The 288,358-nt window shown below is 44.9% G+C and overlaps 1 long non-coding RNA gene across 2 annotated transcripts; it reads right to left on the bottom strand.

Annotated features, from left to right (window-relative positions):
* Window positions 1-48,349: 48,349 nt before the first annotated feature.
* LOC138258965 (uncharacterized) lies at window positions 48,350-162,792 on the bottom strand. 2 transcript variants are annotated; one of them, XR_011198614.1, is made up of 4 exons: window positions 162,502-162,792; window positions 116,353-116,464; window positions 107,063-107,227; window positions 48,350-49,521 (listed from the first exon to the last, which is right to left on the bottom strand). It is a non-coding gene; the product is annotated as an uncharacterized lncRNA (long non-coding RNA). The 2 variants fall into 2 exon arrangements; XR_011198615.1 differs by lacking the exon at window positions 48,350-49,521 and adding an exon at window positions 60,699-60,795.
* Window positions 162,793-288,358: the final 125,566 nt, after the last annotated feature.

The raw sequence follows: 288,358 nt of genomic DNA, 5'->3' as shown, positions 1-288,358 counted from the left end.
CAAATCAGAACCATAGTGAACCCTAAAATCCCATCTTTATCTAATCAGAGTTCTTATCAAAATTAACATGCCTTATTAAATAAATTCCTCCAATATAAATAAAATAGGCCAAGTATATTATAATATCAGAATCATATCTCTCTCCTAAGTCCATTTAAAAAAAAAAAAAAAAAAGCATTACTACTATGTCCTATCCTGAAATCTTGAATAAACTTATACCTAAAGCATGTAGCTTACCTGATATCAGTTATATCAATCCACCTTCCAATGAGTCAAAACGTGAAGCGCGAGTACGCGTGTGTATCGATGAAGTACCAAAACTCGAGTGTTCATGACTGGGTCCCTTATATGAGACCACAGACGAAATCTTGCGCTACTGATTAAATAAAAATAAAAGAAGGACCAAGAGTTATGGCGGCCATCTTTAGAGTAAATCACATCTTACAAACAGAAATGTAAAAAGTAACCATAAAGAAAGGACTACAATATTGGCGGCCATCTTGTAGGGATAAAGTATCAAAACCGAAATAAAAATAAAAGGACCAAGAGTTATGGCGGCCATCTTTAGAGTGAATCACATCTTCCAAACAGAAATGCAAAAAGTAACCATAAAGAAAGGACTACAATATTGGCGGCCATCTTGTAGGGATAAAGTATCAAAACTGAAATAAAAATAAAAGAAGGACCAAGAGTTATGGCGGCCATCTTTAGAGTGAATCACATCTTCCAGACAGGAATGTAAAAAGTAACCATAAAGAAAGGACTACAATACTGGCGGCCATCTTGGAGGGAGTCTCACAAAGACCTATAACAATGGTCAAAAAAAGAGAGAAACTACCTTATATACAGACTATCTTCAAATGATTATATCTCCAATAATAAACTATTAAATAAAGACCTGGAGAGAGCATTGTAATATACACCCTAATAGGAGTGCTCATATTTAAATGAGATGTCGTAAATAAAATTCAAATACCAACCGAAATTAGAATTTTATGTGTTATTAGCAATGAGTGTAAAACAACAAACCATCTACAGTGAAGATTAGTAAATAATTTTAAAGAAAATCAGTAATATATAAGGAAAGTGCACTCAATATATTAGTAATATTTGAATAATATATCCCCATTGATTATATATCTAAACTTCATAATGTAATTGGTTGCAAAGGTTGTTACATTGTATAATTTCGTTAATAATCCTACCAAATACAAAGCATGGATCACAAAATTGGATGCACACTACTTTCACAGAAAATCAAATTTCATCGCCAGTACGTGCTATCATTGAACAGTAGATACATTATTTAAGGTGAATTACATTTCACAACAGACCAGAATCTCAATATACCCAAATGATGTCAGTTTACAAGATTTATAGGAACTTATATTAATGACAGAATTTAGTCAAATATCATATTGACAATATTGAGATAAGTTACCACTGCTGAATACTGTTAAGATGTAAAATATGTTTTCCCTAGTCACCAAGAAAGTATTCAAGTTCCCTATCCGTATTTAAACCTGTCTCAACTGCCTTCAATCGTAATATCCACATGGCCTCTTTCCTCCTTAGTATCAACTCTCTATTAACTCCTCTAGGATCAATTCCTACATGCTCAATACCAAAAAAATCAAACGATTTGTAAGGTCCTTGAACTTCACATGATATTATATGTGCTACTAAAGGATATCTACAATCCTCACATGCAAGTGCCCTGGCATGCTCACCTATCCTAGCCCTTAGTGGACGAATTGTACTCCCCACATAGTACCGGTTACATTTACAAAGCACCATATATATCACAAACGGGGTACCACAGTTAATATGTGTTGTGATCCTAAAGGTCTTTCCCAAATTATCACTAAATTCTATCCTTTTAGGGCTTGCCCATTTACATAATCCACAATGCTCACAGTTCCGAAATCCTATTGTGTGGCTGGACAGTCAGTTCCCCTTATTGAGATCTATGGGATAACTCGGACTTAAGATGCCTCTCAAGCTTTTACCTCTACGAAATGTAATTTCCGGTTTAGCACCGACAATACCCTTTGAGGATTCGTCCTGCAACAGAATATGCCAATGTTTAAATACAAGCTTACTTAATGTTTTTTAATTCTGTGTGTAGTCTGTTATTAATCTAACTTTTCCTTGCTCTATTTGGTTGTCATGTACCCTAGGCTTCAATGTATATTCCCTTTGGATTTTTTTAACTCTCTGTTTTGATTTACTAATAAGCTGCTTGTGATATCCCCTTTGTTCAAAGCACTTACACATATCTTCAATGCATGTCTCAAACTCTTTGTCTTTACTACAATTGCGCCTAGCTCTGACCATTTCACCATATGGTATCGCAGAAATCTGATGGTAGGGGTGGGCACTTGCTGAATGTAAGATAGAATTACAGGCAGTGGACTTCCTATACAACCTGCTTTGAATACTATTATGTTCAATATATAGTTGTACATCCAAAAAGTCAATGCTAGTATTGCTGTGCTGGTAAGTAAACTGAACATTCATATCATTTGCATTAAGGTATTTGCAAAATTCAGTAAGTTGTTCCACACCTCCTGTCCAAATCATAAGACAATTGTCGATATAACGACCCCAGTACAATATGTCCGAGTGCCACATGGCGGCCTCTGGGCCCCAGACCCACCTCTCCTCAAACCAACCCATAAATAGGCTCGCGTAATAGGGCATGTTAATTTTGATAAGAACTCTGATTAGATAAAGATGGGATTTTAGGGTTCACTATGGTTCTGATTTGTTTCTTGATATTGGTTTGGTTGGACGTGTTTGATAGTTATATTTAACATTTTTTACATAGCAGATAAGTTGCTTAACGGAATCATTCTGGGATTCGCTTGTAAGGAATACTTATGATATTGGACGCATCTACATATATGTTTAGGTAAGAGCATGGCTCATTTGCATGTGTTTTTTAGTAGCAAGGGACATCACTAGGGTACGGGGTCAGCTCATATTCAGTAATTAAGAGCGATTTAAGTAAGTTTCATTTTTTTTATACTTATTCACTAATTCTTATATCCTAACACCATGTTCACCTTTCACTCAAGAATGGGTGACATAGTATCTAATAATAATATATGATGTTTGATACCTAAGGGTATGATATTCACACATTTTGGGAATTAAGGTGCACTGAGAACTAACATATGTCTGCGTCCCACCATTGTGTTCACATTTTATTCCACAACTTTTCCATTAATTTTTATATTTCTTTCATATATTTTCTTCACCCCTTTTTTACATTTTCTCATATATTTTTTTCATGTCCATACACTCGTGGAGGTCTCTCCTTTTTAATTAGGGAATATGGATACACATATAATTATAGGTACTTATATAATTTACAGCCCTGATGAAGTCATTGGGAAACTCCCGGACGAAACACGTGTTGGTTATCAATTTGAATGCGGCTGCTAAAATTTAAATAATAAGCTATATCCTCCTTTGAAGAATATGATTGAACCTTGATTTGAGAAAATCTGGACTGGCTATCAATTTGGATGCGGCTGCTAAAGTTTAAATAATAAGCTATATCATCTTTTGAAGAATATGATTGAACTTTGATTAGAGAAATCTGGACTTGGACTTTGGATCATAGCAAACTTGGAACAACAGATCAATTAATTCTACTATTTGGATTTGGACAGTGATACTGTAATTGGGGATTATGTTGGAAATAATCCTATACATTTTCAGAAATATATGACAAAACATTGCCTATGTATACTGACTCATGAGTACTATTATTTTTCATGTTATAATGAGTGCCTCTTGTACTTTATATTTGCACTTGTGGATATGAGGACCATGGTGGAGCGTGTGATCATAATCAATTACAGACTCACACGTGCAACAATTCAGGAACTTTGTGCTTTACAGGATTCTGCACTAACTCCGGGAAATCGCAATCAGCATGCCATGCTTACTGAAGTGCAGGTGCTCTCCGCACTCCATTTCCTAGCCACAGGCTCATTTCAAGTGACAGTGGGCATGGGTGATAGATTTTCACAGCCAATGTTCAGCATGGTTCTGACAAGATTTTTAAATGCATTTGTATGACACCTGCAGTCCTATGTGAGGTTTCCCCAAAGTACTGACCTGCCTGCCATCAAGTCAGAATTCTATGCCTTTGCCAACATACCCAATCTGATAGATGCCATCGATGGCACCCACATACCGATCATCCCCACAAGAGTGAGTAAACAGGTGTACAGAAACAGGAAGAACTTTCACTCCATGAACATCCAATTGGTATGTACTGCAGACCAGTACATCTCAAATGTGAATGCTATGTGCCCAGGCTCAGTCCAGGATTGCTTTGTGTTGAGGAACAGTAGTTTGCCACAGAGGATGGAACAACTCCAAGAGGAGAGAGGGTGGATCATGGGTAAGTGTGTCTGTCACTAACTGACACATAGCAGACAGCCAGGCTGTCTGACTAAGGAGCTTAACAATGATTACTCTGTTTTGCACCTTTTTCTAAGTGATTCTGACTATCCAAACGTGCGTTGGCTCCTGACACCAGTGAGGAATCCTAGGACGGATGCAGAGAGGAATTACAGTGAGGCCCATGCACGTACTAGGAGGGTGACAGAGTGCACAATAGGTCTCCTGAAGGCTAGATTTCATTGTGAACATATCTCTTGGGGTTCCCCGGCCTATGGGCCTGAAAAAGTGTGTAGAATAGTGGTGGCCTGCTGCATGCTGCACAATGTGGCAGTGAGACATTCTATTCCCCTCTTGGAGGTGGAAGGTGCTGTATGTCCTGACCAGCTTCCTCAGAGAAGGGAGGAGAGTGATAGTGATGATGCGGAAAGGGAAGATGTCAATTCCAGGACCCAACTGATACAACACTGCTTCCAGTAACTGTGTGGGACTAAGGGTTAACATTTGGGTTTGTGACACATACTGTCAGTGTGCTCAGTCATATCGGGGGGTTGATAATGATATGTGAAACATGGTCCATGTCTGTATGGTATGGATTGAGATTTTCTGCATTTACTTAGGGCCCACATTTGGGCACCCATGGCTCCCTTCATGTAAAGATTTGACAATGAAGTGGTTATCAGCCAGTTGCATCCATACTTCACTTTTGTTCACTTTTTAACACAGTGGACAGTGTTACAGGTGTGATATGTGTTTTATTGGTTGCAGTGAGTGAATAGTGCTATTTACATTGATGGCAAGTCATAGGAGGTGGGTGTCCTCAAAGCCAAGATGCTGGCAACCTTGTGGGTAGTATTGATGAGTCCACCTTTTCTTACATTAGTTCATATTGCCTCTTAGCAATGTGTGGTGGCTGATTGAGTGAGATGGTTGCTGTGCAGAGTGTTGTAGAGTTACATCTTGAATGGGGGTCTTGTTCTTTGCTGGGGTTCCAGTGACATATCTTGTCCTGAGGGTCCGTTTGGGCATCTGCTGTTTGTCTTGAGGGGATGACATGGTAGTCCCTTGGATTTCCTGTGAGGGAAGTTCCTGGGATGTTACTGCTGATGGTGTAATTTCATGGTGGGTGTCCAGTGCTGTAGTGGGGGCCTCCTGTCCTGTGTGGGTCTCTGCCTGGGTTTGTACCAGCTGCAGCAGTGCTCCTGCTATGGTGGCCATTGTGGTGTTGTGCTGTTTCCACTGCTCCAGGGCCTGTTGGTGGTGTTCCTGCTGCATCCTCTGACTGTGCTCCAGGGTGGACACTATCTGTGCCAACCTGTCATGGGTAGACTGGTAGGCCCCCAATACCTCTGATATCACATCCTGGGCTGCTGCATCCATCCTGTGGCCTCCCCCTGGCCCAATGACACCCTTGCACTTGCCCTAGCCCCCTGTGCCTGTGTCCCCTGCACAGGTCTGGCAGTACCACTCGTACTGGGGTCCTCGCCTTCTTGCATGTTGGGAGTGGGAGACTGTGGCCTCTGGACCTGTGTTCCACCAGTCTGTGGCCTGGATACACCGGTGTGGGGACGCTTGCCCTTGGCTGCTGGTCTTGACTGGGTGGTAGGGGTGACAGTGGTTTCCTGGGTGGGGCTGCTGCATGGTGACAGTCCAGGACTGTGTGAGGGGCCTGCCTGCTCATCAGCATCCAGGAATCCTTCATCAGTGTCCTCTGAGGTGCCACTGTCTCCTTGGGGGGCACTGGCACTCCTTGTCCCATCCGTTAGGGTGGCATGGGTGGTGATGCCTGCTGGGGGACATAGAAATGTCTGTTACAGCTGCATGAACGTTTGGGGTGAACGGGACTGGGCTATTTCGTGCTGGGGTTACTTTCAGTGGCCTCACAGGGTGCCTTTGTGAGGTTGACACTGTATTTTGCTTTGACTGTGGGTTTGGATTGTGGTGGGGGGTGTCGTTCCATTGTGGGTACTTGCAGGGGTAGGTGGCTGTGCACAGGGGGAGGGATGTGGGCCTGTTAGTGGGTTTGTGGTCATGCAGGTGGGTGGATTTAGTGGCTGTTGCCTGGGTGGGGTGTTGGTCCTGGTGGGTGGGGTGGGGTGGTGCATGCATTACAGGTATGGTGTAAATGTGGTATATGTTGATGACTTACCCGAGTCCATTCCTCAAGTGAGTCCAGTGAGACCCTCAGGGTGCAGGATGGCCAGTACCTTTTCCTCCCAGTCTGTGTATTCTGGTGGTGTTGATGGTGGTCCTCCCCCAGTCTTCTGGACTGCAATGTGGTGCCTTGATGCCATGCCCCTGACCTTTCCCCACAGGTCGCTCCATCTCTTCCAGATGTCATCCCTGGTGCATGGATGGTGTCCCACTGCATTGACCCTGTTCACAATGGTCTGCCACAGCTCAATCTTCCTTGAGATGGGTGTGTGCTGCACCTCGGCCTGAATATTTGTGTCTTCACCTTCAGGATCTCGTCCACCATGCTCCTTAACTCCTTTTCTGTGAAACGTGGATGTTTGAGGGGTGACATGGTGAGTGTGGTGAATGGTGTCGGGGCTGGGAACATGGTGAGGGTGCTCTTCTGTGGGTCGGTGTGCGTCGCGTGTATGGTGACATTCGGTGTCTGCCTCTGGTGCTCTCCGTCTTCTCGGCCTGGTTTTGTTGCAAAGGATTGTGGGGTATGTCTGGGGTGTTTTATGGGGTTATGGGTGTGTGTCAGGTGTGTGGGTTGCACGCTTATCCAATGTGTGCACTTCTTGCTGTTCAGTCCACTTGCCTCCCGTGGTGTTTGGAACTGCCAGTGGTCGTCCGGCCTCCACTGTCCGCCAAGGTGATTTGTGCATCATTATTTGAGAGGTGGGATGTGGGTGTGCTCGGCGGTGGCAGAGTATGGAGGTCTGGGATTCCAGCCGATAGGGTCATGGCGGGGAGTGGTGGTGTGGTGATTTGTGGCAGGGTTGAGATTTTTATTCATTATATGGCGGGTTTCCATTCACCACCAACGGCGGACTTCTGTTCACCGCCGCCACAGCGGTCGGCGGTGTTTCCCGCCGTGTTCATAATGACCGCCATAGTCTTTTTAGTTCACTAAAATAGTAGGAACATGGTCCTCATTGGTGGATTTCCTTTCATGGCAGTTAAGATAGGACTTCAAGCATATTGTGAAAAAAGTTTTTTCTTGTATATCAGACAGCCATAGACGATCCGATGCCACCACATTAATCTCACCTCAGTAGCTGGAGGCATCGGAGCATGTATGACTATCTGATATAGACAAACCATATTTTGCCATCATCAGCATGGCGGCCTAGATGTTGACAATGTGCTTGAAGCCCTATCTTAAACAGAGGATGAGATTTACCTCTAACTGAAACTTCTCACCATATAGAGTTGTGTGCATAGTACCGTGTGGAGAGGAAGTTTTTTTCTCCACTAAGATATCTCCTCAAAGTGAGGAGTGTGTATGTGAAGGTATGAGGAAGTATACATATTAGGGCATGGTAAATGACAACACTCTCTACTTTGTCCCAGCGATGATACTGATAGACTGTCAGGCTCACTGAGTCCTATGTACTACACAGAGTTTCCCCTGGTCACAGGACAGCATGTGCTAGGAGTTGCTAAGGCATTTTTTGACAGTCATAATTCTTTCTCTGTCAGTTTTTTTCTTTATTATAGTTGAAAATTGTATCTTTGTTGTGGTGCTGGTAAATTAATGCAACTGTATTTCAGCTTGAGTATTGGTTTTGTTGATGACTCAATGTGCTATCTGAAGGTAATGCTATTTCTCACAATCTCTATTTATTACCAAAGTAAAGTTTAGTATTTGATGGCAAATTTTGTAATGTTTGAATTAACGATTGAACTTTATTCTAGGTTGTGACCCTTCATATGCATTGTGTTTGTGGAATGCTTGCTTGTGTTAATGCATCTGTAAATAACACTGAGCTCATAGTAAAGTACTAAGAACTAGCAATTTCCGTGTATATATTCCTCCATGTCTAGAGTAGATCTTAAGGTTCCCTAAAACCAGAAAAGCTAGAGGTCTATCTGTCCCCTAAACACAGTCTAACTTATCATGGAGGTGCCACTTCAGCACATACAAACCAGGTTCCCTACACAGGCTAAAAACGTTTCATGTTTTGCCATAAATGGCACACACACTAAAACACATGTGTTTCCCTGGCCAAAGGAGGGAACCTTTTCGTCTAATATAATCACCTGAGCACACATATATAGACCAAATACATCCGGCAAAAGAAGGACAGGAGAGAAGCCATATTTGAGGAGGTCCAGACCTATAATCCTGTCCCACAGTCAGCAAACAAGGTGTGCGCCTCTCCCCACCATCTGGAGGTGCTCTTCCCAACGCTGGTTATCCTTACAGTAAGTTATGCCAATGCGCCAGTCGAAGGAGCCAGAGGGTCCCCTATCAAACAGCTAATTCTTGGGTACAAGCATCACAGTCTAATAGGCCAGCAGGCCTAGGCAATCCAAGCACCACCCCAGTCCAGCACTAGAGCTCCCAGAAGTTCGAGCCCCCCGTCCATCACGTTCAGCCCAGTGAAACCCAGTTGCAAGGAGAACAAGCACTCCTACCTGTTCCAGTAAACACGAGTAACAAGAAGATTCACAGCAGTTATGGACAGAGGCACAACAAGTGGGAGTGAGAAAAGGGGTCCCAGTCCTCCTGGATCCAATGACAAAGGGTGAGCCACAGAGTTCGATCAGGTAGCCAAAGAAACAACAGAAAGCGAGTTTGAGGGCAAGTTCTGACCTAAAAACAGTGCATAGCGCAGACCGAAGGAGGTAACCTATGTGGGATTAAGAGGAAAGGTGCAAACTAAGGAGGGAGAGCAAGAAAGAGAGCTTGCACCCTGGAAGTAAAACGAGAAAGTAGAGTGGAGTGCCCTTCACCTGAGGAAAGCAGGGGTAGCTACCGAGCATTGCTGGGGGAAGAGTCAGAACTGGAAGAGAGGCCTTTTGATGGGTTCCAAGCCTCACCAAATTGTCCATGCAGGAGAGGGACTGACCAGGAAAGAAGAGATCATGGTAGCCTGGTGCAAACTGAACTTAGAAGCAGGAGAGGCAATATGGCACCCTTGCACACACATGAGGGGAAAAATAACGAAGACTTACACTGCTCCTCCTGAACTCCCAGGACAGACAAACTAACCACAAAAGAGATAGTGCCCCAAGAGGATGGCGAGATCTTTGCACTGCCATTTTGTCACCTGCTAGCTTACTGGACCAAGGGAAGAGACCAGTATGATAGATGGATAAAGAAGGGCTAAGGACCAAATTGCCACCATTATTAGATGGGGCAGGGAAATGGACCATAACTGATATTCTGGATTGGAGAAGGGAACAATGGGGACAAGAGAAGGGATAACCATGGATTATTATGGGCCCCCATGTCACATTCTTTTACAATGTCCTCAAAAAGGGACTGTCCACCAAAATACAAAGTGGATTGGATAGTGTAGTGGGGCTAGACACCAAACCCTGGCAGCAGACACAAACTCTCACGTGTTACACTATCAACAAAAAAAAAAGAAACATGAAAAGGACTGAGAAAGACAGGAGCAGGCCCAGAAACATTGTTAAGTTGGTCCAACCCAAACTGAAAAAGACTGCCTTCAAGGGGGCTGTGTTGGCCGCGAGTATTCAAATGACATTGTTTCTGAAGGGATCTCCATTTTAAAACCCCAGAAAATTTCAACCTAGCTATAGCGTCTGAAACCAAGGAAGTTGACAGCAGTCAGAATTAGAGAATACTACTATTGCCAAAGAATTATGCTAGCTAACGGCATGCCATGAACAGAGATTGATGATCCTGTGCCAGTCCCCACAAAACCACGCCAAAAAAACACCCAAATACACCTTACACTCTGTCGCAGGAAAGTCAGTCCACCACCGCACCATCACAGCAGGGGTCAGGTAGCTGGAGCAACACGTGGCAACAGCAACCACAGACAGGGAACCCAGCCCAACAAGGACCAGGACCACAACCATTACAGTGAGAAGTAAAGGGTTTGGCGAAGTAATGCCTTCACACAAATGCAGAACCCAAATGTGTGGTAAATTAAAACTCCCAACACAAAGCATTCATTTCACACACACCTCAAAATTTGATATACCAAAACTCAAAAGAAGGACCAGTGAGACAAACTTGGGGAATCAGGCCTTTATTTTTGCTCGGGAAGCTAAGGGCTGTAGTACGTGTTTTGTCAATTTGGTACTCTAAAGTAAGCCATTTAGGGTGGATGCAGGAGCCTAGATAGCACACTGCTGCTGATCCCTCAGGGTGGGTTTGGCTAGCCACATCCCAGGGGAAGGGCAGTCTGACAAGGGGGACAGAGTAGCTCACCAACATTGCTTAAAACCAAGCAACCATGTCCCCACACCCATGGGTAAATTGGGATGGCTTCCGATTGCCATCTCAAAGTCCCATTCCTGGACACCCGGCCCAGGACCAGAATACCTTCATGGCTTCTGGTCCCAACATTACCCACAGAAAGCTAGTTCCTCCAGCAAAATGGAGGTCCCCTTTTAGTTCTAAAATGAAGCTGCCCTCCATGTTTGGAGCCAAGCTTCCCGTATGCTTGGGATAGTGAGGATCCCATTACCTCCACAGCACATGCACATCTGACAGATTGAGATGCAACGCATGTCACTGAGTCAGTGGGGGGGGGGGAGGGATTCACCAGAACAGCCAGCCATCCCAGTCCATTACCATCACATGGACGAATGTCAACGAGTTGTTGGCCTTGCACAGAACTCTCAATGCAGCAACATTTTGCCTCCTCCTTTCCCCCAAAGTTTTCCAAGTAACCTAAGTCTGCTCACCTGGTCATGCCCCTCCAAAATAATGAAAGAAACACGTTATTGGTTATAAGTCCCTGACCACAGCTGGAAACCGTGGGTCCAACCGTGGGTCCAAATATCATGAGAAAGATCCATCACAGAATAGAATGCAGAAATATGCCCACCCCGTATCAGGCCTAGCAATCAATCTGAAGGAAGGAATAATCCCAATCTCGGACACCAGAATATCAGAGGCACATGGGGGTTGTGGAACAACTCTCTGACCCCTCAGTTTCATGACAATTGAAATAACAGATCATGTGAGGATCTTGAGAAGTGCCCAAAGACCAATAAAAAGAAGCCCAAATCTAGCCCAAAATAAGTCTCTAGAAAAAAGGCATAGTCAAGGCACCTGGCACCACTAGGGTCACATTGCACGTCACATGCCAGAAATAGAGGGGTGTACATGTGACCTCAGGGCACATTGCTATCACCAAACAACCTTCAGCTGTGACATGCCTCCTCTTTATACATTGCCCCATGCACATGTAGGTCAAAATGCACTCCCTGCACCAATGGTATCCCCATTCACACATTAAGAGGGATAGGATACTGGAGGGCTGCAGATGCCCACAGAGAGCTAGCTAATAAATGGAATCACCCACATGCTTACAAGATCACCCTTTAAAAAATGCTTTAGTGCTGGGCACCCAGTCAGTCACAGGGAGGTGGGGGGGCCAACAACCAATAAAAATAAATGTCTTGGGGAACAATAATCAATTTTGTCAAAAGAGACAACCCGAGTGAGGCAAACATCCTATGCCTCACTAAAATTGTGCGAATGTAGTGTGGAAGAAACAAACCCCCAAAAGAAAAGTAAAGGAGATCCCCTACAAAATGATTGGCAATGACACATGCAAGGGTGCAATGTTTACTAAAATATTAAATCAAACCTAGCTCTTATTCAACAGGTCTGCAATCGAGCCTTGAAGTGCACTTTTTTTTTTTTTTTTTAACAATGGACCATCCCCTTTTCAGCGAGCACATCAATAATCCCAACAGGATCAAGAATTTCAATGTGAACAGTTTTGTTTCAAAATGTCAAAACTAAGAAACCCCCCATCATCAGAAAACTACATACTTATCCCCTGGATTCATCCCAAGACCTGCAATGCTCAATAAGATATGTATTGTTGCACATTTTTATACCCTCTCTTTACTACGGGTGTTGCTGCATCCATTCATTGCCAAAGAACTGACTGGTCAAATGGAGTCCACCCAAAAAAGTTCACTTTGCTTGATAGGGACCTCTTCATGTCTCTTTTAATTATACCAAAACCAACACCAGCATACCACACATGCTGCATAGCACCCTCGTACACAACACATGGCATCAGCATTTGACCACTCCGGGTTTCAAGACATCACCCAGGTCATGTTCAGTCTGTTGGCTGATAACGCATGCAGTAGGCATAGACAGGTTTTACTTGTCTCAAGATGCATACCCCTGAAAAAGAAAAATGCCTTCACCCATACCTATGCACAATTAGGGCCATGATACAACCCAGCAGAGTAACACCCCATAGAGTAGTAGGAAATGTGAACCAATAGGAGGCCGTACTGTATATTTTCACCCAGCCTAGCTATGTTCAAACTGAGATAAATGGGATGCACAGGAGGGGCACCATAGGGGAGGATACTGTTTGGCCCCAAGACTTTTGGGAAAAGAGATTCTTAGAGGTGGCAAGACCACCAAAACAAAAAGCAAACATGTCCACTCCTGCCGCTATCTGTGGTCCCAGGGTGGCCCTTAGCATATCTGGGGCTGTCTTCTTTGATAACAAATGTACCCCAGACATGGAGTTCCAGTGTAAGGCATCCTCCTTGATGCTACAGAACGAAAAGTCTTTTAGGGGAGGGTTGAATTCCAACATAGATACCCCATGCCAGGAAATCGGGGATACTGAGATGGATGGATATACATGTTATGTTACTTGTATAGCACGTGACTCGCACCCAAAGGGGTAATCCAGCATGTTGGCTCATTAGTTGAAGCAAAAGGGGTAGATAATACTATTGAAACAGAACCGTTTTAAGAAGTTTCCTAAATGTAAGGTGAACAGTACATTGGTGAAGATAAATTGGAAGAGCATTCCAATATGGAGGGGCCACATGAGAGAAAGACCTGCTGCCCATCCTGGTCCTATTTGCTGTAGAAACAAGGAGAAAGTTTTTGCCACAAGATCACAGATTTCTGATAGGGCAGTAGGGAAGAAGCCTTGAGGATAGATGGCATGGTCCCGTACCGATTAAAGCCTTGTGAGTGATGCAGCAGATTTTAAAAGTAATCCTACAGTGAAGATAGAGGAGCAGCAGATGTTCTTGTAGGCGCATTACAGATAAGACGTGCTGCTATATTCTATACCGCCTCTATCTTGGTCAGCAAGGTCTATTTTGCCAAACGCCTCTTGTCATTAGTTTTTTCAAGGTAAATTCACATTCAAGCAACAATTCCTGATTGGGAAGGGGTAGACGTGTAATGTTTAGTACTTATGGAATTGTAATGATAAATCCCATTTAATGATAGAGTCAGATTTATTGTTACAATTTTGAAAATGCTACTCTTAGAAAGATAAAAGAACAGATGACGGGTGGAATGCTGCACAATGCAAACATTCACACCCAGTCACAGATCTGGGTTTGATACATTGTTTTTATGCTCACCATGCCACCCCAGTTTGGACCAAGCAATATTCAAATCAGCTTTGACCTTGCTCCTCATGGGAACAGTCCAGCAAAGAACTGCCAGGCTAGATCCTCCCTGGAACAGAAGCAACAGTTCTGGGACTGGTTTCAAAGTATCAAACCTCATCACCTGGGCTAGCTTGAATCCAGTGGCACAATGAGCACAGGACTCACTTGTGGGCATGCCCTGGACACTTAGGGTGACAAAAGCAAAAATTACTTTAGAAAGTTGGCATTTTCCTTCTCTAAGCCCTGTGTGCCTGAAGCCTGTCTCCAATGCCTGTCTGATAGCTGGGCTTTGTGCATTTTCTCTGGACAGCCACACACAAAGGGAGCTTAAGTGTGACTGATGGGCCATCCACGTTCTAATGGGCCATCCTGGACAGAACGAGAGGAAGGAGCTCGGCACAGCCTCACACTTACACTTAAATAGGCTATGTCCTCCCCATCCAAAGGGCTGCTAATCCACATGTAGTGAATCTGGAACCAGGCAGGAAGCGAGGACCTCTGTGCACTTCAAAGAACCTTCTTTGAAGTCTCCTCCCCTTCAATCTCCCCATTGGGTATAAGAAATGGACTCCCGACCCTACCAACTCAGTACACTTCTGGACCTGTGAATACTCCACCAGGAAAAAGGGTTGGTTTGCTGCTATAAGGACTGCCATTCTGTTGGATTGTCGCTCTGGAAGAACTGCTTTCTTGCTGTGCTGACCTGCTGCCCTCATTACCTGGATGAGACAGACTGGACCCACACTGCTTTAACCAAAAACCGTAATGATTTCAAGTACCAGTTTACTGGCCTCTTGTTTTCTGAAGTCTCAGGGACACAAACGATGATGTGGTATTAATCCAGTCTGGAGCCCTTGGAAGTGGCTATAAAGTGTTGCTGCATCCAAAATCCCCACAACAATGCCGTTGTGCTGCTTGGAATCTGTGCATCTCCATCAAACCTGATACAGCGCTGCAATGATCAAGTGCAACACATCACCAACTATGTGGAGCATCACCTCCATTACTGACACATCTCAGACTTTGCACAGACTAGAGCCAACGCATCGCCTCCATCCCAAGGATGGATGACGATGCATTGCTCCCCTATGCTCCTTGCATCTTTCTTGGCATAGACACAAACAAGCTACTATTTCAGAGGGCCAAGGCTGATCCCTTTATCTGACTCATGCTCTATCGGGTCAGCCTGAATGTTCAGATTTGACCAGGGCTACCATGATGAGAGAGCCCCGGTTGGCGTTTCATGCTTTTAAGCACTACATTTCAGTTTGTTCTTTAAAAATTCATATCTCAAGTTTTTCTTATTGAATTTTTGTCATTTTGGTCTTGTTTTGTTAATTAAATTAAGCTGTGTTTCTAACCAGGTGCATAATCGTTTTGGGTGATCTTTTCACTGTTTGAAGTGTTGCACAAATGCTTAACACATTGCCTCTTAAGTTAAACCTGAGTGATCTGTGTCATGTTATCAGAGGGTAAGCACAGGTTAACATAGGGTGCCTTGGTGACTTACCCTGCCTAGGATTGTGATTTCTGCTTGGACAAGGTGCATACCTCTGCCAACCAGAAAGCCAATTTCTAACAGTCCTTTGTCCTGAATTTAAAAAAAACACATAAGGGGGCAGGGTAGGAATAAACTGCCTCCCCTAGGCCCCATGTGGGGAAACAGAGGGCACCCAGGTGGTGCCACAATACAAAGCAAAGTTTCAAATGTGCTTTGATCCCACTGGACTCTATCTGTATAAAACAAAACCGTGGCCCCGGGCACATTGTTTAATTAAATGAAGTGAGGGCACCCAACCCCTCTCCCTGTGCCATATTCAGCCCCAGGCCTGATTCATTAAATATGGGGAGTGGGGCATGGGTCCCCCTCACTAAGCCATATTAGGCCGCCTGGATTCTATCTACACCCCAGTGGGGCCTGAGTTAGGGCATTTTAAAGAGCAGCAACCTCTGACTATTTTTACCAGCAGAGCGTGTGGCATTCTGCCTCTGTTATTTACTTTACCCCCAAAATGAGCAAGGGCCTGGGGGTCAGCACAAGATTTATCTATTTAATTTCTTCAGGAAAGGGCTGTGCGTAGGGCCCCCTCCCTGGAATCATGACTGGCCCATGGACCCAAAACCCCAAACTCTTTATGCTGAAAGGGAGGCCAGGACCCCAACCCTGGAACCAAGGAGGTTGAGGAAGTGCTGTTGTGCCTCCAGTGGTAGTGGCCTCTCCTTCTCTCCCTGTGCCCATGTCTGGAGAAGTGGGGCAGCCAAAACAGAAGAGTGTACACTGCCCATAGGAAGGGGAAGGGAGAGAGACACTGTCGGCTCCGGCTACCGCACACAGAGGTGTGAGCTGTATGGGAGACTGTGTAGCAGTGAGGTGCGGGTTCCCTTGACTGCCCCAACATAATCGAGGCATGAGGGTGCCCAGGTGGGACTGGAAATATAATTAATAAAATAAAATAAACAGATAGGCTCCAAACACAACGGAAGCCCTGCTGTTTTAATATTCATTTCTCTTGTTAGTGCACCAAATAATGCTCTGCGTGGCTTTTCATATTTACATTTGTTTCCACTCTTTGGGCTCCAAAACAGCCAGGTGCACCACCAAAGAAGTCAAGGAGGTGTGCATCGTTGCAGGAGTGCAACAGCTCCCCCTAAATAGTGTTTAAAGGAACTTACACTATGTTTGAAGGGTCCTCAAAACCAGGACCCTTCTGAAATGTTTCCCAATGTTTCAAAGTAGTCCCAAGACTGGAACACTTTGTTCTACAACTTGGAATACAGCATCCAAAATTAACTTATTCTACGGTTACATAAGCTGTGGCCTGAATATGTTCAAGAAAGCTTGTGTACAGCACTCTCTGGGGGCTAAATCCGTGGTTGCATGTAATGTAATAAGAATGTGATGCCCTGTAGATGCTACTTTTATGATTGTATTGTCATGGTTGGAAAATACACTCACGTTTTGCTCATTTTAAATTCTTTATTCAAATAATATTGATAATGATTATTGATCACAGTGAATATTCTTTATTTACATTAATTAGCACATTTGCACATGATTATTGTTATTGATGATTGCAATTAAGCACAACGCGATTTGCTTCTCATGAACATTTGACTAAGCCAGGGGGCATACCTGATATTGTTATCAAAGGAGATTATGTAATGTCATCTATGGTATTTTCCATCTGCCTATGTACATATTTGTAAAGTATTGCACATTACTTAGTAGTGTGTGTGTAATAAATGTACTTGACCTTTTTGCTAAGGAAAAATCACTGGCTAGACAATCATTTATTAAGTCTTATTATTGTATTCCAATAAAGTGTGATTACTAGCCCAAACCACCAACCCTAAGTGGGTGCTCTGCTCTGCTACCCTGAGAGAATGAAGTGTTTGGTTCCCAGGAATGGGAAATTGTGTGTCTGTTACTTGTACAGGCCGCACAACTAATAACTTAATTCCATACAGGTCTTTACCTACTTTGTGTGATATGTTTCCCTTTTGCTTTTATAATGCACCTATAGCATTTGAGCATTGCTTGTCATTTGTGTTTCTTAGCATACCCCCATGACTTCATGGAGATATTTGTTTAACATACCTTGTTCAACTTTACCCAAATGGTAGGTTCTCAAAATACTGAAGAAAATCAACAACATTTTACTAAGATGTCATGTGAATAACCTGTGTATCAAGCTAAAACATGTTGTATATGTAATTTCTCCAGAACACAATTGGACTATCTCTGCTCTCTTTACTTTGCCAAGCGGATAAGCACATTCTCCCCTCAATTATAAGTCCTTAAATCAATTAGTCCCCTTCTCTTCGTGTGGTTCTTCATGAATATCCACATTGTCTCTAACGTGCTCTCAGCTTTGGTGATTGCCCACTTTTCAAGCTTCACATCATGTGTCATGAAATGTATTATCGGCTTGTTCTTTTTAGGCTTCCTCTTCCTGTTCATCTTAAATTGTGCTACATTTGTGAGCTTTCGCAACTAGTAATCTAGTAAAGATTACTCGGGGACCATGTTAAAGTTTGGAACATTCTCCCTTTCTCTTCATCTCATGAGACTATTTCATCCACTTTTACCTTTTTCTTTTAAAAGCACTTGCTTAGCTCTATTTTCTCTGTCTATTCTCCATAATTCAATTATACTGACCTGTATCCTCACAGAAATCCAGCAGCTTTCAACGTTTTGCAGATTAGATTTGACTGATTTCGTATTTGGTGGCTCTTTCTTTCCTGCTATTCTCATTTTGCTGTCTAGTATCCCACAAGTCTAGATATGTGCATTTTCAGCAGGCGTGGGGTCCTCTCCTTTGAACTGGAGCAACATCAGGCCAATCAGTAGCTGTAACTCTTGCCACCTTTTATGAACTTCCTGTTCATCATCATTGTATGGGTAGATCCAGATTTCTTCATCCAGCTGTAGGAAATAGGGAGAGTTGCTCCGAAACGTCTTTAACAACATCCAGCTTCTATTAGAGCTGTTGCTAACTCTAAAATCTGAAAACCTACTCTCCTTTTCTTATCACCGCATCTATCAACCCAATCTTAGAAACAAATTCTCTGTGACGTGCGGTTGTAAACCATTATGATAGCCACCAATGAAAAATTACAACCGATTGAAGAAAGCTAGGTGGCTATGGAGGATGGTCGAGCTTGATCAATGCTATAGCGATATATAGGATGCCACTTGTGAAATGGTGAAAATGGAGCTGAAAATGAACGTGTAAAAAATACTCTGCAGATCTGAAAGACCTTAGCAGACATAAATCTTAGACTGTATGCATTACAGGTGGGGTTTGAGGGTATTAGCGTATTGGGTTTTATTAAAACATTTCTCCCTTTTTTGGTGGGTATTCCTAGATGTCTTTACATAATCTATAGAGGGACCATCAATTAGGGAAAATACATTCTTTGACCTCTTCTTTCTCTAGACCACATGACACTTTCTGGAATAGACTGCTCTCTTAAGTGTCACCATAGTTTCCAAAGAGAAGAATAAATTATTGTTTTCTCTTCAGTACATCTACATCGCTCAGAAGTATCTGACATTAAGGATGGAAGTGAGTTTTCAATTTAATAACCCAATTAATACCTCTATTGTTAATATTTGTGCTAATTTCAAAGGACCTCTCTGGACTTTTGCTATCTTTTCCTTGCTTGGAAAAAAAGGAATCTAATGCCCAATGTCTCTCTTGTTAAACCTACTAAAAACTTGAACATTCTTACTTCACCTTTTATTTCTCTAATATGCAGATCGATCTCATTAAAGCTAAGAATGAATGGAATAAATTACCCAAATATGAATGTCGGCAAAGTTGTAATACATCTTTTTCAAGTCAAAACCTTTTCATATTTAAACCGTAGTCTTTAAACAATCCACTCATCTTCCATTGACAATTACATAAAAATAAATACTCATAAGCCATACCTTAATTAACAATAAAATATATCATTTTAAAACATTAAACTAACATTTAAAATTATCCGTTATAAATATACACAGCCACGTCGTTAGAATAAGTCCCTCTTCTTTTCAGCTGTAGGCATGGAAACCGTCCCTGTAGGGTCCCCTATAGTAAGAGGTTATCCAACTCACTAAAATAGTCCATCTTTTAAAATATCCCTGAGCGCTATTAAAAATCTTCCAGTTGCACAGGCAGCATTCAGATATTTTATATTTAATAAAAAGCCAAATGCTTGCTTGAGATCTAAGATTCTATAGTGCAGGAAAAGTGGTTTTAAAAATGTTTTTGTATCAATAGAAAACTATAGCAATCTTAGGAAGCATGTACATCATAATACTTTGTTCCTAGCCCGCATGTACCTTTCCCCTTGTCATCTATGATCACAGATTTTATCATTTTATTTTCATTGCACAAGTTTATTTCAGCTCTCCTTTTCAGAACTATGGGCCAGATGTAGGAAAAATAAAAATTGCGAGTCGCATTTTGCGAGTCAATGCGACTCGCAAAATGCGACTCGCAATTTGGTATGCCAGGAAAGAAACCGGTCCGATTTAGCGACTCGCATCCGGACTCGCAACGCTGTGTGGGAGTCCGCAGATTGCGAGGTCGCTGTTTGCGAGTGTGCAAAAAACGAACTCGCAATTAGCGAGTTGGTGTCGCAAATTGCGAGTTCCCTCAAAATTGCTTGCAGGTGCAGCAGAACACTCCAGAAAGCACACCAAAACACTCTGGAAACACTTCCTGGCACATGATGATGACATCACAGCCAGGAAGTTAACAAATACACCTGGGAGGAGGCTGGACCACACCCTTTTACAACTGCCAGTCTGCACACTGAGCTAGCTGCAGCAGCCATGGAGGGAACCCCCCGAAAAAGGAAAATTTAATTCTCAGAGAGGGAGCTTGAGGTGCTGACCGAAGAATGTTGTCAGCACCATGATGAGCTCTTTGGGAGAGCTGCCCTCACTGTTCCAGAGGCCACCAAAAAAAAAATCTGGCAGGAAATACAGGAGAAGATCAATGCCCTGGGGGTGAGCCACAGGACAATTGAGGACATAAGGAAGAGGTGGTATGACCCCCGCTCCCGGACCAAGGAGAGGGTGGCAGAAAGGCTCCGGGAGATGAGAGGCACTGGAGGGGGACCATCATCTGTGCCACCACCCACACCCCTTGAAGACAGGATTGAGCAAACCTTTGAGCCGGAGGCAGTGTGTGGATTTGGGGACCTGGACACTTCAGAGCCCAGCACATCAACCGGTGAGTACCATGTGATAAGCCTGTACCCCTATCAATGTCATACCCCACCCACCATGTACACATGTGCATGCACAACCAAATTAGCGCCATTTCAGGGTAGAAAAAGCCAGAATGATGCATTATGGGAAATGTAGTCCAATAGGCAGTGCATAGGCAAATGTTTATTAGGAATTGTGCAAAAGATACTAGACACTGACAGTGTGTTCCCCATGTCCCACAGGTCTCCAGCAAGACACCCCCTACACCCCAAGCACCCAGGCCCAGGAGGACACCCCAGGATCCTCCAGCACCCCCACATGCACAGTCAGCAGCATTCCTGCAGTTGTAACGCCTGCTGCAACAGCAACGCCAGGAGCTGCCCCAGCAACAGCCAGGGAGGATACAGGTGCGAGGACAGGGCAGCCACCACTGCGCAGGCGTCGCAGGGCAAGAGCGTCTGATTTCCGGATTCATCCTCCAACCAGCAGTGAGGCACATCTGCTGCGGGGTCAGCGCCTGCAGAACACAACATTGGGCAGGATCAGTGGGGTGCTGCACCGCATTGAAAGACAAAACCAGGCAAGCATGCGGCACCTCAACAGGCGAATGGACCTGATGTGCCAGAACACTGGGGACATTGCCTCTGCCATCAGGGAACTGGCGGCCGGACTGCTGGGTCAGGCAGAGGCTGGGCGGCGCAAGGATAGGCAGATTATGTTAAGACTGGACAGGATGGCCACATCAATCGGCAGGCTAGCCATCAACACAACAGGCCTGTCGAGGAGGACAGTTGGCCTGCAAATTGAGATGGGCCATTTTGCTGGGGATGTTGCCAGGGGCCTGGGACGTCTCACACATATCATTGAACTAATGGAGACACGTGAGATGTCGAGGGCCACTGGGGAAACACCCCAAGATAGTGAAGAGGGCTCCACAGTGAGCAGTGTATCTGCCACTGACAGTATGGTGCTAAGGAGTGGGAGGCAGAGCACCATAGATGCGGCTGGGACCAGCCAGGCTGGCAGGAGGGGCAGGAGAAGTTAGCCAACAGCCCAGACAAACAAATGTGGCACATGGCTTTAATGTGCCACATGAGTGGTTGGCATTTCCCTGCCCATGGACAATTGAATCTTGTATATAGTTCATCCATTACATTATTAAAACAGTTATTTTTCTTCCACTTAACAAAAGGAGTGTCTGGTTAATGGGTGAGTATGGTGGGAGTTTACACGTACCGTCCAAAATATTGCGTTGCAATGTGTTCCCGTCTCAGTCTGCCTTGATTAGCTAGACTCCTATCCCCATGATGGCGGTGTGGTTGTTCTTGCTCTTCCTCATCAGGATCTGGGTCTGCAGGGGTGAGAGGTAGCCCACGTCTGGTGGCTATGTTGTGGAGGATGGCGCATGCGACCACAATTTTGAAGGCGGAAATGGGGGTGTATTGGAGGGCGCCTCCGCTGCGGTGGAGGCATCGGAATCTTGCCTTCAGGAGTCCGAAGGTGCGCTCGATCAGGTTCCTGGTCCTCTTATGCGCACTGTTGTATTGCCTCTCTGAATCATTGCTGGGTGTTAAAAATGGAGTCATGATCCATGGCCTTAGAGCATATGCACTGTCACCTGTTGGGCACAAAAGTACACTGTTAGTAAGTCCAGATAGTCGTGCACAGTGACCTGTGTGTATGTCTGCAAGGTGTATGCAGCTCTACCTAGGAGGTATCCGTCTCCAAACTCCCCACGTTCCAGGCGTTGATGTATCCCACTATGTCTAAAAATGTATGAGTCATGGGTACTGCCTGGAAACTTAGCTACGATGTCTCTGATGACGTAATGGGCATCACAAACAACCTGTATGTTGAGTGAGTGGGTACACTTTCTGTTGCGGAAAATATGTTCCAGATTAGCGGGGGGGCATATTTGAATGTGTGTCCCATCTACACATCCAATGACCTGGGGGAAGTGGGCAATGCGGTAAAAGTCCAGCTTCGTGCTGTTAATTTCTGCCTCATTCCTTGGTAAGTATATGAACTGAGACCTGTGCGCTACTAAGGCATCTAGGAATGCCCTGAGGAACCTTGACACTGCACTTTGGGATACCCCACCTGCCATGGCAATGACCCCCTGATAGCTCCCTGATGCCAAGAGGTGCAGTGCGCATAGTACTTGCACATGCGTAGGGATGGCGCAGCCACACAGAGTCTTGTGTTCTAGCTGTGGTTTTAGTAAATCTATTAATTCTAGAATGGCAGCGCTGCTAAGGCGGTATTTATCATAGATCTCCTCTTCAGTTTGCTGGAAAAGGGTCTGCCTTGTTCTATATATCTTCTCCTGTCTGTGGCCCCTCCTCCTCCTCTGCTGGGCTGCGTAGACTCTCCTCCTCACTGCTATCAGGTATATGTCCGCCATCTTGAGTGACCCAGATGCCTTCTGGGTCTCCTTTTATACTTTGGTAATGGTTACCACCTGCTCTGAGTTAGTGGTAAATGCGACTTGCAAACTGGGTTTTTTGCGACTAGTCGCAATTTGCGAGTTGCAATTGCATATGGGTTGCGACTCGCAAATTGCGACACGCACATTGCGGGTCGCAAAAGGGGGTCGCAACGGGTGCGACTCGCAAACGGGTCCCATCGCTTTTTGCGAGTCGGAAATGGGCTTTTTGCATCCCATTTCCGATTTTGCACTGTCGCAAATTGCGATTCGGCCCGTTTGCGAGTCGCAAACGTTTGCTACATCTGGCCCTATATCTCTGAACAAAGGATTAGCCAATTCCTCAACATAATGGAAACCATCTCTGCTTCCTATGCTTTCCTCAAAACCGGACTGATATTTTCACACTTAGCTGTCGCACATTCTGGTCACTGGCATATTCTTTTGTAATGTGCACAAACTCCTGTTGCATGTCTTCAGTGATGGTTTTCTTGATATCTCTCCCAAATATCTCCTGGCTTAATTTGCCCATCTTGGGTAGCTATGTAAAACCTCTTTTTCACAGTAAGTGAAGATTGTCATACAATCTTCCCTCATCAATCTGGACCAAAACCTTACCACGCTAGTATAAGCCACATGACTCCATGCGTTAAGCAGTGTATACATTCCTGTAGCGTATATCATGACTGATAATGGTAAGGACGATAAACTCTTTAAACACAATCCCTCCTCATAATTCCAGCCTAATTCACTACTTAAGGTTAAACGTTGTGCTCCATACTGGAAATTGAGGGTGAGTCATAGCACTAGAAGCTGACAAAATTGGGTGTAATGAGGGATCTCCATATTTGTTACTAAACTGCTTTAATCTGCCTACTGTGGACACTGCTCTTGCCTTTAGCAGTTCAGTATGCTCTTTCCAGTACAATGTTTTGTCAAACCACATTCAAAGGTATATATATATATATATATAAATATATATATATATATATATATATATATATATCTTTAACTACTTAAATTTTGTCTCTTCCCAGAAACCAACTGTAATATATTTTTCCTTTTCCCAGTACTAAAACCTTAATCTTGTCCATCTTCACTGAGAGCCATGGGGGTCCACAGAAGGTTTTCGGGGGGGGGGGGGGGTGGGGAGGGGGCAGTCTGCGGTGTCCCAGACTGTTTTTGGCTGGGCCTGTGGCCATACTAATGCAGGCAGCATAACACTACTGTGGGTGTAGTATTATGCTGCACTGTGAGCCTGCACACCAGGCTGTACCTTAATCAGGTACCCATGCTGACAGCCTCTTTCTAAGACAAAACTCATAAAGTACTTACAATTTCCCTTGAAGGCCTAATTCTGTCTGGTCCATTATTTGCCATATTTGTCCTTGCTCCTGGGGTGGAAAGCAAGGGCGGCCAACTGTCCAATCACAGGCAAGCCACCACCCTCTTGGATGCCAACTTCCTGGAAAGTGTGGCAAAAATCAGTCCCAGGGAGCAACATGACTTAAAAATCCCAAATGGCAGAATCAGAATTTTGGAGGTTAGGTCTGGCTGAGTCCACCTACAGGTGTGGCTACAATTTCTTAACATACCCCTTTCGTGCCCTCTCATAATCTAATCAAGGGGACAACTGGTTGCCTGGGATTGTAGGAAATCGGGAAGGTCCTTAGCTGCTCTAAATAGCCTTCCTTCCTTTGTAGTCCAGCTTGGCTGTTCTCTCCCCATCCGGTTTTCCCCACCTGCTGAGGCAGATCTCCTCCCACAACCACATTCCTTGTCATCAGCCCAGGCCACATAACACCTCATCAAGGCAGCCTGGCCAGGCTTCCAGAGGCTGACCAATCAGAGAAGGGCACTACAGAGCTAAAGTTGGCAACTTTCAGTTCTAAAACTCTTTCGCTCCTGAACAAGTTATATTAAATTCAACAATGGCAAGTTGTTGGATTTATTATAACAATACGTTTGATACCAAACTTGACATAGTTAGCTTCTTTTGGGACTTTATTACTTAAAATAAAGCCTCCTCATTTTAGCCTATGGGGGCCATTCACTACAGTGAGAAAACAAATTTGGCTATTTTACCTCACCAGGTTTTATAAAACAACTTTTACAAGGTCCCTGCTTATAGTTACATAGCACCCAGCCCTAAGGGCACTTAGGGCACGCCTTAGGGGCGACATGTATGTAAAAATAAGGTATCTTAAAAAAAGGAAGTACTTTTAATTCTAAAGTTAAATTTGCATGTAACTTTAGTTTAAAAGCAGCCAGCATTGCGGGCCTGCCTTTAAAATGACACTGGGCACCTCAGCAGTGCACCTATGGGTGCACTTCCTATGCTGGGGTCCCTAAACCTACATGCCCTTCCATATACTAGGGACTTATATTAAGGTTGATACTGCCATTTATAATTACACTAATTTGTATAATCATTTTAATCAAAGCACAGACCATGGAACCATATTGCAGTGCTCACGGCAGAGCCAAGAGTAAACACCAGTATCTGTTGGGGGTGACCAGGGAAAAAAGCAGGACTTTCTTGCACTGCCCCCCGATGAAAGGTAATGGATACTAACCTACACCCTGGTAGTCCTCATCAGCTGAGCAGAAAAACCTGGAAAGGCCATATGCGTTGGCATGGGCACTCCCAGGTCTATGTTCCACTGTGAAGTCCATCCTCTGTAGGGAAATGGAGCACCTTAACAATTTGGGGTTCTCCCCGTCATCTGCATGAGCCATCTGAGAGATCTGTGGTCAGTTTGAACACAGAAGTACATACCAAACATGTATGGCCTCAACTTCTTCATGGACCAGACCACAGCAAAGGCCTCCCTCTCAATGGCACTCCACTTTATCTCTCCGGGAAATAGTCGCCTGCTGATGAAGGCAACTGGCTAATCATGGCCCTCTTCATTAACATTGCCCCAATCCCTTCCTCTGCAGCATCTGTTTGCACTATAACCTCTTTGCTGTAGTCAGCATTTAGAACTGATGCTGAACACATAGCCTTTTTCAGAGTGTCAAAGGTGTTTTGACACTCTGGGGACCAAATGAACGTGTTGGGCTGTTTCTCTGAGGTGGGTTCTGTCAGAGGGGCCACTATGGTCCCATGATTCTGAACAAACCTCCTATAATATCCAATCAGTCCAAGAAAGGCTCTGACCTGAGTCTGGGTTTTAGGAGCCTCGCAATCCAGGATAGTCTGGATCTTGGGCTGGAGAGGCTGTACATGGCCTCCACCAACAATGTGGCCCAGGTACACTACTGAATTGTGCCTTATCTGGCATTTGCTTGCCTTGATAGTCAGGCCTGCTTGGAGCAGGGCCAGAAGCACTTCCTTCAGGTGGACCAGGTGATCCTACTGGGTGGAACTAAATACAGCTATGTTATCCAGATAAGCTGCACTGAGAGATTCCAACCTAAGCAAGACTCTGTTCACCAACTGTTGGAAGGTGACAGGGGCACTTTTCCAAGCCAAAGGGCACCACCTTGAACTGAAAGTGGCCCTCGGGGGTGGAAAATGCGGACCTCTCCTTAGCTCCTTTATTTGAGGCACTCTGCCGGCACCCTGAGATCAGGTCAAATGCACACAGGAACGTAGCAGCTCCCAACCGGTCAATGAGCTTATCAGCTCTAGGTATGGGGTGAGCATCAGTTTTAGCGACTGCATTTAAACCCCTGTGGTCTACACAGAATCTTAGCTCTTTTTCTCACCTTGGGGACTGGGTACCTGTACCACTGGACTGGCCCAAGGACAATCAGAGGACTCAATTAACTTTAAGTCTTGGCCTTGACCTGGTCAGACAACTTGTACAACCTATTCTTGCAGATAAGCTGTCACCAGTGTCAATGTCATGGACACACCAATTGGTGAGTCCAGGGGTCAGAGAGAACAGTCCAGCATACTGCTCCAAAACATGTCTGCAGTTTTTCTGCTGCTAGGCTGTCAATTTGCGAGAGAGTAACACTCCCTCCACTTATCCATCTTGTACATTGTTGGATAGGAGGTCTGGTAGAGGTTCACTCTCCTCCTCCTTTCCCTCATCTGTGACCATGAGCATGGTCATGTCTGCCCTGTTCTTGTGGGGTTTCAGTCTGCTCACATGTAGGATCCTACTGTTGTGTAGCCATTTTTTAGTTTTAGTTTTATACACGTTATTTTAGCAAACTAGGCCTGACGCTCTGCACTTTAACCTAGATATATTTTATTTTAGCTTTGTTATATTATTTTAACAGTAGCCACATTTGCGTTATTGTTTTATTTTCTCTATCTAGCTGTTCTTCGCCTCGGTGAGCACTGCGTTTTTAAATAAGACATTTCTTTCACTCTGTGCTTTCTCAAGGCAGCAGTAAGATAGGTTGGCAGCAAAAGTGGTATGTTTTGGCTCCAATGTTCACAGAAAAATACACACTCTTACGTGGAGATCCTTTCTTGGAACATCAGATGTTTTATTATAAAAACACTACTTTGACCCAGGTACGTTAGAGGGAGATTTCAGCCAGAAGACCACAAATGTATGCTGATTGCTTAGCTGGTTATGTAGACTATAGGCATCGTGCTCGTGTATGAGGGATGATGTCTTTCCAGGGGGAACCTGAAAGGCAGAATTAGAGATTAACATGCTGTGCTCTAACATAGTTTAGGTAGGAGCTATCCCTATAAACCTTAGTGACAGAAAGGTAGCATTATTCTTGTGTTTTACTCTCCTTGACACAATTTTAATCTTATTGTGCTTCATCATTCTAGTTATTGCAATACATGCTTTATTATCTAAAATGCAGTTACTTCAATAAAACCTTATTGAATTTTACTCTGCCTCTGATTGTCCTTGCATACGTGAGACTAATGTAACTGAGAGAAACGGATGAGATCTGAGTGATCACGATTTCCCTGAGGAGTCATGTATGTCATGCACCTGGTTGCCCCATTCATCTCTGCTCTCGGGTGGAGATGAGGCACTGCTAGTTAGCGGGAACAAACCCAGATTGGGCTGACGGGTGTCACATGGTGCGGGATCAGACTCAGTTCCGGCATTACTAGTGATTCTGCCGCCCGCATCCAGTAGTCTTATTAGGATAATGAGAACCTATGCAACACTGAGGATTCCTGAGGTGCCAAGGACTACCAGGTAGATGACCTCACCCTTCTTCTCCAAAATTGGATAGGGTGAAGTCCATTTGGCCTGAAGTGCCCTGGGAGCCAAAGGCTCCAAAACCCACACCAGCTGACCGGGGTGATACTCAGGCATGGTAGACTTCTGGTCTCTTGGTTGGCCTCCAGGTTGCTGCTTGCCTTTTTTATGTACTCAGCCATTCGTGACTACACAGGCCCAGCACATAATCATGCACGTTCTGCTTGGACTCTTAGAGAGGCTTCTCCAAAGACTCTCTCACCAAACACAATGGGCCTCTTACAGGGTGCCAAAACATTAACTCAAAGGGACTGAATCCAACTCCCTTTTGTGGCACCTCCCTGTATGCAGACAGCAAGCATGGGAGGAGAACATCCCATCTCCTCCTGAGTTCGTCAGGCAAACACATGATCATGCCCTTCAGGGTCTTGTTAAATCTCTCCACTAGACCATTGGTCTGGTGATTATTATAGGGGGTGATGAACTTATAGGTAACACCACACTCTTCCCACCCACATTGTTTTCAGATAGGCTGGCATAAGGTTTGTGTCCCTAACTGATACCACCTCCTTTAGTAATCCTACTCTGGTGAACACACCAAGCAGGGCCCTTGCCACTGTGGGAGCAGTGACTCTCTTGAGGGGTATTGCCTCTGGTGACATGGTCAACAACCATCAAAATGTACCTGTTGCCTGAGGCAGTTGGTGGGTCTAGGGGGGCCAACAATGTTAATCCCCACCCTCTCAAATGGAGTCCCAACCACAGGTAGTGGTTTCAAAGGAGACATTGGCTTACCCCCTGCCTTGCCACTGGCCTGAGAGTTTACACAGAAGCTGCAAAACTCCTTGACTTTCTCTGACATATGGAGCCAATAAAAATGATTGACCAGTCTGTTCCAGGTCTTGTCTGCCCAAATGTCCAGCTAAGGGAATATCATGGCTTAGAGTTATGAGGAATTATCTACACTTCTCTGGGACCACCACTCGCATAGTTGCCCCTGGTTTGGGGTCCCTTGCCTCAGTGCAGAGAACTCCATGCTCCCAATAAACCTTGTGGGACCCACTAACATCCCCTTGTTCTTGCCTGGAATCAGTCTGCCTCAGGCCCTCAAGAGTGTGACACTGTCTTTGTTCCTGGCACAACTCTTCTTTGGTGGGTCCACCTGCCTCTTGCAATTCTGCCAAGTCAGGCAGAGCTTGTAGGGGAAGGGTCCTCCCTCAGATGTCAGATCCTTCCCCTCAGGATTGGATTCTTCCTGAACCTCTGTACATGCTGGGACTGGCAAGCCAAACCCAATGCCCTTTCCCTTGTTTTTGGAGGCTTGGCCCATTGTTTCAGGGTCCAACTGTCCAGCACTTCCCTATTGTGCTGCCTGTGACCTGGTCACAGCACACACCCATTCAGGGATGTTCAGCGTTTGTGCATGGATCCTTCTTTCCACCTCTGATCACTCAGATGCTTCAAGATCTTTTCCTGGTAGACATTCTACTGGGAGGGCAGGAACTCCTGCTACCTTTTTAGGGCTAAACATACCGCTCCATTCCAGGCTCGCCATGGGATGGAGTTTAGTTCTGCTGTCTGCATATGTCACTTGGTGGAATACACCAGGTAAGACCTGCTGTGGAAAAAATAGTTTTTCTGTGATTATAGTCTCACTGGCTCCTGTATCTCTCAGATCCTCCACCTCAGTCACATTGACTTTAGGCCTCTGCCTATACCTCTCCATGCTGGGAAGTAAGTTAGCTATGGTTGCAATGTGCACTCTACTCATGGACACTAAGGTGACCTCTGTGTACCCTGATCCCAAAACTGTGTCAACTTCACCCCCACACCTACACTAGCAATCCCATGGGAATATCTACCAGTGGGGGGCCTCTTGGAGCAGACAGCATCTCCTCTTGTGTCCAGGCTGGTGACACTCATAACACTTGCTGGCCTTAGCAAGCTCCTGAAACTTCCCTGCCTTAACAGGATCATAATGCTTCCCCTGGTAACCCTTTCCCTTAGAAGTGGCATGACTCGAGGCTCCCTCATTCTGAGAAGGTTTTGAGGACTCTTGTGAGGACTCCTTGGATGTTTTATCCTCTTTCCCCTGGTTCTTCCTCTGAGAAGGACCATGCCCTCCCTTTTTCTGATAACTCCCTGGAGGTTTACGGTTAACTCTGGTTCTCAACCAGTCACCTCCCCCAGCTCTCTGGGGTCGGTCAACTTAGTCAACTAGACACTGGTGTAGCATCTCTTGGCAACAATTAGTTAGAAGGTGCTCCCTCATAATCAAATTATAGAGCCCCTCAAAGGTACTTACCTTGTTGCCCTGTATCCAATCCTCTAGTGCCTTAACTGAGATGCCCACAAAATCAACCCATGACTAGGTAGTTGTCTTATCGGTTTCCCTGAACTTGAGTCTGTACTGTTCTGGGGTCAGAGCAAATGTCTTAGTTAAGCACCTCGTCATGCTAGGGTAGGAGTCTGTTTCCTTCCCACTTATGGTCAGGAGCCTATCCCTCCCAGATTTTGGGACCAACTAACATAGGAGTAAACCCCAATATTGAGGCTTAACCCTTCTCATTTGGAGAGCCCTCTCAAAGGTCCCCAGAAAGGTATATGTCATCCTCCTCTACATAAGCAGGAACAACCCCCTTGAGCAGTCTGGGACAAAGTCTACCACCCATGACATCTTAACTTCTCTGTCGCTGCCACCATCTCTTTTCTCTTCCCTTCCCACTTTTGCTTCTCCAGGGCAAGCTGCTCTGCCTTCAAAGCTATGTATGTCAGCTTGGCTTCCAGCTCTCTCCCTCTAAGGGGCAGGTTCTCTCCTCATAAAGGGACCTCTTTCCCCAACTTTGGATATGGCCCTGGTGGCTGTGTGTAGTGAGGACCAGTCTTCCTCTTCCTCACTAAGGTTCAGATGCCCTTCTTCTCCTGAGTGTTTGGAGCTGGCATCTTCCCCTACTTCTTCCTTCCCTGGAGCTTCCTCTGTGCCTACCTCTTGGGCCTTAGCCCAGACTGTCAGGGAGTTAATCAACACATTCTTCCTGAGGTTAGTAGCTGCAGGCAACCCCCTCTCAGTACAAAACCCCCTAAGCTGGACTACTGTCAATGGGGGAGGCTAGCCATGGTTCCCTAGTTTTGTGTCACACAAACAAAACGTTTGCAAAAATTGGCATCAAGAATTTAGAAAAAAGACAAAAATGCAATAACTGAAATTTGTCCAAAATCAAAAACAATTTTTGCACTATGACAATTTAAAGGATTTTAAATTTGTTTAACTTAAAACTGTAGTGTGACAGTGAACACAAGTAGTGGATCCCACCACTGCACACCATAAATGTTGGAAAGAGGATTATTGGTAAGGACAGGTAAGTATGTACACTTAGCAGTGGACCACTAACCCCCACTAGGTCCAGTTAGGTCTCAATAAATTGACCCCAGCTCAACCCTTGGTAGATTGGCAACAAGGCTTAACTTACGAGACAAAATGTGTAAAGCATTCAAATATTACAAAACAATAAAACACAGGAAGCCGTTTAAAAATCCAAAACCAATTTATAAAAATAGGAAATATGTTTAATGTTTATATTTGACACCAAAACAAATAAAATCGGATAAGGGACTATGGAGATGTGAATTTTAAAAGAATAAATGTTTTTTAGCACATATAAACTAATAGCGCTACTCGGCATATATGGTCGCACCGCGACCTGAGCAAAGTCGAAGTTTAAAGCTGACCACAATGTGGATATATTTGTACAATTATCAACTGCGGTTGTCTTTCTTCATGTATCAATATACCAACTATTGTTAAACAGATTTTCCAATTCTTAAATTTGGTGCTCTTTCAATTGGGATACACATTGGTACTATTTTGGTTTTGTTCCCAATGTAATCCTGTGTATGTGTGTGTGTGTGTGTGTGTCGCATTTGTAAAAGATAAAAGTATTATTTAGATCTATATGAAAAGCTCAGGTACTGGTTGTGGTTCATATTTTGGACATATGCCTGACAGATTTTAAGCTCTCAATTTTTTTAATAATTTTTATTTTATTGTGATTTATACAACAGCAGTATTTCCTGCTCAGTTACCTATCCATGACAAATGAGTTTCAAGTGGATGTTTGTTTCATGTTACAAAATGAAGTCACATGCATTTAGTTTATTTTCCCATCCTTAATGATGATCAACATGCTTTTGTTAAAAGTAGATTATCCACCTATAACATTTGGCTGCATCATAAATAGATGCAAAAAAGGTAGTGCTGGCATTTGTATCAATAATAGCAGATGTCCCCCTCATTTTAATTTGGTTGTGAAATTAGACAAGGCTGGCAACTATGTCCTTTATTATTTCTTTCACACCTAGAACCCATTTTGGAGAAAGTGAGATTTGCCCACTTGCTCTACTTCATTGAACCCATCTCTAGATGTGGTGTGCTCAATCTCCCTCATTTATGGATATAAATTAACTTTCAACAAAATGGAAGTCCTTACTTTGAATTCCATTTTGTGCATTTCTGTTTGATGGATCTAGGTCCTGGAACAATGTGCTAGCTACTTTTGGGCAAATTTAAGAAAAATCCACACAACGAGGCGCAGCAAGGGAAGCTGCTGTGATCTATTTCATGTAAGAGAGAGAGCTGAAGAACACCATATTTACAAAGATTTAGCACTCCTGAGCTCTCCCAGCATTGGTGCACTTGTGGCTGCCCAGCGCCAAAACAGGTGCCCTTGCACTGCAGAAGGTATACCTTCATGCACCAAAAAAATCAAACCAGAAACTTGCTTTTTGCTATGAAGGATGCAGAGTGCATCTCACATAGGAAGAGGAAGTTAAGAGGGGAAGAAAAAACATATTTTTCTTTTTCACACCTCTCTATGCTAGGCATACCGATTTCACAAAATTCGAGCTTTGCAAAACTTAGTAAATCTGGAAGTGTGTGAAATCTATGGGTGGTTTCATAGGAACTTCAAAGCTCCATCCACAGAAAGCCTACCACTAAGAATGTAACCCAACACAGTGCAAGTTGTGTTACGTTACATTTCTTTACAATGCCATGCAAAGCCACACAAATCCAGCTTTGTGTGGCTTTGTAAATGCCAAATAAGTCTTTGCATTGCTGTGCGCCACCTTGGCAATGCAAGGGAGATACACAGACTTAGTAAATCTAGCCCTTAGCTTCCCTTGTCTCCTAGCCCTTAGCTTCCTTTGTTTCTCTCTCACTATATGAATGACTTCAGGAAGATGATGATCATTCCCAATATCCTATATGTTCTATCTATGCATTCTTTTGAAATTCTTTCTTATACATCTGAACAATTTGAAACTTTGGGCCTCACTATGAGTGTGGCGGTCTTCAGACCTCCACACTTGCGGTGGTGGTCCGAGTGCCACATTAAAACCCTGGCAGTCAGACTGCCAGGGAACCACCAGTACCGCCAGGATCTACGATCCCGGCACCTTGGTAGTGGCGGAGATTGTAATCCACCAGAGCAGTGCTGCATGCAGCGCTGCCCTGAAGATTACTACCCTGTTCTCCATCAGTCTTTTCATGGTGGTAACAATACCATGAAAAGGCTGGTGGAGAACAGGTGCAGAGGGCCTCACCAGTAAACTTTGTGAGGTTGCTGCTGCACCCTGCCGGCTCCAGCATTGATGCCTGCTCGATTACAAGCCGGAGACCATGCTGGAGCCTGTTTCTCACTAGGATGGCGGGTGGAAATGGAGGTTTCCCCCACTGACCTAGCGGGAAATTCTTAATTACTCCGATGGGGTGGTCGCCACAAAGGCGGTGGCCACCCTGTCTGGAAAGCCCGTCCATCAAACTCAAAATGAGGGCCTTCGTGTTCCCAGTTCTTTTGAAATAACAAAATTCCTAAAACTTCTCACCCAAAACATGAAATGTGTAAAAGAAATGAAGGAATTAGAGTCCCAGATTATAAATCTTATAATTATTCTTTCATAATTAGAAAAGCTTTCCTCTCATTGTATGTCTGTGTTATGGCTCCCTAAAGCTCTTGGGTGCACAAGCAAAATCTTTATTTACCAGCTTTACTCCTATTTCCTATTTTAAAATACTCATCCTTCCTACTTCATCAAATATGTTTTCTCAATCATTCATTACTTATCTCTTCATTTCCTCTTCAATTTGGAACAAAACACATGAACATTGCCATCAAAGTCACTAAATTATTCTGAGCTCAAACTCCCTGGTAATGATAGCACAGAGCACACAGGCTCAACTTAGAGCCATGAGTAAAATATTTATGCAGTGTGTGGGGAAACTATGCTGATTGCAGACACCTCCTGACTTTTTTGCCCCCATTTTCATTTTTAACTGATTCTGGTGTTTTCTGACTGACTGCTAACCAGTCCCAGGGCCGGTGCTCTGTTTACAATGGTATATGCAAATTAGGTCTAATTATAATTGGCTCTGGCAACCTCCCTGTAAGTCCCTAGTACATGGTAGGGCAGGTCGGTTTAGGGACCCCAGTATAGTTAGTTCACCCAAAGGTGCAGTGCTGTGGTGTCCAGTGTTATTGGAATTGCAGGGCTGCCTTGCTGGCTGCTTTTAAGATCAAATTAACCTCAAATTCGACTTTGGAATAAAAAGTGCTTCCAAATTCTCAAAGTACCTTATTTTTGCATGTAAGGAATCCCTACGATCTGTCTTAGGTGTCCCAAGGAATGGGTGCAGTGCAAATATAAGCAGGGACTTTATAAAATATGTTTTATAAGCCCTGGTGAGTGGAAAGCAGCCAAATCCTTGTTCCCCATTTTCTATTATAGTCAATGGGCTCCATAGACTAACGTTTGGAGACCTTATTTTAAAATAATAAAGTCTTATTTCTGACCGAGAGGAGCTAAATTTATCAAATTTGGTGTCAACTAAAATGTTAAAATAAGTACAACAATCTGCCAAGGTTGAATTTATTAAAATAGCACAGAGAAAGAGTATTAGAACTCTTCCTGAAAGTTCCCAAATTCAGCCCTGTAGTGCCCTTTCTTGATTGGCCACCCTCCGGCAGCCTGACCCAAGCTACTTTAATGAGCTGTGAAGTCACCTTAGTTGAGACAAAGGAAGCATCTGGTGGGAAGAGAACTGCTGCAGCAGAAGGCAGAGCAGGATGGGGAAAGAGTAGCCAAACTGCTCTTTGAAGGAGAGAAATCCACTTGGGACAGAAACTGTACCTCCTCCATTTCCTGCTCCCCAAGACAGACGGGAGCCCCAATTATTATATTAGGAGGGGGGCTGGAAGGGGTATGCTAAGCGAGACATAGCCACATCAGTGGGTGGGCTCAGCCAGATATAACCTCCAAGGTTGATTTTGATCCATGTTGGATTTTTCAGAGACTGTTGCTTTCTGGGATTTTATTTTGCCACACTTCACATGAAGTGGTCACCCTCAGAGGAAGTTGCCTTGCACCCCACTGGACAGGAGCACCCCTCCTCCCCGATTCCCAACCCAGGAGCAAGGATAAATATGGCAAAGCTTCCCCAGAATTCAGATCCTTCCTGGAAGAAGATGCTGGGGAAGAAAGACTGCCCTGCTGAACCCCTAGTCTGCACCTGAAGAACTGCACTCACAAGGACTGCACAAGCTGCACACTTTGGGCTTCACTAAGAAAAGGACTTTGCCTTGCCTCTGCAGCTGCTGGAGTGTATTCCCTATCCTATAAGTTTCCAGTTCAAAGGAGCTGACTGGAGTCCCCTGCATCAAGTCCTGCAAAAAGAGTCCAGATGACCAGCATCCAGTGGCCATTTGAGGATTCTGAACAGGTGCATTCTGAGAATTGTAGTCCCAACTCCCAAAGAGCAACTTAGAGACTATGGAACCTTGGACTGTCGCATGGGCTCTCATTATCCTAAATGAGACTACTGGATTACGAGGCAGCAGGATCGATAACAGTGTGGGGGACTGAGTCTGACCCACGTGTAAAGAACTCTGTCACCCTAAATCCGTTTTTTGCTCCGGCTATAGCTGTGCCTCTTTTCTCCCATGGGGAAGAGATGATTGGGCAGCCGAGCGCATGACATCTTTGGAACTTCTCAGGGAAGTCGTGGTCACTCAGATGCAAACCAACTCTCTCATTTACAATATGGTCTCATATACAAATGACAAAGACAGTATCAGTTTTATATAATGTTTTAATAAAACAACTGTATTTTAGATATTAAGGCGTGAGCCGCAATAACCAGAACAATACAACATAGTAGGATTGAAATAGTTACCAGGAGAGTAAAACATAAGAACAAAGCTATCATATTGCATATTAGTTTCTACTCTCCCTCTGCTTGTTCTATTTAGAGCACAGCATGTTAAGCTTCTGGCTTGCCTTTCCGAGTCAAAGGGGAAACATAAGCCCTCATACCTGAGCAAAGGCCTGTGATCTGGTTCAGCATCTGCAACGAGGCAGTCAGCGTCTAGTTGTGGTTCCCTGGTCGGAATCTCCCTCTTGCATGTATTGGGACAAGGAAGTTATTTTATAACTAACATGTCATCGTGATCACAAAATGTCCCTACGCAGGAATGCCAAATCTAAACTCCTACCACGTCTATCGGCAATGTACCAGACTGTATCCTTGACGAAAGCACAGAGTGAATATGTTATGAAGAACTCCAGTGCTGAAGTAGGCAAAACAGTGTGATAGGAATAAAAAACAACACCGTAGAACTGGCCATTTTATAAAATAACTGTACGAAGCCTAATAAAAAGCATCTAGAGCAAAGTGCACAGAAGCTCTAAGCTATCAGCAAAAGAATAAAATACATTCAGGGCAAAATGCAGAAAGGCCTAAAGCCTGAAGCTAATGCGCAAAATATACGTAAAACCAACCACACTACACCCTCCCCTTGTCGGTAGCAAGTGGTTCCAATAACATAAAAACATGTCCCAAAATATAAACCATATATATATATTTCGACAAGGTAAGAAGACAACAAAGTCATAAATTTAGAAAACATGTGACGGTAAAACCAAATTCAATATAGTGTCAATTTAGCCGAAGGGAAAAAAAAATTCAATTGTCAGACAGAAGCAATCGATCGTAGGAGCTCCTCCACTTTGATATATGTTAATATCGGAAGATCCACGCCACAAAGTACCATGGAGCAGGTGTGTTCCAAAGCCCCAAAACCATCCAGGGCGGCACCCTGTGCAGGGCCAATAAAAGAGACAATACCATCTTCCTCCAGGAAGGGAATCTCATAGACCGCCTCACGAAGCAAATGCAATCGTAGCGCACAAGTCTGGGAATGAGCCCTAATCGGGAACATCAACAGATCAGGATCGACCACTGGAGAGCGCTGCAGTGAGAGAGAGAAAGCCAGTGCATGTTCAAACAAGCACCAAAGGCACCAAAACACGGGTTGTTCACAATCCAAAACCGGTCTGAATGATAGAGACCAGTCACACTCCAAATGACCCAGGAGTGTAGCTCCAAAACGCTGCATCATGCGTTCACGACACAGCTGCGCTGACGGGAGCAGCAATATAGGATCTCGTTGTGGCGGGACAGCCATTGCGAAAAAATAGCAACAATAGGAAGACTCCAGTCAATAAAGCCAAAGTAATTGGGAAACCCCCAAAAATGCTTCAGAAAATAGAGTGTATAGCCGAAGGTATCAAACCGAATATGGAAGAGAAGGTGTGAGCGAAACCAACACCAACGGGTTTGAAAAAATGAGCAATACCAGCAGTGCTGGATGCATTAATTATATGTCCCACAAGTTCACCGAAGTGACTTGGAAAGTTAGCATTCAAAAGGGACTGTATCTCCGCCGATGACCTCGCCACTTGAAGCGCGTAGGTCTCGCTAGCAGATGTAAGGGCCACATGCTTTTGAAACAATAAAGCTTTCAGCCGACTCAACTTGTCGAAATCAAACTTGGAAGTAGCAATATGATGCCTGATGTCCTCTACCTCCCTAAATTGAGTGGGGGGAAACAACACATTCCCGCAGCATGTAACGGCCTTGTTGACAACGACAACGTAAACTATTCCTGCATGCATGCCACAGCAGCGTTCGCTGTTAAGAACAATGTAACTGCCGTTAGAAAGCACCTGGAAAGTGTTTTTAATTACCGGGACTGGAACTCCCTTCAGATAACAAGCTAAGTTAGCAATCGAAGCGTTACACGCTCCGTGCAAGGACAGCTGTTTACAAACCATGGAATGGCTGACAGAAGCTTCGCATTCGCTACCGCTAAGAAAAACCTCCCTCAAACCATTAACACATCTGTACTGAAAGGGAAGCTCCCACACCTCGTGTATGTAACTGTCTCCCAATAGTTCATATCTACCCACCGGAATGTGCTTCAAACAAGAAGTAAATTGCAGAGTGGAGATAGGCAAATTAATAACCCCATGAATCAACCATTCAGCTGATGGAATCTCAGCCACCGTAAAAGGCAGTTTCTCCAATTTCTCAATATTCAACATAACATATGTCGCTTCCTTTTAGCCATCAACTGTTGTTGACGAGTTAAATTAAAGGAGAGAAAGATCTCCTTGGCACGAATGTGCTGCCATGGAACGCGACCCGCCTTCAAGGTCTGAAGAGTCCAACCCAGCTGCATGATGGACCGTGTCTGACTCTGCCCATGATATAAAGAAGACATGTCTGATTTAATAATGTCAATAGCAGAAGAAACAATGCTGTCAATCGTGTAAACACGGTCAGAAAGGGTATGCATGCCATTATCAACAACAGACAAAGCCTGTAGCAGATTATCTTGATCAATCTGCCTCAACCGGGCAGCAGCCTCCTGTTGTGAAAGTTTCCAAATCTCATTATATACTTTGTATAAGAACCTTTTCCTCCGTGGCACCTTGGGACCCGACAAAAAATCTTGTAAGTCAGTACCATTAGACAGTAACTTGAGATGTGACTTAACTGCATCCAGCGTGGAGTACTTCAACCATTGTTGACAAAGCTTCCCCCCGCTGTACGTAGTTATAATATCAGCATGTTCTGGTGAAATGTAACAAGGGTCTGCCCTACTAGTCCTGAACCCCCCTGAAGAGGTGACAAAACGTTGATGACACTGATTAGTGTCTACAGGCCACAATAACCACCTGCCCGGATGCAACGATGAAGTGTTAAGCGTACCATTCTGGACCCAATGCGTAAATTCACTAAAAGTAGCATTCACATAGTGCTGCCAATTGTTTCATTTGGAAGGGACAGGGATACTAGGTAAATTCAACTCTCTAATCGTCGCCAAGCCCAAACAGCTAGTCTGTCGCACCGTGTCATTGAGGAAAATCATCTGTACAGGGATAAGACATGCTCTAAATAATGTATCCCTGCCTCGCATTTGCCAATGTTTCGTACCCCAAACACTTTTCAAGTCAACAGTTTTAAACCAGTATTCATACCCCTCGACCGAAAGTTTAGATACAAACAAATTTGAATACAATAATTTATTATCGGTCAATAACAGTTGCTTATTAGAATACGGTGTAACTTTAAAATAGTAAGACTTAGCATCCCGTTGATTATGCCCAGAAAAATATGCAAATTTATCATAATACATTTTCGAACTCCCTTGTGGAGGAGTCGAGCAATGTTCCCATTGCACATAATTAAATATGGACTTAGGGCTACTAGCTTTATGAATAAAGTGGTGTCCATAATAGTTGTAGCAAAACATGTCACCATTATTATCTCTAAATTGGTAAGCATCTTCATCGTCATAGACAGTATAATATTGCAAATCCGTTAGCATAGAATCCACTGTCTTCACATCGCAATCATCAGAAACAATGCCAGGTATAACAATATCATTCATTGATAACTTGAGGACATACGGTATTTGAATCAATTCAGTAGGACCATATATATCGAACATTACTTTATCCCACACAATCCCATCCGGAATTGGTATTGCAGAAATGTTCACATTGGACAAGTCTCTTCGAACCATATGAGACGAAAAATGTGGTCTCAACACAGTCTCCACGTGCTCAATGTCTGATTGATCAGGAAGAAAATGACCATGTATTACTAGAAAAAAAGTAACCACAAATCCTAACCATAAAAAAAGAGTCATCACAGCCATAAAAAGCCACAAATAGTTCCAAGGAAAAACAAAATATGTACGTTTAAGCCAACTCAGTAGCTTACGTGGACCTCGGACAGAAGACATCGATGACGAAGAGCCGGACACTGCTTCATCAGCGTCGTTGAAGCAGCCAGAGGCAGTTCTCGCAAAAGGTGCAATTGTGAACAAAGAAGCAGATGGAGGCTCTCTCCTAGACACGCTATAAACCACATGTTCAGAAACATCAGTAGAACGTACAGCAACTTGATCAAAAGATTCCATATTAATCGTTGTCTGTGGAACAATCGCAAGATCATCTTCCACCCTCCCCAAGCTCGGAGAGGAAACAGCATCGGTGTAAATCACCTGCAGCGGGACTTCTTCCCCAGTAGTGAGAGGGATGCCGGAACTATTGGGTGTGCCTCTTGGTCTGCTGTGCAGAATCGGCCACATGTTGTAACTTGACATTATCAATGGAAACAAAGCGATTTCCTTTGGCCCCTTGCAGCGGCGGTAAAACCACAGTTCTCGTGCCGCTCAACCCTAACACAGGGACAGGTGCTCAATAAGAAGGACCAAATTCTTTCTTTACTGCAACCTTTTCACGCACTAGATCCCCAATCCTGGGTATCCAACCAGTAGGTGTTACTGGCTCATCCTTAATTCCTGTGGAGGCAGCACTCGCAGAAGAGTTATCTTCACGGAATTGTTGTAAATCCTGTAAAACAGTGACACGATCATTTATGTCAAAGGGCGTATCTGCCGCCTCCACACCAGGACCATCTAGATCAGGAACATACATTCGTGTTCCAAACAGGCACTCATATGAAGTACGACCCCCCAATGACCGTCTAGGCAAGTTATTAAGTGCTCTCTGTACTCCATACAGGTGGGCTAGCCAACTACGACCCGTACCTATAACCCTGGCCGCTAAGGATTGCTTTAAATCACGATTTAAACGCTCCACGACAGAATTTCCCTTGGGATGAAATGGAGACGAGAATTGGAGCTGGACCCCCAACGAAGCCATGGTGTCCCTGAATGCCTTAGAGGCAAAAGCAGGGCCCTGGTCCGAATGAAAAGCCGCAACTGCAAATGTATCGACAAAGATACGCAAATCTTTAATAACAGTCCGAGCGTCAGCCGAGCGTTGTGGCCAGACCCACACAAATCTGGAGCACGAATCTACAGCAACCAATATGTATTTGTATGCACTATCTGGTGTCAGTGGACCACAATGGTCCAAGTACACACACTGTAACGGTTTGTTTGAAATCAGAAGGGGCGTCTGCTGCGGGCGTCTAGCCGACGACGCTTTAATTTGTTGACAGACGTCACAACAAAGGACATACTGCTTTGTCTCTTTATAGAGACCAGGCCACCAGTAACGGGCCTGTAAAAGTGAAATCGTGGCAGCCACACCAGCATGTGCAGATGCCACCCCTTCATGTGCTGCAGAAATTAATCGAGGTCTCTCAATTTTATTTGGTAATTCACGAACACCAACGCCTGGAATATTAACAACAACATTTAGCGCACCACTCAAGCAGTAACTATATTTAGAAGGAAATCCTTTAGGAAATGGCGTGCCATCAGCCGTAGCTTTTATGGCAGCCGAAATCTCTGTGTCTGGTTTGGAACTCGAACGAGTCACAGCCGCTACAGTGGCGACAGCCACTGCCGACTTTGCAGCTTCATCAGCCAAAGTATTCCCAGCAACGTGTATTCCAACGCGCTGGTGTCCAAGTGTATGCACAACATGGACCTTAGGAAGCGTTTCTTTCAGATCCGCAACCTTACCCCACAACAATTTATGTTTAATGGTGTTGCCTTTAGAATCTCTGAACCCATTCAACTTCCAATAGTGCAGATATTCATTGAAAGACTGAACACAGTAGTAGGAGTCACAGACCAGCAAGGTCAAAATCGCCGGATCTGCGTGCTCCAACGCTAACAATAGAGCTTTGAGCTCAGCCAGCTGTGCCGTGCAATCTCCCAAGGTTTTAGTATAAGTATGTCGGGGGCAGAACACTTCCCCCTCCATAGTGCTGCTCACTACCGCACATGCAGCAGAATACTGTTGTTTAGTCCCAACCGCTGGTTGCGCAGAGCCATCGGTATACATGACTACTTGATATTGGTCAATAGGCAATGTGCCAGCAGGAACTGGGTACTCTATTTCATATTGAAGAAATTCTTGAGTCTGCAGTTTAGTGTCAAATATGTAATCTACATCAGTGGCTGTCAAAGACGTAGCCCATTGTATCCATCGCGGGTGTAAAGCTTTCGAATAGGGAACACTTGCTTTAGTAACAGCCTCCAAGGCCGGAATCGGGGAAACGACAATGATGCGTTGGCCCTGGGCAAGCGGTCTTTCTTTGATCACAGCCATCTGTACTGCAGTGAGTATTTTCTCAGTCTGCGCAAAACGTTGTTCTGCCGCAGAATATAAGTGGGACTTGTATGCTATCGGGACTGTCTCACCCTCATTAAAGGTGACATACGTATACCCAACAGCCCCAGGTATCACCCTGATGACTAAATGTGTCTTATTGTCCCGTGTGTGTAAGTGTTTAACTGCTAAGAGATCATTCTGTAACTCTCGCAGTATGTGTGTATGCTCAATCGTCCAAAATCTACTCGAAAAATTCGGGCGAATCAGTTCATATAATGGTTTTATACGCGTAGCATAATCAGGAATGTAAGTTCTGCCAAAATTCAGAAACCCCAACAATGACTGAAGCTTCCGAACCGTATTTGGAGGCTGCAATAAAGCACATTTCTCCAAAAAATGTGGTACTAGGCTCTTGCCCTCACTCGATAACTCATATCCCAGGAAAATGACGCTGAGGAAAGCAATCTTTGATTTCTTGAAATTAAACTTATAGCCAATATCAGCAAATCCCACAACAATGCGCGATACGCACCTTAGGTGTTGCAGAATCTCATCGTCTGTCAAATATATGTCATCAACATATGATAATGCTTCAGGGTCCATCTCGTGTAGTATTTCAGTCACACGAGCCGAAAACAGTCCTGGGCTATTTTATACCCCTGAGGTAAACGACAACAAATTTTCTCAGAGCCAAACGTACTGAAACTGGTATAGTCCCGACTTTCGGGCGCTATATTCTGGCAGAAAAATCCATTCGAGATATCCAATGTTGTTTTGTATTTTTTACGCACTATATTATTCATAAGCGCTGCGCTATGTGAATTCTGTATTGCATATGTGTGTGTATGACTATTCAAATGTCTGTAATCCACCACTATCCTATATGAATGGTCCGGTTTAGCAACCGGAAATAAGGGATTATTCATCGGCGAGACACAGGGCTCAATGACACCCTGGTACTCCAATTGTGTAAGAATTTTCCCAACCGATGCCCTTGCCTCAAATTTAATAGGATACTGCGGCTGTGGCTGAGGTTCGCCCTTTATCGGAATGACATGATAAGGTGATTGTTTATCCCACCCCACATTATTTCTATATAGGGCGGGGGCTTGTGCTAGAGCCCATGATTTACTATAGGACTCCGCTAGTTCTCTCGGAACAAGTGGTGAGAAGGAAGGTGTAATAACCTCCTCCCCAACCGGACAGTCGCGAACAAAGTCTGGTGGCCAATCTTGTTCAGCCAATAGAACATCATATGATTTTACCACATGGTCCCAAAAGATGGCGTGTACAATGCGGTCGATGTCTCCTTCTAAGCGTAGAGTCACTAGATATACTCTATCAGAGACCCGCATATCCGCCGTTTCGACTTGTATGAAGTCGTCAGTTACTTTCACCTCCAGATGCTCTAGAAGACTCCGGCGAACTATTGTGACCTCTGCCGCGCTGTCTAACAGTGCTAGTGCCCATGTCTTGTTCATCAAGAGAACTCTCTTCTTGAGCGGCATGTCTAACAGAGACTGCTGCCACTTTTTTCTTTTTAAATTGTTGTTTTTGTTGCAGCGGTTTCTCTTCTTGTTTAACAGAAACCTCCGCTGAGCGTTGTGAATCCTGTCTCGGTTTCACATACTCCGTCCTCCGTTCTGACCGCCCACCTCTCTCACTTCTCTTCTCAGAGTAGTCCTGAAAGGAACGAGATTGGCGTGTATCAGTATATTGATATCGATTAGGGGTCTTCAAATTATCCCTATTTCTGAGATTATACCTATTCTGCGGGGTCTCCGGTTGCGGAGACTGTCCCCCATCTTTTTTAGGTGTTTGCTGTTTCTTTTCCCAGCGCTTTTTTGCACCCTCAGGTTGCTTTTACTTAGCATTATCTTTATTATTTTTAGCCTGCAATTGTGGTTTCTGCGGTCTAGCCCCTAGGCTATCACGACCAATACTAGAATATGTTTCTGCTATTATTCTCAGAAGTTCCTGCTCCTGATTAATCTGCGGAACGTCCCGAAGACGCATTCGCACAGCTAGTGCTACAGCCTCCCCCTTGAGATTACTCAAAATAATAGAAGAAACCGCGTCAAAATTGCCCATCAATTGCATGCCCAAATCTAAGGCAGGGGCAGCCCCATGTTCATCTTGAATTTGTTTAAGCACTTCCGGTAAATTAGCCAAAGTCGGCGTACCGTGTGCTGTAGTGTAGAGCGCGGCAAACACTGTGCCCTAAGTATTACAAAGGTCCACCCGAGGAACCATCCCATACGGCAAACACGTCGTCAAAATTCTTTGTTTATCCTGAGGTCCCGTATGAGGAAATACTGCTTCCAGCGTATTAATCTTTTGCGCCAGCCAAAATGGAGTCTCCTCACGTTTAGCCGGTACCTTGTCCATAACTGAGTGTACAGTGGCTGGATTGATGCCCGGTACCACTGCTTGTGGGTGCGCCGGAGCAGCACGCGCTGCATTAGTATTTAATATCTGCATCACAAACTGAACTAGTCTTCTGTATGTTGTAGTTAAGTCCATATATAAACGACGCACTTCAGCCACTGCCAAATTTGCAACTCCAGGATATGGTGTGTAAGTAGCCAATAAAGGCCAGGTCGGACAATCATTACTCAACGGACCTAACCGTACTTGTGTTACTGTGTGTTGGAGGGCACCATCAAGCCAATTATGGTTTTCTTGATAAGATAATGGTATTTCTAAGTATGCATAAGCCCTGTATTGTCCAGGGACATTCGCAACAGTATATTCATGAAAATTATTTGTACCCCCATCTACTGCTGGAAATACGACCCAAGAATAAAAAAGTTCTGTTCTATAGGCTGCATGGGCGTCCACCACAAAAGTGACCGGACCCCCCTGGACTGTCAGTCCATGTGCTATCAGGTGACCTGTGAGCGGATGTCGCATATTAAGCGCTATATTCACTACTACTGGATTCGCCATTTGTAAAAAAAAAAAAAAATAACCCTAGGTCAGAGAAGGCACACCAATATCGGGGTTTTTTCCTTTCAAAGTTCAAGCTTGAACAACCAACCACTAAGCAATAAGACGTACCTATCCCGTGGTGGCGGAAACCCTCAGCCCACGGACGTCTCCGCATACGGAACCGAGGAGTCAAAATATATATGAGACCGAGAGAGTCAGTCGGACCTAAACATTAGAGCCAGACCAAACGTTGGCGGCGCCATGTTGCGTGGGCTCTCATTATCCTAAATGAGACTACTGGATTTCGAGGCAGCAGGATCGATAATGGTGTGGGGGACTGAGTCTGACCCACGTGTAAAGAACTCTGTCACCCTAAATCCGTTTTTTGCTCCGGCTAACTAGCAGTGCCTCATTTCTCCCATGGGGAAGAGATGATTGGGCAGCCGAGCGCATGACATCTTTGGAACTTCTCAGGGAAGTCGTGGTCACTCAGATCCAAACCAACTCTCTCATTTACAATATGGTCTCATATACAAATGACAAAGACAGTATCAGTTTTATATAATGTTTTAATAAAATGACTGTATTTTAGATATTAAGGGGTAAGCCGCAATAACCAGAACAATACAACATAGTAGGATTGAAATAGTTACAAGGAGAGTAAAACATAAGAACAAAGCTATCATATTGCATATTAGTTTCTACTCTCCCTCTGCTTGTTCTATTTAGAGCACAGCATGTTAAGCTTCTAGCTTGCCTTTCCGAGTCAAAGGGGAAACATAAGCCCTCATACCTGAGAAAAGGCCTGTGATCTGGTTCAGCATCTGCAACGAGGCAGTCAGCGTCTAGTTGTGGTTCCCTGGTCGGAATCTCCCTCTTGCATTTATTGGGACAAGAAAGTTATTTTATAACTAACATGTCATCGTGATCACAAAATGTCCCTACGCAGGAATGCCAAATCTAAACTCCTACCACGTCTATCGGCAATGTACCAGACTGTATCCTTGACGAAAGCACAGAGTGAATATGTTATGAAGAACTCCAGTGCTGAAGTAGGCAAAACAGTGTGATAGGAATAAAAAACAACACCGTAGAACTGGCCATTTTATAAAATAACAGTACGAAGCCTAATAAAAAGCATCTAGAGCAAAGTGCACAGAAGCTCTAAGCTATCAGCAAATGAATAAAATACATTCAGGGCAAAATGCGGAAAGGCCTAAAGCCTGAAGCTAATGCGCAAAATATACGTAAAACCAACCACACTGCACTCACAAGGACTGCACAAGCTGCACACTTTGGGCTTCACTAAGAAAAGGACTTTGCCTTGCTTCTGCAGCTGCAGGAGTGGACTCCCTATCCTATAAGCTACCAGTTCAAAGGAGCTGACTGGAGTCCCCTGCATCAAGTCCTGCAAAAAGAGTCCAGCTGACCCGCATCCAGTGGCCATTTGAGGATTCTGAACAGGTGCATTCTGAGAATTGTAGTCCCAACTCCCAAAGAGCAACTTAGAGACTATGGAACCTTGGACCAAGTTTGTGGACACTTCAAGAACACACAGAGGACCTCTGGAAGAAGACCCAGCAGTTTGGATCAACTGTTCCATAAGTTAAAGAGGTGCATTGTGGGAGCTGTCCCAGACCCCACGAGGCAAACCAGAGCGTCTTACCCTTAGCTAGTGCTGTGGGCCACTTTACTGAATCAAGAAACACTTCTGAAAGCAAGTGTAACAATGTTACATCATGGGTGGCCTGCACTCTGTCCCTGCCTAGCGCAACCTTTTTTTTCAACCCTTTGAGTGCTATTTGTTTCTAAGTGTTTTCCTTTTAATCTTTAAAGATTCATATCTCTGGTCCCCTGCATTGGATTTCTGTCATTTTGGTGTCAATTTAAAGATAGATATATATAAATAAATAATAAATAATTCCTATGTTTGTAAATTGGTGTTAGATTTCAATTGTGTGTTGTGTTTTAGGTATTCATAGTTTTGTTTATATTAAATGCTTTACACACCTGTCTCCTAAATTAAGCCTAACTGCTCATGGGCCAAGCTACCAAGGGTTGAGCAAGGATCAATTTACTGAGACTTTGACTGGACCTAGTGGGGATTTGTGGCCTATTACTAAGTGTAGGTACCTACTGCCCTTACCAATAATCCACTTTCCAACACCATACCTAAAAAAACACCCAGCAATAAAATTCCCAGATTAAATTGGAACAATAAAGTAAAACTGAATAAACAAAATTACAGTAAAATGACAAACATCTAATAAGGGGAATGTGAGATATAAATCTTTAAAATGTTAAGTAACAGTAGAGCCAAAAAGCACTAAGAGCCTGATTTAGAACTCAGCGGCTGAGTTACTCTATCACAACAGTGATGGATCTCCCATCCGCCAAAATCTAAATCCCATTAAATTGTATGGGATTTAGATTTAAGTGTACAGGATATCCATCATTGTTGTAATGGAGGAAACTGTCCACTGAGTTCTAAATTAGGTCCTTAGTGACAATGATAGTCTATGGAAGCCACAGACTGGGATCAAGGATCATTTTCAGGCTGACCATGAAGGAGTACAATTCAGATATGGTAACTAGATTGCTCCTAGTGAATGTCTGGAAGTCAAAAAGTTAGAAAACGTTGCTTAGTCCCACTACAGAAAGGAATTATGTCACTTTCTCAAATAAAAAATTGACATTTATTGTAAGCCTTACAGAATGGGACTTTTCACTTTTTTGGAGAAAAAATGGTCCCACACAGGATGCTGTTGAAATCATGAAAAATCCCACAATACCGGACTTCCCCACTAGTTTTGCATATTGAAAAAGTCAAACAATCAATACATGGAGTACAGAAAACAATTAACAGTTTCAAGAAAATGCCTCCTCCTAACCAAACACTGCCCCTCCCTCAGCTCCCTGACATGTTACACTAAAACATTAAAATCATACTGCATTCCCTCAACTGATAATACATTCTTTAATCAAACTGCAACTATAGCCGACAACTCACCACACTTAAAAACAATATAGGGACCAACAAGAGACCTGGGAATTGTATGCATTAATATAGATATAGCATTATATACATCATATGTATGTAGCTCGTCTAATGTGATCTACCCTATTCTTTGTTTTTGCCCATGTGGCTTGGGGTAAGTAGGAGAGACTGGACTAGAATTTGGGGTGAGACTTATTCATACTGGGTGCCTTGTCCATTGAAATGTTAGGTTTAAATTTGAGGTTTTGGTTTTGTTTTTAAGTTTTTGGTTTGGATTGTAATTTGTGGGGAAAATAATTATAAGGCCACTAGGCCATGATTTAATACTATACAGTAAGCCAACATTTCATTAATTTTTGTTTAAGTATTAATATTGGCAAAATCATTGATAAAGAGATCATTAGGCCTCTTCGCCATAACTCAGTTACATTGAAATTTAAGATAGTGTGATGATATATAGATATCTATGAATGTGTAATGAAAAATGTTATGTTCATTTGTTTGGATTTATATGGTGGGAACTGTCACACAAGTCTTTCTTCCACAAAGGAGAAAGTGGGGATAGTCTGTTAATTGTACTTTTTGTTCATACACCTTAATAGGGGGAGTGGGGTGCATTCTGAAACATGGCTATGAAGAAAATCTTATGATCGAAACGTGTTGCCGATAAATTCTTTGGTTCTCTTAAATACCTTCCCCTGGAGAGCGCTTTTTGACTCCATAGACTAGTGGGGTTGCTGTTTTAAGGCATTTGTGGGTTTCCAGTGTCCTGCGGAGTGCACCAACCACATTCGCTGGATGTGACTGGCTTTAACTGGATTTCATCTTGGTTTGTTCTTGCTGATCTCCGCCGCCCATTTGGATGACTTGGATACATTGCATCATTTAAATCAACACGTAATCGATACGGTGCCTGAAACGGAGAGGAAAAGAAGGGGTGATGGATTACTGCCTGGAAACAACATTAACAGAAAAGAACATCTTCAAGGACGAGTAAGGCAATGAGAAGTGGGGAAGTAAAACTGCTAACTCCCGCACTTGACACACTACAGAGCAGGCATTACGAACCACATCAATTACAATACGGCATATCAATATACGTGCATGAAATAGACTTTGACAAAGTTTTATATTGTGGATAATATTTGGCCGCTTTTTTATTGTGGACAAGCGTGCGACTGCCCAGTGATGACATATATTGAGCATGAACCCAATCACTGACCATAAAACTTTATTGTTTAGGACAATAAACTTTTAGGGGGTGATTCCAACTTTGACGGGCGGCGGAGGCCGCCCGCCAAAGTTCCCCCAACAGAATACCGCTACGCGGTCAGAAGACCGCCGCGGTTATTCTGTGTTTCCCGCTGGGCTGGCGGGCGACTGCCAGAAGGCCGCCCGCCAGCCCAGCGGGAAACCCCTTCCCACGAGGAAGCCGGCTCCGAATGGAGCCGGCGGAGTGGGAAGGGTGCGACGGGTGCAGTAGCACCCGTCGCGATTTTCAATGTCTGCATGGCAGACACTGAAAATCTTTTGGGGGCCCTCTTACGGGGGCCCCTGCAGTGCCCATGCCATTGGCATGGGCACTGCAGGGGCCCCCAGGGGCCCCACGACACCCCTCACCGCCATCCTGTTCCTGGCGGTCAAAACCGCCAGGAACAGGATGGCGGTGAGGGGGTCGGAATCCCCATGGCGGCGCAGCAAGCTGCGCCGCCATGGAGGATACCTCAGGGAAGCGGAAAACCGGCGGGACACCGCTGGTTTTCCCTTTCTGACCGCGGCAATACCGCCGCGGTCAGAATGCCCTTGGGAGCACCGCCAGCCTGTTGGCGGTGCTCCCGCGGTCGTTGACCGCCAGGGTCAGAATGACCCCCTTAGTTTGTTAGTTTGTTCATTTTACACTTTAACACGTCTAGATTCTACATTTTACTTGCACTGAGTAACTGGTGGGCTTTCAAGTCCTGGCCTCCATTTGTCATGCATTCTTTTGCCCTTCGAATTTTAGGCAGTCTCACCTTCTGTTTAATGGAGGGGCTTACTCCACTAGAGTTTGTTTTACCATGTTGTTGTTTTTAGGGGGTAGCATCCGGTTCTTGGAATTAGGCCCAACTCGCTACCTGGCGTGTTCTATGCCCTGCCATCTGACTTGGCGGGTCTGGGCTGTGAGTGCTGTGTTACGCTTACTCCCCTTACTTGGCCACCTTACACCCTGCCGTGAGGCATCCCCAAGTGTGCGTTTTTTTATCCCCCCTTACTAGGTGTATCTTCCAATCAATTATTTGGTAAAACCTTGTGAGTCTTTGTGTTTGCCCTTTTTTACCGTCCTGTATTGCGACTTTATGCGTTCTCGTTGGAGTGGGAGGGTGGTGTTTCTTCCGACGAGGGGGCGAGCGCGATGTCCCGATCCAGATTTGGGGATCAAGCGGGACATGCGCCCTTAAATGCACCTCCTGCATCCCCTAGCTACTAACTGTGCTGATTCTATTGGGGGGTTTGAAAACGGCAACACCCCCATTGGTCGTTCCATTCTTGACCTTCCCCCCCCTGTTGCCCCCTGGTTGGGGTGCGCTTTCCCCTAAAACCGGTTTAGCCGGTCCCTTCTGGGCCAAGGTGGCCGTTAAGGCGCCGGCCCTCTATGACCCCTGTGGGGGAGGCCTTTGCACAATGACGGGGATGAAATAAAACAGACTTGAGTACCTCCGACGGAGCAACAAGAGCGAACTTACACTTTATTGCGGTTCTGGCTTTTTCCCTTGTTTTCGGAGTTAAAGTCTCAGGAACATTGTACATATTGCTGTCGGAGTGACGAGAGTGGGATTCCCCTTTGCTGTGCTCCTGGTTTCTTCACTGCCTGGCTGACTAATTAACGACCCAGCAACATTGTATATATCGCTGCCGAAGTAACACAAGCACAATTTAATCTTGCTGTGTTCCTGGCACTTTTCTGGAACAGTTGTATTATTGACATTAACATAAGACGTATGCAATCATAAAATAAAACTACCTCGTGTGGAGACATATCGAAACAGTAAATACTGCAACTTTGAAAACGGGGGCAGTGATATAATTGGGTTTGCTTATCTTGCATTTTTTTATGAAAGAATTTCGGATATGAAACGCGTGGACGCTTTCACATGTGGCAGTTGTTGCTACAAGTGAATTTTCAAACCTGTTTCTAACGGAAAACAATATATTATATGGCAGTTTTCTTTGATGGGGAGACATTTTGTGTCACAAATTAACATGACTGACATGGACAAATTTGTTTTTTGAAAATCAAGTTTTGAAAGTATTTCATAATTACCTTTGTTGACTATTATTGTGTTTGATATGGAACAAGCAGAGATCGGAAAAAGCGCATGACCTATTCAATGAAAATGTAGACACTGATCCCAGCACTCCCTCTATGTCAGGGGGTGCCCCCCAAAAATACAACAAAAACATTAAGACAACATTTATTTCAATATGTAAAACTATTAAAAAGAGAGAGGGAAGTGACTTCCCTGGATAATAACATTGAAGTGGGATGGTCTTGAGGGGACTACGGATACTCATTACCCATCCTTATCAAAACCCTAAACCCAGGCTATTGGAGGAATGGTCCTCCCTTATGGCAACAACTTGTAAACAAATGATGAGCCTACTGTCCAAGTATGCCAAAATTGAATTGGATGAGATATGCGAAGAAATTGCAAAATTAGAGACTTTTTTGGACTAACAGTAAGACTAAATAGAAATTAACAACTTTATATCAGAAGTGAAGCCCAGAACTTTGAAATATGAGGAGGAGATCCAAATGAAAGAGACGCAAATTCCTTCATGATAAACAATGTTATGTCACTGGCAGAATCTTGACCTTTAGAAAGAAATATGATGGGGCAATTAAACAATTCAAACAGATGAGTGCCCTAGGTAACTTCAGACTCAGGGTCAGATATTTATTTGGATTTGGAGGAACAGGCAGGTACATGAGATAAAGATTCTGTGTCTCTTACTGCAGTAGATGAGTATTGTTTTATACAGCAAATTGAGGGACCCAGAAGAAGCCACCAAAAGGAGCAGGAGGCACCAACAGAAAAAGACACGACAAGTGGGACAGTCTAAACAAAATGCCGCATGGGAGATCAACTCAGCACACAAGGCAGAAAAAATGGGTGATCAATCATTGACTGTCATAAACATATCAGAACATACTTTGAATGAGGATGAGAAGTCTTTGCTTGAATTTGGCATGTCTTTTTGTCCAGGCACTGATATAAGACTCATATTGATATATATTTATTTGTACGTACACTTAAGCTCATGAAGGTTTTCAAACAACAAGAAAATTGGAGAAAGAGAGACCCTATTATACTTGGCATGATGGATCACACCTTTGAACATTTGTGTTTAGGAGACATAAATGGTTTGGCTGCACTAAGATAACTAGAACTGGAAGAAGCAGATTGGGCACCTGAAAGAGACCTTCTATGCAGTTTGGGTTTATAACTTGATAGGTATTCATCAAACCCCTTTAACCCCAAGTCTATGTGTAACCTTATTACATCTCATGATAATATAGATACTTTTCATGACGTAGTAGTAAAAGATCTTTTTCACATGTGGAAAAATCGCAGGTCCCATCAGGGCAACAATTTTACATTAAAACAAAGACATGCAACTGAATCACCATCACAGGATCAGAGCATTGTCATTAAGCCCTCTGATAAATGGGGACATGTTGTACTATGGGACCTCAAGAAATATGTGGATGAAGTTGAGAGGCAGCTAGTTAGTGTAGGTGATTATGAAAAGACCACTAATGAAACATAGGCAGTCAATTGTGAGGTATTATACTTTGCTTGATGGATGGAGGGACAGGGGTCTGCTGGGGGATAAGGAATATCAGTTTCTGTATGTGAAAAAACTGACATCTGCTTGTTTTTCAAAAATACATAAAGATAGGAACAATCCCCCAGGGAGACCTATAGTTTCTGCTAACAACAGCCTGCTGAAACCCACCTCGATGTATTTGGATTTTTATTTATTGCCTTATGTCTTGAGTTTACCCTCTTATTGTTGTGCCACCACTGTGTATTTGAGTATTTTATTTAATAGTGTTTGATTAATTAAAACCATTACACAGACAAGAGACACAATTAATAAAATCATAAGATGCTAACCAGGCCAAATTTAAAATATACAAAAGCTTAATTATGGATTATTATGCATTTGCTTGCTAACTGAGGGGGTCATTATGACCCTGGTGGCCGGCGGTACACTGCCGGTAACACCGCCAACAGACTGGCAGTTTTCCGCCAGTGTATTATGACCGTGGCGCATTAGCCACGGCCATACTGCCGGCCCCTCCACTTGACTGCCAGGCAGTCACAATCCCCAGGCCAGCGGTGCAAGCAGCGCTGCCATGGGGATTGAGTCCCAAACCGCCAGCCTGTCCCTGGCGATAACCACCATCATGGAAAGGCTGGCAGTTAGGGGGTCTGGGGTGCCCCTGGGGGCCCCTGCACTGTCCATGCACTTGGTATGGGCAGTGCAGGGACCCCCAGGCACAGCCTAATCGCGCATTTAACTGCCCGAATTTTGGACAGTGAAGTGCGCGACGGGTGCTGCTGCACCCGCTGCACATCAACATTGTCGCCGGCTCTATTATGAGCCGGATGCAATGTTGATGTGACTTTTCCGCTAGGCCAGCGGACGGAAACGCTGTTTCCGTCCACCGGCCCAGCAGAAATGTCATAATAGGGAGCCACCAATATCGCCAGCACTGGCAGTATTGTGGCGCCACGTCTTCAGCAATCTTTTTACAAAACCACCAAAGTCGTAATGTGGGCCTAATTGTGCACCCATGTCATAAATTCTCAATCTTTGAAAGCTGGCTCCCAAGTTTATCTAAAAATGTCACCAGTCTGCAACTGAGCTGTACATTAAATCCAGTCATAATTGCTGGTCTGCACCTGGGCAACCAACTTTGAAGCTATGGTTGTCATAGGAGCATTTTGCGGTCTACCTAAGTACTTTTACATAGGCATATCTGAGGGATCAGTGTTTCTGGTGCCAGGCCGCAGAGCTGACAGACGCCTGTCATATTGCTTTGCGTCCACATGGGGAGGTGGGTGTACGTTGGAAGACAGCCAATACTATATTTCATAAGGACTGTTTTGATCTGTGGATTGACTGCTACTCCCAGATAAAACTGCAGGACAAGTCTCTGGTATGATGACTAGATGAGCCAGGTGTGGCTTTGCATCGATAGGGCTTCTTTGTCCATTAGCTGTGAAAGTAATTTGACGCTTTCTTTGATCGCTCGCTTGACGAGCTGATATGAGCTGAGTTGGACTAGTTGGTCTGCCAAATCTAGTGCCACCAGGGAGGACTCAAAATAAAGTTGGGATGGAGAATTGTACTGTGCTGAGATTTCAGCCCAGAGGAGGGAGCTTAGAGTACCTTGGAGGTTATTCCAACTTTGGAGGAGGTGTTAATCCGTCCTAAAAGTGACGGTAAAGTGACGGATATACCACCAGCCGTATTACGAGTCCATTATATCCTATGGAACTCGTAATACGGCTGGTGGTATATCCGTCACTTTTAGGACGGATTAACACCTCCTCCAAAGTTGGAATAACCACCTTGTCTTGCTGTCTTGAGTTTGTAGCACAAGTTAATAAATGCCCCCTTCCTCGCAAGAGACTGTCTGACCAGGCCAAATTCAAGGTTTACCTGGGCCGGCAAAGCACATTTTGGCAGATTAAACAGCCCCTTGAAGAGCTTGATGATCATTTTGTCCAGTAGTTCCCCTCCTCTATTTCTCAATGCTTCACTGCTGTATGCTATTGTTGAGACTAGTTTAGCTTAGATGACCTTCAATACGGGGAGGTATGTTGAACAGCCAGTGGTGCTTTTAATGTATTTAAATTCAAAAGTAAAGGAAATTGATTTCCTGCTGAGGATTTCCAGGTGGGGCTTAAAAGAGCTGTCACAGTCAAGAAGGACACTTAGGTATTTGTATTCACGCACAGATTCGATTTTGAAGTTGGCCAGGTACCACTGGTGCCTCGGCCGCACTGTAGACCTAAAGGACTTGGTTTTTTATTTCCCTAAATTAATGAAAAGTGTGTTTTCTTCTGAGAATTCAGCTGTTGCATTAAGTAGCCTCTGAAGGCCTATTCTGGTATGACTGAAAGGAATGGTATCATCTGCATGCATCTAACATGCCATAGCAGTTTTCCCTAATCTTGGTGGGTGAGAGTTCACTTTATCCAGCCTTGTTGGTAAATCAGCCAGAAAGAGGTTGAAAAGAAGAGGTGCAAGCACGTATCCCTGCTGCAGACCCTGTGAGGTTGAAATTTCTGCAGAGAGGTGCGTGCCGTCACCTAATTTGACCCACACCCAAGGTTTTGTGTGGAGAAAGGTTATTGCTTTTAACGGGAGAGCCAGGATGCCCCATTTTGCAAGCTTTGACCATAGTTTTCTTCTATCTATACAATCTGATACTGCTGTATAGTCTATAAAAGAGAGGAAGAGAGGCTTTTTGGCACACTGACATTGGTCGAATAATAACAACATATCCATAAGGTTAGCAGTTGTGCCAACCGTTTTGGAGAAGCCTGTTTCATTGAACGGGAACAAGTTGTTATCCGCAACCCAACTTTCAAGTTCCTCCAGGAAGATCTCTGTGAAGATTTTGGACTCTGTCTGGGAGTGCAATCAGTTGGAAGGTTGCTGGATCAATCAAGCCCCTTTGAAAATTGGTGAGATAATTGAGCTTCTCCATGAATGTGGAATGACGTTGGTGGCAATTTTGCTGTTATAGAGTGCCAAAAGATGTTTTGCCCAAAAGCCCAAGTCCTCTTTATATAATGCAGAAGGGATGCCATTAAGTCCTTGGGCTCCCTCTCTCTGACGCTTAAAGATTCTCTTTCTTACTATTCCTTAAAGAATTTGAAGGCATCTGTGTGGTTGTAAAGAAAATCGCGCAATACTTTGGGCTTGGTCTTGAATTTTTGGGTGAGTCAGAAAACCCTTACCTTGGATTCCCTGAGTCGGGGGACCAAGGTGGCAAGAGAGATATTGATACCAGGTAGACTCTGAGATGGTAATTATAGAGTGAGGATGCATTGCAGGACTTAAGCTGTTTATATTTTTCCAAAACTGGTCATGCCTCTTTGTCTTTAGCACGTACAAGTGCTTGGCTGCTAAGCCGGCAAACATATTTCTGTGGTGTGCCCACAGGTCGGCCTGTAGGCAGTTCTTGAGCTGGACACCAGTGTTCTCAAAGACTCGTCTCTGGGCTCCATCTGACATGGAGGGAAAGACATATAGTGATGCCCTTCATAGTTGAGCTGATGTAGATGAAGAGCCCACCACTCAAATGTCAGCAACCCATTAATATTCCAGGAGCATATTGTGACATTGGTTTTGTCTTCTGAGCTGCTGATAGTTGGCCTGCTCCTTCATAATTGTCTTGATACTGTGCTCAGGGTTCCAGGTAGCCAGCTCCAATCGTCAAAGGGGGAGGGAGCCTTAGAGCAGGACAAAGACTCTTGGATTGCCTGTGCTGCTTGAGGGGGTAACAGCTTTCTTTGAGAGTCCCTTGAAACGTTTCCAGGGGCACAGGGCTGTGGCTGAATCCCCTGCTGTCCTGTCACGAATTGAAGATATGGATAAACAGAATCAAATATTTGGGAAACTTGAATCTCCCAGTTCCTGAAAGGCCCTCCAACTCTCAGTACTTGGTACCTCAGCAGAGATCCAGGTCACTTCGGTTGCTTCATTTATCTGAGATGCAGAAGGCAGAATGAATTCCTCCGAAACAATATCAGCCAAGGTGAGACTCGCCATCTCGGGCAGCTGAATCAATAACCAAACAATGTTCCCATGACTCAGCAGGTCGAATGTGCCCCGTTGATTTATATTCTGGATACATCAAAGTTTCTCTAGAGCTTGTGCTACTATTACGTGAATTCAATGCTGAAAAACGCAGGAGCGGCCTGAGGCAAGGGCATCTTGCGGCAAGTCTTGGTTTTGAAGACTGATAGCCTCCTGAATCGCCGGCACTGCCAATGCATGGTTGCTACCCTGCAGACTCTACCTGGAGGCCTCCTGATGTGATGGATTCAAAAACACCTTATCCAGGCAAGTCTTTTGTGTGTCAAATTTGTTGTAACAATCCAGGAAGTACCAAGCTGCCCAGAGGGTTGATTTAGTGCAGAAGGAAGGCTTGACTGATTCTCCAGTCTAGGGTCGCTGAGTGGTAATCTCCATGTAGACTTGCTCGCCAGATAATGCGGACTTGCTGTGGTGTTACGCCTGGATTCTCCGTCAGAGATGGATACTTGAGGTTGGTCTGATAGAGAAATGGAGCTAGACTGATTTACCAGTTTGGTAGTACTGGGCAGCGTTCTCTGGGAGGGCTTTGTCATCAATACATGAGGACTGGCTAAGGTGCTGTCCCTGATTTCTGCATGTAGGGTGCTTGCTTGAGTGAGAGGTGCACTTAACAAAGTAGTCCTGCTTTGGCCTTCCAGATGACCTATCTGTAACCCTTGGGGGGCAACTTGATGACATTTTAGTCCCCACTGCTTGGTTGCTGAAAAATAAATTGAGTGTCTTCTTCTTGAGTGCTTTCAACCTGTGCGTTTGCCCTTTCCGTCAGCTAAACTTCCAGGACATAGATGGCAAACAGTTTATGGCTGCACTGCCACTTGTAATCAGGAGAGAGACCCCAGTGTTGGTAATTGGACCTGAATTCAAATTGCCCGGAAGACTGCTCAGTGGATTAGAGACTTGTGATGGTGCATTGGGGGACCCTGCTGTTTGGTTGATTGCTGGAGTTCAATGCTTGTGTGTATGTTCCTGTTTGTGTGGCTTAGGAGACCCCTGACATGTTGCCCACAGTGGGGATCGAGTGGCAGGGCATGTTGTTTGAGGCTACGGTGATTGACCACTCCTGGTGTCATTAGCGAACTTAGAGTTGGCTACACCATTTTGAGTCAGAGCACTTTTCATATCTTCAAAGCCGCTACTTAGGATTCCTGGTTAAGATCCCATCTTATCCAGAATTGGAGAACAAGTACAAGTACAAGAACAAACTTGCAGGCAAGAGTCGGCAGATTTCTGGGCTCTGACTATCAAGTTAAGATTTACAATTTTGAGTCAATTCCTGAACTAAAAACTGCCAGCATGTTTAACAATTTGAATTGAGTGTCCATGTTTGTAGTTTTGGGAGCTTCAGCGGTGAGGTGGACGGTATTCTGAATAATGTTCAGAACCGTTGGTACATCTGGATCTGATGTACTTTCAAGGTGTGTGCTGATGCTAAGTCGGTTCCTGGGTTCAGAGCAAGATACTTCAGGTGAGCACAGGGTGGAACAGATATGGTTTTGCCCTATGTCCCCGTCACCATAAATTGCCACCATTGCTTCCCATTCCAGAGAAGTGAGCGAAGACGGGTTCTGCTGTGTGTTGCTCACTAGTCTGTCCTGGAGAGCAGAACTGTCAAGAGGTGGCTCGCTGAGACAAGATCAGTTCGTAAAATCATTTTAAAAATGTTGATCAGGCGCTAGGTCTAATTGACATATGATAGGAGTAATATCACTAAGGCAGGTTCTTGATGAATAGTCTTGATTCAGGCCTGATACTAGAGAGTAATATGGACTAGCCAACTAAGCCAGCTGCCTTGGACCCAAAGAGACCAAAGAGGAGGAAGATGGATGAGTGGATTTTGCTAAGATGGACTTGTCTGCACCACTGCCAACTTCGCCTGCACACAGGGACTCTGTTCCAGGGCCATTTGAGTGCACCTGTGCCACTGTAGAAGACTTAATTACAGCTTGAGAAGCCAATGTCTCAGGGAGTGAGAGAGCAAGTGGGCCTGATGAACATCCGATGGACTTCAGACCACATGATGTGTTTTGAGCTAAGCCAAAAGCGGCTACTTGACTGATAATAGTTGACTCTAGAGGAGGTGGTAGGCCTGCAGTACTTGAGTTTGATGCATAGATGGTTGAAACTGGATCCTTGAGAAAAATAAATTTGGCGCAATCTTAGATTGACTTAGTGGCTGTAAGGATTTCTTGCACAGATCTGGAGCCTGTTAGATTGATCTTGGTGTGTGGCTCAACCTGGGTTGCTGTGGTTAAGATACCACCCTGTGTAGGCCCCCCCTGGATCAATGTTTGTTATGGCTTTGGTTATTTCAGCCCCTTTTCTCCAAGTTGGCTTCTTTCTCTACCAAGAGGTGGGGAAGCACTGGTTTTCCAAGGATGCTTGTTAGCCGATCTAACTGGATTCCCATCTTTCTGCTATCCTGCTATTCCTTATTACCTTATTGCACTCTTATCGCTTACCTGCTGGGTTCAGTGATTTTGCTGGATAGTGAGGTTAAGTAACCGACTATGACTCTGTAATCTACCATCTGAGGCATGTCCTGGAGTAGACCTGGAATAGCGCAGGCAGGCAGGCTGATGGAAGAAATTGGGTTATTACGAGTGGGTCTCATTGGGACACCACAAACCACACCCATGCCTAGCTGGGCGCTTCCGTGAGAACCCCTGGGTGCACTGTCAGCAGCAGCCAGCTACAACTGCCGTGCTCGCAGATCACCCTTTACAGAGACAAAACACAGGCAGGGTTCTCAAAACCACGCTGTTTTGTACTGGACTGGTTGCACTGCTGCCGGGAGATGCAGGAGGATAGTGGGTCCGCTCTTGGCTTTTAGACACCACCCACCTGTCTGCCTAAACCACAACCTGAGCAGCCTTCACCAACAGCAAGAGAGCAGTGAACTGGCGGTAATGGTAGTAGGCAGGCAGTGATAGCAAACTGGTGGATAGCAAGCGTGGCAAATGCAAACACCAGGGAGCAAAGGAGAAGCAGGAGTGCTTCATAAGTGCGTTAGAACAAGAACGAGAGAGCAGAAGGGCAGGATAGCAGACCACTGGACACAGGGGGAGGACCATGGCCTCAGAGCCTATCCAGCCGCCACCTGAGTCCCCACCTCAGCCTCAACTTTCCCCTCACAGCCCCCTTCCAGTCAACCCAATCTCAATCCTTACCAATCCCACTGGTCCTCACCGCTCCCCACACCACCTCTCACCTTGGACATATCGCCGAGTGCCGCAGTTTGTCTCCTGCCCGCATCTCAGTCTCCTCGCGATCATCCGACTCAATGCAAAACCCGGCCTGGAACCACCTAGAGCAGTGAAAATACTCTCAACTGTGACAGCACTGATTTCATTACTAAAATTCTTGAGATCCCCTGGCAGTACAATTATCTTTTAGTTAGAATGGATGTTGTCTCACTTTATACATGTATTGACCTTGAACAAGGCATCAGGGCATGCAGATGTTTTTTTTAGAAACTGGTGGGAGGAGCAGGTCATTTGGCATGAAAAAAATGAAATAAGGACAGAACATACAGTCTTGTGAACCCAATATATTAATGATTTGTTTATCATTTGGGATGGCACCAATGGTGCCCTTCATGACTTCTTCATATACATTTCAAGTAATGATTTAAACTTGAAATTTACTTATAAGATTGATGAAAGGTCTTTGGAATGTTTGGACATCTGTCTCCAAATTAAAGATAGACCAGTGCACACTTCATTGTACCACAAACCAACTGCTGGCAACAGCATTTTTCATGGCCAGAGTTGTCATTAGTCTAGCTTAAAGTAGAGTATTCCTTATGGGGAACTCCTAAGGGGAAAACGGAACAGTAGTGATGCACAGGCTTACCTGATAGAAGAACAGAGGATGGTGGAGGGGTTTAGGGTGAGGGGTTATCCTAGAAAAATCTTGGAGGAGAAAAAAGCCAAGGTGAAGTTGAAAACCAGAGATGAGTTCGACAACCTACAAGAACCCAACACCGCATCCCTCCCAAACAACCTCCACAGCATAGGGCTCTGACAAATCGTGACAGAACCAACGCACTCACGAGGACACACCCTCAACCCCATCTTCACAACAGAAACATACGTCACCTTCAGCCACACCTCTGAACTTTCATGGACAGACCATCAATGCATCCACTTCAACTTCAACACACCCACTGTCTTCAGACCCTAGCACCAAGCATCTCGTAGAAGCTGGGCAAGAATCACCGACCAGCTCACCGCTAACTCCGCCCCCTCCATTGCACACAACGCAACCCGAACACTGCAGCACGCACATTTCACAAATGGATCGCCGACTGCGGCAACACCGTAGCCCCCTCAAAAAGAACAGCACCCTTACTAAGAAAGCCAGCTGGCTCACCGCAGGACTCCAAGAATCCAGATGCACTTGTTGATGCCTCGAGAAAATCTGGAGAAACACCAAATCCACAGAAGCCGAAACAAATTCAGAGCTGCCACCACCACATACCACCAACTCATCAGAAGCACCAAAAAGAAAGCAATACAAGATAGAATCTCCTCAGACGCACACAACTGCAAGGAACTTTTCAGCATCATCAAGGCGTTCACCCAACCCAAAAGTGAAACAACGGACATCCCACCCTCACAGGACCTCTGTGACAGACTCAACGCTCAATTCCACCACTAATTCAAAACCATCTATGACTGCTTCAACTAGGAAAACCTAAGGGCTGAACCCCCTCCACCAGAACCCGACACCAACAAACCAATGATCACCAACTGGACCCCACTCACCACCGAAGATACTATGAAGACAATGAAGTCCATACACTCCGGGGCCCCCACGAACCCCTGCCCCCACCACATCTTCAACAGAGCCTCTGACACTATCGCCCCCAAGCTCCACCTCACCATCAACCGCGCCCTACCTGATGCCTCCTTCCCCGACGACTGGAAACATGCTGAGAACAACCTCCTCCTCAAGAAACCTTCAGCAGAACCCACCGACCTCAAGAAATTCAGGCCCATCTCCCTGCTACCATTTCCAGCAAAAGTCATAAAGAAAGCCATCAATTGCCAACTCTCCAATTTAATCGAAGAGCACAACGTCCTCGACGCCTCCCATTCTGGATTCAGAAAAAAATATAGCACCGAAACAGCCCTTCTGACCACAACAGACGACATCTGCTCCATGCTGGGCAAGGGTGAGATGGAGCCACTCATCCTGCTAGACCTATCGGCGGCCTTTGACACATTCTCCCACCACACCCTGACTCACAGACTTCACAAAGCCGGCATCAGAGACAAGGCCCTCAACTGGATCCAATCCTTCCTCTCCTGCAGAACCCAATGAGTGAGACTCGGCCCCTTCCTCTCAGACCCCACACCTACCACCTGCCAAATTCCCCAGGGATCCTCCCTCAGTCCCACGATGTTTAACATCTACATGGCCCTCTGGCCGCCATCGTCAGAAGCTACGGAATCAACATCGTCTCCTACACAGACGACACCCAATTAATCCTCTCCCTAGCTAATGAACCCAACACAGCCAGACACAACATCCGCGAAGGCATGAGAGCAGTTGCCAACTGGATGAAAAACAGCTGCCTTCAACTCAACGTGCACAAGACAGAAGTACTCATCATGTGCCCTCAACCCGATGCGTTGAACGACTCCTGGTGGTCACCCACCCTTGAAAGCCTGCCCACCCGCATGTACCAAGCCTACAACCTCTGGATCATTCTGGACTCCAAACTCAACATGGACCGCCAAATCAACTCAGTCACAGCCACCTGCTTCCGCACCCTCCGCCTCCTATGCAAGACCTTCAAATGGATCCCCCTCGAACACAGAAAGACTGTCACACAGCAGACAGAACAACAACGCGCTCTACGCTTGGATGAACAAGAAACTCATCCGCAAACCACAGAACATCCAGAACGCCGCCGACAGACTGTAGGAAAGTACCATCTTGCCTCGCATGTTACCCCTATTTTTACTTGTGTGTCAGTTTGTTTTTGCCTGCCTCACTGGGATCCTGCTAGCCAGGACCCCAGTGCTCATAGTTTGTGGCCTAAATGTGTTCCCTGTGTGGTGCTAACTGTGTCACTGAGGCTCTGCTAACCAGAACCTCAGTGCTTATGCTCTCCCTGCTTTTAAAATTGTCACTGCAGGCTAGTGACAATTTTGACCAATTCTGATTGGCACACTAGAACACCCTTATACTTCCCTAGTATATGGTACCTATGTACCCAGGATATTGGGGTTACAGGAGATCCCTATGGGCTGCAGCATTTCTTTTGCCACCCATAGGGAGCTCAGACAATTCTTACACATGACTGCCACTGCAGCCTGAGTGAAATAACGTCCACGTTATTTCACAGCCATTTTACACTGCACTTAAGTAACTTTTAAGTCACCTATATGTCTAACCCTCACTTAGTGAAGGTTAGGTGCAAAGTCACTTAGTGTGAGGGCACCCTGTTACTAGCCAAGATGCCCCCACATAGTTCAGGGCAATTTCCCCGGACTTTGTGAGTACGGGGACACCATTAGACTCGTGCACTACATATAGGTCAATACCTATATGTAGTTTCACAATGGTAACTCTGAATATGGCCATGTAACATGTCTAAGATCATGGAATTGTCCCCCCATGCCAAATCTGGTATTGCGGTGCCAATCCCATTTATCCCCGGGGCTCCAGCATGGACCCCGGTACTGCCAAAGTAGTTCTCTGGGGTTTTCACTGCAGCTACCGCTGCTGCCAACCCACAGACAGACTTCTGCCCTCCTGGGGTCTAGGCAGCCCAGTCCCAGGAAGGCAGAACAAAGGATTTCCTCTGAGAGAGGGTGTTACACCCTCTCCCTTTGGAAATAGGTGTTAAGGGCCTAAGAGGAGTAGCCTCTCCTGGCCTCTGGGAATGCTTTGAAGGGCACAGATGGTGCCCTCCTTGCATAAACCAGTCTACACTGGTTCAGGGATATCCCAGTCCCTGCTCTGGCATGAAACTGGACAAAGGAAATGGGAGTGACCACTCCCCTGTCCATCACCACCCCAGGGGTGGTGCCCAGAGCTCCTCCAGTGTGTCTCAGACCTCTGCCATCTTGAATGCAGAGGTGTGAGGGCACAATGGAGGCCTCTGAGTGGCCAGTGCCAGCAGGTGACGTCAGAGACCCCTCCTGATAGGCGCCTACCTGACTAGGTGGGCAATCCTCCTCTGAGGGCTATTTAGGGTCTCTCTTGTGGGTTTCTCATCAGATAACGAATGCAAGAGCTCACCAGAGTTCCTCTGCATCTCCCTCTTCGACTTCGGCCAAGGATCGACCGCTGACTGCTCCAGGATGCCTGCAAAACCACAACAAAGTAGCAAGAAGACTACCAGCAACATTGTGGCGCCTAATCCTGCTGGCTTTCTCGACTGTATCCTGGCGGTGCATGCTCTGAGGGCTGTGTGCCTTCACCCTGCACTGGTAACCAAGAAGAAATCTGCCGTGGGTCGACGGAATCTTCCCTTTGCTAACACAGGCACCAAACCTCTACATCACCGGTCCTCTTGGTTCCCTCTCATCTTGACGAGCATGGTCCCTGGAACAAAGGAGCTGGATCCAAGTGACCCAGACAGTCCAGTGGTCCATCTGTCCAAATTTGGTGGAGGTAAGTCCTTGCCTCCCCACGCCAGACAGTAATTCTGTGTACTGTGTGAACTGCAGCTGCTAGGGCTTCTGTGCACTTTTGCAAGGAATCCTTCGTGCACAGCACTGCCCAGGTCCCCAGCACTCCATCCTGCATTGCACAACTTGCTGAGTTGACTACTGGCTTCGTGGGACTCTCCTTTGTAGTGTTGAGACAACGACCATGCTCAGTTTTCTTGAACCCCTGTTTAAGTGCTTCTGCGGGTGCTACCTGCTTCTGCGCGGGCTCTCTCTATTGCTGAGTGATCCCTCTGTCTCCTCCTCTAAGGGACAACCTCAACCACAACCTTTGCAGCTAGCAAGGCTTGTTTGCATTCTTTCTGCGTGGAAACAACTCTGCATCCTCCAGCACACCGTTGGACATCTTCTGTGCAAAGGAGAAGTTCCTGGCATTTACCGTTGTTGCAGAATCTTAAGCTTCTTCCACCTGGAGGAAGCCATTTTGCACCTTCATCTGGGGTTTAGTGGGATCCTGCCCCCTGGACACTTTTGTGACTCTTGGTCCCCTTCCTTTGCAGGTCCTCAGGTCCAGCAATCCATCTTCAGTACTTTGCAGTCAGTTGTGGTCTTTGCAGAATCTTTTATCACAACTTTAGTGTGTTTCTGGGGAAGTAGGGTAACTTTACTCCTACTTTTCAGGGTCTCGGGGTGGGGTATCTTGGAAACCCTTAGTGTTTTCTTAGACTCCTAGCGACCCTCTACACACTACACTAGGCCTGGGGTCCGTAAGTGGTTCGCATTCCACTTAGTATATGGTTTGTGTTGCCCCTAGGCCTTTTGCATCCTATTGCATTCTACAGTGTTTGCACTACTTTTCTAACTGTTTACTTACCTGATCTTGTGTAATTTACTTACATCCTAAGGGAGTATATACTCTGAGATATTTTTGGCACATTGTCACTAAAATAAAGTACCTTTATTTTTAGTAACTCTGAGTATTGTGATTCTGATGATATAGTGCTATATGATATAAGTGGTATAATAGGAGCATTGCATGTCTCCTAGTTCAGCCTAAGCTGCTCTGCTATAGCTACCTCTATCAGCCTAAGGTGCTCGAACACTGCTAATCTACTGATAAGGGATAACTGGACCATCAGGTACCTACTATAAACCAGGCCAGACTCCTTCACAGACTGGTCCTCGACATGCCTCTGAGAGAGCATAGCTTAAATATTACATATATTAAATGTGAAATGCTTATATAAATGCCTAACAATGCTGCATATAAAAACGACCATAAACATTAATTGCTTAGTCTGTATTCTCATCATGATTATAAGTGTGAAGTTACTATTGTGCTCATAAACTAATGTCGATTATAAGAAATAATTGCTTGCAACATGACTAATTGAATATATTAACACTTACGAATATTGCATTTGTATTAAAACCCAAAAGCCTTAAGTTAGCGTGAGCCGAAGATTTTTAGCTGTGTAACTCTCATATTAAAGCATATTTTTTATTTTTCCAGTGTGCTGACTCGTAAAGGGCCATGACCCAGCATTTGTTCTTTTCTTCGCTTCATGTAGCAATAATGATTTTCTTCCCATCCGCACATTAGCTGTTTTTGCAATGGACCTTATACAGTTTGCAACAAAAGTAAAAATATTCAAGGACACTTGACCATGAAAAAGAGAACTTTTGACCCGAGAAACGTGCCAAGGCTATGACATCCTCCAGATGTGCCACCTACGAAGACGTCAATTGCGAAAACCAATCAAAGTGTTATAAATTATCGTGGGGCGACAATTTGGATTACCTAATGTACAATTTGATAGGTTAAAGATAGTGAGGTATAGCGAATGTCCAGTGGGATTTTGGGGGAAGGTATTACGAAAAGGGGATAAAAGCTCATGACACAGAAGAGTCAAGAGAATTAGGTAGGGAATGCTATCGATTTTATCCAAAAACTCTGTCACTCTGTTTGGTGACTTGAAACTCATGAAACCATCCTCACCCATAAACTGCTCTTTTCCTCCTTATGAGGGAAGCGCCCATTTCTGCCTTTTAATTAAGTCCTGACTGATGGTGATACGACTGATGTCCTGAAGACGAAGACTGATCCTGTGTGCCGACTCAATCCTTGGAGGGTAATTATGACAATGCTATTGTAATTTGTCTATTTGCTTTTCCTTTCTAGGTACCAACTGCTGTGTTTTTGATTAGAGACCATAGTTTAGATGTTTTCCAAATTGATGTTCTAAATTGTTTTTCATGAAGCCCAACATGTTGATGCAAATTAGGGGATAGGCTAGGCGATCACTTTACTGATACAAATAGACAAGACTGACATTGTGCTATGCTGAACTGAGACTTACATGACATTCAATATATTCTGGTCTATGTTCACCTTATGTAATGTCCTTATGTTTGTGATCTTTGCATTATTGAAGTCTTATAACTGCTGCCATATCGTATCTATATTCTTTTGTTTCCTGGTTTTGAGATTGACACTTTTATTAGTAGATTGTAATCAATAGGGAATAAAATTCATAAAAATTCTAACAAAGGTGTGGTTATTCATGACTGAAAGGTCATGGTTGCGCCGACAGTTTGATCAATGGTTTTATCCAAAGTGAAGTGTATTGTGGTGATAAATATTGGTGACATTATTGACATATTACTTGATATATTGATCAGTTATCTCGTCCTACGGTTTCTCACCACTGGGTCAAACGATTCATCGGCCTAAAACGAGTCCTGATGTGTATAAAATTGACATAGAGGGACGCGTTAACAGTTCTGGTAGCAGAGCGATAGTTTGGCCCTTGGGGGCCCTAGGACGGAGATTCATTGTTTAATTTTGTTTTCTGTCATAATGCAAATTGTAGGCATAATGGGGTTCTAAGTTCACCATGACTTTCCCGGGATTTCGGAGCCTGCCTAAGTGAGTTGGGAATGTTCTCGGCGCCATAATGTATGTGGTTAGGGTTTTTGCGCTTGCTTAGCTTATGCATTTTGCAGGTGATTGTGAAGGTTCGTGTGTAATTAGGCCAAAATATATGTTGTTTAGTAGGAGTGGGCGTACTGCACAGTATGAGAGTAAAGAAGTAGGCGTACTTCATATGAGTGTGGCGCTTGGTGCTCAAAATTATCCACATGGTTGGTTGTTGTGTATGGACCTGTTGAGGTCTAAGACTCCGGAGTATGAAGAAAATATGGTTTATGTTGTAATCTGTGCGTTATAATAGGTCAATCGGGCGTGGTTGACAAGTCAAGTTTGAGTCATAATGTGTGTATGAAACCTTCGATGGAGATTTGACAAATTCTAAAGTGCACTAGAAGGAGTCATTGACAAGTCAAGAGTAGAGTTTGCGGGTCAAATTCTGCTTGCGTATGCGGAAACTGATAAGGAGAGGGTAGCAGTCGAGGCTTCAAGTGAAATCTTTGTAAAGTTCTAAAGCGAATGTGTTACCCTTCCTGTAGTAAACCGGCAGATTTGTGTTGTCATTTAAGGTGCTCGCAATAATTGCATTAGTTGTTTAGGTTTGTATGGGTTCAGTGAGGAGCAGACAAGCCGCAAGACTTTGTCAGTCGCAGTGCGTATGTGAGTGTGACGTCAGTGGTGCCGCGCTGAGATAGGTCAGTTGCAGAGAGGGGTCGCGCACGGATTGGCTGTCGTCCGTGAGAGGCAATAGGCTGAGAAAGGTGTGTGAAGAGTGTCCTGGGAACTAAGTCACTTCTGATTAAATACAAAACTAACAGAGAATTGCAAAATGAATTTTGTTAAAGCGTTCAAGAGCGCTCTGAAAGGAGATGTGTATATTCTTGCAACTGATGGGGAACCTACACCACAGAGGGTACTCCAGCTTATATAGTCATGGAAGAGAAGGGTGTCGCACCTTGTTTATGGATGAAACAGTGGCACAAATTAACAGAGAAAGAAGGGTGCCTAGTGTTCCCAGAACATGAAACATTCAATCCTAAGGTATTAGAGAATTTGAGGTGGATGTTAAGTACACAGAAACCACCTCCAAGACCAGCTCAATATGAGGCGTTAGCAATCTGGGATTTGATGGCACTTAAACATAGACAAGAAAGGTTTCAGAGAAGATTGCGAAGGGCAGAAAAATCCTATGCAGAGGCTAGGTGGGACAATGAGAACAAAATGTGGAGACGGAGAATTGTAGATGGGTTAAAACTGTTCCCAGCAATAGCACAGGGGGAAGAGACGCCAGGAAAGAAGGCTTCTTGCAAAACAGATAAAGACTCGAACCAATCTAAAGAGAATAAAAGATCTTGGGAAGAGGAAGATGATTCAGGTGATGAGGAATTTATGGACAGATTATTACATGATCGTCCTCCACCTTATGCAGTGAGCGACAATGCTCCAAGTACTAGCACAGACCCTGGGAACCAGACGCAGGAAAAGGGAGTTACTGATATAGTACAGACTAGTGATACTGTCTCGATACAGAATGGTGTCAATGTACCCACTGCACCAGACATGCCGATACAGTTGCAGCCTCCACCGCAGATACAGAGAATCTACCCAGATGTCCCAGTGCTTGAGACAACTACAAATTTGATAGTGCCGCCAGACCCGATATACACGAAACCAAAGCTAATACAGATTGAATCAACTCTGAAGTTGCTTTCGCAACCACAGCCACAGCTGATACCAGGGTACAACCCTGTAGCTGGTCCACCATTAGTACCTGTTCCGGGTACATTGGAACAGACCTATGGAGTTACCGCTCCATGGAGTTTGATTCCGGGTCAGACACCTGCAGCCACATCGTTACCCATTACTGTTGGTCCACCAGTACCATTATATGCACAGGACAAAACAGGTATGTGTGATCAGGGAGTGACGACTGAAGATGTGATAAGAGGAGGGTCGACAGGAACTCCCCAGATTATGGCCTCAGGAGAACAAACATTTGAACAAACAAGGCCTTTAATGGACCATAGTCTGGTAGGAGCACCCCTCGAAGCCATGCGTCAAGCAGGGTTAGGAGTTTTAACTCCACAAACAATGAGTACGAACACCTCACATTCCCCAATGATACATGCAGGGAACATTTCGTTGCAGGGTTTTACAGTCCAACAGTTAAATGAGTGGTTAGAAAAGCCTTATACCTCACAAAAGACTGCAGCGGTTACAATCGAACCGGAGAAAGAAAAGCAGGATGAATACCTGAACTTTGTAAGACTAGGAGCAGAAGCTGCTGAGTTAGTGGAAGGTACAATGGGAGTCAATAGATTAGAATCATACACAGAGGCAGAGTTGAGATACTTATGCCCTAAGATTACTAAAGAAGTAGGCAAGGTACATCAGCGATTAGCGAACTTGGCAGACAAATACAATATCAATATCGCAAACACCAAACATTTGAAAAGAAGTTATAGATTAGATTTCGACTCAAAAGATTTTGAACACATGAGGTCTGCGGGAATGAAAGCACATTTGAGAGAATTGTTGCAAAGCGCACAAATTTTGGGGAGCACTGGAAAAATGGAAAGGCAGATAGGCAAAGAAAATAGACAAAGGAAAGGGAGATACCCCAGGATCTAATCAAGCCAAGACCTCACCTGACTTGGAATCAGTAAAAATATTACCTATGAGAGAGACAGCTGGTGGTGTCTTGGTTCATGTGCCTTGGACTAGAGGAGACATTCTATCTTTTACTAACGATTATCCCAGATTGAGAGAGAAACCGATCGAGTGGTATGAGCAAACAGATAGATTTGTGAAACTTGCGAAATGTCTCTGGAAAGCCTTAAATGCCTGATCTATGGCTTGAGTGTAAGAGAGGTGTTGATGGGCCGACAAAGGAACCAGCAAGGGATAAGATGACTGGGGCACCTTCAGAAGAGGTGATGAAGTATTATCATAAAGTGATTGAGTTTTTGAAACAAAAGGTGTCGCCGAAAGTGACTGATTGGCAGAAAATCGACCGGACATATCAAGAGGTTAAGGAATCGATACATGCATATTATGAAAGATTGTTGAAGGCATTCAAACATTACAGTGGTACTGAGACAATTGAACCAAAGGATATGAACCATCTTGTGTTTAGGTTTGTTGAAGGGTTGCGACCAGAGGTTAGCCAAATTATTAAGAATCATTTGATCTGTTGGCAAGCTAAGCCGATTGATGAGGTGTTGCAGTATGCAAAATACTGTAGTGACAAGATTGAGTTGAAGCAGAAAAAGTTAAAAGAAAAGGTGATGGTGATGCAGATAAGTGCTGCACAGGCAGGAATACAGGGAAATGGGGTTCAACAGATGATACAGCAGCAACCGCAAATGAATGGTGTGTTTCAGACACAGCCGAGAGGTCGAGGCCGAGGGTTTGTGAATCGTGGTTCAGACTTGAATACTGTTGTGGTTCAAAATGACGGACAAGGGACGAAAAGGATGTCACCATGTCACGCGTGCGGGGGGGGTGGGGCACTGGAAACGGGAGTGTCCGAATATGATGCAGGATGGTGCAGTTCAGCAAAGCGCTAATGTTGGTACATTACAAAATTCAAGAGGTTCGAAAATAAAACATCAAAACCCGAACTTTCAGAACAATCTGGTGCAGATGCAAGGGGTACAGCCCATGCAGCAGATGCAAATGCCACGTTTTCAGTCAATACAACTACAGCCAGTACAGCAGCAGACTCCTATGGTGCCTAGACAGCAAATGCAAATACCAATGGCTCCGATGGGACAGCAACAGGTGATGCTTCCTCAGCAGGTCACAGGCCAGGTAACAAATCAAAACAATACTGTACGACAGTTCCCATTACGAGGTGAAAATGTCATGAATGAAGATTGGTCAGATGATAGCTCAGATAGTGAAGAGTGCAGGCTCGCAGCATCCTTAGAGGTGGATCAGAGGGGTCCATATGTAGAGGGAAAGGTGATGGGGTATAAGGTTTCGTTTCTGGTTGACACAGGAGCTACACGCTCCACAGTCAGAAGCGCAGAAGTTCCAAGATTGCCTCTGTCAGGATGTACCATAAGAGTGGTTGGAGTAGCAAATCAGTATTTGACTAACCCAATTACAGATCCAGTACAGGTTGAGATTGGTAACTTCCAGGGGCTACATAGATTTCTAGTTTGCGACTCGAGTCCAGTATCCCTACTAGGAAGAGATTTGTTGTGTAAAACAAATTGTTTGATTACCTGTTCCAATGACGGAACTGAAGTACAGACAAATAGTGACGATGAAGGAGATGTAAGTCAGTTCATAGAGGAGGAGACGGGAACAAATAAAGACTACCCTCCGATTACTTTATTCCCTATGCATACCTTGATCGACTTACCTGTCGAACTACAAGGGACAGTAACAGAGAAGGTGTAGGACTTGACCGGAAAAGAAGTAGGGCTAATAAAAGGAGTAGAAACGGTCAAAGTCCAGATAAAACCAGATGCAGTGTTTCCTCAAGTGCCACAATATCACATGACCCAAGATGTTCTCATTGAAGTATCGCAAATAATTGAAGACTTCCTCAGGCAGGGAGTTCTGAAAGAGGTCTTGAGCAGTTCTTGCAACTCTCAAATTATGGGTTTAAATAAACCCTGTGGGAAAGTTCGAATTGTGCAGGATTTGAGAAAAATAAACAAAATTGTGATAAAATGCTGCCCCGTGGTGCCCAATCCAGCAGTAATTATGTTTCAGGTCCCCTGTGATGCTGAATGGTTTACCGTGGTAGACCTATCGCAAGCTTTCTTTTCAGTACCTCTTCATGAGGACAGCCAATTTTTGTTCCGTTTCAAATTCCTGGATAAGGTGTACAGTTGGTGCAGAATTCCTCAGGGGTTTTCTGAGTCACCGTCCATCTTCAATCAGATATTGAAGAAGGATTTGGAGCCACTGGTGCTGCCTTTTAATTCAAGTCTTGTGCAGTACATTGATGATTTGCTGATTGCGTCTAAAACAAGGGACAGTTATAAATAAAATAATATTGCATTACTGAATCATCTGGGAAAGAATGGACACAAGGTGTCACCCAGAAAGCTACAGTACTGTCAAAAGGAGGTGAAATACTTAGGACATTTGATTGAGAAGGGTTTCAGAAGAATATCAAAGGAAAGAATAACAGCTGTCTTGCAAATGAACCCCCCAACGACAAAAAGAGATGTCAGGATGTTCTTGGGAATGGTGGGCTACTGTCGCCAGTGGATACCCAACTTCTCGATAAGTTCAAAGCCATTAATAAAGCTGACAGGAAAGGAGATCAAGGATGAGCTATACACTATAACCTTGTCTAAGGAAGAACTAGAGTCATTTATGGAATTAAGAGAATGCATGTGCAGGGCACCAGCATTAGGAATACCAGACTATGAGAAACCTTTTCTGTTGTTTTGTCATGAACGTGATGCTTTGTCTGTCTTAACACAGGTCCAAGGAGATACAAATCGCCCTGTAGCATATTTTTCAGCTACCTTGGACCCTGTCGCAGCAGCCTTACCGGGTTGTTTGGTGCAGTCGCAGCAGTTGGTCAGAGCCTTACACAATGTGAAGGCATAGTCATGGGATACCCTCTAACAGTAATGGTTCCACATTCAGTTGAAATACTGTTGACTCGAACTAAGACTCAGCACATGACAAATGCACGTCTCACTAGGTATGAGATGATCATACTGGGGTCACCGAATGTTAAACTGAAGAGGTGCACTGTACTGAACCCGGCAACTTTACTCCCTAATAAAAATACTGAAATCAAAGATGGGGAAGAATTTAAACATGATTGTCTTGAAGTGACGGAGTTGTGTACCAAACCCCGTCCTGACATACTGGACACACAGTTAAAAGAAAATGATTGCATTATGTTTGTTGATGGGTCCTGTCTAAGAGATTCTACTGGAACACTGAGAGCTGGATATGCTGTATGTACCATAACTGGTATCGTTGAAGCTTCCTGGCTCGAAAAAGTGTTTTCTGCACAAGTGGCAGAATTGATTGCCCTTACTAAGGCATGCCACGTAGCTGTAAATTTGAAAGTCACTATCTATACTGACAGCAGATACGGATTCGGAATTGTACATGATTTTGGCCAACTTTGGTCACAGAGAGGTTTTATGACCTCATCTGGTTCACCTGTGAAAAATGGTGAACAGATAAAGGATTTGTTACATGCAATTCAGTTACCTCTTGAAATTGCCGTGGTGAAATGCAGTGCTCACATTAGATCGCAATACTTTGTGTCCATGGGAAACGGTTATGCAGATCAAGTCACAAGATTTTGCGCATTGAACTGTATATCGTTCAAGGAGCAATGGGAATTGTTACCACAAACTGAGAATGACACATGTTTGAACCTTGCATTGCGGGTGGTTGATACATTAGATGAGTTAAAAACATTACAGAGCCGTGCAAGCAAGGAAGAAAAATGCTCTTGGCAAAGAATGCAATGTGTACAAAGGGCAGATGATCTATGGGTCTCAGAAGATGGGAAACTAGTTTTGCCAAACAGCCTTCTATCCCAATTCGCCAGGCTCTACCATGGTCAGGCTCACCTGGGAAGAGATGCCATGATCAGGTAATTCAAAATTGATTGGTTTCATCCAAAATTCAGACATGCCGCAGAAATTACTTGTCACAGGTGCATCATCTGTCAACAGATGAATGCCGGAAAAAGAACCGTGGTAACTTTGAGCCACATTGGGAGAGCTGGAGGTCCATTTAACAAAATGAAAATGGATTTCATTGAAATGCCTGTTTGTGGAGGACTGAAGTATGTGTTGATGATCGTGTGTGTTTTCAGTCATTGGATCGAGGCATATCCCACACGTAGAAATGACAGTCTTACAGTTGCAAAACTACTACTTAGGGAACTGATACCATGATTCGGGTTTCCGGTTTCTATAGAATCAGATAGGGGTAGACACTTCGACAACGAGGTGATTAAACTCTTGTGTGCTGCACTTGACATCGAGCAAAAGCTGCATTGTAGCTACCGCCCCTAAGCATCAGGACTAGTAGAACAGATGAACGGTACCCTGAAATCGAGAATGGCAAAAATGTGCGCAGCAACTAACATGAAGTGGCCAGATGCTTTGCCTCTAGTGTTGATGTCAATGAGAAACACCCCAGACAAGAAAACTGGACTATCCCCCCATGAAATCCTCATGGGTAGAGCTATTAGATTACCAGCAGTACCTGCAAATGCACAGTGAATATTTCAGATGATATAGTGTTGGATTACTGCAAAGGTTTAGCTAATGTGATTCGCTCTTTCTCTCACCAGGTGGAAGCTAACACGTTGCCACCGATTGGCGATCCTGGCCACTCTCTCCAAGCCAGTCCCTGGGTGGTTGTCAAGAAGCACGTGAGAAAATTGTGTCTAGAACCATGTTGGAAAGGGCCATATCAAGTAATCTTGACGACTACTACTGCTGTAAAGTGTGCCGGAGTTCCCAACTGGATACATGCTAGTCACACAAAAAGGGTATCGTGTCCTGTTGAAGAGGAACTTTAAGCTTCCGGCACAACAACTTCAGAAAGAGAAGTCTCAGGGCTAGAAAACAGCCAAGAAGGAACTGAGATTACTGAAGAGCTCACTGAGAAGAAGAAGAAGAAGAAGGAGAAATTGTAGAGAGAAATCAGAACATATCAGAATCTCCTGAGCCAGCTGCAGGTCCATCAAGAGAAAACACCATATCACAAGAGGAGGGTGCTGTCCAGGGTCCTGAAAGAAAACATCAAGAGAAGACACATAAAGGAGACAATTGGCCTGATAAACCACTGTTCAAAATAAGAGATGTATCAAATGACACAATAATAGAAGAGAACAATACCTCTCGAGTGGAAGAATTGAGTGAAGGAGAACAACAGAGTAAACGAAGGCTGAAACGAAAGAGAATTGCAAACAGAAGATATACAGGTCCTGAATGGGCGTATGCTACAACATCAGAATGGCAACAAGAATTCTCAGCTTTCTGTTTTGATCGAGAGGTACCAGGCCAATACTACGGTACTTGAACGAATCTGAGGAAATCTTGGATAAAAATCTGAAATTGAAAATTGAAAAGAAAGAGAGACTTTATGAATTACCTAAAGTGACACTACAACCGGATTTGACTATTGGTAAACCTGATTACGACAAGCTGCTAACCGGATTTGACAAAAGAGGTCCTGGAGTAAGTGAAGACGCTGTAAATAAATGCAGAAAGCTGGAGAGTTTGAGCTATCTTCTGGTCGATTGTCGCTCTACTGTCTGATTATATACAAACATGGGTCATAATAGAAATAGTAGCGAGGGAAGTAAAGTGTGTGGTTGGTTAGGACTTTATAATAGGTGTTGTGTGTGCAGTGATAATTGTGGGAGTGATTATAGGAATGTCTAGGATAGAGAAATAAACTATTAATGCTATTTCTAAGCCTGAAACTACCACATTAACACCATGGGAGATATTTGAACAGGATACAAGACATATGCACGAGGGAACTAATGCAAAAGGGGAACTTTCTACTAATGTCTTCTATCGCTTATTAAATGAGTTTGTGGAAACTATGGATGCGAAAGATTGTTATGTATGTACTAAAATTCCTTCATCTGTGCAGGAGGGAGTTACATATCATAGCCTCCCTCTTACTTATTGCATTAGTTGTAGTTTGCTATTAACAAGATTCTATAATCAAGAGCATGTGCAATATTTCTATTCAAACTTGGATGTTGTGTTCTCTTTTGTGCCTGTGATTGAATTTTTAAATAAGCTAGCTAAGGAACATGATATAAAAATAGTTAGGGGATTCTTTGAGCTGACGCTTACATTTGGGACTGCCTATGCCCATCGCAATAATTTAACTTGCTTACTATCGCCTGTAGAGAAAAGCTTTTTAGATCACACAGATGATAGACACAAAGCATTAAAAGAAAGATTGGAAAAAGGATTAGAGAAGCGCACATACGCAAATGATTATGCTTACACTGCAATCAAGACACAAGGCAAATTAGCTATAGATGCATTAGATGTAGGTAGGCTTTGTATATATAGGCCAAAATCTGAACGGGATAATTTGTTTGTGGGAAAGAGGGAATGCATGCATGTGTTTTTGTTTCAGAATAAATGGACCTTTATGCTAAATGGACAAGATCCAGCGATTCCTGGGATCTATTGTATCTGTGGGCTAAATGCTTATTACCGTCTCCCTAAGGGATGGTATGGGACATGTTATTTGGAAATAGTATTCCCAAAGATTTACCAAATTGATGACTTAAAACAGATACCTAAGACGTCTGAATTACAACATACTAGACAAAAACGAGAATCAGTGGCGGCTGTCATTGGTGATATATTTGGAGCCATAATCCCATCAGTATGGGTTATCTTGAATTCTATGAAGATTCAAAAGTTGTCTACTACAGTGGACAACATGCTGACAAGGGGCTATACTCCTGATGGATACTGAACTTGCTGCAGAAAGAGCTATGACTCTTCAAAATCGGCTTGCTTTAGACATTCTTTTAGCTAAGAGTGGGGGAGTCTGCAAGATGCTCAATGAGCGTCATTGTTGTTCATTCATACCAGATAACAGTAAAAAGATTAGAAGTATGCTTACTAACCTTACTAGAGAGAGTACAGATTTGAAGGAACTCGGTGTTTGGGAGAAATTTGGAAAGTGAATTGCCAGGGTTGGGAGCTGGTTTACCAACATTTGGAATGGGGTACTTGCAAAAATATTGATGGGTCTAATAATTGTTTTGGTCTGTCTATTAGGATTATGGGGGGCATGCAAAATTAATGACAAGATAAAAAGAAATTGGACTAAGAGAACAAGGAGAAATGAAGAAAGTGAAAGAGAGAAAATGTTCAATGAAATTTGGGAAAGTTCCCATAAAGGGCAAGATGTTGAAATGCGTATTATGCACATGGTGAAAAATTGAAAATTGAAAAATAATGATGAAGGGTCAAAGGGAAAGGTTTGTGTGATGACGAGCGTCATCAGAGGAGGGACTGAGAGAGCGTAGCTTAAATATTACATATATTAAATGTGAAATGCTTATATAAATGCCTAACAATGCTGCATATAAAAACGACCATAAACATTAATTGCTTAGTGTGTATTCTCATCATGATTATAAGTGTGAAGTTACTATTGTGCTCATAAACTAATGTCAATTATAAGAAATAATTGCTTGCAACATGACTAATTGAATATATACGGATATTACATTTGTATTAAAACCCAAAAGCCTTAAGTTATCGTGAGCCGAAGATTTTTAGCTGTGTAACTCTCATATTAAAGCATATTTTTTGTTTTTCCAGTGTGCTGACTCGTAAAGGGCCATGACCCAGCATTTGTTCTTTTCTTCGCTTCATGTAGCAATAATGATTTTCTTCCCATCGGCACATTAGCTGTTTTTGCAATGGACCTTATACAGTTTGCAACAAAAGTAAAAATATTCAAGGACACTTGACAATGGAAAAGAGAACTTTTGACCCGAGAAACGTGCCAAGGCGATGACATCCTCCAGATGTGCCACCTACGAAGACGTCAATTGCGAAGACCAATCAAAGTGTTATAAATTATCGTGGGGCGACAATTTGGATTACCTAATGTACAATTTGATAGGTTAAAGATAGTGAGGTATAGCAAATGTCCAGTAGGATTTTGGGGGAAGGTATTACGAAAAGGGGATAAAAGCTCAAGACACAGAAGAGTCGATAGAATTAGGTAGGAAATGCTATCGATTTTATCCAAAAACTCTGTCACTCTGTTTGGTGACTTGAAACTCATGAAACTATCCTCACCCATAAACTGCTCTTTTCCTCCTTATGAGGGAAGCGCCCATTTCTGCCTTTTAATTAAGTCCTGACTGATGGTGATACGACTGATGTCCTGAAGATGAAGACTGATCCTGTGTGCCGACTCAATCCTTGGAGGGTAATTATGACAATGCTATTGTAATTTGTCTATTTGCTTTTCCTTTCTAGGTACCAACTGCTGTGTTTTTGATTAGAGACCATAGTTTAGATGTTTTCCAAATTGATGTTCTAAATTGTTTTGCATGAAGCCCAACATGCTGATGCAAATTAGGGGATAGGCTAGGTGATCACTTGACTGATACAAATAGACAAGACTGACATTGTGCTATGCTGAACTGAGACTTATGTGACATTCAATATATTCTGGTCTATGTTCACCTTATGTTATGTCCTTATGTTTGTGATCTTTGCATTATTGAAGTCTTATAACTGCTGCCATATCGTAACTATATTCTTTTGTTTCCTGGTTTTGAGATTGACACTTTTATTAGTAGATTGTAATCAATAGGGAATAAAATTCATAAAAATTCTAACAAAGGTGTGGTTATTCATGACTGAAAGGTCATGGTTGCGCCGACAGTTTGATCAATGGTTTTATCCAAAGTGAAGTGTATTGTGGTGATAAATATTGGTGACATTATTGACATATTACTTGATATATTGATCAGTTATCTCGTCCTACGGTGTCTCACCACTGGGTCAAACGATTCATCGGCCTAAAACGAGTCCTGATGTGTATAAAATTGACATAGAAGGACGCGTTAACACCTCGACACTGACACATCTCTCAACACCTGCGCACACTACACTGGCTTCCAATAGAGAAAAGAATCACCTTCAAAATCCTCACCCACGCAACAAAGCCCTCCACGACACCGGACCAGCTTACCTGAACAGGCGACTCAACTTCATGTACCCGCAGGATCCTATGCTCAGCCCAACTCTCTCTAGCTGAAGTACCCGCATCAGGAAAACAAGAACCGGGTGGATGCTCTTTCTCTCACATCGCAGACTCAGCCTGGAACGCCCTTCCGCTCCAACTCAGACTGACTACCCCCCTCCTCAACTTCACAAAGAAGCTGAAGACCTGGCTTTTTAAAGAACCACCTCACAGATGTATGCCACACGACCTCCCCACACCCCCTCAGTGCCTTGAGACCCCTGTGGGTGAGTAGTCACCGTTAACAAACACTGATTGATTGATTGAGCTTCTCTTCCCCAGGGTGAAGACAAAGGAAGAGTCAAAACAGATTCGACTGATTACCACTTGTAACACAGAATCACACAAGATCAAAAGAATGACAAACCAACATTGGGAAATAGCCAGATCAGACCTGCTGATTGGTAATGACCTGCCGATAAATCCCTCAGTTACATATAGGAAATCACCCTCTCTCAGAGCTTTATTGGTCCTTACTAAATTTAGAGTGAAGAAAGAGCTAGGGAGTGGATGATGGAACAACCAAAGGGGTTTTACAAGTCTGGCCATTGGAAAGCTTGGAGAAAAAGTAAGAAAGCTAAGACCTACAAGCTACCTACTGGCAAGACCAGGTAAATAAATAAATTCATAACATGCATCAGTGATTTTTGCTTTTGTGTTTTGGAATGTCCCTGCGTTTTGAGGTATGTTGGCAGTACGATCTTTCCAGTCAGGAACAGAGTGTTGGGACACATGAGGGCTATAAGCAATTTTGACAAGAATTATCTTGTGGCAAGGCATTGGTCCTAAGTGCATAACCGAGACACTGCTGATTTGTCTTTTTATGGCATTGACACAGTGATCCTCAACAAAAGGGGAGGGGTCAAGGAGAAGACACTCAGGATTTTGGAATGTGAATTTATTAGAAGTCTGAATAGCCCAATGCCATGTGGTTTAAATTCAGGTGAGGAACTTTTCGTGCATATTGGTTAAATAATTTCTCATTGTTTTCAGTGAAGAGCCACAAAAACAAATAACAGGGAGATTTTTTTTATATTGCTGGACAAATTAGTGTTTTGCCCCTTGGAATGTTAGATTTAAATCTGAGATTTTCATTTGTTTTTAAAGTTTTTAGTTTGGATTGTAATTTGTAGGGGAAATAATGATAAGGCCACTATGCCATGATTTATGGCTATACTGTAAGCCAGCATTGAATTAATTTTTGTTTAGTATTAATATTGGCAAAATCACTGCTAAAGAGATCATTGGACCAAATGGCCATAACATAAATTGAAATTTAAAATACGGCGATGGTGTATAGATATCTGTGAATGTGTAATGAAAAATATGCTCTCTTCATTTGTTTGGATTTATATAATGGGAACTGTCACATGAGTCTTTCTTCCACAAAGGAAAAACTGGGGATAGTCTGTTTATTGTAGTTTTTGTTCAAACACCCTTATAAGGGGAGTTGGGTGCATTTTGAAACATGGCTATGAAGAAGATTTTTAAGGTCGAAATGCATTGCCAACAAATTCTTGGATTCTCTTAAATACCTTGTCGTGGATTTTGCTTTTTGACACCACAAACTAGTGTAGTAGCTGTTTTACTATATATATATATATATATATATATATATATATATATATATATATATATATACATATATACACACTTCACGTGCTCCCTTGCCTTTTTGAAGGAAAAACCAAGACACCTTCGGTAGTTGCAAACAAAGGCCCTGATTCCAACCCCGGCGGTCTTCGACCGCCGGGGCGAGGGTCGGCGGGAGCACCGCCGACAGGCCGGCGGTGCCCCGCAGGGCATTCTGACCGCGGCGCTTTGGCCGCGGTCAGAAAGGGTAAACCGGCGGTCTCCCGCCGGTTTACCGCTGCCCTCAGAATCCCCCATGGCGGCGCAGCTTGCTGCGCCGCCATGGGGGATTCTGACCCCCCCTACCGCCATCCTGTTCATGGCGGGAAAGCCGACATGAACAGGATGGCGGTAGGGGGGGTCGCGGGGCCCCTGGGGGCCCCTGCAGTGCCCATGCCAATGGCATGGCAGGGGCCCCCGTAAGAGGGCCCCGCAAGGTATTTCAGTGTCTGCCTTGCAGACACTGAAATACGCGACGGGTGCTACTGCACCCGTCGCACCTTCCCACTCCGCCGGCTCGATTATGAGCCGGCATCCTCGTGGGAAGGGAGTTTTTCCCTGGGCTGGCGGGCGGTCTTTTGGAGACCGCCCGCCAGCCCAGGGAAAAACTCATAATACCCTCCGCGGTCTTCTGACCGCGGAGCGGTATTATGGGGGCGGAATTCTGGCGGGCGGCCTCCGCCGCCCGCCAGGATTAGAATCACCCCCAAAATCTCTTGTCAGAAGTACAAAAATATCTCCTCCCAACGCGTTTCAGCCGTAGATTTGTTCACGGATCCGGTGATGGTAATGCGTTTTGATCATTGCGATCTTCTTCATAGCAGTGTTTCAAAATGTACCCCAGTCACCCTATAAATGTGTATTAATTATTGTGCGTGTGTATATATATATATATATAATAATTTTTCAAGTGAGAATATCAAAGGTTTTGTAAAAAATAAAGAAACATTTGACTAATAATTTATATAACTTAGTTTGGCTAACCATATCTGTACTGTATGTATTGATTCTCTGACTTTTACAATATACATAACTAGTGGGGTAGGTGGGTATTATGAAATTGTTTAGATTTGGTTGTCCCCCTGCTCCTGCACTCATAATGTATGTTAGGGGGGCCTTTATTTGTGTTGTAAGTGGTTACTACACCTTTACTCTGAGGGAGACGTTTACTGATATATGATGGTGTACCGGTTTCTGGGTTCTCTCTTTTTCTTTTTATCAATGTTGTGTGAACTCTTTTGCTTCCACTTTATGGTGTGAGGTATACTTTTTGATTTATTGGTATAGAGATTCCTCAACTCAGCATGGAAAGTATAAAAACCTTTATCTTTAGTGACAAGGACTTTTCAAACTCATAGGTTTAGCAGCCAAAGTGGACAAACCGATTTTGGTATCCAAAGTACAAAATGATGAATGCATAAACTACTCAATTTGAAAAAGGAAGCCAAGGGCATAAATTCACATGCAGAGTTTATGCTTAAATATCTAAAGGTGGGCATCATTCCAAATGTCTTGAGAGTAAGAAATGTCCTGGGACTATTTGTTGAGACACAAAAGTTCCTTGAGAAATGGTCATTGATCTCTAAATTGTTGCTATCATGACTGGATGATTCTTATTATTGAAACAGCTTGAGAGGTAGCGGTTATTTTCTTTAAAGAGACAGAGGGATTAGAGGAAAAGCTGAAAAGAACTAAAGTGCTGGATGGGGCAAAGGAAAAAATTTGAAGAAGTGAATGAAGAGTTGGGCTCATTCGGTGAGTATCTTCTGAAGAAGAAGACAGATAAACTGAAGAAAAACATTACATTTGTCTACCAAAAACGGGTATACCCTTACCTCACGTATAACTACTACAATATGCCTACGGATGTGATAACAACACCAGGTAATCAAGGGCTGAACAGGCATATTATTACCTTTTCAGACACATCTGAATCTGAGGGTAAGGGCAGCTGATATCAGTTTGATTTGTATGGTGAAAGGCATAGCTTTTATATGTTACAAAACTCCAGTAACTATTTTCTAGGACCCAGAAGGGGGAACACAGAGGGAGATTTCAGAACCCAGTAAAGGGCAGATATCAGAATGTAGATCCCTCACAATAATTTTTACAGGCATGAAGATTACAATACTGAGGGAACTAGACAATCTCCCAATATCGAACCTCTGTACTTCCACAATTGACCAACCCACTAAATATATACTTTCAAAGGGACTTTATTTTGTACCAAGTACTCACCAGGATCCAGCAGATTAGGTTGAAAAAATTCTCTGTGAACAAGGAAGCTGTGGTCAAGAATAATAGATCAGTTTTAAAATTATCCTAGGAATCTAGTCCTAGCTTAAGCAAACTGAGTCTATAAGCTGAGATCATCGAGAAAGCAGTTTTATCCAGATACAAAGAGTTCCAAAATATGTCCCCAAACCTTTGAATAATCTCACACATGAAGAAAATAGGGCTTTGATAAACCTTAGAGAGAATGATTTAATGATTACTGTAAAACCTTGCAACAAAGTAGGAGGCATTGTCCTCTTCAGTACCGATCAATAGAAACAGAAGGTAAAGTGGATGCTACATTTAGCAGAACATGATCAGAAGATAAATGGTGATCCTGAGAGAAGAGTCATCAATAAAATCTGAGCTATCAGTGAGGAGACACTACATGTGAAACATCTGCAAAAATACCAGAAGAACTCAAAATAAATAAAGATGCTAATGACTCACCCCTGCGTCCAATAGTTTCCACCATTGGAGCAGCAACTGAATCATTGTCCAAGTATATTAACTAATTTGTGAAAACTTTAGTGAATCAGTTTCTGTCTTATATCAAAGTCACAGGGCACATGATTTTGAAGGTTGAAGGGATCAAATTTGATCAAGGCCCTTTACACAAATGTACCACAAAAGGAAGCTCTTGAAGTAGTTGATAATGTATAAAGCATTAACAGATCAGGATAGACCTAATGCATTCATCCTTAAATGTTTGGAAATTGTATTGGGGGAGAATTTCCTTGAATTTGACAACAATCTAAACAAACAGACCAAAGAGGGTAGCATGGTGGCTGCCTGTGCTTCCAGTGGGGCTAATATTTATGTGGGTTTTTTCAAAGACATTTTATATACAAAGAGATCATCCCATTCTTCAAGAATACAAAATATTAGTCCTGTTTCACAGATGATATTTTCCTTGTTTGGCACGGAGATAAAGAACACCTACAGGAATACCTGAAATTGATTAACTTGTGTGACAGTAACATAAAAGCTTCCCTTAAAATCAGCAGAGAGAGTTGTGTTCTTTGACATTTGGATACAACATCGCAACCATAAATGGGAGGTATCGTTATATACTAAACCCATGGCTAGGCATACTCTGCTGCACTTTGAGAGTTTGCACACAAGATGCCAAAAGCAAGGGATCCCTTCAGTGAATTCCTCCTGCTCTGGAGGCATTGTACTAATATCCAGGATTATTTGAAAAACACAAGGGTCCTTAAAGAAAACTGTTGAGGAGAGGATATCCCAAGCAATTGGCCTATAATTCACTCAAAAGAACAAGATATAACAGGGATGCCATGCTCCAACAGATCAAGAAAGGACGGTAAGATAATCTAGTGTGTGTCATTCAAAATTCAAATCTAGACCAGAAAGTGAGACAGATTGTACAGTCTTAATGGCACATACTGCATACCAATGGAGGGCAGATGAAGTTACCCAAACCCATTTTTGCAATCCTCAGAAATTACAATCTCAGGAACATGTTAGTGAAATCTAAAATTGTGAGTGGAGGTGATTTCTGTCAGAAGTCCATCCCAGGTCAAAACACAGTGAGTGATAACCACAAATGTGGTCACTGTCACACTTGTGAGGGAGCCATAGAGCTCCTGTAATAGAATATAAAAGAGTTAATATGACTTTGAAGGAAATGATAAACTGTAGATCAACCAATGTGATATACCTTATTCTTTACACATATGACTTCGGGTTCATAGATGAGATGAGAATCTCGGGTGAGACTCAATGAGCATAAATCATCTACGTAAAATTAGAATTTGAGAACCCTTGGTGTAACACTAAATGGAAAATGGACATTCTGAAAGCAGTGTATTTTAGACTAATCTGGACAGTATATTGGCAACTAGAGGTCGAGATGGCAGTGGATATCACATAAAAAGAGAGGTGTATCAGTATTCACTTTAGGGCCACATAGAGAAGGCCTGAATGAGGTTATGCCATGGGAGAATGCCATGTGTTAAGTCAGACTACTCCTTCTAGATTCTCTGTCCCACAGAGATTTGTTTGTAGATGGACAATCTTTAAATAGCTCTTGTTGAGTCAGACTATTTGTAACAGTTCCTCTGATTATGACCTCAATTGCTGCACTTTGCACCCTCCTTGGTACATCCACTCATGTTCAAGTTTTATCTGCCATGTTGACAATTTTACTATCAAATTTAGGATGGCCACTTCCTTTTCTTGTTTTGGACCCGTACGGAGTAACTCTAGAAGTATTTTGCCCCTGGCATAGTATTTTATGTTTATAACAGCATAAGCCAAACCTTTTGGGGACAATTTTCAGGTTCTCGTGAGCTGGATTAAGAAAGAATCCAGCTCACGATTAAGAAAGAAAATCCTGTCTGGATGAGTAGTGTCTTTATTTGGTTTCATTTATAGACGTTTGTCCTCTGTTGATTTGAGTTATATTAGATGTTGCAATATATTTGAGACAAGGATGTTTCACCAGCTTAAGATGGTGCACTTGTACATTGAAGCCTCGCCATGCTTGGTAGCTGTGTAGGTCACATGGCATGGGAGGGGTGTATATTTGGGAGTAATATCGCAGCCTGCATTCTCTCTGGTAACTCAAAGCATGAGTATAGATTGAATAGATTGAGCAGAATAACATGCAATCAAAGGTAAGAACCCCCTCTGGAATGCAACACTCTTGGTGGTGAATGCAGAGAAGCTATTCCGGGCCTTACTGACGAGTTGTCTAATGTGCTTCGTTGGGTATAGGCTGACATTCAGGGGAGAGTGGTAACATAACTCATGCTGTTGGATATATGGATATAGGGCCATCTGAGTGAATGGATAGGTTGTCAGAGATACCCACACCTTTTGCATATCTGTTTTAACAAAAGGTTTGATGGGGCTACATTTTTTTATCATGTCACTTTGATACAGTAGGAATAGTCTCAATTGCATAAATATTTTGGCCAGCTTGTTGCAGAAAAGTCTAATTTCCTTCTCTGTCTAGAGAGGTGCAGTTTGGTACCATTTGTACAGTCATGCCAAGTAGGGTTGCAATACCACAGAGTCACTCGGAGAGATATAGGTGGTCATTATGACATTGATGGTAAATGTCACTTACTGCCGCGGTGACGGCTGCCAACATACCTAAGCGGGGGCAAACATCAGTTTGCCATATTATGACACACACATGAAACTGACATAATACTGCCACAAGCACATCTGCCAGACCAATGGTCAGTGGTAAAGTGTCGGTATGAACACCCATACCGTTAGGCCAACAAATAACGACCACCACATTATGACCCACGAATCACCACAGCGGACATTGAACATCGGTAAACCATTGGCGGTACACATCGGCGCGGTCAGAATGGCCACTCTAGTACAAAACAACACTATATTGACTAAAAATAAAATCACACACCTGACACTGACACACACACCACACACACCTACCCACAGTACTATAAAACACACACCCACATTACAGACAACCCTTTTCCAACATGAAAAGACTGCAATAGCTAGCCACACAAATCACAGAGGCAACTACACACACACACACCACAACCACCCATACATCTGTCACGCACTCCACATCCCACACCCCACCACATTACTCAACACCCTCTGCACAACACACACCAAACAACACACATGTCCCTACTAAGGGACCTCTGTTTCACAGATGAGGAGTTGGAGGAAATAGGGTAGAGCCACAGCTCTTCGGAGCACAGGTACAGCAAATATCCATTGCCAGGAAGATGGCTATGGCAGATAATTGTGGACAGGGTGAACGCCGTGGGACATTATCCAAGAACAAGGGACGACATCAGGAAGAGGTGGAACGACCTACGTGGGAAGGTACATTCTGTGGTAGCAAGGCAACAGCTCGCCATCCAGAGGACTGGCAGTGGATCCCTAGCTCCTCCCCCACAGCTGACAGCATGGGAGAAGCATTCATGGTAATCGTGCATCCAGAGGGACTCGCTAGAATGGACAGGGGACTGGACACTAGTAAGTCAAAATGTACTACTTATCACCCCCTATACCTAATGCCATCTCACCCCCTTACCCTGTCTCCCATCACTCCACCCCATCCCACACAGTGCACCTACCATGTGACTAACCCCAATGCCAAGCCCTGCATGCAATTCCAATGCATGTACAGCCCTCCCAGCCCTGCATGTACACCCACCATCAATGCATGCATAGCATGGAGAACTAACAATCCCACAATACACAAACAAAGGTGGCAGTGCAACAGCAATGATACAGGGGAAGCTAGGGATGTACAGTATGTCACAGACATTAAGCATAATACATCACTTACATCCCCACAGGTGTCCCAGCCAATCCCAGCGGCAAGGAGGTGCCACGACTATCCAGTCCCCCAACAGAAGATGCCCCCAGTTATGACAGTAACCTTGGACTTCTGGATTTGGATGACCTACCTGGCCTATCAGGGACTACTGGTCAGTCGTCCACCCCAGCCCACTCCCAGTCTACCACATAGCCTCCTCCCTCAATATCCAACACCACACCACCAACCCAACGTCCCCACACCTATGTCCCCAGGACACGTCAATCAGCAGTGTGCTCACCTGTACAGAGACCCCAGTCCACACTTCACAACCAAGACAATCAGAGTTCTGGGGTCATTGGCAGTGGGCACACCGTTCAGGGGACACATGCACAGGGGGACAAGGACACTAGGAGGACAGCTGTGCGCCAGGGGCAAGACAGGCCAAGGGAACCAACTTTCCGGCTGGCACTCACTAATGTCCTGGGGGCTTACCAACAATCGCAGGACAACATGGGCCAGATTCTTAACAACATGCAGGAGAACCAGCGGCTGCAGGAGATGCACCATCAGGAGATCAGGAAAGGTTTGCAGGCCCTCAACACCACCATAGTGCTGGCTGATATGGCCAACGTCATGACGGAATATACAGCACACCAGCGGGCCCCTTCCACTAGTCAGTCAACTGAACAGCCCACCACATCTGCTGCAGCTAGTGGACAGAAGGCCCTGCTACAGGACCCACAGACCACCAGCACCCCTACCCCTGCAGAAGGTGAACCACCTCACAAATGGTCCCTGCGACCCAGGCAGATGCCAGAGACACTTGCCAAGACCACCGCCAGGAAATGAGACCCTTCTGAATGTCCCTCTTGTGTTCTACTGTCTAACCTTGTCCACTTTGAACTGCCATTGCCCCCCTTCCTATGGCCTCTTGGACACTGGACCTGTGCTACAAACAGACCAATACCTTGGACTTACTTCTACCATCACCCCATTCCATTGCACTATTCTTTCTACATATTTCTTTCCAATAAACACCCATGAACACAACTTTAGTGATGGTGCTCTATGTGTTGAAAATGTGCAGTTATGTTCACAGTTACATCTTGTGCAATTGACCTGAACTTTGTGCTAGCATACAAATAATGACCTGTAGCCGTCTGTAGTCATCACATCAGCACACAGTTGTAATAACACCAACATCTGCAAATTGAGAAGGCATATGTGACAGTCCATTGTCACCTGTGTGTCAATGGAAGTACTGCCATATTAATGATATTCTGTTGTCCACATCCTCATCCTCACTGTCCTCAGGGTCCACTAGTGCCACAGGGGCATTTCCAATCTCTTCCTCCAGCTGATAAGGCACATGTTGTCTGAGGGCCAAGTCGTGCAACATGCAGCATACTACAAATATCTGGCAGACCTTCTCAGGGGAGTAGCACAGGGATCCACCTGTCAGATGGAGGCTTCTGAACCTGGCCTTCAGGAGGCCAAAGGTTCATTCTATGATTCGCCTGATTTGCCCATGTGCATCATTATACAAATTCTCAGCCCCTGTCCTGGCATTCCTCACAGGGGTCAGGAACCACAACAGGTTTGGGTAGCCAGTCACCTGCAAGAATTGAGGGACAAAGATTAGCCTTACACAATAGTATGGGGGATTACTCCAGAAGACATACACTGGCATATCTTGGGTGGGGTCTCAGTCTCACCTATCAGCCACACCCTGTACCTCTGTATTTGTGCCATCACATTTGGGAAGCTGCTATTTCTCAGGACGAAGATGTCATGCACTGACCCAGGATACTTGGCAGTGACGTATGAGATGTACTGGTCAGTCAGGCACACCCTTTGCACATTGAGTGAGGGGAAACTCTTCCGATTCCTGAACACCTGTTCATTGTGTTGGGGGGGGGAGACAAATGCAATATGTGTTCCGTCAATCGTTCCAATAATATTGGGATTGTGGACCAATGGATAGAATCCAGCCTTCAAAGTGGCCAAATCTTACACTCGGGGGAAAGCGATGAAGCTGCACATTTGTTTGAGCAAGGTAGAAAAAACCCTTGCCAGCACGATTGAGAACATTGGCTGTGACATTCCTGCTGCCAAGCCCACTATCACTTGGAAAGAACCAGATGCCAGGAAATGGAGCACTGATAGAACTTGCACAAGAGGTGGAATGAGTGACAGCTGATATCAGATCAGGCTCCAGTTGAGTGCACAGCTTCGTAAATTGTGGCCCTGTCCAGTCTATAGGTCAGCATTATATGCCTCTCCTATAGTGTAGTCAAGTTCACATGGGGTCTGTACACGCGGGCTTGCCTCCTCCTTCTATTTCTTCACAGTGGTAGGTATCTAAGGGACACAAGACTGTGAAGGGTGTTACAAACTGAACAATGGAACCACCATGCCAGTGCAACTGGCCATGTATGTAATCGGACAATGTGAATGGCAATGTATGTACAATTCACAATCCGGGTGATGTGTGTGCCAATGGAGATGGAAATGTAATTTGTGGGCCAGATGTGTGACAGGCCGGATTGTTTAGTTAATGGTGTCCTCCTGTCTGTATTACATCTGCAGGTCAGCGCCCATCAGAAGAAGGGATTGTGGCGTGCCATTGCCAAGGACATGCAGATCCTGGGGGGTCTATAGCAGGTGGAGCACCCACTGCAGGAAAAGGTGGAAAGACCTGAGATGCTGGGCCTGGAAGACTGCAGAGGCCCAGCTGGGGATGGCGTCCCAACGAGGACGGGTTACCAGTCGGAACATGACCCCCCTGATGGCCCGTATACTGGCGGTGACAAACCCAGAGCTGGATGGGTGTTTGAGGGCAGCACAGCAGCCACAAGAGAGTGAGTACAGTGAGCGTGAACACCATGACCCCATTTTCTTCTGTCATCCTGTCCATGTGTGCATTAGCATCATCTAGTGTAGAAGCAGGGGCACTGGTGACTGAAGGAGCTGCATCCCACAGGACCCAGGAGGCAGAGTCCACTGAAGCTGAGGGGACCAGTGCGACGTAGGGTGAGGGGAGCACCATGGCAGAGACAAGAGGTGACAACACTGACTCTGATACATCCTCCGATGCGAGTTCCGTGGTGGTGGCGGACACTCTGGAACCACCCCAGCTACAGGAACAGCCGCCACCCCCTGTACTATCACCTTCCTCCCAGTAGCCCCGCACCGAGTTGCCTGTGCTCGCTCATCCGGGAGGGTGGGCATCTCCTTTGCCCCAGGCACCTCAGGCCCTGCCCCAGTTAGCCCTGCTGCCCTCACTGAGGAGGCTATTGACCTTCTGATATCCATATTTGTGGGGCAGTCAACCATTGTAAGTGCTTTCCAGGGGCTGGCATCCCAGATGCAGCAATACAATGCGTTCTTGGAGGGCATCCACTGTGGGTGGGCGGTCCTACAGATATCGTTTCAGGCTCTGACCTCTTCGCTGATGCAGACAGTGTCCCTGTTCCTACCGTCCCCCCTCCAACTACTACTTACCAGTTCCAGTCTCCTCAACCCCAACCCATCCCATGCACACATACATACAAGCATGCACACAAAACATCAGACAAAAGTAGGACAGTTAAACACAGGCAGCACATTTCAAGTCACAAGCACTCACACAAACAACAGACAGTTGCACACACAACCACGTCCACTGCCTCCACTGTCTCCCCCTCCACATTCTCCTCCTCCCTCACAGTCACATCCATACTTACACCTGCATGCACTGCATCAGCAGCCACCACCACATCACCAGATCATGGAGCACACACACCTCACTTGCAGACACCTCCACAACATCCATCCACCCATCCCCTTTGTCCTCTCCCATCCTGTCTGCCCCCTCCTAAGAAATACAAACGCACATACTCAGACTGCCAACAGCCATACACCTCACACACGCACACTGTCCATGCACCTGCACCCAAGTCCAGCAAGTACACCTCTGACAACCACTCCCTCAACCTCCACTCCCATCCCTCCTCCCACATCTCACCCCAACGTACCTAAGAAGATTTTCCTGGCCCATCCAACCTCTTCACTCCCCTTCCACCCCTCTGCCCTATTCATAAGAGGAGGGTCCCAACGACTTCAGCCAAAGAGTCTGCCACTGCTCTCTTTAAATCCTCAGCTGCTGGTACAAAGGGGCCCCAGAGTGTGACAGCTGCCACTCCTACTGTGAGCACACCTCCGCCTCAGAAAGGAAGGACTAGGGTGGTGAAAACCAAGGGACAGGAGACTGGGACATTGGAGGCACCTCCTCGTCCTGGAGGCAAGAAAGGGAAAGTTCTCACTCCACCACCCAAGAAAGGAAAGGTTCCTACTCCATCAGCAAAGAGAGGCAAGAGGCCCCCTCCACCAGCTGTGGGCAGGGAGCCCTCACCCCCAGCAGGGGCAGCCATGTTATCACCTCCACTAGCAGTGAGCAAGGCACCCTCACCTCCAGCAGAGGCAGCCAGGGTAACACCTCCACCAGCAGTGAGCAAGGAGCCCTCACCTCCAGCAGAGGGCATGCAGGCCACCCACCAGGGACAATTGGGCATGGAGCCCCCTCCAGACCCAGTGGGCATGTTCCCCACTTCAGAGACTGTGGCCTTGCACTCCCCACCAGGGACAATTGGGCATGGAGCCCCCTACAGAACCAGTGGGCATATTCCCCATTTCAGCTGAGGTGTCCCCCATTATTTCTCATAATACGGCTGGTGGCGGTCTACTGGCGTGGCGCTGCTGGTGGCAGCAGCACCACCTTACCGCCACCCACTGGCATGGCCACAGCAGGATTTCTGCCCTTCTTGTGGCGGAAATCCGGCTGTGGTCATAATAAGGTGGATGGCTGGTAGCCACGGCGACAATCTTTTGGCAGCCGTCACCGCGGCGGTAGGCAGTTATTACTGCCAATGTCAAAATGAAGGCCTTAATGTTTCTATAGTGTTTGAAATGGAGAAAAAACATTTATGTATGAATTGTGTCAAACAGATACAATACAGTAGAGTGTACCAAAGAGAAACCGGACAAAACTACTTAGGCTGTTACAATAGAGCATTGCTTCGCGAAATTATTGTTGCTATGTCTCTGTTGGTAGAAACAGTGCTATAACTATACTGATACATACAATGCCAAGGTCTCTCAGTGGTCCCTATACGTCTTTAGGTGTGGTGAGTTGTGGGCTATGGTTGCTGTTTAATTGAACAGTGTATGGTCAGTGGAGTGAATGCAGTATGATTTTAATGTTTTAGTGTAACATTTGAGGAAATTGAGGGAGGGGGAATGTTTGGATAGGAGGCGGCCCATTTTTTAATTATTTTATTGTTCGATGTTCATCCATGTATATCTATATGAAAACTTTTAAAATGAGAATATGAAAGGTTTTTTAAAGAAAAAATAAACTTATTTGGCTTGAATCCGTGTTTTCTCTGCCAGTGTAGTGGACGGACAATAGGTGCTGTAGTCCATAGGTGGCCTTTAACGTTTCACACAAAATAGGTAGATTTCGTATTGTATTCTGTTTTTCCTTACAAGTAAATGATCAGGTGTGAGAAAGGGCCTCTTTTGGCATGGTTAGCCCCCACTGTTTGCCTGGTATTTGATGGGGTTTCAAAGTTGTTAGTACCCAAGGCCCCTGCTAACCATGTTCCCTGGGCCAGATTTCTTTCCCAAAACTACTGTGATGCATTGGAACAATTGGAAACCCCTTTAGGTGCCACTACAAGTCTCTAGTAAATGGTACTAAGTACCCAGGGCATGAGTGCACACAGCACTGCCATTGCAGGCTGAGTGTCGTAGTGCAATCCTAAAATACAAAACTGACATGGCACACTGCCTGTGTGCCCTGCCCACTACACTGCAATATAGGTATGTGTTGGAAGGCAGGCATTCCAGCCCTTAGGCAGGGTGCACTATACTGCATGTGTGGGCATAGATGCATGAGCAATATGCCCATATTGTGCCACTGCCAAACCTAAGACATAGTAAGTGAACAGAGCAACCATTTTATATGCTTGGGCTGGACACTGGTCAGTACAAGTTGCATGATGGCCACTCTGCACAATGGGTTGTTTGATATCAAACAACTCAGAATGAAAAATACAAACAGTTACCAGTATTGGATTTATTGCAAAATGTATCCAAGTCTACATTAGAGGTGTCCCCTGCAAACGCTAACTACCCTGGCATGGTTGCTGGCTGGTCACAACAAGCCTGTAACCACCAGACAAGATCTTGGAACTCTGTGATGAGATCCTGTGCTTCGAGTCCAGAGAACAAAGACCTTCCTGGGCAGAGGTGTTGCACCTCATCCCCTAGGAATGTGCACAGCTGTGCCTATGAGCTACCACCCTCAAAACTTGACCCGCAGCCCCCACCCCACTGCAAACCCTCAAAGGCGGGAAAGCGCACAAAGGACAGGAGGAGTGACCACCGCCAGCTTGCACCACCCCAAGGGTGTTGCATGTGAGGTAGCCTCTCCATTTCATTTTCATCATTCTTGCATTGTGGGAAAATAGCCTATCAGGGATAGGGAAATGACCTCTGCCCACAGGAAGTGGTCACATAAGGGGTGTAGCCACCCTAAAGTAGATGACCCATTGGTCACTACTAGGTACTCCCTTACACACCTACTAAATGTAGTATTTAGTTGACACCTCTAGACTTGCAGTTCATATTCCAAGGACACAAGAAGACCCAAGGCTCTAGAACTGCATTCCTGCTGCCCAAAGAAAAAGGTGCCAAACCCTGTCTGGTACAGCCAGGAATCGAAAATCGGCACTTACGGGTTGCTCGGACGTCAGATGGACTCTAAAAATCCTCAGAGGACATCCACTCTTCTGAAAATCACCAAAGATTTCCCTTCAGAGTAAAAGCATCACTCTTTTGGAACAAAGACCCAAAGACCAGTGAAATCCAGATCACTGACTGGCTGCTGATCAATGGACCAGACATCACAGCTGAATAAAATTTCATCTAACAGACCCTGCAATTTTCCCACGTTTAGTGGCATTGCACCCTCCAGGGAAAGAACTGTGCAATAGCCCAGGTTACTGGTCACTCAACATCGGACACCAAGAAGAAAAGTCCACACCAGACTCCAAAAGGACCAGAAGTAAGCCCCAGTCAAGAGACTTTAGAAACCACCAGAACCACCCACCAGAGTGCCTTGCTGACCTGCATGCAACCTTCAAATTGACCTACTTCCTGCTTCAAAGGGCACCTTTGCACACAGCTCTTGGCTCATCTATCTCCTCTGCACTTGGCCTCCCTGGGCCCTGCACTGGAGAACCAGCTGTGCTGTAAGGGTCCCCCACCCCTGGTGACCTCTACACTCCAATGTGACCCACCGGATTAACCACAAAGTCCACCTGTGCATTGTTTTTCCAAGTGGTACCTCTCAGTGGTCCTGCACCAGCTCCAAGAACTTTTCAGCAGCTCTTCCCACCAAAACCAGAAACAGCCCAAACTCCTCCAGCTGGTCCACAGGACTTCTTGATTACCTCAGCCTAGGACCAAAAGGAGACATTGGTAAACATGTTGCCTGATTTTATATGCATTTTTAAATTTTACTCCTATTGATTCCAATGGTGTGTAATTACGCACAAAAAGACTATTTTTGCTAAACTTTGAAAAATCATAACTTAAAAGTACTTACCCGATTTTAATGATCGTCATCTTAAAAATGTTATATAAATCCAAAGTATTATTGTAAATTATTCTTGAGTTATTCCTTTGAATGCAAGTCTTGTTTTATTGATACTGTGAATGCATCAAATCCTTTGCACTTCTCCAAGATTGGCCTAACTGCTCGACTAAGCTACCATAAAAAATTAGAGCATTAGGTGGTCTAGTTTTTACCTCTGTAAACCAAAGTGAGGTTGCCCGGACTCTCTGGTTTTGCACACTGCACAGAGAGCCAGCCTCCTATATCAGGTAGCCACCACTTTATTGGATTCTGACTGTAGACAGCAATAAGAAGATTTTAGTTCTACATCATCAGGTCAACCATACGAAAAGAATACTAATAAGATGTGTTCATGGGCACCAAAAAGAATGTTCAATGCACCAGATACTTGTGGATAAGCCATGGTGAGAGAATATATCTAGAACTGGTAATTATTTGAAACCTTATATAGAGTTGACTCTAGACACATACAGCCCTCTAGCCAATACTCTTTTAGAGAAAGCATTTCAGGGTAAGGATGACTGTCCTAATGAAGCCCCTTTTTCTCATGAAGAGATTAATTCATGACATCTACAGGACACTAAATAAAGCAAAGGAGAACAAAATCCAAAAAAGAGAAGAGGGCTGTACAGAATATGCCATTCGCTTAAGAGCTTTGGCAGTTAGAAAGAAAATTCAGAGAAACACAGTCAGAAGACCCTTCCACAGAGTTTGCTTGGAAAAATTCCCAAGAAGAAGAAAAGTAAAAAACTACATTCCATGTACCTGGATGTGGTAAATTCTGTATAGCATTCAATTGAAATTGCTATGCAAATATGGGCTGACTATGCTGTAGAGAAATTCCTCTTACCCAAAATTGGGATACATCTTCCTTTTTGAAGACAAATACAGCAGATAAAAAGTGCCAACAAGTCTGCTTCATATCGCAAACAATCTTCAACTGACAAAGTAGCATTCCACAATACCTCATCACATTCTAGTATGACCTTACCAACATTTCAGCATGTCATCATGGTTAAACAAGAAATAAGAAGACACAACACATCTCCTTCCTTGAATGAAAAAAATAAATTGATCTCTATAAAGGGAAAATAAAAATAGCTGCTACATATATTAAAAGGAAACTGAATATTATTTACTTACAGGCTAAAAAGGAGAAAAATATCAAAAACAAAACCTGCTTTTATTCTGTAACGTAGCCTTGCAAATACACAAGGCGCTTGTTTACCATATTTGCTATTAGAACTTGTTTGTTAATGACAATATTCTGAACTGGAAAGTTTTTCCTGAATTATATCTTCTCTGTCTTCACTGTCAAGTGTAGATTCATTATAAATCATATCACCTTCTTCAACTTCATGAGAATCCAGACAACAATACTTTAGTTTTTCCATATTATTGGGTATCTCCCACTTGTTAACTTTACACTTCACAAAACAGCTCATATGTCACACTCATCCATCACTTAACTTGGCAGATTTATTGAAAATTTCCAAAACCTCCAATGAATCAGAATATTTCCTTTTTCCCTTCTTTACTCTAAATGGTAGCTTAACATGCAACATCTACTATTTTATTAAACAAAATTATTTTGCACTCTTTTTCCTGTCCACATACTCTTTGTATGACATTTGTGCCTTTAGAATGTTTTTTTTTTTTTTCATCTCAGAGGGTGACTACCTCTGCAACCTAGATTTAACAAACCACCTATTGATTGTCCGTTGTGAACAGAACACTCCCTCTCATATTGTTAAATTGACTGTGTACCCTGTAACAGCTGGGTTGGCACGATGACCCCATATAATTTTCTTATTACTGGATTCCCAAACCAAGTTTTTACGCTTTGCTAATTGTAAAGATTATTTTATCACACAATTAAACTTCTCCACTTCTCCATTGCCACTAAGATGGTAAACTGAGGTAAATATATGTTCTATGCCATTACGCTTCAGAATGGTTTCCACTTCTCCACTTTTAAATTGCACTCCATTGTCAGTGATCACCTTTTTGGCAACCATTCTTGTTGGAATTACTCATCCAAAACAACAATAAATTTTCAACACTGACCTTATTAACAAATTAGACTTTTGCCCATTTTGGAAAAAAGTCTATACCATACTTTGCTTCTATCATGGGTCCCATAATATCGACTTCAATCGTTTCCTATGCTATTTCATGATATGAAACTGGTGACAGCGTTGGTTTCAACAAAACTTGTGACTCATCGGCATTCACAAATAAATTACATTGTGTAATTATCCTCTTGACTCCACATGAACACCAGGCCACCAATAGCTCTCTTAGACTTTTCTCCTACTCTTAACTATACCAATATGACCATCATGACAAATGGACTCTCTCACACTCCTCAACAGAATCATTTACTCTCAATAAATTATTTTGCATCACTGGTAATTCATCACGCGCCTCCCAAACATTTCTTAAATTAGAATCCAATGTTCTCTTCTGTGGCCATCCTTTCTAAATAAAGGGGGTCATTATGACCCTGGCGGAAGGCGGAGAAGCAGCGGTAAGAACGCCAACAGGCTAGCGATCTTTCCTCAGCTTATTATGACCATGGCGGTTACCGCCATGGTCATCCGCCGGTTCTCCGTTCCGCCCGCCGGGCTGGAGACCTGGGTCTCCAGCCCCGCGGCCGTCACTATACCGCCGGCGGTACTTTGACCCGGCTTACCGCCGTGGATTTCCTGTGGTTGGAACCGCCATGAAATCCATGGCAGTAAGCACTATCAGTGCCAGGGAATTCCTTCCCTCGCACTGATATGGGTCTCCCCCACCCCCCACAACCACCTCGATTCCCTCCCCTACACCGCCCACCACCACCCCCATCCCCACCCGACCCCAAACATCACAGAACTCACACACACCTGACACTCACACAGGCACCACCAACACACACACGCACACACACCGACATACATGCCTATATCCACACACAGTCAGACACGCACACCCACATACAAACATACACGCACACATCCATACAGACATACCCACAGACATACACGCACTCATTCCCAATACATGCAACACCCCGCAAGCATACACGCACTCACACACCCCATCTACATACACAGACGCACACCCCCATGCACCCACACAACACACAACACCCCTCCACCCCCCTCCCCTAACGGATGATCGACTTACCTGTTCGGTCGATCCTCCGAGAGGGGAGCCATGGGGGCTGCTCCGCGGACACCACACCGCCAACAGAACACCGCCACGCCGAATCACAGGACGTGATTCGGTGGGCGGTGTTCTGTTGGCGTGGCGGTAAAAGTGGAGCAACCTCCACTTCCCCGCCGCCCGCCAGTATGGCTGTTGGCGGCTCTCCATCGGAAAAAGGACGGAGAGCAGCCAACAGTCATAATACGCCGAGCGGCAAACCTCCACTACTGGTGGTCTTCCGCACGGCGGTCCCTCGGCGGTCTTGTAAAAAGACCGCCGAGGTTGTAATGACCCCCAAAGTCCTTGAGGGTCCTTAAAATAGGATAATTCATGCTAATGTCTATCAATTCCTTGCTGCCAATAGCATCTCTGTTTCCTCCAGCCCATGCTACACTTAGGTGGTCATTATGACTCCAACCGTCTTTTCGAAAGACCCCCAAAACCGCAGCCACCAAAAGACCACCAGTGCTGACGGTCTGAAGACCACCATATTACAACATTGTGCCGATTTCCACCCAATTTCGGGTGGAAAGCCGACACAGTCGGCCTGGTAGATGTAATAGAGGTGGTTTCCACCACCGGGACTGCCACGCCAACACAACTCTGCCTGCAGTATTATGATCCGCAATACGGCGTGGCAGTTTCCTGCACAGCAGTGCAGTGCTGGTGGTGGAAACACCCGAGACCCACCCCCTTCTGGACGTCCACCTTGCCGAAGCAGGTAAGTTGATCCTTTGAAAGATGGGGGTTGAAGGTGGGTGTTGTGTAAATGTGAGTGGTTTCTGCTTGTGTGTATGAATGTGGGGGAGGGGAAAGTGGGTGTCTGTGTGAGTGTGTGTATGCCGAGAGGGGGAGGGGGTGTTGTGTCTGTAGGTGCATGTATGTTTGTGTGAATGCAGTGGGAGGGGGAGTCTGTCTCAGTGTGTGCATGCGAGTGAATGTATATGTCTGAGTGTGTGCATGCGACTGCCACGAAAGTGCTGGCGGTCTACCGAGTCGTAATACCAGTGGCGGTATGGCGGCTACAGCCAGGCCAGAGGTGCTCACCTCCTGCCTGGTGGTCCGACCCCCCTGGTGGTACTGCCAGCATTTCAGCAGTTTGGCTTCGGCCAAACCGCTGAAGTCATAGGAGGTCATTATGACCCCGGCGGTCGGTGATAATCTGGCGGTAGTACTGCCAACAGGCTGGCGGTACATACCACCACATTATGACATTGGCGGGTTGGCTGCAGCCGCTGGGCAGGAGATAACAATCTCCAGCCTGGTGGCTACTATTATACCGCCGGTGGTATTTTGACCCTGCTTACCACCATAGCGTTAAGTGCTACCAGTGACAGGGAATTCCATCCTTGTCACTGGTAGGAGGCTCACCCATCCCCCAACACTCCCCAGACACCCCCCACTACCCATTTCAATCCGTGATCCCCCTTCCGATCCTCCCTCCCCTGTTCATGCACACACACCACGCATACACACACTCACACTGACAAACATGCATTCATTCACACATGCATCCACTCATTCTCGCACACGTCTGTACACACATTCACACTGACATGCAGACATGCATTCATATTTCCATTGATACACGCATTCTCACACATGCATACACCCATGCAAACAACACTACACACACAGTCACATTCACGCACACTCACACATTCATGCATACAACGACACACACACACAAAACACCCCCACCCCTCTCCCCTGTCGGAAGCAGAACCCGCACCAGCAGAACACCGCCAGGTGGTATTATTTGTCATAATACGGCTGGTGGCGGTCTACTGGCGTGGCGCTGCTGGTGGTAGCAACGCAACCTTAACACCATCTGCCAGTATGGCCACTGCTGGATTTATGCCCTTCTTGTGGTGGAAATCCTGCTGTGGTAATAATTTGGCGTACGGATGTTAGCTGCAGCAGTGGTCTTTTGGTGGCCATCGCTGCGGCGGTAGGCAACATTTACCGCCAATCTTAAAATGAGGGCCATAGTATGGCTGTCTTTACCGCTAGCCCGCTCCAAGGACTGCCAGACTCGTAATGAGGGCCTTAATTCTTCCCAATCATCAGAGTTTTCATCCCATGGCACTAGCATTCTACTTGAGTAATCTGCAACTTTATTTTTGGCTCCAGGAAGATACTCTTATGTGTAACTGAAATCCAGAAGTCTTCTGGATATTCTTGCAATTTTGGGGGTAGCTTTTAGCAGACCTTCTTCATACAAGAATTTTAAGGAGTGGTTTATGACCACACCTCACTTCTACTTCAAAGCCCCACCCAAAATCTCTGAAGTGTTCTATCCCCTAGACTACTGCAAGTGTTTCCTTTTCAATAACAGAATATCTTTCTTCCAATGGTGCTAATGCGCTAGACACAAATGCTGTAAAAAAAATTTGCCTTTGAGATTTTTCTAACTTAAACCAGCTAAGATCCCTTTGTTACCTACATCAGTAGTTAGAACACTTGCAGGCTTAGGGTCAAAACCATATAAGTATTTTTACTTTGCATTTATTATCCTTTATATTATTGAAGTAATTGTCATCTGTCCATACACATTTACATCTATTCTCTAGAAACTATCTCTAATTGAATGTTTACTCTGAAACAGCTTTACAAATTTTGCATTAAATTCCACTAACCCAAAGAATGATCTTAACTGATCTTTATCACAAGGTTTAGGAACATCTTTTATCGCATTCATCAATTTTTTTTGGTTCTATGCCTTCTACTGAAGTTTCATGTCCCAAGTAAGCCCTTACTTGTACAACAAACCTGAATTTTGAAAATTCTGCTGTCAAACCACTCACACAACTTTGCTAGCACACCATCCAACCTGATATTATGTAGTTCTTTGATCTTCCCCTTGACCAAAATGTAATCTTGAAACAAATATGCCTGGCATGTCCCTAAAAAGCTTGAGCATTAATGTTTGAAAAACAGCTGTTGCTGAGGCAAGGCCAAAGGGCATGCACACATATCAATAACAATATTTTGGTATCATAAAAGCGGTTAAGTTTTTACTTTCATCATGTGGCTTTACCTGATAGTACACAGCAATACGTTTATAGATGTGAACCATTCATTCCTATCATCAGTGCAAGCATCTCATCGATTTTAGGGAGTGGGAATTTCTCTACAACATTGTTTCTATCCAGCTCCCTCAAATCAACACATAATAAAATCTTACCTTTGGCCTTGTGGGCTAGAACCACTCAGCTGCCTCCACTTCCTCAATGATTCCTCCTTTTCATAAAGCATCTAATTATTTATTGACTTTCTCTTTCAGGACCCAATGAATCTCTCTAGACTTCTGTACTTTATGAATTGCTTCACTTTTCAACATTATCTTATAGGAATATACAGTTGGGGTACCAATTGTCCCAGAAAACACCTCTGGAGAATCATTCTTGAATTTGGTACCACTTCTCTCACTTTCACCCATGACTAAAACTTGTTCTACACCATTAGGGTATAGTATAATGTCCAGCTCTCTCTGATCAATCCATCTCAACATGGACGACCTTTTTCTGCCACATTAAGTTTACCAATAGTTTTTCTCCCTTTAAATTCAAAAATTACCTTTCTGTAACCTATCATGGGTATGGGCTCCTCTGTAAACATTTCTGGCGTTACATCTGAATGATCAAGAATGTCCTTAGAACTTTCTTGAACTTTTCTTCCCATACTTCCCTATCAATTATATTATATTGGGAATCCAGAGTTGGCTACAATCAGTGTTTCCATTCGTCCCAAACTTATATTACTTACTGGTTTATTTATAGACTGTATGTTAAGGTGGTTTGCAGTTTTTTCACTGTTCTTTTTTGTAGTGGAACTGGTATCCTTGATACCTAATACACAATCATGCTCAGTAGAAGTGTGTTCTCCTGTTGATACTTCAAAATCCAAGTCTGTTTTGAACTCATCTTTAATTATAGCAACATTCTTGGTGTTCTTCCCTTTTCTACACACCTTAGACAAATGGCCCCTAATTCCACTTTCCCCACATTTCTGATTTTTTGTAGGACATTTTTTACTGTATGCTAGGTGATCCTTAGTGCCACACTTGTAACACCTTTTTTCTGCTGTTTTTACACCTTCCCTTTTAGAGCTCATCTTGAGGATGTGTCTCTCTTTCTTGTGTTTAACTCTGCTAACAATTTCCTTCTTAGACTTTTTGAAGTCAACTGTGGCTACAACCTCTCCTAGTTGAGATCACCGTTCACTCACAATCTTTGTTTTATGTACTCATTATTTATAGGAATAATTATATAATCTTTTATCAATTTGTCGCAAAATGTGCTAAATCTACATGTTTTAAGATCAAATTTATACCCCTCAATTATCTCTGTTTTACCCTGCTACTGAAAAAATCATGCTTGTCAATAGCAATACATGCAGATGTTAAATAGTACTTGTCTAAGTCTTCTAATGCATTTAACCGCATTAGAATCATCAGCAGCGTGAACTTTATTTTCTATAGAACTGTACACTTTAAGACCCTTTGGCCCTAACAAATGTAAAATCGTCTTTTTGCTGTGTTCAGATAACTCCTCACCCTCAGTAGTATCCATATAGTTTAGAAAGTATTCCTTCCATTTGTGCCACTTAATGGGGGAGTCACCTGCCGTTGTTAAGAAAGGTTAAGGCGGAGTAAGCAAAAAAGTTTGTGTTGCACACATTTCAACTCTAGTGTAATAACCACAATGTAAAGTGTAATATTGCACTGAAGGTTTAAGTGTTTCAAAAACAATTAAAAACAAGAATATAATTAAATGGTACCATCAAAATTATACAGTGTGAATTATTTTATCCTGAGAAGCGTATCCTATTTGTTTGAGCACTCGTCAGCATGTCTCCGTCAGGCTTGTCAAAAGATCCTCTGCTGCCTAAATAATGGTTGCATTTGCTTGACTGAAAGTTCTCCCACTTAAAAATGGCCTCCAATGCGTTGATGTCACAACACGCGCCCTATACAACAATTGACATGGGATATGAGACACGATGCGCGCCATGGGGCCGCAAAGCTTCTGATGCATGTAGTGAGTCCACTCGCCTTTAATGGTAGCAACTGTGCGATGCGGTTGAGCACAAAAATATTTTAAAAGCACTTTACAAACTTGTGTTGGCCCCCAGCAGTGGTTTGCACTCACAGCACAGCCCCTCAATATTAAAACTTTGTTATGTAGTGTTCCTCAGTGCCATTCCTTTCAAATCAGCATTATTTACTGCCTTCCCTTAGGTACATTGTGAGAATACATTGTCCTTGCTTCTCTTGTTGAAATCAGCTTATCGCCAAGAATTGAGTAATTTCTCTCACATGCAGTAATACTTATTTTTTATTGCAAACAAGTACAGCTGATAAAAAGGGCCAACACATCTGCTTTATATTGCAAACAATCTTAAACTGACAAAGTTTACATTCCACAATACCTTTTCACATTCTACTATGACCCTATTAATATTCCAATATGTCATCATGGTTATATAAGAAGACACCACATATTCATGGTTGAAATTATCCATTCCATATATGATCATGGCAAAGTCCCTGTTTACGAGAGTGATGGAAAGGTGTAACCTGGTACCTCACGTGAGGAATTGACAGGCTGTGGTAAACAACTCCTTTTCTGTGTATATGATGCATCTTGTACCAAATTGATATGTTTCATCTGTCCTTTCTCCACAATGCATACACGATATTTTAGAAAAAGCAGCAGGGTGTGATAGCCAAACTCAGAACGGTTAAACGGTCTAAACTTTGCCAGACATTGTTCAAGTTGAAAATGCTTTGTAAAAAAAAGAAAAAAAAGCAAAGATGAATTGCAAGCTACTATAGATCAAATCTTGACCTGAGAAAAAATTCAGGTTTATCTGAGTCAGCACAGTTTATAATATTTGATTGACTTTACATATTAATTGAGGAAGTCTTGGGCTAAATACCTTCATCTGTACACATGCATCATATGTTTAAATAAAGAGTAAAACATTTAAATAATTTGTCATATAACTCACACCCCCTGTATGACTCTTCGCAGGCTGGCCTTTATCTCCTTGTTTCTCAATGTGTAAATGATAGGATTTAGCAGAGGTGTCACAATGGAAGGGAAAACAGAAACAACTTTGTTGATATTCAGCAACCTTGTTCCTGCTGGCTTCACAAACATGAAAATTGTAGTCCCGTAGAATATAGATATCACAGTGAGATGAGAAACGCAGGTGGAGAAGGCCCTCCTCCTGCCCATATTGCTGGACATCCTTATGATAGTCAACATGATATAAACATAAGATACAATAATCACCAAGAAACAACTTAATAATACAGAAGTAACCATGATAAAGAAATTCAACTCAACTGTGTAGGTTTCAGAACAGGACAATGTAATCAATGGAGCAAAGTCACAATAATAATGGTTGATCATATTAGATCCACAGAAGTGTAGTTGGGAGATCTGGGTGACTGTCACTGTTAAAGCCAAGAAACCAACAACCCAACAGCTCAAAGCAAGCTGAGCACACAGCCTGTGGTTGATAATGGTCACGTAATGCAGTGGATTGCAGATAGCGACATAGCGATCAAAGGCCATGGTGACTAGGAGGACGTTTTCTGTAACCCCTAAAGAGAAGTGGAAGTAATATTGAGCAATGCATCCACTGACTGATATTGAGTTGCTTCCTGTGATGAGACTTGAAAGCAATTTGGGCACAGTGGCTGTAGGGTACCAGATTTCCAAAAATGAAAATGTTCCAATGAACAAGTACATAGGCTTGTGGAGGGAAGATTCTCTCCTAATGACAGCAATGATGAGAATATTTATAGAGATTGTTAGGATATAGATGATCGAAATGACAGTGAAGATAAATATTTTCAACTCTCTCTTGAGAGTAAAACCAATGAGAATGAATTGATCCACGCTGGATATATTTTGGTTCTCCATATCCTCCTTTTTCATGAACTGCAAACAAAGAGTAATCAGACAGCAGAAATGATGATGTGGAATCACCTATACGTGGCAATCTTTGCATTTTGTTAATTGAGTCCTAATAGTGTAAAGTGATGCACTGAAAGCCTTTATTAAACTGACACAAAGGGCAAGATGTACAAAGCCCTTTTGCATTTCTTAATGACCCGAATAGGTATTTTTGGGTGTTAAGAAATTCAAAACAGCCTTTTCGTATGTACAAAGGTCTTTAAGGAATCACAATTTGCGATTTCTACCCAGTAGAAATTGCATTTTGCGATTCCTAAAACAGGAAATTGCAAATAGGGACTTCCTATTGCGATTCCTATTCTGGTGTGCAAGCCATTTCCTAAATGTGACTTGGGTATTTAGGAGATGCAATTACCACTGACTTGAAGTCGGTGGCAACCAGGTTCAATCTAAAGAAAAAAAAGCACCCCAAGGTATTTTTTTCAAATTGTAATAGAACACGCACATGCCCATTAGACATATGTGTGCTCTACAGGTGCACCTCTGTTTTGGGGGTGCACCAAGGTGGACCCGGTTTAGCATTTCCTAAATAGTGATTTCTTAATAAGAAATTACTATTTAGGAAATGCAAAACCCGCCCCTTAATTAATTTGATTCTATGTGATTTCTTATCATAGTAATGAATAGTTTGCATGAAAACAATAATGGATTTCAGAAAAGTAATGTTTAATTGTTATATGCAAAAAGTGAAGATGCAGTTCCACATTACACTAAATAGAAAGTATTAACAGAGTTATTTAGTTTTAAATCCACTGTTACATACACACTGACAAAGCTTATTCAATTGAATTCATAATTCCGTTATTGGTGTTAATTCGTTTGAATCTTTTTAATCGCCTTGGTCAACCTATGGTGATTTTTTTTTATCTTTATAACCTTGTTTTGAGAATCATTTACTCAAAACTGAACCTGATTCTGTAATAAAACCCTTAACTTATTTCAGACTAGAGTTTTTCTTGCATGGCCACACAGGCCATAGTGTCATATAAATTGTGATTTTTGAAGAGTTTTGATTGCTCTTTTTCTCTATCACTTCATGAAGGGTGAAAAGATTTATTGACCTTGTTTAAAGCAAAATCCTAGATATGCTGTGTTAGATGTTTCAGCCTTTCCACAGATTTTGGGAGATTACTACAATCAGTGGATTTCACATGATTGCCATAAATCTGATGAGAAACAGTTTTTCAACTGAACTACTTACATTCACAAACCACAGCTGTGTTCTGGACCACTCCTTGTCTTTCAGGATTTGATACTTCTAGTTCTTCCAGTCATGTGACCTGGATCCATAGGAAACTATCTGGTTTCCCCTGTTCCTTAAAGCTGCTGCACTCTTTGCTCCATTTCACTTTTGGTATCCAGACACCTGGAAAAGGAACAAAAAGCTTGGGGTATAAATATATCTTGCTCTCTCCTGATAACCTTGGAGCCCACATCTACCTAACCATCATTGACATCTCAGGCCATGCCTGAACAAGTTAAAATGTGCACTTGGGAACTGAACCTACCTAACAATGGAAAAGAATCCAAATAATAGACAAGGCTTCTGAGCTATCTCTTAAGAGCCATTAACAATGAACTTTCAGCTAAGATTCCCGAAAAACGTTGCTCCCTCTTGTGTTGTTTTCACATAGCAATAATAAAGAAGACTAAGAAGAAGCATGTGTGATTGAGCAAAATTAATAGGAATAAGAAGCAACAAAAATTAAGAAAAACAAATTCAAGCTTAATAGTGAGATCAACTAGCAAACAAGAAAGATTTCACTGAGACATGAGGTACATAGTACACGTACCAAGTTGTGTTTACAAATTCCTATTAGCACATTTTTGCAATTTGCTATTAGAAAATCATAACCTGTGATATACAAGAATGTGTTTAACACTGCTTCTGATTCCCAAAAGGGTCGCAGGAAACCTCCCTCATCAATATTCATGAGGCATGTCACAATTTGCAACCAATGGGGAATGGCCTGCACTCACAGGGATGGTGACCTGCTGAAGAACATGTCTGTGATTTCTTTTTAAATAAAACAATTTTTTCCTTGAAGGAAAACTGGCTGCATTATGATTGGGAGTGTGAACCCCACTTAAGTAGCCTTTAAAACATATCCTAGGCTTGCCATTGCAGATTGTGTGTGCATGTTTAAACTGCAATTGCAACCTAGCAAGTTAAACTTCTTGCCAGTCCTACATCTTCTTCTTTTTATACATATGTCACCCCTTAAGTAAGTCTTAGACAGCCAGAGGTCAGGGTGCAGTGTATTTAAATGACTAGAACAACCTTGGTAGCAATCCTACAAATCATAGCCCAAAATTGTTGAGAGTTCCAAAAATTGTCAACTAATGCCAAAATATCTAAATCAATTTCTAAGGCAGTGTACATTGCAGCTCTTTTTCAGTGCTCTTATCTGTAGTAGATAACTCTTGGTACAGGAGTCCTCGCATTGGTAATTTGTCTACTTGAGAGAAACCATGCTAACAATCCATTAGCATGACTGACTGGGAAGAGTTTAAAAATTCTATGCAGAGAGTTGGATTTGAGATCCATTCTTTGTGTGATACATGTTCAGGTGCATTCCTCTGCTAAAGGATATACTTAATGTGGGGTATCCACTGTCCTTCATGGAATGCAGCATAATTGCAGCTCACCCCCCAGAACAGCTCACAGTTTAGGTGGACATCTCCCTTGAGTCATGGCTACGCCTGATGTGGGCAGCTCAGTCCTGTGATGGTGTTGGGATTCTTGTATATGAGCCTTTGTGTTTAGTCATAGAATAACTCCTGCCGCTAGTCTATGTAACATTTTTCGTCAATAAGGATAATTGAGAAGGAGCTATCATTTATATCAAACCTTCATGAAAAACAACTCCAATTTAGGGCTCTAAAATGGTAAATAAAGATAATTTGAGTGAGGTAAAGAGTTTTATTCTTAATCCAATACGTTTGTTTGTTTTATTCAGTTAACAGTAATCATTTACTCATCATAGTAACAAATTCAAATAATCCATTAGTCGATATTGCATAAGGAAATATACATTATTTGTAATTATTATGAATAATACAGTGAAGATATAGCAAGTTTGTTCCATTAAGGAATTAGTTAATCTGGTTTAGACCTAAGAATGGTAATTTCTTAATTAAACAAAGGAAAATATGTCAGAAACAAAATAGAATTCTGATGAGAGAATGAAATGCATAAGCATAGAGACTTTGCCCATAAGATTTGTTTAAGCTGAAAAGTATTCTCATTCATAAATCAGCAGACCGCTTATGAAAGAAAAGAGCTTAAAAGGAGTTCTCTCCTGAAGTGAGGTAACTTTAGGAATATTAGAAAGAGTGTGTCTCTCTACTCTAGGAACTCATGCTAATATACATTTTCTAAAACATAGGTTGAAACCTTTGATGCATCCTAACTAGTGAGCATCAAATCAAATTTCAGCAGCCCCTGGGAGCAGGCAAGCCCACTAGTTTCTCACATCTGTTGGGACAAAGAAACAATTCATTGAAAAGACACTTTGGCCCTCATTCTGACCCTGGCGGTCTTTGACCGCCAGGGCGGAGGACCGCGGGAGCACCGCCGACAAGCCGGCGGTGCTTCAATGGGGATTCCGACCGCGGCGGTAAAGCCGCGGTCGGACCGGCACCACTGGCGGGGTCCCGCCAGTGTACCGCGGCCCCATTGAATCCTCCGCGGCGGCGCAGCTTGCTGCACCGCCGCGGGGATTCTGACCCCCCCTACCGCCATCCAGATCCCGGCGGTCGGACCGCCGAGATCCGGATGGCGGTAGGGGGGGTCGCGGGGCCCCTGGGGGCCCCTGCAGTGCCCATGCCACTGGCATGGGCATTGCAGGGGCCCCCGTAAGAGGGCCCCTAAATGTATTTCACTGTCCGCTGCGCAGACAGTGAAATACGCGACGGGTGCAACTGCACCCGTCGCACAGCTTCCACTCCGCCGGCTCGATTCCGAGCCGGCTTCATCGTGGAAGCCTCTTTCCCGCTGGGCTGGCTGGCGGTCTGAAGGAGACCGCCCGCCAGCCCAGCGGGAAAGTCAGAATTACCGCCGCGGTCTTTCCACCGCGGAACGGTAACCTGACGGCGGGACTTTGGCGGGCGGCCTCCGCCGCCCGCCAAGGTCAGAATGAGGGCCTTTATCTACATTGCAAAACCTGTCAGCCTTAGGTTGGTCTTCCCCCAAACAGTTTGCCTACTTACCTCCAGTTTTTGCTGAAATTCATTTTTGTTGGTGTTAGGGCTTTGTGCACTTTAGAGCTACTAATTAGTGTTAACATGCTTGTGCTCACTTCCCTAAACATGGTTTGATTGGCATATACTTGACTGGAATATTTAATTTACCTATAAGTCCCTTTTAGAATGGTAAAATGGTATATCATATACCCAGGGCCTGTGAAGTACATGCTTGCAGGCTGCAGCACTTATTGTGCCACCCACTTAAGTAGCACTTTGATACATGTCCCAGGGGTGCCATTGAAGCTTAAATGCAGTTATATGCTGCTGTGTCAACCTGCCATTTAAACCCCCTTGTTAAGCTTAAACTCTCCTTTTATTATATGTGTGTTCTGTAAGGGAGGCCCTAGGTACCACATAGGATAGGGTGATGTGTAACTAAAAGGTTGTACATGTACATTTAAGTTTTACATGCCCTGGCAGTGAAAATAAGGGATATCTTTCAATTTGGAGCAGGTAGGAATGGTGAGTTTGATGTCTACTGAATTGTAATTTAAAGCCTTCTTTAAAGGTGATGTTGGACAATTCTGAAAATGCCACTTTTAGAAAGTTGACATTTTCTTGTCCTAATCATGTGGTGTCTGCACTCTGCATCCTGGGTCACATGACTAGATATAGTGGGCAATTAGTCTTTGTGTATTACTCCCAGACAATGAGACAATCGGTCATAGATGTTGACAAGATGGTACGTGTCTGATTTAATGAGTAGGAGGAACTGTCACCTACCACATTTGCATATCACAAAGACTCTGCCTCAGCACACTCACAAAGGGTTTGACACCAGTCTATTGAGACCCCAGACAATATGAGGCAAGGGCAGAGAGGCAGAATATTCAATTCCAGAGGCATCTAGGGTTGGAAACCTCCAGAATCTTTTCCTACTTCAAAATAGTTACCAGGTAAAAGTAGTGGATCTTTAGACACCGACATCTTCATTACATATTTGAACCAGTGGAAGACTCAGAAAGAGGACTGCTGTGGTGCTTTGCTGCGAGAAGAACTGCTGCCCTGCTGTACTTCCCTGCTGCCTTCCTGTATGAGTGAAAAGAACTGGACTTGCACCTTGAACCTATGACCACCAGAGTGACTCCAAGGGCTAGTTGTCTGGTCTCCTAACCAGAGGCTCAGGGACAGTGCAGGCTCCAACAACCTTGAGCGCAACACCGGGACTCTGACTGCTGTGAGTCCTGCCCTCCCAAGTGGTGCTACCCTAGTCCTAGACCTTTGGAAATGGGCCTCAATGTGCTCTGCCAGCCCATCTGGTGTCCCAGAAGAACTAAAGCTGGGTGATGCATTGCTTCCCAAAAGTCAGTACCTGAATCGCTGTGTGATACATCCACAATGCAGCCCCTCTGATCACAGCCCACAGTTTCCCCTGAGCTGCCGTTGCATGATGCATCCTCAATGCAGACCTTTACATTGAAAGTTCCTTGTCACAAGACCTCCAATCACAACCTTGCAGCACCTCAGAACCTCTGCTTTGTGAAGCATTCTCAATGCAGGACTCCACATTGCTCCTCAGTCAGGATTTAAGGTACTTTTTTTCAGTGGGCCTCACTGGGTCCCTGTATTGGACATTCATTCCATGTGACTTTGTACCGGTCTGCCATGACTAAATAACCACAGTTGGCACTTTGGGGGTTTTGGTGCTATTTTTCACCTAAATCTTTAAAATTGCAAAGCTCCAGTTCTACTGATTAGATTTTTATCATTTTAGTGCAACATTATTTATTTGATTTTATTTGTCTCACTTTATTACTGTTTTAATTGCTTCAAAAATACTTTTTACATTGCCTCTAAGTAAAGCCTGACGGTTGTACCAAGCTACCAGAGGGCTCAGCAAAGTTAATTTGGGGTTTGCTTATGTTTCACCCTACCACAGATTGTTGTTGCTGCCTGAGTAAGGTTTCCCTCACCAACACCAGTAACTCAGTTTCCAACAGTTATGGTAGGTACGCTATTGACTGAAATTCCATTGTAAAAATAATCATATTTTACTCTCAGATAAAAGGAGGTGGTAAGCCATTTGCATACTGGTACTGGTCCTCGAGGTACCCCTTTCCCCTTTGTGAATGTTGACAAAATATTTTTGTGAATACGCAGTGGTCCTACTTTGAGTAACTATTCTTTTTTCATTTTTTTTAAATGCATTCCATTGTTAACAAGTTAAATGGGCTGCATTTAAAAAAAAATTAAAAAATGCTGCATTTAAAAGCAATTACAGACATTGTGGTCTGCTGACCCCCAACAAGCCGCCATTCTTATGATTGTAGCCAATGAAGGTGAGTCTTAATTTGTGACCTACCTCATGAGTATTGATGAAGTATTTCAAATTACAAACAACTAGCAATATCTCTTTTGTGAACCTACTTATTGGTACATGGGTCAGTTCTTAAAAGAAAAAAAAGAATTAAATAAACACCTGTGTGCAGTTCAAATCACTTTTTACCAAAGTGATTATTTATCTATGAAGCCCTTAGTTCAGAAGAGCCTGAACGGATACTACCATAAACAGATCTTTGTTCTCCATCTCTGCCTCTCTCTGTGCCTTTCTCTCAATCTCCCTCTTGCCATCACACCTTCTTCTGCTTGATCATATTGCCACCAAGCTGAATTAGTTTGCTTATTTGATCGGAAAAGGCATGGGAACTTGGCAAGGAATGAAGCTAAGGATAGTGCACTGTCTTGACAATAGCATGTAGAAGATGAAATAACAAACCTTTGTTTTTGAAAAAGGTAATATTTTTACAGAAACTGTAAAGTAGCAATTAGATCACTAAATTAGAAAGTGTAACACAAATGATTAGTTACTGTTTGGAGACAAAATGAATTCAATTTCCCAAACAGTATTAAAAATGTTAGAGGTAATAATTCATGCTGAGTTGGGGGCACATATGGCAGGTGTGATTGCATCAATTACATGATCCCAGTCAGGCTGATGATACAATCCTTTGGTACATAATGACCATCTTTATGATGGAAGGTCTTGTGACCTAAGCCTTCCACCTGTCTTTGTCTGGCTCCTTATTCAACATACATGAATCCCATTGAGTCCACTCAGCCGTTTATCCTTCTGAGGTTGACAAAATGAGTATCATGGCCTGAGTATCAAAAAACCTCTGTATTCTCACTAAGGCAACAAAAAATAATTGAATGTTAAAATATTGGCTATATTAACAAGCAAAAAAATACAGCTGAGACAAACTGTGCTATTGTAGAAAAGAAAATCCTTTCAGTGAAGTATACTTTTGGAAATGGGAAATTATTGCTTGAAATATAGTATGTACAGTAAGTTTTAACTTGGATAATATGCAGTTGTAGAAGTCAAATCTTCTTGAGTACAGATTGCATATGATTTTAATAATTTTCCCTGGCAATTGTGAATCGGCAAACAAATCACTATTTAGTTAAGAAAGTCCATCACACAGCAAATACAAACCATTTGTGTTAGCAATTTGCTAGCAATGTCAAGTTTATTCCTAAACTAGAGATATAGGTTATCATGGTCCTTCAGCCCATTAACCCCTTAGCTGCTGGGCCTCCCCCTACCCTCCCCATTGATGAGCTCTTTTTTGGCTATTTGGGGTAGTTTATGCTTAGGCCTTCATAACTGTTTGTCCACATAAGCTATCCACGCCAAATTTGTGTCCTTTTTTTCCAACATCCTAGGGATTCTAAAGGTACCCAGAGTTTGTGGGTTTCCCTGGTGCCAAAATACAGTGAAAATGTCTTTTTTTTTAAATGGGAAAAAAGGACTATGGAAAAAGGCTTGTGTTTGTTTTCCCCTGAAAATGGCATCAATAAAGGATTTGCAGTGCTAAAATCACCATCTTCCCAGCTTTCAGGAAAAGGCAGACTTTAATCAGAAAACCACATTTTTCCACATAATTTTGGCATTTTACTGGGGCATATCCCATTTTTACTATTTTTGTGCTTTCAGCCTCCTTCTAGTTAGTGACAGAAATGGGTGTGAAACCAATACTGGATCCCGTAAAGCTAAACATTTCTGAAACACAGACAAAATTCTGAATTCATTCAAGAAGTCATTTGTGTAGCTCCTACCAGGTTTTCCTACAGAAAATAACAGCTGATGTCAAATTTTTCAAAGCAATATATTGTTATGTCTGTTGTACTCTTCTGGTTGCGGGGATATATAGGGCTTGTAGGTCCATCAAGAACCCTAGGTACCCAGAGCCAATAAATGAGCAGCACCTTGCAATGGGTTTTCATTCTATACCAGGTACACAGCAATTCATTTGCTGAAATATAAAGAGTGAAAAAAGGTATCAAGAAAACCTTTGTATTTCCAAAATGGGCACAAGATAAGGTGTTGAGAAGCAGTGGTTACTTGCACATCTCTGAATTCCTGGGTGCCCATACTACCATGTGAAATACAGGGCACTTCTCAAATAGACATCTCTTTTACACACTGTCTTACATTTGGAAGGAAAAAATATGTCACTTGCATGGGTAGGACTAGTGCCCGTGACAGGAAACGGAACATGGGCACATCACACTTTTACATTGAAAACTGATATGTTTTTTGGAAAGTACCTAGTTGTTGATTTTGATCTTTAGTTCAGTCTTCACCTAGGGAAACCTACCAAACATGTGCATTTTTTTAAACTAGACACCTAGGAGAATCCAAGATGGGGTGATTTGTGGGGCTCTCACCAGGTTCTGTTACCCAGAATCCTTTGCAAACCTCAACATTTGGCCCAAAAACACTTTTTCCTCACAATTCAATGACAGAAAGTTATGGAATCTTAGAGAATCCACAAATTTCCTTCCAACCAGCGTTCTTCAGAGTCTCCCAATAAAAATGGTACCTCACTTGTGTGGGTAGGCCTAGTGCCTGCAACAGGAAATGCCCCAAAACACAATGTGGACACATCACAATTTCCCAAAGAAAACTAACCTGTTTTTTAAAAAGTGCCTAGCTGTGGTCTTTGGTCTCTAACTCAGCCGGCATCTAAGGAAACCTAGCAAACCTATACAGTTTTTGAAAACTAGACATCTAGGGAAATTTGGAATGGGGTGACTTGTGGGGCTCTCACCATGTTCGGTTACACCAAATACTTTGCAAATCTCAATATTTGGCACAAATCCAATTTTTCATCACATTTCAGTGATATAAATTTCTGGAATCTGAGAGGAGCCACACATTTCCTTCCACCCAGCATTCCTCCAAGTCTCCTGATAAAATGGTACCTCACTTGTGTGGGTAGGGCTAGTGCCCATCTCTGGAATAGATCTCACAACGATCAATGTTGGTCCTTACATGAGGGCAAAAGTTGAACCTGAGGTGATCAATTCCTGAGTCAGGCACTAGGTACAGGAACTCAAGCAAGGTAGCGTTTTTATCAGGCTAGGTGGGGAAATGCTGGGTGATAGTAATTTTGTGGATCCCAGCATATTCCTGTAGTTTGTGTGACAGAAATGCAAGAAAAAATGAGTTTTTATTCAACATTTCAGCTTTGCAGGGCATTCTGGGTAAGAAGCTCTGGGGAATCCACATTAGTCACACCTCTCTGGACTCCTTTGGATGTTTAGTTTCTAGAAATGTCTGGGTTTGGTAGGTTTCCCTATATGGCCGCTGAGCCCAGGACCAAAAACACAGGTACCTGCCTTACAAAACCAGGTTGTTCTGTGATGGATAATTTTGATGTCTCTACAATACGATTTGGCTGGTAGAATTTGGGGCTGAACTAAATTGGGGAGCTCCCAAGAGAGCACTTTTTCTGTGCTTGCTAACCCGCTATTGTCCCGCTGCACAGACTGTGCTTGCAAAGGGACAGGAGGACTGTCCTCACCACCTCCCTCATAATCACTGGAAGAGGATTAATCGACTGGGACTCCTCCGACTGAAAAATCACTCCCAGAGTCTGCGCCATTGCCCTATCCCTCAGATACTGATACCAATCAACACAGTCTTTAGCGCCTCTAGCGCCCAGACCAACAATCATTATTGGTTCTCCCACTCCCATTACCTCCTCCTCGGATTCCCTCACTAGCACCCAGCAAAAGTGCATTTCATCTCTCCATAGCCCCCCTCGCACATACATTTCATTTGTATTATAGCGCAGGTAATGGCTGGCTTTACTAATCCACTCAGTTATTCACATATAATACAGTTTTGATTCTTTTAGTAGGCATGTAAACCTTAGGCAACACTTTATGGCATCAAAACTGCTACTAGACAAAAGTCAGATCCTTTTCTAGCAGAAACGTAATAACAAGACTTACTTGACTTTTTTATTGCTGCCTAAAAGCTACCGTTGAAAGAAGTCAGTTGAAGTATGTGCACTGCTTGCATTGCTTTGAAGATGCAAGCTGCAACTGCAGGAGAACTGTTGAACTGTTGACAAATGAAAAAAAAAAATATATATATATATATTCACAAAGATTGCGCTGCACTCACGGAGGTAAAATCTAGCCAAACTTCTTTAATAAAGGTAACATCTTGCGGCAGTTCACTGAACACAGAATCAGGTCCCACAACGCGTTTCAGCTTACGCCTTCATCAGGTGGTTTTGATTAGCATTGCACGTTGTTACAAATCACCTGCCTTTTCAATTAATAATTTCACAGAGGCATTATGGTATTCGTAGTATTGTTATCAGAAAATACACGGGGTCATGAATAACACAATACAATAGTCAATAATGTTAATTGATCAAACTGCGCTGTATATATTCTCCTCCAACCCGCATTATTTCATATTTATTCACGTTAAAATATTCCCACCTCACTTGGTCTTAAACTCGCCACGTTGCCATTCCTATGAATCTCATAAAAATATCGTGGTGTCTGTAATACTGTTTCCCTAAAGAGAATGGGAGTCATGAAAAACATGATATGATTGTCAATAGAGTTGATTTATCATGCCACGTCAGATGTATTCTCCTCCAACAGCCATTACTTCAGAAAGTTTGGATGTTTCCACTATCTCTCAATCTTAGACTTCCCACTTGTCATTCCTGTACTCTGCCTCATAATCACAAAATAAGGCAACCAAACCTCCGGACTCGAATCCCGAGTCGCATCGGTATATGTCAAAGGAAATAAGGAATCAAAACGGCATACAGCAATGGAAGTAAGTTCATTTCCTCATCTTCCATGGTAGTGTACCAATGCCAAGGATAAGTATCCCCTTGCCAGCTTTCGATCCTAATATCTTCACTGCTGTACCGGGTTCTCCAATTTCATAAGTCCAAACAAAGCTGGCGCTGCATTCCCGGAGGTAAAATGTAGCCAAACTTCTTTAATAAAGGTAACATCTTGTGGCAGTTCACTGAACACAGAATCAGGTCCCACAACGCGTTTCAGCTTACGCCTTCGTCAGGTGGTTCTGATTAGCATTGCACGTTGTTACAAATCAGCTGCCTTTTCAATTAATAATCTCACAGAGGCATTATTATATATATATATATATATATATATATATATATATATATATATATATATATATGTGTGTAAAGAGGCCACTTTTACGTTTGGGTGTGGTTTTCCCGGGGGCTGGTTGCAGCCCCCAGGTCAACCACACACGTTGACAAAAGTGCTCGCTATATATATATATATATATATATATATATATATATATATATATAGTATGTGGAGAATGACAAAGAACTACCGGTTGAGAGTTGGCATATATTACACACAGACTCTACTCTAAGCAATGTTATAACTGAAAAGCCTCTGGTGATCATTACGTGATGATTTAAGTCACAATATGGTCATAAGTGGCCTTGAGAGTGTATCACCATAAAAAAAAAACAGTTGGGTTTTTCTGTTGCAAACACTGTAAAGCTTGTAGGTACAGTAAGAATTGTTTTGAAGTAATTGGTGATAATGGACATTTGATCCATCAAATTCGAGCTCACTATAATTGCAATACAGATTTTTGTATGTATTGTTTGAGATGCCCGTGCAAGAAACTGTATGTAGGCAGTACAATACACAAAGCAAAGAAAAGGGTTCTGGAGCATATTAGAGCCATTCGTAATTATGATCAGAATTATCCGGTAGCAAGACATTTCCATGAGAAACACAATGGGGATGAGCGGCTGCTAAGTTTTGCGGTCATTGATCAGATTAAGTCTACTGCTCAGGGTGGTAACAGAGAGAGAAAAATGAGGATTCTGGAATCCAAGATGATAATCAGGCTCAACACCCTGTGTCCCATGGGTCTTAATTTAAGCGAGGAAATGAATGTACATTTGGGATAAAATGAGTTGCTGGTGTTATTTTGCATTTAATATTTGTTTGGTATTTAGGTATTTTATATATTGGTTATTTATATATGTATATGTGTTGGACTGGGGTTAGCTCACATGTTAATATGGAATATTGGTGGTATGTCATAAGTATGTTGGTGTTGTGTAATATTTGTACTGGCATCACAGAATCAGAGAGACAGGCGATGCTGTTTAGTGATCCAGTTAGCAGATTTAGTGTGGAGGTTTTGATTTAATCTTTATCATTGGATTATTTTACATTATTGGAATGGTATTAGGAATTGAATCAATTCTATTTTCAAATATAAATAGAAATATTACTGTGACATACATATGTATAGAAGTTACACACACTATAAGATGTGTCTTGGACGTTTAAATATGGCATCCATGTTGTCTTTGAATTGCAAGTTATTGTGCTGTGTAGTCCTTTGTTTGTGTTTGATGTTTGGTATGGGTATTTAATATGTGCAGCAAAGTACCAGCCTATACGTGAACAAGGCTACGGCTGAAACGCGTTGTATGTGAGGAGGCATTTGGTATTAAAGTATATATTTTTTGTGGACTTCATCTTGTTGTCCGAGCGTTCTTCGATATATTATCTGGAGAAATTGTTGGAATATATATATATATTCTTTAACAGCTGGATGGTTTCCTTGGGGGCCATAGTGGTCCTAAGGGAAACCATACATATACCATACAAACATATCTTATCAGTTAGATATAAATTCATATTATGCAATGTGAGAAAGTCATCCTCAATGACCTGATGAACCCCATTCTTTGAATGATACTGTTGTTACTGACTCTGACTTTGCCCTGGGCTCTGCTAACCAGACCCAGGGCTGGTGCTCTGTTTAAAAGATATATGGCAGTTAGGCTTAATTACGATTGGCTCAGACAACCTACCTGTAAGTCCATAGTGTATACTAGATGCCCTAGTTTAAGGAACCCAGTGGAGTTAAGGCACTTAAGAGTGCACTACTGTGGTGTCTGTTGAGATTTTAATGTCAGCCCTGCCTTGTAGGCTAATTCTAAAATAAAACTAAGTCCAAATTAAACTTTCAAATTAAAAGTACTTCCAAAGTCTTAAACTAACGTATTTTCACATATGTCACCCCGTAAGGTCTGCTGTAGGTACTCCAAGGGTCAGGTGCATTGGGGAAAGAATGTGGCTAGAGCTTCCGACTTTGTTGCTGGGGAACCAGGTTAGAATCTTGGCATTGGCTCAACATCCTGTGATTCTGGGCAAATCATGTAATATCCTCATGCCTACCAATAATGAATGAGTCCTCCTTTAATGTAACTGATGCTCGTGTAAAGCACTCCAATACCTTCAGGTCAAATTTGTGCTATGCAAAACTGCAATTTAAAAAAAAAAAATTACAATAAGCAGGAACATTGCAAAAAGTGTTTTATATGCCCTGGAGAGGCCAATTTAATTTTTCTTCGTAGGCTAACACAAGAAGGCTTTATTAAGCTTTAAAAGAGCCTACATTTTGACAGAAATGGGCTAGAACCATGATTCAAAGTATCAAAATAATATTTACAATAAATCAAATAAGTAGCCATTATTCATTATAACTATTACAGGAAAGGCATTATATAACTCTTCCCTACCATCATCCAAAACCAGCCCTATAGCTGCTTCTTGTGATTGGTCAAATTTTGAAGGCTGAGCCAAGCTGCTCTGATGAGGTGTGAAGTGGACTGAGCTGAGACAAAGGGACAATCTGGTGCGAGAAGATCTGCTGCAGCAGATGCCAGGACAGGAAAGGGGCTGGGTAGCCAAACTGGTTTTCAGAGGGTGAAGGACAGATAGTGCAGGAACCAGGCCCACCCACACTTCCTGCACCCCAGCCAGATGGGAGCCTCTCTAATTAGAGTAGGAGAAGAGCTGGAGGGGAGTGTAGGGTAACGTTAGCCACACCTGTGGGTTGGGTTAGCCAGGCCTGAACCTCAAGGAGAGATTTTCTCCATTTTGGATTTTTGTGAAACAGTGCTTTTGAGACAAAAATGTCTACGTTTTTATAGCAGTGTGGCACCCAGTACCTCACTAGTCAGGGGTGCCTCCCTGCTCAGAAACCTCAATAAATATGGCAGAGCTGCCCTGCAAAATAGATCAGTGCTGAAAAGAAATCTGAAGGAGGACTGCCCTGCTGAACTCCTGGTCTGCACCAACAGAGGACTGCACTCCCAATGACTGTACCTGCTGCACACTCTGGGCTTCTCCAAACAAGGACATTACCTTGCTTCCAAGACTCAGGAGTGGATTGCCTAAAAGCAACAAGCAGCTACTAAGAGCCCCCTGGATCAACTCGTACAAGAAGAACCTAGGAGACCGGTGTCCAGTAACATTGTCACATAATTCATGCAATCTTTCTTTCTCTGACAGCAGAGTGTGGGCTGTTCATAAACCCTAGTCCCCAGTTATAAAACTAAACCCATAGCCTGACATTTGACCTCTGTCTTTAATGCACATCAAATGTCACACAATAAATACAGAATTTAAAGGCATCTTTATTTATTGCTTGGACTTAGGTGACCCACCAGAAATTGTCTGAAGAACAGTTTGGAAACACTTCTCTTAAGTAGGTCTGGGCAGCAATTGTCAGAATTTGGTCACTCTACATTACTTTTTTGACACAAATTTCTGGCCAAATTCCACCAATCGCTATGTGGCAGAATGTTTTTCCTGTGTAAGCAAAGCAATGACAACAGGAATAAAATGAGGCTTCAGCAAGCAAGCTGGCAAGCAAAAGCAAGATTTGACATCCCCTAACAAGATTTCCGGTCGCCACAAAGTCTTCCATTACCATTTTCTAAGTCATGAGTGGTTGCTTTCAGAGTGCTGCTTGTCAAATAGATTTTCTACACAAGAAGGAGAAAAATCAACTTAAAACCAGGTTTTTAAGTAACTATTCAATCCGAATGGTTGGTACAAGATGTTTTTTAGTGTGAATAATATTTTTTTATCTTCCTTTATTTCAACAGGATGGGACCGTGATGGAGACTCCAAATTCGTCTTTCAGAAGGTTCCTTCTAGTCCTTTGTCCATCCATAAGTCACTTTTCATTTTGATTTGGAGGTGACAGGATTATTCTTTGTCTGCACTCACTGCATCATAATTGTCATTGGATTTTAAGGACTTTTCTTGTAGAATATAAACTCAGGTAAGCTAATAAAACTTTGAAGAGATTTGTTGTTTGATGGATGGGGGGGGTGGGTGACCTCAATTTTCAGTAGGGGCATATTTTCTGTTGACTTTTTAGTTTGTCTCTGGGGGACAGGTTTGCAAAGTTTTGGGACCGCTGTGGCCTGGTTTTAAAATGCTTTTCAAAATACTTTCTCTCTTGTTTTCTTTTGTGTGGTTTGTAAATTTTGAACTTTTTTGCTCATTTTGCTGTTGCACCTTGTCTGCCCTTGTTCCATGGCCAGCCAGTCATTACTAGGCATTATGTTTTTTAAAACCATCTTTTGATTTAGCGATAACCTTGGATTAAATGCACATTATGTTTATTTTACTATTTTTGCAAAGTGTTGACATTTATTTTACCTGGGTATGTTTTGATGCCTTGGGATGTCTGTGGTTGGCAAACTGTTAAAGTTGACATAATTTTCATGTTGGCAGTGCTGAATTAATGGTAGTGTTTTCTTCTTTGTTTACCATGACTCCTTTCTATGCTGGACTAGTGGCTATTTCTTTGTGTCACCAGTGTGGGTGTGTGTGTGTGTGGTTGTGCATGTTTGCATATCTAATAGGCCATTTTGTCTTTGTTCTCCATGCTATGTGGCAGGGTGGCTATTTTGTGTAGCCAGTGAGCTTTTTGGCATAAGTCTTGGCTGTGTTTTCTATGTTGTCCATGCCTTCTTGATTATTGTTTGAACATGTGGCCAGCAAACATTTTGTGTAGTCACTGTGCTTTTGCCATAGGCCTGCATGTGTTCTGTTTATCATCCATGCCTTATTGCTTGTTCCTTAAACATGTGGTTGGCAGATGTTTTGTGTAGACCTGCATGTGTTATTTTGTTGTCCATGCCTTTGATATTGGTGGCCACTGGTCATGTGGCAGGATGTCCATTTCATATAGCCACTCTACTTTGCTTTTGCCATAGGCCTGCATGTGTTCTATGTAGTCAATGCCTGTGCCCTTGGTCTCCATGTGACACTGTGGCCAGTTCATGTAGCCAGTGTGCTTTGTTTTTGCAATAGGCCTGCATTTGTTCTTTATTGTCCATGCCTTCACCCTTGCTAGCCATGTTTCTGAAAGAGGAAACAAGTTGGCAGCCGGATGATACAGTCGTAACACATATCTCCACCCAAGCTCTTACCAGACAGAACACACCAGCAGAATTGTAGGAGTGTGATGGCCCATTGTACTATACTCCATGATGTGGTGATCTGCAAAATGAGCACTTACACACAAGCAGATGCTGCCATCCACACAGGCTGGGGTTGTCAAACCAGTGGCACCAGGAGTGGGCACAGCACACCAAAGTGGACGGGCCCCCCACTGGGAGCAAAATTGTACCTATGGATAATACCATGAGGGGAGATCTACCACCCACCACGTCTCTAACTGGAGCCATAATCATGGACTTATTCTGTGGCCCACTTCCCAGCCTGGCTGGAGAGAAAGAGATATTGACCTCTGATGGACTGCCAGAAAGACAATCACTCTTGCGGCCTCTAGCTCAAAGGATGATATGCAGTCAGTGGCAGATCTGGAAAGCGCAGCACTCAAGACATCTAAGATGGGGGGCTATCAGTAAGGAGTCATGCTTTGAACAGAAGCAGGGTAACTCAGAGGTAAGCCATTTCCATTCTGTTTTGGAAGGGCAGGGAACTCTGTCTATAAGGAGCCCCAGCACTGTGAAGCCTTTACAGATTGAGTCTGAGGGTAATGTTGCTGTTGATAATCTGGCACAAAGTTTGGGGTAGAAGTTATGGATATTATGGGTGGCAACAATAATTGGACTGCAATTACCATTTCTTTTCCTTACCAGACAATACTGATTGGTCTGAGCAGGACTCTCCTGGAGCTTCTAGTGATCAGACCTTAGGATTGGAGAGCCAGGATAAAAGAATATCCACTCATAAGGTGGGCAAAAACAGCAAATAGACTGCTGTCATTGGCAAAGATTTAAAATGGGACTATTCCGCAACAGATCACTTTGTAGGAGATTTGCTGCATGCTCCCCAAGACCCTCACAGCTCCATCCTCCCCTACTTTAGAGGCAATTTATGCATGCATCAGTCCCACAGTGAGGAAACATGACTCCATAGCTGCAAGGTCCAGGCGGTCACTCTAAAGTTGTAAAGGGTAGTATGCAAAATTGCAAGGTCTTGTGCCACCATAGGTGGATGCCTATCAAATTTGGAGACTCGGGCGATGGTGCTAGAAACAGATTTTTCCAGGTCTCAGGGTCCGATTGAGGCACATGATGCCCAACTTTTAGACATCCAGTGGAAACTGTAGGATCTAGACGATTGGCAGTGCTGCACTAACCTCCAGATCTTAGGTGTACCCCGAAGGTAAAGAAGGTTGTGATCCTGGACTCTTAATTGTGGAACTATTTCAAAAGGCCATTCCAGAGCTAGGAATTTGAAACTGGTCCCAACAGTTTGAATGCGCTTATAGAGTCCCCCTGGTACTGAAACATTCTAAGTGAAGTGCAGAAAAACATCAGGCTATACTGGTCTATATTGGCAACTTCTTGTTAAGACAAGCAGTCTTTGAGAAGGCAAAACCAGATGCCAAGTGACCAGTTGGTGATATCTACTTTTTTTTTCTAAACCAGATTTCTGCCATTATACAGTAGAACAACTGTGGTATCTCCGTCAACTTATTAAACTATTTCAGGACAAATGGCACAGGCCAATCTTTTGAATCCAGCATGTTTGAAGGTGGCTTAGAATAATATTACGTGTTCATTTCTATCTGAAGCTAAGCAAAGGAATTTATAGATGATATGATTACATAGATGCGTGTGATTTAATAGTATTTCATTTTTGTTCTCTATTGTAGGGTAGTGTCATGCTAGGGTTCATTTTGGTGCTCACTCTGGGTGGAGAAGCTGCACACATTTCATCAAACCTATGATTGGTCTGTTCACTTCTCAAAGGAGGGATGTGGGTGGGGTAATAGGGTTGAGGAGGCATTTCTATCTTCTCCCAAAGGAAATCTGCACTTAAAAGTTATTTGAAGGCAGCCCAATGTTAACCTATGAGAGAGATAGGTCTTGCAACAGTGAAAAACAAATTTGGCAGTATTTCATTGTTAGGACATATGAAACACATCAGTACATGTCCCATATTTAACATACACTGCACCCTGCTCATGAGGCTACCAAGGGCCTACCTTAGTGGTGCCTTACATTTATATAAAGGGAAGGTTTGGGCCTGGCAAGTGAGTATTTGCCAGGTCAAATTGGCAGTTTAAAAATGCACACACAGATACTGCAGAGGCAGGTGTGAGCCATGTTTACAGGGCTACTCAGGTTGGTGGCACAACCAGTGCTACAGGCCCACTAATAGCATTTGATTTACAGGCCCTGGGCATCTCTAGTGTACTTACTAGTAAATCAAGTATGCCAATCATGGATAAACCAAACGCAACTACATTTTACACAGGGAGCCCTTGCATTTTAGCACTGGTCAGCAGTGGTGAGGTTCCCAGAGTACCAAAAACAGCAAAAACAGAGTCCAGCACACAATCAAAGCATTGGAAGCAGAGGCAAAAGCCAGGGGAGACCACGCCAAGGATGCCAGGTTTAACAGAGAATCATTCAGATGATTAAAACTGTGTACCTGTGCTCACAATTAGTACCCTAAACCATCATTAAACCACAATTAATATAAATAAGAATCTATATTATCAATATGCAAAACCACATATTGCATTCAGTATATTACATCCTAAATACATCTCTTACTGCAGCCCATGTACTTAAATTCTCTGCGGCTACCTCAGTATGCAAGTGGTTGTTGATGTCTCTAAATGAGTATAAGTCTCCCTTTATATTTGTAATATTTTCTATCTCCTTAACAGTTTACATTAGACAGTATACATATACCTTAACATACCAAGTCTACTTTTAGCACAATAACAAAACACGTTGTTTCTCTTCTATAGATACAGCAACCTCCTTTTCAGCCTACATACAGTATGGCCCTCATTACAACCCTGTCGGTCGGTGTTAAAGCGGCGGGAAGACCGCCAATAGGCCGGTGGAAACAAAAATTGAGTCACAACCACGGCGGAAACCGCCAACATAGACAGCCACTTTAACACTCCGACCGCCACAGAGGTACAAACAAACACTGCGACGGTCACCGCCAACAGACAGGTGGAAGACAATGTACTGCCCACCCTATCACAAGATGCCTACCCGCCACCTTTTCTGAGGCGGAACCAACGCGAACTAAAACACGGCAGAAACAGGACTTGGAAGGGAAAACACTCACCTCTCCACACCCCACGAGGAACCAGGACGCCATGGAGCCAGAACTCCAGATACGCCCTGCGATGGTCTTCCTGCTCCTCTATCAGGAACACAAAAGACGGCGGCGACAACCACGGTGAGTACTGCACCTACAACACAGGGGAGGGGGGCGGGAAAAGAGAGTGACACACACATGCAACACCCCCACCCTCACACACTACAATATACACACAAATACATGCTGCAACATTACATATACACCCTCCCAGCCCCCCTGGAAGAACGCAAGGACAAAAGGAAATGAGTTGAACAATTGTAATCATGAAAAATCCAGTAGTCAAAACTCGAAATACAGTATATACAATTATGGACACCAACTACACAAGTCTGGATAGTGCACCAATTATTGTCCATGGACCACTGGGCCCAAAATGCATGGGCGAGGCCCACACATGATACCAGACGTCAAACGGAGAGAACACTGCAGGGGCATCAGATCGCAATGAAACAGGCACCACCGTGGAAGGGGTCACCTCAGCATGATGAATGCACAACGCCACTGCTCCACGAGGGGGCTCCATGCCCACTGCTGTATCCTGGGGAGTGCAAAGCCACAGTCTCTCAAGTCTCTCCAGTGGGTGGATTGCCCACTGCTTTATCCTGGGGAGTGCAAAGCCACAGTCTCTGAAGTCTCTCCAGTGGGTAGGTTGCCCACTGCTTTATCTTGGGGAGTGCAAAGCCGCAGTCTCTCAAGTCTCTCCAGTGGGAGGTTTACCCACTGCTCTATCCTGGGGAGTGCAAAGCCACAGTCTCTCAAGTCTCTCCAGTGGGTGGGTTGCCCACTGCTTTATCCTGGGGAGTGCAAAGCCACAGTCTCTCAAGTGGATAACAGTTTCCACTGGTTCTGGAGGGGGCCTTGTGCCCAGAGTGCTTCATCCTGCCAAGGACTGAGGTAGTGGATGTGATTCTCCACTGATTCTGGAGAGGGCCTTGTGCCCAAAGTGCTTCATCCTGCCAAGGACTGAGGTAGTGGATGCCTTTCTCCACTGAAAGTGGTGCATCATGGAAGTTGCCCAGGCTCCTGGAACTGACCACCAGCCTCGGACGACTGACCACTGGGGATGGCAGCCATGTCTGTGGTGGTGCCACTGGCTCAGGATGCCGCGGGGCCGCTGGCGGTGCTTGCAGCGGGGTCAGTAGCGGCGGTGCTGGTGGCGGCCTCTGTGGCATTGGTTCTGGCGGTGGTGCTGGTGGCGGGCTCAGTGGCGGTGATGCTGGTGGCGGCAGTGCTGGTGGCGGGCTCAGTGAATGCGATGCTGGTGGCGGGCTCAGTGGCGGCGGTGCTGGTGACGGGCTCAGTGACTGCGGTGCAGGTGGGGGTGCAGGTGCAGTCTTCTCTGCCGTACAGGTTTGCGTCAACATGGACAGAAGGTGTGACACTGGTCCCATTGTCTGTGCCACCATGCCCTCTCCTGACCTGACCTTTATTTTCTGGCCCTTCCCCACCTTGGTTGGTGGCACAGCTGTCTTGCCACTATCCCCTTTCGCTTTCCCTGAGCCCTTGCTGGCAGGTGTTTTCTACTTCTCCCTCCAGGATGTGGGCAACTTTTTAACTTTTGCAGGTGTCAGAATGTCCTTGCCCTCGCTCCGTGGCACACTGGCAGCCCTGTTGGTTGGCGCACTCCAATAGCCTGCAGTTGCTGGCAACACTGTGCCTGCTGACGTGCTGGGTTAGGACCTGGAAAGCCTGGCCCTAGGGGATGGATGGGGGAGGGAGGTGTAGGGAAGAGGTCAATATTAGCCAGGAAAAGTTTTTTAGACACACTGGGACGGGTAGATGGAGTGGGGTTGGGAGTGGAGGAAGAGGTAGTGGTTGTAGGAGGTGTATGTTTGCTGAATTTGGGTGAAGGTGCATGGGCTGGAGGCTGTTGTGAGGTGGATGGCTGTTGGGTGGGTGTGTGCCTGCATTTGTGAACTTTGGGAGGAGGGCTCACATACACACTGGTAGCGGACACAGGGGATGTGTGAATGGTAGTGGGGGTGGTGAGGGCACGTGAGCGGTTTGTGGTGATGGGCGTGCTGGTGATGGAGGTAGTGGCTGAAGATGTAGTGCATGCAGGTGTGAGTGGAGATGAGACAGAGAGGGAGGAGGAGGACGTTGAGGAGGGGGACACAGTGGAGGCAGTGGATGTTGGTATGTCTGCATGGGTATGATGCTTGTGTGAGTGCCTGTGGGATGTGTGGTGTTTATGTTTGCCTGAGCCACCCTTGTGTGTTGAGGTGTGTGCATGCTGGTCTGATGGTGTGCTTGGGATAGGCTGAGGTACAGGGGATTGGGTCTGGGTGTAGGAAGTTGGAGGGGGGAGGCTGGACACAGGGACAATGGCTGCCATCAGTGCTGAGGCCAGAGCCTGAAATGCTCTCTGTTGGGCTGCCTGGCCAGAATGAATGCCCTCCAGGTATGCATTTGTTTGTTGCAAATGACTCAACACCCTGGATGGCATTCAGAATGGTAGATTTCCCAACAGTGAGGGATCTCAGGAGGTCAATAGCCTCCTCACTGAGGGCAGCAGGGCTGACTGGGGCAGGGCCGGAGGTGCCTGGGGCGAAGGAGGTGCCCACCTTCCTGGGTGAGCGGCCACGGGACACACACTGAGGGGCTGCTGGGAGGGCGGTGCTGGTAGGGTGGGTGGCGGCTGTACCTGTTGATACGGGGGGCACAGAGGGGCCCACCACTGCAAGGGAGCTCCCATCAGAGGAGTCGCCGCTGTCGCTGCTGTCACCTCTTGTCCCTGCCTTGGAGCTCCCCACGCCCTCCGTCCCACTGGTGGCTTCGAACTCCGTAGTCTCGCCCTCCAGGGCCAAGTGGGATGCAGCTCCCTCCTGCTCCGGTGCCACTGCTCCTCCGCCTGATGATGCTATTGCACACAAGAACAGGGAGACCACAAAAAGGGGGGGGAGACAGTGGAAAGACGTGTTCAACATGTGCATGCAATACCACTACCGTTGGCGGACACTACAGAATCAGCAGCCCTCTGCACTACGCCATGCACTTATAGTTCCTAGATGATTCACAGGGAACACAAGTGGTGTATAAGGCCTATGCCCGATTGCTGCACACATGGAAGTCACAGGAGTTTGACTAGGTGCACATGGCTCTTACCACTGGTGGGGTTGGGGTGCCACATAGCTTGCCTCACAATGGGACCTTGCCTACAAAGCTCGCCATGGCCTAGGGTAACCCACTGCCCCACCCAGACACCTAATAATGAGCGCACAGTCAGATGGATGTGACTGTACTCACCCCCTTGTGGCTGCTGTGATGCCCTCAAGTGCCCATCCAACTCCAGATACGCCACCGCCAGGATCCGGAACATCAGGAGGGGTCATGATGCGACGAGCACCCCTCCCACATTGGGAGGCCATCCCCAGCTGTGCCTCCGGCGTCTTCTTGCTCCAGCAGCAAATGTCCTCCCATCTTTTCCGGCAGTGGGTGCTCCGTCTGTGGTGGACCCACAGGGTCAGGACGTCCTTGGCGATGGCACGCCAAATATCCTTCTTCTGGTGGGTGGTGACCTACAGGAATAGTACAGGGGACAAGGAAAAACTTTAACTATCCGGACCGTCACAGTCATTGGCCCACGTTCCCACCCTTGCCCTGACGCACATACACTCACGGGCCGCTCATGCAGGGCTCAGTCCCCCCACCCATGTATCTTCCATCCACATCACTCCAAACAGGCATTGCCCATGCAGCATGCTCACAGTGTACTCACCTGTTTGTCTGGAGTGCCGTAGAGTAGCGTGTGCTGGGGGAGGACTCTTCCAGACTGAGGTCACAGCAGCACTTGCAGTGTAGGTCCTCTCCTGTTGAAGGTCAGGTATCGAGTGTACAGATAGAAAATGGGTGTCACGTCTGCGGCGGTGCATACCGTCACCACCGGCGTACATCGTCATTGGCTCCTGGGACCCATAGGGTCCAATGTTAACCAATGCAGGATTGTGCCACGGTCTTCGACCGCCTAACGCGACGGTGTAGAACGCCAGCGCAGTTACCTCATATCCCCTTGTCGCACCTTACAGGTCAGACAGCCACCATTTCAGGGGGCCACAAGGCATTAATGATAACTGCATCACCCCTATCTAGGCCTTGCATACACACAGTAACAGGGACATTGCAGAATAACAAATGTGTGCAAATGACATTTTGTAATACCTCAGTGTTGGCTGACTCTCTGCTCGCTGTTCTCCTCCATAGGGCACGTCCGCTGGGGCAGGTGTTGAGATGGCGCATCCTCTGGTGTACAGACCGTTGGTGGACCTGTCGACAATGGGAGAGAGACACGTAATAGTCACCTACAGACTTGATTGTGCAACAATCCATGAACTGTGTGCCCAGTTGGAGCCAGACCTGATGTCAGCTATCCTCCATCCCACAGGAATCCCCCCTCTAGTGCAGGTCCTGTCAGTACTCCATTTCCTGGCAAGTAGGTCTTGTCAAACTACAGTGGCCATTGCACCAGGGATGTCCCAGCTAATGTTCTTTAACGTGTTGTCCAGAGTGTTGTCTGCCTGCTGAACACACATGCACAGCTACATCGTTTTCCCTCAGGTGGTAGATTTGCCTACAGTGAAAGGTGACTTCTATGCCCTGGGACATAACCCCAACATCATAGGTGCCATTGATGGGACACATGTGACCTTGGTACCCCCCACAGGAGTGAACAGGTGTACAGAAACTGGAAGAGCTACCATTCGGTGAATGTGCAGATGGTGTGTTTGGCCGACCAGTACATCTCCCATGTTAATGCCAAGTTTCCTGTCTCAGTGCATGACACTTACATTCTGAGGAATATCAGCATCCCTTATCTGATGGGGCAACTCCAGAGGCACCGTGTGTGGCTAATAGGTGAGGACAAGGACCCTATAGCCTCTGAGTAGTTCTCTGGGTCTGGGGTTGTCCCTACGGGTTAGTGTGTGTCTAACAGTTGTCCCTCGAAATTTGCAGGTGACTCTGGGTACCCCAACCTGTCATGGCTACTGACCCCAGTGAGGAATCCCAGGAAAAAGGCAGAGGAACGCTACAATGAGGCACATGGGTGAACTAAGAGGATTATAGAAAGAACCTTCGGCCTCCTGAAGGCCAGGTTCTGGTGCCTCCATATGACAGGTGGTTCTCTCTACTACTCACTAAAGAAGGTATGCCAGATCATGGTGGCCTGCTGAATGCTGCACAACCTGGCTTTGCTACGACAGGTGCCTTTTCTGCAGGAGGATGGTCCAGCTGGAGGTCTTGTGGCAGCTGTGGAGCCTGTGGACAGTGAAGAAGAGGAGGCAGAAGAAGAGGATATCGACAACAGAAACAATGTTATTCAGCAATACTTCCAGTGAGACACAGGTAAGAAGATATCACTGCCTCACACATCTCATACAATTGTTTGACCTATCATAAGTCTGTCACTTTTATCCAGTGTATGTACCCTGACTTGTCACTTTGCCTTTCCATTTAACAGATGTGGGTCCCACTGTGTGACCTCTGCTATATTACCTCATGGACTAGAGCTGTGTTACATCGGTATGTTGACAAGAAAATTGACATTGCTATATTCCATAGTTATTGTAAATACACATTTGTGAAAGCACAGACTGACTCCAGATTATTTTGTGATTCAAGGGTGTTTATTTCTGTGCAACTAAGTGGAGGGGGTTGTTAAATGGGCAGGGGTGATGGTGGAGGAATGTCCATGGCAAAGTCCAGGTTATTTGTTTCACAGGTGCATTGTCCAAAGGGACATAGGAAGTGGAGCTAGGGCAGTTGATGGATGGACAGGGTGACAAAGTGGGAGAGAAGGATGTCTTTCAGGGGGGTCTCATATCCTGGCGCAGGTCTTGGCATTGTTCTCTGTCTTGTTCCTGGATCTCAGGGACCGTTTGCAGGGTGGTTGTCCATCTGCGGGGGTGGGGTGCTGGTGTCGTGTTCCTGTGGCGGTGCCTCCTGTCCACTAGCACCGGCAGAGGTGGTGGGCTGTTCATCATCCAGGCTAGTGTCAGGGGCCCCTTGTTGTGCCACAGTGTCCCTCCTGGTGTTGACAAGGTCCTTCAGCACCCCTACAATGGTGACCAGACTGGTGTTGATGGACTTGAGTTCCTCCCTGATCCCCAGATAGTATTCCTCCTGCAGCTGCTGGGTCTCCTGAAAGTTGGCCAGTACCGTTGCCATTGTCTCCTGGGAATGATGGTACGCTCCCATGATGTTGGAGAGGGCCTCGTGGAGAGTGGGTTCCCTGGGCCTGTCCTCCCCCTGTCACACAGCAGTCCTCCCAGTTCCCCTGTTTTTCTGTTCCTCTGTCCCCTGAACTGTGTGCCCACTGCCACTGCCCCAGGTCCCTGATTTTCTTGGGGTGGTGGGTTTTCCTGGGTTCCCTGTAGTGGTGGACACACTGCTGCTTGACATGTCCTGGGGACAGAGGGATGGACCCGCTGGGTATGTGCTCTGCTGGTATTTCCTGAGGGGGGAGGCTCTGTGGTGGCATGTGCCAGTGTCATGGGAACCGATTGTCCCGAGGTCCCAGATGGGCCGGGCTGGTCATCTTGATCCAGTTGTACAGAGCTGCTGTCATCACTGTGGGCCTCTTCTGTGGGGGGGAGTGGACATGTCTGGAACCTCCTGTCCGGTGACGTTGGGTAGGGGTCCTGCAGGGGTATAAAGGCATGATTATTGCATCTGTGTGTGCCATTCTGTGCAATGGGTGAGTGACCCTGTACTCCAGTGCTTGCATTCTTGTCTAGGACCTTGTGTGATAATTGGTTTGGGGTCTGTGTGGGTATCTGTTGTGGACATGCTTTGGTGATGGGTGTCCATGCTTTGGTGTTGCATGCAGGGCTTGTTGTTGGGATGTGTAGGTTGTGATAGTGGGATATTTGTGAGGTGTTGGAGTAATGGGGTTGAGAGCGAGGGTGGGGGTATGTGATAGCATGCAGGTAGGGTGGGGGATGTAATAGTTAAGAGTTGACTTACCAGAATCCATTCCTCCTGCTACTCCTGCGAGGCCCTCAGGATGCAGTATAGCCAAGACTTGCTCCTCCCATGTTGTTAGTTGTGGGGGATTAGGTGGGGGTCCGCCGCCTGTCCTCTGTACTGCAATCTGGTATCTTGAGACACGGAAAGCACCTTCCCCCATAGGTCATTCCGCCTCTTCCTGAGGTCATCCTGTGTTCTTGGATGCTGTCCTACTGCATTGACCCTGTCGACGATTCTTCGCCATAGCTCAATCTTCCTTGCACCTGTGATCCGAATAGCTGTGGCTCTACCTGGACGATTTCCTCCACCATGACCCTGAGTTCCTCCTCAGAGAACCTGGAGTGTTGTTGAAGTGCCATGATCTGGTGTGGGTGATGTGTGAGGTGGTGTCGGTTGTGATGTGTGAGGATGTGTTTGTGTGTGTTGTCTGAGGTGTGTGGATGGTGTATGAGTGATGCTGTTGTGTGCCTGTGGATGCTAGTGTTGTTTCTGGTGGTGTGTCTCTCTGGCCTTCTTTCGAAATTTTTGGTAGTAAGGGTTTGTGGGTGATGTGGGTGTGTGCTTTATATTGGATTGGGTGTGTGGGAGTGGTGTGTGTATGTGTATCAGGTGTGTGTCCAGTGTGGTTCTGTTTTGTAAATGTGTGTGTATTTTGCACGCGGCGGTGTGTACCGCCAATGGAATACTGCGGTTGAAAGATGGATCTGTTGGTCGTTATAGTGTGGGCATATTCCTGTTGGCTTGACGGTAGAGGTTTTGTTATCACCAGTTTATCACTGACCTTTGGTGTGGTGGACTTGTGTGGGTGTATGGATTTTGCCGGATTCCGAGCTGTGGGTCGTAATAGCTGTAGTGTAATTCCACCGCCGCAGCGGTGTCTTGGCGGTCTTCTGCACGGCGGTAAGCAGGGTTTACCGCCAATGTTGTAATGAGGGCCCATTTCTGATCCCTCCACCTTCTACAGCAAAAAAAAGTTCAACCTGCTCTCACCAATCCTTTTTCTTAACTTTTCAAGTAATATACTTCACTCATATAACAGTCTAACTCTTAGAGAAATAACCTACCCAATACATGTGTGACTCTGCATGTAACAACATTGCTTTTGTACTTACCCATTTCTGTGTAGACAAACACATTAACCTTCTAAAACTCAAGATAACATTTTAACCATCGAATTACTCATTAGTGCATTCTCAATTCTAGCTACAGCATACATGAGGTATCACTTTAATATAAAGATAGAAACTAGAAACATCCATGAAACCCTTTATCCAAGTTCAGCTGAATACCATTCCTATATAATGAAATATTTGTATAATTCCTTTTCATAAATCACAAACCTACTATTTATATATTTTATAGCATTTTGTGAACACACTCCTCACTTTCTGCTTCCTAATATTAATGTATTAATTTACTACACTTTCCAAAATAAAGGGCATTTCACTACACATACCTAAAGATTCTCTTTCTTGTGCTCTTTTTCTTTTTCAGTATCAGTTAGAATTTCTTCTTACTGAACAAAACTCAGAAAACCAACCACAAGCCAGACATGAGCAAGACATATTTTCAATGGAAACAGTCCTAACTATGACTGCCTAGGTGAGACCATCACTAGGATATATAGATATATTTCTCTGAATTCACCGGGTGAGGATATGGAAGTCTATGACTTTTGAGTAACTTTACACTTGCAAATGAGAATACCCAAAAGTAATAAAGTTCTTCTAAAGTAGAAGAGTAAATATACTTCCAGTTATTCTAGACATATAAATTTAATGTTGGGAATATGGTCCTCTGTGTGCTGCCCTTTTGTTCATACTTTAAGGGAAGACGGGTATACAAATAGGAAAGACTGTGAGCATTCAAAAGAGACAGCAACACTCACTTTAATGATTATTTCTTAACAAACATACTTCCTTCATAGTAAACGTACCAAAGATTAACATGGCCACTAGCACACAGAAATCTATGAAGATGGCCACAATCAAAGATCTGTTTGCAATCTCAAAACTAGATAAGAGAGAAAACCAGAGACTCCAATACTGATTTTGATAAATCTATTGACCCCTCTGATCTCCATGTACTCCTGATGTGAGGCAATGTCCATCAATTGCTAGCAGAATTTATCCTGAGACAGCCTTGCAGCAAAGTATTTCCAAGTCCATTCAGGAATTGGACCACTTCCCTTTCTCAGTAGAAATCTGAATGAACTTTGACCTTGAAGACTCTAATCAAATGGGCACTCATAAATACTAAGATTTCTCAGAAAGAATTTTAACTGTGCAAATATATTACCAAATCATTTTAGGCAAACTAGGTGACGGGCAGAATTGTATCTGGCAGTATAAGTGGTATCATAGAAAATATTATAAATGCTCACATGGAAGCCCATGTGCAAGGTGTGTTTAAACACATTCCACAATTACTTGAAGACTGAGATACGTCTGGACAGAATGCAAAGAGTCCGATTCACAATGGTAAAGTTAGACTAAAAGTCAAACTTAGACCGACAGTCGAATTTTATTACTTTGTGCTATGTTCTACTCCATGGCAGCAAAACCTTTTAAGTGGTCCTTCACCAAAGAAGTATCCAACCTCATGGAAATGTCTTTGGCTTCAGCCCTCTGCCTTGTCCCTCTGGATATTTCCAACTTCCATTTCGGCAACTAAGTTTGAAAGTGGAAATCTTCACTGCAGCTTTAACCCACAGCTATCCGCAGACAAAGCTTCCTCCCTACACACCTCCTGCAGCCTTGCACTGCTGAACCTTACCTTCTCTGACACTTTTTCTCAGCATTCCTTCTAAGTCCGAAGGTAAGTGCTAATTGGCCCCAACCCAGTTCTTGTATCTGAACAATGCTCATTCATGGTTGGCCATATTTTATGACTTTGACCACAGTTGGGGCTTTGAACTTTTAGGTACCAGTTCTCACTAAAAACTAAAAATTCATACCTCCAGTTCTACTGATAGGATTGCTTAATTTTTGTGTCAAATAATGTATTAAAAGTAACTCTATTTTTCTAAATTGGTTTAGGATTTTTCTTGTGTTGTTTTTAACTTCATTACTGTTGTGTGATACATAAATACTTTACACATTGCCTCTAAGTTAAGCCTGAATACTCTTTGTGCCAGGTTACCCAGTATTAAGCACAAGTTATTCTAGTGACTTTTTGTGGTTCATCCTGCAAGGGATTGTGCCTGTTACTTGACCAGGGCTCACACCCCAGTCCCCCAACAACCCAATTTCAACGACGTCTTGCCACAAAATTTCAACCAAAATCATAGCTGCTATGTTCACAGGGCTTTCTTATCCCTACTATTTCCTTCAGTAATCCTTTTCTCCCAGGTTGCTTTTTTTCAACTATTTTTTCCACTCTCCATTCATGCTCATATTCACAATAGCATTACTCCAATTAATCTATTGACCCTTTCGCTGCCAGGCCTTTTCACCTTCAGGTGCCAGGCCTTTTTTGGCTGTTTGGGGCCATTCGCACTTAGGCCCTCATAACTTTTTGTCTACATGAGCTACCCAAGCCAAATTTGCGTCCTTGTTTTCCAACATCCTAGGGATTCTAAAGGTACCCAGAGTTTGTGGGCTCCCCTGAAGGAGACCAAGAAATTTGCCAAAATACAGCAATTTTTCTTTTTTTTTTAAAACAAATGGGGAAAAAAAGGACTGCAGAAGAAGGCTTGTGTTTTTTCCCCTGAAAATGGCATCAACAAAGGGTTAGTGGTGCTAAAATCACCATCTTTCAAGCTCTCAGAAACAGACAGATTTGAATCAGAAAACCCAATTTTTCAACACAATTTTGGCATTTTACTGGGACATACCACATTTTTACTATTTTTTGTGCTTTCAGCCTCATTCAATTAGTGACAGAAATGGGTATAATGCTGGATCCCAGAGAGCTAAACATTTCAGGAAAGTAGACAACATTCTGAATTCAGCAAGGGGTAATTTGTGTAGATCCTACAAGGGTTTCCTACAGAAGATAACAGCTGAAATAAAAAAATATTAAAATTGAGGTGAAAAAACTGCCATTTTTCTCCACGTTTTACTCTGTAACTTTTTCCTGCGATGTCAGATTTTTGAAAGCAATATACAGTTACGTCTACTGGACTCTTCTGGTTGCGGGGATATATAGGGCTTGTAGGTTTATCAAGACCCCTATGTACCCAGAGCCAATAAATGAGTGCACGTAGAAAGTTCTGGAATCTGAGAGGAGCCACAAATTTCCTTCCACCCAGCGTTCCCACAAGTCTCCTGATAAGAATGGTACCTCCCTTGTGTGGGTAGGCTTAGTGCCCGTGAAAGGAAATGGCACGAAATACTATCTGGACACATCAAAATTATCAAATACAAAACTACCTGTTTTTGCGACTGGGGCACCTGTGTTTTTGGTCCTGGGCTTAGCAGCCACCTAGGAAAACTCACCAAACCCAGACATTTTTGAAAACTAGACACCCGAGGGAGTCTAGGGAGGTGTGACATAAGTGGATCCCCCAATGTTTTCTTACCCAGAATCCTCAGCAAACCTCAAATGTAGCTAAAAACAATCCCATTTTTCCCACATTTCTGTTTGGGATGATCGCACCAGGGCAAATTTCCTACCTCCCAACGTTCCCCTCAGTGTCCTGGTAAAAAAGTGATACCTCCGTTGTGTAGGTGGGCCAAGTGCCTGTGACAGGAAAGAGCCAAAAACATGTCGAAATTGAGGGGGAACCAAAGCGGGTCCAAAAGGGCAGTTTGAAAATAAATAATTTTAGGCTCGCAAGTGCAGCAGAATTTTTATTGGTATAGATGAGGCTATGCTGGGTGGTAAGAATTTATGTGGATTGCTGCAGATTCTGGAAGGTTCCATCAAAAATATGTGGGGAAAATGTGTGATTTCCAGCTAAGTTGGAGGTTTGCAGGGCATTGTGGGTCAGAAACTGGTGCGGAGTGTTTTCAGATGTGTCTAGGTCTTGTGGATTTTTCTACATGACAAAGTCCAAAAAGTGCACCCCTCGCCATTCTAAGTGAAATGATTAGAGAGTTAGCCAAGCTCTCATGGCCCAAATGGAAAACCAAAACCCAAAATATTCAAATGTCCTCTTGTTTGCTGTGGGATAAGATGTTTTAGTGTGCAGAGGAGAGCTGAAAGACTGTTACCCCCTTCAGTTGGGGTGGGGGCATAACCAGGCCCATACTGCTGGTATCCACCACCCTACTATATATATATATATTTTTTTTTATTATTCCCTGGCATTTTGTAGACTTTCTGCCCCCCTGGGGTGTGGATTGGGGTAATTGCCCAATCTGCCCACTGGTGGGCAGAACAACTTTGGCCCCATTTATTTGGGGTGAGGGTATTGCCATATCCCCCCCTCTTATTTTGAAAAAAAAATCTTCCCTGGTCTCTGGTGGGCTTTCTGCCCCCCTTGGGGGCAGATGGGCCTTCCAAAAATAGGCTGATCTGCCTCCAAGGGGGGCAGACTTGGCCAACAATAATGTGCCCCCATGGGGAGCGACCCTTACCTGAGGTGCTTCTCCTCCAAACAAAAAACACACATACACACACACACACTAATCTCTGGTGCCTAAGTGGTTTCTATGCCCCCCAGGGGCAGAAATGGTCTAAAATAAATTTGCCCCACAAGGGGAGCAACCCATGCCTAAGGGGTAGCTCCTCTTGCATGAAATTGGAGCAAAAAAATAATCCCGGTGCCTAGTGGTTTCTGCCCCCCCTTGGGGGCAAATCAGCCTAATAAAAATAGGCCCATCTGCCCCCAAGGGGGGGCATAAATGGCCTAAATCCAATTTGCCCCCCAGGGGAGCGACCCTTGCCTAATGGGTCTCTCCCCACATATAAAAAAAACAAAAGTAAACATAAACAAAAATATATCCCTGGTATCAGATCGGCCTAATTATTATAGGCCAATCTGCCCCTGGGGGGGCAGAAAAGGCCTACAAATATTTTGCTCCCCCTGGGGAGCGTCCCTTGCCCAAGGTGCCATTCCCCTTATGCGTAAGTATATATAAAAAACAATTCCCTGGTGTCTAGTGGTTTCTGCCCCCAGGGGGACAGAAATTGCCTAAAAATAATTGGGCCCTCTGGGGAGCGGCCCATGCCCATGGGCTGTTCCCCTTATGCGCAAGTATATAAAAATAAAAAAAGTCCCTGGTGTCTAGTGGTTTCTGCCCCCCCCCATAGGGGCAGATTGGCCTAATAAAAATAGGCCCATCTGCCCCCAAGGGGGGCATAAATGGCATAAATACAATTTGCCCACCGGGGAGCGACCCTTGCCTAAGGGGTCACTCCCCATACATAAAAACATAAAGTAAATAAAAAAATATATATATCCCTGGTATCCTGAGGTTTTTGCCCCTAAGGAGTCACTCCCCATACATAAAAACAAAGTAAATTAAAATAATATATATCCCTGGTGTCTTGAGGTTTCTGCCCCTCCTGGGACAGATCGGCCTAATTATAATAGGCCAATCTGCCCCAAGGGGGGCCAGAAATGGCCTAATAATTATTTGCCCCCACCGGGGAGTGACCCTTGCCTAAGGGGTCGCTCTCCACATATAAAAAAAAAATAAAACAATAAATTATCCCTGGTGTCTAGGGGGTTTCTGGCACCACTTGGGGCAGATCGGCCTAATTATATTAAGCCGATCTGCCCTCAGGAGGGGCAGAAATGGCCTAAAAATAATTTGCCCCCCCTGGGGAGCGGCCCTTGCCCAATGACTGCTCCCCTTATGTATCAGTATCATGAAAAAAAAATCCCTGGTGTCCAGTGGGCACTTGTGCTGCCCGATCGCATCACGATCGGGCAGCAGAAATGCTTGCAGAGACCTGAAAGGAAAGGCCTTTCCTTTCATGCCTCTGCCGGCCCCCTCCTCTCGAACGAAAGCATTTCTCTTCCGCATCGTGCTGGAAGCATGCCTCCAGTGCGATGAGAAGTGGCCTCTGATGAGGACAGCACATGATTGCATACTTACGTCATCAAACGTCCCTGGGGGGGGATCAGGTGGGTCGGCGGTGGAAGGGCAAGGGATTCCCCTTCCATCCACGACTGGGGGTGTGGAAGAGAGGCCCACGGGGAGCACTAGCGCTCCCTCCATGGGCCGGGTGCAAGACGAGCTGGTCTCATCCCTGGCACATGTGAACCATGTGTGAGGACAAGACCAGCTCGCCCCAGGCACCCGAGGGGTTAAAGGCAAACATAGATGCTGATTTTATTTCCCTTAACCAACTCAAAAGGGTGTTTTTCCAGAGGTATCATGAGGAGTCACTCTATTAGCAACAATCTTTTCATGGAATACTGTTCTCCAACTAGTTCCATAACTCAATGGTAAACTTTATGCAATCTTCTGCTGTTCTGCTCAATCTTTCCAGCATCCCCTTTGTTAAAGTGTGATATAGAGTATTGATCTTGTGTTTAATGATTCTATCGTCTACAAATCTCCTCATCTTATTTGATGTCAGCTGTATCGCATGGACCTTAATCAAATAAAAAAGAAAGCCCTTCCTTTTGAAACATATCCTCTAGGATCACTGTCTTGGTAGTGAAGTCATTTAAAGAGGTAACTTCACGTCACTTGCCAAAAAAATCAACTATGCCCAATATAAAAGGTATCTACATTTTTCCTATAAGGAGATCAATGCTATTGACAGAAGCCTCTTACAGTGCAGCAGATGGCACCCTCTGACAAATCATTGATGATGCCCATGTTTTGTGTACCTTGCCTCTACTACAGCAATCATCTCAATCCCTAATAAATCTGTCTATTTCCAAATACAAACCAGACTACCGAAAATCATCTCTAATATACTACTTCACTATTAGAACACACAAATTACCCATATGACCCACATGGGACACTTCAGTTTACCTCTTTCCAATACACACTGACATCAACTTAGTTGCACTGAAAACTAGCGGATTCTTCTTCGATATCACTGAATTGGTCCAATGTGTTTTTTAACACTCACTCAACTAACTATTTTCAGATATTTCCCAGTCTATGACAAAGCCAACTTCCTACAAACTTTGACTTTTCTGATTTTATCAACTCACTCCTAAACAACACCCTCAGTTAATACACACTTTTCTTAATCAACACTGTTTGACTCATGATCATCTGTATTTCCTCCAACACCATCATTTACGATCCTTGATAAACAGTTTGCTGTCTTGTTCTTAACTCCTGGAATATGTAGCACTTCAAAAGTATGATTTTTCATCCTGATTAACCACTTGCTAATATAAGAAGATACAGCATCAATGTCTAGTTTGGAGAATATTTCTTTAAGGGGTTTATGATCCACTTTTATTGTGAAGCTTTTTTCCCACTCAAAGGGCCAGATGAAGGTAGCTGTTTGCATGTCGCAAACTGTGAAAAATTCAGTTTGCGGCATGCAAACAGCTTAACGCGATGCACATCCCCAAATTGCGAGTCGGTACCGACTCGCAATTTGGGGATGCAACTCGCAGATAGGAAGGGGTGTTCCCTTCCTATTTGCAACCGCATCGCCATGCTGAGTTGCTTTATGACCGCGAATGCGGTCCCAAACCAACTCGCAGTTACCACTCACTTGAAGTGGGTGGTAACTCATTCGCAAAAGGGAAGGGGTCCCCATGGGACCCCTTCCTCTTTGTGAATGCCCACAAAAATGTTTTTTCAGAGCAGGCAGTGGTCCTGAGACACCTTTCTGCATGAGATTTTGTAAGTTGCAAATTGCGAGTTGGTATGACTCGCAATTTGCAACTCGCAAAATTTTACTTTGCTACATCTGGCCCAAAATGTCTAAATTATTTGATTGCCATGTCTCTTTCTACTTCTAAAGTTTCTTTCTCCATGACAGAGTATATTTTTCTATGTATCCTTAATGATCTTGGTACAGAAGCCCAAATCCTTGCTCTAATTTATATTTTGTCTTAGGATACCAATTGTATGTTTGCTACTGGCATATGGTGTTATGCTATGTTTATTCTTTGGGGTACAATATAAGAAAGACAATGCTTTACTAAATTTCTTTTTTAGTGCCATTAATTCTGTTTTGACTCCATTGAAAAGCCCTATTTTTCTTTAGGAGTTGTCTCAAATTGTCAGTTTTGTTTGCAAAATTTACAAACCATTTTGTATAAAGCTCAGCCATCCCCAGAAAAGACAATTCTCTTATGTTTTCAGAATTTTGCATTGTACTTATGTTCTCTAATAAATCCGGTTTGAGTATCACTCCATTCTGCAGAATCATGTCATCCAGATAGTCGATCTCAGTATACCAAACTTGAATTTATCTTTCTTTAACACTAGGACATAATTTTGTAAGGCAGCTTATAATTTCCTCTCTCTCTCATTCTGGTATATCAATAAATGAACACATATTGCCCTGGAAGATCTATACCCCACCTATAGCACCTAGGAAAGCATTCATGAGTCAAATGTCATTGTTAAAGCCTGCATGCTGTAGTTGGTGTAATACACGCAGTTAAGTCTTTTGGTACCACTTGGTGGTAAGCAGAAGTTAAGTCAGCAGTTACAAAAAAAACATGCTCTATGTAAAGGTGGGGCCATTTCACTTATATTTGTTTAGTTTCCTATGCATACGCAAATGTTCCCACAGGGTTTTTAAGCTATTACAGCTGTGGCTGACTACTCATTGGCAGCTATTGCTTTGATCACTTTAGTGTTACACAACTGTTCAAATTCTTTACTAACTACATTACTGACTCTATTTGAAATACTGTCAGGAATTGATAAAAATCTCAGGGTGAACAAGATACATAATTTGGGCAACCATACACAGGCCTTAAAATGTTGGAAAACTAGGAAGTGGTGATTAGGAACATTTTTTGTGGCTAGGGCTGCGAGGTCTTAGCATCTTCTGAGTCACGAGGACTGAAAACCCTTACACATTTCACTTGTCAGAGGTGATAGAAGCAGTATCAGGTACAAGGTTAACAGAGATAGTATTCAATGTTTGGCAAAAGTGGGTTGTTGTGATTCCTCAATTTCTCTCTAGTGTGTAACCTTTTTGCATTCATGCACTTTTGATTCTTTTTCCCTTCCTCAATTACCCCTGGGAGTATGGTCTCATTCAGCTAGACTCTTATGGCCTTGTTTTCCATTTCCATGCTGCTATAGTTTATCATCCATGGCAACAAAGACATCCTTCCAAATCCTACTTCTGACAGGCTACCTGGTTCCCTGGCAATGTTTGAAGTGGAGACTTACTAAACTGTTGCCACCTTTTTCCTGGCTGCATGGTGGGAGCAGGGGCTGGACACAGCATACTCCAGTAACTACCTTGGTAAGTCACAATTCCTGGGAAGCTTTTGAGTAATTACCATCTAGTTGTTCGTAATCAATTCTCTTATTTTCTAGAAACTACAAGGTTCTAATGTATGTCATTATCATCAAGGACTACTGCCTATCCCCCTCCTTCATGGTAGTCTAGCTTGATCTTACATAGTTTGCATGCTGGGAGGTCACTGTTGTGGGGTTGGAAAGCACAAGAACTCTCAGGTTTTTTAAATATTTTGGGCCTGATTTTCAAAGGTAAGTTTACAATTAATAGTAAGTTTACTAACTTTGGGTATTCACAAATTATGTGTGGAGTTTTACAAATTGTCACTACCTATACTTGTATGCAAAATTTTCCACACATTGAGACTCCGCAGTCAGGGTGAAGAACCCCATACACAGATTTATAGGAGGTGCAGATTCATTCAACTGTGCACACAGTTTGTGAATTCAATTCTGCAGTATGTTTTGTAGTACTACAAACATACTACAAAATGCAGTTTGGGAATCATGTCCGTTGTACTTTGCTGGCAACTGGTATGGATCCATGTTCCAATTTAACTCTGTACATATAGTTTGCCACAAGTTATTTTATTCTGAAATAGTTCAGATAATTATGTTCTGATGTGGACCACCATATTGCTAAATTCATTCATGTTGTCTTTTCACCCTACTAGAGTGTGTGGTTCCAAAGAAGGTTGGGTCACCACAGTGGTGGCTGGCCTATTAAGGGTTTAAATAAGTGCAGATCTGTACAATGCACTTAGAAGATCCCTGCCCAGGCTTAGAGCTTGGCAAATAATGAAACTTAAAATGGGTTGCGTTACCTTAAATGCCTTAATGTCCTGGCAATTTATTGCCTCATATAGAATATTCACACTTTTTACCACTCTCAAAATATCAGAAACAAAAGTCTCAATGTCTTAGCTGTCTCCCATTTCAAAAGAAGAACTCCTACCACATGAGCTGATTTACTTGAAAGTCTTCAAAAAGACTCTGAAATCTCACCTACTCTCACTAGTCTTAAAACTTCTTTAAAGTAATGCACACATCTCAAATTTTATTAGTCAGTCAGTTTTTCATGTCTGATGTAGATTTTGGGCCAAATTCACAAAAGTATTTTCAGCCATAAACAAAAGTTTCTGTCTGAAAGTACCACATAGACACCTTCCCACCAGTCCTGGAAGGCACAATGGATTTATTACCGTAGATTGTTTTGCAGACTACAGAGAAATCCTGGTGGTGCAAAGTAGGCATTTCAATGGCATGGTTTGTCTCACAAAATAGTGAAGGCTTACCAACATGATTGTTTATGGGTATTCACAAACTCAAATCAGATTGTCTGCCACTCTGAAAAGTCAGATGGATGCTCTGGCCCAAGGCAGGAGTAACTCCCTTTATAGGATCAGAAAGAGAACTGACCACTCCAGATTTTCTAGGGCATGCTTTCATTATAGAGATTTTCCTTTCTCTTACAAAGGGAAAAAAAGTGATTTTTCACAATTGGCAGTCAGAGCCATAGCCGAGGGGATGGGGAGGCATTTGAGGGCTGGGCTTGCCCACATTAATCTTTGGACCACCAAATGTCGAAAGCAGCAAGCACAGTATCAAAACCTCTGTATAAATGTAGTTTATTTGAACAAACTGCATACATATTTGAATGCATACAGGCTAATTGGAAAAAAAACATGCTGTAGGTCAGAAGGTAAATGAGCAATACAATGCCTTTGTTATCTTCTTACATTTGCAACACCTTCAGTGACAGAGGTTAAAATCATCTAACAAATAGCTGCTTATTATTTTAATATGGAGATGCTATTTACTTTCCTTTCTCCTACTTCAAATTGAGAGGATTTGAGGACTTTGTAAAGTGACTGTGACAGTCAGTCTGGGGTACAGGAAGAGCCACTGGAATTATTCAGCATTAGAGGCCCAGGTTGTTTGGCATCCTTGACTAAATTATCCAGCAAGACCACACAAATTATGCAGCTTAATGCACCACTTTTTGTTAAAGTATTACTACGTTATTTTGATATTTTTATGTGGTAGCATTGTCTAGGCAAAGATTTCACTTCATTACTGCCAGTTTCACACCCAAATACAGCTATGAGTTACTGAAAGAAGACAATTCAGTCAGACTTACATAAATCCTGTTTGCCAGAGAAGAGAGAGTGTGAAAATAAAGACACTCTAGCTTCTACTACACACAAATGTAAATACCTGTAAATGAACCATGCAAGTAGTTTGTCATACATCAGCAATTATGGAATCATATCTCCAAGCGGGCCCTGTTGCAGCAACCTGGCTCTCTCCCTCCCTCTGTCTGGACTGGTGCTGGATGTCACCATCGGAGAGAGGCCTGGAATCCAGAACTGCTTGTGAGCAGCTCCGCTGCCATCAGGTAAGTGAGTGTACACTGCAGCGCCGGTTATGGGCCACACAAAGCAAGCGCAGACTGTGTATGCTTGCGGCGTGTGGCCCATAACTGGGCTGTGGTGCGTATGCAGTGAGCTCTGCTATGCTGGCAGGGATAGCGGAGGTTTTGGTCAGACTCTGCACTCCGTGCCAAAAACTCTGTTAACTCCGCCAGCAGAATGGAGCTTACAACCCACCCCTACTTACCACCCAATTCCCCAACCTACCTGTAAACGTTAAATTTATTTTTGCCACCCAAAAGCCATACCCACCCCAAAAAAAAACTAAACACATCCTACCACCCAATACCCTTACCCACCAATACATCCTAAGGACACCCTTACCAACCAATTCCCTTATCCACCCCTAAACCAATAAAATATAAATATCCATGCTACCAGTATTCTTTCCCTAAACCCTAATAATGCCCTTTCCACCCAATACTCCTACTCACTCAAAACCCTAAAAATACCTTTTCCACCCACTACCTCTACCCACCCCTAAACCCCAAATATAACCATCCGATACACCTACCCATCCCTAAACCCTAAAGACACCTTTACCAGCCAATACCCTTATCTACCCAAACCTCTAATAATAAACTACCACCCAGTACCCTTACTCACTCCTGAACATTACAATTACCTTAATCACCCAATACCCTTCCCCACCCCTAAACCTTAAAAATACCCTTCCCAAAAAATACCCACATCCATCCCTAAACCATGAAGACACCTTTACCACCCAATACACCTACCCACCCATAAACCGAAAAATACTCTTACAATCCAATGCCCTTTCTCACTCCTAAACATTAAAAGTAGCTTTACCACCCAATACCACTACCCACCCAAAACCCCAACAAAACGCTTACTAACCAATAGACCTACCCACCCAAAAACCCTTAAAACACCCTTACCACCCAATTCCCTACTCTCTCTTAAATCCTAAAAAATCCTTGCCATCCAATACCCTTACACAACCTTAAACCCTCAAAACACTCTTACTACTCATTTATCTTATCCACCTATAAACCCTAAAAATATCCTTACAATCAATAACCTTAACCACTTTAAATTCTAAAAATAAACCCCCAAAATACTTTTAACATGCAAAACCCTTAACCACTGCTAAAATGTAAACATACCATCACCACCCAATACCACAAACCACCATTAAGCCCTAAAAACAAATTTACCACCTAATAGCTCTACCCACCCACAAAGCTGAAAACCACATTTCTCACTCCATAACCCTACCCACTCCTAAACCCTAAAAACACACTTACTACCCAATAGACCTGCCCACCCTAGACCCTAAGAACACATTTACCACTTTATACCCTAACTAACACCTAAACCCTAAAAACACCCTTACCTACCCATAAACTCACACAATACCCTTACCACCCTATAACTCTACCATCCCTAAACCTGTACCTATCCCTAAAAATAAATATGTGTATATATGTGTATATATATATATATATATCACCTACTGGCAGTCACCAGTAGGTAGTTATAGTTAGGATCTAGTGTCTATAGAAACCTCTGTTTTTTGCTTGCGTATATCTTAGGCGCCATTTGAAATTTCACATAATTTACCCCAAACAATGGCAGTTATGTGAGCTGCAGTCTTGAAAATTTTAGGGTGACCTATCAAGTAGGGGCTGAGATAAAGAGGGGTCAAATTTAGAGCATTTCCAATGTTAATTCCCATAGGAAAAATTTAACAGCGATAGTGCAAAAAACACTGGACGGAATTACATCAAATTTGGCAGAAAATGGGGTGTAAATCATGTCAAAAGTTTTGGGAAAATTTAAGAAAATCCAAATTTGTATATATAGAAACACAAAGGATTCATGATCCCTCCCGATCTCGTGCAGAGGTCTGATTGGCTGATAACACTTCAACAACAGAAGTGTTGTCAGCCACCTTGGGACTCGGCTGAATCAGAATCCCCCCCAAAAATATAAAAAAATACAAAAGGGGCCGGGGTATGACAACCCTGACCCGTTAGCTCTAGTGGTGAGGTACCAAAGGGACACCCAGGGCTAAAAAGCATTTTTTTAAATGTTATGGTCAGATCTGAGGTGGATTAGCTGTAACATGCCCTGGTGACCACCCAAGACCTGAGAACCACCACCCACGAGGTTGTGTAAACATTGAAGGGGGTGTGCAGCCCCACTCTTGGAGCCACTGATGGACCATCACCCCCCAGGGCCAGCTCCTGCTAACTCCCGGGGGCCAACCCCTGGAATATAGCTATTTGCAGTGGCTTGGCTGCAGCTCTGCAGGAGCAGCCAAACCATAGCAAACACTTCAGGTTTTGACAGCGGGACTTGTAAAGCCGAAGCTTCAAGCAAGCATGCAGGGGACAGAGATGAAATGCTTCAGAAAACTGTGAGCTACTGTCAAACTCTTTTCCGCAGTGTTGGGTAGCCTGTAAAGGGCTTTTTTTTAAATACAATTTTTAAAAGGTAGGGTCCGCAGGGGATCCCTGCGATCCTAGATAGCCCGTAAAGGGCTTGTTTTTAAATAAAATTTAAATTCATATAGGGACCACAGGGATTCCTGGAGGGCTACCCCATGATCCCAGATAGCCCTTAAAGGGTGAAAAAACACAGGGCTGAAAAAAAACAACTAAGATAGCTCACCATGAAAGTCAAGGACTTTCACTCTGAGCACTGAGGATTTGAGTCCAGCTGGACTCATTACCCTCTTTTTTTTGGTTTTTAAATTTCAAATGTTTAAATAAAGGAATTAAAGGTGATTTTATTACATAAAAAGTAAAAAATACATTTTCATTTTTAAATTAAACAAAAATATTTCATTTTAGGTATATCATACATTAAAGCTAGAAAAGTCTTTCTCTCTCTTACTTTCTTTCTGTCTCTCTTTCCATCTATTTCTGCCACTCAAACACCCACTGAGACACTTATCCACCCACTCACACACCCACTTAGACACCCATGCACCCACTCACAGACCCTCTGAGACCCACTTGCACCCACTCACAGCCCCAGATACTCATGCATCCAATCAGACACTTACACACCCACTCACACCCTCATTCACCACTCACAGGCCCATGCACACACTGATTCACGCACTGAAACACTGATGAATGCATTCTCATACCCAGACAGTCTGACAGCCACTCTCATCCCCAGATACACCCTCTCACATCTATTCTCACACCCAGAAAGGCACAGCTAAATCCGCCATGCACAGCCAAAGACCCGTGTGCAGCATGGGGTTCAGTGGATATGGGAAGTTGGCTACGGTGTCTGACTGCAGGCCGGGTCTTTTCGGGCAATCTCCCTTGGGCACGGGTGAAGGCCGTACATGGTAAAAATTTAGGTGCTTATGGGAGGTTGGCCTGAGGACCAGGCCAGAGGACAGGCCCTTTGGCCAACCACCAGCACTCTCAGCCTGTTTGGATTAACGTATAGTAATGAAAATTACTATACATTAAAAAAACAATAGAAATTCAATGAAAAAGCAAAGGTGATGGGGATGTTATAGTTTGGAAAAAGAATTTTAAAAAACAGATATACTCTGAAAAAACAAAAGGTTAGAGGGACGTTATAGTGATATCATCAGTGATGTCACTGACCATGTCATGAGTTATGTGAGGTCATAAGCAGTGCATTAGGGTGGCGCAAGTTATAGCTAAGGAATTTATAACTGCTGAATTTCTATGGTTTTGTACCCTTGAAATGTGAACCTAACTATAACATTCCCCTAACCTTTATTATTTTCAGTGAATATATATATATATATATACATATATATATATATATATATCAAACAACACTTGATTTGGGATTTTCCTTGCAGCGCCTGAATGCCAATGGTGCCAGGATTTGACGCGCGCCACCACGTCTAACATGAAAACGATACCTTAAGGATCATTAAGGCAACCAGCACTCCGCGAATGGAAAAACAATGGTTTATTTAAACAAAACAGGAACGCGTTTCGGCTTTACCGCCTTCATCAACCTGCGGGCTGCCCATTTTGGCCCCCTTTATATACCATGTGTGTTTGGTTACAATCAGTTCACTTAAAGCAACACAGTAAATGTAAAATATAGTATGTGAAAAAACGGCAAATGAATAAATTATAAAAAACACTGCAGGAGTGACAATTGATAGATAAACAATGTCTATGTAATATATTTGTCACCTGATTTGAACTCAGTGGAAAAAATAAATAATCTATTAAAGTTTAAAGAATTAGGGGGGTCATTACAACCCTGGCGGACGGTGTTAAAGCTGCGGTAATACCGCAAACAGGCCGGCAAAAAAAAAAGGGAATTATGACCCTGGCGGAAACCGCCAACAAAGACAGCCACTTTAACACTCCGACCGCCACGGCGGTACAGACAAGCAGTGCGGCGGTCACCGCCAACAGACAGGCGGAAGACAATGTACCGCCCATAGTATCACAACCCGCCAATCCGCCAACTTTTCCGGGGCGGATTCACCATGGATAAAAACACGTCGGAAACAGCTTTTGCAATGGGAAAAGGCTCACCTGAACACATTCCACGAGGAACGTGGACTCCATGGAGCCGGAATTACAAATACTCCCCGCCCTTGCGTTTCTGCTCCTCTATGACCAACATCTACGTAGGCGCCGAAGAGAATGGTGAGTACTGCACCTACCACATGGGGGAGGCAAAAGTTAGGGGGACACCCACCAAACACCCCTACCCCCAACCTCACATAATACAACATACACCCCAATGCATTCACAAAAATCACAGGAACAACCCACAATGCCCCTGGAAGAATGAAAAGACAAAGCGAAATTCGGTCAAACATTGTAATGTGGCAATATACATGTCATAAAAAAATATACAGATATATATGAAAATCAGCCATAATTATATAGATTACAAGAAGTAGTGCAGATATGTACATAACAATGTCCGTGCACCAACAGTCCAAAAATGCATGGGCGAGGCCCACAAAGGATACCTGACCACAATCGGAGAGAACACTGCCGGGGCATCAGATAGAAATACTACAGGCACCTCAGGGGGAAGGGAAGGGGGGACACCTCAGCCGGATTACTGCAAAGCCAGATCCACGATGGGGCTCCATGCCCATTGATGTATCCTGAAGAGTGCAAAGCCACAGTCTCTCAATTCTCTACAGTGGGTGGGGTGCCCACCGTGCCATCCTGGGGAGTGCAAAGCCACAGTCTCTCAAGTCTCTACAGTGGGTGGGGTACCCACCGTGCCATCCTGGGGAGTGCGAAGCCACAGTCTTTCAAGTCTCTACAGTGGGTGGGGTTCCCACAGTGCCATCCTGGGGAGTGCAAAGCCACAGTCTCTCATGTAGATGCAGATCTCCACTGGTACTGGGGGGGGGATTGGTGCCCAGACTGGATGAGTCTGCACGTGAAAGTTCCAGTCCTGTCACTGTCCCAGCTGTACATGGGATAAGGATGCCTGATGTGGCGGTCTATTCATTCCTACCCGGTGCTTGCCCTGTTCAGCGGTGTTTTGCCATGGCGGTCTTTGCCCTGTTCAGCTATGCTTTGCCATGGCGGTCTTTGCCCTGTTCAGCGGTCTTCACCATGGCGGTCTTTGCCCTGCTCAGCGGTGCTTAGCCATGGCGGTTCTGCACTGTTCAGCGGTGTTTTGCCATGGCGGTCTTTGCCCTGTTCAGCGGTGCTTTGCCATGGCGGTTCTGGACTGTTCAGCGGTGTTTTGCCATGGCGGTCTTTGCCCTGTTCAGCGGTGCTTTGCCATGGTGGTTCTGGACTGTTCAGCGGTGCTTTGCCATGGCGGTTCTGGACTGTTCAGCTGTGCATTGACATGGCGGTTCAGGTACGAACATTGGTGTGTGGCATGACGTTCCCTACACTGGGCATTGGTGTGTGGCATGATGTTCCATCATAGCCCATCTGGGCTGTGGCAGCCGGGGCCCTCCTGGGCACTGACTCCGGCGGTGGCGGTGGTCTCCTGACCAGTGACAATACTTGTGCCCTCCTGGGCTGTGACTCCGGCGGTGGACTCCTGACCAGTAACGATACTTGGGCCCTCCTGGGCTGTGACTCCGGCGGTGGTCTCCTGACCAGTGACGATACTTGGGCCCTCCTGGGCTGTGACTCCGGTGGTGGTCTCCTGACCAGTGACGATACTTGGGCCCTCCTGGGCTGTGACTCCAGCGGTGGTCTCCTGACCAGTGACGATACTTGGGCCCTCCTGGGCAGTGACTCCGGTGGTGGTCTCCGGACCAGTGACGATATTTGGGCCCTCCTGGGCTGTGACTCCGCCGGTGGTCTCCGGACCAGTGACGATACTTGGGCCCTCCTGGGCTGTGACTCTGGTGGTGGTCTCTGAACCAGTGACAATACTTGGGCCCTCCTGGGCAATGACTCCGGCGGGGGTCTGCGGACCAGTGACGACGGTGCTGGCGGTTGTGTCTCGACCGCCGGAAATGATGGTGCACTTCTCCTCCGTGACACTCACAACAGGCTGGGCAGATTTACTCAGGCCCTTCCCCACCTTTGGTGGAGTCACAGCTGACTCTCCAATCCCCTTGGAACCCACGTCAGTTGTTTTCCCACCAGGAATCTTCACACGGTCCCGTCGTCCATTCTCCAATTTTAGAGCCTTTACAGGGGGTGGGCTGCCAGTGCCTTGGCTCTGGGTCACACTGCCTGCCCTGGTGGCCGGTGCACTCCACAAACCTTGAACAGGCACCACTGGTACTGGAGGCTTTTTGGCTGAGGCGCTATGACGGCACTGATGAATTGGAGGGGGTGGGGGCAAAAAGGTCTACTTTACAGAGGGACAGTTTCTGACGAACACTGGGATGGGTAGTTGGTGGGGGTCTGGGAGTGGAGGAAGAGGAGGTGGTTGTCGGAGGTGTCACTTTAGGTGTTTTGGGTGCAGGTGCAGGTACTGGAGGCTGTCATGAGGTGGATGGATGTTGGGTGAGTGATTGCCGGCGTTTGTGTACTTTGGGAGGGGGCGTCACAGACACACTGGGAGAGGACACAAGGGACGTGTAAATGGCAGTGGAGGTGGTGAGTGCAGGTGAGCGGCTTGTGGTGCTGGGTTTCCTTGTGCGATTCGTGGTGCCTGTGGATGTGGTGCATGCAGGTGTGTGTGTAGACGAGACTGGGAGGGAGGAGGGAGAAGAGGACGAGGGGGACACAGTGAGGCAGTGGATGTTGCTGTGTCTGTACGTGGGTGAGGCTTGCGTGAGTGCCTGTGGGTTGTGTGGTGCCTATGTTTGCTTGAGCTACCTGGGTGTGCTGACTTGTGTGCATGCTGGTCTGTAGGTGTGCTTGGTATGGGATGGGGTACTGGAGATTGGGTCTGGGTGGAGGAGGTTGGAGGGGGAGGCTAGACACAGGGACAATGGCTGCCATCAGTGCTGAGGCCAGAGATTGCAGGGTTTGCTGAAGGACAGCCTGACCAGAATGAATGCCCTCCAGGAATGCATTACCGTGTTGCAACTCTCGTTCTACACCCTGGATGGCATTCACAAGGGTAGACTGCCCAACAGTGAGTGACCTGAGGAGGTCAATGGCCTCCTCACTGAGGGCAGCAAGGGGTGACTGGGGCAGGGCCTGAGGTGCCTGGGGCGAAGGTGATGCCCCCCCTCCTGGGTGAGCGGGCACGGGGCGAACGCTGAGGGGCTGCTGGGAGGGCGGTGCTGGTAGGGGAGGTGGCGGCTGTACCTGTAGAAGTGGGGCGCACAGATGGTGCCGCCACCACAAGGCAGCCCCCATCGGCGAACGAGTCCGTGTCGCTGCTTGGTGATCCGGTGGCCGACGTGAAGCTCCCTGAGTCCGTGGCGTGGCCCTCCATGGCCATGTGGGATGCAGCTCCCTCGTGCTCCGGTGCCACTGTACCTCTGCCTGATGATGCTGATGTACAAAATGACAGGGAGAGCAGAAAAAGGAGGGGAGACAGAAGAAAGAGAGTTTTAGTGCATGCATACTGCTACCGTTGGAGGACAAGACAGACACAGCAGCCCACTGCATTATGCCATGCTCCTGCCCTCTGCACATGCAATTTCTGGGATATGGCCTACATGGCAATGTTGGACATCTGCGCACATGGATGCCACAGGGGCAACTATACCTCGACTTGGCACTCTGCTGAGGTGGGGTAGAGTGCCACATGGCCTACATTACGGAGGGGCCTTGCCTACTGATCTCGCCCTGGCCTAGGGACACCCACAGCCCACCTCCTCCACCCAAACACCTCCAATGCGCGCAAAGTCAGCAGAATGAGAGTGTACTCACCCCCTTGTGTCTGCTGTGATGCCCTCAAGTGCCCATCCAACTCCGGGTAGGCCACCGCCAGGATCCGGATCATCAGGGGGGTCATGGTGCGACGGGCACCCCTCCCACGTTGGGAGGCCATCCCCAGCTGAGCCTCCGCCGTCTTCTTGCTGCAGCGGCTAATGTCCTCCCATCTCTTACAGCAGTGGGTGCCCCGTCTCTGGTGGGCCCCCAGGGTCCGGACCTCCTTGGCGATGGCACACCAAATGTCCCTCTTCTGGTGGGCGCTGACCTACATGACATGCACAAGGAAAGAGGAACAGTCATTACCAACTGCACCGTCGTTGTGAGTGACACCCTCCCTACTCTGGCCCATTCATTCCCATGCATTAATGCTCTATGAACTGTGTCCCCTTCCCTCTTCCAACCAGCCCTCTCCACCCAGGCCTAGCCCATACAACGTGCTCCCTGTGTACTAACCTGTTGGTCTGGAGGACCGTAGAGTATCATGTACTGGGGGAGGACCCCATCCACAAGTTTCTCCAACTCCTGTGCAGTGAAGGCAGGGGCCCTTTCCTCAGACGCAGCAACCATCGTCGCTTCCAGACCGAGGTCACAGCAGCACTTGCAGTGTAGGTCCTCTCCTGTCAAAGGTCAGGTATCTAGTGATTGAACAGATAGAAAATAGCGGTGACGTCCGCGGCGGTGACGTCCGCGGCGGTGCGCATCATCACCCCTGGCGCACCTGTTCATTGGCTCCTGGGACCCATAGGGTCCAATGTTAACCAATGCAGCATTGCGCCGCGATCTACGACCGCCTACCGCGATGGTGTGCAACGCCAGCGCAGTTACCCCACAATCCCATTGTCCCAGTTTAGAGGTCAGGCAGTCTCCATTTCAGGGGCCCACATGGCTTGATTTACCTCAGCATCACACATAGCTAGGCCTACACTCAACACACATACAGGAAGGGTTTTGTGAGTGGTGTAGTCTTGTGTGTAACTGTGGGTACATACCTCGTCGCTGTTGTCCTTCGTAGGCACCGTCAGCTGGGACATTTGAGAAGATGGCGGAATCCTCCGGTGTACCGACCGCTGGTGGACCTGTTGACAATGGAAGAGCGACATGTCATCGTAACCTAACGGTTTGACCGTGCCACAATCCAGGAACTATGTACCCAGTTGTAGCCAGACCTGATGTCCCCAATCCGCCATCCGACTGGAATCCCCCCTGACGTGAAGGTGCTGTCAGTGCTCCATTTCCTTGCAAGTGGGTCTTTTCAGACAACAGTGGCCATGGCATCAGGGATGTCACAGCCTATGTTTTCCAACGTGTTGTCCAGAGTGCGGTCTGCCCTGCTGAAACACGTAAGGAGATACATCATTTTCCCTGAGGTGGCAGATTTGCCTACAGTGAAAGGGGACTTCTATGCCCTTGGACATATCCCCAACGTCATAGGTGCCATTGATGGAACCCATGTAGCTCTGGTCCCCTCCCACAGGAGTGAACAGGTGTACAGGAACAGGAAGAGTTATCATTTGATGAATGTCCAGATGGTATGTTTGGCAGACCAGTACATCTCCCAGGTGAATGCTATGTTCTCTGGCTCAGTGCATGACGCCTACATCCTGCGGAATAGCAGCATCCCTGATATGATGGCTCAACTCCAGAGGCATCGTGTATGGCTGTTGGGGGACTCTGGTTACCCCAACCTTTCCTGGCTATTGACCCCAGTGAGGAATCCAGGACCAGGGCAGAGGAACGGTACAATGAGGCCCATGGGCGGACTAGGAGGGTGATCGAATGCACCTTCAGCCTCCTGAAGGCCAGGTTCAGGTGCCTCCACATGACAGGTGGATCCCTATTCTACTCACAGAAGAAGGTGTGCGACATCATCATCGCCTGCTCCATGCTCCATAATTTGGCTTTGCGATGCCAGGTGCCTTTTCTGCAGGAGGATGATCCAGATGACGGTGTTGTAGCAGCTGTGGAGCCTGTGGACAGTGATGAGGAGGAAGCTGAGGAAGAAGACAACGACAACAGGGAGTCAGTCAGACAGCAATATTTCCAGTGACACACAGGTGAGAACATTTTCATGTTTAACATTACATTAACTTTCACACGTCTACCTCTATCCTGTCTGTCGGTTTCAACCACTATTTGGTAACTGAGTTGTACCTTTTGATAACTGTTTCACAGGTGTGGTTACCAACGTGTCATCTGCTTGCATCATTCAAGGACTTGTGATGTGTGAAGTGTGACATTGGTATGTTAGCTTTACAATAGGTAATGCATTATCACACTATCATTGATAATACATATTTTCTAAATCACAGACTGACTCCAGATTGTTTTGTGTTTCAAGGGTGTTTATTGAAGTGCTAATTATTGGAGGGGGTGGTAAAATGGTGAGGGGTGATGGTGGAGGAATGTCCATGGCAGAGTCCAGTCTATTAGTCTCACAGGTGCACTGCCCATCTGGGCATAGGAAGTGGAGCTGCGGCAGTTTAAGTATGGACAGGGTAACAAAGTGGGACAGTGGGAGGACAAAGAGGGTAGTCTAATTTCCTGGCGGGGTCTTGCAAACTTGCTCTGTCCTGTTCCTGGTTCTCAGGGACCGCTTGCGTGGTGGTTGTCCGTCTGCAGGGGGTGGGGTTGCTGGTGTGGTGGTCCTGTGGCAGGGCGTCCTATCCACTATCGCCGGCAGAGGTGGTGGGCAGTTCATCGTCCTGGCTAGTGTCAGGGGCCCCTTGGAGTGCCATGGTGTCCCTCACAGTGTTCTGTATGTCCTTCAGCCCTCTCAGTTCCCCTGTGTTCCTGTGCCTCCCTCCCCTGGACTGTGTGGCCACTACCGCTGCCCCCAGGTCCCTGTTGTTGTTGGGGTGGTGGGTTCTCCTGGGTTCCCTGTATTGGTGGACACACCGCTGATTGACCTGTCCTGGGTAGGGAGGTTTGGGCCCGCTGGGTGGGTGCTGTGCTGGTGTTACCAGAGGGTGGAAGGTCAGTGTTGGGCTGTGCCTGTGCAAGGGGAACCGACTGTCCCGAGGCCCACGATGGTCCGGGCTGGTCATTAGGATCCAGCAGGGCAGGGCTGCTCTCGTCACTGTGGGCCTCTTCTGGGGGTGGAGTGGTGTTGTCTGGACCCTCTGGTGTGGTGACGGTCCTTCGGGTTCCTGCAGGGGCATAGGAGCATGATTATTGCATGTGTGTGTGTAATGGTGTGCAATGGGTGGGTGTTTGTGTACCCCAGTGCAAGCATTCCTGTGTGTGGGTTTGTTTGATGATGGTTAGGGGGTTGTTCTGGGTATGTGCAGTGAGCATGCTTTAGTGCTGGGTGTCCATGCTTAGTTGTGTCATGCAGGGGAGGGGGTGAGGGTGGGGGGGTGTGATAGCATGCACGTAGGGTGGGGGATATGATAGTTAAGATTTGACTTACCAGTGTCCCATCCTCCACCGACTCCTCCGAGGCCCTCTGGATGCATGATGGTCAAGACTTGCTCTTCCCATGTTGTTAGTTGTTGGTGGTGAGGAGGTGGGGGTCCGCCTCCAGTCCACTGCACTGCGATGTTGTGCCTGGAGACCGTTGAACGCACCTTCCCCCACAGGTCGTTCCACCTCTTCCTGATGTCCTCCCTACTTCTTGGGTGCTGTCCCACGGCGTTGACCCTGTCCACTATTCTGCACCATAGCTCCATCTTCCTATTGATGTGTGCTGTACCTGTGAGCCAAATAGCTGTGGCTCTACCCGGATGATTTCCTCCACCATGACCCTGAGCTCCTCCTCGGAGAACCGGGGGTGCTTTGGCGTGACATGGGGTGGTGTGTGTGATATGTGGGGTGGTGTATGTGGTGATGAGTGTGGTGATGTGTAGTGGTGTGTGGTGTTTGCTGCGTGGATGTTGTTGGGGTGATGGTTATGTGTGCCTCTGTGTGATGGGGTTGTCTATTCTGTGCTCTCTCTCTGGCCTTCGTTCTCAATTTTGGTCATAGGGGTTTGTGGGTGATGTGGGTGTGTGTTTTATATTGTATTGGGTGTGTGGGAGTGGTGTTTGTATGTGTATCAGGTGTGTGTATTTTGAATTGTCCAATGTGGTGGTGTTTTGGAGATGTGTGGATTTATGTGTCGTAATAGCATGGGCGTGTTTCTGTTGGCATGGAGGTGGAGGTTTTGTTATCGCCAGTTTATCACTGACCTTTGGTGTGGCGGAGTTGTGTGGGTGTCTGAATTTCGGCGGATTCCGAGCTGTGTGTCATAATAGCTGTGGCGGAATTCCGCGGCGGTGTATTGAAGGTCTTCTGCACAGCGGTAAGCGCCTTTTACCGCCAATGTTGTAATGACCCCCTATGTGTCCATTTACATTCAATGGTTCACACTGAGTCATATACTTAATCTATTTACTAACAATAAGAACTGATAACAAGACTGCGATAAACAAAAGGTAATTAAAGGTAATGGAAGGTGATACAATTTGTCGAATATCTGGTCTGTGGAGATTGTACTAATCTGATGCAAGCTTTATGGAATGAGAAACATGTTACTAAGGTGTGCTGGATATTACTACAATGATTCAGTGCTATGTTGTCACATTATAGCAGACATCAATTGCATTGTTTATGTAAAACACGTTAACTCAAATGTATATATAGTTCCTCACTAGAATTGAACCCAACTGGTTCTCTTGAATCTAATGCCAGTATATATCTGGACTCTAGTTTTCTCAGATTTTTCTACCTGTCACCTCCATGAATATCTTTTCTTATCCCATCAATTACACTGTATTTTACATCTTCTACTCGTCCACCATGGAACTCGTGTACCTGTCGAGCACCCGGGTAGGACTCATCTTTGTTGACAATTGCCCTTAGATGTTGTAGTATCCTTTTATGTACTTGTAGTTTAGTACTTCCTACATATAACTTGGGACAACCGCATTTCAAAATGTAGATAACATATTCCCTCTTACAGTCATATTTTCCTTTGGTGGTGTGTATATTTCTTTGTCCTTACCTGATGGTTTTGATGTTTTCTCCATTTTTACACGCCTTACATTTTGTACATTTATAGAATCCATCTTGTAATTTAAACCAACAGGTTTTAGAGGTTTTGCCTTGTCTCACATCACTTTTCACCAGTGTGTCTCTCATAGATGTCCCTTTCCTGTATGTTATTACTGGCCTGTTCTTTAATTCTGTACCTATAACAGGATCACTTTTAAGCATGTGCCAGTTCTTCTGTAATAATTTTCTTACAGATTCATGAGCAGTATTGAAGGTGGTTATGAATCTCACATTTCCAGTGTCTTTATGTTTGTCATTTTTCTTTGTGTAAAAAAATGTCCTTTCTTGTCTGTGGTAAATAACAGTTGGTCCCTGGAACGGGATTTATCTCTTGTGGCACTTTTCTCTAAAATCTCACTAGATTATCCCCTCTGTCTTAATCTCTCTATCATATTTTCTTGAACATTTAAATATTCTTGTTCTTTCCTGCAAATCCTTTTAGCTCTCAACAACTCTCCAAAGGGGATATTATTTTTCAATGACTGTGGATGATGACTTCTGACATGTAAGATACTATTCCCTGCTGTGGCCTTCCTGAATAATGTTGTCTCCATTTTATTGTCTGCTATATTTACTTTGATATCGAGGAATTCAATTTCTTGTTTATCAACTTTACCAGTAAATCTCAGATTACATTCATTGATATTAATTTCTTTAATGAAATTATTGGCAGTGGTTGAGTCTCCCTTCAAATTACGAAAATATCATCAATGTACCTGAGCCACATGATAAAATTGTCACTACGTTTGTCTAATGGGAAGTTATTTAAAATCTGTTCCTTCCACCAACCCATAAATAAGTTGGCATAACTAGGAGCAAAACATGTTCCATCGCTGTGCCGCATAACGGCTCAAATATCTCATTGTTGAAATAAAACATGTTGGGGGTTATTCTAACTTTGGAGGAGGTGTTAATCCGTCCCAAAAGTGACGGAAAAGTGACGGATTTACCACCAGCCGTATTACGAGTCCATTATATCCTATGGAACTCGTAATACGGCTGGTGGTATATCCGTCACTTTACCGTCACTTTTGGGACGGATTAACACTCCTCCAAAGTTAGAATAACCCCCGTTGTGTTCTAAACACCATTGTATCATTTTGCTCAGCATTTTACTGTGATGGTAAAAATTGATGGATCTCATTCTGAAGAAGTACTCAACCGCCTGCACTACCAAATTGTGTGGGATACTTGTGTATAATGCTGTTACATCTAGTGTCATCAAGAGATTTTCACTTTCCCAGCTTACATCAAAAATCCTTCTTAAAAAATCACTACTCTCCTGTAGGTAAGAAGATAAGTTTCTAACTAAAGTTTGTAAAAATGTGTCTATATACTGTGATACAGATTCAAACAAACTTCCTTTTATGGACACTATCGGTCTCCCTGGTGGTTTAAGTGCATTTTTATGAAGCTTTGGTATCAAATAGAACACTGGTAATTTAGGAAAATCTACTTTGAGAAACCTATGCTCTTGTTCACTGATGAGATCTCTGTCTCTCCATTGTATCAGTTCTAAATCAAATTGTACTTTTACATTCTCAACATACTCTAAATCAATTCTTTTGTAACATTTTGTGTCATTCAACTGTTTATAAGCTTCTTCCATGTATTGCTGTATAGACCAAATTACAATGTTTCCTCCTTTATCAGAACTCCTCACAACTATTTCTGAATTGGTAGACAGTTTATTCAATGTCTTGTAATATCCTCTGTTCTTTATTTTTAGTTTATTCAACGACTGGGCCCTCAGGGTCTTAAATCCTTTGATTAAAGTGTCTGAAAATTGATCGATCATATCTCCACTGGGTGATGGAACAGTTCTAGACTTGGGCTTCAGGCCTGATGTCCCTTCTTTATCCAAACAAACACCCTCTGATTCCAGTCTGCCAATTACTTGTTCTTCATCCAATTTCTCCATTGAACTGTCTTCCAACTCCCAAAGATCTTTCATTAACATCACATCTCCTATTAATAAATTGTGACTCTTTTGCCTCTCCATGTTTGTACTTGTCCCTTCAATAATATCTCCATGTCATAACGTCCTCTTTCTTTTGGCTGTATGGATCTTTAACAGTTTTAATTTCCGTATGAATAAAAACAAGTCTCTGTGACTTTGCACATAGTCTAAATCATTGGGTTGGCAGTACGAGAGGCCTAACGATAAATTCTCTATGTCCTCTTTATCTAATATAATGTTTGACAGATTAACCACCGTTTTACCATCTGTCAATACCGTTTGTTGCTTCGAGTCACTTTTCCTCCTTCGTCGATCTGAGTTTCTTTTGCCCCCTCGTCTCTTCTGCCTCTGCCTCTTCCGCTTGTTCTGGTTCCTCCCCTTCAGGGTCTGTGGTTTGTTCTTCGATCTTTCCTTAAAAAATCAAACTCCTCTAGTAGTGAAGTATGAGACCTTATTTGTGACGATTCTGCGAAGTCAGTATCAGAACTCTCACTCATCCCTACATTGGATGTCTTCCTCTCAGTACTGTAAATTTTACTAACTGGCTCCTTCCCTTTTTGTTGTCTCCAGTAATCAAATTTCCTTGCAAATGTATATATTTGTCCTGTCTCATAATCAAATGTATCTCTGTTAAATTTGCATGACTTTTTTAGAATGATTTCCTCCTCAATTTTGGCTAATCGTTCTTCCATAGCATTATTAAATGACTCAACCAACTTCTTATCAGGAAACGCCTCAATTTGTTTGGTAACGTTATCAATTTTCTCTATTACTTTCTCTCTCTCTATTTGAGCATACTTGATCAATATTTTCATCATTCCTGCAGAACTAGCTGCATTATGAGCTGCCAATTCTTTTAACAGATCAGGATTGGGATCATCATAGGTAGGCATAATAAAAATCCTTAATCCCCTGGGTACTCTATCTACTTCCAAGTATTTATTAAGAGATTCACACTCCCACAACTTGTTTAATTCCTTCTTTTTTAATCTCTCTAATTCTTTAAATGTACCATAAATGTCCAAATTTCCTCCTGAGGGTTCCCCCCTGGTTGTTTTATTCTTCTCATTGGTAACAGATTTAGCAAAAGCTAGTTCTGCTCTCAGTTTTCTGTTTTCATAGACATCTGTGACTTTGTTAGCCATTTGTTGCTCTCAGCGTGTAAGCAAAATATTGCCGAATCAACGTGAACCTCAGTGTCAACAAACTACTCCTTTCGCACTGTCTTACTCTCAGCGCTTAATAATATAATAATAATGGTGCCAAAACTCCGTGAACAAAAATATCAACAAACTCTTCCTTTGTTCATTTACGCGCCGTTAGTGTTTCATGAAGCTTTTCTGTCAGTTCAAATGTATGCACAGCACTTAGCTCCGATTATGTTGAAATAATTTTCTGTGCAGATACAATATTGCCAGTTCTCCGTGAGTAAATGTATTAACAAGCTCTTCCTATAATCATTTACGCGCTGTTAATATTTCATGAAGCTTGGCTGTTAGTTCAAATGTTTACACGGCACTTAATTTGGATTTTGTTAAAATGATTTTCTGTACAGATACAATGTTGCCACTTCTCCGTGAACTCTTGTCAACAAACTCTTCCTTTGAACATTCGAGCGCCGTACTGCTTTTCAATCAATTTCAATCCGTGTACAGCGCTTGGCTGTGCTTTTATTGAAATGAAAACAGAACAACGCTTACCGCTCACGGCAATTGTCGGCTCCGGCGTCCTCCGACTCCGCGCAGACTTTCCCCTGAGAACGGTTCGGTGTTCACAGAAGTGTCAATATCAATTGCGTGGGTGAAGAGGTGAATAAAACAACACTTGATTCAGCATTTTCCTCGCCGCGCCTGAACGCCAATGGTGCCAGGATTTGACGCGCGCCACCACTTTAACATGAAAACAATACCTTAAGGATCATTAAGGCAACCAGCACTCCGCGAATGGAAAAACAATGGTTTATTTAAACAAAACAGGAACGCTTTTCGGCTTTACCGCCTTCATCAACCTACGGGCCGCCATTTTGTCCCCCTTTATATACCATGTGTGTTTGGTTACAATCAGTTCACTTAAAGCAACACAGTAAATGTAAAATATAGTATGTGAAAAAACGGCAAATGAATAAATTATAAAAAACACTGCAGGAATGCCAATTGATAAATAAACAATGTCTATGTAATATATTTGTCACCTGATTTGAACTCAGTGGAAAAAATAAATAATCTATTAAAGTTTAAAGAAATATGTGTCCATTTACATTCAATGGTTCACACTGAGTCATATACTTAGGCGGTCATTCTGACCGCGGCGGGCGGGAATGTCGCCGCCCGCCATGCGGTCACCGCCAAATGGCTTTCCCGCTGGGCCGGCGGGCGCCCGCCAAAGGAGCGCCCGCCGGCCCAGCGGGAAAGGCCCTGCAACAATGAAGCCGGCTCCGAATGGAGTCGGCGGAGTTGCAGGGGTGCGACGGCTGCAGTTGCACCCGTCGCGATTTTCACTGTCTGCTAAGTAGACAGTGAAAATCATGGTGGGGCCCTGGCATGGGCAGTGCAGGGGGCCCCAGGGGCCCCACGACACCCGTTCCCGCCATCCTGTTCGTGGCGGTAAAAACCGCCAGAAACAGGATGGCGGGAAGGGGGTCGGAATCTCCATGGCGCATGGAGATTCAGCCAAGCCAGGGGCAATCCGGCGGGAAACCGCCGGATCCCCTTTTCTGACCGCGCTTTACCGCCGCGGTCAGAATGGGCAGTGAAGCACCGCCAGCCTGTTGGCGGTGCTTCCGTGTCCCTCCACCCTGGCGGTCATAGACCGCCAGGGTTGGAATGACGGCCTTAATCTATTTACTAACAATAAGAACTGATAACAAGACTGCGATAAACAAAAGGTAATAAAAGGTAATGGAAGGTAATACAATTGGTCGAATATCTGGTCTGTGGAGATTGTACTAATCTGATGCAAGCTTTATGGAAGGAGAAACATATTACTAAGGTGTGCTGGATATTACTACAATGATACAGTGCATTAGGGTGGCGCAAGGTATAGCTAAGGTAATTATAACTGCTGAATTTCTATGGCTTTGTACCCTTGAAATGTGAACCTAACTATAACATTCCCCTAACCTTTATTATTTTCAGTGAATATATACATATATATATATATATATATATATATATATATATATATATACACACACATTTGTGTATAAATTGCATATATCTATCTATCTCTCTCTATATATATATATACATATGCACACACATATATCTCTCTCTCTCCCTCTATATAGATATATATATATATTTTATATATATATATACATATGTATATATACACATATAGCTCATGCTCTAAGGTAAATATAACACGTCCCTGCCATGCAGTTTTTTTCATCAAACATTTTACTGCAAATATTACACAGATATTATCAATGATGTTATCAAAGATGTCACGAGTGCCATAATATTTTTTTCTGACCCCCGGTTTTTCTTGTTCCCCACTTGATGGATTGTATCGAAATGTTCCATGCACAACAAGATCCTTGGACACACTCTTTTGGGAAAATATCATAAAGATTCATCGAACTTGCCCACAGATGGAGTGTTTTTTCTATAAAAAACTGTCCTAACTATAACGACCTACTGGCAACAAATTTCACCCAAATATGTCCCAAGTATAGCTTAATGACAAAAGTGTGCAAAATACCTAATATTTATATTTGTTTGCAGTTTTATAGGGTGCTTTCAGGAGTGCCATACTTTTGAAACAAATGAATAATGTTAGTAATCTAGTTGTTCATTAGAATACTGTAGGGAGGCAGCGGTCAGGGGCACAGACTCAAAAAATCTTAGGCAGTGAGGTAGGTATACAAGTAACAAGTCGACTATGCTAGGCAGGTGGGATGGGCAGTGGCAGAACAATGGACCATGGAGGGCAGGGGAAAGGTTGGAAGGAGGAACGGACCAACCGTGCAAGACAGGCATGAGAGGCTGTGGTAGTATAACAGACCACTTAGGGCAGAAGAAGAGGCAGTTGCAGTACAACCATACATGCCACCAGACCCGATTCAGGCTGGAGACTGATGTTTTTAAGCTCAAAGGGCTTTACTTAATTTGTCTCCCACCTAAAATCTTCTCTATTTCAATGTAAGCCAATGGGGGGAGAAATCAATTCCCCAGGATTGATGTTTTCAAAATCTCCCTCCTACCAAGCTCAAAATGTTGACAAGTATGGTATATTAGATCACTGAGGCCCAGAGGCATGGGGTAGGGACATGGACGTGGATAGCAGAGGGCAGGAGGCAGATGGGCAGGAGAACTAAACTGACCTTGTAGGTTAAGTGACAGAGGTTGCAGCAGCACAATACATCACACAGGGCAAGCAGGCAGTAATGCAGCACAATGGAACTTGGAAAGAAATAGGGAGGGGATAGGGCCATGCACATGTACAACAGTGAGAAAAGGGCTAAAAGGGATGGCAACAAGCTGACCATAACCAGCAGACAAAAAGGACAGTTGTACAGAAGGTAGGAGAGAGGGTGCAGGGACACAACAACATACCACACAAGGTAGAAGGTAGGGGTAGGGAGCTGCACATGAAAAATAGAGGGCAGGGGGCCAGGGGACAGGGTAGGAGCAGCAAGTTGACCACGGAGAGCAGGTGGGATGGGCACTAGTGAGATTATAATGGCACATGCACAGACAACGGAGGGAAAGTGGAAGGGAGTCAGAGGCAGCAAGATGACCACACATGACAGATGGGAGGGTCTGTTGCAGCACAACAGCCATGGAGGGAAAAAGGAGGGGGCAGGGGAAGGCACAAAGACCATGTGTTGTATAGCCATTTTAGTAATGTCTCTAGGCACGTTATGTTAGCAACTAGGCCTGACACTTGTGACCTTTAGCCCAGTTACATTTTATTCTGCTTCATTTTTATTATTTCAGAATTAGCCACATTTGTGCTGCTGTTTTATTTTCTTTATCTAGTTGATCTTTCACCTGGGAAAGCATTGCTTTTCTTAGCAAGACATTGGGGGTCATTACGACCCTGGCGGACGGTGTAAAAGGTGCGGTAATACCGCAAACAGGCCGACGGACAAAAAAAGGGAATTATGATCCTGGCGGAAACCGTCAACAAAGACAGCCACTTTAACACACTGCCCACCACGGCGGTACAGACAAGCAGCGCGGCGGTCACCGCCAACAGACCGGCATGAGACAATGTACCGCCCACACTATTACAACCCGCCAATCCGCCACCTTTTCCAGGGAGGATTCACGTGGATAAACACACAGCGGAAACAACTTTTGCTATGGGAAAACGCTCACCTGAACATATCCCACGAGGAACGACGACTCCATGGACCCCGAATTCCAAATACTACCTGCCCTTGTCTTTCTGCTCCTTTACGACCAACAGCAAAGTAGGCGCAGAAGATACCGGTGAGTACTGCACCTACAACATGGGGAGGCAAAAGTTAGGGGGACACCCACCAAACACCCCCACCCCACCCTCGCATTATACAACATACATACCAATGCATTCACAAAAACCACAGTAACAACCATCAATCCCCCCGGAAGAATGAAAAGACAAAGCGAATTTCGGTCAAACAGTGTAATGTGCCAATATAGATGTCATACAAAAATATACTGATATATATTTCAAATTCACTCATAATTATATATACAATACAAGAAGTAGTGCAGATATGTACACAACGATGTCCGTGCACCAACAGTCCAAAAATGCATGGGCGAGGCCCACAATAGATACCTGACCAAAATCGGAGAGAACACTGCCGGGGCATCAGATAGAAATAAAACAGGCACCTCAGGGGGAAGGGAAGGGGGGGCACCTCAGCCAGATGAATGCGAAGCCAGATCCACGACGGGGCTCCATGCCCATTGATGTATCCTGGGGAGTGCAAAGCCACAGTCTCTCAAGTCTATACAGTGGGTGGGTTGCCCACTGTGCCATCCTGGGGAGTGCAAAGCCACAGTCTCTCAAGTCTATACAGTGGGTGGCTTGCCCACTGTGCCATCCTGGGGAGTGCAAAGCCACAGTCTCTCAAGTCTCTACAGTGGGTGGGTTGCCCACTGTTCAATCCTGGAGAGTGCAAAGCTACAGTCTCTCAAGTCTCTACAGTGGGTGGGTTGCCCACTGTGCCATCCTGGGGAGTGCAAAGCCACAGTCTCTCAAGTCTCTACAGTGGGTGGGTTGCCCACTGTGCCATCCTGGGGAGTTCCAAGCCACAATCTCCCAAGTAGATGCAGGTCTCCAATTGTTCTGGAGGGGGACTGGTGCCCAGACTGTATGTGTCTCCCTGTGAAAGTTCCTGTCCTGTCACTGTCCCAGCTGCACATGGGAAAAGGATGCCTGATGTGGCGGTCTATTCATTCCTACACGGTCGTTGGCCTGTTCAGCGGTGCTTTGCCATTGAGGTTCAGGACTGTTCAGCAGTGCTTTGCCATGGCGGTCTTTGCCCTGTTCAGCTGTGCTTTGCCATTGAGGTTCAGGCCTGTTCAGCGGTGCTTTGACACTGAGGTTCAGGACTGCTCAGCGGTGCTTTGCCATGGCGGTCTTTGCCCTGTTCAGCGGTGCTTTGACATGGCGGTCTTTTGCCCTGTTCAGCGGTGCTTTGCCTTTGAGGTTCAGGCCTGTTCAGCGGTGCTTTGACATTGAGGTTCAGGACTGTTCAGCGGTCTTCACCATGGCGGTGCTTGCCCTGTTCAGCGGTGCTTTGACATGGCGGTCCTGATACTGACATTGGTGTGTGGCATGACGATCTCTACACTGGGCATTGGTGTGTGGCATGACGATCTCTACAATGGGCATTGGTGTGTGGCATGACGTTCCATCATTGGCCAGCGGGCTGTGGCATCTTGTCCCCTCCTGGGCTGTGACTCTGGCGGTGGTCTCTGGACCAGTGACGATACTTGGGACCTCCTGGGCACTGACTCTGGTGGTGGTCTCTGGACTAGTGACGATATTTGGGCCCTCCTGGGCACTGACTTAGGCGGTGGTCTCTGGACCAGTGACGATACTTGGGCCCTCCTGGGCACTGACTCTGGCGGTGGTCTCTGGACCAGTGACGATACTTGGGCCCTCCTGGGCTGTGACTCTGGCGGTGGTCTCTGGACCAGTGACGATACTTGGGCCCTCCTGGGCACTGACTCTGGCGGTGGTCTCTGGACCAGTGACGATACTTGTGCCATCCTGGGCAATGACTCTGGCGGTGGTCTCTGGACCAGTGAAGAAACTTGGGCCCTCCTGGGCAATGAATCTGGCGGTGGTCTCCTGACCACTGACGACGGTGCTGGCGGTTGTGTCTGGACCGCTGGAAAAGATGGCGCACTTCTCCGCCGTGACACTCACAACAGGCTGGGCAGACTTCCTCTGGACCTTCCCCACCTTTTTTGGAGTTACAGCTGACTCACCAATCGCCTTCGATCCCATTTCACTTGTTGTCCCACCAGGAGTCTTGACACGGCCCAGTCGTCCACTCTCCAATTTCGGAGCCTTTACAGGGGGTGGGCTGCCAGTGCCTTGGCTCCGGGTCCTACTGCCTGCCCTGGTGGACGGTGCACTCCAAAATCCTGGAACACGCACCACTGGTACTGGAGGCTTTTTGGCTGAGGCGCTACGATGGGACTGATGAATTGGAGGGGGGGTGATTGCAAAAAGGTCAATTTGACATAGGGACAGTTTCTGACGGACTCTGGGATGGGTAGCTGGAGGGGTCTGGGAGTGGAGGAAGAGGAGGTGGTTGTCGGAGGTGTCACTTTAGGTGTTTTGGTTGCAGGTGCAGGTACTGGAGGCTGTCGTGAGGTGGATGGATGTTGGGTGAGTGATTGCCGGCTTTTGGGTACTTTGGGAGGGGGCGTCACAGACACACTGGGAGAGGACACAGGAGACGTGTAAATGGCAGTGGAGGTGGTGAGTGGAGGTGAGCGGCTTGTGGTGCTGGGTGTCCTGGTGCGAGTCCTAGTGCCTGTAGATGTGGTGCATGCAGGTGTGTGTGTAGACGAGACTGGGAGGGAGGAGGGAGAAGAGGAGGGGGACACAGTGGAGGCAGTGGATGTTGCTGTATCTGTATGTGTGTGATGCTTGTGTGAGTGCCTGTGGTGTGTGTGGTGCCTATGTTTGCTTGAGCTACTTGTGTGTGTTGACTTGTGTGCATGCTGGTCTCTAGGTGTGCTTGGGATGGGCTGGGGTACAGGGGATTGGGTCTGGGTGGAGGAAGTTGGAGGGGGGAGGCTAGAGACAGGGACAATGGCTGCCATCAGTGCTGAGGCCAGAGATTGCAGGGTTCGCTGAAGGACAGCCTAACCAGAATGAATGCCTTCCAGGAATGCATTACTGTGTTGCAACTCTCGTTCTACACCCTGGATGGCATTCACAATGGTAGACTGCTCAACAGTGAGTGACCTGAGGAGGTCAATGGCCTCCTCACTGAGGGCAGCAGGGGTGACTGGGCCAGGGCCTGAGGTGCCTGGGGCGAAAGTCATGCCCACCCTCCTGGGTGAGCGGGCACGGGGCAAACGCTGAGGGGCTGCTGGGAGGGCCGTGCTGGTAGGGGAGGTGGCGGCTGTACCTGTAGAAGTGGGGGGCACAGATGGTGCCGCCACCACAAGGGAGCTCCCATCGTCGGACGAGTCTGTGTCGCTGGTTGCTGATCCGGTGGCCGACGTGAAGCTCCCCTCGCCCTCCGTCCCACTGGTGCATTCAGAGTCTGTGGTGTGGCCCTGCATGGCCATGTGGGATGCAGCTCCCTCGTGCTCCGGTGGCACTGTACCTCCGCCTGATGATGCTGATGTACAAAAGGACAGGGAGAGCAGAAAAAGGGGGGGGGAGACAGAAGTAAGAGAGTTTTAGTGCATGGCATACCGCTACCTTTGGCGGACAAGACAGACGCAGCAGCCCCATGCATTACGCCGTGCTCCTGGCCTCTGCACATGCAATTTCTGGGATATGACCTACATGGCAATGGTGGACATATGCGCACATGGATGCCACAGGGGCAACTATACCTCAACTTGCCACTCTTCTGAGGTGGAGTAGAGTGCCACATGGCCTACATCACGGAGGGGCCTTGACTACCTAACTCGCCCTGGCCTAGGGACACCCATAGCCCACCTCCCCCACCCAGACACCTCCACTGCACGCAAAGTCCGCAGAATGAGGTTGTACTCACCCCCTTGTGTCTGCTGTGATGTCCTCAAGTGCCCATCCAACTCCGGGTAGGCCACCGCCAGGATCCTGAACATCAGGGGGGTCATGGTGCGACGGGCACCCCTCCCACGTTGGGAGGCCATCCCCAGCTGAGCCTCCGCCATCTTCTTGCTGCAGCGGCGAATGTCCTCCCATCTCTTCCGGCAGTGGGTGCCCCATCTCTGATGGGCCCCCAGGGTCCGGACCTCCTTGGCGATGGCACGCCAAATGTCCCTCTTCTGGTGGGCGCTGACCTACATGACATGCACAAGGGAAGAGGAACAGTCATTACCAAATGCACCATCAATGTGAGTGGCCCCCTCCCTACTCTGACCATGTGGCCCATTTATTCCCATGCTTTACTGTAGTATGAACTCTGCCCCCTTCCCTCTTCCACCCAGCCCTATCCACCCAGGCCTAGCCCATACTACGTGCTCCCTGTGTACTAACCTGTTGGTCTGGAGGACCGTAGAGTAGCATGTACTGGGGGAGGACCCCATCCACAAGTTTCTCCAACTCCTGTGCAGTGAAGGCAGGGGCCCTTTCCCCAGACGCAGCAGCCATCGTCGCTTCCAGACCGAGGTCACAGCAGCACTAGCAGTGTAGGTACTCTCCTGTCGAAGGTCAGGTATCTAGTGATTGAAGAGATAGAAAATGGCGGTGACGTCCGCGGCAGTGACGTCCGCAGCGGTACGCATCATCACTGCCAGCGCACCTGTTCACTGGCTCCTGGGACCCATAGGGTCCAATGTTAGCCAATGCAGCAGTGCGCCGCGGTCTACGATCGCCTACCGCGACGGTGTGCAACGCCAGTGCAGTTACCCCACAATCCCATCGTCCCAGTTTAGAGGTCAGGCAGCCGCCATTTCAGGAGCCCACATGTATTCTTTTTCAACTGCGTCACACATACCGAGGCCTACACTCAACACACATACAGGAAGGGTTCATTGTCTGATGTAGTCTTGTGTGTGACTGTGGGTACATACCTGGAGCATTAGTGACTGTTTCTTCGCTGTTGTTCTTCTTAGGCACCATCAGCTGGGACATATGAGAAGATGGCGGAATCCTCTGGTGTACCGACCGCTGGTGGACCTGTTGACAATGGAAGAGAGACATTTAATTGTCACCTACAGGTTTGACCGTGCCACAATCCAGGAACTATGTACCCAGTTGGAGCCAGACCTGATGTCACCAATCAGCCATCCGACTGGAATCCCCCCAGACATGCAGGTGCTGTCAGTGCTCCATTTCCTTGCAAGTGGGTCTTTTCAGACAACAGTGGCCATGGCATCAGGGATGTCCCAACCTATGTTTTCCAATGTGTTGTCCAGAGTGTTGGCTGCTCCGCTGAAACACGTAAGGAGATACATCATTTTCCCTCAGGTGGAGGATTTGCCTACAGTGAAAGGTGACTTCTATGCCCTTGGACATATCCCCAACATCATAGGTGCCATTGATGGGACCCATGTAGCTCTGATCCCCCCCGCAGGAGTGAACAGGTGTACAGGAACCGGAAGAGTTATCATTCGATGAATGTCCAGATGGTCTGTTTGGCAGACCAGTACATCTCCCATGTAAATGCAATGTTCCCTGGCTCTGTGCATGACGCCTACATCCTGCGCAATAGCAGCATCCCTGATATGATGGGTCAACTCCAGAGGCACCGTGTATGGCTATTGGGGGACTCTGGTTACCCCAACCTTTCGTGGCTATTGACCCCAGTGAGGAATCCCAGGACCAGGGCAGAGGAACGCTACAATGGGGCCCATGGGTGGACTAGGAGGGTTATCGAACGCACCTTCGGACTTCTTAAGGCCAGGTTCAGGTGCCTACATATGACAGGTGGGTCCCTATTCTACTCACCGAAGAAGGTGTGCGACATCATCATCGCCTGCTCCATGCTCCATAATTTAGCATTGCGGCCCCAGGTGCCTTTTCTGCAGGAGGATGATCCAGATGACTTTGTTGTTGCAGCTGTGGAGCCTGTGGAGCCTGTGGACAGTGATGAGGATGAAGCTGAGGAAGAAGAAAACGACAACAGGGAGTCAGTCATACAGCAATATTTCCAGTGAAACTCAGGTGAGTATATTTTCAGGTTTAACATTACATTAACTTTCACACGTCTACCTCTATCCTGTATCGACATTTCACTCATTTGTTAACTGAGTTGTCCCCTTCCTTTTCAGTTTCACAAATGTGGTAACCTATGTGTCAAATGCTTACATCCTTGAAGGGCTTGTGATGTGTGACATTGGTATGTTAGCCTTCCGATGGGTAACCCATTATGACACTGTCATTGATAATACAAAATTACAAATCATAGACTGACTCCAGTTTTTTTTGTGTTTCAAGGGTGTTTATTTAAGTGCTGAAAATGAAGAGGGGTTGTAAAATGATGAGGGGTGATGGTGGAGGAATGTCCATGGCAGAGTCCAGTCTATTAGTCTCACAGGTACATTGCACATCTGCCCATTGGAGGTGGAGCTGGGGCAGTTCCGATTTGGACAGGGTAACAAAGTGGGACAGTGGGGGGGACAATCAGGGTGGTCTCATTTCCTGGCGGGGGTCTTGCCATCTTGCTCTGTCCTGTTCCTGGATCTCAGGGCCCGCTTGCGTGGTGGTTGTCTGTCTGCAGGGGATGGGGTGCTGGTGTGGTGGTCCTGTGGTGGGCCGTCCTGTCCACTAGCGCCGGCGGAGGTGGTAGGAAGTTCATCGTCGTGGCTAGTGTCAGGGGCCCCTTAGAGTGCCACGGTGTCCCTCAAGGTCTTTTGAATGTCCGTCAGCACCCCTACGATGGTGCCCAGGGCAGAGCCGATGGTCCTGAGCTCCTCCCTGAACCCCAAATACTGCTCCTCCTGCAGACCGCGGCCATCGTCTCCTGGGAGTGGTGGTATGCTCCCATGATGGAGGAGAGGGCCTCGTGGAGAGTTGGTTCCCTTGGCCTGCCCTCCCTCTGTCGCACAGCAGCCCTCCCAGTTCCCCTGTGTTCCTGTGCCCCCGTCCCCTGGACCGTGTGCCCACTACCACTGCCCCCAGGTCCCTGTTGTTGTTGGGGTGGTGGGTTATCCTGGGTGCCCTGTAGTGGTGGACACACCGCTGATTGACCTGTCCTGGGTAGGGAGGTTTGGGCCCGCTGGGTGGGTGCTGTGCTGGTGTTACCAGAGGGTGGAAGTTCGGTGTTGGGCTGTGGCTGGGGAAGGGGAACCAACTGTCCTGAGGCCCACGATGGTCCGGGCTGGTCATCAAGATCCAGTAGGGCAGAGCTGCTGTCGTCACTGTGGGCCTCTTCTGGGGGTGGAGTGGTGTTGTCTGGACCCTCTGGTGTGGTGACGGTCCTTCGGGTTCCTACGGGGGTATAAGTACATGATTATTGCATGTGTGTGTGTAATGGTGTGCAATGGTTGGGTGTGTGTGAACCTCAGTGCACACATTCCTCTGTGTGCGGTTGTGTGCTGATGGTTGGGGGGTATTCTGGGTATGTGCAGTAGGCATGCTTTAGTGATGGGTGTCCATGGTTAGTTGTGTCATGCAGGTCTTGGGGTTGGGATGTGTAGTTGGTGTTATGGGTACATTAGTGAGGAGTTTGGGTGATAGGGGAGGGTGGGGGTGTGTGATATCATGCAGGTAGGGTGGGGGATGTGATAGTTAAGATTTGACTTACCGGTGTCCGTTCCTCCAACGACTCCTGCAAGGCCCTCAGGATGCAAGATGGTCAAGACTTGCTCCTCCCATGTTGTTAGTTGTGGGGGAGGAGGTGGGGGTCCACCGTCAGTCCGCTGTACCGTGATGTGGTGCCTGGATACCGTTAAACGCACCTTCCCCCGTAGGTCGTTCCACCTCTTCCTGATGTCCTCCCGATTTCTTGGGTGCTGTCCCACTGCGTTGACCCTGTCCACTATTCTTTGCCATAGCTCCATCTTCCTGGCTATTGATGTGTGCTGTACCTGTGAGCCAAATAGCTGTGGCTCTACCCGGATGAGAAGCGGGGGTGTATTTGGCGTGACATAGGGTGGTGTGTGTGATGTTTGGGGTGGTGTATGTGTTGATGAGTGTGGTGGGTGTAGTGGTATGTGGTGTTTTGTGCTTGGATGTTGTGTGGGTGATGGTGTTGTGTGCCTCTGTGTGATGGGGTTGTCTATTCTGTGCTCTCTCTCTCGCCTTCTCTCAGAAATTTTGGTCATAGGGGTTTGTGGGTGATGTGGGTGTGTGTTTTATATTGTGTTGGGTGTGTGGGAGTGGTGTTTGTATGTGTATCAGGTGTGTGTATTTGTAATTGTCCAATGTGGCAGTGTTTTGTATGTGTGTGTGTATTTTGAGCGCGGCGGTGTGTACCGCCAATGGAATACTGCGGTTGAAAGACCGCCGCGTGGATTTGTGGTTCGTAATAGCATGAGCGTGTTTCTGTTGCCGTGGAGGTGGAGGATTTGTTTCCGCATGTTTATCGCTGACCTTTGGTGTGGCGGTATTGTGTGGGTGTCTGAAATTCGGCAGATTCTGTGATGTGTGTCATAATAGCTGTGGCGGTCTACCACCGCCGCAGCGGTGTATTGGCGGCCTTCTGCACGGCGGTAAGCGCCTTATACCGCCAGGGTCGTAATGACCCCCATTATTTTTACTTTGTGCTTTCCTCAAGGCTGCAGCAAGATAGAGTTGCCAGCAAAGTGGTACACTGCATCTCCAACATTCACAGAAACATTCACATCCTTATGTGGGGACATTTTGTCAGAACATCAGCTGTTTTATTATAAAAACACTTCTCTGACACATGCACGTTAGAGGGAGATTTCAGCCAGATGATCCCGACCGCATACTGATTGACCTCCCTGGCCTACATGGGAATGGTGTCTATCTAAACAACAGGATTCCTTGCTCAGATATGGGCGATTATGGCTTCCAGAGGTGTACTGAAGGGCGCATTATGGGTTATCACGTTGTGCTCTAACATAGCTCATGTAGGAACTGCATATAATACACGCATAGTGACAGTACGGTGGGACTTTTCCTGTATTTCACTTTTCTTGTCATCATTTTGCTTTTAGAATGTTTCAGCATTCTAATTGTTGCAATTCATGCCATTTTATCTAAGACTCAGCTGATTGAATAACTCTTAATGAACCATTTTCTTCCTCTGTTCGTCTTTGCATGTGTGGAGCTAATGTAACTGAGAGAAAAGGATGAGAGTTGATACACCACGATTTCCCTGAGAAGTTATTCTTGTCATGTGTCCGGTTGCCACAGAACATAACTGCTCTTGGGCAGATATGAGGAGCTACTATTTGGCCGGAACAGATTAGGCTGACAGTTGTCAAATGATGTGGGATTGGACTCAGTTCCCACAATTCAGGTGATGCTGCAACCTGAATCCAGCAGCCTCATTAGAATAATGAGAGCCAACATGACACATGGAGGACAGAAGGGAGGGTCAGGGGCTGGACACTGACAAGAGAGGGCAGAGTCAAGAGCTTCACAACAGACAACGCAGGGCAGGCAAGAGGAGCAATTGCAGCACAACAGAGCATGGAGAGCAAAGGGGAGTGGCAGCAATATGGACCATGAAAGAGAGTAGGGAGGGGATATGAGCATGGATCTCGGACATGGATCTCAGGGTAGAGGTGGCAGGGACAGGTGTCAGCCATCTGACCATGCTAGGCAGGTGGGAGTGGCAGTGGCAGCTCAACAGGAGCAGGTCTATGGATCATGGTGGGCAAAAAGGAGGGACCAATGGCATGCATACAGACATCAGAGGGCAAGAGAAGTAGGGTACGGACAGCAAGCTAAGCACAGAGGCTCAGCAGGAGGGCAATGATGAGGCATAGAATTGTGCAACAAAGGTCCAGAGAAGTAGGCAGGAACTTCAAGTTAAATGGAGAGCAGTAGCAGCACATTGGACCAGGCAGGACAGGAGGGAGGGGGCGTGTGCATTGACTCAGACAACAAAGGGTAGAGAGGAGGTATATGGGGCAGCAATCTAACTGTCCACAGCAGGCAGGAAGGACAGTGGCAAAGCAACAGCCACAGAAGGATGTAATGAGGGAACAGGGGTATGAACTTGGACAATGGAACAGTGGGGGCAGAAGAAGTATTCTTGGGTGGTGGCAGCACAATGCCAGGCCAGGCCCTGCCTCCAACTCCCCAACCCTGCATTGCGATGGACATCTAATTATTGTTGAAATAACCCTAGAAATTCACTAATAAAAACAGATTACTGGGAAGCTATAGAGAGGGAGTGGAATTAAAAAAACAAAAACTTAAAAATGTGTTAAACAAACCAAATGTTAGGGGGATGTTATAGTTAGGTTCAGAACGACGTAGAACTTTAGTTGATATAGTTAGTGTTATTTAAAATAACTACAACTTGTGCACTAAGTTAACTATAACTCACGCCTTCACCATGTACTGCTAATTACCCCAGATATTGCATCACTCATAACATTTTCTATGACATCATTGATAATATCACTGTAACGTTTGCAGGAAAATTATTGATTAGTAAACTGTGCATGGCGGGGGCACAAGTTATAGTTACCTTAGGGCACAAGTTACTTGAGACAACTGTAACTGTTGAATTTTATATGGTTTTGTGCGTGTAAAATCTGAACCTAATTATGTCCCTGTAACTGTTGTTATTTTTAGTGAATGCATATTACTTACTTGCAGTTGCCAGTAGGTAGTTATAGTTAGGACCTAGTTTCAATTGAAGAAGTGTATTTTGACTTGCCTGTATCATTGGCACCATTTGAAAAAATCAAGAAGAATTTTGTTGTGCATGGGAAGTTTCGGGCGATCCATCAAGAGGGGGCCGAGGAAAATGGGATGTAAAAAAAAAGTACATTTCCCATGTCATCCCCCATAGCAGCTTTGAACACGACTACAGCCTAAACCGCTGAAAGGAATTACACCAAGTTTGGCAGAAAGGTAGGTTTCAGTATGCAGATTACACTTCTCATTATTTGGCATAAATCTATTTAGTTACTTAAGAGAAAATAACGGAAAACCAAACTTGTATATCTAGAGGCACGAAGGCTTTCCAAATCCTCCTGATCCCTTGCAGAGAACTGATTGGCTTCCACCACTTCAATCAGGAAATGCTGGCAGCCATTTTGAGACTTGGCTTCAGTCGAGTCCTAAGAAAAACAAGCAAAGGAAAAGGGGGCAGGGTACTTTTAACCTACCCCTTATCTTTGGTGCAGGAGTTCCCCAGAAACCCCCTAGGCTTAAAAATACTTTGTTTTAAATCACTGAAAAAATCATGGCAGATCCACAAATTTTTCTATGCTTTAAAGAAAAAAAGGGCACTGCTTATTATGTATGCAGGTGGGCCTATTTTGCCCTCCTGCACCCCGGGGACTACCACATCCCCAGTGCAAAAGATATCAAATTAATGTGGGGGCCTGCACAGCTACACTGCAGCTCCAGGGATGGCCACCTCTCCAAGGAAAATGTAGTTTAATAAAAGCAGAGGGGCCCGTGCAACTCTCCTGCAGCTATGGGGACAGCTACCTCCCCGGAACAACTACTTTAATAGCCTGAGTGCTCCTTAAATGCAGACCTGGAAATCAGTACCTCCCAGAGGCAATCCTTACAATGAATGGTGGGGGCTGTGCAGCACTCTCATGCCCCAGGGACCACCACATCCCCGGGGCTGTAATAACATATAAGAAGGGGGTCTATCACTGACCCCTGGGCCCGGGGACCACCACATCCCTCGGGCTAAATTCTATAGATGTAGGAGGGCTGAATGACCCCCCCTCGTGGAGCCATTTATGGCCCTGGAGACCACCACCCTGCTGGGTAAGCTCCTGCTACCTCCTGAGGTACCCACCCTCAGGAGGTAGCTATTTGCTTTTTCTTGGTGGGAGCTCACAGCTCCCACCAAGAAAAAGAAAAAATACCTTTCAGCAAGCAGGAGCTATCCAACAGCTCCTGCTTGCCGAAAGTGGAGTTCATCTGTTTTCCTGCACTCAAATGTGCATGCTGACAGGGAAAGAGATGACAATATTGAAGAATAATGCCAGTTCTCATAGGAGTTGGGACATTGCTGGGACTGCGGGGGCCTTGAGGCTTCCCTTGCAGTCCCTAAATTGTTTTTTTTTACTAACATTTTCAAGATGGAACTGCAGACCTGCAGTTCCACCCTGAACATTATCTGATGAAGAAAAAGGAGGAAGAATTGGAAAGATACAGACACACAAGTTAACTGGAGGCATTTCCTCAACATTCCTTATGCAGCTGTAGTGTAGGAGATGCACTATACTTTTACCTAAGGAGTAAGCACTTACTTGCTAACCAGTAGAAAGAATTGCAGTTGGGTAGACATTTTGAACAAAATGGTGGGCACTTATTGGATAAATAAGCATGACAGGATTCATTCTGGTACAATGCTCATTTTACAGAAATCAAACCTCAGCGGCAAGCACTTACAGATACAAACAAAGCAAGTGCCCACGTTAAATCTTCACTTCTGTAAGGTACTAAACAGCCAAACTTTGTGTGCATGGCTAAAGCAAAACAAGTGTGTTTTCTCTGCATTTCCACCTTGAAACCTAGATGGAGATGTTAGAATCCTTGCCTTTTTCAAGTGCAATATCTCATGTAGTGACCGTGACAAGTGTTTTTTTTTCTTGTCAACTGCTACTGAGACCCAACCTCACTTTGCATGGCCAGAGGCCATGTGCGACCTGGGGTTGGGTGGTTATAGGTAGTTGGCCACGGGGCCCGGCCACAGACCAGCCCGGCAGCCAATCCCCACCATGCGTGAAACAGGGTTAGGAGATTATAAGGGGTTGGACAAAGGGCCTGGTGGCCAACACCCTCGCTGCAAGGCCAAAGGCCATGCACTATACAGAAATTAGTGATTATGGGGAATAATTGCAGGGCCTGGCCACAGGACAGGCCCTTCAGCCAACCCCCACTGTACGTGGCCAAATCCTAAGCACGGCAATGGTTGAATTAACATATAGTAATTAATATCACTTTATGTTAAAAACACTGTATAAATTCACTGAAAAAAACAAAGGTTACAGGGACGTTATAGTTAGGCTCACAATTTAAACATAGAAAACCATAGAAATTCACCTGTTATACTTTGTTATCTCAAGTAACTATAACTCATGCCCTAAGGTAACTGTAACAGGGCCCTTGCCATGCACTGCTAGTTACTCCACAAATTGTAGCACTATTGACATATTTGATAACATCATTGAAAATAAAAATGTAATATTTGCAGTAAACATTTTCACAAAAAATCTGTGCATTGCGGAGGCATCGCAGATCTCACAGTCTACATACAAAATGGTCAGATAGAGACAACACTCTACTGGAAGGAAACAGCCACAAATAGCATATTGAACTGGGACAGTTTTCACCCCAAAGGACTGTTGACCAGCATACCATACAGAGAGTTGATAAAAATGTGCAGGAACTGCTCAAATTATATAGATTTACAAATCAGATATGATGAAATAATGGAAAGATTCAAGGCCAAAGGGTACAAACAGCATCCTTAATAAGAGCATAGAAAGTATAAGGAGTAAAAGTCACACCAATGTTCTATTTCCAGGAATTGAGAAGAAGAAAGACGAGGAGAACCTTTGAGAGTAATTATAACGTATAGCAAGGAAAGCAGGGCAATAAAGATTTTACAAAAACATTGGAATTTTATATCAAAAGATCCCGATATCAGCCCACATTTGGTAACAAACTATCATTGACATATCGCAAAGTGCCATCTTTATAAGACATATTAGTCAGAAGCCACTTCTCTCAGAAGCCAGCTAATAGTTGGCTCATAGGGCAACAGATGGGTTTTGTGAAGGGTAACAATTGCAAAGCATGCAAATTTGGACAAACAACAAAAGCATTCTCTGTGGGAAACAACGCTGAAACAGAAGAATATGTGAGACTAAATTTACAGTATATATTATTGAATTCTATTGTCATCTTAGGTATGAAGAGAATTTTGGAGCATATTAGACATAATATTCAGACTTATATAGTGGCTAAGCATTTATGAACACATGAAACAAGCAATTGGAAAATGTTGAGATACTATGCCATAAGTCATGTTTTGGAACATGAGAGTGGTGGTGAAAAATTGGTCAAGATATATTATTCAATTGTGGTCTCAGATTCCTATTGGATTGAACTATGATGAGGAGCTTCATGCTCATTTGTCAATTATTTCTTGTTATAATGGTTTAGTCCTAACTGAGCAGCGAAATGAGAATTGGGAATATTACATGAATTTGTTACTTAAATACATTTATCAATAACAGCATTATGATTGGTAATGCACATGAATATTATGGTACTATATCAGAGTTGAATGGTAATGTATTAAACAATCAGCTAGGAAGTGTTAATAGCTGTTATTAAATTATAATATTGGGTTGTGCTTAGAAAACTGTTGCTGAGTGTGGTAAACCTTACATCGATAGGACTAAAAATAATTTGACATATTGGTTTTGTTTACTATTGTATTTTGGTTAATTATTTGGTCTTATGTGTACACTACAGGTTCTAGGATGCCTCATAATAGGCAGAATGAAAAAGCGGTATAAAAGGTAAACATAGTGAAGAGACTCAGTAACCGTGAGAAAGACCATTTAGGTCAAAACTCTGTGCAGTTACAACCTGTTTTAAAATAAAGGATTGAAAGAATTCACGGAGTGTGGTTCAAATTTTTGCGATTGGATTGAGGAGACAAAAATACTTTGGTGCCAATTCACAAATCTTGAAGAAATTTTAGAAACATGTCCGCTAATTAGTTCTGCTGCTGTTTGAAAATTTTGCAGTGACTTGTCAAGCAGGGGTGAGAAAAAGAGGAGAGTCCCAAAATGCTATTGTCTATGAGGATTTTGAAATACAGGGAGTGCAGAATTATTAGGCAAATGAGTATTTTGACCACATCATCCTCTTTATGCATGTTGTCCTACTCCAAGCTGTATAGGCTTGAAAGCCTACTACCAATTAAGCATATTAGGTGATGTGCATCTCTGTAATGAGAAGGGGTGTGGTATAATGACATCAACACCCTATATCAGGTGTGCATAATTATTAGGCAACTTCCTTTCCTTTGGCAAAATGGGTCAAAAGAAGGACTTGACAGGCTCCAAAAAGTCAAAAATAGTGAGATATCTTGCAGAGGGATGCAGCACTCTTAAAATTGCAAAGCTTCTGAAGCGTGATCATCGAACAATCAAGCGTTTCATTCAAAATAGTCAACAGGGTCGCAAGAAGCGTGTGGAAAAACCAAGGCGCAAAATAACTGCCCATGAACTGAGAAAAGTCAAGCCTGCAGCTGCCACGATGCCACTTGCCACCAGTTTGGCCATATTTCAGAGCTGCAACATCACTGGAGTGCCCAAAAGCACAAGGTGTGCAATACTCAGAGACATGGCCAAGGTAAGAAAGGCTGAAAGACGACCACCACTGAACAAGACACACAAGCTGAAACGTCAAGACTGGGCCAATAAATATCTCAAGACTGATTTTTCTAAGGTTTTATGGACTGATGAAATGAGAGTGAGTCTTGATGGGCCAGATGGATGGGCCCGTGGCTGGATTGGTAAAGGGCAGAGAGCTCCAGTCCGACTCAGACGCCAGCAAGGTGGAGGTGGAGTACTGGTTTGGGCTGGTATCATCAAAGATGAGCTTGTGGGGCCTTTTCGGGTTGAGGATGGAGTCAAGCTCAACTCCCAGTCCTACTGCCAGTTCCTGGAAGACACCTTCTTCAAGCAGTGGTACAGGAAGAAGTCTGCATCCTTCAAGAAAAACATGATTTTCATGCAGGACAATGCTCCATCACACGCGTCCAAGTACTCCACAGCGTGGCTGGCAAGAAAGGGTATAAAAGAAGGAAATCTAATGACATGGCCTCCTTGTTCACCTGATCTGAACCCCATTGAGAACCTGTGGTCCATCATCAAATGTGAGATTTACAAGGAGGGAAAACAGTACACCTCTCTGAACAGTGTCTGGGAGGCTGTGGTTGCTGCTGCACGCAATGTTGATGGTGAACAGATCAAAACACTGACAGAATCCATGGATGGCAGGCTTTTGAGTGTCCTTGCAAAGAAAGGTGGCTATATTGGTCACTGATTTGTTTTTGTTTTGTTTTTGAATGTCAGAAATGTATATTTGTGAATGTTGAGATGTTATATTGGTTTCACTGGTAATAATAAATAATTGAAATGGGTATATATTTTTTTTTTGTTAAGTTGCCTAATAATTATGCACAGTAATAGTCACCTGCACACACAGATATCCCCCTAACATAGCTAAAACTAAAAACAAACTAAAAACTACTTCCAAAAATATTCAGCTTTGCTATTAATGAGTTTTTTGGGTTCATTGAGAACATGGTTGTTGTTCAATAATAAAATTAATCCTCAAAAATACAACTTGCCTAATAATTCTGCACTCCCTGTATTTGAAAACTGACTGCAGCCCAAATCGCTGAAAGGATTTACACCAAATTTATCAGAAAGCTAGATCCCCGGTCCAAAAAGATCTCTTTTGATATTTGGTGCAAATATGTGTAGTAGTTTTGGAGGTATTCATACCTCGGATTCATCCTGGACCCACTTCTCACCATGACCAAACAAGTCAACACCGTATCATCTTCCTGCTTCCTCACCCTCCGCATGCTCCGGAAGATCTTCCGTTGGATCCCCGCCAACACCAGAAAGACTGTGACCCACGCCCTCGTCACGAGCCGCCTGGACTACGGTAACACCCTATACGCAGGAACCACCGCTAAACTCCAGAAACGTCGGCAGCGAATACAAAATGCCTCCGCCCGCCTCGTCCGCGACATACCCCACAACAGCCACATCTCTGCCCACCTGAGACACCTGCACTGGATTCCCGTCAACAAAAGGATTACCCTCCGCCTCCTCACCCACGCACACAAAGCCCTCCACAACAAGGGACCCGATCACCTCAACCGTCGCCTCAGCGTCTACACGCGCACCTGCCTACTTCGCTCCGCCAACCTCGCAATCGCTGCCGTCCCCCGCATCCGCTGCACCACGGCAGGTGGGAAATCCTTCTCCAACCTGGCAGCAAAGACATGGAATTCCCTCCCCACCAACCTCAGGACGACCCAGGACCACCTCGCATTCCGGAGGCAACTCAAGAGCTGGCTCTTCGAGCAGCAGTAATCCCCCTCCCCCTAGAGCCTTGAGACCCTCATGGGTGAGTAGCGCGCTTTATAAATGTTGTTGATTTGATTTGATTTGATTAGGTATGAAAGAAAAATTATATCAATATTTGTTGCACTGCAGTGGTTGTATTAACCTACGTTATTTATATATTACTACACATTTTAAAAAACTGCACGTTATGCTTAGGTTCACGTTTTGCCCACATTAAGGTTATGGTTTCTTACTATAAGTATAATTATAAGCATAACTATAACTACTGAATTTGTATGGCCTTGTGTGTGTAAAACCTGAATCTAACTATTACGTCCCTGTATCCTTTGTTTTTTTCTGTGAATATATATATATATGTGTGTGTGTGTGTGTGTGTGTGTGTATTACCCAGTGGTGGTCATTACTAGGTAGTTATATTTAGGACCTAGTTTCCATAGAAAAACTTTTTTTTTACTTGCCTATATCTCTGGCACCAAATCTTCATGAAATTCGATGCTCACACGAGCTGCTGACTGGAAAGTTTTGGAGTCATCTAAAAACTAATCAAAATGATTGCGGGAGTCTCCTGGACCCCCACAGTCCCATGGACTGCTACCTCCACAGGGCACTAATCAAAACCAGTGTGATGGGGCTGGCCGGCAACCCTGCAGCCCCAGGGACCACCACCAGCTACAATAAAAGAGTAAAGGGGACCGCCACCTCCCTGGGACAATGCTCATTGGAGGAGGCCATGCAGACCCCCTCCTGGAGCCAATTATGGCCTAGAGACCACCACCCCAGAGGGCCAGCTCTTGCTATATCCCGGGGTGCCCAGCCCCAGAACATAGCTGTTTGCTGTGACCTGGAGGAAGCTGACAGGTCCCACCAAGTAACAGCAAACACTCTTCTCAGATGAAGTGAGAGCTTTCAAACATTTTTCACTATATGTGAGTGGAGGGTTTCTCTGTTTTCCTCTGCTGAAATGCAGACAGGGAAACAAAGGAAACATTTCTGTGACAGCAGCTCCCTCTCTGTGACAGCAATGCTGGCTCACAATGGAGGCCCTGGGTAGGAGGGGCACACGGGGGCAAATAATAAGTATGCTGGGCCCTGGGGGACAGGGACCCTGGGGCTTAGATCAGGCTTATGAAAGAGGGCCATGTGGGTGCCCTGCCCAAAAAAACATTAACTATTTAGGCTGGGGTCCCCAGGGCCAAAATAAGCCCGGAGAGGGGAGCCGCACAGCCCCCCTCCCCCAAAAATACATTTTAGAAAGAGAAAGTCAGGCCCTTGGGGACGTGGTCTCTGGGGCCAAAATTGACCAGGCGAGGGGGCATGGAGACCTGTGGTCAACTACTACTGTGTATGGCCAAAGGCTATGAGTAGAATGGGGTTGGGTTGTTATGGGTGTTGGCCACAGAGACTGGCCACAGGCCAGGCCCTGCGGCCAACCCCACTGGGCACAGCTGGGTGGTAACAGTGGTTGCTAATTACCCCACAAATTATAGCACTCAGTACATCTTTGATAACATCATTGATAATATCAGTGTAATATCTGCAGTAAAATTTTCATGAAAAAAACTGTGCATGACGGGGTGTAAGTTATGGTTACCTTAGGGCACGAATTATAATTACTTGAGATAACTCTTATATAACAGGTGAATTTGTTTGGCTTGGTAAACTTAAAATGTGAGCTTAACTATAACATACCTGTAACCATTGGTATATGTATATAAAGCTATATACACACACACACACACATATGTATACTTTTATATGCCGCCTCACATTCCCAGTCCATTGGTATATAACACAACTGCACCAAACACCATAAGACTGCACTGCATGTGCTAACTTGCTTTATTCAAAGTCCATCTGGAGTCATATATAATATCTCCAAGCTGTGCAATTTCGATTGCAAGGGTACACAAATTAAAATTAAATTCCATATTCAATGTGTTTTGGCTTGATGCCTTCTAATGGGCCTGGCAAACCATAATGTTGGTACTAGTGAAACTATGTTCTCATTCATTCATTGTACTGTTCCATTTAACATTAGGATGCTTCAGGAGATTGTGTGACACAATTTCCACGTCATATATATTATACCGTAATCCCATCAATATCTATTGTACTCTATGAACAACATGTATTGTTCCACAAGAATAATGATTAAGTAAACAACACCCCAACTTCGAATGCAGCGCATTTCAGAATTCAGCATTTTTCCACCATTCACATAATCTGACTGCATGCTCTTAAGATATGTTACATTTCTATCACAATTATCATAATGTAGGTCCAGAGTGTTGCCCTCTTTTTAATAAATGTATTATATTGCACTGTTTCAAAAGTAGTTATATATCACAGAATGACCCCCACCATAATATTACATGTGCTGCGTCTCTATATTTTATCTTTTAAAGTAGCAAGTACTGTGTTCCATATGCATTACTCCCAAAGATGTTGCTCATTTTCTGTCATCACGGGTAGAGAGGGAGGTTCCTCAACTTTCATCAGCATCATCATACTTCTAAGGCATAGCAGCACATAATTTGTGAGTATGGCACCACCTATATAAGAAAATAGTAACCTACAACAGGTATATGTGGGGGCATTGTGTTCAAATAGCTCAATCTATGCAAATTATCCCCTGAACTTGAAATAATATGTCACATGCGCAGTGCAATAATAATGTCAATGATCCCATAGAACTCAACAACAATACTTATGCCAATTTCAGTCCTAATCTGAGATCTATCCACCTTTTAAAGTGCATTATTATAGCAGCATTACAACTCTCAGTTAGGCATGTTATAATCTCAGAAAAAGTGCCACGTGCTCTGTGCAGTGAGAAGGTCAATGACCTTATAGAGTCCAACAACAATACTTATGCCAGGTCCAGTCCTAAACTCAGACATATCCTCCATCTAAGGTGCATTATTACAGCAGCATTGTAATTCTCAATTAGGCATTTGGGTAAATTGTTATATATGCAACATTTCATCCATGACCCATAGTTAAATTTGTTGGGCCAGATGTAGCAAAATCGCTGTTTGCGACGTGCAAAACCCACATCGCGATGCCCTATTCACATTTTGAGAGTTGGTAACCTGGTTACCGACTCGCAAAACAGGACTGCGAGTCGCAAATAGGAAGGGGTGTTCCCCTTCCTGTTTGCGAGTCGCAGCGCGATGCTGCATTGCTTTGTGACCGCGGTCGCAAAGCAATCGCAGTTACCACCAGTGTCAGACTGGTGGTAACCCATTCGCAAAAGGGAAGGGGTCCCTATGAATAGCCTGGAAAACAATTTTTCAGAGCAGGCAGTGGTCCACAGGACATTTCATTTTTTCATTTTGTAATGTTTCTCATTTTCCTTTAAGGAAAACGGGCTGCATTACAAACAAAAAAACAGCTTTATTTAAAAGCAGTTACAGACATGGTGGTCTGCTGTCTCCAGCAGGCCACCATCCCTGTGAGTGCTGCGAGTCACAAGGGGGTCGCAAATTGCAACCAACCTCATTAATATTGATGAGGTGGCCCTTTGGGACCCCCTTGCGAGTCGCAGATGGTGTCAGGGACACCATCCTGCATACTGAATTGTGAGTCACAAATTGAGAGTCGCTCTGTCTCGCAATTTGCGAGTCACAATTCAGGACATGCGTACATCTGGCCCAAAATTCCTAAAAAGTCTAAATCGCGATAAGTCATTATTTGTATATCATGATGGTAAAATCATGCCATATTCTGGATTTGGGGTGGCATATCTAGCATTTCTGTCACTCATAATGGACCATCATTGAATGGTACATATCAAGCAATCTAAGGATTTCATGGAGATCAAAAAATAACATATGAAAATAAATTTAAACCCCTGGTGTTTATGTGCAAAATCAAGGACTTCAGATAATGCTGATCATGTCTGTTAAAATGTGATGTGCTAAAAAGAGGATATAAATGAAATAAGTAAAAGGCAATTTGTTCATTAATACATTTCTGCACAATACAATAATTTATCGACCACTTCATGTGAGATGGTATTCCTCTACATACAACTCTAGAACAGTTAACAAATGCACATGAAGCTCTGGATCTGTATTGTGATCTCAGGGGATTTCTGTACTAAGTGTCACAATCAGCCTAGTCTCCTTTCGCCTCATTCAATCTCCCCTTTAGCTGTTCTTTCTTGCATGTTTTATCCCATAGAATGTAAGGCTTGTTAGTGATTAGTTATGGTATTTCTCAAAATGGAAACCCATCAGGTAACTCCTCTCCCCATTTTTTATGGCTTGCATGTGTTGCAGCATTCTTATCCTCAGTCTATTTTTAGTGCTGCCAATATACACTTTGTTGCAGTAGCACTTGAAACGTACACCACATGTTCAGTATCACATGCTATACGGTCTTAGATGAAAACTGTGTGATCCTCATAAATCTGATATGTCCTTAGTTCAGTCCATACCGGCAGGCTTTGCAGGACCCGCATTTTATAAATCCATTTATTTTATTGAATAACCAATTCTTTCCTTTATTAGGGTCAAAATAACTGTTTGAATGGATATCCCCCACTTTTGTTAGATGTTATTCTTAGGCCTATACCAATAACCCCCTGTAGGAAGTTGGCTCTGTATGTGCTATTTCAAAGTAAGGAATAGCATGCACAGAGTCCAAGGGTTCCCCTTAGAGGTAAGATAGTGGCAAAAAGAGATAATACTAATGCTCTATTTTGTGGTAGTGTGGTCGAGCAGTAGGCTTATCCAAGGAGTAGTGTTAAGCATTTGTTGTACATACACACAGGCAATAAATGAGGAACACACACTCAGAGACAAATCCAGCCAATAGGTTTTGTTATAGAAAAATATATTTTCTTAGTTTATTTTAAGAACCACAGGTTCAAATTCTACATGTAATATCTCATTTGAAAGGTATTGCAGATAAGTACTTTAGGAACTTTGAATCATAACATTGGCATGTATACTTTTTACATAAAACACAATAAGCTGTTTTAAAAGTGGACACTGCAATTTTCACAGTTCCTGGGGGAGGTAGGTTTTTGTTAGTTTTGTCAGGTAAGTAAATCACTTACAAGTCTCAGGTTTGGGTCCAAGGTAGCCCACCGTTGGGGGTTCAGAGCGACTCCAAAGTTACCACACCAGCAGCTCAGGGCCGGTCAGGTGCAGAGATCAAAGAGGTGCCCAAAACACATAGGCTTCAATGGAGAGAAGGGGGTGCCCCGGTTCCGGTCTGCCAGCAGGTAAGTACCCGCGTCTTCGGAGGGCAGACCAGGGGGGTTTTGTAGGGCACCGGGGGGGACACAAGTCAGCACAGAAAGTACACCCTCAGCAGCGCGGGGGCGGCCGGGTGCAGTGTGCAAATACGCGTCGGGTTTACAATGGTTTTCAATGAGAGATCAAGGGATCACTTCAGCGTTGCAGGCAGGCAAGGGGGGGGCTCCTCGGGGTAGCCACCACCTGGGCAAGGGAGAGGGCCTCCTGGGGGTCACTCCTGCACAGGAGTTCCATTCCTTTAGGTGCTGGGGGCTGCGGGTGCAGGGTCTTTTCCAGCCGTCTGGAAATGGAGTTCAGGCAGTCGCGGTCAGGGGGAGCCTCGGGATTCCCTCTGCAGGCGTCACTGTGGGGGCTCAGGGGGGACAACTTTGGTTACTCACAGTCGTAGAGTCGCCGGAGGGTCCTCCCTGAAGCGTTGTTTCTCCACCAGTCGAGTCGGAGTCGCCGGGTGCAGTGTTGCAAGTCTCACGCTTCTTGCGGGGAGTTGCAGGGGTCTTTAAATCTGCTACTTGAAACAAAGTTGCAGTTCTTTTGGAGCAGTGCCGCTGTCCTCAGGAGTTTCTAGTCCTTCTTGAAGCAGGGCAGTCCTCAGAGGTCACTGGTCCCTTGGAAAGCGTCGCTGGAGCAGGTTTCTTTGGAAGGCAGGAGACAGGCCGGTAGGACTGGGGCCAAAGCATTTGGTGTCTTCTGTTCTTCCTCTGCAGGGGTTTTTCAGCTCAGCAGTCTTCTTCTTCAGGTAAGTTGCAGGAATCTAACTTCTTAGGTTCAGGGGAGCCCTTAAATACTAAATTTAAGGGCGTGTTTAGTTCTGGGGGGTTAGTAGCCAATGGCTACTAGCCTTGAGGGTGAGTACACCCTCTTTGTGCCTCCTCCCAAGGGGAGGGGGTCACATCCCTAATCCTATTGGGGGAATCCTCCATCTGCAAGATGGAGGATTTCTAAAAGTTAGAGTCACTTCAGCTCAGGACACCTTAGGGGATGTCCTGACTGGCCAGTGACTCCTCCTTGTTGTTTTCTTTGTTTCCTCCGGTCTTGCCGCCAAAAGTGGGGGCCGTGGCCGGAGGGGGCGGGCAACTCCACTAGCTGGAGTGTCCTGCGGTGCTGTGACAAAGGGGTGAGCCTTTGAGGCTCACCGCCAGGTGTTACAGCTCCTGCCTGGGGGAGGTGTTAGCATCTCCACCCAGTGCAGGCTTTGTTACTGGCCTCAGAGTGACAAAGGCACTCTCCCCATGGGGCCAGCAACATGTCTCGGTTGTGGCAGGCTGCTGGAACCAGTCAGCCTACACAGATAGTCGGTTAAGGTTTCAGGGGGCACCTCTAAGGTGCCCTCTGGGGTGTATTTTACAATAAAATGTACACTGGCATCAGTGTGCATTTATTGTGCTGAGAAGTTTGATACCAAACTTCCCAGTTTTCAGTGTAGCCATTATGGTGCTGTGGAGTTCGTGTAAAACAGACTCCCAGACCATATACTCTTATGGCTACCCTGCACTTACAATGTCTAAGGTATTGCTTAGACACTGTAGGGGCACAGTGCTCATGCACTGGTGCCCTCACCTATGGTATAGTGCACCCTGCCTTAGGGCTGTAAGGCCTACTAGAGGGGTGACTTATCTATACCTGCATAGGCAGTGAGAGGCTGGCATGGCACCCTGAGGGGAGTGCCATGTCGACTTACTCATTTTGTTCTCACCAGCACACACAAGCTGGCAAGCAGTGTGTCTGTGCTGAGTGAGGGGTCTCCAGGGTGGCATAAGACATGCTGCAGCCCTTAGAGACCTTCCTTGGCATCCGGGCCCTTGGTACCAGGGGTACCACTTACAAGGGACTTATCTGGATGCCAGGGTGTGCCAATTGGGGAATCAAAAGTACAGGTTAGGGAAAGAACACTGGTGCTGGGGCCTGGTTAGCAGGCCTCAGCACACTTTCAATTCAAAACATAGCATCAGCAAAGGCAAACATTCAGGGGGTAACCATGCCAAGGAGGCATTTCTTTACAAACCCCCCCCCCCAAACGAAAGAGGATGAGACTAACCTTTCCCAAGAGAGTCTTCATTTTCTAAGTGGAAGAACCTGGAAAGGCCATCTGCATTGGCATGGGCAGTCCCAGGTCTGTGTTCCACTATAAAGTCCATTCCCTGTCGGGAGATGGACCACCTCAACAGTTTTGGATTTTCACCTTTCATTTGCGTCAGCCATCTGAGAGGTCTGTGGTTAGTTTGAACTAGGAAGTGAGTACCAAAAAGGTATGGTCTCAACTTCTTCAGGGACCAGACCACAGCAAAGGCCTCCCTCTCAATGGCACTCCAACGTTGCTCCCTGGGGAGTAACCTCCTGCTAATGAAAGCAACAGGCTGGTCAAGGCCATCATCATTTGTTTGGGACAAAACTGCCCCTATCCCATGTTCAGAGGCATCTGTTTGCACAATGAATTGCTTGGAGTAATCTGGAGCTTTTAGAACTGGTGCTGTGCACATAGCTTGCTTCAGGGTGTCAAAGGCCTGTTGGCATTCTACAGTCCAGTTTACTTTCTTGGGCATTTTCTTGGAGGTAAGTTCTGTGAGGGCTGTCACTATTGATCCATATCCCTTCACAAACCTCCTATAGTACCCAGTCAAGCCAAGGAATGCCCTGACTTGAGTCTGGGTTTTTGGAGCTGCCCAGTCCAGAATAGTCTGGATCTTAGGCTGGAGTGGCTGAACTTGGCCTCCACCTACAAGGTGTCCCAAGTAAACCACAGTTCCCTGCCCTATCTGGCATTTGGATGCCTTGATAGAGAGGCCTGCAGATTGCAGAGCCTTCAAAACCTTCTTCAGGTGGACCAGGTGATCCTGCCAGGTGGAGCTGAAGACAGCAATATCATCAAGATAAGCTGCACTAAAGGATTCCAACCCAGCAAGGACTTGATTCACCAACCTTTGGAAGGTGGCAGGGGCATTCTATAAACCAAAGGGCATAACAGTGAACTGATAATGCCCATCAGGTGTGGAGAATGCTGTCTTTTCTTTTGCTCCAGGGGCCATTTTGATCTGCCAGTACCCAGCTGTTAAGTCAAAGGTACTTAAGAATTTGGCAGCCCCTAATTTGTCTATCAGCTCATCAGCTCTAGGAATGGGGTGGGCATCTGTCTTGGTGACAGAATTGAGACCTCTGTAGTCCACACAAAACCTCATCTCTCTCTTTCCTTCTTTGGTGTGAGGTTTGGGGACTAGGACCACTGGGCTAGCCCAGGGGCTGTCAGAGTACTCAATTACTCCCAATTCCAGCATCTTGTGGACTCCCACCTTGATGCTTTCCTTAACTTGGTCAGACTGTCTGAATATTTTGTTTTTGACAGGCATGCTGTCCCCTGTGTCCACATCATGGGTACACAGGTGTGTCTGACCAGGGGTTAGGGAAAAGAGTTCAGCAAACTGCTGTAGGACCTTCCTACAGTCAGACTGCTGTTGGCTAGAGAGGGTGTCTGAATAGATCACTCCATCCACTGAGCCATCTTTAGGGTCTGATGAGAGGAGATCAGGGAGAGGCTCACTCTCAGCTTCCTGGTCCTCATCTGTTAGCATCAACAGATTTACATCAGCCCTGTCATGGAAGAGCTTAAGGCGGTTCACATGGATCACCCTCTTGGGGCTCCTGCTTGTGCCCAGGTCCACCAGGTAGGTGACCTGACTCTTCCTCTCTAGTACTGGGTAAGGGCCACTCCATTTGTCCTGAAGTGCCCTGGGAGCCACAGGCTCCAGAACCCAGACTTTCTGCCCTGGTTGAAATTCAACCAGTGCAGCCTTTTGGTCATACCACAACTTCTGGAGTTGTTGGTTGGCCTCAAGGTTTTTACTTGCCTTTTCCATGTACTCTGCCATCCTTGAGCGGAGGCCAAGTACATAGTCCACTATGTCTTGTTTAGACTCATGAAGAGGTCTCTCCCAGCCTTCTTTAACAAGAGCAAGTGGTCCCCTTACAGGGTGGCCAAACAGAAGTTCAAAGGGTGAGAATCCTACTCCCTTCTGAGGCACCTCTCTGTAAGCGAAAAGCAGACATGGCAAGAGGACATCCCATCTCCTTTTGAGTTTTTCTGGGAGCCCCATGATCATGCCCTTTAATGTCTTGTTGAATCTCTCAACAAGACCATTAGTTTGTGGATGATATGGTGTAGTGAATTTATAAGTCACTCCACACTCATTCCACATGTGTTTTAGGTATGCTGACATGAAGTTGGTACCTCTGTCAGACACCACCTCCTTAGGGAAGCCCACTCTAGTAAAGATACCAATGAGGGCCTTGGCTACTGCAGGGGCAGTAGTCGACCTAAGGGGAATAGCTTCAGGATACCTAGTAGCATGATCCACTACTACTAGGATGTACATATTTCCTGAGGCTGTGGGAGGTTCTAGTGGACCAACTATGTCCACACCCACTCTTTCAAAGGGGACCCCCACCACTGGAAGTGGAATGAGGGGGGCCTTTGGATGCCCACCTGTCTTACCACTGGCTTGACAGGTGGGACAGGAGAGGCAAAACTCCTTAACCTTCTGGGACATATTGGGCCAGTAGAAGTGGTTGACTAACCTCTCCCACGTCTTGGTTTGTCCCAAATGCCCAGCAAGGGGAATATCATGGGCTAAGGTCAGAATAAACTCTCTGAAACCCTGAGGCACTACCACTCTCCTAGTGGCACCAGGTTTGGGATCTCTTGCCTCAGTGTACAGGAGTCCATCTTCCCAATAGACCCTATGTGTTCCATTTTTCTTGCCTTTGGACTCTTCAGCAGCTTGCTGCCTAAGGCCTTCAAGAGAGGGACAGGTTTCTTGTCCCTTACACAGCTCTTCCCTTGAGGGTCCCCCTGGGCCTAAGAGCTCAACCTGATAAGGTTCCAGCTCCATAGGCTCAGTTCCCTCAGAGGGCAGAACTTCTTCCTGAGAAGAGAGGTTCTCTTTTTCTTGCTGTGTTGCAGCTGGTTTCCCAGCTGACTTTCCTTTTCTCTTGGTAGGCTGGGCCTTTCTTCCAGACTCCAGCTCTACTTTTTCACCCTGTGCCTTGCACTGTGCCCTTGTCTTGACACACACCAGTTCAGGGATACCCAGCATGGCTGCATGGGTTTTTAGTTCTACCTCAGCCCATGCTGAGGACTCCAGGTCATTTCCAAGCAAACAGTCTACTGGGATATTTGAGGAGACCACCACCTGTTTCAGGCCATTGACCCCTCCCCACTCTAAAGTTACCATAGCCATGGGATGTACTTTAGTCTGATTGTCAGCGTTGGTGACTGGATAAGTTTGTCCAGCCAGGTATTGGCCAGGGGAAACCAGTTTCTCTGTCACCATAGTGACACTGGCACCTGTATCCCTCAGGCCCTCTACACTTGTCCCATTAATTAAGAGCTGCTGCCTGTATTTTTGCATGTTAGGGGGCCAGGCAGCTAGTGTGGCTAAATCCACCCCACCCTCAGAGACTAATGTAGCTTCAGTGTGATTCCTGATTTGCTCTGGGCACACTGTTGATCCCACTTGGAGACTGGCCATTCCAGTTTTAGCTGGATGGGAGTTAGAAGTGGTATCTTTCTTGGGACAGGCCTTGTCTCCAGTTTGGTGTCCAGACTGACTACAGCTACGACACCAGGCCTTTTTGGGATCAAAGTTTTTACCCTTGTACCCAGAATTGTTTTGTGAAGAGGCTCTGGGCCCACCCTCCTGTGCAGGTTTGTGGGGGCCTGTAGAAGACTCTTTACTATTTTTGTTTTTGGCTGTCTCACCACCTTTCCCCTGGGGAGGTTTTGTGACCCCTTTCTTTTGGTCACCCCCTGTGGAAGTTTTGGACACCCTAGTCTTAACCCAATGGTCCGCCTTCTTTCCCAATTCTTGGGGAGAAATTGGTACTAGGTCTACCAGATGCTGATGCAGTTTATCATTGAAACAATTACTTAATAGGTGTTCTTTCACAAATAAATTGTACAGCCCATCATAATTACTTACACCACTGCCTTGAATCCAACCATCTAGTGTTTTTACTGAGTAGTCTACAAAGTCAACCTAGGTCTGTCTTGGGGATTTTTGAGCCCCCCTGAATCTAATCCTATACTCCTCAGTAGAGAATCCAAAGCCCTCAATTAGGGTACCCTTCATGAGGCCATAAGATTCTGCATCTTTTCCAGAGAGTGTGAGGAGTCTATCCCTACACTTTCCTGTGAACATTTCCCAAAGGAGAGCACCCCAGTGAGCTTTGTTCACTTTTCTGGTTACACAAGCCCTCTCAAAAGCTGTGAACCATTTGGTGATGTCATCACCATCTTCATATTTAGTTACAATCCCTTTAGGGATTTTCAACATGTCAGGAGAATCTCTGACCCTATTTATGTTGCTGCCACCATTGATGGGTCCTAGGCCCATCTCTTGTCTTTCCCTTTCTATGGCTAGGATCTGTCTTTCCAAAGCCAATCTTTTGGCCATCCTGGCTAACTGGATGTCCTCTTCACTGGAGTTATCCTCAGTGATTTCAGAGTTGTTGGTCCCTCCTGTGAGGGAACCAGCATCTCTGACTATTATTTGTGGAGTCAGGGCTTGAGAGGCCCTGTTCTCCCTAGATAGGACTGGTGGGGGGGAATCACCCTCCAAGTCACTATCATCATCCTCTGTGTTGCCATCCTCAGAGGGGTTGGCTCTTTCAAACTCTGCCAACAGCTCCTGGAGCTGTAGTTTGGAAGGTCTGGAGCCCATTGCTATTTTCTTTATTTTACAGAGTGACCTTAGCTCTCTCATCTGTAGATGGAGGTAAGGTGTGGTGTCGAGTTCCACCACATTCACATCTGTATTAGCCATTATGCTTCCAAAAGTTGGAATACTTTTTAAGAAACTAAAACTAGTTCTAGAATCTAATTCAAACTTTTACCAAACTTTTAAACTCTAAAAGGAAATGCTAACAGGGACTAATACAAGGCCCTAGCAGGACTTTTAAGAATTTAGAAAAATTTCAAATTGCAAAAATCAATTTCTAATGAAAATTTTTGGAATTTGTCGTGTGATCAGGTATTGGCTGAGTAGTCCAGCAAATGCAAAGTCTTGTACCCCACCGCTGATCCACCAATGTAGGAAGTTGGCTCTGTATGTGCTATTTCAAAGTAAGGAATAGCATGCACAGAGTCCAAGGGTTCCCCTTAGAGGTAAGATAGTGGCAAAAAGAGATAATACTAATGCTCTATTTTGTGGTAGTGTGGTCGAGCAGTAGGCTTATCCAAGGAGTAGTGTTAAGCATTTGTTGTACATACACACAGGCAATAAATGAGGAACACACACTCAGAGACAAATCCAGTCAATAGGTTTTGTTATAGAAAAATATCTTTTCTTAGTTTATTTTAAGAACCACAGGTTCAAATTCTATATGTAATATCTCATTTGAAAGGTATTGCAGATAAGCACTTTAGGAACTTTGAATCATTACATTAGCATGTATACTTTTTACATAAAACACAATAAGCTGTTTTAAAAGTGGACACTGCAATTTTCACAGTTCCTGGGGGAGGTAAGTTTTTGTTAGTTTTGTCAGGTAAGTAAATCACTTACAAGTCTCAGGTTTGGGTCCAAGGTAGCCCACCGTTGGGGGTTCAGAGCGACCCCAAAGTTACCACACCAGCAGCTCAGGGCCGGTCAGGTGCAGAGGTCAAAGAGGTGCCCAAAACACATAGGCTTCAATGGAGAGAAGGGGGTGCCCCGGTTCCGGTCTGCCAGCAGGTAAGTACCCGCGTCTTCGGAGGGCAGACCAGGGGGGTTTTGTAGGGCACTGGGGGGGACACAAGTCAGCACAGAAAGTATACCCTCAGCAGCGCGGGGGCGGCCGGGTGCAGTGTGCAAATACGCGTCGGGTTTACAATGGTTTTCAATGAGAGATCAAGGGATCTCTTCAGCGTTGCAGGCAGGCAAGGGGGGGCTCCTCTGGGTAGTAACCACCTGGGCAAGGGAGAGGGCCTCCTGGGGGTCACTCCTGCACAGGAGTTCCGTTCCTTTAGGTGCTGGGGGCTGCGGGTGCAGGGTCTTTTCCAGCCGTCTGGAAATGGAGTTGAGGAAGTCGCGGTCAGGTGGAGCCTCGGGATTCCCTCTGCAGGCGTCGCTGTGGGGGCTCAGGGGGGACAACTTTGGTTACTCACAGTCGTAGAGTCGCCGGAGGGTCCTCCCTGAAGCGTTGTTTCTCCACCAGTCGAGTCGGAGTCGCCGGGTGCAGTGTTGCAAGTCTCACGCTTCTTGCGGGGAGTTGCAGGGGTCTTTAAATCTGCTACTTGAAACAAAGTTGCAGTTCTTTTGGAGCAGTGCCGCTGTCCTCGGGAGTTTCTAGTCCTTCTTGAAGCAGGGCAGTCCTCAGAGGATTCAGAGGTCGCTGGTCCCTTGGAAAGCGTCGCTGGAGCAGGTTTCTTTGGAAGGCAGGAGACAGGCCGGTAGGACTGGGGCCAAAGCAGTTGGTGTCTTCTGTTCTTCCTCTGCAGGGGTTTTTCAGCTCAGCAGTCTTCTTCTTCAGGTAAGTTGCAGGAATCTAACTTCTTAGGTTCAGGGGAGCCCTTAAATACTAAATTTAAGGGAGTGTTTAGTTCACCCTCTTTGTGCCTCCTCCCAAGGGGAGGGGGTCACATCCCTAATCCTATTGGGGGAATCCTCCATCTGCAAGATGGAGGATTTCTAAAAGTTAGAGTCACTTCAGCTCAGGACACCTTAGGGGCTGTCATGACTGGCCAGTGACTCCTCCTTGTTGTTTTCTTTGTTTCCTCCGGTCTTGCCGCCAAAAGTGGGGGCCGTGGCCGGAGGGGGCGGGCAACTCCACTAGCTGGAGTGTCCTGCGGTGCTGTGACAAAGGAGTGAGCCTTTGAGGCTCACCGCCAGGTGTTACAGCTCCTGCCTGGGGGAGGTGTTAGCATCTCCACCCAGTGCAGGCTTTGTTACTGGCCTCAGAGTGACAAAGGCACTCTCTCCATGGGGCCAGCAACATGTCTCGGTTGTGGCAGGCTGCTGGAACCAGTCAGCCTACACAGATAGTCGGTTAAGGTTTCAGGGGGCACCTCTAAGGTGCCCTCTGTGGTGTATTTTACAATAAAATGTACACTGGCATCAGTGTGCATTTATTGTGCTGAGAAGTTTGATACCAAACTTCCCAGTTTTCAGTGTAGCCATTATGGTGCTGTGGAGTTCGTGTAAAACAGACTCCCAGACCATATACTCTTATGGCTACCCTGCACTTACAATGTCTAAGGTATTGCTTAGACACAGTAGGGGCACAGTGCTCATGCACTGCTGCCCTCACCTATGGTATAGTGCACCCTGCCTTAGGGCTGTAAGGCCTACTAGAGGGGTGACTTATCTATACCTGCATAGGCAGTGAGAGGCTGGCATGGCACCCTGAGGGGAGTGCCATGTCGACTTACTCATTTTGTTCTCACCAGCACACACAAGCTGGCAAGCAGTGTGTCTGTGCTGAGTGAGGGGTCTCCAGGGTGGCATAAGACATGCTGCAGCCCTTAGAGACCTTCCTTGGCATCAGGGCCCTTGGTACCAGGGGTACCACTTACAAGGGACTTATCTGGATGCCAGGGTGTGCCAATTGGGGAATCAAAAGTACAGGTTAGGGAAAGAACACTGGTGCTGGGGCCTGGTTAGCAGGCCTCAGCACACTTTCAATTCAAAACATAGCATCAGCAAAAGCAAAAATTCAGGGGGTAACCATGCCAAGGAGGCATTTCCTTACACCCCCTTAACCTGTTCATCCTTCTCTAATATATACAGTTTTACACATAACTTTTTTAATACTGGGTATGCCTGGCTGAACTCCAGAAATTATCTCTTCATCGAATCAATTGTTTCACTGGAGCCCACTTTTTGCTGATATAGTACTTGTCCTCTAATCTTATCAACTCTTTCTTTAGCCTCTTTCAATACCTTGAGGGGATATCCCAGCCGAATAAATCTTTAAATCAATTTAGTTGCCTCTTTTTCATGCTCCTCTTTTGTTGAGCAGATTCTCTTTGCTCTCAGCATTTGACCATATGGCATGCTACACTTCAACACTGCAGGAAGGTCACTATTAGAGTGGAGAATTGAATTTGTGGCTGTTACTTTTGTATGTATTCTTGCCCTTAATTCTCCATTATCAACTTCCATTTCCACAGCAAAGAAGTCAAGGTGGTCTTGACTGGTTGTACTAGTTAGATGGATGTTTATTCCACTTTGTAATGAATGCCTTGAAATGTGATATAACTCCTTCGCACAGGAAAAACAGATTATTGATGATTCTGGGCCGCAGTACAACATTGCCCATATATACATCATTCCCTTCACCCCCAGGCCACCTCCTTCTCCCACCACCCCATGAACAAGTTTGCATAGGTGGGGGCAAAGGAGGTGCCCATAGCCATGCCCTGTTGTTGCAAATAGTATTGATTGTTAAAATCAACACGTTATTCATGAGACAAAATGTCAACATCTCAATCACTATTCAGGAACGTTCAAAATATTCAAATGGCTGTTCCCTTAGGAAGTATTCACACATCCAGATGCCATCACTGTGATTTAACGATAGTATACAAGGACACCACATCCAGCTTCACCATTACATACTCAGTCCTCCATACTATACCATCCAGCTTTTTCAAAAAATCATTGGAGTTCCTTAAATAGGAAGATAGAAAAGTTACATAGGGCTCTAAGAAAAGACCTAAATATATTGGGTAGTTCTCCAGTACAGCGACCAAAAAGCTAGAAGATTGGCCTCCAAGTCTTTGAGGATATTTTTAAGAAAGCTTATCGTTGCTACCTTGGCATTCTCTGTTTTCAAATATTGACATTCATCCCAATCAATTACGTCCATTTGATGCCAAATTAGTAACTTCTGATGGAAATCTTTCTCAAAGTTCTTCATTGGATTTTGAGGGAGACATTTGTAATGAGTTGTGTTACTTAACTGATGCATCGCCTCCTTAAGATGCATTTCACTGTTCATTAGTATAATATTCCCCTTTTATCCGAACGCTTGATGATCAAGGATGCATTGTTTTTAAATATAGATATGTCATGCAAATCCTTAGTTGTGAAGTTTCCTTTATTTTTATTGTTTTCCCATTTCTTTTTTAGTTGATTTAAATCATCCACTACCATCTCATGACACAGTTCAATTTTATTCCCTGGTGGTAGCTCGGGGTAGAATCTAGATTTTATTCCGCACCCACTATGCGTAGTCACATTCACTGAAAACCCCATTCTATTTCAAGCCAAGACATCCTCCATATTTTTATTCTCCATCTTACAATTCCAATTCTCACACTCATCGGCCCTCCCACATTAGAGGTTGAGGGTTGTTTGATCTCCTCAGTTAGTTGTTGAATCTCCATTAGTTCTATGGCACTCTGTTGTCAATCCTGAGATTTATTGCCCTGATGTTATAGTTTTTGTATGTTTCCTGGGTCTCAATTGAAGATGTTTATGTAGTTTTAGTTTCCTAATGTATTTGTAGATTTCTATTCTGGCATAAGTGAAACCCGTGGAACTGAGGGGCTAAATGTGAGTCCCAAGTTCAGTATTCTTTGTGGGTTAATTAAACTTTGGAGATGTTAACAACTAATGTTTTTTTGTTCATTTTTAAATCTGTTTCTTTTTGATCATCTCCCATGAGGGGTCTCATTTCCTGTTTCTGCCCCTCCTCTATTCTTCTTCCTTTTGTCCTCCTACATTTTCTTTTTTTTTTTTGGTCTTCTTGTACTCCACCTCTTCCTCCTTGTCATGTACGCATCCGGAGAAGTCTTATATCCTGATATATATCATGAAGAAATTAGAGTAAAAGACGTACAAAAATACAGAAATACAGCTTATGGGTGGCAACTACTATATCCACAATGCAATAGGATGCACAGTGCTCACTGATTGTTACATTTGGATTTGCCATTGCATGTTTTATAAGGTTTGGAGAGCAAAATAATTGTTTAATGTTTAATCTTTATAAACGTGCGCATGTAAATTATATATATATATATATATATATATATATATATATACACAAAAAAACAACAAAGGTTGCAGGAACTTCATAGTTAGGTTCAGATTTTACACAAAGAAAATCATAGAAATTCTGCTGTTCTGCTTAGAGTAATTTCAAGTAACTATAACTTGTACCCTAAGATAACTATACCTCTTGCCCTCTGAGTGTTCTGTTGAGCTGCCACTGCCCCTCCCACCTGCCTAACATGGTCATATGACTGCCGTCCTCCACCCTGCCTGTCTGAGTTCCATGTCCTTATCCCCTCTCCCCTGTCCTCCATGGTACATTTTGCTGCCACTCCTGTCTATCCTCCATGCTCTGTTGCTCTGCAACTGCTCCTCCTGCTTGCCCATTGTGGTCAGTTGAGAAGCACATTCCCCTGGCCTCTCTTGTTTGTGTCCAGCCCCTACCCCTCCCTTCTGTTCTTCTTTGTCCTTTGCACATGGCCCTGCCCCCTCCCTCTTGCCCACCATGGCAGTTGTGTTGCCACTAACACTTCTGCTTGCCATGTATGGTCTTCTGTGCTGCCACAGTCTGTACCATGAGCCCAATGTTGTCCGCTTGTTGCCCCTGACCCCTTCCCAGCTTTCTTCTGTTGTCTTTGTTTATGCCATTATAGTCTCACTGTTGCCCTCCATGGTGTGTTCTACTTCCAGTGCTCATCCCTCCAGCTCTCCAAGGCCAGCTTTCTGCCCCTGCTCTCTGTTTTTCATGTGCAGTCCCCTATCCCTCCCTCTTGCCTTGGTTGGTATGTTGTTGTGCCTCTGCCTCACCACTCTTGGCTTTTCATGGTCAACTTGCTGCCTTGGCAGCTTTAATCTCTGCTCTCTATTTTAATGGCCCTGTACCCTCCCTATTATAGCTTTTATGGTCCATTGTGTTACATTGCCGTCCCACTTGCCTTGTGTGGTGTATTGTGCTGCTACCTTCAAGGTAAGTTTGGTGCCCCTGCCTATCTACCTCCTGGCCTCTGTTATCCGAGTCCATGTACTTATCTCATTCATCCTGCACTCCGTGATCTAATGTACCATACTTGCCAACATTTTGAACTTGGCAAGAGGGAGATTTTGAAAAAAGAAATATTAGGGAATTGATTTTTCCCATTGACTTCCATTAAAAAAGAGGAGATTTTAGGCAGGAGACAAATAAAATAAAGCCCTTTTGGTCTAAAAACAAATCAGGCGTCTCCTGCATGAATTGGGTCTGATGGCATGCCTGGTTGTACTGAGAGTGCCTCTTCCTTCTTCCCTTTGTTGTCTGTCATATTGCCATAGCCCATCTTGCCTGCCCTCCATGGTTTGTTGAGCTGCCACTGACCATATCACCTGCCCATCATTGTCAATTTGTTGCCTCTGCATCCTCCTCCCAGCCCTCAATTATCTGAGTCCGTGACCCTGACCTCTGCCTCCCCAAAGTATTCTAATGAAAAACTAGATTGCTAACATTCTATATTTATTACAGAAATATGTAATCTTAATGTAATTGAAACTGTAATACCTAAAGCATTTTCTTGAGAAATTATAAAAAAGAGGGAATCTTATTCCCATTGAATTTGTAGTTAATGCTCTAAAAACTAAAAAGAGGACGTATTTTCTGAGTTCTCAAATAGTGACAGAGCACTTTTAAAATAATTGCTATATTTATGTTTTTTTAATCCAGTTGATGACTTGATTATATGTTACACTCAGAGGAGAGGATGTGGTGTTATGGCCAGCGCTTTAGACTTTGCACCCGGGGAACCAAATTTGAGTTTCAGCGTCAGCTTGATATCCTGTGATTCTGGGCAGCTCACTTAATCTACCCATGCCTAAACCAAAATGAATGTGTCTGTGTCTAATGTAATTGATGCTCATGTAAAGCACTGCAATACCATCCGGACAAGTCTGTGCTACATGCAACTGCAAAAAAATAAAAATGTTTTCTATACTTCTGTCATTGGGCTATGCGTGGCCTATATTTGGGTGACGGTTGTGCTACATTTGGCTCTTTCTTTCCTGGTGACCATCTTGGGAGACGTATTTGTTATGAAGCTCCCTAATTTCCTGCAGTATCCTCAGTAGAAAATGCTTTCAGTTTCTACTGTGATTCCATCAAGATGGCATTCAAATGTGCTACACTTTTGGCATCAATTCTGAATGTTAGCACTCTAGTTGCTCATTAGAATACTGTAGCCAAGTTACTGATCAACAGTGAGTTAACTAGCAGTCTGCTGCTGCTATGAAAAGTGAATGTTTCAGTCTGCATGTCAGAATGTTTTAATGAAATAGACAATCAAGATATTTGACAACTCACTTAAAATGTGTTGTAATTGCTTTCTATAGTGCTAATGATCATTTCCATGACAAAATGAACCCCCTAATTTTGTTCCTTTATAGATGAAATATTTTAAGCTTTACAAGTTTGATTATATCAAGATGGCTTTAGGTGTGCCACACTTTTGGCATGACTTGTGTCATAAGGAAGACTGTTAGCCCTCTAGTTGCTCTTTAGAACACTCTGTGAGGCTGCAGTAGAACACAAGTAAATCAACAGACAGGCTGCTTCCCTTGGAAGAACACGTTTTACTTAGAATGTCAGACTTCGTTCTCATATAGCTGAGAAAGATAACATAAATTTCCAGACAATATGCTCTCATTTTAGTTTCTAGAGCACCTTCTATAACCTCTATGGGAAAATCATGAGAAAATAGTTTTCTCTCAAACATGATTCATGAAATACCAGCAGAAGTCTTTTTCACATGTAAAATTTACCTAGGAACACACTACAATGTCTAAAATTAGTATTGTACCATCAACAAATGATTTATATTGTAAATAGAATCTGTCATCACCCTTTATACGTTCTCCTTGTTGTGACCATCAAGACCTACCAGCCACTACAATGAATTTCAACGCGGCGCTATCTGGTAAATTGGTCCCAAGAGGGTGCCAGCACTTTCTCGTTGCAGTGCTGTAGTTGAGTGTAAAAATTAGCATGGAAATAGCATGGGAAAATAGCATTTTGAGACCCCCCTTTTTATTGCCCCCGTTTAATGAATCACCTTGGAAATTTTACGACAGCAGCTGAAGTGAGTGGCAAACTAGTTTTGAAAATTTTGTTAAAATTTGTCAAACGTCACCAAAGTTATTTGCAAAACAAAAAACACTAATCCTAAGAAAAGGTGGTCCTAACTAAACTACCTAGTGGTGACTGCCAGTAGATAATCACACACACATATATATATATATCATCCTGGGTTTGCTGGCTGTCGTGCTCCGAAATGAAGGGTGTGTAGGTGTAAAAGTGGTCAGCAATTTCTGTGAAAAAACTCCAACTTTTCTCATTCAGGGAAAACATTGATAACCGACATTCCTGAGTTCCAAATTTCCATCCATATTTATTAAAGTGTGACCATGACACTTTTCGGCTGCCTCTCAGCCTTGATCTCAGTAAGAAGGGGCAATCTCAGTTACGTGCTATGAAGCGCAAACAGATTATATCGTAATGGGCAGCAATGACATACTGTGAAAAAGTGCTTGTGTTCTTTTCTCCTTTTATAAGATGAGGCAAAAATGTATAGCTCAATAATGCAGTATTTTGATTTGGAAGTTAACCATTCATTTCATTTGAATCCTCTGGTTATTTGTATAAAATACAACATTTTACCAAGGTTACATTATAAATGGCATAAACTACATATATTAATTCAAGGCCGATTCCTAATTAAAGTCTTCAAAAATTTACAAAAATGGCCCATTAATTGTACCTCAGTATATTGGCATACATTAACTGCTATTAGAGATACATTAACTTGCTTATGATCTCAGCGACATACTGCTTATAATAAAACCATCAAGCCCAAGTAGGTACACCTTTTTTGCTTCGTTCCTTTATTTATCTCATTTAAATAATATTGAATATCCTTTAACCTCTAACGATTAGTTCATTTCCATCATTCAAACTCTTCCTACCCATTTCTAAAGTGACTAAGTGTAAAAACCACATTGCTCAATAGCTTGCTATTTTTACAAACATGACTTCTAAATGTACTCCTCAGTGGTTAAAAGAAATGGGTGGCAGGGTTAAAGATGTGCATAAAGATTATTTTCTATGTTAAATCCCCAGGGGGGTTTTGTATTCAATCTAATAATGTATGAGGACTCCAGTTGTGTCAGGGTCCTTCCCTTATCACCCCCTCTATTACCTCTAGGCACTGCATCAATTACAAAATATGGCAAAGCTCTGTCATTGCTGCTAAGTTCCTCTTCAAAATGGTGAGCAACAGGATCATTTTTGTCCTTGTTCTTGATTGACCTTATATTTTGCAGAACTCTTTCATGTGATGGTAAAAATAGTGCTTCCCATGTAGGAAAGTTTATACACACACCTTTGTAAAGGCATGGGTGATAAAGGCATATGTGTGGTAAACATTTCTGTGGTAAAGTCTATGTGATAAAGGCACTACATGCTAATACCTATATTTTAAAGGCTGTTTCCCATTTCCATGTTCTTTATGACCATTAAGGTGTGGTTATCATGTTATGGGATGTTATGGGTGCAGAACAGTGTGGTTCATGATGAGGTGTGAGAGTCCAAGACATGCATTTTTATGGTTTTTCAGTACCATGGCAGCTTTGAACAGCTCTACAGGTCCCTTTATGGTATGATTATAGTCTTCCTAGCTAGCTTCTGCACTGGGTTGCCCAATCAGAAATTTAGGCCTGAGCTGCCCATGGCATTGCTATAATCATCCCATACCTGCGTGTCTTTGGGGGATGTAAAGAAGCAGCCATAGTGTATAGATATTTCAGACCTGCAGTCGTGGACTAGATTAATGACCCATTGTGTGTTTATTTCTTCAGTTATTCCTTTCCTATTAATTTGAGAAAACTTGGTTTATTGGCTTTCTTCAATTATTCCTTTCCTATTAATTTGAGGAAACTTGGTTTATTGGCTGCACACTAAAGGTGATATAAACCCTCCAAGCAGAGATATCTTATGTGAATTAGTATAGTGTGGGTCAGAAATGCTCTTTATGAAATTACATAGCTATAAAATACCCAAGTGAACCATACACCAGCCCTCCTTACCTTACCTGCCGTTCAAAAGTAGTTTGCTGGTTTAGTTGTTTTCAATCTATGGGTTGTAAGCTGAAGATTGAGGTTTTGGTTATGACTCTTCTTCTGGATTCTGTTGCCGGAATGTGTGGTGGTATAGTTGTCTTGGACAAAGCCATGTTTCCAACTGTCTACTGAAATGCTTATGCTCCTGGATGCTTCAAATGCTGGCTGGCATGGGTCCCAGAGCTTGATGGCTTGTACTGAGAATGCAGGGCCTCCTAACAATGTCTTATGTTAAGGTGATGTGATGATAAGAGGTGCAAGCCTGGAGCACAAGTCTCCTGTTTTGGTTATATTATTTGAATTTAGCTTGTGGCTACAGTGGTTTTGTTGCTTGGAGGCTCTGTGTACAATGCAAAGTGCCTTTCACATTGCCTTTCTTACTATAGACAGCCAGTGAAGTGATTGCAAGATTGGAGTCTTGTTTTCTCTTGGGTGAAGGTGGAGAATAAGTCTTGTAGAAACATTTAGATGAGTTGTATTTTGTCTATGATGAATGAGATCTGCCATAGCATGGCATGGTGAAGCTCCTAGTTTATGCGTGTGAGAATGACTTGCGATTTCCGTAGGTATCCAAGGTATGGGAGGCTACAATGTATTGTTCTCATTGTGTAGACTGCAGTCTGTTTGACATTATTAACTTGTGATATCAAATATATGTCTGATTCCAAAGTTACACTAGATTTCTGACTCCTCTAGATATTGTTGGAAGGGTCTCATGAACGATAGGCAATATGGCAGTAGGCTGGTATTTTCACCATTGTCCCAGATCATAATCTCTGTCTTTGCAGTATTTAGCTTTAATCACTTAAAAAAACAAAGGTTACAGGGACATTATAGTTAGGCTCAGACTTTAACAGTACAAAACCATAGAAATTCACCAGTTATAGTTAGTTACCTTAAGTAGCTACAACTCGTGTCCTAAGGTAACTATAACTCATGCCCTCGTCACGCACTGCTAATTAACCCACAAATTATGGCACTCATGACATCTTCGATAACTTCATTATTAATATCAATGTAATATTTGCAGTAACATTTTAGATGAAATAACTGTGCATGCTGAGGGCATGAGTTATAGTTACCCTAGGGCACGAGTTATAGTTAAAAAGAAAGAAAAACCTGTGACTTGGCTCACCCGGGGGCATTAAACTAACAAAGCACGGGAGACTGCACTTCATTATTTTTTTATTTTATGAGGGGATTTGTGGATCCACCATGTCTCTGCTCGTAAAATTGAAAAAGATGCTTTTTTAGCCGGGAGGGTGTTCCTCTTGGGACCCTGCCACCAGAACTAAGGGGTGAGGGTGTTCATATCCCGACCTCATTTTTTTTTGTTGTTTTTTTTATTTTTATTTTGGTACTCGGCTATCCCAAGATGGCTGACAATACTTCCACAGCTTCTGTTGTTGAAGTGTTATCAGCTAATCAGATCTCAACACAAGATCATTAGGGATTGTGAATCATTTGCGTCCCTAGATACGCACATTTGTTTTTCCTTTATTTTCACAAAAACTACTGAACCGAAGTACACCAAAACAAAAAAACACTCTTTCTGGAAAAGGAACCACCTTTCTGACAAATCTGGTGTAATTCCATCCAGTAGTATTTGCACTATTGCTGTTCAAAATCCCCATGGAAAAATGAATGGGGAAAACATGTTTTGGGACCACTCTTTTTTCTTGGCCCCCCTAAGAAGATCACCCTGAAACTTTTCAGGCAGCAGCTGATGGGACTGGCAAATTGTTTTAGAAAATGTTGTGAAGATTCGTCAAGTGGAACAAAAGATATAGGCAAGTAAACACTTTTTATAGAGAAACTAGGTTCTCTCTATAGCTACCTAGCGGTGACCACCACAGGGTAATATGTTTATTTTTCATCCATGTGTTGGTGGCCTAAAGCCATTCATTAACTATTAAAGTGAAGAGGTCCAGACCTTCCTTTTTTATGTTATTTGGTTGTCATATGTATAGTTGTAACAGGTGAGGGTGAATGACTTAATCAGGTCTGGTAAGGGGATTAGGTAGATGTTAAATAACAGAGGGGAAATGATGAACCCCTAAAGGATGCTACAGTGTTGGGTGTGAGACGCTGATCTAGAAGGTGGAATCAACACTATTTCACAGCAGGAAAGCCACTAATTTGGTGGGGATTAGATAAACTACCTTCTCACCTTTCACATATGGTATGCCAAGCAAGAATTTGCTGCGTGAAAAGATTGCAAGTTCTTAAGATAGTAGCTTTCATGACCCTTCCTATTTCTGACACATATGTGGTTGTCACTAGCTCAATCTACCAGCCATTCAGGAGCAATGTTCAATGAGGATACTCCATATATGAATATAGTGTTGTGCTTTGATTACCCTATTGTGTTGGGTCAGAGTCCATCAGATATGGCCTACAAATGACTGACACTGCTCCAGGATACACTGGCCTCTTGTGAAATATAGCCTTGTGAGGTCATATATCTGCTTTAGATATATTTACATTGTTTGCAGCAGCCTGATAGTTTCTTAGGATAATGTTCCTTCACTATGCTGCAAATACTCTAACTAGTAGTAGCGTGAATCTGAAATTACCCAATATGGCCCAACATGTCACAAAGGGGTGCTATAACATACTTTCTACCTTTCAAAAATGGCTTAACATCTAGAGAAACCTGCCAGGTTCAACATGCCAAGGATTCATCTTCAGGAACCAAATATTATAGAAACCATGCTTAGCATACTATGCCTAAATACTGCAGCTATTTATTGTCAGAATGAGTCAATTTGCAAAGCAAATTATTAATGTTTCCTCGTGTCTTAAGGGGCTTAGGGAGCCTTTCCTTTCACAGGGAATAGCCCAGTCACACAAGTCAGGTGTGGTGTTTGGACAAAATAAATAATAAAAAACTATTGTGATACAAAAATATCATGTCAAGAATATCAAGATGTCAAAAATGTTGGCAGGAATAGCAAAGGTAAGATATATTCAAGTATTGTTTTTAATCTTGTTGAATTTTTTTTAGCTAAAATATTATTGTACATAGTATCATTTTAGATATTAATGCATAAGTTTTATTTGTTGTATGTTTTATTTTAGTTGTTTATTAATTTTGTGTTAACATGTTTATAGCTGTTTACTAATTTTGTGTTAGTGTGTTTTGTTAATTATTTGATTTATTAGGTAAAATTGCAAATATCTAAATGTATTATATTAATGTCCATAATTAATGTATTTGTAATTATGTTATAGGAGCGGGATGTTGGGTATTTAGAGGATAGGAGTTGTGAGGTTTTTAAAATAATATTTTAATTTGATGTTGTGTTAATTTACTATAAATATGCAGTTGGTTTACATTTTGCAAATTATGTTTTTTAATTATTATTAATAGTATGTGTATTAATAGTGTTATTATTATTTGTACTACTATACTAATAATAATAACATAAAATTATAACTATTATTTATTTTTTGTAAAATCATTAGATATATATGTGTGTACTGTAAATATTTAAAAATATGTTATAGGCTTTTTCGAACTGCTCAAACATTTCCAATTAAATATTTAAATGTTGCATTGTTAAGGTAAATATTCTTTACATTTGTTAAATGTAATTAATAAAAACATTAGGGTGCTTTCTATGAGTAGATTGTAGTGGTTAGCTACCTCCGTGACAGAGATATAGGCTATTGCAATCATGTATTGATTTCAGAGTCAAAATATCTCTTTGTTGCATATTCTACACTTACTGCAGATTGTTGGAAGTGTCTCCACATGCTTTGAATAAAACGGTAGTAACAGCCTTCTACAAATTATTGTGGGTAAAGTTTTAAAATAGTGTGAATCATGGCTTGTTCAAAATCTATTATTATGTTGGATGGACAGTAGTTGCTAGTTTTACTTTTAAAGTGGTTAAGTTGTTTGTATTAAGTGCTATGTTGCTAAATAGCTAGTAAAACATATATAAGGGTGTATTACTGGTTTGCTATTTACCATGTATGGCGTATATCTGAGTAAATGGTTTGGGGCACATTTTAAATGCCCTATCCATTATCCATGATTGACATTGGTTTGGTTTTATAAGTTACCTGCAGTAGAAAATATTAGGATTCATTTTTTCTTTGTTAAGGTTATCATGTAAGAGGAAAGGTTACTCATTATGTGTGGTTTCTTTTAGGGGCAAGAGGGGTATTACTGGTGGCCTTTGTGCTATTAAGTGTCTTAAGGTGGGTATAGCTGGTAGCTGGCCTGTGATGTGTTTGGGGACTTTAGGAGTATATATTTTAGTATTTTAGTTGTAGGCTTCTGGGAGCTAGTGCTTATCTCTCCTAAATCTTGCATTAAATTGCCTACTTCTAATTTGGTGACATTTGGAGTGTAGTTGTGTTCCCTTACATTATTTATATCATCTTTTGTAGTGGCCCTTTCATAGCAAGCACTAGATTAATATTTAGAGTAATATTTATTACATTTCCAATTGATAGTTTCTGTGCATGTACTTTTTTGACTGTAAGTGAAGTTTATGTGAGATAGTAATTGCTTTCCTTTCGGTGATGTGATGTGTACCCGTCCTTCTGTCGCTATGTTTGAAAAACGTGTAATATTATAAAGAATTAAATGTTTTATATGTATAATACATTTATTATTGACATACAAAATTATGTAACATATTTTCTGTTTTATACTTACAGATGTATACTTGCCGGATGTTGTGGACTTTGGCCATAATTACGAGTTTGGCAGTCTTGTCGGAAGACTGCAGTGATGGTGTGTGCCAAAATTCCTCCAGTAATGATGGTATCCCGAATGCAGTATTACGAGTCACCTACTGAGGACCGCCCAAAAACAGCCACAAATCTGACGTTGCCAGGCCGACTGAGGGTGGGAGAGAGGCAGCCCCACTACTAGCCCCGCCATGCCAACAACATCCTGCCCTCCATATTACGACCCACAAATCAGCAGACCGATCATTTCACAGCAGAAAACCATTGGCAGTGAGGACCACCGCAGTCAAAATATCACCTCCTCCACAACCCAGCTGTTAAAAATAGGGTCTTTATTTGGCAGTCAGGTTACCCCGTGTCCAAGCAAGGATGACCCTCACTCTAGTCAGGGTAAGTAACACACAATCCAAATTATCCTGTGGCAACCCTCTGGTAGCTAGGCACTGAGCAGTCAGGTTTAACTTAGACGGCAATGTGTGAAGTATTTGTACAATAAATCATACAATAACACAATATAGCACCACAAAAATACACCACACAGGGTTTAGAATAATATATAATATTTATCTAATATGATGCAGGTCAAAATGATTAAAATGCAATAAGTACATGTTGAGATATCACTGAAGAGTGATATAAAGTTTCTTAAGTCCTTTAAAAGCAAACAAAGTCTCTTTCAAGCACAAAGTACCTATTTTGCATGAAAAATCTCCGCAAAGAACCACTGAGGAGGAGGTGCAGATTTCTCTGGCCACACACGGCAATGCATCTTTTAGTTTTTATGCAGAAACAGCTGTGCGTCGACTTCTGGTGCTCAGTCATGGATCCTCTTCGGATTGCCGGGTTTTCAGACGCCCCAGGGATGATGCGTGGATTTTCAGCGCTGACAGGATGAAGTCACAGGAGCTGCGTTGATCCAGTGGGTGTTGCATTGAATTTTCTACTGCACGGCAGGTGCTGCTTCGATTAATTTCTGGAAGTCGGGCTGTGTCGTTCTGACTCAGTTATGCGTCAATCTGGTGAGGCTATGCATAGAATTTCTGGTTGCTACACTTGAGCTGTGTCGATCTTCTCGTTGTGAAGTCGGGCTGCATCGTTCTGGTTTGGCGTGTGGTGAAATTTTCACTGCGGTGCAGGCTGTGCGTCATTTCTGGCAGGCTGTGCATCAAATTTTGCCGCACAAGGTGTCCTTCTTGAAGAGATAAAGTATTTTTGGTCCTGAGACTCCAGGGAACAGGAGGCAAGATCTATCCAAGCCCTTTAGAGCACTTCTTCACCACAGCCAAAGAGCAGCAAGGCAGCAGGGCAACAGCAAGGCAGCAGTCCTTCACAGAGAGCAGAAAGGTGAGTCCTTTGAGCAGCCAGGCAGGTCTTCTTGGCAGGATGCAGGTTCTGGTTCAGGTTCTCTTCTCCAGGAAGTGTCTGAGTTGATATGGGCAGAGGCCCTGTTTAAATACCCAAATGTGCCTTTGAAGTGGGGGAGACTTCAAAGAGTGGCTTAGAAGTGCACAAGGTCCCCTTTCATTCAATCTTGTCTGCCAGGGTCCCAGTAGTAGAGGGTGTACCAGTCCTTTGTGTGAGGGCAGGCTATTTTGCTTTGACATGCAAGTGTCAGGCCCTCCACCCTCCCAGCCCAGGAAGACCCATTGAAAATGCAGAGGTATGCAATGAGGCTGAGTATCCTGTGTTGCGGTGTGTCTGAGCACAAGGCAGCTGTCACTGAACCTAGGCAGATGTGGATTGTAAGGCACGGAGGGACTTAAGTGCAGAGAAATGCCCACTTTCTAAAAGTGGCCTTTTCAAAAATAGTAATATTAAATCCAACTTCACCAGTCAGCAGGATTTTGTATTACCATTCTCGCCATACTAAATATGACCTGCCTACTCCTTTTAGATCAGAAGTTACCACTCAAACAATATATGAGGGAAGCCCTAATGTTAGCTTATGAAAGGAGCAGGCCTCACAGTAGTACAAAAACAAAATTAGACGTTTTAAACTACCAGGACATGTAAACTACACAGGTACATGTCCTGCCTTTTGTCTACACAGCACCCTGCCCTATGGGTTACCTAGGGCATACCTTAGGGGTGACTTATATGTAAAAAAAGGGGAGTTTAAGGCTTGGCAAGTACTTTTAAATGTCGAGTCAAAGTGGTAGTGTAACTGCACACACAGGCCTTGCAATGGCAGGCCTGAGGCATGGTTATGGGACTACTTATGTGGGTGGCACAATCAGTGGCATTTAATCTACAGGCCCCGGCACATGTAGTGTACTTTACTAGGGACTTTGAAGTAGATTAAATAAGCCAATTGGGTGTGAACCAATGTTACCTTGTTTGAAGGGAGAGAGCATATGCACTTTAGCACTGGGTAGCAGTGGTAAAGTGTGCAGAGTCAGAAAACCAGCAAAAACAGTGTCAAGAAAGAGGAGGGAGGCAGGCAAAAAGTTAGGGGTGACCACCCTAAGGCTGTCAGGTCTAAAACCAACCCCACATTAGACAGTATGAATACCCCACACATGACATACATACACTGTTAGACTTTCTATCCTTGGCGTGGTCTCCCTTAACTTTTTGCCTCTGTTCCCCAGGTTGTTGATGTGTGCTGGACTCTGATTTTGCTGTTTTTGTTACTCTGGGCACTTTACCACTGCTAACCAGTGCTAAAGTGCGAGTGCTCCTTTACAAAATGTGTATGTGATTGGCTTATCCATGATTGGCATATTTGATTTATTAGTAAGTCCCCAGTACAGTGCACTAGAGGTTCCCAAGGCCTGTAAATCAAATGCTAATAGTGGGCTTGCAGGACTGGTTGTGCCACCCACATATGTAGCTTTGTAATCATGTCTCAGACCTGACACTGCAGTGTCTGTGTGCCCGGTTTTAACTGTAAATTCGACTTGGCAAGGGTACCCACTAGCCAGGCCTAAACCTTCCCTTTTCTTACATGTCATACACCCCTAAGGTAGTCTCTAGGTAGCCCCAACGGCAGGGTGCAGTGTATGGTTAAGGTTGGACATATAGGCCCTCATTACAACCCTGGCGGTCGGTGTTAAAGCACTGGTAATACCGCCAACAGCCCGGAGGAAAAAATAATTGAATCATGACCATGCCGGAAACCGCCAACATAGACAGCCACTTTAACACTCCGACCGCCATGGCGGTAGAAACAAACACCGCAGCGGTAACCGGCAACAGACAGGTGGAGGACAATGTACCGCACACACTATTACAAGAGGCCTTTCTGCCACCTTTTCCTGGGCGTACCAATGCTATCAAAAGCACGGTGAAACAGGAATTGGAAACCACTCACCTCTCGACACCCAACGAGAAACCAGGATGCCATGGAGCCTGAACTACAGGTCCTGCCCATGCTGGTCTTCCTTCTCTTCTATCAGGAGCAGGAAAGACGCAGTCAACAACCACAGTGAGTACTGCACCTACAACACAGGGGAGGGTGGGAGGGAAAAGAGAATGACACACACACGCAACATGCAATACCCCCACCCTCACCCACAACACCATACATACAAATACATGCAGCAACATTACATATACATCCCCTCATCCCCTGGAAGAATGCAAGGACAAAAGGAAATGATTGTAACAATTGTAATCAAGAAAAATCAGATAGTGCAATTTAAAAAATCAGTATATACAAATATGTACACCAACTGCACAAGTCCGGATATTAATCAAACATCGTCCGTGGATCAGTGTCCCAAAATGCATGGACAAAGCCCACACAAGATACCTGACTCCGAAACAGAGAGAACACTGCAGGGGCATCAGATCGATATGAAACGGGCACCTCAGGGGGAGGGGGAGAGGGGGCACCTCAGCCGGGTGAACGCATGAAACCACTGCTCCACAAGGGAGCTCCATGCCCACTGCTTTATCCTGGGGAGTGCAAAGCCACAGTCTCACACATCTTTCCAGTGGGTGGTTTGCCCACTGCTCTATCCTGGGGAGTGCAAAGCCACAGTCTCACAAGTCTTTCCAGTGGGTGGTTTGCCCACTGCACTATTCTGGGGAGTGCAAAGCAACAGTCTCACAAGTGGATGTCAGTCTCCACTGGTTCTGGAGGGGGCTTTGTGCCCTGTGTGCTTCATCCGGCCAAGAACTGAGGAAGTGGATGTATCACTCCACTGGTTCTGGAGGGGGCTTTGTGCCCAGAATGCTTCATCCTGCCAACGACTGAGGAAGAGGATGTGAATCTCCACTGGTTCTTGAGGGGGCTTTGTGCCCAGAGTGCTTCATTCTGCCAAGGACTGAGGAAGTGGATGTATCTCTCCACTGGTTCTGGAGGGGGCTTTGTGCCCAGAGTGCTTCACATGCAGTGTGGCAGGTCTCATTCCCTCACCTGGGTGTGTGTGCCACGAGATTGCCTGGGAACAGGTAGCATGATACGCCATGGAGGCAGAGACACACTCCACACTGCTGTGACTTCGTCTGCCACCTGCAGGTACAAACATGGCTGAGAGTCATGCCTCATGGACGCTGGGCAGGGTCCAGGATATCTCCTGCAGCCTCAGACTGCTGCCCACTGGGGATGATAGCCATGTCAGCTGTGGTGGCACTGTCTGAGCATGTCGCGGGTGGTGGCGTGGTTGCGGCGGTGGTTGTGGCGGTGTCTGTGGCAGAGGTGCAGGCGGTGGACGATGTGTCTGCACTTGTTGAGGGACACAGCAGGACGTCTCCTGCAGCCTCAGACTGCTGCCCACTGGGGATGATAGCCATGTCAGCTGTGGTGCCACTGTCTGAGCACGTCGCGGGTGGTGGCATGGTTGCGGCGGTGGTTGTGGCGGTGTCTGTGGCAGAGGTGCAGGCTGTGGACGATGTGTCTGCACTTGTTGAGGGACACAGCAGGACGTCTCCTGCAGCCTCGGACGGCTGCCCACTCGGGATGATGCTGAGGACTGTTGCAGAGGCAGCAGACGTGCTGGTACCGTTGCTGGTGGCGGTGGTGGTGCTGGTGGTGGGGCAGGTGGCGGTGCAGGTGGCGGTGTCCACCGCCGTACAGGTTGCTGTACTGGTTGACAGAAGGGGTGACTCTGGTCCCTCAGCCGGAGCCTCCGTGCCCTGTCCTGACCTGCTCGTCGGCTTGTGTCCCTTCCCCACATGTGATGTTGCTGCTGGTGTCTTGCCACTGTCCCCTTTTAACTTGGAGGAGCTCTTGCTTGCTGGTAGGTGCGGCTTCCCACTCCGGCATGTGGGCACCTTCTTCACCTTGGCAAGTGGCGGAATGGCCTGCTCCTTGGCCTCGCTAGGTGGCACACTGGCAGCCCTGATGAGTGGCAGCCGCGATCAGACCGGAGTTGCTGTGACCACTGTGCTTGGGGATTTGGTGGCTGAGGTGCCGGGCTGGGACCTGGACAGCCTGGCTCTAGGGGAAGGATGGGGGGGAGGTGTAGGGAAGAGGTCAATGCTAGCCAGGAAAAGTTTTTTTTAGACACACTGGGATGGGAAGATGGAGGGGGTTTGGGAGTGGAGGAAGAGGTAGTGGTTGTAGGAGGTGTACGTTTGCTGAATTTGGGTGAAGGTGCATGGGCCAGAGGCTGTTGTGAGGTGGATGGCTGTTGGGTGGGTGTGTGCCTGCGTTTGTGTACTTTGGGAGGAGGGCTCACAGACACACTGGGAGAGAACACAGGGGATGTGTGAATGGTAGTGGGGTGGTGAGTGCACGTGAGTGGTGTGTGGTAATGGGCGTGCTTGTGATAGACGTAGTGGCTGAGGATGTAGTGCATGCTGGTGTGAGCGCAGGGAGGGAGGAGGAGGACATGGAGGAGGGGGACACAGTGGAGGCAGTGGATGTTGGTGTGTCTGCATGGGAATGGTGCTTGTGTGAGTGACTGAGGGATGTGTGGTGATTATGTTTGCCGTGTCCACTCTTGTGTGTTGATGAGTATGCATGCTGGTCTGATGGTGTGCTTGGCATAGGCTGAGGTACAGGGGATTGGGTCTGGGTAGTGGAAGTTGGAGGGGGAGGCTGGACACAGGGACAATGGCTGCCATCAGTGCTGAGGCCAGAGCCTGAAATGCTCTCTGTTGGGCCGCTTGCCCAGAATGAATGCCCTCCAGGTATGCATTTGTTTGCTGCAAATGCCTCACAACACCCTGGATGGCATTCAAAATGGTAGATTGCCCAACAGTGAGGGATCTCAGGAGGTCAATAGCTTCCTCACTGAGGGCAGCAGGGCTGACTGGGGCAGGGCCTGAGGTGCCTGGGCAAAGGAGATGCGCACCTGGGTGAGCGGGCACGGGACACATGCTGAGGGGCGGCTGGGAGGACGGTGTTGGTAGGGGGGTGGCAGCTGTGCCTGCTGATGCGGTGGGCACAGAGTTGCCCGCCACCGCAAGGGAGCTCCCATCAGAGTAGGAGTCGCTGTTGCTGGTGTATGCTCCTGTCCCTGTCGTGGAGCTCACCTCGCTCTCCGTCCCACTTGTGCCTTCAGACTCCGTTACTTCACCCTCCAGGGCCATGTGGGATGCAGCTCCCTCCTGCTACGATGCCACTGCTCCTCTGCCAGATGATGCTAATGCACGCAAAAACAGGGTGACAAAACAAAATGGGGGGAAAGGCAGAAGATACACATGGTCAGTGCATGCAACCCTACTACCGTTGGCGGACACAACACACAGGGAGCAGCCCTATGCACTAAGACATGCACTAACAGTGTAAGGGAAAAGCACATGCCCTAGGGGGACTCTGTCTAGACCCATTTCATGCACAGCTGGCACCCATGGGAGCCTGACTAGGTGTAGAGGACAAACACCACCTTTGGGGTTGGACTGGGAATGAGGCTGCAAAACAATGGATCTACCTTTGCGCGTCTGCCCTTGCCTAGGGGAACCCAGAGGCCACCACCCCCACCCAGACACCTCATCAAGCGCGCAGAGTCAGCTGAATGAGAGTGTACTCACCCTCTTGTGGCTGCTGTGATGCCCTCAAGCGCCTATCCAACTCCGGATGTGCCACCGCCAGGATCCGGTACATCAGCGTGGTCATGGTGCGACGGGCACCCCTTCAACGCTGGGAGGCCATCCCCAGCTGGGCCTCCGCTGTCTTCTTGCTCCAGCGGCGCAGGTCCTCCCATCTTTTCTGGCAGTGGGTGCTCCATCTATGTTAGAACCCCAGGGTCCGTACTTCCTTGGCGATGGCACGCCAAATCCCCTTCTTCTGGTGGGCGCTAACCTAGAGGAAAATTGAAGTAATAATGGATGTTACTATCCCGTACTGTTCTTCTCACACATAGCCTAAAAACCTCCCACCCTGTCCCAGACATACATACACACGTACTATCCTCACATGCTGGCCTGTCCCCCTCCCCTCCCTATTCCATCCACAACACTCCATACAATCATGTGCCATCCACAATGCTCACAGTGTACTCACCTGTTTGTCTGGAGGACCCTACAGTTGCGTGTACCCCATCCACTAGATTCTCCAACTCCTCTGAATTGAAGGCCAGGGCCCTTTCCCCAGATACTGTAGCCATTGTCGCTTCCAGACACAGGTCACAGCAGCACTTGCAGTGTAGGTCCTCTCCTGTTGAAGGTCAGGTATAAAGTGAGTGAACAGTTAGAAAATGGTGGCCACATCTGCGGCGGTGCGTACTGTCACCACCGGCATAAATAGTCATTGGCTCCTGGAACCCATAGTGCCCAATGATAACCAATGCTGAATTACGCTGCGGTCTTCGACAGCCTACTGCAACGGTGTACAATGCCAGTGCAGTTATCTCAGTTCCCCTTGTCCCACCTTACAGGTCAGGCAGCCGCCATTTCAGGGGGCCACATGGCAGGCCAAATAACTGTCACACCTACTTAGGCAAGGAATACAGACCGACAAAGGCACATAGAGAAATTGTTACGTTTTTGCAAAACAGCATTGTGATACCTAAGTGTTGTATGACCCTCTGTTCACTGTTCTCCTCCATAGGGCACGTCCGCTGGGGCAGGTGATGAGATGGCATCATCCTCCTGTGTACAGACCCCTTGCGGACCTGTCGACAATGTTAGAGAGACACATAATTATCACTTACAGACTTGATCGTGCAACAATCCAGGAACTGTGTGCCCAGTTGGACCCAGACCTGATTTCAGCTATCCGCCATCCCACAGGAATACACCCTCTAGTGCAGGTCCTGTCTGTACTCCATATCCTGGCCAGTGGGTCTTTTCAAACAACAGTGGCCATGGCATCAGGGATGTCCCAGCCAATGTTCTCTAACGTGTTGTCCAGAGTGTTGTCTGCCCTGCTGAAACACATGCGCAGCTACATTGTTTTCCCTCAAGTGGAGGATTTGCCCACAGTGAAAGGTGACTTCTATGCCTTGGGACATATCCCCAACATCATTGGTGCCATTGATAGTACACATGTGGCATTTGTCCCCCCACACAAGAATGAATAGGTGTACACAAACAGGAAAAGCTATCATTCAATGAATGTGCAGATGGTGTGTTTGCCAGACCAGTACATCTTCCATATGAATGCCAAGTATCCTGGCTCAGTGCATGACGCTTCATTTTGAGGAATAGCAGCATCCCTTATGTGATGGGGCAACTCCAGAGGCACTGTGTGTGGCTAATAGGTGAGCCTAAACTCCCCACACAGTTTCATTTGCTGTCTGGGTATGGGAGATTCCCTAATGTTTGGAGGATGTCTAACATTTGCCCCTCGATATTTGCAGGTGACTCTGGTTACCCCAACCTGTCATGGCTACTGACCCCAGTGAGGAATCCCAGGACAAGGGCAGAGGAACGCTACAATGAGGCACATGGGCAAACTAGGAGGATAATAGAGCACACCTTCAGCCTCCTGAAGGCCAGATTCCAGTGCCTCCATCTGAGAGGTGGATCCCTATACTACTCACCGAAGAAGGTGTGCCAGATAATCGTCCCCTGCTGTATGTTGCACAACCTGGCTTTGCAACACCAGGTGCCTTTTCTGCAGGAAGATGGGCCTGATGGTGGTCTTATGGCAGCTGTGGAACCTGTGGACAGTGAAGAAGAGGAAGCAGAAGAAGAAGATGTAGACAACCAAAACAACATCATCATGCAATACTTCCAGTGAGACACAGGTAAGAAGCTGGAAAAGCTTTCCACATCTCATACTATTGTAGGACCTAGCATAAGTCTGCCTTTTTACCTCTGTGTATGGACCCTGACTTGTCACTTTGGCTTTTCATTTCACAGATCTGGGTCCCAATGTGTGCCCTCTGCTATGTTTACTCCTGGCCTACAGCTGTGTAACATTGGTATGTGAACAAGTACATTGACATTGCTATATTCCAGAGATTTTGCAATTACACATTTGTGAAAGCACAGACTGATTCCAGATTGATTTGTGATTCAAGGGTGTCTATTTCTGTGCAAATAAGTGGAGGGAGGGTTGAAATGGGCTGGGCTGATGGTGGAGGAATGTCTATGGCAGAGTTCAGTCTCCTGGTCTCACAGGTGCATTGTCCAATGGGGCATAGGAAGTGGAGCTATGGCAGTTTAAGGTGGACAGGGTGACAAAGTGGGACAGGAGGGTCTTATTTCCTGGTGGGGGTCTTGGCAATGTTCTCTGTCTTGTTCCTGGACCTCAGGGACCATTTGCAGGCTGGTTCTCCTTCTGCAGGGGTGGGGTGCTGGTGGCCTGTTGGTCCTGTGGAGGGGCCTCCTGTCCACTAGCGCCGGTGGAAGTGGAGAGCTGTTCATTGTCCAGGTTAGTGTCAAGGGCCTGTTTGTGTCCTGCTGTGTCCCTCATGGTGTTGACAAGGTCTGCCAGCACCCCTGCAATGGTGACCAGGGCGGTGTTAATGGACTTCAAGTCCTCCCTGATCCCCCGGTAGTGTTCCTCCTGCATTCGCTGGGTCTCCTGAAACTTGGCCAGTACTGTGCCCATGGGAATGGTGGTAAGCTCCCATGATGTTGGAGAGGGCCTCGTGGAGTGTCGGTTCCCTGGGCCTGTCCTCCCCCTGTCGCACAGCAGTCCTCTCAGCTTCCATGTTATCCTGTGTCTCTGTCACCTGAACCGTGTGCCCACTGCCACTGACCCCAGGTCCCTGATTGTCTTGGGTTGGTGAGTTTGCCTGGGGTCCCTGTAGTGGTGGACACACTGCTGCTTGACGTGTCCTGGGGACAGAGGGATGGGCCGCTGGGTGGGTGCTGTGGCGGTGTTTCCTGAGGGGGGAGGCTCTGTGGTGGTTTGGGACTGTGTCAGGGGAACCGACTGTCCAGAGGTCCCTGATGGGACGGGTTGGTCATCTTGATCCAAGCGTGCAGGGCTGCTGTCATCACTGTGGGCCTCTTCTGTGGGGGGAATGAATATGTCTGTCACCTCCTGTCCGGTGACGTTGGGTATGGGTCCTGTTGGGATGTAAATGTATAGTTTTAGTATCTGTGTGTGCCGTCTTGTGCATTGGATGAGGTGCCCTCTACTCCTGTGCGTGCATCATTGTGTTAGTCCTTTTGTGTTAGTTGGTTTGGGGCCTGTGTGGTTTTCTGTACTGGACATGCTTTGGTGACGGTGGTCCATGCATAGGTGTTGCATGCAGGGCCTTGGTATTGAGATGTGTGGGTTGTGATACTGGGACATATGGAGATGATGGTGTAATGGGGTGAGGGTAAGAGTGGGAGTATGTGATGGCATGCAGGTTGGGTGGGGAGATAAAGTAGTTAAGATATGACTTACCAGAGTCCAGTCCTACTACTCCTGCGAGGACCTCAGGATGCATTATTACCAAGACTTGCTTCTCCCATGTTGTTAGCTGTGGGGGGTGGATGTGGGGGTCCACCGCCAGTCCTCTCTACAGCAATCTGGTGTCTTGATACAATGTAACGTACCTTCCCCGTAGGTCGTTCCACCTCTTCCTGATGTCATCCCGTGTTCTTGGATGCTGTCCCACTGCGTTGACCCTGTCGACGATTCTCCGCCATAGCTCCATCTTCCTTGCAATGGATGTCTGCTGCACCTGTGATCCGAATAGCTGTGGCTCTACCCGGATGATTTCCTCCACCATGACCCTGAGCTCCTCCTCTGAAAATCTGGGGTGTCTTTGAGGTGCCATGATGTGGGTGATGTTTGAGGTGCTGTCTGTTGTGATGTGTGGGGGGATGTGTTGGTGTGTGTTGTTTTAGGTGCGTGGATGTTGTATAAGAAATGCTGTTGTGTGTCTGTGGTTGCTAGTGTTGTGTTAGCTAATCTCTCACTCTGGCCTTCTATGAAATGTTTGGTTGTAAGGGTTTGTGGGTAATGTGGGTGTGTGTTTTATAGTGTTGTGGGTGTGGTGTGTGTATGTGTATCAGGTGTGTGTATTTCAAATTGTCCAATGTGGTTGTGTTTTGTAAATGTGTGTGTATTTTGAACGCAGTGGTGTGTACCGCCAATGGATTACTGCGGTTGAAAGACTGCCGCGTTGATTCATGGGTTGTGATAGGGAGGGCGTATTCATGTTGGCGTGACGGTGTAGGTTTTGGTATCGCCAGTTTATCACTGACGTTTGGTGTGGCGGACTTGTGTGGGTGTCTGTATTGTGGCGGATTCCGAGCCGTGGGTCGTAATACCTGTAGCAGAATTCCGCTGTCGCAACGGTATGTTGGCTGTCTTCAGTGCGGCAGAAAGTGGGATTTACCGCCAGGGTTGTAATGAGGGCCATAGTAATGTGATGTGTATGTCCTGACAGTGAAATATTGCAAAAAAAAAAATTCACTGTTGCAAGGCCTGTCCCTCTCATAGGTTAACATGAGCGCTACCTTTAAATCTGATTGAAGTGTAGATTCCCTTTGGGAGCAGATGGACATGTGGAGTTTGGGGTCTCTGAACTCACAATTTAAAAATACATATTTTACTAAAGTTGATTTTAAGATTGTGTGTTTGAAAATGCCACTGTTAGAAAGTGAGCATTTTCTTGCTTATACCATTTCTGTGACCCTGCCTGTTTGTGGATTCCCTGTCTGGGTCAGTTTGACAGTTGAGCTGGTTGCACCTCACACTAGACAGTGACACAAAGGGAGCTAGGGTGTAGTCTGCATTTCCTGATGAGATATCTATGCTAGGAGGGAGGGAGGGAGGGGTGGAGTGGTCAGTCACACCTGATAGGGCTTTGCCTGCCCTCACACAATGCAGTCTCCAACCCCTTGGTGTGTGTCTGGGGACTGGCCTGGGCAAGGCAGGATTTCACATTCAAGAGAGACTTTGCTTTGAAGTAGGCCTACTTCAAAGAAGAAAATGGGTATAAGAAGGGCACCCAAAACCACAGACTTTAAAACACTTCTGGAAACCAAGAGGAACCTCTGCCTGGAGAAGAGCTGAAGAGCTGAGGAAGAAGAGCTGCCCTGCCTGTGACTGGGAGCTATCCTGCAATTGTTGCTTCTGCCAGAGTAAGAGGACAAAGACTGGTATTTGTGTGCCTTCTATCTTGTGAAGATCTCCAATGGCTTGATTTAGAGCTTGCCTCCTGTTGTTTGAAGTTTCAGGGACAGCAAAGACTTCTCTCTGCCAGCACATGGAGTCTCTGGAGAGACTCCTACTCTGCCCTGTGGTGCCCATCCAGTTCCTTGGACCCTGAAAGGAGAAGCAGGCAGTCTAAGAGGAAGAAATCCACGCACAGAGCGACGTGCAGGGAGAAAATCCACGCAACTCCGATCTGTGGCTAGGAAATTGATGTTTTGACAGCTTTGTGGCTGAAAAATCGACACTCTCCAGTAACACAACTGAAGAATCAATGCACGGAGCTGGAGAAACTATGTGCAGCATCGCTGATGGAGTCTGGGAGATCGCAACCCGCGTTGCGTGGTTTTTGGATCATCGTGTGGCTGGATTTCCGACACAAACACAGCTGGGCGTGTAAAAACAACCCAAGGCCTGCCCGGACCTGAGAGTGATGACCGGATCGATGCATCACTCTCCTGCGGAGAGAAGAAACGATCCGCTACAACCCGACGAAAGGAGAAATGAGGCAAGGTCTCTCTCGTGAGTGAAATTGACGCACCACAAGCCCTTTTTGATGCACACTTGCCCGTGCGGGGTTATTTTTGACTCAACCAAGGTACATTAAACCCACATTTTTGCTTTTTAATTGATAACTTGACTTATGTATTGTGGATTTTTGTTGTTTTAGTCTTGTTTTGTTTAGATAAATATTTTCTAAACCTGTGTTGTCATTTTGTAGTCTTTTCATTGAGTTACTGTGTGTGTTGGTACAAATACTTTACACCTAGCACTCTGAAGTTAAGCCTAATGCTCGTGCCAAGCTACCAAGGGAGTAAGCAGGGGTTAGCTGAGGGTGATTCTCTTTTACCCTGACTAGAGTGAGGGTCCTTGCTTGGACAGGGGGTAACCTGACTGCCAACCAAAGACCCCATTTCTAACCTGTGAGCCAAGGGATGGGGCCTCCAAGGGAAACAACTGGCCAGGAGGCCATCTCCCATGTCCAGGGAGCATACCAGCAATCCCAGGCCAAGATGGCCCAGATCCTCTCATCCTTGTAGGAGAACCAGAGGCTGCAGAGGGAATACCACTAGGAAGCCATGCAGCAGTGGCAGGCTCACAATGCCACCATGGCCCCCATTGCAGGGGTGCTCAAGAGATTTACCCCAATCTTGTGTGCATCCACCACCCACTGACACGCCCCTTCCACTAGCCACATACCAACTGAGCCATCCACTTCTGCTGCAGCTAGTGGAATGGAGGCCCTGTCAGAGGACCAGCAGATCACCACCACCACCCCTCCCTCTGTAGCTGAGGAACCCCCAGGCAAACTAAGCTGCCCATCCAGACATCCTGCAGGACCTGATGCCAAGACCAAACCCACTGCCAGCAAGTGACCCTCTTCTGAACATTCTCTCCAGTGTGCCAACGAGACACCCTTTTGACTGTCCAATGGCATGTATCCATTTCCCAAGGCCCCTTGGATACTGGACCTGGACTACTTACAGCTGGTCCTACTACTCTGATGATGTCATCCACCATGACCCCCCTCATTACCCATTGCATTTATGAATCACAATAAACAGTGACCACAGCTACTGCTCACCTGTCTTTATTGTGACAAGTAAGATTTACTGTTGTACAATGTCATTACAGTTAACCATTTGACCATTAAAAGTCTCGAAGATGGACAGAAGGGGAAGCAATGTGCAGCAAGTTAGACAGTAGACAAGACATGTTTTGAAATCATGTGTCAAGGGAGCCACCAGCCAAGCCAGGAACTAGAGTTGCACCTCCCAATAGACCTGCAAAGAGACCAATACAGGGACAACCATCACAATAGGAGTCAATGTTGCCCTCTAAACACACATGCAGTACATTGTCAAGATTCCTAGTGTGAATTGGCAAGTGGAATGTTAACATATATTACCATGGTTCACCTGCATTTTTCAGACAAGCATTCCCAATGGTCCATCCCTCACAGCTGACGTAACTCCACTAAAGGCAAATTCCAGTGTCAGTAAAAGGTGTGTTCCATAATCGTCCACTGTGTACAGTGAGGATAGCTAGAAATACTGACAACAGTAATATGTTTGGCAGTCCCATTGCAGTTGACATAGCAGTACAGGGACCATACAACATGCCCAAGTCTTTGTAGATGTGATGCTAGACAACAGCATATAGCAAATAACTCTGACATTAGAACAATAACATTCTCCCCTGATGGCCAATATGTTTTCCCCCAAACCCACACAGAGAGTTTACTGCACTTAACACCTCCACTGATGGCACATACCAGGAGGAGCAATGTCACAAGGCAGACAGCAGTACAGGTCACATACAACACACTTGATACATACCTGTATTTCATTTGAAGTATTGTTGGATCATCTCTGTTCTAGAGTAAGCTGCATCCTCATCATCTGCCTCCTCATCATTATCCAAATCACCATTATCAGCCACTGGTCCAGCTGCCACCGCCACAACATCCAATAATGGGATGTGACGTCTCTGGGTTAGCTTGTGTAGCATGCAGCAGACAACAATGATCTGACAGACTTTTAGTGGTCTGTAGAGCAGTGCACCCCCTGAGACGTGTAGACACCCCAATCTGGCCTTTGGTAGCCCAAAGATCCTCTTGATGACATGCCTCCTCCTGCCCTAGGCCTCATTGAAATGGTGTTCCCCATCTGTGGTTGGGTATCTCACTGGTGCCAGCTTAGGTTAGGATGGCCATAGTCACCTCTCTGCAAAAAAGGTATGACCCATCACAATACAGGTAGAGAATGTGGAGAGAAATGAGATAACAGATGCACACATACTATAGGATACATACCAATAAGCCAGGCCCTCTCTCTCTGTAGATGTGCCATTATGTATGGGACATTGGTGTTCCTCAGAATGTAGGAGTCATGCACAGAACAAGGAAATTGGCTGTCACCTGGGAGATTTACTGGTCAGTGAGACACACCACCTGGACTTGATGGAGTAAATGTTTTTCCTGTTATTGTACACATGTTCATTGGGCCTGGGAGGAACCAAAGCAATGTGGGTGCCATCTATGGCCCCTATCATATGAGTGATATGTGCCATAATATAGAAGTCAGCTTTAACAGTGGGCAAATCCACATGTTGTTGGAACCTACTGTAGCTGTCCAGATGTTTGAGTAAAGCACACAGTACATCCTTCAACTCATGACTGCACATGGGCTGTGACATCCCTGCTACCAAGCCCACTGTAATCTGGAACAAGCCTGAGGCAGGGAAGTGTAACAAATACAACACCTGTGCTGTTGGAGGGATGGCATAGGGATTACGTATGGCAGCCAAGACATCCAGCTCCAACTGGTTACACAGTTCCATGATGGTCTGCCAGTTCAGACGATAGGTCTGGATGATGTCTCTCTACCAGGGTAGCAAGGTCAACTAGGGTCCGGTACACCATTGCATGTCTCATTCTCACCTTTGCACAGTATCTACGAATGGGAGAGAGGATTAGCCTCAAGTTGTTGACAGTTCACAAGTCACCGAACACCATACATGTAGCATACAAGAATACTGTGGATATAATGCTGAAGTACACTGAATCCATTTGAGCATGTAGAATGACCACGTGTGCCATTGTTTATGACAGTTCCAGCTTGGCACACATGAAACATTTGACACTTCCATGTGATAACACCCTATTCCCACAGGTAATAAGGTGTATGTGAAATTTGAACATATAGACATGGTTACCCCACTTATGAGCCAGAAAGTGACTGCACACGTCGTGTCATAGTTATCAGTACATCTAACTACAGTATCCATGAATGTCACATGTGTGAACCTTGCTTTGATGTGTGAACATATTAAAACTATGCACGTCACTAAAAATCATCCAAGATACACTTATTATTCACCTACAACACACTACCTACATGTACAATGGCAGCTGACTGTCCTGCAAGCACAGGACATATAGAAGTGACCTAATTCCGCTGGCATTAGTCATCATGGGGGTAGGCGGTCTCAACCGGCGTGCAAATCCTCATTGGTTAACATTATTGCCTATGGGAGACTGGGACCAATGATGATCACTGCCGGCAGTAACGGTCATGTACGCAGCGGTCATGAATGCCAATTTTTGTTGCACAGCTCACTTGACTCCTGACACTTGTGGGAGCAAGACCTCCACTGCTTGAGCTGCTGTGTTCTGTCTCTGGGAGCCATAATGCCACATTCTGCAGGAGATAGTGCCCCTGGAGGAGCTTGAGAAGCTGGTCGACTGGGTCCTACCCCTGTATAGACAGTTGTATGGGGCACCAGAGCAGCAGGTGAGTCCAGTATTCTTGTCCTGACCAATAATAATGTGTGTAGGGTTGAAGGGCATTGATGACAAAACACACGGAGTGGATGAATGCAGAGGGCAAAGGAGTTGGTGCGTTAGTGCTGTAAAGACACATTTGTGTGGTTATGACATGTGCCTGATGTATGAAGTCCATTGCTGTTGCTATGATGCCACTCTACATAATATTCTCCTTCTTTCTGTGTGACCCATGCAGGTCAGCGCCCATCAGAAGGGGATTTGGTATGTGATCGCCAAGCATGTGCGGACCCTGGAGGTTCAGGCCCGGCGGAGCACCCACTGCAGAAAACGGTGGGAGGACCTTAGGCACTTGGCCCATAAAACTGCTAAGGCCCAGCTATGGACATCCTCCCAATGAGGGAGGGGTGCCCGTCAGACCTTGACCCCCCCCCCAATGGCCTGCATTTTGGCAGTGGCCTACCCTGAGGTGGATGGGCACTTGAGGGCAGCACAGCAGCCATAAGAGGGCAAGTACACACTCACACCTCGCTAATGGTAGGCATGTATGGGTTTGTGTAGCCTACTAGTCGGAAGGTGTAGTATAGATTATTGGTAGTTGCACATCAGCTATGGGTATGAGTCACCCTGGCAAGATTTGTCTCGATAATGTGTGCCAATAACATTCAGACAGTGACTCACAAGGAGACTTATTTCCATGTTTGAGTTTGTCTGGACACATTTTACATCTTTTGAGTGACCAGCTCCTTTCATCAGCATCAGTATACCTGAGGTGTCAGGGCATTGCCATAAGTAATAGTCTGCCACTCTGACAGAGTTCTAAATCAGCTGCCTCAAACTGTAGGTGTAGATTGCTGCAGGGGACCAAGATATTCCTGCCCACATTGGTAATGGATTTGTTGGCATGCTACCTTCCCATGCAGTAATAGGTTGAGTGAGGAGTACAGGGTATGTCTATGTTAACAACCATGGGAGTGTGCCAAGTACTGCGCTACTGTGCATTGTATGACATGTCATCAAGTAAATGTGTGCCAATGTTCTCACATTAGTAGGTTTTGACCACCTAGTTTTTGTTTCCCCAATGATTACCCACAGTTGTGCATGTCAATGTAAAGGCATGCAAAGCCATGACCTACCAGCAGATTTCAAGGTTGTTAGTCTATGTGAATGATGGGTAGATATTGACCCATTGCACCCTTTCTTTCTCTGCAACCCTCCCTCAACTCCTCTGTCTTTGTGTGCATCAGCACCATCAGGCGAAGGAGCACCTGTGAGTGAGGAATCTACAGCCCACGGGATCTAGGAGGCTGAGACAGCGGAGCTGAGGGGCCAGTGGCACAGTGGGCGATGGGAGTGACACAGGGGAGACTGGATTTACAACATCCTCTTTGGATTCCTCCTCCAATGGATGCATCCTTGGCGGTGGTGGGCCCATCTGGGACAAGCCCAACATGATTCCTGTCTGCCACACCCCCTTACCAGCACCGCCCTCTCTGTAGATCCCCACCCCGTTGCCTATGCCCGCTCACCCACAGCAGGCACCACTGCCCTTGCCCCAGTCAGCCCTGCTGTCCTCAATGAGGAGGCTATTGACCTCCTAAGGTCCATCTCTGTGGGACAGTCAACCATCGTGGAGGCCATCCAGGGACTGGCATCACCGATGCAACAGACACATGCCTACCTGAAAGGCATTCATGGTGCCCTGACTGCCCTGCACAGATCCTGTCAGGCTCTGGCCTCCTCATTGATGACAGCCAGTATCCCTTCATCTTCCATCACCCCTCCAGCAGTCTGTGCCCAATCCAACACCCATCCAGAGCACACAGTCACACCACCATTCATCCACCTCAACAGACACGGTTGGCAAAGATAAACACAGACACCACAAGTCGCACCACTGCCATGCACACAGATAACAGAGACATGCAGACACAACAATATCCACTTCCTGCATAGAATCCCCCACCACCTCCTTCCTGACAGGCACCACACCACTCAGACCCGCTATCACAACATCAACACTCACAGATCCAGCCACAAGTCCCCTCATGTACACTGTCAGCACAATAGCAGACCCCATACATCCACCCCATACACCACATGCACACTCACCAGGACTACCAACACACCCATATGCAGCACATCCACCTTACCTTCAGACACCACCCCAACAGACACTCACACATCTACCCTGTCATCTTCCTGCATCTCCTCCCCCTCCTCCCAGCACACGTAAATGCCTGCAGTTGCGCACCCAACAGACACCCAGCACACACATGCATTCACCCACACACCAGGACCCAAGACACATACCCACCTCTGAATCACTTCCTCTCCCTCCACTCCCAAATGTTTTTCTCATGACTGTCCTTGTGTCCCTAAAAAAAGATTTCTCTATGAGTTTGCCCTGATTCCTCCCACTGACCCAGTCCCTGTTTCCCCCAAGCGCCCTGATACACTCCCCAAATCCAGTCCTTTCTCCTCCATGTCCTCCCATGGCCCCCATGGTGCTTCCCATGCCACCCCCCCATCAAAGACTTTGACCACCAAAAAAACAAAGATCACACATACCAAACCCAAAACCAAGGGCCCTCCCTCCCGCAAAGTCTAAGAGTAAGGGCAAACCCCCATCCAAACCAAAGTATCCCTCCCAAAACCAAGCCCTCACCTCACCCCCATCACCCATGAGATGCCTGCCTACCCCATTGATGCCCCTGCCATATGGAGGCCACTTTACAGTCAGGAGTGAGCTCAGAGACATTGCCCAGTGTGCCTGGGGCACTATGAACATTTAGACTGACCAGTAGGCCCATGTTGTACATAGTTTCTTGGAGATCGTATTATTGATATATATTAATACTGCACCAGTAAAACGTTGGTGTCAAGAGTTACAAACTTTTACTGCCTTTCCTTCCACATGTCTGCGTTGCATGTGTTCGATTTAGTGTGTGTCTTCTGTGTATGTGATGTGTTTGTGTAGCAGCATGAGATGTGTGGGTGAGTTGTGCTATGGACTTGTTGTGATGTGTTGTGTGGTGGTGTTTGGCATTGTGTGGTAGTGTTTTGATGCTTCTGTGATGTACTTTGTGTGTTGGGTGGATGTGGCATTTAATCTGACACGTTGTTTGGCAGCGTTATTGGTTGTATTGGTTGTGTGCTGTTGCTAAGTGTTGATGCCAGTATGTAGTTTCCTGTGGAGGTGTGCGTTGTGCCTCTCTGACAATGATTGTGTGGATGTGTTTGACAGTGGTGGTGGTGTGTGTATGTGGTGTGGTGTATGTATGGCACGTGCATGGTGGCTGTGGTGTGTTGCTTATGTGTGAGTGTGTGTATGTAGATGTATTTGTGTGTTGGTACAGGTGTATGTCTGCATGTGTGTGTGGCCATGGCTAGCCGGGCCGGGCCGGGGTTGTGTGTTATGTGTGGGTGTGTACTAATCGCCTTCCCTCAAGTGTGTGCTAGGGGGTGACTTACATTTGTGGTCTTTGTCATCATCGCTGGTTTTGGGGTTGTATGGCCAGCAAGAGCAATGGGAAGACTTCAAGTTCGGGTTCAATGGCGGCTGTGGACATGTCTGTGTTCCTGAAGGTGAGTGTCTCCTTTTTTGTTGTTCATTCTGCCAGGCATTTCGTGCCAGTGAGACTGCCCCGCATATCCTGGCTGTGTGCAACCTTGTAATATGGTAGGTGGAAGCATGGCCTCCGCCGGCCTGAAGATGCTGGCCGCCGCAGTCCGTCCATACTGGCGGTATATTGGCTGTGTTCTGTTGGGAACACCACCATGCTCATATTATGGTGACCACCATCGCCACCGTGGCGGTCCTAGGACCGCCAAACTCATAATGACCACCTTTATTTTCAGGTTTTCCATTTAGGGTGTTGCAATGTGGATTAGGCGGTTTATTTTCTGTGTTGTGGAAAAAAGTGCAATAGTTTTGTTTTAAACATTTGTTTATTGGAAGCTAGTGGAGGGCTAAGGGAATTGGGTTGCATTTGAAAAAAAAAATAAGGTGGGTTCTTGTTTATTAACATTTCAAATGTAACTTTTGTGTTCTTTTTCCATCTATGTAACTGATATTGTTTTTCAGTAGATAAGCACTTTCTCAATGTTGCAGTAATTTCTTCATAGTATCTAAACGTAAAGAAATAGAAGTAATAGAGTAGATTCTGGCAGTCTCTTCTTGCTGCTTTTGTAGTGTTTGGAAGATAAGATCATACAATGTGGGTGCCTTTTAAATGTTAATTTAGTTGTTTGTGTGATTTTATTGGTTGAGTGTGTGGTTTGTTTTTATTAGTTAGTTTTCTTTATGTTTGCTTATTTTTATACTCTTTTATGGCGAACACAAAATACTATTTGTTTTATAATGTTTAATATGTTTTTCTATAATTTTGATTTTGTATATATATATCAGTGATTATGGGGTCATTATGAGTTCGGTGGATGTTTTTCACCATCTGCCAAACACCATACGGGTAGTTTGCCACTACAAAGGCTACCTCCCAGCTGGCCCTATTAGGAGTTTCCCACTATGCTGCCTAGTGGTAAACAGGCTACAGGATTGTCACCAGCTTGTAATCAAGCCGGCAGCAATGCTGTAGCCCCAGAGTGCACCAGCAAAATCACATTGTTCACTGTCTGCAAAGCAGACACTGAACATTGCATTGGTGCTGGGTGGGGGGGTCTTGCATTACCCATGCTAAGTGCACCCCTGTGGCCCCCCTGGACCTGTTCTCCACCAGCCTTGTCATGGCAGTGTTACCGCCATGAAAAGGCTGGTGCAGAATGATGTTGAAATCCCCTGGGCAGCACTGCTTGCAGAGCTGCACTAGCAGATTAGGATCTCTGCCACCTCCACACCGCCGGGATCCAAGATTCTGGCAGTGCTGGCAGTCAAACCACTAGGGTTTTAATATGGCGGTCGTTCCGCCGCATTGGCAGTGGTCCAGGCCACCACACTCATAATGACCCCCTAAATGTTTGTAGTTAAAATTATGTTTTTATTCTTTTTTTATGTATTATAGTTTAAGATTTTGCAGGGTGACATATTTTTGTAGTTATGTAAAATAATGATAATGTTTTAAAATATCTACATTTAATTTATAGGTTTATTTTCAGAAAGAATTGCAAGGGGCAAAAAGAAAAATATTCTTAATAAATGTATTGTCTAAGCACAAATCAGTCAACATGTGTCTCATGTTAAAAATCGTTCCTTAGAGAGTATTTAACAGTTCCAGTAGTCCCTTCAATCACTCAATTAGAATTTTTTGAAGAATTTTTCTATAATAGCAGTGATGTACTCAAGTTCCAAACTAAAGTCAGTTCCCCTGCCCAGCACTCTCAAAATCCATTTTGAGGCAGTTGGTGCCCCATGCATGCATCAGAATGGCCGCTGGGTCTATTATGAGCTGGCTAAAAGGCTGCTGCATCTTTCCCACTGGGCTGACTGGCAGAAACCTTGGTTTCAGCTGGTCAGTCCAGTGGGGTAGTCATAATGGGGCTGGGGGGGGGGTGGGCTACGTCGCCATCACTTCAGTGACCTCCCCGTTGGGAGTTTGGGGAAGGATGTTTCCATCCGTCAAAGTCATAATCAGCCCCAAAGTTCTTTTGTTGTGAAGCCATGTGAGTGCATCAGGTGCAGTCCTTATGAGTGCAGTCCTCTCTTTTATAGTCCAAGGGTCAAGCTGGGCAGTACTTCTTCTCCAGATGTTTATTTTGGGGTTTTGAGGATTCACAAAACCAGCGGAGGGTCGAGAAGCTCTGATTGGCCTCTTGGAGGTTTGGGACTACTATTCCCACAAAGCACCTGGTCAAAACCTTTAAAGTTTAGGTGAAGCTGGTCAACTAATGGAGCTGATGCAGGAGACTTCTTGGAGCTCTTTTCTACCTGTTGCTTTCAGGGAGTCTGCTTCTTAATCAATTGAAGCAAGGAAAAGCCCTCTTTTGTGAAGCCCAGAGTGCACAGCAGATGGAGTCCTTGTGAAGGCATTCCTCTCTTGCTTCAGACCAAGTGTTCAGCAGGGCAGTCCATCTTCTCTTGATATTTCTAGGCAGGGATCTGAGTTGCTGGGCAGCTCTCCCATAGGTATTGCTATATCTGGGCTGGCAAGAAGGAGTGGCACTACAGACCAATGGAGTGCAGGGGGACACCCTCTGTGATAACCACTTCCTTAGAAGTGTGGCATATTTTTGTCCCAGATAGCAATTCTCACAAAAATCAGAAATAGAGAAAATCTCTCCTGGAGGATCAGGTCTGGCAAAGCCCACCCACAGGTGTGGCTAACTTTCCCCTAGAGTCCCCTTCCAGGCCCTCTCTTAATTGAATCACCGGGACTCCCATCTGTCTGGGGATGCAGGAAGTGGGGGTGGACCTGGGCACCATCTGTCTTTTTCCCTTTGAAGACCAGTTTGGCTATCTAATCCACTTCCTGTTCTGGCATCTTCAGAAAGCAGATATCCTTTCACCAGATGTCTCCTTACTCTCAGTTCAGGTCACTTCACATCACAATTAGAGCAGCTTGGCTCAGCCTGCAAAGGCTGACCAACAGGAAGAGGCTGCTATAGGGCTGATTTTAGCTAACTTTAAGAAAGGAGTTCTAAAACTACTTTCCTGTATACAGGAGTTATAAGAAATCTAACTTTGGCAAGTTGTTGTATCTATTGTAACTATCAATTTGACACCTTGAGTGATTGTTCTAGCTCACTTGTGTCAGGTTAGCAGAGCCTAGGGCACAATCACAGTCAGAAGAAACATTATCAGTTACAAATGGGGAGAAAAGGAGGGGATATCTGCAAAAAGCTCAGTTCTCCAACAAAATGTAAATAATCTCCAAATCTTTAGTCACAGTCTTACAGTGGAAATAATTGTATGACCTTCCCAACTTCCCCTAAAAAAATCACATCTAAATTCAATTTAAATTTCACCATTGTTGCAGCCCTAAAATATTTTAAACATGCTGCTTGCCACTAATTTCTCAAAAATGTTCTTGATGGAAGTACTTTAAACTCTATGTAAAATTATTTTAGTTTAGTGGTGAGTTAAATTAAAACCTTACTTACAAAGTTGGGTAAAATTCACAAACTCCACAATTTATGAAGCAGATGAAGGTTCCTAACTTTACATGAGGTAAGGTTTCTCTCTTTTGGGCTTTCCAGGTGTGGAGATTTCATCATGCAGAATGTCGCAGGTAGGATATCCTCCAGCAAACAAATGTTGACTGTATAGGCTATGTAGAGATGTGGGAGGGAGGTCCCTGAGTGGAGGCCAGCTTTTTTTAAAATAAAAAAGAACTTCATAGCTTTGCATTTTACAAAGCTTGAACAGTTTAGAAAATACACAAAGTCGTAAGACAGCCTTTTTTAAAACTTTACACCCCTCTATGGTAAATGCCATTTAATGGATATAATTAAAATGTGGGTTGTGGAAAGTTGATTGAGTGTGCTTTAATAAGAACCTTTAAATATCCACATATTCTCATAGAATCACACAAATATCAAACCCAGATCATTGAGGGCACTAAATATTGAATGGTAGGTAAATTTACAGTTTTAAATACCTTACTCTACATATAGGTACCTACGAAATATATATCTTCAAAGTATGTAGATGTGGATTTCGGAAGAGTAATAACCTATACTGCCCTATATGCACTTACCTTTTGATATTCCGTCCTCGATATATTATGGTACCACGATATTCTGGAGGGGTTGATATTTGGTGGTATGACCAGGATTTGGGGACTAACTCACCTACAGAGCACAGCTTTAATGTTTGACCATACATTTGTTCCATGTCAAGAATACATTTCGAGTTGTGGTTTTGCAACTGTCATGTTACTTTTTTAAAGGGTGCCTATTCCCCCATGCAGAACTGTGAATAGAATACAACAATGCACCACCAACAGGCCCATATTTAGTACTTCACAATGTATTCTAAATGTAATTGCTGTTATATAACCAAAATCAGCCTGCACTCATTAAAGATGCTTTATTTCTTGCTAGTGCATTACACTGTAAAAAACACATCCCGAAGAATTTTGGCCCAGCATGGCGTTGATCATGGGATATAGACTAAAGTCTTTTCTCTCAGTTTATTTAGATGACTTCATGAAATGTGGTTACCAGTTCCACCTCATGCTATGTTTTTCACATATTCATGTGTGTTTCTATTTTTAAAAACAAAGTGCAACTATCCAAGGACGCATTTTGCCCTTCCATTTTCATTGTGTTAGAGTATATTAATAGTTACACCACTACTTTTAATCAATAATTCTACAGTTCTTTATTTTGATCTTTTCATTTCATGATTTACTATTTTCTAATGTTAATTGTTTTCTACATATTCAATATATTTATTGCATTGATGTGCACCTTCACAGAACAGTTGTGTGGGATTAGTAGTTCTCTTTTATTTAATATCTTGTGATAATTCCTCTCAGATTTCTTACAATGTATTCAATCAACTTATTATCACTTTGTTAAGAGCACGCATGGCAATCACTTTTTGTGGGGTTTACGGACTGGTTGTTTTATGCCTGTGACTGTCTTTTTATTTGAGGAATACCATTATGTCTCATTTTCCATTGTGGGCATTTTATGATAAATAATATGGCCGCATTTTGAATGAGATTTGCCATATTCCCTAATAGGCTTATTAATATTTATTTCACTGTTCCTCTCTATTTAGACCATCTGCAGATGATATTAGGAATCAGGGGTGTTTTTGTAAGGAGGTGTTCCTCAGATGGCTTATCTCCTTCTGATTTATTACCTCTTCTTCTTGATTTTCTGACACAATCATATTCTTCAGTGGGTTAACAATTCACCTGATAGTTCCATGTTTGTTCAGAGGCCTTGTGACTTCCATTTAAATGGACACTGAAGTTCGATCTGTGTGTAGTTTTTCATCTTGACAGAGGCAGTTTGGGGTCATGATTTTTAATAAAATTATATATTTAGATTCCATTTGGCAAAGTTTTCTCACCCTAGCTCCCCCCTCTGATTTGGGCACTTAGGGCACAATTGAGTTCTTGGCAGAGGGGAATACTCAGTCCCAAATGCTGATGGATAGCCCCTCAGCCATTTTATAGTATCATTATATTCCATGGAGATCGTGAAATGGCGTACGGGATACGTCACATTTGTGGCAGAGTATTCCATCTGCCATGATCTAAAGCAGGCCCTCAGTCAATTGATTGCGCCATATTGCAGATTTTCCTATTCACTTCCACAATATTTCTTCATGGAGGACTGCATGGTGATCATGTGTATGTTCATAAGTTGAGTAGCACAAGCACAGGCAATTATATTAGACAGTTTAAGCTATGTGGGTGAAAGAGACGAGTGAAAATGATTTGGTAAGACACCTGTCCCAACAAATGAACCTCACCTTGCTGTAACTGGTTTTGCTGATGAACTCAAGTGACCCAACAGTAGCACATGTCAATGTCATGCTTTTGGTCATCAGCGTGCTCTATCCTTTACTTAACATCTGTCTCTTTCTTCCTCTACTATGTCTTTGTTTCCCCATCCACTCTCACGGTATGATCCCTGGATATTAGGTCCATTAACTTTTCTGCTCTGTATTTAGAACAATTCAAATGTAATTGTCTGATTTAGACACGGGGAGAGTCATAGCTGGTAAAGTAAAATGGACTCTAAACACAGTAAACAGATAGACAAGAGCAGACCCCTGCCTCCAGCTCACCAGATGGCCATCGAAGTCGGAATGAGTACATGCTTATCGTTAACTAATTGGCATGCTGTGATGGCTAGAACTGTAAAACTGTTGTTTTGTTTACAAGGTATACCTCTAAATTGTTAGGACCAAGTTATTTAACACACATGCTGTTAAAGGGGAAGAAAATAGATGGTGAGCATTTAGTGAGGGGGATTTGGCAGCAAAAGGATTTGTGCATGACTACTAATATGAAAGGTAAGGTACACAAGGAGGTACTCTCAATAGATATAAGAAATTATCCTTGCATCCAGGCTAGAGTCCAAAACAAGGAAATCTGGAGAAAGGAGGTAATGGAAGCTCTGGACATATCCCTTTCTCCCGGTCTCGTGTGCACTGGCACGAGTAGAGTGAATAAGTTGACTCCTTGATAGAGGATATTTTCCTGGGATGTCTGAAAAGTCCTCCCCTTATGTGGAGACGGAAACAAAGCAATCGAAGATGCTTTTTCCTAAAAAGTAGATAAAGATATTACAGATAACTTTTACCATATAACAGACATTTCGTTCTGCATATTAGAGGAAGCCAAGCATTATACTAGATACGCTTACAAAAACCTACACAACGCTATTTGCATAATCACGAACAGAAGTTAGAAATTGATTGTAGTACGTACACAACATTGCCCAGGGTGGGGCCACAGCTTAGGAAGAGGGAACCGTGGAGGTTCACAAGAAAGACAGGGAAATAATTAGTTTCAATGTAATCAGCCAGGGCACTTGCACAATGAATGATTTATTGTACCGGCAACGAACAAAGGAGGGGAACTGGTACCACCAGGTCTGGTGACTGCTCCCACCCTCCCAATGCCTTTCATGCTTGCTCCCCTGCAACCGCTACAACCATTGGCCTGGGCCATCGTCCGACCCGAACCTCTGTTACAGTACATTTGTACCAGACATGTTCAGCTGACTACATTATTTGACAAATCATCAGTTACAGACGACTACATTCTGAAGTGCTTGAAGTTTAATTTCAGCTATAAATACTAACAAGCATTTGCAATGCAATAGATCTCGCATTTGCGAGAGTTACAAGTATTGGCATTGTAAATGACAATGTCTTTTATTTATGTGTTTTGGTTTGGAGTGTAGGGTATGTATGTACTGTGGAGTGGAAATTTGTGATTTGTATTTTAATTGTTACTTGTGGAATTGTGCAGTGCGGAATTGTGTGGTATGAGGTGTACTTGTGTAGTGCAATTATGTGGCATGGTGAATATCTAGGGGTGAGAGCTGCATAGAATAGATGGAAAGGACGAGAGAGAGGGATAGGTAGTTTATTTAGGACTGGTGCAAGCTTCCCTCACACAGAAGGTACAATGCAAGCTTCCCTCACAGGGAAGGTACAATGCAAACTACCCTCACAGAGAAGGTAGAATGCAAGCTTCCCTCACACACAGCAGATACAGCACAGCAGCAGTTCTAGCTTCCCTCACAAAAAGCACAGATACAGCACAGCAGCAGTGCAAGCTTCTCTCTCACACAGCAGATACAGCATAGGCAGCACCAGTGCAAGCTTCCCTTACACACAGCAGATGCAGCACAGCAGCAGTGCAAACATCCCTCTCAGAGAATGTACAATGAAAGCTTCCCTTACACAAGCAACAGATACAGGTCAGGCAGCAGTGCAAGATTCTCCCACACAGCAGATACCACACAGCAGCAGTGCAAGCTTCCCTCACAGAGAAAGTACAATGCAAGGTTCCCACACAGAGAAAGTACAATGCAAGGTTCCCACACAGAGAAAGTACAAAGCAATGTTCCCTCACACGGAAAGTACAATGGAAGCTTCCCTCACAGAGAATATGCAATGCAAGGTTCCCTCAGATGTACCAGCTATTAAAAACATTTAAAGTTGTGAAAGACTAAACACTGTGTGTGTACTCTGGACTGGGGCGGAGAGTGAGCAGATCCATTATCCATACTGCCAAGAGGAGGCAGCACATTTTGGCTCTCTCAGCCAATCCTTCTCCTGCAGAGTATCCGCTATAGCTTTATTATGCTTATTGGTAATATGCTTGTGCAGCATATTAGGGACAGCGTGCTTGTGACTTTGTTGCTTTGTATTTATATTGCAAATGTTGCATTCTGATGAGATGGTTAGATAAATATGTCCAAAATGTTGCATATGTGTTATTGTGTATGCAATTTGTTTCTATTATAAATCATTTTTTGAAGTTGGAAAGCGATTGTGTAGGCACATTGGTTGGGTCAATTATTTTTCATTGGGGAAGAGAAACAGGCTGTCAGCGTGCAGGCTGTTTGGTAAGCGTTGACACATTATTGTATTGGCAGTGAGAGGGTGTGACAAGGAGGGAGGTGTGGTGGAGGAGAGCTGAAAAGTTTCTGGTTCAGTTGTGAAAGCAGACCCATAGCTATAAAGATTTCTATCGCTCTCTGCATACAGGTTTTATTTGGGAATGTAAACCTTTACTGGATTGTCCGCAGTTACAGGATGGGAAGCTTCCCATTGAGCTAAGTTTGGTGAAGCTAATAAACCACATTTTTTGTATGTATATTTTAGTCTTTGTAAAGTAAATAGTTAAGTGTTTCTTAGAGGGAAACGTCCTTTAAGAGTATAAATAAAACTGCTTCTGTTTTCTTTTCTTTTTTTTTGTTTTGCAAATTAGAAGGAAAAGATAGACTACCTTTTAGATTCCCCTAAAGCATATTACCCTACAAACATTTTTAAAAGAGACACACAACCTTTTAAATTGCATAAATGCACTCATAATTGTGTAAAATTTAATAAATTTGCACAAACTTTGTAGTAAAGCATAAAAAAACATGAAAGCATGAAAATACTGCAGCAGTTTAGCTAACGAGGGAAAGAGACGCTGCCGTTCTATTTGCACACACTTTGTGAATGAAAATGCAGGGTGTCTCTCGTGTTTGCTAAACTGCAACCATATTTTAATGTTATGTCGTGTTTGCACTTAATAAAACATAAAAACTTCACTTTGAAGGAAAACACGTTTCTCAAATATCGGAGTGTAAATGCTCTTGCTAATTAAAAAAAAAAAGCTGAAAAGTGATAAATAAAAAAAATTGCCACTGACAAAAGAGAACACGAGCAGCAAACTAACCAACCTGAACCAAGCAGTGTTATGGATCGCACTTCGGAAAACAAGCAGGAAAGTAATGAAACAGAAAATTATCTCTGGTAGGGAAAGAAAACAGTCAGCTTGGCTGATAGACTTGAAGCGGAGTTCTGAAAATGAAAATTCAAGTAAAAGCGACACACTGCCATTTTGGAAACAGACACAGAGCCATTTATCATTACCTTTCTGAGACTGGAAAGGGGAAGGCAGCCAGATGCAGTTCAGGGCTGTTTCAAAATCCGGTGTAAATTTCAGAGCGAGAATGCTCTTCACAGTAAAAGAAAAGTGACATGTTGATAGAGTCCCAGTTGCAGAGCCAAACTCGAAAAACAAGCTGGAAAATAATAACACGAGCAGGAAACCAACTGAAAAGGTAAACACTAACTTTTTAAAATTTTGATAACGTGCATTTGGGGCATTTTAAAGGCAGCATGTACGTTCTTATCTATACTTTTAAATTGCAAGTGTTATGCATGCCTACATAAGCAATGTTTTCAACATCACTTTGAAGGAAACACGCTCAACCAGGGAAACACGAGTTGGAATTAAAAAAAAAAGTTCCTGAACAGAAAGTTAAGTAGGGGAAAGCGGAAGCCAGCAAGTCCTGGGGCTATACTCCAGTGGTGTGAACCTCTTGCAAAAAGGAAGGACCGAGAAGGCAAATTAACCACTGGCAAGCAAGGATTTTTAAAGACAAACAAGTAGACAAATCCAAGCTGATGGGAGGAGTTAAACTCCACATAGTACATACAATAGATCATCACCGGACAGCGCAAGCGCTGTCTAGGCTCGACCCAAAAAAGAATACTGCGCTTTCACATTTCAGTCAGACACCCTTGCACTTTGTCACCATTATTTCAAGCAACTAGTTAGTCCCAATAGCTTTGCTGAACCATTGCGGTCTCGTGCATATGCCGGACAAAACTAGGTTTCTCTGTTTTCAAACTGCTTCGGAAAGCTCAATAAGGATTGCGCGTTAGCACTAAATAATTTATTCCAGCATACATAAGGATCTACTTGCTCACACTTTATATACATTTTTGTGATTTTTTTTTTTTTTTTTAAATGGCTTATGTTTGAACAATAAATGTCTTACGTTTATGTTAGTGTATACTGCATCTCTACACACAGTAATAGTAAACGCTACAAACATGGGACTCTGCTGCCTAGCATCAGTCCTCATTGTACAATATTGGTCAGGTTGAGAATGCAGAGTTCCACTCTTTAGATATTTAATCATTATGAGTACGTCAGCTGAAAAATGATAATCTTCTGCACCTTGAGCAATGTTTCTGTGAAATTAGGTGATGTATATTGTACTTTATAGGTTTCTTGAGAACACGACCATCAACATCTGGGCCTGTAGTGGAACATTGTACAGTTTCTATAGTTAAATTATTTACTATCTCTAAACCATTGTGATGCATGTGTGCAGGCTTCTTATGTTCATGTTACCACAACATTTAATTGACATTTCTCTACGAGTTATTTTCAAACTATTTTAATCAACAATTTTCACAGGTCGCTGCGACCTCTTTTTTGCCAGATTCCCCTAAACTGTACTGTTATGCGAGGCAGGCGATGCTGATCAAGAAGGTCACCAATGGTCTTCGTGTACAGAAAGAAAACTCCTTATGTTTTTCAGTGTTATGCCCTGGAAGAAGACAGAAGAGTGTGCAGAGGAAGTGGAATAGTGATGGCGCCACCTTGGCAAACTCTTAAACATTTAGGGCAACTAGTGCACAGGCTATTGCTCGAGAATCCTTTCGTCAAGACAAGTGTCTCTAAATATGGCACTCAATCCTCCAACAGGTGAGCTGAAGCCATGGCACCCTCTGATAGGATAACTGCCTGTTTGCCACAGCCTAAACGCCCCTCTTGGCTCTGTAATTGTACATTGTAATATGCAAATGAGCGATTTTTCAGTTATATATGTAGACTTTGTTGGCAATCAGCTTGGTCTTGAGTAGTGTCAGCAAGCGAATATCCCCTCCCCACTTGTCTGGAGGTGGTCCAACTGCGTGACATAATATAACGCCGCGTCACAAATGAGGAATTAGCAGGTATAAAGTCTGACTCCTATTTACTCCTCCCGCTGATCAAGCCAACGTTCTTCGATACTATTGCTGCCTTTCTTGTATTATACGAATAATACATCTGACAGAAAGCTACGTTTTAGGTCTGAAATCTGATGGCTTACTTCATGTTTCTAACTTTGATTTGAATTTTGTTTTTGTACATTTCGTCAATCAATACTTTTCTAACCGAACAACGAACAGGATATTAGCCAATGATGATTCTTCATATATTTCATGCAAAACATTTTTAGATTCTGTGTTCCTTTAGATCTACATAGTGCTAGGTTAATGATTATTTTGTTGTAAACGAGTTACTGAAAAAAAGGCCTTATCAGATTACTTACAGTTGTCAGATTAGTGCACGCAACTTTGAACTGAAGAAGTAGTTTTTTTTTTCTTAACATCCCAAGCAAATAGAAAATAAATAAAAAAATCTATCAACTGCAAAACCATGACCCGAAAAATATGTTTTGAAATTTGTTTCAAAATCTTTATGTAGAAAAACTGCAATACTATTGCAACGTTTGTATCTAATGTTGAGAAATATTGACAAGATTATTGTTGCATTAAATATTCTTCTCTCTGCACAGCAGGTTTTATAAGATGCTCACATTCCCCGAAGCTCAATTATGTGCAAGAGGAACGTTTTACAATACGAAAAACCCAGAAGAACAGTAATTCTCTGAGGAAACGTTACTTCACATATGGTGCTGTGTTTTACTGGGAAGTAAATATAAGAGAACTACAGGGATTATGCAGCATATCCCAAATTGTAGTTTTGATAAACGTCAACACATAAAAAATCTTAACTATGATAGCCATGCACATGGTATGCAGGTTCATTTGAGGGCACAATGTGGACAGGTTTGGCCAAAGATGATAATAAAACAAGCATTTGCGATGCAAAGTCTCTCGCGTTTGCTCACGTTAGAGCTATTAGCGTTCTAAGCTCCTAACTGGACTTTTCTTGCCACATAAACTAATAATAAAAAATAAAACAATTTCACATATGCGAGCCGATGGTTGCCATGAGTGTGAAGAAGACACAGAAAAGGAAACAGAAGTTTGCTCGCAGTGAAATTTATTAGCAAAAGTGCAATTATCCATGTTACCAGCAAAAGTGCAATTTCCATGTAACAGGATCAAGATCACACTGCACAGGAAACGAAAAGATATAGTAGGCCAGAAACTAGCTGAAAACACCAAGCCTCATATGGTTTCAGAAGTTTACCGGTGCGCTTGAGGAGGGCTAAACACTGGAAAAGGCCTGACGTATGCATGCCTTCCACAAATGGAATCAATCGATTTTTAAATGGCAAGTCCATGAACTAATGAAAGTGACGGGAGTGACATGGGCGTGGCTAGAAGTCCAAATAGAGATTAAAACATGGTCCAGAGCACTTGCACACACTCGACCCTTAAAATAGGGAAAGAATCTGCAAACACCGAGATTAATCCCTTTTGTTAATCTTCAATTTAGGTGCTCATTTACCCATACCCAGCTGTCACAAGTACAATTGCAAATCTTTGCGGAAATAGTCCTGGTTCACAATTAAGGAAAGACAGAATTTTTATATAATCAAGCCACAGTTATACTTGAATAAAGATACAACAAAACAGTCAACGCTGACTATTGAAATTCTTCAGGACTGCAAATAGAATAAAACCAACCTAATTTCTATGCTACAATATGATTAGATCATTAAATCAGTTGCAAATAAGAACTTACCTTAAAAAACAAAAGACAAGAGGTGTTTGGCAAAACAGGAAATGGTTTGCTTACTTAAACATTAAAGCTGGAAGAGCAGTTACAGAACAGGGGGTTCTGAGGACTGTCTCTCATAGGCCATTGAATTGATGTGTGTTTTGTTCATTTCTCTGGGTGCAATCATGTAATAAAAAGCCAACATTCATCACAGAGTCTTAGATACAATTCTAGCTAGGGAAGCTAGTGGGCTTAGTCCTTGCATGGATGCAATGTAGGCCAGCGAGTACGTGTCCAGCTGTCTGGCCTAAGAGGCGCATGGTCACTGCGTGTGCTCTGTGTGCTATGTGCTGATGGACTAAGTGAACCTCACTATATGAGACATCTAACTTTATGATGTTTTGGGAATGCACGCATCCCTCTGGTCATGTGTGCTTTATTGGGGCCAATCTCCGGGGACCATTTTAATATTGCTACCTATCTGTGTGATCTGTTCTAGGTTTGCATGTTTGGCTTTCAGCAAAGTGCTACCCCACCAGTGACCTGTAAATCATTAGCCTTCAGGCCTCGGTCTCAGGGCATGCCTGGCTACATACATATGTGGGGTTGGTGGAGAGTTCATGACAGGGGAATCTAACAGCGGTGGTGCAACTTCGATCTTGTATGAAAATGTTTGTTGTGCACATTTTCTTTACCCAGTCCAGTACCAACAATCCCCAGTTGAATTTTTCAACTACACCATCAAGACCACAAGTTATGACAGTCACAGTGTTGATACCTTGTTTTCCAACCTCCCTCGCTACTTGTCTTCTACCCAGTATGGGGACTTGCGTTTTTATAGCAGGAAACCCCTAATTGTAGTAAATCACACAAAAACAATAACATGATGAAAACGGACACTAATGATGTGCACAAACAGGTCAGCCACCGGTGGAGCCAGGAGAATCAGTTTGTGAACCACTCCTGCACACGGGCAACTCCCTTCTCACGAGTGACTCTCTGCAGTTGGTGCAATGCTTGCATGGCAAGTATCAAACTTCCATTGTCCATATCTTTACCAGGTATAAAATTGCAGCAGGATGCACCAATCTTGGCACACACCCCCACCCTCAATTGCTATGTTCATGTTCAAACCATACTGAGGTTGCATTACCATGAAGCAAACGTCTCTTAGCTCTACTTTGATGGCATTAAGGCCAATCTCAGTACCATTCATCACTTTGAGCATCTCCAACAGTGTTATGTGCAACCAGCGGCCTCTTGTTTTTGTCTGCAAGGAGAAGAATTGTATAGACCATAATTAGATATACACCAGGGCACACCACAGTAGTCCAAGTTGTATCATCCAAGTTATTTTTGCATTAACAGAGGTAAATCCAATCAGTCTGAATTCATTTCAATAACGAAGTCACAGTTGGTTTTCATAGGGTATAATGTGAAATAAGGCCATGATACGCCTATTACGTGATCTTCGTGTCATGCAGTTGGTGTACGTTGTTTCGTTATTGAAATTAATTCTGCTAGCACTATGGGTGCTACATCTCTATTACTCAATCTCTCCTTGGACTTCATGGATTATTCGTGACCATTACTACTATGTGCTAATTTTCTGCTTTGCGGCCTTGAAAAAGTCAAATGTGATGAAACACGTGTCGGCTGTTTTGGATCTATCAGACTGCTTGGATTTACCTCTGTTAATGCAAGAATAAATCTCAATTGACTATTGTACAAATTCTCGAACTTTGAACTTATTCCTTCACTTTGGATGATACGATTTGGACTACTGTGGTGTGCCCTGGTGTATATCTAATTCTGTTCAGTTCTGTTTGGCTTCACCAACTAGTATCTCCACACCCGCGGTGGTTGGGTGTGACATCGGGTTGGCACCTATGATATTTGTCAACATACCAATTAATTTGTTGTAATGGTTACTTATATGATTGGAACTTGATGTGCGAACTGTAAGGTGCTAACCACCTAGAACTTCTTTGTGTATGACAATGGTGCAGACCATCCCTCTGATACTTGAGCATCAGTGAGCAGTCTGAACTCCTCAGCTATGTCCTTGTACTGAGCCCAGCCAAAATAATCAGCAGTTCTTCTCCTCAGAGCAACAGTGTTGTTTCCTTCCTCAGTGGGTGTTGGCACAGTCTCTTGGGATAAGTACAATCATCTCCGCCTACTGCATGTGTTATCAGCAAACAGACATAACATGACCCAGCTGATGTCTTAGAGCCCATGGTGGTCATGTGTTGATACAATATGTTGTGTAAAAGAGCTCTGTGTAGTGCATGTGGATGCTAGTGTTGGGTGCAGTGTAATTAAAGGTGATGTGAGTGAGGTCCCTGTGCAAGCGTGACAATTCTCAAATAGACTTCATTAGATCAGACTGTTTGTAGGAAATGCACAGATGTGATAGCATTCTCTAATACCCAGAGAAGGTATAAATGCATGAAGACACATAACACAGGCATCATTGTAGTTCTGGAGGTGGTTCCGGCTGAGATTTTGTGGTTTTCTCAGTGACGGGGTTAAACCAGCTGTTCAGAAAAGTCTTTGGGGCAAGGTGTGGTATGGGATCCCTTACTGTGCTGTGGCTCTTGATCCGGCTGGGAATTCTGGTGCAGCAGCTGAGAAGGTGATGGTTCACTGGAGAGGTGGTGCACTTAATGGCCTGACTGCATACCTGTTGGGCAAGAGCTGTGTTTGGTCGTTATAAAAGAAAAAAAACATTGCAATATCTGTATGTCACCAATCAATTGATAAGTATTTTTGTCTTTTCCAGGAATTTTGGTGATGCACCAGAAGGTGGTGGAAATTGAAATACCCGATTCTTGAAAAAACGGGTTATTTATAAGCATTTAATTTTTACACATCGTTGAGCCTCACCCCTCTGCAGGCTTATTCGAGTATATGGTTGAACTGTGTGTTTTATGGGGTGAGTCTCGCATAACAGGTGAAATATATATTTTATTTTTTTAGTGCTGCTCTGTAAGCCCTTCAGCACCCTAGTGTTCACATGGGGGGAGTCATTGGAACGGGGCACCATTTCTAGCCCACAAGTGTGGAGAGATGTAGAAGAGGAGGTGTCTGACATTGAACTTTTATCGGTGATCACAACATGCCCTGAGGTCACATGTGCACCCCTCTGGTTTCAGCATGTATCAGGCTATGTGACCTTACCAAGTGACACCAGGTGTCCCAACTATGCCCTTCTTCTCAATACTTTATTTGGAGTAGCTTTGGGCTTCTTCATTTGGCTCTTGAGCTTTTCCCCCAGGCTACTGAATCTTATTGTAGTGTACTGATGGGGGTCAGAGTGTAGTTCCGTGGCCCTTATGTCTCTGATTTGTGGAACACAATATTGGTATCGCTGCCCTCTTCAAGTAGTGTGAGGCCTTGCTTGCTGCCCTACTGCTAAGTCTGTTGCTGGGGAGAGCTTACTTCTGCGTTCTACTCTGCTCGGAGCTGTAATTTAATGTTTTAGACTCCTCTCCCTTCTCTCCCTCAGATCATACCTTTTTGGGCCTACTGTTCCTGGCTGCTGAGGGTAAGGAGGAAGTGAAAGACATTGAAATATGGAGAATCTGGAAGGAGGCCGTGATCTCGTCAGAGTTCTACCCGCATTATGGGAATGGACTAGAGTGGCTGGATGTCCTGGTGAATCTCATTTCTATTGACTAGATGCCATCTGGTGCGCCGTGAGAGCTCATGCAGTTGTGTTGTCTCGCTACTCCGAGCATACAGGAGGCCTGGCTCCCGACATTGGAGGACAGCTTTGTTTTGGAACAAAAATTGGGCCGCCATTTGGCTGGGGGCTGTTGAAGGCACTATTGCTGTTGGGACTACATGACAAAGACATTTTGGTCTTCACTACAGACCGGCAATGAGGACATATTGGCTTGGTAATAGAAGCCCATCCCATTTGTTTGTGGGTTCCAGGACCTGGTGTGTCTGCCTTATGAGTGGTGGTTGGGGAGCCACTCTACCCCTCTCCATTAGACTGCCCTCTCCCCTGGGTGTAGCTGACTATCCCTGCCCTGTGGGACCAGCAGCAGATTGGGGCCTAGGTTCCAGCAGGCACCCTAATTGATGAATTTCAGTGAGGGTTCTCGATAGGCAGGCACACAGCAGCCCTAGATGGCAGACTCTAGCGAGGTCACCTGGTCGTCAGACACACAACAATCCTGAATGTCCTCAAGTACAACTAGAGATTGAAATTCCTCATGGTATTCCCGTTTGCCATTTACTTTGAATTCTTCTGCAGTGAATGTTTAAGGTGGGTTCGAAATGTATACTTTTACAGAGGGTACTAACACTTACTGCGCATTTGGGTTCTGTGCCTGCATTGCTTCCCCAAATGGCTACCCCTCCCTGCCATTGCTGTGGCCCCTGTCCATGATGGGCCTCAACCTTTGGCTGTGGATGCTAATGGCATGCACTGGTCCAACCACCTGACCCCTGTTGCAGTCTTTACATTTCTCTGGGCCTGATTCTGTGACTGGGAGTTCTGTGGTGCATAGTCTCATTGACCTCTGCACATGGTGTGCCCTTAGTTAGCATCTGTCGACCATGTGGCCCATTCTATGGCAATAGTAGCATTGTATGGGGCTTGGCTACTGCTAAACATTAAACAAACACATGTATAAAGGTTCACAACCCATAGGAAAAGTGCAATTGTTAGTCCACGGCAGTCTGCTATTTGGCGACAAAATTGTGAGCCATACTTTGGCATCAAACAACAATGTGTGTGAATCAACAATATCTTCATTTAAACATTAAAAATTGACAAAAACACAACATTCAGCATTTAACTGGCAGTGGAGATGATTACTAGGCCCCAAAAAATCAGGGAAATGGAACACCCACAATACTTTATCCATGCTCACTACTAGCACACGTTATCCTGTGACCAAGGAAAGCTCTGCACTGTGCGGGACTAGGACAGCCTAATAATCTTGTGAATACCATTTTAGGGGAAATAATTGCAATGATTTATGCTGAAAGTTAAGTTACCTGCTTCAATGACCATAGACTCTTCTTTGCAAAACACAGCTGTACCTAATCTCCTGGATCCCAATTGTTCTGGTGCTTTAACATCTGAATTCCCCCTATGTCACACCCACGGGTCCTGCATGCCACCTGTGTCATGCCCAGCAGTCCAAGCCAAGCACACCTCTCACTTCTTTCAAATACCTCCAGTGTTAAGAAAGTGGTGGCACTTGGAAAGTTGGGATAGCCTAGTAAGATTGAGATGTGAGCCCTATATTACACCCAGAGCCTATGTGTACCGACTGCATCATGCTCAGTGGTCCAAGTGAAGGCACCTCTTAAAACAGAGAGCTGGCCCTATGTCACACCCAGAGCCTTACACATACCATCTATGTCACACCCAGTAGTTCAAGCGGCCAGCAATTCAAAAACCCCTGGGTCAATCATTCCAGCTTGTTACACCCAACAGTCCAAGCGATCACCCTTTCCAATGCCGACAATCAAGAAAGTGACTTCCATAGAGTATGCTTTTTTCCTAGTTTGCCAAATGCCATATGCCAGAACTAAGGCTCTGATGTAGTCTCTTGCCCTTGTGAAGACAGTTTCAGACAGACCTCCACCCCACTGATTCAACAGAACTTCCAATCAATTGCAGCATCTGCTCACCTTTCTTGTTGTACAAATGTGAATCTGTCTGGGTGGAATCCCCTTCCTTTGGTCGCAGACTGGTCGGTAGAACCAGTCAGCCCGAATCAGGCTCACAAAAATGTTGCTCGAATGAGAATTTACCTTAAACAAAAGACAAGAGGCATCTGGAAAAACAGGATGCCATTTGTTGAATTAAACATTATGGCTGGGAAAGAAGTTACAGAACTGGGGTCAGAGGACTGTCTCTCATAGCACATTGAATTGATGCAGTTTTTATACATTTCTCTTGGTTCTATAAAGTCATAAAAAGCAAATATTTATCATAGAGTCTTAGATAAAGTTCTAGATAGGAAAGCATGTTGACCTCGAACTAGTGTGGAAACAATGTATGCCAGCAAGTACGTGTCTAGATGTCTGACCAAGGAGCACGTGGTCACTGCGTGTACTATGTGTGCTATGTCCTGATTGGCTAAGTGTACTTAACTATGTGTGGCATCTAACTTTATGGTGTTTTGGGAATGGACACATCCCTCTGGCCATGTGTGCTTTACTGGGTTCAATCTCTGTGTCCAATCCCCAAGGCCCATTGTAGTATTGCTGCCTCTTTGTTGGATCTGTTCTAAGTCTGCATGTTTGTGTGTTTCGCTGTCAGCTATGTGTTACCCCACCTGTGACCTGTCAGTCATTAGCCTTCAGGCCTGGGTCTCAGAGCCTGCGTGACCACATACCGATATGGGGTTGATGGAGAGTTCAAGATGGGCGAATCTAACATCGGTGATGTAACTTTTTCGTGTATGAAAATGTTTGTTGTGTGCATAGTCTTTAACCAGTATCGACAAATCCATAAAAAACTTCAGCATTATCATTCAAAGGAAAAATAACAGCCCTCTTTAATTTAACAGCATCCAAAAATATGCCTTAAAGAGATGTAGTACAATACTTCCAATATAAACACAGATAGACATTTGTCTCATCAATTGTTATACAAAGTCTTGTGATACAACTCATTCTCCATTTGATTAATATACAGCTGTGTCGTGCCAAACTTTTATTTCATTTAAACATTTGGTCCCTCTTATGGGCTGGTATGAGAGAGTGTGCCTGGGGTCAACAATATGCAATTCCCTGGATATTTTACATAGATGACATTATTGTGATTCTACAGGTATGGCAGAACAACTGGAGGCATACTTCGTTCACTTTCTGACTACGCACTAAGCATCGCACCGCCACTGATATCATTAGCCACCAAGGCACGAGGAGGAGCACACCCCACCAACTGCAGCACACCGGGACCCACGCAGCCCTGACCAGTAGTAGATTTTTACAAGCTAGGTAGGCAGGGTTATCCCTTCAGAACTCTAGCCACCAGAGGACCTACGCTGTTATGTCAGGCCTGGCCTAGAGGCACCCACTAACACACATCCACCAACCGATACCACACCACCAGCCGTAAGTTGTAATGATAGCCACTGTACTCACCCCCTTGTGGCTGCTGTGATGCCCTCAAGCGACCATCTAGCTCTGGATAGGCCACCGCCAGTAGGTGAGCCATCGGGAGGTCATGGTTTGATGGGCATCCCTTCCTCATTGGGCGGCCATCCCCAGCAGGGCCTCCGCCGTCTTCCGTGCCCAGCGTCTCAGGTCCTCCCACAGTTTGCAACAGTGGGTGCTCCACCTGCCATAGACCCCAGGGTCCGCACCTCCTTGGCGATGGCACCCTTCTTTTGATGGGCGCTGCCATGCAGAGGCAATACACACAGTGAAACACCTTTAGACAAACAGTCCAGCCAGTTACACATATGGCCCACCATACCCGTTTTCATCATCATTGGCACACACATAGCCCAGCACACAACGTGTACACCGCAAAGAGGACATCCACCCACCCCCTTACACGAGGCCATCACACACACAACTCCATGCATTCCTAATCCACCAGTCTTTTCAACTCCTCAGCAGTGAAGGCAGGGGCCATTTCCCCGGTCACACAGGCCATGGTAGGTTCCAGACACAGGTTACAGCAGCACATGCAGTGTAGGTCCTCTCCTATGGAAGGTCAGGTAGCAAGAGAGGAATTTGATAGAAAATGGCGCTCACGTATGTGGCAGTGCATACCGTCACCGCTGACATAGATCACTATTGGGTACTTTAACCCATAGGGCACAATATTAACCAATGAGGAGTTGCACGGCGGTTCCCGACCGTCTCCTGCCACGGCGCACAACATCAGTGGAATTACCTCCCTTCCATCTATCCCTTCATACAGGACAGGCGGATGCCATTTCATGGGGGGGCAGCCCTATGGATACATGCTGCAAATCACACTGACCCAATACAAGTTTACAGATCGAAAACCCATTTTGTGGCTACAATGTTCAGTTTGTGACAGCCTCCTCACTCTTGTGTCCCCTAGATACCTACCGCTGCGGGTGAATATGAGATGGAGACAGACCCCTGTGTACAGACCCCTGGTGGACTTGGCAACACTGGAGGACAGGCACATTATCCTCACCTATAGACTTGACAGGGCCACAATCACAGAGCTGTGTGCCCAATTGGAGCCTGACCTGATATCTGCTATCCGTCATCCCACTGTGACCCCCCCTCTTGTGCAAGTGCCATCTGTACTCCATTTCCTGACAACTGATCCTTTTCCAAGTGACAGTGGGCTTGGAGGCAGGAATGTCACAGCCAATGTTCTTAATAGTGCTGAAAAGAGTGTTGTCTGGCCTGATAAAACACATGTGCAGCTACATTGTTTTCCCCCAGGGTGAGGATTTGGCCACAGTGAAGGCTGAGTTTTATGCAATGGGACATATCCCCAATATAAGTGGGGTGATTGATGGTACACATATTGCATTTGTCCCCCCGCCCCCCACCCCCGGCAGAATAAACAGGTGTTCAGAAATCGTAAGAGTTTCTACTCCAAGAATGTTCAGATGGTTTGCTTGGTGGACAAGTTCATCTCCCACGTCAATGCTAAGTATCCTGGGTCGGTGCATGATGCCTCTGTCCTGAGGAATAGCAGCATCCCAGATGTGATGACCAAACTACAGAGGCACAGGGTGTTTCTAATCAGTGAGCCCTGGTTCCTACCCAAAATATGTTAGTGTATGGGTATGGTGTGGGCCATATAGGATAGTGTGTTGCTAAATGTTGTCACTCAATAGTGAATGTGACTCTGGTTACCCAAACCACCCCTGTGAGGAGTGCCAGGACAAGGGCAGAAGAACATTATAATGAGGTACATGGGTGAACCAGAAGGATAATTGAAAGAACCTTTGGTCTCCTGAAGGCCAGGTTCTGGTGCCTCCATCTGTGCTACTCACCCGAGAAGGTCTGCCAGATAGTAGTGGCATCTGCATGTTGCACAACCTGGCCCTCAGATGCCATGCCACTTTTCTGCAGGAGAAGGAGACTGGAGATGGTCATGTGACAGCAGTAGACCCTGTGGACAGTGAGGATGAGGACAACAGAACATCAGTTATATGACAATACTTCCAATGACACACAGGTAGGACAGTGTAACTTTACATTTCAATGACTTTGGTTGTAATCTGTGTGGCAATGGCAGGCTGATATTTCCCACTTTTATGCTCACTTACTATTCCCTCTGGCAATTCATTTTGCAGATGTTGGTGACTTGAAAAGTATTCTCCTGGTGTGATCACTACAACCAGCTACAGGTCATTAAGCTATGCTCATTCTATGTACAGTTATTTTGCAACGTTTGTACCTGTTTCAAAGAATACATATTTGATACATGTGACATACACCAAATGGATTTTTTTCAAAAGGTGTTTATTGAAGTGCTAACATATAGGGGGAAGTGCAATGGGATGGGGTGATGATGGAGGAAAGTTTAGGGTATTGTTCCAGTCTATGTGTGGCACAGGTGCATTGTCCAAGGGTATTTAGGAAGAGGAGCAATGGCAGTTCAAGGTGGTCAAGATGACTGTGTGGGACACAAGGGTGACAATCAGGAGAGTCTCATTTCCTGGCAGGGGTCTTTGCAAGTGTCTCTGGCTTCTGTCTGGATCACAGGGAATGTTTGCAGGGTGGTTCACCTTCTGCAGGGGGAGGGGTCCTGGTGGCCTGGGAGTCCTATGGCGGGCCTCCTGGCCACTAGCGGCAGCGGAAGTGGACAGCTGTTCAGATGTCTGAGGCCCACTGCTGTGCTGTTGCCTCCCTCATAATGTTGGCCATGTGTGCCAGCACCCCTGCTATTGAGACCAGGGTGTTGTTGATGGCCTGCAAGTCCTCCCTGATCCCCTGGTACTGTCCCTCCTGCAGCCGCCTGTTCTCCTGCACCTTATCCAGGATCTGGCATATCGTGTCCTGGGAATGTTGGTAGTCTCCCAGGATCTCGGAGAGTGCCTCCTTGATAGTCGGTTCCCTAGGCCTTTCCTGCCCCTGGTGCACAGCAGTCCTCCCAGTTTCCCTGTTGGTCTGTGCCTCTGTCCCCTGAACCGTGTGCCCACTGCCAATGACCCCAGGTCCCTGATTGTCTTGGGGGGCGAGGTGTGGCCTGAGGTCCCTGTAGATGTTGACACACTGCTGATTGACGTGTCCTGGGGCCAGAGGTGTGGGTACGCTGGGTGGGTGCTGTGATGGTGTTTCCAGATGGGGGAGGCTCTGTGGTGGTGTGTGACTGGGCTTTGGTAACCGGCTGTCCAGTGGTCCCTGGTGGGCCAGGTAGGTCATCCAGATCCCTGAAAACCAGAGTTAATGTCATCACTGTGGGCCTCTTCTGTTGGGGGACTGGATAGAGCTGGCACCTCCTCTCCGCTGACATTGGCTGGGTTACCTATGGGGATCTAAATGATGTGTTATGGTTTATGTGTCTGACATATGGTACATCCCTGGCTTTCCCACTATGGTTGGATTTGCCCTGCAGCTTTCACTTGTGTATGTTAGTGTATGGTGGGATTGTGAGTTCTCTATGGTGTGCATGCTTTAGTGAAGAGTGTCCATGCAGGGCTGTGAGGGGTGTTAATGCATTGGTACAGCATGCAGGGCTTGGCATTGGGATAAGTGAGATGTGATGGTGGAGTGTGTGGGATGTAGTGGAGTGATGGGAGTGAGGGTGAGGGTATGTGCTGGCATGCAGGTAGGGGGGTGTTAGAAATGGGGTCCTTGGTTGACAGTCAGGTTACCCCCTGTTCAAGCAAAGACCCTCACACTAGTCAGGGTAAAAGAGAATCACCCTCAGCTAACCCCTGCTTACCCCCTTGGTAGCTTGGCAGAGCAGTAGGCTTAACCTCAGAGTGCTAGGCGTAAAGTATTTGTACCAACACACACAGTAACTCAATGAAAACACTACAAAATGACACAACACAGGTTTAGAAAAATAGGAAATATTTATCTAAACAAAAGAAGACCAAAACGACAAAAACCCACCATACACAAGTCAAGTTATTAATTAAAAATCAAAAAGAGTCTTTAAGTAGTTTTAAAAGCACACTAGCGCTGCTAGAGTGAAAATGTACCTGGTGTGCGTCAAAAATAACCCCGCACGGGCGGGCGTGCGTCGAAAATAACTCGAGTCAAAAATCCAGCCGCACGATGAGTTGACGATCCAGCCGCGCAGGTTGCGATCTCCCAGCCTCCGTCAGCGATGCTGCGCGTCGTTTCTCCTGCTCCGTGCGTCGATTCTTCGGTCGCGTTTCCTGCGAGCGTCGTTTCTCAGCCGCGGAGCTGGCGGCGCGTCGTTTTTCAGCTGCCGATCGGATTCGCGTCGATCTTTTCCCCACACGGCGCTCTGTGCGTGGATTTTCTTGTCTTTAGGCTGCCAGCTTCTCCTTTCAGGGTCCCAGGAACTGGATGGGCACCACAGGGCAGAGTAGGAGTCTCTCCAGAGGCTCCAGGTGCTGGCAGAGAGAAGTCTTTGCTGTCCCTGAGACTTCAAACAACAGGAGGCAAGCTCTAGATCAAGCCCTTGGAGATTTCTTCTCAAGATGGAAGGCACCCAAAGTCCAGTCTTTGCCCTCTTACCCTGGCAGAAGCAGCACTGCAGGAAAGCTCCACAAAGCACAGGCAGGGCAGCACTTCCTCCTCAGCTAACAGCTCTTCTCCAGGCAGAGGTTCCTCTTGATTCCAGAAGTGTTTCTAAAGTCTGTAGATTTGGGTGCCCTTCTTATACCCATTTTAGTCTTTGAAGTCACCTTTCTTCAAAGGGGACTCACACCTACTTGTGAAATCCTGCCTTGCCCAGGCAAGGCCTCAGACACACACCAGGGGGTTGGAGCCGGCATTGTTAGAGGCAGGCACAGTCCTTTCAGATGAGAGTGACCACTCCACCCCTCCCTCCTAGCAGAGATGGCTAATCAGGAAATGCAGGTTACACCCCAGCTCCCTTTGTGTCACTGTCTGGTGTGAGGTGAAAAACAACCCAACTGTCAACTGACCCAGACAGGGAATCCACAAACAAGGCAGAGTCACAGAATGGTTTAAGCAAGAAAATGCTCACTTTCTAAAAGTGGCATTTTCAAACGCACAATCTTAAAATCAACTTTACTAAAAGATGTATTTTTAAATTGTGAGCTCAGGGACCCCAAACTCCACATGTCCATCTACTCTCTAGGGGAATCTACGCTTTAATCATATTTAAAGGTAGTCCCCATATTATCCTATGAGAGAGACAGTCCTTGCAACAGTGAAAAACAAATTTAGCAGTATTTCACTGTCAGGACATCTAAACCACATTACTATATGTCCTACCTTATCCATACACTGCACCCTGCCCTTGGGGCTACCTAGGGCCTACCTTAGTGGTGCCTTACATGTAAGAAAAGGGAAGGTTTAGGCCTGGCAAGTGGGTACACTTGCCAAGTCGAATTTACAGTGTAAAAATACACACACAGACACTGCAGTGGCAGGTCTGAGACATGATTACAGAGCTACTTATGTGGGTGGCACAACCAATGCTGCAGGCCCACTAGTAGCATTTGATTTACAGGCCCTGGGCACCTCTAGTGCACTTTACTAGGGACTTAACAGTAAAACAAATATGCCAATCATGGAGAACCAATTACGTACATATTTTAAACAGGAGCACTTGCACTTTAGCACTGGTTAGCAGTGGTAAAGTGCCCAGAGTAACAAACACAATAAAATAAGAGTCCAGCACACATCAACAACCTGGGGAACAGAGGCAAAAAGTTAAGGGAGACCACGCCAAGGATGAAAAGTCTAACAGGGGGTTATAATACTAGAGAGTTGACTTACCAAAATCCAGTCCTCCTCTGACACTGGCCAGGCCCTCAGGATGCAGTATTGCCAAGACTTGCTACTCCCATGCTGTGAGTTGTGGGGGAGGTGCTGGGGGTCCACTGCCTGTCCTCTAGATAGTGAGCTGGTGTCTTGCTGCTCTGGAACGTACCTTCCCACGTAGGTTGTTCCACCTCTTCCTTATGTCATCCCTAGTTCTGGGGTGCTGTCCCACGTCGTTGACCCTGTCCACGATTCTCTGCCAAAGCTTCATCTTCCTTGCTATTGATATCTGCTGCACCTGTGCTCAAAATAACTGTGGCTCTACCCTGACAATTTCTTCCACCATGACTCTTAGCTCTTCCTCTGTGAAACAGGGGTGTCTTTTTTTGCCATGGGTGTTATGTGTGGTGTGTTGGTGAGGGTGTGTTGGGTAATGTGTTGGGGTGTGTGATGTGGAGTGCGTGAGTGGTGTGTAGGTGTGAGTAGTGTGTGTCTCTAGTTGTGTCAGTGGTCTGTCTGGTGGCAATGCTTTGTAGTCATAAAGGGTTGCGGGTAATGTGGGTGTGTGTTTTATAGTGGTTGAGTGTATGAACGTGGTGTTTGAATTGTCCAATGTGGTGGTGTTTTGTCTGTGAGTGTCCATTGTGAGCACTGTGGTATATACCACCAATAGTTTATTGCCATTGAATGTCCACCGTGGTGATTCGTGGGTCATAATATGATGGGCGTTGTTCTGTTGGTGTAACAGTGTGGGTTTTTGGGACCGCCACTTTATCACTGGCCTTTGGACTGGTGGATTTGTGTCTGTTGCTGAATTCTGTTGGATTGGTGTGTGTGTCATAATATGGTGAACGGATAGCCACCGCCGCCACAGTAATATGGTGGCCGTCAGCGTGATGGTAAGTGGGATTTACGCCGATGTCACAATGAGGGCCTATGTTTTTGGCCTGTCAAGGACACAGTGTGGGCATATTGCTCATGCAGCTATGCCCTCATACCTAATATGGTGCACCCTGCCTTAGGGCTGGAAGACCTGCCAGAGGGGTGACTTACCCATAATATATACAGTGTAGGGTGGGCAGGGAACACAGAGGCTGTGCCATGTCAAGTTTGTCTTTTTAGGTTTGCCCCCAGTACACTCAGCCTCCAATGGCAGTGGTGGGTGCATCTGGGTGCAGGACCCCTGGGGTGGCACAATCAGTGCTGCTGCCCTCAGGGGTCTACTCTTACTATCTCTTGCCCTGGGTACTGGGGTACCGATTTAGTAGGGACTTATGGGCATAATTAAGAGTGTATCCAATTGTGCCAATCAACACCACAGATTTAGGAAAAGAGCTCTGGCCCAGGGAACCTGTTTAGCAGGGGCCCTTGGCACTACCAATTTCTACAACACATCAACATCAGACAAAACGTGGGGTCTAACCATGCAAAAAGAGGTGTCCTCTCACATGAGGGAAAGGTCAAGTCCTGCCCCAGGCACATTTTCACCCATGCAGGTGAGAAACTTAGGTAGTCGAGAAAGGTACACCCGATAAGGCTAGCCACACCCCTAGGGTGGTCTGCCTGGTCTGTACAGCAGAGGAAGGTTTCTGTCATTCTTAAAAGTTGTAGAATAGAGGATTTTGAGAAGAAAAGGTGGCACTCATCCCAAGATGGGGTCACCTAAGGGGTTGATTACCCACTGGGGCTAGTAGCCTATTGGATGATTGCAGCCACACTCCTAATGCCCCTAACAACCTCAGTTCTGCTTGAATTGCAATAAAGGGCAAAGAAGAGACCCAGAAATATGACTTCAGGATCTGCACAAAGCAAAGGCGCAATACTCTGCACCTGTGTCACCCACCCTACAACTGAATGACCACAACTCATCCTGGACCAGAGATTGTCTCCAAAGGAAAGAGGAACCACTCTAGAAACCAAAGACAACTCCAGACCTCCGTCCCTTGGAATAGAGGTACTAGTTATCTGCATCCCCTCTGGCAAATTGCATTCCCAAAACGAAAGAATCTCTGGCCATTGGGCCCCTCTGCAAACATAAGTAGCCTAGTGCATTGTGGAAAATGTTGTCCTGATCTCCAGCAAGTTTCAAGAGGGTAATTCCCCCCCGACTGTGGATTGTTGAAGTAAGTAAAAGCTGTGTGTGGTACTACCAAGGCTTGTTGGTGGCTAGTCGGGATACCACTATCTTTGTTTGACACAGTGCCTTGAGAGAATCATTCAGCATCATTAACCTGCCCCCTAAGTGATGCCGATCTTGAGGGCTTACATCCCTTTCCTCACCAGCACTGTCCAGCGGCTCCCATTTTCAGCACCAGAGACTGTCAGGACAACTTTGCACAGGAGTCCTGTGGCAGGTTAACATTCAATAGACTGTTGAACTCTGGTCCAGGGTCCTGCATCACATTTACCCTCAGTATGTTCACTGAACTCGAGCTGCAAGTGACCGATTGCCACTAGTGCTTTTTCCCATTGACTTCAACATTATCGTTTTGCAACTTTTAAATGCACTAACTAGTTTTTCTTTAAAAAATCCCAAACTCCAGTTATACTGATCTGATTGTTTTCCTTTCTGGTGTCTAAAATTATAAATTATAAATAAAATATTGGCACTCTGAAAAGTACCTCTCGTAAAGCCTGCCTGCTCTGTACCACACTACCAAGACTGAGCTAGGGATTTATTTGTGTGAATCCAAAGGACCCAGTTTTGGGTAACATGAGGGTACTACATAGTGAAGCCTAAGTAGCCTCATTGCATAATACCACTTTCCTATAGTATGTATATGGTATTTCTACAGAATAAATGTTACCAAATGGCACCGGAGCCCTCTACTTCGAAATTGACTGTCCCAACCATAATAGTTTGCACTGGATCAATCTAGAAAGTGAAAAATGAAAAGTTTAAAAACCTCATAGATATCTATTTAGAAAAAAAGGTGTTGTATCATGCTCTAAGTGAAAAGATGACATTAGCTAAGTATGAACACCCAGTCCTAGTTGCAAAATGAATTTATCTGGGAAAATTCTTAAATGTAAGGGTTACATTTGATAGGGGAGCCAGTCCCCCCCCCCAGCCTTTATGGGTCAGGTTTGTATTGTTTATATCAGGGAAACTTTCAAACTGATGGTTTGTGATGCCAGGAGCACTATAGGAAGATCCCAAGAAGGAACAATTGGCTTAACTGATGGAACACGTAAGGAAACCCCCATCAATAATCTACTGCCCACAAATTCAATAATAGAAACAACATATTCCATCTTGTTGAAGCTTGAAAACCAGCTAATGAAGTCTTCTTTATCGATGACATGGTTGGTCTGAAGTCTTGACGAGAGCCTTTGAACAATTGTGTGTGCTTTTGGTACTTGAAAGTACAACAAAGCAGTTCATGAAGTTAAACTTCAAAGAGACAATTTTCAAAATAGGGCACAGGAAGCATCCTAGCAATCTCAGGCCCTTCTGCTTTGTAGTCCTTCAGATGTATGTCATTCTTTAGCAATAGCCACAATTGCTGTCAGGGTGAACTACAAAACTCACTAAATTAACATGTGCTTAACCCAGTGGTAGCATGGCACAAAAGCAGTCAGGTTCAACTTAGAGGTAATGTGTAAAGTATTTATGCAGCGCGCAAACAGTGATAAAGTAAAAACAACACAACAAAAATCCCAAACCAATTTGGGAAAATAGAGTACATTTTAATAAATTATTTGACACCAAAATGACAAAATTACAAAAATCCAATCAATAGAACTGGAGTTATGATTTTTTTTAATTTAAAGTAAAAATTAGCACCTAAAAGATCAAAGCGTCAACCGTGGACATGTAGGTGTGCCAGACCGGAGCAAAAGAAACATGGCTGACTGGGGGACTGGAAAGGTGATTGAAAAAATCATCAACACACAACTAACCAGCCACCTCGAAGACAACGACATCCTGGACCCCTCCCAGTCTGGCTTCAGACAAAACCACAGCACTGAGACCGCCCTTCTCGCCGCCACAGACGACATCAGACGCCAAATGGACAATGGCGAAACATCAGTCCTCATCCTCCTGGACCTATCTGCCGCCTTTGACACAGTCTGCCACCGCACCCTGAAATCACGCCTCCAAGAAATCGGAATTCAAGGAAAAGCCCTCATCTGGATCATCTCATTCCTCTCAGGCAGAACCCAGAGAGTCCGCCTCCCCCCCTTCCGCTCCGAAGCCACCGACATCATCTCATCCCTCAGCCCGATGCTGTTCAACATCTACATGGCCCCCCCTTGCACAAGTAGCCCGATAACACAACCTCAACATTCTCACCTACGCCACCCAGCTCATCCTCTCACTCACCAAAGACCTGCACACTGCCAAAACCATCCTCCATGAGGGAATGAAATCCATTGCCGAATGGATGAGAAGCAACTGTCAGAAACTAAACTCGGACAAGACGGAGGTCCTCATCCTCTGACCCACACCCTCCGCCTGGGACGACGCCTGGTGGCCTACCACACTAGGAACCCCACCGACACCGACTGACCACGCTCGCAACCTGGGCTTCATCCTTGACTCCTCCCTCACCTTGTCTAAACAGATCAACGCAGATTCCTCCTCCTGCTACCACACACTCCGCATGCTCCGTAGAATCTACAAGTTGATCCCGACAGAAACCAGAAGAACTGTGACACATGCCCTCGTCAGCAGCAGACTGGACTACGGCAACGCACTCTACACAGGCATCCCAGCAAAAGACCTACTACGCCTCCAATGCATCCAAAATGCCTCTGCCCGGCTGATCCTCAACGTACCCCGCCACAGCCACATCTCCCACCACCTGAGAAACCTTCACTGGCTCCCCGTGGACAAGAGGATCACTTTCAAGCTTCTTGCCCACGCTCACAAAGTGCTCCACAACACCAGACCAGCCTACCTGAACAACAGACTCAGCTTCTAGACCCCCACCCGTCAGCTCCGCTCCACTAACCTCTCCCTCGCCATCGTTCCCGCATCTGAAGAAAGACCTCCTGCGGCAGATCCTTCTCATACCTCGCCGCCAAAACTTGGAACACCCTCCCCACCAACCAACGACAGGCCTAAAACCTACTCACCTTCAGAAGACTCCTCAAGACCTGGCTCTTCGATCAGTAACATTTCCCCCCCCCCCCAGCATCTTGAAACCCTCACAGGTACGTAGAGTGCTTTATAAATCCAGTGATTGATTGATTGATGTACACAAAGTGGTTTGGGCCTGGTATCCACTTACCTTTGGAATTAGTAGAGATTTCAAGGAAAAATATTTGAGAAGGTAAAGTTTATCTGGGCAAAGCAGTCGACGGTGTCTCAGAAGGCGGTGTCTTCATCAGGGAGACACTGGAAGAATTTTGGTGAAGAATTTTGGTGACGAGACTTCGCCTCTTTTACGGAAGTCGAAAATCTCCAGTGGGATAAAGCTGCAGGCTGTAGCCAAAGAGGGCTCCCTGAGGTCAAATACCCATTCAGTGAGGAGCTGCTGAACAGGATTTGCTGCTGTGGAGAAGAACATAGCATGAACTGCTGAGAAACAGTGCTCTTGGGTAGATTAATGAGCAGGTAGGTCCTGGTCTCCTCTTGGACCCCAGAACAATTTTCGGCAGAAAATATTTTAACTCCCAAGATTTGAATTTGGGCTATCTGGGCTTCTTCAGCACCACTTGCAAGAGCCTAGGACTGTAGAGGCACCACTTAAAAAGTCAGGTCTCACTCAGACAGAGTCCTAGAGTGGGTTCAAGGAGCCTTTTCTGTCCCTGAGGCTCTGATCAGGAGGCCAGCCAATCAGCACTTGGACCTACCCTGGAGGTTCTGGGTTCAAGTTGGAGAGCAGGTCTCAAGCAGCAGGGTAGACTTCTCGGGCACAGGCATAGTTCAGGCAGCAAATCAGTCCTTCTGGGTGCAGCAAGGCAAGCTTCTGAAGTGAAGGACACAGCAGCACTCAGTCCTGTGAGAGTCTCTCCACAGGTTCAGAAAGTGAACTGCAGTGGTTCTGAGGGGCCCCTTTTTAGGGACAAACCTGCAATAGCTTGAAGATGCTGTTGTAGTTAGAAAGGAGCTTGGAGCCCACCTGCAGCTCACCATTTACTGGCTTTTGTGGCACTCTTCTTTACAGCCTCATCATTCGTCCACTTCAGGCTAGCATCATTTCTGGTCTTGTCCGTGGATCAGGGATCAAGCACTGATAGATTTATCTTAATTAGTGCCTGTCCACGGCTCCCTTGGTGATTGCGGTAAGCTTTTCCCCCTCCCACTGCTTGCTTCTCCCTCTTTAGCATTTTTTAAGTATGATGCACACAACTGAATGAGGGCACACACGCACACACACAGACATCCATGTGGGTTCATACGCTGACAAAATGGCCTGTAAAAAGTATTCTCAAATTTTCAATGCTCTGTCTGTACAGAGCATAGAGATCATAAAACTTCAGCAATAAGGTAGCCTAGATGGAGTAGGGGCAACAATATTCCCTTGCACCACTAAGAATTGTGTGAACAGGGCACTGTGATGCAACTTCAGCAGGCGTCACACTGAGCAAAAGCATCCTGGATGTGCACACTTAGCAAGCAGCATGGTCACAGTGAAGAACTGGTTAACAAGCAATAGTTGAGGTGCAGTGGGTGTGACTGGCAATAAACACACCAGAACCTTCATGCACAAGACAGCGGGGTGAACAAAGAGTTTCCAAGGCAGGCAGAACAAACAGATAAGACATAAGGGTACATACAAGCAGATTGACAGATACATATACAGCTACATAAATATATATATGTATAAACATACAAACCTAGATAGGCCCAGAAATCTACAAAGCAGTGGACGGATACATGCAGATATATACATACACAATCATATATACATTGAGTACATATATAAACCAACAAACAAATACATTCAAACTTGACAGATACACACAAAGTGAGACAGATACCTTCATATATTGACAGAGACTGACCTACATACATAGACAGGATTAATAGAAAGACACACAATCCAATTGTATATACATACCCAGAATCACTTGATACATAAGTACACAAATAGATTAACACATACATATACTTACAGAAGCATGCAGATTCATAGAAAGACACACAGACAAATATATTGACAGGTACACACATACAAATAAATACAGATACATAAATACACAAATAGACAGATATTTACATATAGATATACTTACAGGCATTCAGATATATAATAAACAGACATGTACATATGCAGACGGATTTGTAAATCATAAATATATGTGTATATACTCAAATTTCAGCAGAATTTCATATTTAGTTTGTGTAGTGGTGTAATATATGTGCATTTATAGGCATGTCTATAGTTTGTGTAGATGTGAACCGTGTGTGTGTGTGTGGGTGTGGTGTGTGCGTGCGTGAGTGAGCCCTTGCTCTCCAGCACATAAGAATCTGTTAATACAGCATCCTATGTGAAAGTACATCTAGTGTTTCTGTTGTGTCCTACAGAAGATCCTCCTTATGGAACCATCACACTGCAGTGCATGTCCCGGTAGCCATTACCAGTTTCACTTGCAGTCATGAGGGCAGCCCTCACGGATCTCATTAGGAAGAACCGTGTGCCTCTGCCCATCCTGTGAATCTCTGTGAAAAGCATCAGACACTGCTGGTTGTTTAACAATAAATACGTTGCATTCTGGTACTTGGGATTTTGCTTTTAACCCCCTTAGCTGCTGCCGCCTGTGCTCAGCCCTATTTTAGCTATTTGGGGTAGTTTGCGCTTAGGCTTTCATAACTTTCTGTCCACATAAGCTATCCACGCCAAATATGTGTCTTTTTTTTCCAACATCCTAGGGATTCTAAAGGTACCCAGAGTTTGTGGGTTCTCCTGTAGAAGACCAAGAAATTAGCCAAAATACAGCAAAAGTTTTCTTTTTTTCAGAAAAATGAGTGAAAAGGGCTGAAGAAAAAAAGCATGTGTTTTATTCCCTGAAAATGGCATCAATAAAGAGTTTACGGTGCTAAAATCACCATCTTCCCAGCTTTCACAAACAGGCAGACTTGAATCAGAAAACCACATTTTTCAACACAATTTGGACATTTTAAAACTGAAAATTTTACTGGCACATACCCCATTTTTACTATTTTTTGTGCTTTTAGCCTCTTTCCGGCTAGTGACAGAAATGGGTGTAAAACCAATGCTGGATCCCAGACAGCTAAACATTTCCTGAAAGTAGGCAAACGTCTGAATTCAGGAATGGGGTCACTTGTGTAGATCCTATAGACCCTATAGGGTGTTCCTACAGGAAATAGCAGCTAAAATTAAAAAAAATATATATCAACATTGAAGTGAAAAGACAGCCATTTCTCCTCACCTTTTACTCTGTAACTTTGTCCTACAATCTCATATTTTCAAAAGCTATATACCGTTACGTCTGCAGAGACATATAGGGCTAGTAGGTTAATCAAGAATCCTAGGTGACCCAGAGGCAATAAATGAGCTGCACCTTGTAATGGGTTTTCATTGTATACCGGGAATACAGCAGTTCATTTGGTGAAGCATAAATAGTCAGAAATAGGTATCAAGGAAACTTTTGAATTTCCAAAATGGACAGAAGAGAAGGTGTTGAAAAGCAGTGGTTATTTGCACATCTCCAAATTTGGGGGTCCTCATACTAGCATGTGAATTACAGGGCATTTCTCAAATACACTTCTTTATGACACATTGTCTTACATTTGGAAGGAGAAAATGTAGAGAAAAACAGTAGGCAGCAACACTTGTTCTTCTATTCTGTGTTTCCTCATCTCTCCCGATAAAAATGGTTCCTCACATTTGGGTAGGCCTAGTGCTCGCAACAGGAAATGCAACACAGACACATCACATGTTTGCATTTAAATCTGACATGCTTTTTGGAAAGTATCTAGCTGTGAATTTTGGCCACTAGCTCAGCTGGCAGATAGGGAACCCTACCAAACCTGTGCATTTTTCAAAACTAGACACCATGGGAAATCCAGGATGGGATCACTTGCGGGTCTCTCACCAGATTCTGTTACCCAGAATCCTTTGCAAACCTCAAAATTTGGTAAAAAAACCTTTTTCCCTCAGATTTCAGTGATAGAAAGTTATGCAATTTGAGAGGAGCCACAGACTTCCTTCAACCCAGCATTCCCCCAAGCCTCCTGATAAAAATGGTACCTCACTTGTGTGGGTTGTGCCTGCAAAAGGAAATGCCCCCAAAACACAACATGGACACCTCACATCTTCCCAAACCTGTTTTTGTGCAAAGTGCCTAGCTGTGGATTTTGTCCTCTAGCTCAGCCGGAACCTCAGGAAACCTAGCTAACCTATACATTTTTTTAAATTAGACTCCTAGGGGAACTCAGAGCGGAGTGACTTGTGGGGCTCTCACCAGGTTCTGTTACCCATAATCCTTTGCAAACCTCAAAATTTGGCAAACAAAAATATTTTTTTATTTTATTTCGGAGATAGAAAGTTCAGGAGTCTGAGAGGAGCCACACATTTCCTTCCACCTAGCATTCCCCCAATTCTCTTGATTAAAAATGGTACCTCACTTGTGTGGGTAGGCCTAGTGCCCGCAATAGGAAGTGCCCCAAAACACAACATGGCATCACATTTTCTCAAAGAAAAATAACCTGTTTTTTGCAACGTGCCTAGCTGTGGATTTTGGCCTCTAGCTCAGACAGCACCTAGGAAAACCTACCAAACCTATACATTTCTCAAAACTAGACACCATGGGAAATTTAGAATGGGTTGAAGTGTGGGGCTCTCACTAGGTTCTGTTACCCAGAATCCTTTGCAAACTTCAAAATCAGGCAAAAAAAACACTTTTCCTCACATTTCGGTGATGGAAAGATCTGGAATTTAAGAGGAGCCACAAATTCCCTTCCACCTAGCTTTCCCCTAAGTCTCCCGATAAAAGTGGTACCTCACTTGTGTGGGTGGCCTAGTGCCAGAGACAGCAAATGCCCCAAAACACAACATAGACACATCACATTTTCCCAAAGAAAACTGACATGTTTTTTGCAAAGTGCCTAGCTGTGGATTTTGGCCTTTACCTCAGTTAGCACATAGGGAAATCTACGAAACCTGTGCATTTCTTTAAACTAGACATGTAGGGGAATCCAGGTTGGGGTGGCTTGTGGGACTCTCACCAGGTTCTGCAACCCAGAATCCTTTACAAGCGTCAAAATCAGGCAAAAAACCCACTTTTCCTCACATTTCGGTGACGGAAAGATCTGGAATCTGAGAGGAGCCACAAATTTCCTTCCACCTAGCTTTCCCCTAAGTCTCCCAATACAAATGGTACCTTACTTGTATGAGTAGGCTCAGTGCCTGGGACAGGAAATGCCCCAAAATACAACATGGCACATCACATTTTTCCAATGAAAACAGATGTGTTTTTTGCAAAGTGCCTAGCTGTGGATTTTGGCCTCTAGCTCACCCCACACCTCGGGAAACCTAGCAAACCTATACATTTTTTAAACTAGACATCTAGGTAAATTCAGAAAGGGGTGACTTGTGGGTCTCTCACTAGGTTCTGACACCCAGAATCCTTTGCAAATCTCAAAATTTGCCCAAAAAACCCACTTTTTCCTCACATTTTGGTGATGGAATGTTCTGGAATCTGAGGGGAGCCACAAACCTCCTTCCACCCTATATTCCCATAAGTCTCCCTATACAAATGGTACCACACTTGTGTGGGTAGGCCTAGTGCCCACAACAGGAAACGCCCCTAAACGCAGCATGGACACATCACATTTTTACATTGAAAACTGAAGTGTTTTTTGATAAGTGCCTAACTGTGGCTTTTGGACTATAGCTCAGCAGACACTTAGGGAAACCTACCAAAGCCACACATTTTTCAAAACTAGACACCTCGGGGAACCCAAGATGGGGTGACTTGTGGGGCTCTCACCAGGTAATGATACCCAGAATCCTTTGCAAACCTCAATATTTGGCAAAAAAAAACACATTTTCCTCACATTTCGGTGATGGAACGTTCTGAAATCTGAGGGGAGCCATAAACCGTCTTTCACCCAGCATTCCCCCAAGTCTCTCTGTAAAAATGGTACCTCACTTGTGTGGGTAGACTAGTGCCCGTAATGTATCACACAAGGGTCAAGGGTAGTCCTTGCATGAGGGCTACTGTTATCTCTGGAGTGATCCATTCCTGACGCAGGCACTAGGCACAGGCACGCAAGTGGGGTTTTGATTTTATCAGGACAAGGTGAAAAAGGAAAGACAAATTGTGTTTTTAATCAATGTTTCACTTTTGCGGATTTTCTGGGTAAGAAAACTTTGTGAAATCCAAACACACCACACTTACGTGGACTGCCCCGGCTGTCTAGTTTTCAGAATATCTGGGTTTGGTAGGTTTCCTTATATGGCCGCTGAGCCCAGGACCAAATACTCAGGTGACTGTCTTACAAAACAAGGCTGTTTTGGGTACATCCCTGTTGTGGTCACTCGGCCACCCACTAAAATGAGGCAATGTTTATCTCTGGAGACTTAGTGGAACGATGGGTGGTAGAACATTTGTGGCTGCCTGAAGATTTCAGGACTTCCTCTCACTGAAATACAAGGCAAAAGTGTTTTTAAGCAAAGTTTGTGATTTCCAGGGGATTCTGCGTGAAGGAAAACTGGTGAGAGCCACGCAAGTCCTGCACCCTTGGACTCCCCTGGTACTAGTATGTTAAAGTTAATCCATCTCTCACACTGGTTGGTTTTAGTACCTCCAGAAATTATGGTTTCAAAGCATGAATACTTATCAAAGTATCTGAATGTTGAAACCAAGCCTTGTGAAGGTGGACCATAAAGCCACGTCCAGGCACCAACCTCTTTATGGTCCATTCAGATGCCACTCACCCACAACAAACAACCATTTCATACCGCCAGCCAAGGGCCCAATCCAACCAATCATTGCACTCACATTAACTTACCCCTGCCAGACAAGGGCCCATCACATTCATACGGCACAGGACCGAATAAGTTTGACTACATTTTACCACCTGTCAAGTAACCATCTTCTTCTTCCTGGCCATTACCGAAGGCATGCGTAACAAACCTTTACTAATGACTTCCATGACAGCCACCCGAGGCTCAGGAAGACATGTTTTTCATGCACCTTTAGTGCACTTAGGGCCAGATGTAGGAACATTCCGAATTGCGACCCGCAAATTGTGAGTCGCAATTCAGAATGTTGGATGGTGTCCCTGACACCATCTGCGACTCGCAAGGGGGTCGCAAAGGCCCACCTCATGAATAATCATGAGGTGGGTCGCAATTCGCCACCCCCTTGCGAGTGGCAGGACTCACAGGTATGGTGGACAGCGGACCACCGTGTCTGTGACTGCTTTTTAATGAAGCAGTCTTTTTTTTTGTAATGCAGCCCGTTTTCCTTAAAGGAAAACGAGATGCATTACAAAAACGAAAAATGAAACGTTTTCGTTTCATTGTGTCAGAGCAGGCAGTGGTCCTATGAACCACTGGCTGCTCTGAAAAAATGCTTGCAGTGCCATTCTGAACGGTGAAGGGGTCCCATGGGGACCCCTTCCCTTTTGCAAATGGGTTACCACCCATTCCAAAAGGGTGCAAACTGCGATTGGTTTGCGACCACGTTCGCGGTCACAAAGCAATCCTGCATTGCACTGCGACTCGCAATTAGGAAGGGAACACCCCTTCCTAATTGCGACTAACAAACCCATTTTGCGATTCGGTAACCAGGTTTGTACATCTGGCCCTTACTGTGCTAAATGCAGCTCCTTCCAGATTGTGGATGCAAGTTGGGGTTGTTTGAGTATGCCGTGCAAAGCGATTCCTCGAACTGAGTGAGCATATCTACCTTTGAAACTAAGGCAGACATGCTGGGGAATTCTTGTGATGTTTCCTAAAGAAAAAATCATAGGCTATGAAAAAGGGTAGTGTTTGGCACACAGGGAAGTCCGTGAGAGCGTAGCGTATGTCCCAGTCAACATTATATGCACTGCTGTGACTGTAATGCACTTATCATACAGCAAATTGAACATCTACTAAGTTCTGATGGAGGATGAACATGAAAAGCAGGTCAAACACTGACCCATACGTGTCATTGTCCTTCACTGCTGGGATGGCACCAATGGGTTTGAATCTATAGGTGTAGATGATGTACATCTGTACTACCTTTACCATCTGCCTTCTGCCTATGCAATATCTCTGTAAAGGCACACCTACCATAAGCTTTCCTTACCCATTCATGACTCTGTCCTCATCAGAGTCCTGTCTAATCCTGTATAATTGGCAAGTGAACCTACACTAGTTTGTTGATGCAAGTTGGGGGTGTCGGAGTATGCCTGGGGAGGCCTTTTCCTTGAAGTGAGCGAGGATTTACACTGTTGAAACTAAGGCAGACATGCTGGTGAAGAATTCCTAAGGTCTCTAAAGTAAAAAGTCAAACACATATCCTGTGTGACTCATTCACCAACACCTCTACTTTTGCTTTGAAAGTGAAGCTAGAAATAGAGTTTGCACATTTTCAAACAAGTAGAACTGTTGGTGAATATGTCCTACAGGACACTTGTTTGACTTATTACAATTACTCTGGTTCTCGTTGGCAATCATGGTGGACCTTGTGTAGCATACATAAGTTCCCTAACAAGCACTTCAAAATGTAGTCATGCCTTTAACATTTTGCCACACAGGGTACTCCGTGACAATGTAGCTTATGTTCTGTCCACTAGTATTTGCAATATGGGGACTATAATGCATGTTAATTGAACAGAACACCTACCATGTTCTGACGGTGGATATAGGTCTCCAGCAGGCCATAAGGAAGTCGATGATTTCCTGAAGTAGATAAAGTAAAATTCTGTGGCTGCTTGCCTAATGAAGCAGTGGCCCAAGGACGTTCGGTATCCATGCATAGCCACTGAAAGGATTACCCAATGGCAGCTCCACCTCAGTCGATTTCCCAGAACTTTGTTTTAGTATGATACAAACGTAAAGCAAGTAGGGACACAGAGGCTTGATTGAGATGGGCACTGGGGACAGTAATACCGACTCTCCTGCCGCTTCCCATGCTTCAAACACACTTTCCAGTGACAACATGGACCATCCTTTTTGGGTGTTTTAGGACTGCGATCAGCAAAGTGTCGCTCCTGCAGCCTTGCCACATCCTCCAGAACATATGAGGTGGAGGCTGCTGCTGCTTCTGTAACAGCAGTGAAGCTTTCAATTACAGACAACTGGAAGTCAAGGAAAGTCATGAGTCTTCCTGTGGTTGTCTCGCAGTAACCAACATACGCATTGTATGCTGCCATCTGGATCAGGTGGGTAAACAGTATCTTGTACCAAGTGCAAGTTTAACGACACCCATTGTATGGTTGAAAAACCTGGTCATTCTTGTCCACTCCGCCCATGTACTTATTATAATCAAGTCTACAGATGGGCTTGTGGCCATCTGACCCCAAACCGTGTTCGAGGAAGTGCTCTCATCATAAATTCTAGTGAGCATGTATACATCACACCTATCCAAGAACTTGACTGCGAGCTGTTCGTTGGAACACAACGCAGTACTCTGGGATTTCTGGAGCTTCTTGCAAACACGCTTATGTGGGAATCCTTTGTGGTTACAATGAACTGTACTGCAGGCCACAGTACCAGCTTTGTAGATTTCACTGAACAGCTCTACTCCTGTATTGATGTTGTTGACATAAAGATTATAACCTTTGTGAAGGAGTGGCTGGACAAGTTCCCATACAATTTTACCTGTGACCTCTAATGTGGGATGGCAACCTATAAGGCTTAAGGCAGAGTTCTTCCTTATATACACTCTCAAGCTGTACACATAGCCAGAAGAGCTCTCACACAACATGTACAGCTTTTTGCCATAGCAAGCTCTTTTGCTCGCAATGTACTGTCTGAACAGCAGCTGTCCTTTGTACAGGATCAAAGACTCATTGACTGCTATTTTCTTTACAGGAATATAGATCTCTGGAAACCTGGCAGACAAATGTTCCCCGACAGGCTGACTTTTGAACAACCTGTCATGGTCTGGATGGTTGCTTGGCAATGCAGCAGAATTGGCACTGAAGCGCAGCATGCCCTGCAGTAGCAAAAATTTATCTCTGCTCATGTATGGTACAAAGATGGGGATTACCCAAATTGTGCGAGTCGTCCAGTAGGACTGCAAGGTGGGTTTCTGCACTAACCCCATTTTGAGCGAAAGGCCCAAAAATATCTTCAACTCCGCCAGCGAAGTGGGTGTCCACTAGCGTGCCTTAGACAGGGGCCCTAGAGCGCCTCCATGCTCCCTCACAAATTGGTCTGCACGCAGATTTGTTTGCTGCACAATTTCCTGAAGGAAGTCAACATTCAAAAATAGATGGAAGTAGTCGACTGGCAAAAAGTTGGCTGTATCAACTTTACATCTAGAGTCACCAGTAAAATGTAGTATTTGGGGCTGAACTAAACAGGGGGGCTGCCAGGAGAGCATGTACTCTGTGCCTGCGGCTGCATGTACCTGCTCTCTGGGTTCAGCTAACCCGATGTTGTCCCCCTGCACAAACTCACTGGAAGAGGCGTCATCAGATGGGACTATGCTGACTGAAAAATCACTCCCAGATTCTGCCCCATTGTCCTCTCTGTTTGATGCTGTCTCAGTCTCTGATCCTGTCTCAGAGCTAACCTCCATAACCTGAGTTAGGGCTTGAGCAGCAGTCATCCAACGAGACACCATCTCTGCTACTGGCTAAACTGTCCCTCTAAAGTACTAACCTACGTAGAAGGCAGATAGAGCCACAAAATTGCTTGTGGGTGTGTGATGTGTTCAACAGTAAATGTAGTTACCTTCGCTTCTTCTCCGATTTGGCAGCTACTATGAAGACACTGAAAACCCCCAAAAAAGACACACTATTACTTCACCCTACCACATACCCATCATCACAGCCTTTAGCACCAGTGGCACCCAGTGCGACAGTCATTTTTGCTGCTCTGCCTCCCATGACTTCCTGTTCTAATTCCCTCAGTACCACCCAGAAAAAGTGCCCCTCATATCTCTATAGTACCCGTTGCACATATATTTTATTTGTTTTAAAGCATAGGTAACGCCTGGCTTTGCTAATCTACTTGGCTAAGTGCATGTATAACCTTTGCAGCAGGCATATAAACCATATTCGCTACTTTATGGCGTCAAAACTGCCACTAGACAAAAGACAGATCTATTTCTCTCTCTCTCTATTTCTCTCTCTCTCTATATATATATATATATATATATATATATATATATATATATAATAAAGAGAGACTGACTCTCTACATCACTTCTCTTTTTTTTTTTTAAAGCATGTGTGCTTTCCCTGGGGCTGATAGTGACCCCATGGCAAAGAACACACGTATTAAAAAAATAAAAATGCTCCCATAGGGCTCACCCCAACATTTTTTTTTAAAAAACATTGTGACCCAGGAACATGGTGCAAGCACCAAAGAGGGCAGAAAAATACAAGCTTTCTAAAACTTATGTCAAACTTTACCATTAAAGAGTATTTTAGGTTACAAGACCTCAGACACTAAACATGACTTTCCTACCTGTTCCTAGTCAAATGTTATCACTTACTAAATGTAATATAGAAGCTCAATGTTATCCTATGGGAGAGGTAGACTGACACAGTAGAGAAAAATTAATTTAGGAGTTTTTCACTACCAGGATGCGTGAAACTTAAAAGTACAAGTCCACCCTTTTAAATAAACTGCACCATGTCCTATGGGCTGTTTCAAGCCTATGCTAGGGTGACTTATACATATTAAAAGGGGAGCTTTAGACTTGGCAAAGATGATTTTGCCAAGTTAAAAGGGCAGTTTGAAAATGCTTGCAGGAGGCAATGGCAGGCCTTAGACATGTTTTAAAGGGCTAATTAAATGAGCAGGACAATGAGTGCTGCATGCCCACCAGTAGTATTTACTTTATCAGCCCTGGGAATCTGGTATACCACTTTAATGGTGTTAGAAATGGGGTCTTTGGTTGGCAGTCAGCTTACCCCCTGTCCAAGCAAGGACCTTCACTCAAGTCAGGGTAGGTCACACACAATCTAACTTATACTGTGCCCACCCTCTGGTAGCTTGGCACTGAACAGTCAAGCTTAACTTAGGAGGCAATATGTAAAGTATTTGTGCAATAAATCATGCAATAACACAGTGAAAACACCACAAAAAGACACCACTTAGGTTTACAAAAAGATAAGATATTTATCTGATGAATTTAATGTCAAAATAAGCAAGGTTTGATAATCTCTAGTTGAAAATATCACTTTGATATCAATAAGAATAGTTTTAAGTTCTTAAAAGCAACAATTGCCTTTTGCAAGCACAAAGTACCTGGTTTACTTCAAAATTATACGCATGGAGACTGCAGATGAGGAGATGTGTGGAAAATGAAGAGTGTGCGTCAGATTTCCGAGTACACGCAGATGATACGTCGATTCTTTTCCACGCAGCAAGGGCTTTGTTTTGAATGCTGGCACGCAGGCTTGAATCCTCTTTGCTATGCAGGGTCTTTTGATGCTCAGGGACGAAGCGGAGAAATCCTAGGCATGTCGGACGAAGTCACAGGGGCTGCGGCGATCGAGTGGGCGATACTTCGGAGTTTGTCGCGTGGCAAGCGCTGCGTCGATTCTTCATGCAGGAAGTTGGGTTGCGTCATTCCAGTTAGGCAATGCGTCGTTCTGATGGGCTGTGCAATGACGTTCCAGTCCCAACGTTGGCGCTGAGTCGATCTCCACTCAGGGAGCCGGGCTACATTCTTTCACCTTTGATGCAGGCTGTGCGTTGATTCCGGCAGGCTGTGCGTCGAATTTCACTGCACAAGGAGTTCCTTTGCAGAGATGATGTCTTTTTGGCCCTGAGACTTCTGGAACAGGAGGCAAGCTCAATCCAAGTCCTTGAAGGGCACTTCTCAGCAGAGCCAGAGGCTAGCACGGCAGCAGGGCAACACCAGGTGAGTACTTTGGCCAGCCAGGCAGTTCCTCTTGGAAGGTTGCTGGTTCTGGGGCAGAGTGTCTGTCCCAAGGAGTATCTGGAAGTGTGCAGAAGTGTCTAAATTGGTAGGGTCAGAGACCAGCTTATATACCCAAAAGTGCCTTTGAAGTGGGGGAGATTTCAAAGAGTGGTTTTGAAGCACACAAGGTCCCCTTTCAGTACAACCTTGCCTTTCAGGGCCCCAGTAGGGGGTTTGGCAGTCCATTGTGTGAGGGCAGACCACTGTCCTTTGAGATGTGTCAGGCCCTCCACCCTTCCAGCCCAGGAAGACTAATTCAGTATGCAGATGTGTGGAAGTGTGACTGAGCATCCTGTGTTTGTGGTTGTCTGGGTGAAATGCACAAGGAAGCTATCAACCAGCCCAGCCTAGATGTGGATTGTAAGGCACAGAATGATTTAAGTGCAGAGAAATGTTCACTTCCTAAAAGTGGCATTTCTAAAACAGTAATATAAAATCCAACTTCACCAGTAAGCAGGATTTTGTATTACCATTCTGGCCATAATAAATATGACCTGTCTACCACTTTCTGATTGGAATCTACCACTCAAACAGTATATGAAGGTGGCCCTAATGTTAGCCTATGAAAGGAGCAGGGCTCACAGCAGTAGAAAACAAATTTAGGAGTTTTCCACTGCCAGGACAAATAAAACACCCAGGTATATGTCCTGCCTTTTACCTACACAGCACCATGCCCTATGGGTTACCTAGGGGTGGCTTATATGTAGAAAAAGGGGAGTATAAGGCTTGGCAAGTACTTTTAAATGCCAAGTCAAAGTGGCAGTGAAACTGCTCACACAGGCCTTGCCTTGGCATGCCTGAGACATGGTTAAGGGGTAACTTGTGTGGGTGGCACAATCAGTGCTGCAGGTCTACTAGTAGTATTTAATTTATAGGCCCTGGGCACACGCAGTGCACTGTACTAGGGACTTAGAAGTAAATTAAATTTGCCAATTGGGTATGAGCCAATGTTACCATGTTTTAAGTGAGAGAGCACATGCACTTTGCACACTTTACTACTGCTTACCAGTGCTAGAGTCCAAAAAACAGTAAAAACAGTGTCATAAAGTGGAGGGAAGCAGGCAAAAAATTAGGGGTGACCACCCTAAGGCTGTCAATCAAAAATATGTCAATCAGGAGTAAGACAATTTTAGCATGTTTTAGAGAGTGAGCACAAGCACTTACACAATGTTTAGCAGTGGTAAAGTGCACAGAGTCCTAAGGCCAACAGAAAGAAATTTAAAAAAATAGGAGGGTGGAGGCAAATAATTTGAGGGAAGATCACCCTAAGGATGACAGATCTAACACATACCCCCAGCTGAAAGTAAGGAGCATTACCCAACCTCCTTGGAGTTCTCATCACTAAAGTGTAAGAACCCCGACAAACCATCAGCACTGGAATGGTCTGACTGAGGGAGGTATTCCACTATAAATTCCATTCCCTAAAAAGAGATGGACCACCCCAACAGTTTGGGATTCTCACTACTCATGTGCATGAGCCACTGGAGTCTGTTTGTCTGACCGCGGAAGTGAGTCCCAAACTAGTATGATCACAGCTTCTTCAGTATTCAGACCACAGCAAAGGCTTCCTTTTCAATAGCACTCCACCACTGTTGCCTAGGAGGTAACCTCCAAGTGATGAAGACTGGAGGTTGGTATAGGCCCTCCTCATTTAGCTGTAATAGCACAACCCCTATGCCATTCTCGGAGGTATCTGTTTGTGCAATAAACTCTTGGGAGACATCCGGGGCCTTGAGTAGAGGTGCTGTACACATGGTTTGAGGGTGTCAAAGAACTTCTGGCAGGCCTCTGTCCAGATCATCTTCTTGGGCTGCTTCTCAGAAGCATTATTAGTTGAAGGGGCAACAATGATGCCATATCCCTTAACAAACCTCCTATAATATCCAGTGATGCCCAGTAAGGCCACACTTCTGTTTATGGTTTTGGGGGCTCCCAGGAAAGAATAGTCTTGAGGGACTGCACTTTACCCCCCCACCACTAGGTGTCTGACTTACACAACAGAACTCTGCCATCTTTAGCATTCCTGGCCATGAAAGTCAGGCCTGCATGTTGCAGGGCCTGAAGTACTTCCTGTAGGTGAAAAGTCTGGTCCACCCTGCTGCTATTGTGGACAGTTATCTCATTTAAGTAAGCAGCACTGACGGCCTCCATTCCGGTTATCACTTGGTTGACCAACATCTGGAAGGTGGCAGGGGCAATATTGAGTAAAAGGGCATCATCCCAAATTAAAAGTCTCCTTGGGGTAGTGAATGCTGAAATCTCTTTGGTCTTGTCAGTTAGGTACTTGAGGAATTTGGCACCCCCCCAAACTATGAGCTCATCAGCTTGGAGAAGGGGGTGTGCTTAAGTCTTGTGGACTGAGTTGAGCCCCTTGAAGTCCCCAAAGAACCTGAGTTCTGGTGCAGTGCCTAGTGTGGTGACTTTGGAAATCAGTACCACTGGGCTAGACCTGGGAGTACTGGAGACTTCAGTCACTCCCAGCTCCAGCATTTTGGAATCTTCCTCCTCAATGCTTGCTCTCTCTTTATTTGACAGTCTGTAAATTTAGTTTTTTCCCAGGTAGACTGATTCAGTGTCTATATGGTGGATACATAGGTGTGTAAGCGCAGGAGTAAGGGAGAACATTAAGGCAAAATGTCCCAACACCGGGTGACAGTCCCTCTGCTGTTCTGCGGTCAGTATGGAAGAGAGGTTACACCTTTTACTGACTCATCTCTTTGAAGAATAGGGGATCAGGGAGAGGCTCACCCTCCTCCTCTACTATATCATCTGTCACCAGGAACATGGTAACCAGTGCTGAATTTGAGCCAGCGGGTTCCGGTGCTCAGCACCAGCAGTTAATTCTTGGCACCGGAATTTGTGACAGTCTGCCACATGGTGGGACTCTCTGCCAAATGTGTGTGTGAGCACAACAGTTGTTTATTAATTTAATCCACATTAATAATATCTAATTTGTACCACCCAAACCATTCCTGTAGCTTTGGGGGCCTTGAAAAGTATGAATTGAAACGCTTGTAGGAGTGTGATGGTTAGTAGTTGTTCTGGTACTGTAATTTGCAGCACTGGCAGGGATATTGACAATGCAAGCTCCCCTGCCCTCCTGGTGATGGCCCTGGTGCTTCTTGTTTTAAAAATGAACCACTGATGGGAACCTAAGATCACTTTTAGATCATCTTGTGGCAATTGTTACAGAGTACTCTTAAGGGATTCCTGGGGTTCTTGAGGTCCACTAAGTAGATGGCTTCCCTCTTCCTCTTCTTCATCTCATAAGACCCTGTACAAATCATTTGGTAAGCTCTGGGCTCCACCAGCTCCATCACCCACACTTTCTGGCAAGGCTGAAATTCTACCACAGTATCCTCCTTGTTGTAACAGAATTTCATAAACTCTGGATGGCTTCTAAATTCTCAGAAGCCTTTTTCCAGAATATTTGCATCTGATTTCTGAAGGCTAGCATGTAACTAACCATATCATGGGGGTAGCTTTTTGGGAGCATGCTACCACCCTTTCTTAAACAGACTGAGTTGCCCTCTAATAGGATTGCCAGAGAGGAGCTCAAAGGGAGTAAACCCAACTTCCTTCTGTGTTACCTCCTTTTAGACAAAAGAGCAGGCATGGTTAGAGGATGTGGGACATCCTGCTTCTGCCTTATAGGCTCAGGCAGGCCCATAATCATGCCTTTCAGGGTCTTGTTGAACCTTCCAACAAGCCCATTGGTTTGGGGGATGATAGGGCATGGAGAACTTGTATGTTGCCCCACACTCTTCCCACTTGGACTTCATGTGGGCTGAACTTCATTCCCCTGGTGCCTACTGGTATAATGCTATACTTTCTAGAAGACCCGAAAGAAATATAGCCCAAAGAAGCTAAAGCAGAGTGCAACCCTGGAAATTCTCTCTTGTGGTATAAACAGCGCTTCTGCTGGATCCTGAAAACCCTGGTCTGCCAGGCTCACAATATGTCAGTGAGTAGAAAACAGATAAAAAAATATAAAAGTAGTGCCAGCTGCCTTCACCTATTTATCCTACCGGTAAAAGAAAGAGCAATGAGGGGGAAGGCTGAGGTGGGACGTGATTTATTTTGTGTTTCTAAGCTGGGTCATTTGGTACCTGGGTGGGAGTTGAAACCTCATGTAAGTTAAGTTCTTGTGCAAGAATAAGGATTGAGAAGGAAATGAAGCCTGCACTTTTATGGCAATTTGTTAGTAGGCAAGTGTCACAGCTTGCATTCAAGCGAAAGTGAAGTTACTGCAGATCAAACTAAAGTGCTGCTCATTTAGGATGCAAGCACGCCAGCTCTCAGTGGTGTCCAAATCAATTTACCAGCCATGACATTTTGCAGCAAAAGGTCTATCAGTGTTTTATGGCATTTGCCAGCTTCTTCATATGTCCATTGTTATAGTGCAAAACCTTGGGCTTTATTGATTTTTTTGTCTGGTGGTCAGCTAGCCAAATGAAATACAGTTTTTAAAGGATTCAAGAGTGACATCAGCTCTTGAACACTCAATAGTATGTTTTTTTTCCCGTTCATTTCGAAGGCTCTCTCTGAAATTGGGTAAAGGGAGCGTACTGCAACTAAATTTGTGTTAGATAGCGGCAATAGAGTTCCTTTCATATGGGACCACTTGATTTGAGACTAATGGTGCTACAACAGTAGTCTAATGTTGATTGTCTTACCAGATTTAGATAAAAAATGTAATCCTTCTACAGGAATATTGTGCCCTTCCAGTAGTGTGCCTGGATTTCTTGTATGCTGCTGTCCAACCTAGAGAAGCTTGTCTATTGGACATTTTTGTTAGCCAGGTCTGCTGGTTTAGTGAGTTAATGCTTCTTCTGCAGGGACCAGTGCCTGTTGCTGTGTCGACAGTTTCATATACCAGCAGGTTCACTCAGCCTATAATTAATTCACTTGATAAAATGAGTAACCTTTATTTGAGTAAGAGTAAACGTCCCTTATGTAGCAGTAGTATCAACACACAAGTGGATGTGTGCTTTAGATATATGCCTATAATATTTAGGCTTTGCTACATTTGTCATTTGTGCTATGCACAACAGTTGTATTTCAGGGCAGTGTTTGTGCATGTCTATATCTGCACTTTATTTCATACTTATGTGCCCATATATAAGTCATTAAAGCATTTACCTTTATACCTAAAGTGTGCATATCTGAACAGAACGTGCATGCTCATTTGTGTGTTACCTATGAATCCAATGAAGGATATTAATGTGTTGTGTATAGGTTGTTTATGTACTATATGCTGTCTATCTATCTGTCTACTATCTATCTATCTACCAATCTATCTATCTACCAATCTGCCTATCTTGACTTTTGTCAAAGTTTTTTTTTTTTTTTGTGGTAGAGTAACTTTAGTTTTGGTGTTTTAATGGTAAGTTATTTTTCTTAGCCAAATCAATTTTAATAAAATGAGTAAAGAAATGTACATATTCTGACATTTTTTAAATATAATCTTTATTGAACAAACAACCCTGTGTATTCCATCTCTCTCTCTCTCTCTCTCTCTCTCTCTCTCTCTCTCTCTCTCTCTCTCTCTCTCTCTCTCATTCTCTCTCTCTTTTATTACCATGAGTGGGATATTTGTTTTCTCCCTGTGTCATTTGGGGTCCTTGTCTGGCACATATTTCTCTCTCCTTGATTGCAACTTGCTAGTCTTCTTTCAATTAAAAATGCTTTTGTAAGTCCTTTTTCGATTTCTATTCCTCTAAAAGATAACAAAAAACGGTTCAGCAAAGGTCCGGAGTGAGGGCAAAATGTCTGTGGTGACTCTGCAGAGAGGGCCATGTCCGTCAATGATCTTCAGTTATTCTACCTAGTGGGTGTTAAAAGCTTGGTGACAAGGAAAGGGCATGGGTATAAATTGTGAGGTGATGTTCATCTATAAAACAGTTAAAGTTTCTCTGTCATGTTTGACTGATAATTCAGGAATACCACAGGTTTACATTGAAACTCTGATTGACATTGGTTCATAAATACAGGAATCTAATGTCGTAGTTGGACTCTTGCTCCTAGGCGAGACTGCTGATTTAAGGATGACAGCACCTTTGTTTGTAGGCAACTAGCTGTTGGCCCAACCCTCCTGACTGACAAGCAGTACCTCACCAAAACCCAATCAGTAAAAAGTGATTTCTGGCAGCCTTTACACCTGGACTCTAGAATGAAACATCTCCAGGGAGGTGTGGTGGAACAGATATTTACCTTTTCTCACATTAGTAATAAGTCTCAGTCACACACACAGACAATAAAGGAGATGAAGGAGAGTTTTTAATAGATTTATTAAAAAGATTTCAATCTACTGTAAAAGGCATGAACTGCCGTGATTAGGATAATGAACAATACAAGAAGCAGAATTGTAAAGATGAGAGCGTTAAATACAAAGACCCCCACCATCTTGCAATAAATATGAAATGTAAAATACCCCTAAAGCCCTAGCATGGAGAACCTAATCTCTAACTTAACGAGATCTGGGTGTGATAAACTTCATCTGCCAGTACTAGGTCCATGAGAAGTTCCCCCCAACACTCGTTTCCTTGACATGAGGTCTAGGTCAGACTTCTTGGGGACACAAAGGCTGAATCTGCATCAAGGTGACATGCAGCATTGATGGCATTGATAGAATCTGGTAGCAATCCCTCTCATGACCGTGTCTGTGTGAGAGTTGTAGGACTCCTGACACAGGTATATTCCCAAACAATAGATAAGGGGGCATGCTTGGTGCAGCAATTATGTAAACAATTCCCTCCAAAAGTAAATTATGTTCCTATCCCACTTAAGAGGGAAAGGGAAAAGATGTGAATATATATATATATATATATCACTTAACTTTGACACTGATAGTGACACCTTCACAGAGTGGCATAAATAAATTAAAATCAAAACATTTCACTAACTATAAACATAGCAGCCATTTTGATGCAAATAATGAAATAATAGGTTAAAAGTCACGAGGTAACGAGGGCACAGGCCTGAAAACCAGAATGCTAAGCTAAACTAAAACTAAATAGGATCCACTACACTAATGTGCATTGCCACAAATGTTCTCAAGGCACATTCACAGCCATGTAGTTTGCAATAAAGGTAGGGGATTTAACAGGACTCTAGTTATGAATATCCTAGCTGAATAAATTTGTGGCTAAGGTTTCAGTTGCATTGAATAATGCTAGGTTATCTAACCTGGAGACAAATATCTTTGGCATTAAGGCCCTCATTACAACCCTGGTGGTAAATCCCGCTTACCACTGTGCCGACGGCCGCCAACATACCGTGACCGCGGCAGTATTCCACTACGGGTATTATGACCCACGCAGAGAATACCGCCACAATACAGACACCCACACAAGTCCGCCACACCAAAGGTCAGTGATAAACTGCTGATAGCATAACCCACACTGTTATGCCAACAGGAATATGCCTACAGTATCACCACCCACGAATCACCGCTGTGGTCTTTCAAACGCAGTAAACCATTAGTGGTACACACCGCTGCGCTCAAAATACACACACACTTACAAAACCACACCACATTGGACTATTCAAAATACACACACCTGACACACATACACACACCACACCCTCACACTCAGACCACTATAAAACACCCACCCACATTACCCACAACCCTTTCAATGAACAAATTAGAACAGGCAGAGAGAGAAAAGCAAGCAGCACAGAACACCATCACTCATACACCATCCACCCACATCACATAATACATCACAACACAGCACCCCACACACCACCTCACACATATCACTCACACCACATCATGGCACCTCAAAGACACCCCAGGTTTTCTGAGGAGGAGCTAAGGGTCATGGTGGAGGAAATCATTTGGGTAGAGCCACTGCTATTTGGATCACAGGTGGAGCAGACATTCCTTGCAAGGAAGATGGAGCTATGGCGGAGAATCGTCAACAGGGTCAACTCCGTGGGACAGCATCCAAGAACCAGGGATGACATCAGGAAGAGGTGGAACGATCTACGGGGGAAGGTGCGTTCCGTGGTATCAAGACACCAGATAGCAATAGAGAGGACTGGCGGTGGACCCCCAACTCCTCCCCCACAACTAACAACATGGGAGGAGCAAGTCTTGACAATCATGCATCCTGATGGCCTCGCAGGAGTAGCAGGAGGACTGGACTCTGGTAAGTCACGTCTCTACCACTATATCCCCCCCACCCTACCTGCATGCTCTTGCTAACTCCTACCCCACCCTCACCCCCATCACTCTACCACCTCACATAAATCCCACTATCAGAACCCACGCATCCCAATACCAAGCACTGCATGCTACACCAATGCATGGACACCCATCACAAACCTGCATGGACACCCATCATCACAGCATGCACACTAGAGAGACTCACCCACCCCACACATTCGGCAATCACACAAGGCCAAGGTGACAGGGAAAGCACAATTCCATTAGGGAAACACACCCGTTGCACAAGACGGCACGCACAGATACAATAACAATGCATTTGCATCCCAACAGGACCCCTACCCAACGTCACCGGACAGGAGGTGCCAGATACATCCAGTCCCCCCACAGAAGAGGCCCACAGTGATGACAGCAGCTCTGCACGCCTGGATCAGGATGACCAGCCTGGCCCATCTGGGACCTCTGGACGGTCAGTTCCCCTGCCAAAGTCCCAAACCACCACAGAGCCTCCCCCTCAGGAAACACCACCACAGCACCCAACCAGCGGGCCCATGCCACTGTCCCCAGGACACATCAGTCAGCAGTGTCCACCACTACAGGGACCCCAGGCAACCCCACTAACCCAGGACAATCAGGGACCTGGGGTCAGTGGTAGTGGGCACACAGTACAGGGGACAGATGCACAGGACAACAGGGAAGCTGGGAGAACTGCTGTGTGACAGGGGAAGACAAGCCCAGGGAACCCACTCTCCATGAGGCACTTTCCAACACCATGGGAGCATACCACCATTCCCAGGAAACAATGGGCACGGTGCTGGGCAAGTTTCAGGAGACCCGGCGGCTGCAGGAGGGAAAGTACATGGGGATCAGGGATGACCTCACCAAAATCTACACCATCCTGGTCACCATATAAGGGGTGCTGGCTGATATGAGCAAGACCATGAGGGAGGCAGTGACTCAACAAAGGGCCCCTGACACTAGCCAAACCGAGGAACAGCCTTCCACCTCCACCGGCACTAGTGGACAGGATGCACCACCACAGGAACAACAGGCCACCAGCACCCCACCCCCTGCAGAAGGAGAACCACCCCACAAATGGTCCCTGCGCTCCAGGCAGAAGACAGAGAACATTGCCAAGACACCCACCAGGAAATAAGACTCTACTGATTGTCACCCTTCTGTCCTATTCTGTTCCCCGGTCCACCTTGAACTGCGATTACTCCCCTTCCTATACCCCATTGGACAATGCACCTGTGATACCAAGAGACTGGACTCTACCATGGACCTTCCTCCACCATCACCCCAGCCACTTGCTCATACCCCTATATCCATTAGCACCAAAATAAACACCCTTTAATCAAATACCAATCTGGATTCAGTCTGATGATTCACAAATGTATTACTACAACATTAGCAAAGAATTGCATGGTATATGTTCATTTACTCATACCAATGTATGACAGTTGTTGGGCAGCAGTACACATAGCAGAACGCAGAATGGCGTACACAGATTTGAAAAAAGTAAATATGTTCATTTACTCATACCAATGTATGACAGTTGTTGGGCAGCAGTACACATAGCAGAACGCAGAAGGGCGTACACAGATCTGAAAAAAGTAAATCCAAAGGGAACAGTCAGTGTCCATAGGCAGAGGTTAAGAGGCTGCCATGTACAATGTCCTAAAGTAAACCGATATGTGAAGAGGAGTTACAGTCCCTTACCTGTGTGTCACTGTCAGTACTGCAGGATGATGTTTGTTCTGTTGTCAATATCTTCTTCCTCTGCCTCCTCTTCCTCACTGTCCACAGGCCCCACCGCTGCCACAAGACCATCACCAGGCTCATCCTCCTGCAGAAAAGGCACCTGGTGCCTCAATGCCAGGTTGTAGCACATAGAGCATGCCATGATGATCTGGAACACCTTCTTGGGTGAGTAGTACAGGGAGCCACCTATCAGATGGAGGCACTGGAATCTGGCCTTCAGGAGGCAGAATGTCCTCTCAATAATATGCCTAGTTCGCCCATGTGCCTCATTGTAGTGTTCCTCTGTTCTTGTCATGGCATTCCTCACTGGGGTCAGTAGTCATGAGAGTTTGGGGTGACCAGAGTCACCTGCAAATTTCGAGGGATACTTGTTAGACACACACTAACCCTTAGGAACAACCCCATACCCAGACACCTACTCATACTGTGTGGGCACCTTGGATTCACCTATTAGCCACACCCGGTGCCTCTGGAGTCAACGAATCACATAAGGGATGCTGATATTCCTCAAGATATAGGCATCATACACAGAGCCAGGATACTTGGCATTCACATGGGAGATGTACTGGTCCATCAAACACACTCTTTGCACATTCATCGAATGGTAGCTTTTTCTATTTCTGTACACTTGTTAATTTCTCTGGGGGGGTACAAATGCCACATGTGTCCCACCAATTGTACCAATGATGTTGGGTATATGTCCCAGGGCATAGAAGTCAGCTTTCACTGTGGCCAAATCCTCCACCTGGGGGAATACGAGATAGCTGCGCATGTGTTTCAGCAGGGCCAGGGCAGACAACACCCTTCTCAGCATGTTTGAGAACATTGGCTGACACATCCCAGATGCCATGGCCACTGTAGTTCGGAAGGAGCCACTTGCCAGGAAATGGAGCACTGACTGGACCTGCACAAGAAGAGGTATACCTGTGGGCTGGTGGATAGCTGACATCAGGTCTGGCTCCAATTGGGCACACAGTTCTTGGATTGTGGCACGATCAAGTCTGTATGTGATTATGATGTGTCTGTCTTCCATTGTTGTGTTGCTATACTCTTCAGAATATCAGAACTATGCACTTCAGGATAGTTTAAGGCACAATGTAAAGCAATCACTCTCAGACACCTTAGTGAGTAGAATAATCAAGTTTATTTAAGGGGCAAGTTCTCATATGGCAAAACTAACCACACTAATATGTATATATCAAGAGAATAACATGAGAATAATGGTGAGAATATAAGCACTCTGTGATATCATGAAGAATAGCATGAAAATAACTGCAAGAATAAGTGCATATAACACACACACACACAAAATACTTCAATGCTTAATAGCATGAAAATAACTGCAAGAATAAGTGCATATAACACACGCACACACAATATACTTCAATGCTTATAAATTGAAAGGCTTCACCGAAAAGAGATTCTGCATCCCTCCGCCGCACACCAAGCCGGGGAACCCAAATCGACTGGCACAGGGAGTCTCCTTCGGGACAATCAGTCCTCCTGGCGTTGCGTCCAACCCAGAAGAGAGTTCCTAAACCAGTCCATCCAGGCTCCTGACCTTTATAGTATTAACTAACGCCCAGGAGTCTTTTCTAGAAAAAGACCTCCTCCTTTACAAATTGTGCAATCAGCGGTACCTTGTTCACCCTTCGAGACGTCTCCTCAGAACAGGCCAGGTTCCCAGGAGAGGGCTCCAAGGTGAAGCTTGCATTCCTCCTTGAGTACAGGCGCATCCCCCTGTTGTCCTAACTGATAGCTCGTGGAATGTAAATAGCGCCCTTGGTATCAGGCAGATGGAGCGAAGTTGAGCAGAAAAACACCCCACCCTGCAGCTTGCCGAAGCTTGTGGAAAAACACAGAACAGTGCCTTACGCACAGAACCAGACTCGACAAAATGGAGTCGTGAACCAAAATGGAAGCGAAGGCCCAATGGAAGCAGAGGCCAATGGTCCACACCCTGCACCACTGTTTACCTTGCACGTAGTGCATGTAGCAATACAATTGTTGACAGGTCCACCAGGGGGTCTGTACACCGGAGGATGCCACCATCTCAAATGCTGCCTCAGCGGTTGGAGCCTATGGAGGAGAACGAAGAGCAGAAGGTCATTTACCACATTGATAGCACAGTTGTGTCTGAACTAATGTTACAGAATCCGTGTATGAAATCATCTGTATATGTGCCAATATGTGCTGTGACGCAGTTAGGTGCCATGCCATGCGCACCCCTGAAACGACAGCTGCATGACTTGTGAGGAGGGACAAGGGGAAATGAGGTAACTGTGCTGGTGTCATGCAGCGTCGCGGTAGGCGGTCGAAGATCGCCGTGAAACTCCGCATTGGCTATCATTGAGCCCTATGGGTCCGAGGAGCCAATGACGATGTACGCCGATGGTGACGTGACCGTTATTTTCTATTTCTTCACTCACTTGATACCTGACCATCAACAGGAGAGGACCTACACTGCAAGTGCTGCTGTGACCTGAGTCTGGAAGCAACAATGGCTACGATGTCTGGGGAATGGGCCCCTGCCTTCACTGCAGAGGAGTTGGACAAACTGGTGGATGGGATCCTCCCCCAGTACACACTACTCTACGGTCCTCCAGACAAACAGGTGAGTACACTCTGAGCATGATGCGTGGGCTATGCCTGTTTGGAGTGGTGTGGATGTAAGCAACATGTTGGGGGGTGGTCTGAGTGCTGCATGTGAGGTGGTCAGTGTATGCACGTCAGGGCTTGGGTGGGATCTGGTGGGAAATGAGTATGACAGTCTGGACGGGTGAGTAATTAAATTTGTTTGCTCTGTTTACCCTTTAGGTCAGCGTCCACCAGAAGAAGGTATTTGGTGCGCCATCGCCAAGGAAGTGCAGACCCTGGGGGTCTATCACAGACTGAGCACCAAGTGCTGCAAGAGATGGGAGGACCTGTGCGGCTAGAGCAAGAAGATGGCGGAGGCCCAGCTGGGGCTGGCCTCTCAACGTGGAATGGGTGCCTGTTGCACCATGACCCCCCTAATGTTCTGCATCCTGTTGGTGGCCTATCTGGAGTTGGACGGGCGCTTGAGGGCATCACAACATCCACAAGGGGGTGAGTACAGTTTTAGGAGATGACTAAGCGCGGTTTAGGAACGGGCTTTTGTGGGTACCCCTAGGCCAAGGCGATCATGTCAGGGTATGTCCCTTGTTTGCAGGCTCTGAAGCACCCCTACCCCAATGATACAATTGGGCAGCTACTAGTGTGCAGGGTCCTGTGGGTGTGAGGTGTGCATGTGCTGGCATTAGGCATTGTACCCCATGGGGTGGTGACTACCTTAGTGAATGGTTGGGTATGGCCTAGTGCATAGGGCAGCTCAGTGTGTGTTGTGTCCGCCAACGGTAGTGGTGTTGCTGACATTGACCATGTGTGTCCGCTGTCTTCCCCACCCTTTTTGTTTTGTCACCCTGTCCTTGTCTGCATTAGCATCATCTGGTGGAGGAGCTGAGGCACAGGTGACCGAGGGAGCTGCATCCCCCATGGCCCATGAGGGTGAATCCACGGACGGTAAAGCCACCAGTGAATCGGAGGGCGAGGGGAGCTCCACGACGTGGACAGGAGTGGATACCAGTGACAGCAACTCCTCCTCTGATGGAAGCTCCCTGGCAGTGGCGGACACCTCTGTGCCCACCCCAACCACAGGTACAGCTGCCACCCCCGACCAGCACCGCCCTCCCAGCAGCCCCTCAGCGTGTTTCCCGTGACCGCTCACCCAGGCAGGAAGGTGGGCATCTCCTTTGCCCCAGGCACCTCAGGCCCTGTCATAGTCAGCCCTGATGCCCTCAGTGAGGAGGCTATTGACCTCCTGAGATCCCTCACCGTTGGACAGTCAACCATTCTGAATGCCATCCAGGGTGTCGAGAGGCATTTGCAGCAAACAAATGCATACCTGGAGGGCATTCATTTTGCCATGGCAGCCCAACAG

Source organism: Pleurodeles waltl, chromosome 2_1 (assembly GCF_031143425.1).
Source record: "Pleurodeles waltl isolate 20211129_DDA chromosome 2_1, aPleWal1.hap1.20221129, whole genome shotgun sequence".
NCBI classification, from domain to species: domain Eukaryota; kingdom Metazoa; phylum Chordata; class Amphibia; order Caudata; family Salamandridae; genus Pleurodeles; species Pleurodeles waltl.
Note: the sequence above shows the minus strand (reverse complement) of the source record. Positions and strands in the feature narration are given on the sequence as shown.